The following is a 288,358-nucleotide window of genomic DNA, read 5'->3' as shown; positions in this document are numbered from 1 at the left end:
GTGTCCCAGATGTGTCTGTCTTCATTTGTAGCCTGTGAGAAAGACCCAATCAGGTGATGGAGAGCCAGATTGCGCAGCACACTCAGGGAGAAGGGCACAACATAGCACTCCAGGTCTCAAAAGGCATGGATTTTTTTTAGGATGCATTATGGCCCGCAAAGGGGATGCCGCTGTGAAATTTAAGGCATTATCAAGTGCTTGCCAAATTTTGAAAGAGAGACTATTGGAGTGTGTACACAGCCTGCACAAAAAAACAAGCAGAGCTAATGCCTCTCAAGAGACTTCTTTCAAATCATCATTAGAATCGTATCATGCAGCCTTACAATGTATTAAAAATCAAAACATATAGCCCAATGTTTGTAGAACATCTAAAGTTACATTAAGAACTCTAAATTAAGCATATAGGAGTACCTATTTCTTTGTTATCTGCTCAACACAGCATAGCCGCATGTGGGCTCTCCCTCATCGTTTGGAGAAAATATTCATATTTTATTCAGCTTTGTTCAATTGTATTCTTCATGCTATAAAATTATATAAAATAATGCCATGGAATTATAAGCAAATCTTGTCTCCTACATGAACTAGTGTAGCCCACAGCCATTTGGCATAGCCAGATCAGGACCTAACATAAGGACAACTTGAAATAGACTACATTTTTTTCATATCATGCTACTTAAGACCTGTCTAAAATAAATAATGGATTTATTGTGAAGGTGTAGGCTATATTACATGGATTTATTATACTTCTGTTTATTGTTCATTAACGGCCAATTACCATGAGACGACAGTTATTTGCTTGACAGTCGCCGGCTGATGAAATTTCGTGACTGCCACAGCCCTACGTGTAACCATAACACTTCATCAACATTAGACATCAGATCCTCTCGAAGCTTTACAGGAATATGGCGCTAAACATATACAGCAACACCTCCACCTTCGGCATTCCTGTCTCTCTGTAGATGTTACAGTATATCCCTGTACTGCTACTACATAAAATAAATGATCTAAGAGAGTCTCGGAGGTGGCCATATATGAATGCTATCTGATTTTAGAAAGTTATTGATTTAATCAACATTATTTCTAAGGCTACATACATTAAAATGGGCTATTTTTTAGCCCTTTCCTAGGTAGGTTATCGGAGATTTGAAGGGGGAAAAAGCATGACAGGAAAAATAGAGTCAGTCAATCAGGCACTTGTGAGTGTCAGTTGGTGTGTGTATGTGCGTGTGATGCGAGGCTTTAGCTACAAATTGGAAGTTAGGCTCTCTCACTCCTTCCAGTCTTTTGGGAAGGAGGGTGGACAATGAGCCTGTTGTGGCAGATGTAAGGCCACATGCTCTCGAGTAGTCCTCGTTAAGGAAGATGTTGGTTCCTCTCAAGTTATTGGCTCTCTCCAGAACAGCCATCTTGACCTTAACCCTTAGGAACTTGACCCCTATTGGCCTGGGTATGTCACCTGGGCTGGTTATAGGTTTTCCAGAACTGTGGACATGCTCCAGCTCAATCTGACTATGATCCATCTGCAGCTTTTCAGTGATAATTTTTCTTACTTTCTCCTCAGACTCGGCCCAGTTCTCACGTGAAGACTCTGGTTTGCCATCCACAACGATGTAGTTCCTCCTCGATTGTCCCTCTAGATAGTCTGTTTTCCCAGTCATTGGGGGCAGCAGGTAGCCTAGTGGTTAGAGCGTAGGGCCAGAAAGGTTGCTGGATGGAATCCCTGAGTTAACAAGGTAAAAATGTGCCGTTCTGTTCCCCGGTAGGTCGTCATTGTAAATAAGTATTTGTTCATAAATGACTTGCCTGGTTAAGAAAATTGTTAATAATAATTCACAAACAGTGTTGATGCCATCTTGTGTGGACTTTGTCGTTGGAGTCCATTCCCTGACGAATTGAGGCTGTTCTGGGGGCAAAGGGGGGTGCAACTCAATATTAGGAAGGTGTTCCCAATGTTTTGTACACTCAGTGTACATACATAATACCTAGCTCCTACAGTGGCTTGTGAAAAGATTCACCCCCATTTTTCCTATTCTGTTGCCTTACAATCTGGAATTAAAATTATTTGGGGGGGGATTTATCATTTGATTTAAACAACAGATGCAAAATTTTTATTTTTATTTTGAAACAAACAAGAAATAAGACAAAAAAATGGAAAACTTGAGTGTGCATAACTATTCACCCCCCCAAAGTCAATACTTTGTAGAGCCACCTTTTGCATCAATTACAGCTGCAAGTCTCTTGGAGTATGTCTCTATAAGCTTGGCACATCTAGCCACTGGGATTTTTGCCCATTCTTCAAAGCAAAACTGTTCCAGCTCCTTCAAGTTGGATGGGTTCTGCTGGTATACAGCAATCTTTAAGTCATACCACAGATTCTCAATTGGATTGAGACATTTAAATGTTTCCCATTAAACCACTCGAGTGTTGCTTTAGCAGTATGCTTAGGGTCATTGACCTGCCGGAAGGTGAACCTCCATCCAAGTCTCAAATCTCTGGAACACTGAAACAGGTTACCCTCAAGAATTTCCCTGCGCCATCCATATTCTTTCAATTCTGACGAGTCTCCCAGTCCCTGCCGATGAAAAACATCCCCACAGCATGATGCTGCCACCACCATGTTATTCTTGGGGTGATGAGAGGTGTTGGGTTTGCGCAAGACATAGCATTTTCCTTGATAGCCAAAAAGCTCCATTTTAGTCTCATCTAACCAGAGTACCTTCTTCTGTATGCCTTTTGGAGAACAACAAACGTGTTTGCTTATTTCTTTCTTTAAGCAATGGCTTTTTTTCTTGGCCACTCTTCCGTAAAGCCCAGCTGTGTGAAGTGTATGGCTTAAAGTGGTCCTACTCCAATCTCCACTGTGGAGATTTGCAGCTCCTTCAGGGTTATGTTTGTTCTCTTTGTTGCCTCTCTGATTAATGCCCTCCTTGCCTGGTCTGTGAGATTTGATGGGCGGCCCTCTCTGGTGGCAGGTTTGTTGTGGTGCCATATTCTTTCATTTTTTAATAATGGATTTAATGGTGGTGGGGGGTGGGATGTTCAAAGTTTCTGATATTTTTTTATGACCCAACCCTGGGTTATAAGTACACTTATAAACACACTACAGTACACTTCTTCACAACTTTGTCCCTGACCTGTTTAGAGAGCTCCTTGGTCTTCATAGTGCCACTTGCTTGGTGGTGTTGCAGACTCTGGGGCCTTTCATATATATTGAGATCATGTGACAGATCATGTGACACTTAGATTGCGCACAGGTGGACTTTATTTAACTAATTATGTGACATCTGAAGGTAATTGGTTGCATCAGATCTTATTTAGGGGCTTCATAGGCTATTTGACATCATTTGAGTCAATTGGAGGTGTACCTGTGGATGTGTTTCAAGGCCTGCCTCAAACTCAGTGCCTCATTGGGAAAATCAAAAGAAATCAGCCAGACCTCAAAAGAAAATAAATTATAGACCTCCACAAGTCTGGTTCATCCTTGGGCAATTTTCAAATGCCTGAAGGTACCACGTTCATCTGTACAAACAATATTACACAAGTATAAACACCATGGGACCACGCAGCCATAATACCGCTCAGGAAGGAGACGAGTTCTGTCTCCTAGTGATGAATGTACTTTGGTACGAAAAGTGCAAATCAATCCCAGAACAACAGCAAAAGACCTTGTGAAGAAGCTGGAGGAAACAGGTACAAGAGTATCTATATCCACAGTAAAACAAGTCCTATATCAACATAAACTGAAAGGCGGCTCAGCAAGGAAGAAGCCACTGCTCCAAACCCGCCATAAAAAAACAGACTACGGTTTACAACTACACATGAGGACAAAGATGGTACTTTTTGGATAAATGTCCTCTGGTCTGATGAAACAAAAATAGAACTGGAGGGAAAAGGGGGAGGAGGGAAGGGAGGGAAAGGGGGAGGCTTGCAAGCCAAAGAACACCATCCCAACCGTGAAGCACAGGGGTGGCAGCACAGGGGTGCTTTGCTGCAGGAGGGACTGGTGCACTTCACAAAATAGATTTCATCATGAGGTAGGAAAATTACGTGGATATATTGAAGCAACATCTCAAGACATCAGTCAGGAAGTTAAAGATTGGTCGCAAATGGGTCTTCCAAATGGACAATGACCCCAAGCATACTTCCAAAATCGTGGCAAAATGGCTTAAGAACAACAAAGTCAAGGTATTGGAGTGGCCATCACAAAGCCCTGACCTCAAGCCTATAGAAAATGTGTGGGCAGAACTGAAAAAGCGTGTGCGAGCAAGGAGGCCTACAAACCTGACTCAGTTACACCAGCCCTGTCAGGAGGAATGGGCCAAAATCCACCCAACTTATTGTGGGAAGACCGTGGAAGGCTACCCAAATCATTTGACCCAAGTTAAACAATTTAAAGGCAATGCTACCAAATACTAGCTGAGTATATGTAAACTTCTGTCCCACTGGGAATGTGATGAAAGAAATAAAAGCTGAAATAAATCATTCTCTCTACTATTACTCTGACATTTCACATTCTTAAAATAAAGTGGTGATCCTAACTGACCTAAGACAGTCCGTTTTAACTAGAACTAAATGTCAGCAATAGTGAAACTGAGTTTAAATATATTTGGCTAAGGTGTATGTAAACTTCCGGCTCCAACTGTACATGTATACAGTACCCCATAACACCACAACATTTCATTATCCAAATCAGGCATTATCACAGGTATTAGGTTGCATGAATTTGAAAAAGTACATTTGAAAAATGATCAATGATGTCTGTGATGGTGCAGCTCCGATGAGAAAACTGGAGTAGTGGAGCCTCCCACTATACTTCAAAGTGAACTCTGTATAGTACTTATAGACAGTTATGGTGGTGTACAGTACACACACACACACACACACACACACACACACACACACACACACACACACACACACACACACACACACACACACACACACACACACACACACACACACACACACACACACACACACACACACACACACAGACACTCACTGTTCATTCATGCCACCAGATCAACGTAAACAGATTCCATAAGTCCATTCTTTATCAGTGGATCGCCGTCTTCCAACATGAGTAAATAGTTGTTCCATTCAGTCCCTGTTTGTCTCTGTCTTTCTCATGCATACACACACACAGTCTGTGTTTGACTTTGTGAATTCTGAGATGTCTGCGTTTAACTTCATGGAGAAACTTGTTGCCCAAACCTATGATGGTGCTGCTATAATGGAATGTATCTACTATTTGTATTTATAGCTAAGTCCCCTCCGTTTCCCTGATTAATGGCCACTCCACTACCAGTGTCAACTCTCTGATAAGAACTTAAGCCATGTGTCTCATGTGCCCTTTCATCCACTGGATGTTTCAATGTTTCCTTTCCAAGCTCTGTGAGTAGGCCCTAAATGTTCTCTCATTACTCTATGTAAATGAGAGAAACACAATCACATTATGACACATCAATGTGATTTTAATCCTTGCTTGGACAAACTAATTCTTAGCTCTTTTGTCTAACTGTTGTGTTATTGTTTTTTGACTTCCCAGTCTAATCCTTTCCTGCCCTCAGTGGACAAGTTGAGCTCTTCTCCAACACCATCCATCCGTGATGAGCCTGTCCTGCCTTGAAGCCTCTGAACACCTCAACCCCTGTCACTGCTGTGATCCCTTCCCAACACTGTGGAAGTAGCCCTCTCATTCCCATTCCCCATAATATTTGACTATAAATGTCTTTAATACATATTTTAATGTTAAATTGGTTGGTCTCTCAGCCTCCACTGACGCACATACATACACACACGCGCACGTGAGCAAGCACACACACACAGTCACACTGGCTGGGAAAAGGAAGCTGGGCTAGATGTTTGGCCTACGCTGAGTTAATGACAACCCCACCCTCTCTCTTCTGACTACGCCAGAACCCTTAGCCAAACAGACCTGGGTTCAAACAGTATTTGACATCTATAGAAATAATTTCTCTGTGCTTGATTGATCTTCCCTGGATCAATGGACAAATTAAGAGTTGATTTCCAAAATGCTATTTAAACAAATTTTTCACATTTGTGTTTTTTCATCAGAAATTATTGTTTATGGGTACCTTCATGTGTGTGTAAAATATTACTCTACATTTTTTATTTTTATTAAAGGAACGTGCCATTTTCACATGTGTTGATGTTGGGGTGCTGCTGGAGATTATGAATATGATGTCGAAACATGTTGAAATTTCCCTTTAACAATAAAAGCTCATTTACCAACATTTCTGAAAATTGATATGTAGCGTTCAAATGGAATAGCCCCACAAGGGCAAACCCCAGCCATCTGTCTCTACAGGCAGGGTCAAGGAAATTCTCAAAGTATTTCAAATACTATTTGAACCCAGTTCTGTGGCTAACTCACTCCTAGTGCTGCAGCACAGCCTGGCTGGGCCCTTGTTGGACATACAGTGCCTTCAGAAATTATTCACCCTCTTGACTTTTTCCACATTTTGTTGTGTAACAAAGTGGGATTCAAGTGTATTTAATTGTCTTTTTTTGTTGTCAATCTATCTACACAAAATACTACACAAAATGCTCTAATGTCAAAGTGGAAGAAAAATTCAAAAAACATTTGTAAAATATAAAAATTAAACACTAATGTATATTGATTAGGTAAGTGTTCAACCCCCTGAGTTACATGTTAGAATCACCTTTAGCAGTGATAACAGCTATGAGTCTTTCTGGTTAAATCTCTAAAAGCGTTGGACACCTGGAATGTTCAATAATTGCACATTATTCTTTGAAAAAAGAATCAAGCTCTGCCAAATTGGTTGTTGATCATTGTTAAGTTGTGCCATAGATTTTCAAGCCAATTTAAGTCAAAACTGTAACCAGGTCACGCAGGAACATTTAACGTCATCTTGGTAAGCAACTACAGTCAATATTTGGCACAGTATTTGGCATTGTGTTTTGGGTTATTTTCCTGCTGAAAGGTGAATTTTTCTCCCAGTGTCTGTTTGGTAAGCAGACTGAACCAGGTTTTCATCTTGTATTTTGCCTGTGCTTAACTATGTTCTGTTTATTTTTGTCATAAAAAACTCCCCTTTCCTTGCCAATGACAAGCATGCCCATAACATGAGACAACCACGACCATACATGAAATTATGAAGAGTGTTACTCAATAAGATTTTGTCTTGGATTTGCCCCAAATGCTTTGTAATCAGGATATAAAGCGAATTTCTTTGCCATTTTTTTGCTGTTTTACTTTAGTACTTTATCGCAAACAGTATGCATGTTATTCTGTACAGGCTTTCTTATTTTCACTCATTTAATTAGGTTAGTATTGTGAAGTAATCACAATGTTGTTGATCCATCCTAAGTTTCTCCTATCATAGCCATTAAACTCTGTAACTATTTTAAAGTCATCATTGGTGAAATCCCAGAGCGGTTTCCTTCCTCTCCGGCAACTGAGTTAGAAAGGACATCTGTAGCTTTGTGATGACTGGGTGTATTGATATGCCATCCAAAGTGTCTGCATTTTTTTGTACCCATCTACCATTAAGTGCCCTTGTTTGTAAGGCATTGGAAAACCTCCCTGGTCTTTGTGGTTGAATCTGTGTTAGAAATTCACTGCTCGACTGAAGGACCTTACAGGTAATTGTATGTGTGGGGTACAGAGATGATGTAGTCATTGAAAATCACACAGAGTGAGTCCATGCAACTTATTATGTGACTTGTTAAGCACATTTTTACTCCTGAACTTATTTAGGCTTGACATAACAAAGGGGTTGAATACTTATTGACTCGAGACATTTCAGCTTTTCATTTTTTATTAATTTGTTTTAAAAAAGTGACACTTTGACATTATGGGGTATTGTGTGTTGGCCAGTGACAAAAATGATAATTGAATCCATTTTAAATTCAGGCTGTAACACAACAAAATGTGGAAAAAGTCAAGGGGTGTGAAAACTTTCTGAAGGCACTGTGTACTAGAGAGAGAGCCCAGTCGATTCGTCTGCTTGCCTTGCATGCAGTTTCAAAATATGTGTGCTTGAAGAGAAGAGGTAAGCATTCACCAAAAATGCTACTTCGTTTTTTTAAAGGGATAGACCACAACCTTTCACATAATGTTCAAAGAAGTCAAACAGAGGGATATTTTGCTTGTTTAAGTTGATGACTAAACTGAACCCCTCCTAGTTTTGGGGGGGTTTAGAAAGCATTATGAATACAACTGCAGGGCAGCTTAGGGAAATAATTAAGCATAAGAATGCTTGAAGTGGCTGCCTCCCTCCTCCCCCCTCTCCAAGACTTGCAACACGCCCACCCTGTAAACAGGCCACCTCACCCCCCTTCCCTGCTAAGACTGAGCAGACAGACAGTAAAGTGCCTTATCTCTCCCCCGATGGAAGAGAGGAAGAGGGGGATGGGGGGATATGGGCGATGGGGAAAGGAGGGAGATGGGGTCGGCTTTGTGTCTCCCAGAGACGTGTACTCAGGGAGGTATGCTAGCCACATACACACACACACACACACACACACACACACACACACACACACACACACACACACACACACACACACACACACACCCCTCTACCTAAAGGTCTCCCAGAGACGTGTACTCAGGGAGGTATGCTAGCCACACACACACACACACACACACACACACACACACACACACACACACACACACACACACACACACACACACACACACACACACACACACACACACACACACACACACACACACACACACCAGTCTAACCTAAAGGTATCAACATGCATAAGTTTTGACGACCCTAGCCGAACGAGTGTGATCGCATACTCCCTTAAAAGACATTAGCTTGAAAAAAACAGCAGTAGTTTGTTGTCCATTTTGAGACACCGTAACCAGTATAGTCTGAATTAATCTAAGATAAGTCATTAACTAATGGTTTTGCCGAGGAGATCTTACTCGCGCAATTTTACATCTAACTAAGATGTTGGTGCAGTATTTCTCAAAGAAAAAAGGTGCATGAAAACAAGTCATCCCATTGAATGACAACAAAGACTTGATTGAAGAATCCCTACTGTTGACCAATCACCAATGGAGGGGTATAGACTTCGGCTCCAAACTTCGGCTTGCCACCAGAAAAAATGTTGTGTGCCCGAACAGCAGAACCCCCCCTGTAATCCATGATCACCCCACCGCACTGGCACCTCCCATCCTCACTGACCATTCCCCTCCGCCAGACTGGCCCCACCAGGCAGACCTGCTTGGAGGAGTCCGTTTGTGAAGGCTGAGCGTAGCCCACCCAGCAGCACCTACAGACTGACACCATTGTGGATTCCAGCAGGGAAGTTAGTCTACAGTCATCAGGGAGAGGAGGTCAGGAGAACTGCTGTCATGAGTGACTGAGTGACTAAAACTGACTGACTAGTAGTTGCCTTCTCATCACACACAGAAAACTAACAATAGCAAACAGATCCCTAGTACCCTCACTCTACTGTCCCACCATTTCCACCTTCACACCCCCTTGCATCCTCTCTCCCCACCTCAGCTCCAGGGATCCTAGGCTGGGTTCCGCAGGGCAGCAGACAGGGTGCCCTGTTCCTGGAGAAAGCAGCTCTGGTCCTGTGTTTGTTTAGATAGTCTCTGTGGGCCTCAGACCTGTCCGAGTCCCGAAACACTACCCAGACCCCAGGTCTTAGCCAGGGCCAAACTAGAGACGTGTACTCACTTAGGTATCCACACAGCACGCACACACACCCCTCCAGCCCCATGCCCAGCGACCCGACATAGCTCAGGGGAACTCCAGCTCATTCATCAACATGGACTGGCTCCTGCTGCAGTCTGGAGCTTGGAACACTCTGAACACTCCTCTCCTCTGTCAGTGGTCGCACTGGGGTGACACATGGGCCGGGGCCTGGTTACGGGCTGCAGACTGGAGCCACAGTCTGGAGATCCACTGCAGGGAAAGGCCAGGCGAGTGCCGAGAAAAGACCCCTTGTGATGTGATGTCTCTGGAATGGTGGAGCCACTGTGCCTGGATGTCTGGCTGGCAGTGACCAGCCAGTGTATGTATAGAACAGTCTGTCTGTTGAGCCACTATGTATGGATATCAAACAACACACTGTTAGAGAGCTCCTTTGTACAGTGTAATAATATTAATAGGCAGTTTTTTAAAATGTGCTAACAGAAGTGTTTAGTGTTCAGAGTACTAGTAGACTAACCATTTTAATTAGGGATAGTAGTAGTATTAGTAGGCAGGTTAATGTTTATTGTCATGAGTCTTGTCCTGAAAGCAGAATTTAGTGATTTCCCCTTAGATAGGCCAGCTGCAACGTCAAAATTGGCTATATTGTATCTTTTATTAAAGCAAAAATGCATTTTTTGGTCTTCATTTAAGGTTAGGCATTAGGGTTAGCAGTGTGCAGTAGTAAAAAAATAACAACTTATTGTCACATACACTGGATATGTGCAGTAAAATGTGTTGTTTTTACAGGGTCAACCGTAGTAGTACGGCACCCCTGGAGCAAATTAGAGTTAAATGCCTTGCTCTAGGGAACATTGACAGATTTTCAGCTCAGGTATTTGAACCAGCGACCTTTTGGTTGCTATCCCAACAATCTAACCACTAGGCTACCTGCTGCCCTAATAGTAGTAACAGTAGTAATAGTTGTGACAATAGTAGTAGTACAGATGTAGGACCGTAATTTGATCCCCCTGTTGAAGGAGCACTGCAATGTAGGACATTTTAAACTTGTAAAATATTTGAGGTTTAAAAAGGCTGCACATTTCAGACTTGATTTTGCATTACTAAAAATGTAGGAACCCCTACAAAAATGTCCATGAGTTATAATCCTCATAATAATTCACATTTCTTGTTGAACAGGATTATTTTCCTGCTGTAGCAAACTGGCTCAAATTAAGATCCTAGTATTAATAGTAGTGGTAGTATTAGTAGTAGAAGTAGTAGTTGTGTTAGTATAGTCTATTATTAAAGTAGCTGGCAACAATGGTAGCTAATAGTAATAGTTTAACTGGAATTATATCTAAAAAATAATTGGGGCCGGGGTCTTGTGAGGCTGTGACACCACCCCTCGGGTTGGGTTAAATGTGGAAGACACATTTTAGTTGAATGCATTCAATTGTACAACTGACTAGGTATCCCCCTTTCCCTTTCCCTTTTTTTCCCACTGCCACCACCACTCCCCAGCTCAGTGCAACCACCCCTCCCCAGCTCAGTGCCACCACCCCTCCCCAGCTCACTGCCACCACCCCTCCCCAGCTCACTGCCACCACCCCTCCCCAGCTCAGTGCCACCACCCCTCCCCAGCTCACTGCCACCACCCCTCCCCAGCTCACTGCCACCACCACTCCCCAGCTCACTGCCACCACCCCTCCCCAGCTCACTGCCACCACTACTCCCCAGCTCACTGCCACCACCCCTCCCCAGCTCACTGCCACCACCCCTCCCCAGCTCACTGCCACCACCCCTCCCCAGCTCACTGCCACCACCACTCCCCAGCTCACTGCCACCACCACTCCCCAGCTCACTGCCACCACCCCTCCCCAGCTCCACCACCCCTCCCCAGCTCACTGCCACCACCCCTCCCCAGCTCACTGCCACCACCCCTCCCCAGCTCATTGCCACCACCCCTCCCCAGCATTAGCTGAAGCCAGGAACTACAGCAGCTAGTGAGGGCACCGCCCGAAGTCTACTACTGCCAAGGAATAGACTCCCACCAAGCCCTGGTTCTACCCTCAGTCCCAGTTTTAGCCTTGGCTCTAGCCCCAGCCCCATGCAGCTCCAGCCTCATACCTATCCCTCAGGCCCAGCACCAGCCCTGGCCCTAGCCTAGCTCCAGCCCCAGCCTCATACCTATCCCTCAGGCCCAGCACCAGCCCTGGCCCTAGCCTAGCTCCAGCCCCATGCAGCCCCAGCCTCATACCTATCCCTCAGGCCCAGCACCAGCCCTGGCCCTAGCCTAGCTCCAGCTTTCATTCCCTATGCACAGTACAAGCCCTATACCGCAAACCCAGCCCTCCAGTCCTATACCGCCAGACCCTCTCTGTTTGGTCCAGAGAAAAGGGAATCCAGACTGGGGTCAACTCCATTCCTCGTACAACGGGATTAACAAACAGTGTTGTGGTTATAACGGAATAAATGCTCTATTTCCTTCTAAAGTTCTAAAAGCATTCTCTGGGGGTTGGTGGGAGTTAGTGGAAACTGGGTCTTGGTGAATGTAGGTCCCTAGGTGAGACAGTGAGTGTGGGTAAATCAGGTTTAGACTGAGTCTCAAATGGTACCCTATTCCACTTGCAGTGCACTACTTTTGACCAGGACCCACATGGAATCGCATAGGGCTTTGGTCAAAAGTAACGCACTGTATAGGGAATTAGGGTGCCATTTGGTGCAGTTGGTTTACTCTAGTAATCCCTTGGGCAGACATTCATCTGACAGACAGCAGTAGTCTAGACATTATGGTGCATCTCAAATGGCACTCTATTTCCCTCTATAGGGCTGTGGTCAAAAGTAGTGCACTATATAGGGAATAGGATGCTATTTTAGATGCTGAGCAAACACTGATCTCATAGACTAGACATAACAGTAAATGGACAGTGCGTTCAGAAAGTATTCAGACCCCTTCACTTTTTCCACATTTTGTTATGTTACAGCCTTATTGTAAAATGGATTAAATAAATAAAAAATCTCAGCAACCTACACACACTACCCCATACTGACAAAGCGAAATCAGGTTTTTAGAAACATTTGTTAATTAATATATATATATTATTTTTGAAACCTTATTAACATAAGTATTCAGACCCTATGCTATGTGACTTGAAATTGAGCTCAGGTGCATCCTGTTTCCATTGATCATCCTTGAGAAGTTTCTACAACTTGAAGTTTGCCAAAAGGCACCTAAAGACTCTCAGACCATGAGAAACAAGATTCTCTGGTCTGATGAAACCAAAATTAAACTCTTTGGCCTGAATACCAACCGTCACGTCTGGAGGAAACCTGGCACCATCCCTACTGTGAAGCATGGTAGAGAGATGCTGCCTGGGCCAAAGCTAGATTCACAGACTTGGGCCCAGACGGGCAGTCTTTCAGGCGATTGAGAAATCTGTGTGTAAAACTAGTTAAAAATTCTAAATCAGATCATTATGTTAAAACACTATCTGAATGTACAGGGAACCCAGCAAAATCACTGAAGGTTTGTGTCTCTTCTTCTCCCCACAAGAAATGTATTTAGATTATGGTCCTATTACTGACTAAATTGATGTCACTAATGCATTTAATCACCATTTTATCTCTGCGGGCTTTATATTTTAACATTTTTTCAAAGCCAGCTCTTGAGAAGAGTAGTTTGGATGTAGATGGTGAAAATCTATTGAATGGTACTGAAAATGCTTGATTCTTGAATACTTGGTTAATGTACAGTCGTGGCCAAAAGTTTTGAGAATGACACAAATATTAATTTTCACAGTCTGCTCTGCCTCAGTTTGTATGATGGCAATTTGCATATACTCCAGAATGTTATGAAGAGGGATCAGATGAATTGCAAGTCCCTCTTTGCCATGCAAATGAACTGAATCCCCCAAAAAACATTTCCACTGCATTTCAGCCCTGCCACAATCATGTCAGTGAATGCCTCTTTATAACACAGGTCTGAGTGTTGACGAGGACAAGGCTGGAGATCACTCTGTCATGCTGATTGAGTTCGAATAACAGACTGGAAGCTTCAACAGGAGGGTGGTGCTTGGAATCATTGTTCTTCCTCTGTCAACGATGGTTACCTGCAAGGAAACACGTGCTGTCGTCATTGCTTTGCACAAAAAGGGCTTCACAGGCAAGGATATTGCTGCCAGTAAGATTGCACCTAAATCAACCATTCATCGGATCATCAAGAACTTCAAGGAGAGCGGTTGAAATGTTGTGAAGAAGGCTTCAGGGCACCCAAGAAAGTACAGCCAGCGCCAGGACCGTCTCCTAAAGTTGATTCAGCTGTGGGATCGGGGCACCACCAGTACAGAGCTTGCTCAGGAATGGCAGCAGGCAGGTGTGAGTGCATCTGCACGCACAGTGAGGCGAAGACTTTTGGAGGATGGCCTGGTGTCAAGAAGGGCAGCAAAGAAGTCACTTCTCTCCAGGAAAAACATCAGGGACAGATTGATATTCTGCAAAAGGTACAGGGATTGAACTGCTGAGGACTGGGGTAAAGTAATTTTCTCTGATGAATCCCCTTTCCGATTGTTTGGGGCATCTAGAAAAAAGCTTGTCCGGAGAAGACAAGGTGAGCGCTACGATCAGTCCTGTGTCATGCCAACAGTAAAGCATTCTGAGACCATTCATGTGTGGGGTTGCTTCTCAGCCAAGGGAGTGGGCTCACTCACAATTTTGCCTAAGAACACAGCAATGAATAAAGAATGGTACCAACACATCCTCCGAGATGGTGACGAACAATGCCTTTTCCAGCATGATGGAGCACCATGCCATAAGGCAAAAGTGATAACTAAGTGGCTCGGGGAACAAAACATTGATATTTTGGGTCCATGGCCAGGAAACTCCCCAGACCTTAATCCCATTGAGAACTTGTGGTCAATCTTCAAGAGGCGGGTGGACAAACAAAAACCAACTAATTCTGACAAACTCCAAGCATTGATTATGCAAGAATGGGCTGACATCAGACAGGATGTGGCCCAGAAGTTAATTGACAGCATGCCAGGGCGGATTGCAGTTGACTTGAAACAGAAGTGTCAACACTGCAAATATTGACTCTTTGCATCAGCTTCATGTAATTGTCAATAAAAGCCTTTGACATTTATGAAATGCTTGTAATTATACTTCAGTATTCCATAGTAGCATATGACAAAAATATCGACAGAACTCAGGCCATCTTCATAGATGGGGTTAAATCTGAATTTCTTGAGATTCAAAAAGGTGTTCCTCAGGGTTTGATTTTGGGTCCATTATGGTTCACTTTGCATATTAATGAGATAGGAAACACTGTTAATACCTTGTAACATTAATCTCTATGCAGATGACACCGTTTTGTATTCCTGTGCCACCTCTGCAGCAGGCCATTCGTGTACTTCAGCATGACTTTGATTAAATTCAGAAATCACTTACAGATCTTAAATGAGTGTTAAATACAAGTAAAACCAAGCTCATGCTTTTCTCTAGGTCACAAAATGTTGACCCTGAGGACCTGCATATCTACGCTATAAATGGAGCCCAAATTGAGCTCGTTTCTCAATATAAGTACCTGGGTGTCTGGATTGATGACAAGTTGACCTTCGTAACAAATATAGAAAATCTGACTAAGAAGCTAACATCCAAGATTGCTTTTTCATATCGAAATAAATCATGCCTTAGTATTAAAAATAGAAAAAGATGGTGCAAACAACGCTTCTCCCTGTATAGGATTTTGGTGATATTGTTTACCTGCATGCGGCAACCTGTTTTAAAACCTTGGACGCAGTCTGCCATTCAGCAATACGTTTTATAACAGGGGACAATTTTAGGACTCATCATTGTAGTCTGTATAAAATGATCCCATCCGGCGTTCTCTTTTTATTTACAAAGTAATCTTACAGAAACTCACTCTATATGTAACATCATTAATTAAGATAAGAATCACAAGTTACCAAACCCGTTCACAGGAATGGATGACACTAGAGATCTCTCCAGTCTCCACACATTTGGGAAATGTGCTTTTTTTTTTTGCCCCTAATTTGTGGAACAATATACAGATTTCACTGCAGCTAGATGTACTTGTGCCACTACGGCAGTTGAAATGATTGATTGAGGACCTCTACGTAGTTGAATGTGAATGCTTTTATTAAATGTTTATTTTTGTTTATTGTGCTGAATTATATTGCTTTATACACATGTATAATTTATTCTGTTTTTTATTGTAATGTGTACAGGGCTCTCTTGCAAAATAGATTTCTAATCTCAATGTGACTCTGTTTAAATAGAGGTTAAATAATATAAATAAAATAAATAATGTTTTTCAGTGGCAGGGAGACTAGTCAGGATTGAGGCAAAGATAAACGGAGCAAAGTAAAGAGAGATCCTTTATGAAAACCTGCTCCAGAGCACTCAGACAGGGGCGCAGGTTCACCTTTCAACAGGACAACGGCCCTAAGCACACAGCCAAGGCAACGCTGGAGTGGCTTCGGGACAGGTCTCTGAATCTCCTTTAGTGGCCCAGCCAAAGCCCGGACTTGAACACGATCGAACATCTCTGGAGAGACCTGAAAATAGCTGTGCAGCAATGCTCCCCATCCAACCTGACAGAGTTTGAGAAGATCCGCAAAGAAGAATGGGGGGGGGACTCCCCAAATACAGGTGTGCCAAAGTTGTAGTCATACCCAAGAAGACTTGATGGTCTGAGTACTCATGTAAATATGATATTTTTTTATAAATAAAATTTGAATTTAAAATGAATTAAGTTTTTGATTTGTCATTAAGGGGTGTGCAGATTTTTAAAATCTATTTTAGAATAAGGCAGTATCGTAAAACAAAACGTGGAAAAAGTCAAGTCTGAATACTTTGTGAAGGCACTGTAAATCCGGGACACTCAAATTAGTATGATATGTTACGTTTTATATGGTTACAGAAGTTTTTTTTTCAGGCAGTGTAGGCTACAGTTTGTTTTGGAGAAATGTGTTTTCTCCTACACTTGAATTTCTTCACTTCCACAGCTAAATAGCACATTTGTGCAAATTTGAATCTGCTGAACCAATCTATGAGTCTCACCTTGTAACTCTGAAAGTCCTTCATTAGTGTTTCTCTCTTTGTAAAGAGACTCTCAGAATCATTAAGTTCTCTTTTAGCTGAAGGAAAACACTAATTACATGCCATCTGTTAGCTAGGAGCCGGGCACACACACACACACACTAGTTAAGAGAGAGCTGGGCAGCGCTGCACAGCCCTGCATGCTGTTGTGTTGGTTGTCAGACTGTCTGCCAGCCAGACACAGACAGTGTTTTAAGTGCCTGTTACTTTTATAGTCTCCTGTATGTCATTATTATGGCTTCCTTCCTGTGATGTCATCAGAGCAGAGGGGTGATGATTGAAACTAGATCTACTCGGGGTTTTCTAAAGCGAGCCAGCTTCACATTCCAGCTCAGGCTTCATCCGTACTATGATGGTGGATATTGTTCCGACCGCCTGCCGCTAACTCAAGCAGGCTTGTAACTGCATGTGCATGTCGCACGTGGCTTGCCGAACCCTTCACTGAGACAATACTGAAACATCAACCCATGGGCGTGTCAGTGGCACATTTTCATTTGTTAATTCCGCAGACTACGGGTATTTCAACAATAAGCTTGTTCAAATGCATCCTGATTGGATGACTTGTTGTTAATGCCGCCTTCGGCGTGCTCATCAATGCACAAGCATGTTTTTTTCCACCACTCCTATCGATAAAACAATTGTAATTAATACAAGTGTTATGTGTGCGAAGTTCCAAATGCACTCTGTCATTACTAAACGTTTGATGGGATAGGTATTTTAACATGACTATTTTCGTACACAGAACGCATTAAAATATGATCCGTTGTCTTCCTCAAACGAAGAGGATGCGTGAGGGAGGGAATCTTATTACATTGGTCCTCAACTCACGGCTCAAGACACTTCATTCAGGATAAATGGAGTTCAGAGAGCGATCTATAGGACGGGCTCGTTGTAATGGCTGGAATGGAATGAGTTCCATTTGTTCCATTCCAGCCATTACAATGAGTCCGTCCTCCAATAGCTCCTTCCACCAGCCTCTGATAGAGGCTAGCCTTTCTAGGTTCTGAAGGATTCATTGCCATAGAAATGACCTGGTAAGGTACCAGTTATCCCGAGTTCGTCAAAATGTACTTTACTAACTCCTCAAACCAGGTACGTAAGTATAAGGCTTAGGTTGGTTAATAAGAGAGGAAGGAGAGGACATTAATTATTCAGAAAACAACCAGTAGAAGAAGAGAAAAAGCCCTAACAAGCATTTAAGAAGAGGGTGACAGACAGATGTGAGTTTAGGCTGTGTTAAATGACTGTAAATGGCACAATAGCTGTAAAACAAAAACAGAAAATAAACCACAATTTGTTGACGTTGTTTACAATGACAAGGTTAGGCAGGTGGATTGTGTCATGTTGGATAGGGGACTGTCAATATTTAGTTGCCTTACCAAATCCAAATGCCAAATTACTGTTGACTGACAACTGACAATTGTAGTGTATGTCAGCTACTCATTTCAGCCTCTTTTGGTCCTACAGTGGAAGACATTATCATATAAGAAGATTTGCATTTTCCTTGGTACCTACAGTACACCCCCAGCAAATAAACGCCAGTAGAAACATTTATTTGTATTTTTATTTTGGCATTTCTTTGTTTGCATTTATATTAAGCAAAGTGCATCTTATTTAATTTTTCCTCATCAACACATTGCACAATACATAAATAATGATGCATATAAAACGTCTTCATATTTACAAGTAATAATATATTTATATATAACATAAAATACATTTTCGCTTTTTATTTCACTTTAATTAAATCTTAGAGTAATTTGTCATATTAAACAAGTTCATTGGGGTTTTCTTGTCTCTTCTTTTTTCTTTAAACATCTTTTTTATTTTATTTAAAACCTCTGTCTTCTGAGAAAAAGAAAAAAAAGCATAAGTAAAGGACTAGTCCGTGTCCTCGGTACACTCCTCGGGAGAGGAAGGTTAATCCATTGCTGCTATTGGTTGTTGAATATAACCTCCAACCAACAGGGGCAGCTACTAATAAACTGTCTTGTGTAGCACTGACCCCAGCCCTTCACAAAGCTGATCTGTACAGTAAACCCAGTCCTCGGCTGCTGTGTGAACTCGTGATCGTTAGGCCTCTGCAGGCTGTCTGCCTTCTCAAAGTCAAAGGCCTTTATGGAGAAGCCGGGGAACACTTTATGCACCAGTAAAGTCCGCGAGTCGGGATTGTCCAGTGTGGCCGACTTGATAAAGATGGGGTAGCAGCTGCGGTTGTACACCCACACCCCGTCGGGCTCGCGACTCAACTGGATGCCGTAGCCAATCTTGGTCCGCACCATTTGAACTAGCGGGCTCTTGTTGTCGGAGCTGAGCTGGCCCAGGCAGAAGCCGTTCCCCTGAGGTAGGTCGTAGAAGATGTCCAGGGAAGGCTCCTGGACCGAGTAGAGGCGCCCCACGCGTGTCTTCTCCTCCCAGTACGCAACCACACACCAGTGGGATCTGTCACCCGACTCCTGGAGAGCCTGGGAATCTAGAAGAGGAGAGAAAGAGAGAGGATGGTTACAACACTGGACTGAAGATACAATAGTTGACAAATAACATATTTCACCCATTTAAAATGAGTCATTCGTAAGGAAAGATGATAGGACAGATGAGGATAAGAGGGATAAAAGGCGAGATGAGGGTAGAAGATAGAGGGGAAGCAGACTGGCCAAGATTGACTTCCATTAGTGAGTCAACAGGAAAACAAATCTGGCTTTTAACCAGCATGGTGATGCAGTGGCTGAGAGCTGGGAGAGGAAGTCTTATCAAACACCAACTACTCAATAAAAGTAATGATACAAGGGAGATGAAAGACAAACAAAACTGTTTTACAACTTCCAACTCTGACTAAATACTGTAGACATTTCACAATATGTGCAACTACAAAGCCCTATGAGTCAAAAGTACAATCAACATCACAGTGCACAAAAGGAAATATGTTACTTCGGCTGCCAAATACCGCTTGTTGCATCCTTCCTTTCACAATAATCATCCAAGAAAACAGTACCGGAATTTCTGGAATTCGCACAAGAAAAGCAACCAGCCCAAGCACCAGGACGCACAAGCGCGCGCATGCACACGCACACAGCCATCCAAACCCTGTTTATACAAGCCTTAATGGTTATCTTCGGTCTGGAGCCTTGTATTTTCCTTACAGGCCAACTAACAATGTGCTGGCGTCAAGTGGACGGTAAATCTGTCCTAATCATTGTTTTATGGCCGTTCCCTCATTCTACCAGAGGAAATTATAAGTAATAGGTTTAATATCCAAGAGAGGGGAACCATGAAGAAATTTGGCCTATCTTTGAAAGGCAGTATAAAACCATGCTAGGACAAGGGCTGTGTCTTGAATGTCCCCCTATTCCCTTTACAGTGCACTACTTTTGGTAGTGAACTACAGGGAATAGGGTGCCATTTGGGAGGCAGGCTATGAGAGCTGCTCTCCTCTCCCCTCTGCGCATAGGAATGGGTTTGATTAAAGGGGAGCGAGGGGGCCAATAAAACACACAGCAACGAGAAGCAGCAGTGACTCAAAAGTACAAGTCTTCATTCCCCAAGTACAGCAGCACAGTACATGAGGTAAAGAAGTTCCTTTTAGAGGAAAACTAGGTGGTCTTCTGCAGCTACAGAAAAAGCTGTAAAATGGACAACAACGGCAGCTATGTGACTGGTTGAACAGCAACGCCTCTCAGAAGCTCAGAAGGTTTAGAGTCCCCCCCCCCCCGAGCGTAAAGAGTGTATCGTTCAGCTCTGGTTTCCCTCCGACCCCCTTAGCGTGCCTCCCGTCTCTATCCCCATCCCTGCCTCCGTATCTCTATCCCACAGAAACCTGACTCCTAAGCAGGGGAGGGGGATTCAGCCAGGCAGAGAGGGAGAGCGAGAAAGAGCAAAGGAAAAAGTGGGAGGGCTTTTTTCACAACTTTACTTTTGCGTCTCAACTTCCTCTCAATTCTTATACCACCATGGCCTAATTACAAACAAACCGATAAAGTATAAACGGCAGAGGACTGACAGTAAACTATTTACACAGATATACACAAAGACATACACACACACACGTTCAGCAATTATTCAGTGTTGTAGCCTATCCTCTGAGAAAGTCAGACATTCAATGGTTAAAAGTTAACTAGGAAAAATACAAAAAATCTGGAACAGAGCCCCCTCACAGTCATTTTGCCCCCCCCCCCCCCCATCCTTTCATCTTTCTGGGCCGGCAGAGTGTACCCAGTAATTTGGGCAGCAACCCCTTCAGAGGAACCAGAGCCAAAGCAGAGCAGAGAAAACTGTACAGTTATGTTAAGTATCTTAATCTGCATCCCAAATGACACCCTATTCCCTACATAGTGCACTACTTCTGACCAGAGCCCTGGTCAGAAGTAGTGCACTATATTGGGGAAAGTGTGCCATTTTGGATGCATTCACAGTCTGGTCTGGCGTCCACAGGCTGCTCTGCTATACTAGAGGCCTGCTATTAACTCAGCATCTAGGCTGCGACTGAAATGGCACCCTTTTCACTACTTTTTACTAGGGTCCATTGGGTCCTTAGCTCTCCGGGAACAGGGTTGGAGTGAAAACCTACAGGACGGTAGCTCTCCGGGAACAGGGTTGGAGTGAAAACCTACAGGACGGTAGCTCTCCGGGAACAGGGTTGGAGTGAAAACCTACAGGACGGTAGCTCTCCGGGAACAGGGTTGGAGTGAATACCTACAACACGGTAGCTCTCCGGGAACAGGGGTGGAGTGAAAACCTACAGGACGGTAGCTCTCCGGGAACAGGGTTGGAGTGAAAACCTACAACACGGTAGCTCTCCGGGAACAGGGTTGGAGTGAATACCTACAACACGGTAGCTCTCCGGGAACAGGGTTGGAGTGAAAACCTACAGGACGGTAGCTCTCCGGGAACAGGGTTGGAGTGAATACCTACAGGACGGTAAGCTTTCCAGGAACAGGGTTGGAGTGAAAACCTACAGGACGGTATAAGCTTTCCAGGAACAGGGTTGGAGTGAAAACATACAGGACAGTAGCTCTCCGGGAACAGGGTTGGAGTGAAAACCTAGGGGTTGGAGTGCCTTGATATAGGGAATAGGGTGCCATTTTGGATGCAGTTCCAGACCTCATTAAGAACTAGTGGGGGGAAAAAGACAACACTAGGGAGGGGAAACATTTCTTCCATAAAATTACGGGCTGATCATGGGCCGTTCGCTTTGAAGTCAGCCAATGGAAGGCCGAGGGGAATTGATTGTAAATCCACCGAGCTATTAGGGACAGAGTTAGTATTTACATTTGATTTTTAAAAAAAACATTCCTCAAACCGACTGAAGAGAAAAGACTGAGAAAAGAGGCATAAAAGGTGAGGAGGCCGCTATTATGTGTCTGTCTGTGTGTCTGTGTATGTGTGTCTGTCTGTGTGTCTGTCTGTGTGTCTGTCTGTGTGTTTCTGTGTGTGTGTGTGTGTGTTTCTGTGTGTGTGTGTGTTTCTGTGTGTGTGTGTGTGTGTGTGTGTGCGCGCTCGTTCGTGTGTGCCATCTTAAAGGCCTCAAAGTTAATATTCTCATTGTTCCTTGGATGTGAGTGACTCGAGGCAAAGCTCTTAGAGCGCACCTGTGGGCTGTGCTCTCTACTCCTCCCTGCTCTTTCCCTCGCTCTCTCTCCCACACTAACCCCCCCTTTCCTTTCCTCTGTGTTTTTTATTCCTGAGAGAGAGAGAGAGAGAGAGAGAGAGAGAGCAAAAGGAGAGCAAAGAGAGAGACTGGGCTGGCTGGCGTCGGAGGTCATTACACGGCTGCTTGTCTGAGCCTGTCATCACAGCCTGAAACCACTGAGGTATTCATCACACAACAGAGACAGAGGTAGGGAGGGACTAGAGAAGAGAGAGAGATAAATAAAAGAGCCCATACTCCTGCAGTTCCGTTTCCCACACACACACACACACACACACACACACACACACACACACACAGAAACACACACACACACACTTTACAAGTGAACACAAAAGTTAACCCACACTTCACAGTCCTTCCACCACAGAAATACAACAACACTAGTATCTATCTCTGTGCCTGCTGCCGCTGACTACAGCACAACCCAGGGAAATCATACCATACAGGGGAAGCATGTGTCTGTCCAACTAACTTTCAGTCGTCCCCAGGGCTCTCTATGCATCCCAAACTACGTCACCCTGCAGGGTCAGACACTTCCCTACCATCCCCCCCGCTGTTTGGCTGTCCTTCGTTGCATTGCTGTGACGATGACTCTGGCAGCGGGGGAGCTTTAAAAAACAAACGGGGCTTGCTGCCTGTCGGGCGTCGGGGCTGGCGGACCGACAGACACCCTAACCATAGCATTAGAGTGCATTCCAAAGTAACAGTGTTAGATAAGAGCATTACTGATCTGAGGGCTGGGACACCGAGAGACGGGGAGAGGGACCAAGCCTCTAGTACACAGCAGTGACAAAGCTATGCCTAAAACCATCCAACACACGCTGGTTACTACACAACTACTAAGCTATAGTTAACCATAACACAGCCACGACAAAGTTACAGCTAAAACCAACCGACTACTAAGCTTCAGTTGACTGTAACACGCTAGTCGTTAAACCACAACAACCACGAACGCAGACTCAGCAACACTAAGACAGAGGCGCTAAGGTTAGCAACACCATCTAGAGACAGTCTACAGTAATGATTAACAGCTAAAACGGTGCTAGCTAACACCCTTAACGGACTGTTGCAAGTTGCCACCACAATACAAAGCATAGCTACGGCAGTGCAGTGACTCTAAGGCTAACTGACTAACAGGGAGGACACATACTAAGCAGTTTGAAAGCCTGCCTCCATCCCGTGGGACACACACACACAGCCTAGTCCTGAGAGGAGTGTGTTCACAGCTTGTTCTGACAAACAGCGAGCTCACGTGAAATGAAAAAGAAATGGCACTGCACACAGAGAGACCTGGCTGACATGAGTCTCGTAGAGTTCCTAAAACACACAGGCCCTCTCCTTGGCACACATACCACTCACAACCAGGTTTAAAAAACATTCAGATTTCTCCCATGCGTTAGGAGAACACATCTACTAACACAAGAGCAAAACTATGGACCTCCAGCAGAGAGAGAGTGTGTGTGTGTGTGTGTGTGTGTGTGAAAGAATGCTGAGGGCCTCAGCCTTCTTTCTCTCTCTCTCTCTCTGTCTCTCAGCTCTCTCCCATGGGCCTGTGATTGTTTCCCCGTGTTGCATATATGCAGACTATGTCTAATTCCCCTGACTGTCCGTCTGTCAGGCGCTGTGACACAGTGGCTGTAGTGCCGTCTATATGTATGCACAGCCAGGGTTTTTCCTCTCCAGAGGGGAGGCAGACAGGCAGGCAGGAAAACAAACACACACACAGGGAGAGAGTCAGAGAGGGCCTGCCGTCAGCATGACCACAGAGAGGCAGATGAATTACAGCCCTGAGCTCCGGCCGGTGGCAGCCCTCCTTCTTCCTTCTCTCGGTCTCCCTCATTTCCTCCCTCCTTCTTCCAGACAGGCTCCGCTCTGCCTTTCTCTGCTCTGCTCTGGGCCCAGGAGGGACATTCCAAACCCCGCCAACACCAGAGCACTGTTTTCACTTACTCTCCCTCCCTCTTTTTCTCTCTCTCTCTCTGCTTTCTTCTTCCCTCCTACTGCAGCAGAGCAGAGTACAGCTCTCTCCTTTTTAAAAATGTATCTCCCCCTCTCTCTGTGCATGCTGTTTTTGTTGTCGTAGGCTGGCGTCATTTCAAACGGGGTCGGTCTGAAGGGTACAGAGTGGAACAGAGAGGAGCAGAGGGGGAGCAGGGCACGTTACCCCCTCCTCTTCTACCCCACCACTCCACTCCAACCAAAATAAACTATACACTCTGAAAGACGAAGTGTGGGTCCCAAAGGACACCCTATTACCTATATGGTAAAGTAGTGCACTGTATAGGGAGTAGGGTGCCATTTGGGACACAGACAAATACTTGTGTGGCTGTCTCTAGTCCCCTGCTATCTACATGAAGATTACTAGGCTGCTGCCATCTGCTCCAAGGCTCTTTGTTTGGCCTATTTTCTGAGCCAGCCCCTGTTCTTATAGACTCAGGTAGATGGTCTGGAATAATGTCAATACATACTCAGGCTAGGTAATGGAGTTGTTTGAGCCTGGTTTAAACCATCAATCTTCACAAAACCACAAGCTCACGGGCCTACGTTAACCCCCCAAAGCAGACAAAACTAAAATGATATCACAGTTTTATATTTATCTTACACTAAAAAGACAAGATTACAAGCTAGTAGTAATGGAATACAGGTCTATATCACCAATGAGACTGCAGAAAAGGAAGCTCTCTCTTTCACAACTTTGAAAGAAGCATGTTCTTTCAGTCCTCCAACAATGTGTAACATCCAGCTCCATTCCACAGGGAAGAAGACGGGCCCTCTTCACCCCCCACCCCCTGTGGATTACCCTTCTAATTGCTCCTTGCTTTACAGTCCACGGTAGCCAGCTGTAGCTGAGACGTTTGGGCAGCGGAGGAAGAGATGAGGGGAAGAGAGGGTGGGGGGGGAGAGACTGGAGACCGCGAGCATAGCAGACTGGAAAAGTGAATGATTAATTCTGTCTGACTCCACACTCCGATCATTACTATTTCTGGGTGTCTACACAAACACGCGCACTGTGAGACACGCACAGACAAGGCGCACGCACACACACACCGACTCGATACGGGTACCCTGTGTATATAGCAAAGTTATCGCTACTCATTGTGTATTTATTCCTCATGTTATTATTTTTCAATTATTTATATTTCTTTCTCTCTGCATTGGTGGGAAGGGCCTGTAAGTAATCATTTCACTGTCAGTCTACACCTGTTGTTTACGAAGCATGTGACAAATACAATTTGATGCGTATACAAACATACACACGCCACGGGGGGCTGGTGAGGGGAGGACGGCTCATAATAATGGCAGAAATGGGAGTGAATGGAATGAACCATGCGGAAAACCACGTGTTTGATACAATTCCACTGATTTCGCTGTAGCCATTACCATGAGCCCATACTCTCCAAATACGGCGCCACCAACCACCTGAGACGCACAGAAGCATTTTGTCATTTTTTGTTCACTTGCTGTTTAACCTTCAACTGTGAGTACAGTTAGGTAAAGACAGAGAAGACACCCGAGAATGAGTTCTTGTTTAGCCTGGCTTTTAGGGCACCCTTTTCTCTCTCTCTCTCGACACGGAGGGGGGAGGCGTCTTTGTCTTTCAGTCAGGCAGTCATAGTCTCAACACCCTGCTCCGCCTGGGGCAAGTCTATTCCAGGGGTCACAGGTCATGACGATACATTCATTTCTGTGTTCTCTTCTTTTCTGTTGCCTGGCCTCGTCTGTCTCTTCCTCTTTTTGACGACAGCTGAACTGACTTTAACGAAAGGAAAGGCTGCATACTTTGTCAGTCTTAAACCGATCTAGTAGACTGGTGCGTATCGATTTCTGAGCACACACACACACACACCACAAGTAACCTTTTTAGGTCCTATAGTTCTTATAAAATTGGCTTTGTTCTGTGTCTTGTGCAAATATACAAAACAATTTATCGCCACAATACACAAGTGATCAACTATCCTGACTATAGGAGACATTCGGTGCTTGAGTGGTGGAGTCACGTCAGTACAGTACAGTCACTGGAACGAATGGCCCAGCTATACCCGGCTGACATAATTATAGGACCATAACTTAATAATAATAATTCAGAGGCTCGGCTAGATCCAGGAAGAATACGGTTCTCACACTCACAGGCCAAACACACACACGCATACACACAGACACGCGCGCACACACACACACACACACACACACACACACAGACACTCTGTGGAAGCTCTCGAGCGGCTCCAGGGTGGGGCATGAAGAGTTATTACCCTTCTATAAATGTTATCTTTTTCCTGAGGCATCAGCCCCTCTGACAGCAGCAAAATCTCAAGAGGCATTCCCTCCCAGCAATTAGCCAAGGTAAACTCCAGCCAGTCTAAACACAACAGAGGAGGAGAGGAGCGAAGGAGAGGACTGGCTCTACTGACCTAGGGCTGGGGAGAGAGAGAGAGAGAGGGGGCGTGAGAGAGAGAGGACACGAGTGTCAGAGTGACAACGGCACTAGTATGATGTTCTTGAGAGAGAGAGAGAGAGAGAGAGAGAGAGAGAGAGAGAGGAAGGGAGAAATGGGGGAAAGAGAGAGAGAGAGAGAGTGCGTGACAGTGTTGATTTGTTTGCTAGGCCCTGTCCTGTTCCCATAGGGTGCCAATCAATGAAGGTGGAAACGTCTAATTAGGGAAGAAGTATTACATAACAGGGAAGATGTCAGCAGCTCTTCCCTGCAGTCCAGGAAGTCTGTCCATACAGACATACGAGCCCAATTCACAGGAAGGGGACATGAGTGGCTGCACATACACAAAGGGGGGGGGGGGGGGGCATGCAGCTAGTGTTTCTAACTTATTTATAAATCTGAACAAATGCGTACAATAAATCAAAAATAACTAGTACCCGGCAACCACAGGGACACATCTTCTCAGAGAGGGAACTATAGAGCCCTGCTTTTATCATTACTCCACAGGCCAACCCAGAGGTCACTTATGTGAGGATCACAGGAATTTCAGCACTGGCCCAGCATGGTACTGGATACATGGGGCAGGTTTGGGGTCAATTTCATTTCAATCCAGTCAATTCAGGAATTGACTAGATTGAAATTGACCCCAAACCTGCTCCGTGTATCCAGTCCCATGATGGGCCAGCGCTGTCCATCAAACTAGTATTCCTCAGAACTATATTCAGGATGTGCAGCCTTCCCCATGCCAGAGCCTTGCTCTCTAACCAGACCCGTCTCTCTGTAACAATTATTTCTACTTCCACCACGCGGGGGGGACGACGACAAACCCACCGCCCGGCCCCTTCCTAGTTCCTATACCCCCCCCCCCCAACCTCAGTCACAATACCCCTGCCCTTCCCTTCCTACCCTGGCCCAGGCTGGCTAACTGATTTATTATTCCAACACTACATCATTTGTGAGGTGAGGGAGGGAGGTGGAACCCTCCTGCCCCCCGGCCTAGACGTCCCTGAGCGACAGAGTAAACAAACACTGCAGGGTGGAGAAGGAGACGGTGCTGGGCATGCAGGCAGGCTTGCAGGCAGGAATGATGATATCATCATGGGTCCTTCACCCCACCACAGAGATGCCCAGAGCAGGGCTTGACTAGAACCCTGTCCCTCTGACACCGCTGAGGCCGGAGTGACACAGACAGAACAACCGGCAGCATTGTCCTACATCAGGATGTCAGGGATCTCCGTGGGAACCAAACCGGCGCCAGGCTACACTGCCACGGCAATGACCATAGTGCTGCCTGCCAGGCAACCAGTCAGGCCAGTTGGGCACTAAAAAACTATTTGTTGATGTTTTAAAAGAATAACTGATTATTAAATACTATCCGTGGTACATTTATGTGGTTTAGGGTTAGGGCAGATCTATGAGTTTCCCTGAACCACAGCCACTTCCTAGAGACCTGGGCATAGGTATGTGGATGGGACAGAGACCGTACTGTCTGTCATGCAGGCAGGCATGGGTGCCGGTACCCAGACCTCTGCTGTAACCAACCAGCTTTACTGACGGATTACACATGAATGGTCTGGCTGGCTGTGGTTGGAAATAGCAGAAAGAGGAGAGAGAGCACGTTGCACAGAAATCTCTCTCTCTACCTCGCTCTCCCTCCATCTCTCTCTTTGTGGCTAGGGGACTGGCGGTGGTGAGAAAACACACCAGGGAGAAGGAATGTTCCCCTCTCCCTTTTGATCATCTCCATATAATGAGTTATGTGAAAAGCCGCTGCCTTCGAGCCGCTGAGGCCAAACAATGGCCACCTTGTTCCCTGCCGGCCTCCCACCAACTCTCTCTCAGAACACCACACAGCTACATAACCAAGTCCCACCCTAACCTTTCACTCTTCTCTGCCTGCCCAAAGGTACAACCGAAAAAAGAAACACCCCAGCGAAAACCTCTCTACCCGGGAAGAACTCACACACAACTAAAGGCAGGGCCTCTGCCTGGCTAGAGGTAGAACTCTCTACCCGGGAAGAACTCACACACAACTAAAGGCAGGGCCTCTGCCTGGCCAGAGGTAGAACTCTTGTCAACTCTGTTCGGCGCCCCTCAAGCCTAGAGCAAAGGAATCTGACTGAACTGTGGGTGGAAACGTTGAGGGTAATACATATAGTTGAGGTTAGGGTTGGACATGGGGATAGGAGCCTTACAGAACAGTCACAGGGTGGGTTTGTGTGATTTCCTGGGGGCCTAGCCTGAGCCTGGGCATTTACTACTAATGTGTAGAGAGCCTGAACAACTGGACTGGTTTTCCTCTTCAATCCTCCCCCTCAGTTTTTCAGATTCATGCACCATAATGACAGTGGGTGGGGAACCGTGGACAGCCAGAACCAAATTAACTCCCTGCCCGCCAAGAGAACTCCTTGGCCGCAGCTCTTGGAGAGGAAGTGGAAAGTAATGAAAGTTCCTCGCTCAGCGCAGCTCAGTCAACTGAGAAACACACAGATCGCCTTCCAAATGGCAACCTATTCCCTGTATAGTGCACTACTTTTGACCAGAGACCCACGCGGTCAATGTAGTGCACTATTACAGGGAATAGGGTGCCATTTGGGACACAAACACCGAGGAGAGGGCTGTTTTGAAATTACAGAGAGAGAAAGAACTGCTTCTCCTTTGACCCTGCCTTTTCCCCTCTCTGCAAGTAAGAAAAACAAAGGAGAGAAATAAAATAAGTTTGGGGATTGAACTGAAAAGCTAGAGAAGGTTGAAGTCAAGATGTTTGGCCATTTGATTAATCAGGGATCTCTCTAAACTGTGACGAACTGGGTGTTCTGTTCAGCCTAACTCTCTCTCCCTCTATCGTTTTACTGACTTGACTGTCTTCAATGTTTGCTTTCCATTCAGAGGAGGCCACCCTCATCTCCCTCCCTGTTCATTGCCTTTTCCTCAAACACATGAGGTAATTTCCTGTGACTGCCTGCCCTTTCCTTCTCTGTTAACCCAAACAAGACAGGAATGTAACTAACGGGGGACTGTAACTGTGGCTGCTCTGTTGTAGCTGTTCTCTGGAGAGGTTCACCTCCACCACCTCGCCTCTCAGAGTGGGGCCTGGGGACAACAAGGAGCTAGCTGACAACGCAGAGACTGAGAATGTGGCACAGGGTGAAAGGACGGAGAGGGGTGAGGTATAGGCTGTAAGACTTAAACATTGAAGTCAAGACGGAAAGAGAAAAGGTACAGACTGAATAGGTTTTTATACTTTAGTACCGTAACACCAAGTACTAACATAGTACCAAGAGACAGGCTCCGACAGCCTGGTCTCACTGGTCTCCACGGTCAACTTGACGGTGGGAAGAAGAAACCCCATTAAAATGTTACCAGAGTCACCGGGCCTATTCCTTATGTTAAGCGGCTAATAGCCAGTTCAGAGGGGCTAGAAGCTGGGTTCGCTAGCTAACAGTTTAATAATGTACTTCAACCTAAATGTAACTTGCTGAGAAGAGGAAGCTAGGCTAGCGCCTGTGTGACAGTAGGCTGACATCCAATGTGTGTGTGTGCGTCCTGTCAGCCAGCCAGCCAATGTCCCTGTGTGGGTCATTCTATCCCAACGTCTGACGGCCAAGGCCGTGGCATGTCTCACGCACGCACACACACACACACGCCTGTCAGCTCAGCGCCACCACAGCAGAGCAGTGAGCCAGAAGGATCAGGTTACAAACAGGCACTCCGGGGTCATTCCTAGCCGGCACCAGCCAGGCATGCCACCTCCGGCTTTGAACCCGACCCCCACCACTACTTACACGCACAGAGTCCCAGCCACTCACGACACAGACCCATAGAATATAGAGGAGATACAACAGACAAAGTCATATGCCATTACTATACTATGTAGCACTTTGTGACATCTGCTGATGTAAAAAGGGTTTTATAAAAACATTTGATTGATTACTATACCCCCCCAGCCACTCAGCAAGGTCCGCATCCACATCCCCAAACGAATATTTTAAACACTTCAGCCATGAATATTACTTTAAAATACAACAATCACAAACTGAACACGAAACACAAAGCCCACCCTGCCTGGGGTAGGGGACCTGACTGTGCCAGGAGAAGAACCATGAGTAGGAGGAGGAGGAACTGGAGCAGAGATACAGGGGCCAACAGATACAAAAGAACAGACCCACTACTATGGCCAAATTCTGGTCTCTGTCCATCCGGGACTCGTGACCCTCTGTCCTAGCCTCCGGCCCAATCCTGGGCCCAGCCCCGGCCCACTGCCAGTCTCTCCGGCCATCCCTGGCTCGCCTCCCTCTGCTCCACTCAGATGACGTGCTAGAGGAGGCTTTAATGTTCCTAGTCTGGCAGGCAGCCTAGTTTGCATTTGTGCTTGTCACTGTCACATTGAGGTTAACTCCTTAATAACCCTGCTTTCCAGGACAACAGAAAGCCCGAGGTTAGGGACAGGGACGAGTCTGGGGCTAGGGGCCTCTCACCAGAACCAGTGCAGACCAGCTCCACAGTAACTAGCGTGTCTTCCTCCCACTAGATAATCTATAGCAGAGCACTAGTCTGTCTCACCATCCTGACCCTGAGCCAACCAGACCACAAAGGTGGAGAGAGAAAGACAGAGAGGATTTGCTATTGCTCTTTATCCCCCATAGTTTTTCTCTCTCTCTTTGTTAGCTTTTTATTTGATTTAACCTTTACTTAACTAGGCCAGTTAAAGAACAAATCCTTATTTACAATGACTGCCTAGACCGGCCAAACCCGGACGACACTGGGCCAATTATGCGCCACCCTATGGGACCCCCAATCACGTCCGATTGTAAAACAGCCTGAATTCGAACCAGGGTGGCTGTAGTGACGCCTCTGTGCCTTAGACCGCTGCGCCACTCGGGAGCCCCAAGTGATTTCTTCCAAGTATGTAATTTACGGTTGTGCTGCCAAAATATTGTTCAGTTCACAAATATTTTGTCAATATCTAGAACATTAACTGCAGATGGTTGCAAGATTATTTTGTGTTTTTTATTTAGGAACATAAAAGCTCAATGTGTGAGTTACTTAGGCTGAGGTAATCTTCATTGAATGTCATATTCCAATTTCAATAGGCTGTGTACTGTATGTGTGTGTAACAGCAGTACCATCCTCCTCCCTCCCTCTCTTCTTCTGTAAATACGTCTGGGTAGCAACATAAAAAGCAGCACCATCTCCATCATCCCTCCCTCCCTCTCTTCTTCTGTAAATACGTCTGGGTAGCAACATAAAAAGCAGCACCATCTCCATCATCCCTCCCTCCCTCCCTCTCTTCTTCTGTAAATACGTCTGGGTAGCAACATAAAAAGGGCAAAGTGAGTGAATTAAAAGGTCAACATGGAGCCTCCGGGAGGGGCATGTTTCTTTTGTGAGAGCCCCGGGGGGAGCACAGTTTTCTTCCCTTGCCAGAGAAATCAAATCCTTGGCTCCAAGCACCCAGGCCCTTTCCTCCCTCCCTCCCTCACTGCCGCCCCCCTTCCCTCCCCTCACTGAGCCCCATTCACTAGGGCTGGCCGCCCTGCCTTGGCTCAGCCAGGAAGGAAAACAGGGGAGGGGTGCATGCCTGAGGGAGGAGAAGAGGGGATTAGCTAGTTAGACTCCAGTCTAGGATTTCACAGTGTACACTGGAGTTCTAAGAAACAGGCTAAAAACCTCTCCACAACAGAGAGACAGAGAGCTGCGCTTTTCTGTTTCAGGGGGCTTTGTTTTCTCTGTGTTTATACACTCAGCCAGACAGCCAGCCCAGCTTACAATCTAAGTCCCCAATCTAAAAAGCCCCTATCTGGAGACTGCTGACCCTCCCCCTCCGTCCCTCAAAGCCAACACCAGCTCCTCTCCTAAACAAAGGAGGGGAAAAAATACGCAGTGAGCGAGCTAAGCACCCCAACCAACTGACATAAAAAGCCTTTAAAGTCTCTGTAATGAGAAACATCTGAACGAGAGAGAGAGAGAGAGAGAGAGAGAGAGAGAGAGAGAGAGAGAGAGAGAAAGCACAGCTAGGCTGGAGGAGTGAATTCTTCACCCCCCCCTCTTTCTTCCACCCACCCACCCTCCACCTCATAAACACTATGTTATCCGCTTGCCTCTGGGTGGGGGGCGAGGTGGAGAGAGACGTGAGAAAGGTGGTACAGCCTACAGGATTATGGGAGAAAATGTAAGACTTAAGAGGCCGTCCAAAAACACCTCCCTCCCTCAGGTACAGAATATATTATTACTACCAGAGAGAGACAGAGTGAGACAGAGAGACAGAGAGAGGGACAGAGTGAGACAGAGAGAGAGAGACAGAGAGAGTGAGACAGAGAGAGAGAGAGACAGAGAGAGACAGAGAGAGAGAGACAGAGTGAGACAGAGAGAGGGACAGAGAGACAGAGAGAGACAGAGTGAGACAGAGAGAGACAGAGAGAGGGACAGAGTGAGACAGAGAGACAGAGTGAGACAGAAAGGGACAGAGTGAGACAGAGAGAGGGAGAGGGACAGAGTGAGACAGAGAGAGAGGGAGAGGGAGAGAGACAGAGAGAGGGACAGAGTGAGACAGGAAGAGAGAGACAGAGTGAGACAGAGAGACAGAGAGAGGGACAGAGTGAGACAGAGAGAGAGAGACAGAGTGAGACAGAGAGAGGGAGAGGGACAGAGTGAGACAGAGAGAGGGGACAGAGTGAGACAGAGAGAGAGAGAGTGAGACAGAGAGAGACAGAGAGAGACAGAGTGAGACAGAGAGACAGAGAGAGGGACAGAGTGAGACAGAGAGAGAGAGACAGAGAGAGAGAGACAGAGTGAGAGGGACAGAGTGAGACAGAGAGAGAGAGACAGAGTGAGAGAGACAGAGTGAGACAGAGAGAGAGAGACAGAGTGAGACAGAGAGAGAGACAGAGTGAGACAGAGTGAGACAGAGAGAGGGACAGAGTGAGACAGAGAGAGAGAGACAGAGTGAGACAGAGAGAGAGACAGAGTGAGACAGAGAGAGGGACAGAGTGAGACAGAGAGAGAGAGACAGAAAGACAGAGAGAGGGACAGAGTGAGACAGAGAGAGAGAGACAGAAAGACAGAGAGAGGGACAGAGTGAGACAGAGAGAGGGACAGAGTGAGACAGAGAGAGAGACAGAGTGAGACAGAGAGAGGGACAGAGTGAGACAGAGAGAGACAGAGTGAGAGAGGGAGAGTGAGACAGAGTGAGACAGAGAGAGTGAGACAGAGAGAGGGACAGGAGACAGAGTGAGACAGAGAGAGAGACAGAGAGAGACAGAGTGAGACAGAGTGAGACAGAGTGAGACAGAGTGAGACAGAGAGAGAGAGAGACAGAGTGAGACAGAGAGAGGGACAGAGTGAGACAGAGAGAGAGAGACAGAAAGACAGAGAGAGGGACAGAGTGAGACAGAGAGAGGGACAGAGTGAGACAGAGAGAGGGACAGAGTGAGACAGAGAGAGAGAGACAGAAAGACAGCGAGCAGTAGCACAGGTTAATAAGGGTAGCAGACCCCCCCCCCCTGCTAGCTGAGTGCATTGTGTTCAGAATAACGTGGACTCAACCCCATGACCAGCCAACCTAAACCAACCCTTTAAGCAGCTTGCATGTCTGTGCTCATGTTCCCATGGAGGGTATAGTAATGACAGGGCTTCATCCATCTTTAGATGCTGTGGCCCCTTGTCATCCACTGATGACACGATTATCGCCTCACAAAATGTATGTATACACACACACACACACACACACACAACGTAACATCTCAGCTCAGATCCCCATCCCAGGCAAAATCAAGAAGAGTGCAAACACACGCACACACTATACAGCGCTCTCTAAAGCAAACAGAGTTTTTTTTCTGTTTGGATTACATTAAACAAAACAGCATGAGGGAAAATGAAAGGAGGAACAGAGAAGAACGCTTGTTCAAAGAGCCGGGAGGAATTTGTGTGGATTGGATCTCTTGAAACACGCCTCCCTTCTTTCATTACAGCGAGGAGGGGAAGTAGGGGCCCCTCCAACGAGCCACTGCATCATGACAGAGCGAGAGAGGGAGGATGGGAGGGAGAGAAAGAAAGAAAGAAAGAAAGAGAAAAATAAAAACCAACGGGCTTGCGTCTTACCTGAGAGCCCCACGGGGGCCGAGTAGGTAGTTCCTCCAGTCTCAGTGGATGAAGGCCCCGAGTCTAGTGAATCTGAACGAAGAGAGAAGGACAGAGAGAGAGAGAGAGAGAGAGAGAGAGAGAGAGAGAGAGAGAGAGAGAAAAGTGTGTGTGTTAGAATGAGAGATCAACCACAGTGTGAGCAGAGAGAGCAGCTGTGAGAAGCTGTCAATCACACAGTGAAATCAATGCCTAATGAAGACACTGGACCACTGAACTCTGGGAGTCACTCAGTCAGTTCAGACAGCTAGCCAGGAGCCCTACTAATAACCTCATAGATCCACACACACACACACAGCTCACTCCTACGAACTCACTGCACTTCTTTCTGGTGAAATGACCCCCAAAATACACCAGTAGTAGATACATATTTGTTTGTAGTTTTGTAATTGTACAGTATTTCAGACATAACATTTGATAGCAAAATAATATGACGCAAAACAAAATCGATCAGATTCTTAGCATGCTAGTTAGCCGGATAGTAACATCAATAAAGTATATCTCGGAGACACATCAAGTCTTAGCAGCCCTTCACCAGATATGAATAGAAGTGACTACTAAAGCGGGAGGCCTGCCCTGTGACGGCCTTCAACACTAGCCACCACTAATCCCATAATCCTCTGCAGTCTTCACTCAGAGAGACAACTAGAGCGGCCATGTTGGAGCAGAGAGAGGGAGAGAGACATAGAGAGGGAGGGGGGGCTGGCAGTGGCTCTGACGACAGGCTCTGGCAGGTATCGACACACACACCACTTAAAACATACAGCAGCGCCCCTGCTCTGTTCCTTCTCCCAGTCCCAACCCCGTAAAAACCAACCACTCCTCCACAACACAATCACATTTTCCTTTTTCCCTCAAACTTTCTAAGAGGCCCAGAATAAATAAATGCCTGGCTTGGAGGGAAAAGAGGCGTTGACTTGAAAAACATGTCCGACTCCACTGCAGCCGAGCACTACTTCATCAGAGCCTGGTTGTGGCCCAAAATGGCACCCTATCCATTGGATAGTGCACTACCTTTGACCAGAGCCCTATGGGACTCCCTGCGGGCCCTGGTCAATAATGCACTACATTTGGGAATAGGGTGCTATTTAGGACACTGCCAGACCAAGTCTCTAATAGGAGTATACAGGTTAGCAGGATACACTCCATCAAAACCCAAAACAATGAAGGAAACAGGAAATAGCCCCAGCCTTGAAAACTGTGTATAGCGCATTTTCTTAATGGCATACTAGCCAACAGAGGAAGCTCTGGCTCCCTCTCTTCTCCTCCTTGGTCCCCCCCCCCCCCGTTCCTGCTACGATCAACCCCAACAGGAGATGTAGCAGCAAGGGAGATGGGTATTACACTTTTATGTAGTGTTTATAGCTCCTCTACGTAGTGTAATAACTTTTCTATGCAGCGTTATTATTTGTCTATAAGACGACTACTGACGCAACGGTCTGTGCGAGTCAGTAATGAATCTGTTCCGATATGTGGACTGTGTCTCAGCCTCCGTAGGATCCAAAAAGACTGTCAAAACGGTACTGTGGTCAACCTAACGAGATACAGGGCCACGGTCAAGCAGCCTGCCTCTCTTTCATGGCTGTCCAGTGAGGCAGGCCTGGTTTCATGGGCACGGTTCACCACAGTACCCGGGGCTGAGGTGGAGCTAGTCCAGACCCAAAACCTGGAAGACCTACTGAGAGAGAGAGGGGGGTGGAAGAGCGAGAGAGATGTAGATAGAAAGTCACATGGACGGGGGTGTAAAACAAATAGAAACAGAACATTTGGAAAAAAGAGTTAAGAGGTGAACTGAGTGATTTAAAGTAAGTGACAGAGAGAGACAGAGACAGAGAGAGGGGGGGGGAGACAGAGAGAGAGACAAAAGGGAGACAGGCAGCTAGCGTTTTACGACGGCAGCTTTTGATACTGCCCATTTTTTGGCAGTGTGGCGAGACAGACTGACACGTCCATCCGAATCCTGTTCCTTAAACAACTTCTCGCTCTGTCCCCCCCCCCCCCACACACACACACATATTACTCTCCTGTTCAGAGTTACGCATGCGGCAACAGAAACTGAAACACACACCGCTGACTACCCTTTGACGTGTTTGTTTTTTGATAGGTGAATGATTGTAGCATAAACTTCAGACATTGGAATCATCAATGCACTGCTAAGCCCTTATTATTGACGGACTATTGATCATCTGCTGCTTATGTCCTGTTGGCAAACTGTCCACACACACACTCAGACGTGCAGTGCCTCTGATATGGCAGTTCGTCTATTGAACTTGGCCCGTGACCAACCAGCTCCTACCTGGGTCCAGTGAGAACTGTCTGTCTGTCTCTCGAGAGGATCCTTGTCCTCGTTGTACATGGCTGGCTCTGCTGGTCAAGGACACAAGCCTTGCAACATCATGCCTCTAACCCCAGTGGAGTCAACGTTCACACACACACACACACACACACACACACACACACAGTACAACCCAAGGCCAGGCAGAGAAAAAAAACTGATACTACACACACCTATACCTCTCATTCTAAGTGTTATATATGCAGGTACACACTGTAGTGGCACTCCACCATTGTGCTGTGGGAGAAAAGCCATGTGGTATTCCTCCTATTGTGGCGTGATGAGGCAGGACATTGCAATGCAGACCAGACCACCATGTAATCCAGTAAGACGTTAGAATGGTAATGTGGCCTGTTGAAACAAATTGTGGTGAGGAGTCAGAGGACTAAATAGAGCTGGAGTGGACACACACACAAGCGCGCGGGCACACGGAAGAGGAGGAGTCAGAGCCTACATAAAGTGGGAGGACTGGATGACTGACAGCTCCCTTGGCCCAGAGGGAATACCCATGTCTGTCTTTCAGGCATCTCATCTGTCCTCTACATCTAGGCTCAATGTGTGTGTGTGTGTGTGTGTGTGTATCCCTCCATGGCCCAGCCACGCTCCACTCCATTGTCCTATTAATATCTGTCCTCGCTCACACACTTTAGTTTCCCTCTCTCTCTCTCTGCTATATTAACATAGACTGAACCCTCGAAGAATCGCAGCTGCACATTAACATCCTTTCTTTTCTTTCCCTATGTTCAATGAAAGACACTTTCTCCTTCTCTGCTGCTGCTGTTGGGGAAACTTCTGCTGCTTCCTGCTCTATTGTTTCCCTGGGCTTTTCCTCCCTGTCTTGTTGTTTTCCTCGGTCTCTCTTTCTTCTTTCCTCCTCACCACAACCAGATGAGCGACTAGAGTGTGTGTGTGTGTGTCGTTCTCTCACTGAGTGTGTCGTTCACTCACTGAGAAGCGACACTCCAAAAAGAGCAGCGGAAGTGTAGTAAACGGTTAATGGAGCCCTACAAGCATCCTCACAGGAAGCTGCCTCCCAAACGATGTCTTCCTACCCCCGGGACCCTATTACCTATATAGTGCAACAACAACAAAAAATGTTTAAAGTAGTGTACAATATAGGGAATAGTGTAGTATTTGGAACGTCCCCTCTGTGCGGCCTGATCGGGGCCATGCAGGAAACCCCAAAACTGTCTGATTCATAAAAGGAGTGACTCACTCACGGCCGCCGCCAAAAACACTTCAACTCACTACCTCATCCTCGCTTAACTCAACACTGTCTCTTGATTCTCTATCTATTAAATGACAAGCACGTATCTAATGGTTTCATTTCAATGTTTAACATACACATGACATCTACCTGACCATAGTAGAGCAAGCTGTAAGGATTCATTCCATATCAGGCATGGATGAGCTCCATGATAGACTACAGCAGCAACACACACAGCAATTCAATAACTACCAACTTCGCTTTTTTTGGCAGACACTTCCTTCTAAAATGGCTCACGGGCTAAACCACAGGCCTGCATACACACACTAAGAGCTCCAAACACACGCACACGTGACACTCCCAACCCCTCAGCTGTAATCTACAGTCAGAATAATTCAACAGATAAAACTGGGCTCCAGAAATCTTTGTCTTTTCCCCTTGTGTGATCCACATCTCCCCCTAAAATGTCTCCCTTCACTGCAGCTGCCCCCCCCCCCCAGTGTGTGCATCTTGCGTGTGTGTGATTGTTTGTGTGTAACCTCCCTGCGTGTGTCTCCTCTCTCCCTGTCCTCTGGTGCCAATGCTGTTTATCTGTCCTGCTAGGTCATCCCCTCCAGCCCAAAGTTTGTGCAGACAGACAGCCACTACAGAGCTGGTGCCGGTCTGGAATGGGCCCTGGCCTTGGCTACCTGCCATTCTATTACAGGGCCCTGATCGGCACTGGGCTGCATGGCGCGGGCAGGCATGCCACTCTCAGTCTGACTACCATCATAAATCAAAACAGAGCGAGGAGCATTTCCATATACACACAGAGCAGAACTCAATGCACCTAATAGTGTGAATGACTGAGCTAGTATGATACTTCCTTTTCACTAGTGTCATAATAAATAATAACACGTTGTTTAGAAATGACTGGGCAAAAGTATAATGTTGTTGTAATGACTTATGTTTAAAACCTATAATAAGTTATAGGCCTATAATGTGCCTTTTTAATTTCTACAAATGGAATGTAACTCTAATTTTCATAGAAATTAAGTGGAAACAACGTTGATTAAACCAGTGTGTGCCCAGTGGGTATACTCATTGGAAAAATACAAACACAACCAGAAACCTCAACATATGTAGTCTGCATTCAAGAAACATTCTTGAAAAACGACTTTAAAAAAAAGAAAAAAGAAGTAATAATAAAACTCACCGGGTGGTTTAAGAAAGTCCATTGGGTATCGGGAATAAGGCGGAGGGGGAGACTCTGAAAACGAAATGAAAGAAGGCATGAGAAAAGGGGTCCAGGGGAAGAGAGAAACTTATGATAACAGTTTGCATTCTTTTGTAAAACTGTTTGTGTTAGCAGTGAGGGTTGGAGGCAGGGCAGGCAGCAAGGCTGCCTTGATATCTGGTGGAGAGATAAACAGGGGTCGTCTGGCGCCAGCCTCCAGGCGACTATCTGACTAGGCTCCGACTCAGGCTGTGGAGAGATACGGCTCTCTTTTGGCTGACAACAGAACAGGACACTCCAATCGGAATCGTTGCCGGGCTGGCTGCAAGCAAACTAACTTGGTCCAGACTGACTGTCAAATACACAAGATACTCTACATGAAAGGCTACGTGAAAGGTCATTTAAAAAATAGTTCAACTTTGTGTAGGTCTCGTGTGTTAAATTATAGGCCTGTTGTTAGTAGTACTTCTGACATGAAAACATTAAAGTACAACCAACTAGATTTTTTTTATGAGACAAAACTTGGGAAACCACATTTAACATGTGTAGTAGGCCTTGCATTCGGTATAATAAACATAATATAAACATTTAGGCCTTTTAAAAATTCTTTATAAGCGTTTCCACGTAGATTTTAAAGCAAAAACAAATATATAAATACAATTAAAAAACAATAGCTTTGCCAAACCAATAAAGAGATGACATAATATAATATACTGGACATAATGTAATTACAATTGCATTGACCTTTGTAATCTCGGCAATACTTGCGAGGAGTCATTCAAAGCGAATCTAGATTTGTATTATATCCCAGATAGATAAATAATAAAAACGAGGGGACTTCTGCCATATGGTCATGACATGATGATGCTGATAAAACTGTTCTAACGTCACACCAACCAAGTCTGACCTATGCTATTGCAATAGACACCACCGGTAAATTGTGTCAACATGTCTGGCAAAGTGACATGCCAATCAATTTGCCCATATAATATATAATAGTGAAACAGATAGACCATGCATATAATTAGCAATAACTGATGTTTTTACCCCCCCTTCATGTTATTATTTTTTGTTTAAAAAAACAACAACAACAGCATTAACGGTCCGTGTATGTTAACTTACCGAGTTCACAAAGCCTGCTCATGTGGTGAGGATTGCAGCAAACGAGTTCTGGGTTAATTTTCCCATAGGATTCACAGCAAGGTAGCCTTTTTAATTCCGAGCAATGCCTGAGGTCCGACCACCGAAACACTTTGTAGAGCAGCAAGGGGAGGGAATAAGACTGCTGACCCAGTTTGGTGTCCACTTTGCTGGGTAGGAGCAGGCAGGGGCTCCGTGCACCCCCCTTTGACTCCACCGCTTGCAAGAGCCCCTCTAATTGTTTCTCTTTGATTTTTTTCAGTATCGAGTGGGTCAGGGCTTTCAATTCAGCCTCCGTTCCGGCGCTAGTTTTCCCAGCAACCTTCGTCGATTTACCCATACAGCAACCCCCGGATCCATGCGTTCGTGTATACGCCTCCCCGTCGCCCTCGACGGGCGCACGGCTCCTCCAGAGTCGCCGGACGAGCCCCGTTCGTTTGGTCCTAAACATGCGGGACGAAAAGAGGGTTTCCCGGCTAAAAAACGAGCATGATGTCCGCAAATCATGAAGATTCCGGGATCCGAGTCCAGGCAACGACAAGCAGCCTGAGATATTATTATGGAGAAACTGGGAGGTGGAGAAGCAAAGAAAATCTGTAGCATACGCCAGTCTAATTTTCTCAAAACTAAACCCCACAAAAAAAAATGTCAAGGCTCCTGCCGTGATAGTAACCTTCTCTGTAAGGAGAAATTAACCATCACCTTAACGGTATTATAACACTATAAAAGGCCTACTGCTAATACACAGCTATATCGAAACATAAATCTTATGTCAATGTAGGAACGCTGAGCATCTAGAATACAAAATAGCAGCATAGATAAATTGTTACAATGTAGAGCTAGGCTACTGTGAACATTAAATGCTACATTCGTTCCATTCCATCAGTGTGCTATGTATAAAGAAAAACATTGTAACATTACTTTGCGCGTATGGTTATGAGTATGATTTTTTGTGGTATTCTGAGCCAGTAGGCTAAATATCCTGGTAAAATACTAGAATTATTATATCCATGAGAAAAAAACGAAGCTCGCCCGTTTTCTTTAGAAAAAAAATAATCCACACAACCCTTGATCCGAGAGCAAAAAGGCTTTAACAAAGGCCGGTGTCTATGTTTTTTTTTTAATCCCCTATCTTCTAAATATCATAACCGTCTGCACATGATGTGATCTTCCAATATAGATTTAGACGTTACGAGAGAAGGAAAGGATCCTCCAAAAACAGATCCAAAGCGAATGAGCAAATCCAAAACTGGAGAGCCGCTGAGGTGCCAGACATAAATCTACCCCGAGTAGTAGAGGTAGTTGCGTTTCCGATTGAATACTGAACAGAGTCTTGATTACAATAATTACCTACAGCCTATATCTTCTAAATATCCCTTGGTAAATTAATCCAGCCACTTTTCGGAATGAATTTCTGTAGTCGGAGGAATAAAGCGAGTGGAGTTTGACAAAGAAGTGATGCGATCGTCAGAAAAGGTCTGCGAATGACTCGGATAGCTCAAGTGCCCTTGCCTTCTCTCACTCGCTCTCTCTTTCTCTGACTCTCTGTGCTCTTAGCTGTGTCCTCCGGTGCGCATTGGCGCGCCCCGTCACGTGGTTGTCTAGACACCCTGTCGCTTAAAAAAAATGATTGTCTTGCGCAAACAAGAGATCAAGTAGCTTACATACAGAGAATTCGTTGGGTGAGGAAAAGTTTCAATTTCCAGAAGTTACAAAGTAACAAAATATAAAAACAAGGCGAAAATATCACGTGGGGGGGGGTATGGAGCTAGAATGGCTATTTTACTATATAAATGAAACACACACTTTCTATCTCTCTGAAAGAGAGATAAGGGTTGCCTCGGGGTAATAGTTGACCAAACATTATGATTTGTTTAAACTTTTATTTACTTTGCGCCATGTGATCACATTAATGCAGTGGGCATAAACATAAATAGGCTAACTATGATTGACATTGATTATAACACAATAATATTGTTGGTATTATAATAACAACAATTAGAATACAGCCATGTTGTTGTTATTAGGCTATTATTATTATTATGTTTCCCTTTAATGGTGGGTAACCTAGTTGCACGGTCTCAACCTTTTCCCCCTGAATGGTCTCAACGAACTACTGCCTCCCTCTGGTGACAGTTATTTCCCTGTGAAATACATCTGACATAGGTTACCTACTTATTTATTACACATTTGGCTACTCATCATGGACAAGTTCACTGTTATTGTACAAAACGTTTTGTTGTATTTTTTCTTTGATAATATCCCACACTTGGGTTGTCTACCCTGTCTATCATTGTCAGAGACTGGTGACTGTTGCCAATCATCAGATTATAGGCCTACAGTAGTAGTTTGCTAATCTCAGTTTGCCTGAGTAGGCTACTTTCATATCTACATTATCAGATCAAATTTTAAATTGGAACCTATAAGCATTTCACTTCACCCGCAATAACATCTGCTAAATATGTGTATGTGACCAATATAATTTTATTAACATAGGCTAATCGTCTGGACTGGTGCACCACCATTTGAAATAGCCTACAGTAGCCTAATGGGACCGGAAACCTAACTATGGGGCCTAGCCTATAGTTTATATCTTTCTTGTGCTGGGAAAATGTGTAACATTTCCTGTTGATACATTCAGCCTGATAGTATAGACTAATAGGGACCCTACCATCTGATTCAATGTAGCTAAAATTATTTAGAAGAGAGACCGAAGCTTAATTGTAAAACATCATCCAAATGACAGAATAAAGAGAATGCAACTCCTATTTATCTATACTTGGGTGTGGAAAGGAGACAGAAGACTACCTTCCCTCCCCAAAGTCTACAAACCTCTACCAAAAGGAATGACAACATATGTCCCCTTTAACTGACTCGTTGGCTGTACAGACAGGTCTGTCTCTGAGTCGGTCGGTGTGAGTAAATTGAAGAATGCTGTCTGCTGTAGCCTAATTGTGTGCTAGACATAAGGGGAGGAGACGCAGGCAGGCAGCAGTAGCCTACTATGTTAATGTGGGTGCCAGTCAGGCAAGGCAATGAGTGTCGCTGCAGGGCACTGGGATGGGGTGGATGATGGTAATGATGATGGGATATGTGTGTTCTATTCAGGATGGCAGGCACCAACAGTCAATGGCTCAGACTCATTGTTCCACCGATTCCCCACTGGCGCCGCACATCAGTTTAAACTCAACCAACAGCAGCAGCACGCAACATTTTTAAGGTAGTCTGGAAGTAATCTACACCAAAAACAACCGCAGTTCAGAACATAGAGTTTGTAGAATCCAGTTTTTCTCCCTGGCTCTGTGTAATAAAAGTGGATTCACCCAGTTTACAGGAATTATTTTTATCAATACATTTTTTATTTCGATTTGGCAAAATAAAATTATGCAGGGTGACTAGCCCCCCGAGCAGAAAGGGTACGTAACCCAATATTGGAAAGGTAATCTTAATGTTTTGTACACTCAGTGTGTGTGTGTGTGTATATACAGTTGAAGTCGGAAGTTTACATACACTTAGGTTGGAGTCAATTAAACTCGCTTTTCAACCACTCCCACATTTCTTGTTAACAAACTATAGTTTGGCAAGTTGGTTAGGACACCTACTTTGTGCATGAAAAGGCATTTTTCCAAAAATGGTTTAGAGAGATTATTTCACTTATAATTCACTGCATCACAATTCCAGTGGGTCATAAGTTTACATACACTAAGTTGACTGTGCCTTTAAACAGCTTGGAAAATTCCAGAAAATTATGTCATGGCTTTAGAAGCTTCTGATAGGGTAATTGACATAATTTGAGTCAATTGGAGGTGTACCTGTGGATGTATTTCAAGTCCTACCTTCAAACTCAGTGCCTCTCTGCTTGACATCATGGGATAATCAAAAGAAATCAGCCAAAAAACAATTATAGACCTCCACAAGTCTGATTCATCCTTGGGAGCAATTTCCAAACGCCTGAAGGTACCACGTTCATCCGTACAAACAATAGTACATAGGTATAAACACCATGGGACCACGCAGCCATCATACCGCTCAGGAAGGAGATGCATTCTGTCTCCTAGAGATGAAAGTACTTTGGTGCAAAAAGTGCAAATCAATCCCAGAACAACAGCAAAGGACCTTGTGAAGATGCTGGAGGAAACAGGTACAGAAGTATCTATATCCACAGTAAAATGAGTCCTATATCGACATAACCTGAAAGGCCGCACAGCAAGGAAGAAGCCACTGCTCCAAAACCACCATAAAAAAGTCAGACTACGGTTTGCAACGGCACATGGGGACAAAGATCGCACTTTTTGGAGAAATGTCCTATGGTCTGATTAAACAAAAATAGAACTGTTTGGCCATAATGACCATCGTTATGTTAGGAGGAAAAATGGGGGGACTTGCAAGCCGAAGAACACCATCCCAACCATGAAGCACGGGGGTGGCAGCATCATGTTGTGGGGGGGCTTTGCTGCAGGAGGGACTGATGCACTTCACAAAATAGATGGCATCATGAGGTAAGAAAATGAAGCAACATCTCAAGACATCAGTCAGGAAGAGTGAAGCTTGGTCGCAAATGGGTCTTCCAAATGGACAATGACCCCAAGCATACTTCAAAAGTTGTAGCAAAATGGCTTAAGGACAACAAAGTCAAGGTGTTGGAGTGGCCATCACAAAGCACTGACCTCAACCCTATAGAACATTTGTGGGCAGAACTGAAAAAGAGTGTGTGAGCAAGGAGGCCTACAAACCTGACTCAGTTACACCAGCTCTGTCAGAATTCACCCAACTTACTGTGGAAAGCTTGTGGAAGGCTACCCAAAACGTTTGACCCAATTTAAAGGCAATGCTACTAAATACTAATTGAGTGTATGTAAACTTCTGACCCACTGGGAATGTGATGAAAGAAATAAAAGCTGAAATAAATAATTCTCTCTACTATTACTCTGACATTTCACATTCTTAAAATAAAGTGGTGATCCTAACTGAACTAAGACATATTTACTAGGATTAAAAGGTCAGAAATGATGAAAACCTGAGTTTAAATGTATTTGGCTAAGGTGTATGTGAACTTCCGACATCAACTGTATGCATGTATGCATTCTGAATGCATACATACATACATAAATACATACATACATTCTTTTTCTGTAGATCTACTCACGAGAGCCAGTTTCATCATAGCGCTTGATGGTTTTTGCGACTGACCTTCAGGTCTTGAAGTAATGATGGACTGTCGTTCCTCTTTGCTTATTTGAGCTGTTCATGCCATGATATGAACTTGGTCTTTTACCAAATAAGGCTATCTTTTGTATACCACTCCTACCTTGTCACAACACAACTGATTAGCTCAAACGCATTAAGGAAAGACATTCCACCAATTAACATTTAACAAGGCACACCTGTTAATTGAAATACATTCCAGGTGACTACCTCATGAAGCTGGTTGAGATAATAATTAGTGTGCAAAGCTGTCATCAAGGCAAAGGTTGTCTACCTTGAAGAATCTCAAATATAAAATCTATTTTGATTTGTTTAACACTTTTGGTTACTTTTTATTTTTATTGAACCTTTATTTAACTAGGCAAGTCAGTTAAGAGTAAATTCGTATTTACAATGATGACCTACCCCGGCCAACCCCTAACCCGAACGAAGCTGGGCCAATTGTGCGCCACCCTATGGGACTCCCAATCACGGCCGGTTGTGATACAGCCTGGAATCGAACCAGAGTCTGTAGTGACACCTCTAGCACTGCGATGCAGTGTCTTAGACTGCTGCGCAACTCAATAGTATAAATAAAGGACACCCTGGAATGGGAAAGTGCGTTTTCTTTATTTTTACTATTTTCTACATTGTAGAATAACAGTGAAGACATCAAAACTATGAAACAACACATATGGAATCATGTAGTAACCAAAAAAAGAGTTAAACAAATCAAAATTATATTTGAACTTTGGGGGTTGGAAAAATTATTTTTTGTGTCAGTAATTGGGCAATGTTCGGGGCTCTTACCCAACATTATCCTATCCTGTCTGCTCATGAATAGATTATTCTGCCAATCTGCCTGCCTTCTATTCATACAAAAGCAAATATTCTACATTTCCAAAAAACAAAACCCAGTTAGAAATACAGAAGATAACCATTAACCTTATTTAACTGTTACATTATTATCTACAACAGCCTTAGTGGAAATAGGCCATCATGTATTTAAGCCACGAACATTCTAGATAATCTTTAGTAATGTCATTTATTGACACAAAGGACTGGTTTCATGTATAAGCAATTAAACAAGATTACTCCACTGGAGCAATCACGCACGCGCATGTGATGATTGATGTAGGCTACATGAATGGTGACATATGCTCATGTTAACCCAGTAACTGCACAGATAAGTGCAATGATAAAATAGAGAAAATAAAGATTTGTATTATTCTGATCTCAGAGCAGATAGGACCAAACTGCAAACAAATTATAAAAAATAATGAAATACCACAATTAGTTACTGCATTCCGAGTGGAAACCAAGGGTACAAAGTTGCATGTTCAAGCACATTCGACTACCACTTTGTTATTTAAAAATAAATATAAATTCTGCTATGCACTACAAGAAGGGATGCAATGGACATAGCATACAGCAACAACATCTAGCCATTTCACAGTTATTTACAAAGAGCAGTGAAAAGGGCAAAATTGCATGCATAACAAGCACAGGGGAATTCCTCAAATCACAAGACTGCGTTTGGTTAGTAATTCTGTGTAGGCTAACTGTTCCATAAGGCATGAAACTTACTTTTCTCTCATAATAAAAAAAATCATAAAAAACGTGCTTTACATTCATAAAGTTTATTTGCGTTACAATACATGTAACATGTATTGACCATCAACCAGCTTATCTGAGAAGAGAAACCAGTCATAGCCTTATCAATAGCCAACACTTGCACTGTTTGTCTGTGAGTGATCTGCTACAGTCATATCCAGCATGTCTGTCTTTATGAGGTCACAGCAGGAGGTGGGTTCATCCTGACTGACCACCTCATATGATAATGCCCTTTTAGTGGTCAAAGTTCATCTTGATTTATCAGTGGCTGCATCAGGAATGACACCCTATTCCCTAAATTGGTCATTTACAATGCTAGTTTCATCAGCTGTTGTAGAATATGATATGAAACACAGTAAAACATAGTTTGACTGCACTGGACCTTTAAATGTAATTTAGAAAAATATAATCTATATTGTTCCTCTGTGAAATCTGAAACTTGTTGATTGATTGGATTACTTATGCATTTAATTCATTTTGTTGTTAAATTATCACTTTATCTATCTTTATTTGTTTCGGTGTCAAGTGTCAATCATAGAGATACATTGAGAACTCTCGATGGATATAACTTGTTTTAGTCTAGACATCGAAGGCCTCCACCATTTAAAAGTCCAATGTAGCCATTTTTATCTCAATATCACATAATTTCTTGGCAACAATGTGATTGTTTTAAATAAATGGTCTAAAAGAAGAAGAAAAAAAATGCTTCTTAGCAAAGAGCAATTTCTCAAACAAGAATTTAGCTAGGGTTGTCAGAGTTGTCTTTGCTACCTGACAACTTTACGGTTTTTACTTTTTAATTACCGTTTATATTTTTTAGTTTTTCCCTCACTCAACTTTTTTTCAGTCAACTTTTTCACTCCGGACGCTTTTATCTGGACGTGGTTCGTCAGGACCTCCACCAGCCAAAGCTAAGTAGTAACATTAACACGATGCCTTCTAATTCGCTCTACTCATAATATACAGGAGAACGATCGCCTTACGGTGAGGATAGCTGTGCTGCAAGTCCAGCTTCAGACGCAATCATTAGGCAAGGGTCATTTAAGTGTAGGAAAGGATGAAACACGGTCTGTGCCACCAGTAAGTACAGATAGTTGCGTTAGTATAAATCCCCTCGCACGGTCCCCACAGCCGGACAACTTTCTCATCGCTCCCTCACTTCAAAAGCAGTTATAGTCAATGAACTAACCACTGATCATAATCTTGATGTGCTTGGCCTGACTGAAACATGGCTTAAGCCTGATGAATTTACTGTGTTAAATGAGGCCTCACCTCCTGGTTACACTAGTGACCATATCCCCCATGTATCCCGCAAAGGCGGAGGTGTTGCTAACACTTACGGTAGCAAATTTCAATTTACAAAAAAAAACCTGACGTTTCATCTTTTGAGCTTCTAGTCATGAAATCTATGCAGCCTGCTCAATCACTTTTTATAACTACTGTTTACAGGCCTCCTGGGCCATATACAGCGTTCCTCACTGAGTTCCCTGAATTCCTATCGGACCTTGTAGTCATAGCAGATAATCTTCAAATTTTTGGTGACTTTAATATTCACATGGAAAAGTCCACAGACCCACTCCAAAAGGCTTTCGGAGCCATCATCGACTCAGTGTGTTTTGTCCAACATGTCTCTGGACCTACTCACTGCCAGTCATACTCTGGACCTAGTTTTGTCCCATGGAATAAATGTTGTGAATCTTAATGTTTTTCCTCATAAACCTGGACTATCGGACCACCATTTTATTATGTTTGCAATCGCAACAAATAATCTGCTCAGACCCCAACCAAAGGATCATCAAACGTCGTGCTATAAATTCCCAGACAACCCAAAGATGCTTTGATGCCCTTCCAGACTCCCTCTGCCTACCCAAGGATGTCAGAGGACAAAAATCAGTTAACCACCTAACTGAGGAACTCAATTTAACCTTGCACAATGCCCTAGATGCAGTTGCACCACTAAAAACTAAACATTTGTCATAAGAAACTAGCTCCCTGGCATACAGAAAAAAACAGAGCTCTGAAGCAAGCTTCCAGAAAATTAGAACGGAAATGGCGCCACACCAAACTGGAAGTCTTCCGATAAGCTTGGAAAGACAGTACCGTGCAGTATCGAAGAGCCCTCACTGCTGCTCGATCATCCTATTTTTCCAACTAAATTGAGGAAAATAAGAACAATCCAACATGTATTTTTTATACTGTCGCAAAGCTAACTAAAAAGCAGCATTCCCCAACAGAGGATGGCTTTCACTTCAGCAGTAATAAATTAATGAACTTCTTTGAGGAAAAGATCATGATCATTAGAAAGCAAATTACGGACTCCTCTTTAAAACTGCGTATTCCTCCAAAGCTCAGTTGTCCTGAGTCTGCACAACTCTGCCAGGACCTAGGATCAAGGGAGACACTCAAGTGTTTTAGTACTATATCTCTTGACACAATGCCGAAAATAATCATCGCCTCTAAACCCTCAAGCTGCATACTGGACTGTGCTTGGCCCTCCTATGTTGAACATAATAAACGGCTCTCTATCCACCGGATGTGTACCAAACTCACTAAAAGTGGCAGTAATAAAGCCTCTCTTGAAAAAGCCAAACCTTGACCCAGAAAATATTAAAAACTAATCAGCCTATATCGAAAATAATCATCGCCTCTAGGAATCTTCCATTCCCCTCAATTATTTTTGAAAAAGCAGTTGCGCAGCAACTCACTGCCTTCCTGAAGACAAACAATGTATACGAAATGCTTCAGTCTGGTTTTAGACCCCAACATAGCACTGAGACTGCACTCGTGAAGGTGGTAAATTACCTTTTAATGGCGTCAGACCGAGGCTCTGCATCTGTCCTCAAGCTCGTAGACCTTAGTGCTGCTTTTGATACCATCGATCACCACATTCTTCTGCAGAGATTGGAAACCCAAATTGGTCTACACGGACAAGTTCTGGCCTGGTTTAGATCTTATCTGTCAGAAAGATATCAGTTCGTCTCTGTGAATGGTTTGTCCTCTGACAAATGAACTGTACATTTCGGTGTTCCTCAAGGTTCTGTTTTAGGACCACTATTGTTTTCACTATATATTTTACCTCTTGGGGATGTCATTCGAAAACATAATGTTAACTTTCACTGCTATGCGGATGACACACAGCTGTACATTTCAATGAAACATGGTGAAGCCCCAAAATTGCCCTCGCTAGAAGCCTGTGTTTCAGACACAAGGAAGTGGATGGCTGCAAACTTTCTACGTTTAAACTCGGACAAAACAGAGAAGTCAACCAAAACCGCCCCCACAATATTTTTATCATCAATTTCTCTCAGCCAATCATCAGTCATTTGTGTAAGTGCTGTGCTTGTTGAATATCATTCCATATAAGCGTGTTGAAAGTCTGTTGTCAATATGTTTACAGTAAAATAGCATTGTATCTGGCCAAACACCATTTTTTACAAAAGTTTACTTAGGGTTGGTAACAGGCTGATTGGTCGGCTATTTGAACCAGTAAAGGGGACTATTATTGTTGGGTAGCAGAATTACTTTTACTTCCCTCTACGCCTGAGGGCACACACTTTCTAATAGGCTTAGTTTGAAGATATGGAAAGATATCTTCAGCTGTTCTGAGCTGCCCTTCATAATGTCATTGTATCCCACATGAACTATGATAGACTCAATTTCCTGATGCTGGTTTAAAATGTTTGGGAGCATCTTATTGATGTCCTGTACTCGTGCTCCTGGATCGCAAAGTTCTTGAAATCTGCCCATTCCTACCCCTCACACATTTCATTGAACCTTTCATTGGGTCCACGAGAAGCAGGATAGCGTGCGCCCGCTGCTCCCGGTGATATGTCCAGACCTCCCACAGCAGGCAGACCTCCCTGTCAGATTCAGAGAGAGAGAAAGGAGCCGAACTCGACAATGAAACTGCTGCTGGAGTCCGCGTAGTTGGAGTCAGCACCGCCATTGCAAACACAGTCAATCCCTGTGATATTACATGTTTGGTTGTGACACATTAAAAATACATGACGATTGACCAACTTATATATACCACTTATTTTAATTTACAAACATACAGTATCAGTCAAAAGTTTGGATACACCTACTCATTCAAAGGTTTTTCTTTATTTTTACTATTTTCTACATTGTAGAATAATAGTGAAGACATCAAAACTATTAAATAACACATATGGAATCACGTAGTAACCAAGAAACTGTTAAACAATTCAAAACCATTTTTTATTTGAGATTCTTCACAGTAGCTACCCTTAGCCTTGATGAAAATGTGCACACTCTTGGCATTCTCTCAACCTGCTTCACCTGGAATGCTTTTCCAACAGTCTTGGAGTTTCCACATATGCTGAGCACTTTTTGGCTGCTTTTCCTTCATTCTACGGTCCAACTCATCCGAAATCATCTCAATTGGGTTGAGATCAGGGGATTGTGGAGGCCAGGTCATCTGATGCAGCACTCCATCATTCTCCTTCTTGGTCAAATAGCCCTTACACCGCCTGGTGGTGTGTTGAGTCATTGTCCTGTTGTCAAACAAATGATAGTCCCATTAAGCGCAAACCAGATAGGATGTCATATCGCTGCAGAATGCTGTGGTAGCCATGCTGGTTAAGTGTGCCTTACATTCTAAACACTGACAGTGTCACCAGAAAAGCACCCCCACACCATCACACCTCCTCCTCCATGCTTCACGGTGGAAACCACACATGTGGAGATCATCCGTTCACCTACTCTGCGTCTCACAAAGACACGGAACTAAAAATCTCAAATTTGGACTCATCAGACCAAAGGACAGATTTCCACCGATCTAATGTCCATTGCTTGTGTTTCTTGGCCGAAGCAAGTCTCTTCTTCTTATCGGTGTCCTTTAGTAGTGGTTTCTTTGCAGCAATTCGACCATGAAGGCTTGATTCACGCGGTCTCCTCTGAGCAATTGATGTTGAGATGCGTCTGTTACTTGAACTCTGTGAAGCATTGATTTGAGCTGCAATTTCTGAGTCTGGTAACTAATGAACTTATCCTCTGAAGCAGAGGTCTTCCTTTCCTGTGGCGGTCATCATGAGAGCCAGTTTCATCATGGGGAAAGGGGGATACCTAGTCAGATTGCAGCCCAGTATTTGGGCTGCAATCTGAGGCTGGTAAATCTAATGATCCTCCACAGCAGAGGTAACTCTGGATTTTAATTTCCTGTGGCGGTCCTCATGAGAGCCAGTTTAATCATAGAGCTTGATGGTTTTTGCGACTGCACTTGAAGAAACTTTCAAAGTTCTTGAAATTTTCCAGATTGACTGACCTTCATGTCTTAAAGTAATGATGGACTGTCGTTTCTCTTTGCTTATTTGAGCTGTTCTTGCGATAATATGGACTTGGTCTTTTACCACCCTTACCTTGTCACAACACAACTGATTGGCTCAAACACATTAAGAAGGAAGGAAATTCCACAAATTAGGCAGACCTGTTAATTGAAATGCATTCCAGGTGACTACCTCAGGAAACTGGTTGAGAGAATGCCAACAGTGTGCAAAGCTTGCATCAAGGCAAAGAATCTCAATTATAAAATATATTGTGATTTGTTTATGGATTCATCCCATTTTTCAATTTTCACCTAAAATGACGTACCCAAATCACAAACCTTGCCTAAAATGACATACCTTGCCTGTAGCAAGGATATGCATATTCTTAGTACCATTTGAAAGGAAACACACCAACAATACTTTTGTATTTTTTTGTACCATCATCTTTGAAATGCAAGAGAAAGGCCATAATGTATTATTCCAGCCCAGGTGATATTCATTTAGGCCACTAGATGGAATCAGTGTATGTGCAAAGTTTTAGACTGATCAAAAGAACCATTGTATTTCTGTTCAAAATATTGTTTCAAGACTGCTCAAATGTGCCTAATTTGTTTATTAATAACTTTTCATGTTCAAAATTGTGCACTCTCCTCAAAGAATAGCATGATATTCTTTCACTGTAATAGCTACTGTAAATTGGACAGTGCAGTTAGATTAACACGAATTTAAGCTTTCTGACAATATTAGATATGTCTATGTCCTGGGAAATGTTCTTGTTACTTACAACTTCATGCTAATTGCATTAGCCTACGTTAGCTTAACCGTCCCGTGGAAGGGACACCAATCCCGAAGAAGTTTATAACGACTTTTGGAGCTAACTAGTGTGCTCAGATTATATCCTGATGTCGACATGCATGTAAAGTTGTATTCATAACATTGCTAACTTAGCTAGCTAGCTAACATACATTGAGAAAACAAGTTATATTATGTGGCTAGCTATTAAGCGTTAGCAACATTTGGTGATCAATGAGATAGAGCTAGCTAACCAGCTGAGCTAGCAAACAATGTAACAAAAGTATAATTTCTTATTTGAAATTATAATTATTGAAATGATTCAATATTTGATTTACATAACATTATTTAAATATATGTTCTAAGTTTGGAGACTTGACAGTTTAAAAAAACAAACATTTTTGGGTGGTGGGACTGTAATTTGCACCACTTAGGTAGAATCGGCCATATACTACACAACTTTTGACCAGTCCCCAAACGGGGTGGCATAGTGAATAGTGTGGTATTTCAGACACACCCTGTATATTGTGGAACAAACATAACAGACTTACAGCATGGGGTCATTGGAAGGACGGGCATGACTAACCTTTTAGACTTAAATCTTACTGTTTGAGAAAGAGGGAGAGAGCGAGAGAGAGAAAAGGCTAATCTAGAGGCTAGTAGTTGTTAAGGCTCCAAAGGATTTATGACAAAGAATTGAACTCTGAACCACAGTTTTATGGCATTATACGACATTAAAGCATGTTGTAAAAAAGCACCGTAATTTCTCTCCACAGAGAGAAAGTCAAGCTGAGGGCTACATGCATGTAAAAGCCATTAGCCAATGTGATTTTTTTTAAACACTGCATGGATTTGCAAAAAATGCTAGGCTATTTAACTCACCACTTTGATTTGAAGTTGGGAAAATTCCCTTTGATAACAGCACTATGACAAACTGTCAGATTATGAGGAATAAAACTGTAGCTAATTCTAACCTGAGGGAAAGGAGAGGCAGGTTGTTAGCTCTGCGGTCTGGAAGTCTTGTTCGCACCAACATAATGACGGCATACATACCTTTTAAGTAGGCAGGGACTGCTTAAATTTTAAGGTGCCTTAGTTGACAGTAGTGCTGCTGCTGACAACAATGTATATCGATGTGCAAAGAGGGATTATTGCTATGCTCAAATGTTGCAAACCTTTTTTCCTCTAGCCTGAGAGAACAAATGTTCTAACACTACTTTGCATGTAAGTGAGATTGAAGATATGTCAATATTCATATTTCATGGCCTCCGAGTGGGGCAGCGTTCTAAGGCACTTAAGGCGGCGCACAATTGGCCCAGCATCGTCCGGGTTAGAGGAGGGCTTGGCCGGGGGGCTTTACTTGGCTCATCGCGCTCTAGCGACTCCTTGTGGTGGGCCGGGCGCCTGCAGGCTGACTTCGGTCATCAGTTGAACAGTGTTTCCTTCGACACATTGGTGCGGCTGGCTTCTGGGTTAAGAGGGAGGGTGTTAGAAGCACGGTTATGCGGGTCATGTTTCGGAGGACGCATGACTCGACCTTTGCCTCTCCCGAGCCCGTTGGGGAGTTGCAGCAATGAGACAAGATCGTAATTGGATCGCAATAGGATATCACAAAATTGGGGAGATTAGGGGGTAAAATACAAAAAAATTACAAAAAACCAATAGCAAGTTAATCCTGTAAATGTGGCATCGGCATAACAATGACAGGAGAGAAAACGTGAGGATATGATGGAGCCGAGTGACTTGCTATATAGAGAAAAGAGGGCCTAGAACCGAGCACTGGGGAACACCAGTAGTGAGAGCATGTGGTACAGACTCAGATCCTTTCCACGTCACCTGGTAGAAGCGACCTGCCAGGTAGGATGCAATCCAAGCGTGTAAGGAGCCTGAGATGCCTAGCCCTGAGAGGGTGGGAAAAGGAGGATGTGATGGTTCACGGTGTTGAGGGCAGCGGTTAGATCTAGGAGGATGAGAACAGAGGAGAGAGTCAGCTTTGGCAGAGTGGAAAGCCTCTGTGACACTGAGGAGAGCAGTCTCAGTTGAGTGACCCGTCTTGTAGCTTGACTGGTTATGGTCAAGAAGATCGTTCTGAAAGAGATAACAAGGGAGTTGGTCATAGACAGTACGCTCAAGTGTTTTGGAAAGAAAATAAAGAAGGGATAATGGTCTGTAGTTTTTGAAGTCAGAGGGGTTGAGTGTTGGTTGCTTAAGGAGGGGAGCGACTCTGGCCATTTAGAAGTCAGAGGGGCGCAGCCAGTGGTCAGGGATGAGTTGATGAGGGAAGTGAAGAATGGAATGGGAGGTCTCCAGAGATGGTCTGAAGAAGGGAGGAGGGGATGGAGTCGAGTGGGCAATATGTCGGACGGCTGAATATTACTAGTCGCAGGATTTCATCTGACGAGACAGAGGGGAGAAAGAGGTGTAGGGTAGTTATGTGAGAGTGGGACCAGTGGATTCAATAGGCTCAGTGAATGAGGAGCGTATATCGTCAACCTTCTTTTCAAAGTGGTTGACAAAGTAATCCGCAGACAGGCCGGGGGAGGAGGTGGAGGATTAAGGAGGGAGGAGAAGGTGGAAAAAAAGTTTCCAAGGGTTAGAGACAGGAGCTTGACATTTAAAGCCATAGTAAGCGACTTTAGAAGCGGATACAGAGGAAGAGAAGGTAGAGAGGATGGAATGGAAGGATGATAGGTCCTCCAGAAGTTTAGCTTTCCTCCATTTCCACTCAGCTGCCCGCAGCCTTATTCTATGAGCTCACAGTGAGTCACTCAACCACGGTGCAAGAGGGGAGGGCTGAGCCGGCCATAAAGAAATGAGACAGGGAGAGTCATAGGATGCGGAAATGGGGGTTAGTAGGGTCGAATAGGCATAATCAGGAGACAGGAGAGAGAATGATTTAGAAGCAGGTAGAGATTATATGATAGAAGAGTAGAGAGTAGTGGGAGAGAGCGAACATTGCGATGGGGCATGACCATCTGGGTAGGGTCTGAGCTGAGTTGGTAGGGTTGGAGGAGAGAGGGAGAGAAAACGAAGGCAGCAGCTACTCTTCATGGGGTACAAACAGTGGAAAGAAAGAGGTGGAAAGAAATTAAGTCAGGCATCAGGAGGTTGAAGTCTCACAGTAGGATGAGTGGTGAGCCATTGTCGGGAAATGAGCTTAATCAAGGTGTCAAGCTCATTGAGGAACTCTCCAAGGGCACCTGGTGGGAGATAGGTGACAACAATATAAAGCTTGAGTGGACAAGTGACAGTGACAGCATGAATTTCAAATGAGGAGATGAGGTGTGAGGGGGATAAAAGAGAACATCTCCACTTAGGAGAAATGAGTAGCCCTGTGCCACCAACGAAACGACCAGATGATCTCAGACTGTGAGTCAGCTGACAAGAAAGCATCTGGAGTATGTTCTCTGGTGTAATCCATGTCGCTGTCTAGGCCAAAAAGTGTAGGAACTCAGCCTTCTTGACCGCAGGTTGGCAGTTCCAAACGCTGCCGGTGACTAGGAATTCCACATGGGTTGAGCATGCAGGGTACACTAAATTAGAAAGGTTGCAGCCATGGGGCGGGGATCATCTGTAAAACCTACAGGGAGAGGAGTGAACAGGGATAGAAAACACACAGTTGAAAAAGCTTCAAAAGAGCAAAGTGAGATCATCTGTTTCGGCGACGGTCTTAGTTTTGGCGATGAGACCGCCGCTGACACGACTGCCGCCAACCAGGGATCAGGGTTGTATTCGCTACACACCAAATTGAAGAAAACAGACCAAAATATTCCATTGAAAAACATTTTCTGTTGCATAATGGTTTGCTACGGTGTGCACTAATGAATACGAGCCATGTTGAGGTCTCTATTGCTTCAACTACATCTCCCAGAAGTGGTCACTTGGCCTACGTCCCAAATGGCACCCTATTCCCAATAAAGTGCACTACTTCAGACAAAAGCGATATAAACCTGGTCAAAAGTAGCACAGTATATAGAGAATAGGGTGCCATTTGGGATGCACCCTGTAATGGAAGCCCTCTAAGGTGACCCCTACTACAGGAAACAACAAGGTGAGTATAGCTAGCGTGGCACTTTACCAAGACCGTAGCCATGTGTCATGAGAGTTAGCTAATGAAAGGACAGAAAAGAGCAACCGAAGATAGACTCTACACTTTTTGTAACAGGCTTTGGAGCAGTCCAAACCCAGAAATGGAGTAGAAATGTTACATCGTTGTCAGTAGCCGTCATATGGTCTATTCTTTACATTAAATAAAATAAAGTATTATTGTAATTCAGCCATGAAAATTGCTCCAATAAAGAGGAAAAAGCATGAAATTCCGTTCAATAGGGTTGACAAACACACAAAGGATCATATTGTAAACTCCAGCTACCTAAGTGGATTCATACTTCAATTTCACCTCCTTATAGAAAACAGTCTGTCTCTCTGTCGTCATTGTAAATAGAGTAATATACAGATAAAATGTACTCTAGATCTGTACATACCAACCCATCACTTTTTAAACATACACAATAATTTTTTACAATAGATGTTTTTGTGATTACACAGGAGGTATAGAAGACAACTATTAAATTGGTACTTTAGTACGTTGTTACCAGAGTGAGCTAACATTCCAGAATAATTTACTTACACGCAAACAGCAAGATTCTGGTTTTAATACATTCTTCTTATTTTTCAGAGGAAAACAGCGGTCATAACAACCCCAATTAAATAAAATGCTTTCAAGAGTGCTTCTCAAGGGCCTACCAATTGGATATCACGAAATTGAAGAGAAAAAGGCGTATAAGTACAACAAATAAATGATTTGAAAAAGTAGAAAAAAAGAGGTGGTTCTCAAACTTCACGCACTCACTATAGAGAATACTCTCGTTACTGAATGGAAGGAGAGAATACATCTTTGGGTACATCCGAATAATCTCTCCTTTTTCCCCAAAGTGAGCACTTGTTCACCTCCCTTCAATGGATTTACATGTGTGGGAAGTAGTGGACAAGTGCACACTTCAGGAAGAAGTAGTGCACTATAGTAGTGCACTATATAGGGAATAGGGTACCAATTTCGACGCATCCTGGAACATTTACAAGGCTAAATAAACATGTGACAGCCTATACAGTATATAGTTATTTTTATATTTTTAATAATTATGCTTCCTAAATTCAACTTTGTCAGTTGTTGTTGTTCTATATTGACATTAAGACAAATACGTAACTACCAGGAATAAAATTATTTGCTGATGTTCCTTTACAAGGATATTAAGGATCTCATTTTGCTACTGTTGTTGCTGTTGATTGTCGTTTATGTTTTGGTGGGGGAAAATATCAAAATTAATACATAAATACAATAATTTAAAAAACAAATCCTATTAAACAAGCAAATAAACAAACAAACATGATTGTGCACAAAATAACATTGAAATTAAGGACCCCCTGTTTTGCTAAACTACTGATAATAAATAATTACTGTGGTAAAGACATGACTTAAGACAGTCACAAAAGCCTGGTCCCAGATTCTGTATGTGACAAGTTCTGGGACTAGGCTACAGCGACAAGTATCGTATTGACACCTCTAGGTCATCACCAATAGTTAACTGTTATCAACTGTCCAGTCCTCAACCTAGGATCCCAGGTGACCTGCTCTGAATACTCTGACAGTTGAATACTATGAATACTCTGATTTTTTAAATTTCTTTGAACCATAACTACTTTACTTCATAAACAAGAGAAAGATTTAAGCAAACCCAAAAGAACCAAGGGTGAATTTGAAGTGAGGCAAAACCAGAGAAAACCTGAGAAAGACTGAGGACAGAAAATGCACCAAACTCCCAATAATGGAGAAAACAAACAGTCTCTGTTAAGAGTACCATCCTTAGTATTCAGTGCTGCTGTTGAGGTCTGGTTGTGGAGCTGAACCATGTGGAAGCTAGCCTGGTTGTACCAGACTGAATTATGACTCACAATGGTGAGTTCAGTGTTCAGTCTGGACTAACCAGGCTACGTGGAAGCACAGAGGAAAAGTTTGTCTGATATGAACGAATAGGAGCAGAAAGGAAGACCAGTATATTCAATGTCCTCCTGTCTAACATCCCATAGTAACCCAGGGATCTGTCTGTAGAGGCACTTCCAAAGCAGTGCGCGCGCACACACACACACACGGGCGAATCCTAACTTCCACTAAGGTAACATCTCCCATTTACATCGATGCATGACTAAGTGAACATTTGACTAAGGTGGAAGTTTGGATTGGCCCATAGCTAGACAGACGTGAACTCTCACAATCAGCCAGAGTCCATGCTGAAGAGTTCTATGCCTGTAGGGCTCCAGTTAAGGCCTACTCCAGAGTTGAAAACCAGGGACCACACGTAAGGGATGAAGAAGTCTTCAGGCTGGTCCTCCTCCACGTACCTAAACTTCAGCTCCGGGAACTTCTGTAGAGAGACAGAGAAAAGACAGAAGAAGAAAATGTTAAGATAAAGATCAATGGACAGGACAACCACAGAGATGGAGTCTTGATCTTTAGTCTCGGTCTTGAGACTTTCCGGTTTTGACACCATCTCTGGACAAACATACAGTACCTGTCAAAAGTTTGGTCACACCTAGTCATTCAAGGGTGTTTCTTTATTTTTACTATTTTCTACATTGCAGAATAATAGTGAAGACATCAAAACTATGAAATAACACATGGAATTATGTAGTAACCAAAATAGTGTTAAACAAATGAAAATATATTTCAGATTTTACAAAGTAGCCACCCTTTGCCTTGATGACAGCTTTGCACACTCTTTGTATCCTCTCAACCAGCTTCATCAGGTAGTCACCTGGAATAGAATTCAATTAACAGGTGTGCCTTGTTAAAAGTTAATTTGTGTAATTTCTTTCATTCTTAATACGTTTGAGCCAATCAGTTGTGTTGTGACAAGGTATACAGAAGATAGCCCTATTTGGTAAAAGACCAAGTCCATATTATGGCAAGAACAGCTCAAATAAGCAAAGAGAAACGACAGTCCATCATTACCTTAAGACATGAAGGTCAGTCAATCTGGAAAATGTATTTTTTTGTTGTTGAAAGTTTCTTAAAGCGCAGCCGCAAAAACTATTACGCACATCTGATTCAGAGGGGTTGGGTTAAATGCGGAAGACACATTTCAGTTTATTTATTTATTTATTTATTTCACCTTTATTTAACCAGGTAAGCAAGTTGAGAACAAGTTCTCATTTACAATTGCGACCTGGCCAAGATAAAGCAAAGCAGTTCGACACATACAACGACACAGAGTTACACATGGAGTAAAACAAACATACAGTCAATAATACAGAAAAAAAAAAAAAAAAGTCTATATACAATGTGAGCAAGTTGAAAGCATTCAGTTGTACAACTGACTAGGTATCTCCCTTTCCCCATGATGAAACTGGCTCTCATGATGACTGCCACAGGAAAGGAAGACCTCTGCTTCAGAAGATAAGTTCATTAGTTCATCAGGCCTTCATGGTCGAATTGCTGCAAAGAAACCACTACTAAAGGACACCGATAAGAAGAAGAGACTTGCTTTGGCAGGTTTTCCAATGTCTCGCAAAGAAAGGCACCTATTGGTAGACGGGTAAAAAAATAAAAAGCAGACATTGAATATCCCTTTGAGCATGGTGAAGTTCTTAATTACACTTTGGATGGTGTATCAATACACCCAGTAACTACAAATACAGGCATCCTTCCTAAGTTACCGGAGAGGAAGGAAGCCGATGGTCACCAATGGTGACTTAAAACAGTTACAGAGTTGAATGGCTGTGATAGGAGAAAACTGAAGATGGATAAACAACACTGTGGAATGTTGTTGTACTTAATCCACCATACTAACCTAATTGATAGAGTGAAAAGAAGGAAGCCTGTACAGAATATTCTAAAACATGCATCCTGTTTGCAATAAGGCACTAAAGTAATACTGCAAAACATGTGGCAAAGCAATTCACTTTTTGTCCTGAATACAAAGTGTTATGTTTGGGGCAAATCCAATACAACACATTCCTGATTACCACTCCATATTTTCAAGCATTGTTGTGGATGGGTCATGTTATGGTTATGCTTGTAATCGTTAAGGACTAGGGAGTTTTTCAGGATAAAAAAGAAACTGAATGGAGCTAAGCACAGGCAAAGTCCTAGAGGAAAACCTGGTTCAGTCTGCTTTCCATCAGACACTGGGATTTTTATTTTATTTTTTAAACAAGCATTTTGCTACACTCACATTAACATCTGCTAACCATGAGTATGTGACAAATAAAATTTGATTTGATTAATTCACCTTTCAGCAGGACAATAACCTAAAATGAAAGGCCAAATCTACATTGGAGTATTTTACCAAGAAGACAACGAAAGTTCCTGAGTGTCCGAGTTACAGTTTTGACTTAAATCTGCTTGAAAATCTATTTCAAGACCTGAAAATTGTTGTCTAGCAATGATGAACAAACAATTTGACAGAGCATGAAGAATTTGGAAAATAATAATTGTCAAATGTTGCACAATCCAGGTGTGGAAAGCTCTTAGAATCTTACCCCAAAAGACTCACAGCTGTAATCGCTGCCAATGGTGATTCTAACATGTATTGACTCAGGGTGTTGAATACTTATCTAATGAAGGTATGAGTGTTTTATTTAGTACACATTTTTTATTTATATTTTTTACAAATGTTCACATTTTTCTTCTCTTTAACATAAGCATATTTTGTGTACACAGTTGAATACATTTTAATCCCACATTGTAAGAACAAAATATGGAAAAAGTCAACGGACGTGAATACTTTCTGACGGCACTGTATATCTATGTGCGTGCGTGAACCCATTTAGCCTCAGTTACTTGGCTCTCCTAGCTACATCTAGCCCACTCCCTGAAAGCTACACCCCATCTTTGATTTCAGGTGACATCAGGTGAGAAAGAACGCTCGTTAAGGAAGACCTGAGGGGTTGCTTAAGGGTTGGTAAGGTTATAGTTCAGACACAGTGGTAGGATTGTCAAACGTTTGCCTGCCGACAGTACTTAGCACCTCTGAACAGTGTCGGCAGTCAATCTCTTTAGTATTCACACAGCAAAGACCTTCAAGTCGTCAGCTACTAAGCCTTATTAAAATACTCCAAAACAGAAGGGGGAAGTAGTTTTGTTTGACAATGCATGTCCGTGTATGTTGCTTAGCTAGTTAAATAAATAGATAAAAATGGTCAAGATTGGTCTAGATTCCAAAGTTAGCTAGTTAGCTGCGCTAATGTTGTTATTTTGTAGAAAACTCTTGTTGATACTAGCCAGATAGCCACAGCTAGATAACTGCTTAGCAAGATGACGAAGAAACAATTTAATTAACTTTCCATAATCTCATACTGCCAGCGCCAGCCCATAGCCAAATGTTTAGCTAGCTAGCACAACATAGATAGCTAGCTAGAGACATTGCAATAACTCCACAGCTAACACAGGCAGCAGTTTCATGAAAACGAATCCATTGTGATTTAATTAAAATATCAATACCTACCCTGCTCATGCCCAGTAACAGCTAGTGTCCTTCCTACTATCAACAAGAGGCCAGCCAGAAAGTATTTTTCAACCAACAAACCAGCCAAGCCAAGCCCTACCTAGCCCATCCAAGAAATGCAGCAGGCAGGCCTGTATAATCATCAATAATACAGTGATATCTCATCATATCCCACCAGTTCACAGGGCGATGCTTGGGCCACACACTAATCACTGTATTATAGTCTTCATTGTGTCCACTCAACACAATAACAGTTGTGGGTATGGGGGTATCGGTCTGTGGAACAGACTGACATATGGGCTATGGACCCTGTGTGTTCATATGATACTCTGTATCAGCCAGTGCTTCATCTGGCTAGCTATCATTAGGTATTCAATGCATTCAAAACAGCTATCTAGATCAGTCCCTTGTTGCTTGCTGTCAATGTTGTTTTGTAAGAACTTATCTAGCAACTTATCTAGTAATATGGTCAGGTAAACACACTACAGAGCCCAATCCAGACACCCTTGCACTGGCCCCAGTGTTTCCTGGGAAGCAGACACAAACAAGCTGGTCCAGGATTGGCTCATGTTTGGCCTGGTTTCAGCAATTCCCCTCTCTCATTTCCTTCTCCCTCCCTTTCCCTGCCTGCAGAGCAGACTACATACTTGGCTCAGCCTTATGCCAGTCAGAGTCAGACCAGCCCAGGCGTGTATCCCAAATGGAACCATATTCCCTATTGGCACTGGTAATAAGTATTGCATTATAGGGAATAGGGTGCCATTTGGGATGCATGTCAGACCAGCGCCCCCAGCCCTCGCCCCCCAGAACACAGACTGACTGACTGGGTCCATATCTTGACTGTAGGACTCTCTGTTCCCACTCTTACATGGCTTAGAAGGAAAAGGCTTTACAGACCCCAGGCAGACAGAGTGGAATGCAGCTAGAAGCATATTAGAATAATAATAATAAATAAATAAAATTCCACACAAAACAACAAACGTTCATTCTATTATTGGTACGTTTCAGGTAGATGTTCAGGTGTGTTTCAGGTGTGAGGGGCTCGTCTACTTCTCTGTCTGCTGGCCTCTGGAAGCCCCAGTTATGGAGCATTCTCCTCTCTCCTCTCCCCTTCCCTCCTCTCTTCTATACCTCCTCTCCTTTACCACTCTTCTCACCTGTACTCACCCCTTCTCTGTCCAGTCTCCTTCCCTCCTCTCTCATATCCTCCCCTACTCCACTTTACCCTCCGCTCTCCTCTCCCTTCCAAAGGAGCCAAACTGTCTGTACCTTATCACTACAGAACGAGGCAGCGCAGGCCAAACAATACATTCCACAGTCTGAATGCATCCCAAATGGGATACTATTCCCTATATAGTGCACTACTTTTCTGGTCAAAAGTCGTGTCCTATGTAGGGAATAGGGACATAGCCTGTTTGTCATTGAAAGTCGTTGAGCCTGATAGGTGGAGGAGTAACAACACACAACTCTGTTGATATTCAAATTGAGAGGAGGGGGAGTGGGGACTGGGCTCACAGAAGACTGGAAAGGAGAGTGAAAGCCAAGGATGGATGTAGAGGTAGAGTGAAAGCCAGGGAGCGATGTACAGGGAGAGTGAAAGCTAGGGAGAGAGGGAGAGAACCTTGGAGAAGGAGAAGGAGAAGGGAAAAAAGGAGAGAGACCGAGAGAAAGCCAGAGACAGAGGGAGGATGGCTAGCAGGCAGGAAGAGAGAGACAGACAGAGACAGATACAGAGGGAAAGGCAGATAGAGGGAGGCTGGACAGCAGGCAGGGAGAGAGAGGGGCTGGCCCCTAGCCCTGGATGGATCCTTTGTCTCTGTCTAGGGTCTGAGACAAATAATAGGGACAGTCTGGCGCTACTGGGACACTGTGGTGTGGGGAAGAAACATCAGCTGGATATCCCTGGGGCATTCTCACCTTCTGTTAACCCTTTCATATAGATACAGACAGACGGCCAGGGACATACGCATGTCTAGGCTGACTCATTGACTCACAAAGTGTCTACCATGCTGGTCTATGTCTAATTCTATGTCCATGTCTAGTTCATTCGCCACTTATATGCTAATATATGTCTAGTCTAGTTCATCCGTATGTGACTCAAACCTGTGACTCTGTTTGTCCGAAGAGAGATAAAGTCAAAACCGGAGCCCTTGATACACAAACCCAGACCCGGACCCCTTGAGACCCAGATGTCCATGAACATACATCCTTTAATTTGTGTTAGAAGAACATGGTAGACTTGTATAGTCTATGTCTAGTTTAGTCCATCTGTATAGAACCAGTGACTGACTAGACTGTCCTATCATCATAATTTTATAGATTTTTATTTTATTTAACTAGGCAAGTCAGTTAAGAACACATTCTTATTTACAATGACGGCCTACCCCGGACGACGCTAGGCCAATTGTGGCCACCCTATTGGATTCCCATTCACGGCCGGATGTGATACAGCCTGGATTCGAACTAGGGACTGTAGTGACGCCCCTTGCACTGAGATGCAGCGCCTTGTGCCACTCGAGAGCCCACTAGACATATATTAGCATAGAAGTGGTGATTGAACAGACATGGACATAGAATTAGACACAGACTAGCATGGTAGACATGGTAGACACTGAGTCAGCCAGACATGCTGATGTCGCTGGCCGTCTGTCTTTATCTTTATGAAAGGGTTAACAGAAGGTGAGAATGCCCCAGGGATATCTAGCTGATGTTTCTTCCCCACACCACAGTGTCCCAGCAGCGTCAGACTGCCCCTATTATGCGTGTCAGACCTCTTCCCTCAGCCCCTAGGCAGAGACAAAGGACCCATCCAGGGCTCAGATGATAATGGTAAAAGGAAGTCAGAATTAATCATTTGAACTCCACATCCACACATTCAGCTGCTGCCGAACCCACCTCCTGTGATGGGCAGATTCAGATTCACTTTTATTAAATCGGTTAGTTAGATAGCCAGTAAAGATAGATGATCAGTTAGATAGCCAGTCGAAACATAATACAGGCCTTGCCAACTATTGTCCAATTTTCTAGTACTCTACCATGCAAGGCACTAAATAAAGAAAATGTCATTGGTAGCACTGGTGCGCTCAACTTTAAAAAGCTAGGAGCACCACATGAAATTTAGGAGCACCAGAAGCAGATGTTTTGCCCTAGAAACTAATATGTAGCACGGTAAAGACATTTGTTTATTATACAAATACCTGTCATTGAAATGACTAAGTCATTTGTGGAATATTAGGTTTCTGCATTGTGTAAAAGCACAATATTTCCATTGAAAATGTTACTGTCTCTTTAAAAAGGTCAGCTTTGTGATGATGACATGCAAGAAATGTGCCATTCAGTCATTGCAAAGCTGTGATCTCCTGAAGAAGCTATCCCTTTTACATTCTTTCTGTGCCCCCAAGTGTTTGGATAAACTGGTAAAGTTAGATAGCTAGCCAATGAGGTAACATGACTGAACAAAGTGTAAACAAATGGTTAACAACCGCCCACAACATGGTTTATTATGGATGTAAAATGGTCCGGGCGATCTGCTATAGCAGGGTCTCCCAAACTCAGACCTGGGTGCACCTTTAGTTTTTTTGCCCTAGCTCTACACAGCTGATTCAAATAACCAACTCATCAAGCTTTGATTATTTGAATCAGCTGTGTAGTGCTAGGGACCGAGTTTAGGAAACCCTGTACTACAGGAAGATTTTTTTTTTATTAATGTTGCGCTGGTAATATGGGACAGATCCTTAGACCTAGTTGTGCTTGAAGTAAACCATTGTCGCTGTAGTAATGTTGCAACCATGACGCTACCAAATCTGCAATTGCTTTTTTTCTCAAGGGCACTCAAACAATGGTAAAGCGAAGCTTTATCATTACAATTATTAACTGGGAGATTTTTTCCCTAATAATCGCACAGTGCTCCCAAAATTAAACTCCTGTTCGCACAGCAAAATATTGAGTCGCACCTTAGAGCCCTGCTACCATGCCATCTCAATTGAACAAATAGCTAGGCAATGCTCTATATAAGTGCTTTGTGAGGGCATTTAAAGACTTATTGATAATTTCATACAGCATTAATCATTAGCCTATTAATTTGTATTTGGAAGATAAGGTCGTGCCCCAAATAGCACCGTATTCCCTATATAACCCTAACTCTGTAAACAAGGGCACCCTCATAGACGTCATCCTGACCAACTGGCCCTCCAAATACACCTCCGCTGTCTTCAACCAGGATCTCAGCGATCACTGCCTCATTGCCTGTATCCGCCACGGAGCCGCAGTCAAACGACCACCCCTCATCACTGTCAAACGCTCCCTAAAACACTTCTGTGAGCAGGCCTTTCTAATCGACCTGGCCCGGGTATCCTGGAAGGACATTGACCTCATCCCGTCAGTTGAGGATGCCTGGTCATTCTTTAAAAGTAACTTCCTCACCATTTTAGATAAGCATGCTCCGTTCAAAAAATGCAGAACCAAGAACAGATACAGCCCTTGGTTCACTCCAGACCTGACTGCCCTCGACCAGCACAAAAACATCCTGTGGCGGACTGCAATAGCATCGAATAGCCCCCGTGATATGCAACTGTTCAGGGAAGTCAGGAACCAATACACGCAGTCAGTCAGGAAAGCTAAAGCCAGCTTCTTCAGGCAGAAGTTTGCATCCTGTAGCTCCAACTCCAAAAAGTTCTGGGACACTGTGAAGTCCATGGAGAACAAGAGCACCTCCTCCCAGCTGCCCACTGCACTGAGGCTAGGTAACACGGTCTCCACCGATAAATCCACGATTATCGAAAGCTTCAATAAGCACTTCTCAACGGCTGGCCATGCCTTCCGCCTGGCTACTCCAACCTCGGCCAACAGCTCCGCCCCGCAGCTCCTCGCCCAAGCCTCTCCAGGTTCTCCTTTACCCAAATCCAGATAGCAGATGTTCTGAAAGAGCTGCAAAACCTAGACCCGTACAAATCAGCTGGGCTTGACAATCTGGACCCTCTATTTCTGAAACTATCTGCCGCCATTGTCGCAACCCCTATTACCAGCCTGTTCAACCTCTCTTTCATATCGTCTGAGATCCCCAAGGATTGGAAAGCTGCCGCAGTCATCCACCTCTTCAAAGGGGGAGACACCCTGGACCCAAACTGCTATAGACCTATATCCATCCTGCCCTGCCTATCTAAGGTCTTCGAAAGCCAAGTCAACAAACAGGTCACTGACCATCTCGAATCCCACCGTACCTTCTCCGCTGTGCAATCTGGTTTCCGAGCCGGTCACGGGTGCACCTCAGCCACGCTCAAGGTACTAAACGATATCATAACCGCCATCGATAAAAGACAGTACTGTGCAGCCGTCTTCATCGACCTCGCCAAGGCTTTCGACTCTGTCAATCACCATATTCTTATCGGCAGACTCAATAGCCTCGGTTTCTCGGATGACTGCCTTGCCTGGTTCACCAATTACTTTGCAGACAGAGTTCAGTGTGTCAAATCGGAGGGCATGCTGTCCGGTCCTCTGGCAGTCTCTATGGGGGTGCCACAGGGTTCAATTCTCGGGCCGACTCTTTTCTCTGTATATATCAATGATGTTGCTCTTGCTGCGGGCGATTCCCTGATCCACCTCTACGCAGACGACACCATTCTATATACTTTCGGCCCGTCATTGGACACTGTGCTATCTAACCTCCAAACGAGCTTCAATGCCATACAGCACTCCTTCCATGGCTTCCAACTGCTCTTAAACGCGAGTAAAACCAAATGCATGCTTTTCAACCGATCACTGCCTGCACCCGCATGCCCGACTAGCATCACCACCCTGGATGGTTCCGACCTTGAATATGTGGACATCTATAAGTACCTAGGTGTCTGGCTAGACTGCAAACTCTCCTTCCAGACTCACATCAAACATCTCCAATCGAAAATCAAATCAAGAGTCGGCTTTCTATTCCGCAACAAAGCCTCCTTCACTCACGCCGCCAAGCTTACCCTAGTAAAACTGACTATCCTACCGATCCTCGACTTCGGCGATGTCATCTACAAAATGGCTTCCAACACTCTACTCAGCAAACTGGATGCAGTCTATCACAGTGCCATCCGTTTTGTCACCAAAGCACCTTATACCACCCACCACTGCGACTTGTATGCTCTAGTCGGCTGGCCCTCGCTACATATTCGTCGCCAGACCCACTGGCTCCAGGTCATCTACAAGTCCATGCTAGGTAAAGCTCCGCCTTATCTCAGTTCACTGGTCACGATGGCAACACCCATCCGTAGCATGCGCTCCAGCAGGTGTATCTCACTGATCATCCTAAAGCCAACACCTCATTTGGCCGCCTTTCGTTCCAGTACTCTGCTGCCTGTGACTGGAACGAACTGCAAAATCGCTGAAGTTGGAGACTTTTATCTCCCTCACCAACTTCAAACATCAGCTATCCGAGCAGCTAACCGATCGCTGCAGCTGTACATAGTCTATTGGTAAATAGCCCACCCATTTTCACCTACATTATTCCCGTACTGTTTTTATACTGTTTTTTATTTATTTACTTTTCTGCTCTTTTGCACACCAATATCTCTACCTGTACATGACCATCTGATCATTTATCACTCCAGTGTTAATCTGCAAAATTGTATTATTCGCCTACCTCCTCATGCTTTTTGCACACATTGTATATAGACTGCCCATTTTTTTTCTACTGTGTTATTGACTTGTTAATTGTTTACTCCATGTGTAACTCTGTGTTGTCTGTTCACACTGCTATGCTTTATCTTGGCCAGGTCGCAGTTGCAAATGAGAACTTGTTCTCAACTAGCCTACCTGGTTAAATAAAGGTGAAATAAAAAAAATAAAAAAATAAAAAATAATGCACTACTTTTGAAAAAAATGAAAAAAAGGAAGAAAGAAAAAGGGCACTATATAGGAAATAAGATGCCATTTGGGAAACAACCTAAATAAGGGGAATGAGTGAAGAAAGAAAGAAAGAAAGAAAGACAGACAGACAGACAGACAGACAGACAGACAGACAGACAGACAGACAGACAGACAGACAGACAGACAGACAGACAGACAGACAGACAGACAGACAGACAGACAGACAGACAGACAAGGAAGTGATGAGTATCTCTCAGGCAGAGCAGACTGAAGCAGAGTTGAGCGATGGAAGGATCGACCTAGATTATCACACTGCAGTGGTAATATTGTGTCAGGATACATCAGTCAAGTGCAGCATGATATCATTACACTAAAGAAGAGATGAGAAATAAAGCTACACTAGCTGTCAATCAGACCAGTTCCATAACCTGCATAGACAGACATACCTAAACTACAGAATATATACTTGCCTAGATAAAGGATAACGCAGGGGTTCTCATGGGCTACATACGGAAGGTGTTGATACAGGAATCCTGTGCTACAGACACTGAATACTGTACACAGTACAGTATTTGAAAGAAAACAAATACCATTTAAACTCAGGTTCTGACAGATACCTATGCCTAGATGAATAGACTGCAGAGTTTTTTTCCTATATGCTACATAGAGAAATGCTGAAACGGAGGGTGCTGAGATATACAGGAGGATATGGCTGGTCGTCAGACAGAATATCCCTTTTATCCCTTAGCTAGCTAGTTACAGTAGTAGTAGACACAAATGCCTTCCAGTTCCAAATACATGAGACAGAACATGGAACACATGATGAAACACTCAATTAAGGCGTCTGGGCGCTGAAGATGGACCCCATGCCTAGGATACATATTTCCTCCTTGATTATTGTATGGATGGGGAATTGTGGGTAGGCGGCGTCCCGCGGCGAGAGCAAGGTAATGAGGTGCTGCTGTCAGATTTATTTCTCTCCCGGATTACACATCCCAAATGACACCCTATTCCTTATATAATGCACTGTCAAAGGTAGTGCGCTGTATAGGGAATACGGTGCCATTTGTGACACAGGCAGAAGACAAAGTGTCGGAGCGATGGCACCTTCTTGAAATGCCATTACCTGCAGCAGCATATTTACCAGGCAGGAAGGATGGCTGTGATGGGAACATTAATGCTAATGAAGATTTGAGCTGGTCTTTGTCTTAGCTCATCCTCATCCCTAACTCCCCAGTCCCAGACTCCCAAGCTCTCAACATCCCAGCCCATCCCTTTCTTGTAACTCCCAACCCCTTTCCTCCTCCCCATCTCCCATCCTATCCACCATACCCAGCTCCCATCATTAGCTCCCAGCCCCATCCCTCCAGCCTACATTAATCCCTATCCCCATCCCCGATCGCTCCTACCAAAAGTAATCAGATTACGTTCGGGTAATCTAAAAGTTACATGACTAATTACAATTTTGGACAGGTAACTAGTAACTGTAATGGATTACATTTAGAAAGTAACCTACCCAACCCTGTGTGTGTGCGTGTTTATGGTGTTACCTTGAGGTAGTCTGCGTACGTCCGTCTGTGTGTTGGTCTGGGTTCTTACCTGGAGGCGGTCTTTGGGCAGGTTGTGTGTGTGTGTGTCTGTCTGTCGGAGTGCGAGCGTGTGTGTGTTACTTACCTTGAGGCGGTCTTTGGGCAGGGCCTGTGCTCCCTTCATGATGACCTCCTGTACCCTCTCTACTGACAAGTCTGTCCCTGCTGCCTCAAGACGCTGGCTGAAGAAACCTATCACCTGGGGGACAGGGACACACGTCAGAAAAATAATTTGTGTGTGTGTGCATGTTAGCTTGAGGAACCTTTCAGTTGAACTGTTATTTTTCAGTCGTGTGTGTGTGTGTAGTGTGAGAGAGATGGTGTTTTTGTCTGAGTGTGTGTAATTGTAAGTGGACAATTACACACACACACAGTTACACTTTAAGGTCCAGTCTTTTTCATGTGCTTTTTGGTGTCACCACTGACACTCTAGAGAATTAACACTTCAATGAGTCTTGTCTCTGTACATCAATAACATATGTTGATCTGATTGAACTATCATCTCTTCTCTGCTTCTATTTGTATCATCTGGATCCTAATTAATTTAACCCTGTTCTTTGGGTCTTCACAATAGTCTACCATTGCAACAGACGCCCCCCCCCTCCTCACCATCACCCCCTTAGGCAGGGTTGTAGTAGACCACATATTGAGTGTCTCATCTCGGATCCATTTTTACTTGACTCAATCAATGGGGACTTGTAATTTCTTCCTGAGACCAGCCGAGACCCGAGGCTTCATTTATAACCGTGTAAATTTTACACAAAAAAATAGAGATTCATAAACTTGGTGCACGCCATACATACACATGTGTCCCATTATGAATTAGACCGGTTGTGAAAAAGCCCATCCTTCACCTTTTATGGTGACAATTAACACCCTTCTTTGCTGTAAACTTTGGAAGTATTGGAATTAGGCCAAGACAGTATCTAAAGGAAATAGCAATGGCCAACTTGATCAAACGTCTTGGGAGGTGGCAGAATGTTTTCTCTTGCAGTGACATTTGCTGTATCTGATCGTCCCGGAAACACAAAAACAATGACAATAACAAATTGTTTTAGACTTGCAAACAGATCGTTTGCCTTCAATAATGTTCTGCATTGACTTTTTCCTGAACCTAAATATGCTGCACTGCTGCAAATTCGGAAACATTGTCTACTCTGAAAAAAATACTAGCAGTGCTAGCCTACACACATTCAATGCAAAAGATCAACTGTCAAATTCTATTGTAGACCTGTGTTATAACAATAGTTCCTTTCAGATGTATAGAGCAAAAATGATTTATAATGGCCTATTTAATAGGCCCAATTAAATGAGACGCGCATGGTAATTTCTTGTATGGCTACTTGGTGAATATGAACTCTTCATGGCCAGAAAGGTGAGGAATATATTATGCAATGGTAGATATATTTATTATGTTTAGAAATTAAATAGTCTACTCGAGAAATTACAGTATTCAGACATAGCCCACACATGTCAACGGAAACGATGAACCGCCTGCTCTACCGTTAAACTGCGTTTCAGATTGAATCTATTTACTACTGTGAAGTGGGTCCAATTAAATGAGAGATGGGACAAATGGTAGCCTATCCTAACTTGTTGTATAAGCCTATAAGTTATTTTGCGAGTATGAAACCATCACTAACCAGGTTTCTATCAAAGCTTTTGTCGGATTAAAAAAAATATATGACCGGCCTGATGGAAACAGAACATTACCCGGTAAACGTTCCAAACGTCGACAAAACCAAATATGCTAGACAAGGTGGGATCTTTTTGTGCCGATAAAATAAATGATTACGGAATGTTGGTGGAAAATATTTTATGCACAAATATTGATTTAATAACCATCAGATTTGTTGTATTTATTATGGATCCCCATTAGCTCTTCCTTGGGTCCAGCAAAATTAAGGCAGTTTATACAATTTTAAAAACATTACAATACATTCACAGATTTCACAACAGACTGTGTGCCCTCAGGCCCCTCCCTACTCCACCACATATCTACATGACTAAATCCATGTTTATGTATAGTGTGTATGTTATTGTATGTGTGTGTGTGTGTGTCTGTACCAATGTTTGTGTTGCTTCACAGTCCCCGCTGTTCCATAAGGTGTTTTTTTATCTGTTTTTTAAATCAAATTTTACTGCCTGCGTCAGTTACTTGATGTGTAATAGAGTTCCATGTAGTCATGGCTCTATGTAGTACTGTGTGCCTCCCATAGTCTGTCCTGGACTTGGGGACTGTGAAGAGACCTCTTGTGGCATGTCTTGTGGGGTATACATGGGTGTCCGAGCTGTGTGCCAGCAGTTTAGACAGACAGTTCGGTGCATTCAACATAATAAAAGTAAAAGACATAATAAAAGTCATACTTCAATAAAAGTCATATTGAAGTCAACTTGGAGTCACGCGATGATGACATGTTGCGTGGTCTTCCCACTACGACTCGGGAAAGATTGCAATTTATTAGGCTACAGATTAAATAAATTATGGACTTCACAGGGTTGTGAAAGTGTGAGGTGATGAGCTTGCTGCTCCTTTCCAGTAAATATCTAGAGTCTTATTGTAATGGGTCCTATGTGTAGCTGGTGTAGAGAGTCAGGCGCAGGACAGCAGATATGAGTAATAAACACACTTTTACTCAAAATGTAAAATATACAAAGTAACAAATACATGCACACCACGACAGACCGAAAATACAATAAACAATCACTCACAAAAACCCATGGGGGAGCAGAGGGTTAAATAATGAAACAGTAATTGTGGGATTGAAATCAGGTGTGTAAAACAAAGACGAAACAAATGGAAAATTAAAAGTGGATCGGCGGTGGCTAGAAGGCCGGTGACGTCGACCGCCGAACGAACACGGAGAGGGACTGACACTTATTCTAGTGACACGATGGCCGGGGATTGGCTGCCGTTTGACAAATAAAAATCGAGTATTTTGATCATAATAATAATAATCTCATCATGTAGGCTATACGTGTGCTCCAGCCAACAGCTCTCAGAGCCAACAACACGCAGGTAGCGCTGTTGGCTAGAGTGCATGTGCCAACACCAGAGTGGGCACACTCACTATATAACGCAACATTTTTTGTGCGAAAACCATCAGTACAGTTCAAAATGCGATGGAAACCAATTGAATTTGTATTTTTTATTAGTTTAATGGGAATTTAACTGCAAAAGGTATTTTATTTGCCCTACGTCATCACGTATAGCCTTTTATCTGCAACAAGTCCATCTCAGTCACACATATCTTCTGGGGAAAATGCAGATGTTTTAATATTCACATGAAATTCTGTCACCAATTGGATGGAAACCTAGCTACAGTCCCAGACAGACCTCTCAAACAGGATGCAGCACACACAAGCATCAGAGGCAGCAGGGCTGGGTTACAGGGAAAGGAGTAGTGAAGATTAGGCTGCCATCTGTCTTTACTGTTTCGAGACACTTGTTGGAAGACTGAATGACAGCTAGATTAGCTCTCGACAACATAATCATGTTCTTAATTAATATTTTACTATCAGCCCCATGAGGGTACAGAGAGTTACTCATCAATACATTTCAGAAACTTGTATTGAGTTGTACTGCGCTGGTTTCTACTCATCTGACACTTCAATAGTGACCAGCCCTCATACCAAAACTTACAAAGCCTATTCACAAAACTACTGAAGTCTTACGCTTTCTAAATCCTGTTCATAAATTGTAAATTGCCATTGGTTTTCTATGAAGAGTCTTAGATTCATGTTTGAATTTAAATTAATTGGAATGGGGTGCGTGCGTGTGTATGAGCAGTGTCCGTCTGTATGTGCATGCGAGCACTCGATTGTATGCCTCTCTCTCTCACTCACTGTGTCGAGGTTCTGCATGATGTCCTGGAAGGATGGGTGTGTTCTGAACTGTTCAAAGAGCTCTCTCTTGTAGAGCAGGGCGTAGACCAGGTTGGGGTTGTGGTGTAGAGAGTTCGACAGACACGAGTTGATGATCTCCAGCATCATCCTGATCACCTCCTCAATCACATTCAGGTCCTGGGCCTATAAAAGAGAGAGATGACTAACTATTAACATACAGGGTCTATAAAGAGAGAATCTGATTTATTTTATAAGAGACAGAAGAAGCAAGACACAATAGACAACTTTTAGGTGAAACATTTAATGACCTGATATTTCACTTTGGGGGAAAACTGTATGAAAGAATTACCCTGATGTGTCACCTTTGTCTTACTGCAGTAAATTTGATTTTTTTTGCTAAATGTCCAACACAGTGGTCATCTGGTTTAAAGCAAATAGGGATTACATAACCAAAAGAACAAGGCTACTAGAAGTAAAAGGGAAACTTTGTTCCTAGAATCAATGGTTTCCATTGGGTCGTAAATAGAAAGTGACTGTGTGTGAAAGCACGGCAGCCTAGCAGCGGCCATAGCGAGGGAGCCAGAGAGGAAGCCGGGGGCACCACTAGGTCCGTAGCGGTAGTACACAGGGATCACAGGGGCAGGCAGGCGGCAGGGTGGTTGTGTCATGTTGAGGGATACCCATTGTGATGCCTGCGTGGCTGAGATGGTATCTAGCTCCATACAGACTGTCTGGAGTCTCTGGCTAGGGACCAGACAGCACTGCAGCACTCTGCTATGCAAAACAGCAACATATTATGCCTGCCTGCCTGTGAGGGAGGGAGGGAGGGAGGGAGAGAGGGAGAGAGAGAGAGAGAGAGAGAGAGCAGAAGGAGTGGGGAAGTGAAGTCCCTTCCGTGGCTGGATTACAGCCCTGCTCCCTCCCTCCATTACCTCATGCTATCGTTCACTCCCACTTTGTAAACCACCAATCTCTAGCTAACTATGCTCAGAATATCAGGGATCCTAAGTTATTGTAAAGGCTTCAAATCATGTTCTAACAGCTGAAGTATGGTCACTCATCTAAAAATGTGCCATTGGCCTGAAAACAATCATGTAAATACTAAAACTCACAATCATCAATACACCAGACATAAGGGCGTGGTGGTGGTTAGGGCTGTGGCGGTCATGACATTTTGTCAGCTTGTGACGGTCAAGCAAATAACTCCCAGTCTCACGGTAATTGGCCAATAATTAACATAAACACATTTAGCATCTCCTTGCTTCCACACACAGCTTACAAGCCACTGATGCAGACCTTTGGAAAATCTACATTTTTAAAAAGTCTAATAAATCCATGTAATATAGCCTACAAAAAGAACAATAAATCAATTATTTATTTTAGGCAGGTCAAAAGAAACATAATATGAAGAAAATGTAGTCTGTTTCAAATGAACAGAATAGCTGTCCTTATGTTAGGCCTTGATCTGGCTATGCCATATGGCGGTGGGCTACACTAGTTCATTTAGCAGACAAGATTTGCTTAGAATTCCGTGGAATTATTTTATAGTATGAAGAATACAATTGAACATAACTGAATAAAATAGAAAGGATATTTTCTACAAATGATTTGGGGGAGTGCGCACATGCGGCTATTCTGTGTTGAAAAGTTAACAAAGATACTCCTATATGCTTAATTATTTATGTGACTTTAGTTGTGAAACAGATGAGCTCATGTAGTGTTTGATTAGATTTTCGAATACATTTGCATTGATGTCAGAGTGATTGCAGGGACAATAGAGTACTGAATTGGAGGCAGTTAGCAAGTTTGGTAGGCTACAAATGACCATCAGCAGCATCAGAGCTTGGAGACGCCTATTTGGAGAAGTCTAATTACCATGATTACCATACAGTCACTGTAACGGCCCTAGGGGCGGCAGGTTGCATTGGGCCAGTAACCCGAAAAGTTGCTGGTAAAAATCTGTCCTTCTGCCCCTGAACAAGGCAGTTAACCCACTGTTCCCCGTCATTGTAAATAATAATTTGTTCTTAACTGACTTGTCGAAAGGGAAATAAAGATTATATAAAAAAAATTACCCTCCATAACCATCTGTGCACCCACAGAATAAAATAGAACATATGCTATGGGTCTACCACTCTATAGCTCCAAACAACAGCTGGGTACTAGCAGCAACAACACACCATACCATTTCAACTGCATAGGGACTCACACTGTCCTTTTGACTCACAAAACAACTCATGTCCGAACCAATTTCCTCACAGCGAAGGAGAGAAGACATCGCTCCTTCAGAGGGGGAAGAGAGAGATAAGGGGAGAGAAAGAGACAGACGCATGGTATCTGCATCCGCATGGGGCTGCCAGCCTGAGGCTGGTCTACTTGCTATTTCCCTTTCGACTCCCTCCCTCCCTACTGCTTGTCTACTTGCCATTTCACCTTTGACATCAACAGTTTCATTCTACCCAGTCCCTCCCTCCCTGCCGTCTGGCAGCGCTTATGCCATATTCCCATGGCTGAGAGGGAGGAAAGAGCATGGCTGCATCCCAAATGGCACCCTATTCCCTTTATAATGCCCTACTTTTGAAAAGGTCCCACGTGGCTCTAGTCAGAAGTTGTGTACTAAGTAGGGAATATGGTGCCATTTGGGACACAGCCAATCATGTCTGTCTGCAGCAGCAGGAGAGCTGGATCACCCTCTGTGCGTCAGACCAATTTAGACCCCTGCACTAATGGCTTCTGAGTGGCTAAGACGGAGCCAGCCCACCAGCCGAGAGTCACTGGCTGAAAATCGAGTCAGAGACGCAATGGGGAGCCACTGACTGCAGGACCGCTGAGCACAAAAATGAAGAGAAGGAGAGGAGTGAGCAAGAGCGATCCATTCTGAGGACACAAAGGGTAGATAGGAAGTGCACACTGAAAGATGGATAGTTGGTTTATCTGAGTGATGGCATCTCCTGGCTGTAGGGCCGTGGGGTCCTCTGCACCGCCATGTGATACATGTTCTCTGAACAGCTGGATCTCCAGTACCTTACAGAGATAGAGTCATGCCTGTTCCAGCCCAGGAGAAAAGAGAAGGCCTAGGAGAAAGCTGGTCTGAATAATCCCATGCAGCGTAGCTATAGCTAGATATCATCTTCTAGGATAAGGCGGGGCAGCAGAGATGGAGAGGACATACAGTGCCTTGCGAAAGTATTCGGCCCCCTTGAACTTTGCGACCTTTTGCCACATTTCAGGCTTCAAACATAAAGATATAAAACTGTATTTTTTGTGAATAATCAACAACAAGTGGGACACAATCATGAAGTGGAACGACATTTATTGGATATTTCAAACATTTTTAACAAATCAAAAACTGAAAAATTGGGCGTGCAAAATTATTCAGCCCCCTTAAGTAAATACTTTGTAGCGCCACCTTTTGCTGCGATTACAGCTGTAAGTCGCTTGGGGTATGTCTCTATCAGTTTTGCACATCGAGAGACTGAAAATTTTCCCCATTCCTCCTTGCAAAACAGCTCGAGCTCAGTGAGGTTGGATGGAGAGCATTTGTGAATAGCAGTTTTCAGTTCTTTCCACAGATTCTCGATTGGATTCAGGTCTGGACTTTGACTTGGCCATTCTAATACCTGGATATGTTTACTTTTGAACCATTTCCATTGTAGATTTTGCTTTATGTTTTGGATCATTGTCTTGTTGGAAGACAAATCTCCGTCCCAGTCTCAGGTCTTTTGCAGACTCCATCAGGTTTTCTTCCAGAATGGTCCTGTATTTGGCTCCATCCATCTTCCCATCAATTTTAACCATCTTCCCTGTCCCTGCTGAAGAAAAGCAGGCCCAAACCATGATGCTGCCACCACCATGTTTGACAGTGGGGATAGGGTGTTCAGGGTGATGAGCTGTGTTGCTTTTACGCCAAACATAACGTTTTGCATTGTTGCCAAAAAGTTCAATTTTGGTTTCATCTGACCAGAGCACCTTCTTTCACATGTTTGGTGTGTCTCCCAGGTGGCTTGTGGCAAACTTTAAACGACACTTTTTATGGATATCTTTAAGAAATGGCTTTCTTCTTGCCACTCTTCCATAAAGGCCAGATTTATGCAATATACGACTGATTGTTGTCCTATGGACAGAGTCTCCCACCTCAGCTGTAGATCTCTGCAGTTCATCCAGAGTGATCATGGGCCTCTTGGCTGCATCTCTGATCAGTCTTCTCCTTGTATGAGCTGAAAGTTTAGAGGGACGGCCAGGTCTTGGTAGATTTGCAGTGGTCTGATACTCCTTCCATTTCAATATTATCGCTTGCACAGTGCTCCTTGGGATGTTTAAAGCTTGGGAAATATTTTTGCATCCAAATCCGGCTTTAAACTTCTTCACAACAGTATCTCGGACCTGCCTGGTGTGTTCCTTGTTCTTCATGATGCTCTCTGCGCTTTTAACGGAACTCTGAGACTATCACAGTGCAGTTGCATTTATATACGGAGACTTGATTACACACAGGTGGATTGTATTTATCATCATTAGTCATTTAGGTCAACATTGGATCATTCAGAGATCCTCACTGAACTTCTGGAGAGAGTTTACTGCACTGAAAGTAAAGGGGCTGAATAATTTTGCACGCCCAATTTTTCAGTTTGTGATTTGTTAAAAAAGTTTGAAATATCCAATAAATGTCGTTCCACTTGTTGTTGATTCTTCACAAAAAAATACAGTTTTATATCTTTATGTTTGAAGCCTGAAATGTGGCAAAAGGTCGCAAAGTTCAAGGGGGCCGAATAGTTTCGCAAGGCACTGTACTGTGCTCTTCATCTACATCTGATAGTGCAGCGCTGGCTTGTAGATAGCCGCTACTCAGACAGCCACTGGCTTGGCTGCCTGGTGTAGTATTACATTACAGTAGTTTATGAAATGACATGGAAGAGATATGAGGTATGTATATGGGAGTCTCTGTGTGTGTGTGTGTGTGTGTGTGTGTGTGTGTGTATATAAAACACATACAAATACTCAAGATAAAACTATGAGGCAGCGATATGACGTTGTCATAGAAACATGCACACGATGAGCGAACGGAACACAGATATGGAATGAAACGGGGTGTTGGTGTGTGTGTGTGTGTGTGAGTTGCTCGCATCAAAAAGCTTTTTGTGTTCAAACAAACATGGTGTGTAACAGGAACAGTTTGTCTGATAACTGTTGAAAAGAGCCAGGAAGTGACCCAAATGGCACTCTATTCCCTACATAGTGCACTACTTTAGACCAGAGCCCTTTGGGTCTTGGTCAAAAGGAGTGCACTATATAGGGAACAAGGTGCCATTTGGGACAGACAGAGTTTGTAAAATATTTATTCACACAACCATCTGTCATGTAGGACACAGGGAGGGACAAGGCCGGATTAAGAAATCATAGGCCCTTTTTTGTGAAAAAAAGTGCTGCTGGCAAAAAATTGAGTTGTTGAGAATTAAAATAAATAAATATTGGTTCTACAGACAGATTAGTCTTCTCTTTTCAGCGGTAGGCATTTGCTTTCCAAACTGTACATTTTTACCACAATTGTATTTAGAAATTTGCAAAAAGGCAAATAAACAGCCGCAACAAACCATAGAAATATAATCTATAGATAACAGTTCCCACTCAAGTTAGGACGGGAAGCCAATTGCTAGCGTACCCATGAGTTTAACACTCAAATTGCCAGGGTAAGAGCAGATGTTCCAAATCCCTTCTATGGATTATAGGTCTATGGCCACAATGGAACAAGCTGTATATTTGGCGCACTTGCTGCCCAAATTGCGGCCTTCCTGACTGTAGGCAACCGGTCACTGCCAAACTAAACACATGAGTAAATGAGGGATACAACGTTTATGTTATGATGTGTTGGGTGCATTTTCCTGGCATGGTTTAGGTCCACTTGTAGAATCTATGCCAAGGTGCACTGAAGCTGTTCTGGCAGCTCATGGTGGCCTAACACCCATTTAAGACACTTTATTTTGGCAGTTACCTGCATGGCTTGTGATCAAATTTTATCCAGTTATTTTTTTGTAACTACTGATGCTCTTTGGCTAAATGTTGCTCTCTGGTGTATTTTGAACATTGAAAGCGGGCTCCTTTGGTTGGATAAAATAATGATAAAAAATAACTTTTTTTGGCCTCGTGCCCCTTATGGCATTGGGCCCCTGACTCACACAGTTGGCCTGTCACATTTTCTTAATATGCAGTTTATTTTTTATTAATCAGTTACCCATTCAAGGCATGGCCCCCAGTTACCCACTTGGGCCTCCTACCTCCTCTCCTCCCCCAATCTGATGATGAGCAGAGCGGCAGCAGGCGGCTGTCTACACTCATTGAGAGAGGGCTCCTGAATCCTCCTGTGGTTGCGGTAAAAATATGTAAAATATTTATATATAAAAAATATAATATACTTTACATATACTGTATTTCATGTATTTTTTTGTTGTTTTTGCTACCTGTTGGGCACCCCACGGGCCTGGGAACAGGGCCTCAGCCCCGGTAAGCCCCTGCATTCATCCGGGCCCTGGGGAGGGAGTGTATACATTTGTTGCCCTGGCTAGGTTCAGAAGAGCTCGTGTGTGTGTCTCCCTGTCAGTGTTTCAGTTCGGAAAATTTGTCACAGACAAGTGACTGGGAAGATTTATCAGACAATTTATCAGACATCTGAGAAACTTACAGGCCATCCATATGCATTGGGTGCATACCCGATTAGGGCGTCCACCCATGCAGAGCCAGCCCCATCAATAAATGAGGGATATTGGCCAAATGAGACACATTTACATGTCCTTAAAAACAGCCTGTAACAAATGACAAAAACACTATTCCTTGTGTTTCAATGTGTAGCATATGCAAAACTTTATAGCCTATTGTTTTATTGGTTTTTAATTTATTTTCTAAAACAATAATTGTCCACCTCACGGTTCAGCTGTCGGAGATTTGAGCACTAAATGCATCAGGGCATTGCATGCAGAGGCCTATAGGATTAGGCATCCACTTTAAGGTATTAATATATTTTTTTACATTTATAAAAAAGCAAGAAAAGCTTAAGCTTAGAATTAGAGATATGCCGGCGCCATGCTATGACACCGACATGGACTTTTTATAGTCAGATATACAGTGCATTCATAAAGTATTCAGACTCCTTGATTTTTTCCACATTTTGTTAGTTACAGCCTTATTCTAAAATGGATTAAATCTACATACAATACCCCATAATGACAAAGTGAAAACAGGTTTTCAGATATTTTTTTAAACGTATTAAAAATAAAAAACAGAAACACCTTATTTACATAAGTATTCAGACCCTAATCTATGAGACTCGAAATTGAGCTCAGGTGCATCCTGTATCCATTGGTCATCCTTGAGATGACTCTCCAACTTGATTGGAGTCTACCTGTGGTAAATTCAATTGATTGAATATGACTTGGAAAGCCACACACCTGAGAAAATAGGTTTTCCTCTAGGATGTTGCCTGTGCTTAGCCCCATATTGATTGTTTTTTTTACCCTGAAAAACTCTCCAGCCCTTAACGATTACACGCATACCCATAACATGACGCAGCCACCATTACGCTTGAAAATACGGAGAATGGTACTTAGCAATGTGTTGTATTGTATTTGCCCTAAACATAACTTTGTATTCAATAGAAAAAGTTAATTGCATTGCCACAATTTTTGCAGTATTAATTTAGTACCTTGTTGCAAACAGGATGCATGTTTTGGAATATTTGTATTCTGTACAGGCTTCCTTCTTTTCACTCTGTCAATTAGGCTAGTATTGTGGAGTAACTACAATATTGTTGATCCATCCTCAGTTTTTTGTGTTTGAAATCCCGTGCTCAACTGGGGGACTTCACAGAAAATTGTATATGTGGGGTACTTAGATAAGGTAGTCATTCAAAAATGATGTTTAAAACTATTATGCAACTTAAGCAAATTTTTACTTCTGAACTTATTTAGGCTTGCCATAACAAAGAGGTTGAATACTTATTGACTGAAGACATTTCAGCCTTTTAAGTTGTTATTAATTTGTAAAAGTTTCGAAAAACATAATTCCACTGACATTATGGGGTATTGTGTGTAGGCCAGTGACAAAGAAATGTAAATTGAATACATTTTAATTTTGTGATATCCAATTGGTAGTTACAGTCCTGTCCCATCACTGCAACTCCCCTACGGACTAGGGAGCGGCGAAGGTCGAGAGCCTTGCGTCCTCCGAAATACGACTGCTTCTTGACACACTGCTCGCTTAACCCGGAAGCCAGCCGCACCAATGTGTCGGAGGAAACAGCGTCCAATTGGCGACTGGAGTCAGCTTGCAGGGGCCCCGGTCCACCACAAGGAGTTGCTAGAGTGCGATGGGACAAGGAAATCCCGGCCGGGCAAACCCTCCCCTAACCTGGACGACGCTGTGCCAATTGTGCACCGCCTCAATGGTCTCTCCATCACAGCCGGCTGTGACACAGCCTGGGATCGAACTTGGGGCTATAGTGACGCCTTAAGCACTGCGATGCAGTGCCTTAGACCGCTGTGCCACTCGAGAGGCTCCAATTTAATCCATTTTAAATTCTGTCTGTAACACAACAAAATTTGTAAAAGTTTAGGGGTGTGAAAACATTCTGAAGGCACTGAATGAATTAATATTAATTACAGCTAAATAATTTTACGTATTCAATTAATAGTTTAGTACCAAAACCAAGAACCCTTTCCAGCTCCTTTCTGAAGCTTCTATGTCGCAATAGTCTACACGTCACAGAAATACAATGGAATTTACACAGCATACTACAATTCCCTGAGTGCATTTCACTTCCCAGGTTGCACATGGCAGCTGGATGTCTAGTTTCTACTGGCTACTGCTAGGAAGCCCAGACAAACGCAAAGTAGTCTAAATATATTGCTGTCAAGTTGAGTGCGTTTCACATGACTTTTGGGTTGTGTAATCATATCATAATGCTCACATGAATGGCATGCTGAAAATATATTAATGACATTTATCACACAATTATTCAAATTTAGTAGAATAACGACAATGTTACAATGTAACGGTAAAATCGTTTTTTTGCCGTTTTGGAACTAAACCTCCCTTGCACGGCCCTGCTTTGTAACTACCACCTTTTGTTTAGTTGCGTCAGTGGGCTGGCCCTCATCTGCTCTGTAAATCAAAGTTTCCAATAGTTTGCTTTTGGAGCCATTTATGTCAACAAATTGTGGGCATGGAGGTATGATGTTTTCGTTAGAAGAAGCCAAGACAAAGATATTTAAAAGTAAGGTTTCCCCTTCTGTCTGTGTCAATGCTTTCAGTATTTCCTCTCTCTTCAAGCTTAAGTGGTTTGCGCTGACAGCTGCATGTGCAAGCGCAGCCTGGCCAGCCCCCTTAAGAAAATTCTGACAAATTACAACAGACTCGATCCTTGCAATCCATATATGATGTGAAATACATTTGACAGAAGTACCGAAAGTGACAAATTCTAGCACCAAACTGTTTTACATGTTCTAGTATCAAAGTACCAAAGTTTCAGTATACCGTGCAACACTTTATATAGGAGTATAATTCGCTCATTTTCTATCAGAATATTTTTCATAAAGATAAGCATTCAATTCTTAGATTATAGGACTAACGTTGGTAGGCCTAAAACATTCTTCCTCATCTCAAGCTCAACTTGCAGAGTCAGTTGAGGCGTTGGTGAGCACTGCCTTCAAATCATAGGACTATGTTATCAAAAGCTAATAGCAACACCACACCGTCACAAAAGTTTCTAGACTTTATTAGGGTAATATCAAAAGTCAAGGAATTGTTTATAGGGAAAATAGAGCAGGATATTATATTGTGGAAAACACAACATTACAGTTGGAACTTTCCTTCACTGGAATTAAACAAAACATTTGCAAACTGGTTTAAACCTTAAAAGTTTTGAACAGGCTATATATTGCAGCAAGCACCAAGAAAGGCTAGTGCCAACCTTACCCAACAAATGACAGCAATAGGTTAATGATATTTATTTTACAACATGCCTACTTATAACATTTACATTTACATTTAAGTCATTTAGCAGACGCTCTTATCCAGAGCGACTTACAAATTGGTGCATTCACCTTATGACCTCCAGTGGAACAGTAGTGCATCTAAATCTTTTCAGGGGGAGGGGGGGTGAGAGGGATTACTTTATCCTATCCTAGGTATTCCTTAAAGAGGTGGGGTTTCAGGTGTCTCCGGAAGGTGGTGATTGACTCCGCTGTCCTGGCGTCGTGAGGGAGTTTGTTCCACCATTGGGGGGCCAGAGCAGCGAACAGTTTTGACTGGGCTGAGCGGGAACTGTACTTCCTCAGTGGTAGGGAGGCGAGCAGGCCAGAGGTGGATGAACGCAGTGCCCTTGTTTGGGTGTAGGGCCTGATCAGAGCCTGGAGGTACTGAGGTGCCGTTCCCCTCACAGCTCCGTAGGCAAGCACCATGGTCTTGTAGCGGATGCGAGCTTCAACTGGAAGCCAGTGGAGGGAGCGGAGGAGCGGGGTGACGTGAGAGAACTTGGGAAGGTTGAACACCAGACGGGCTGCGGCGTTCTGGATGAGTTGTAGGGGTTTAATGGCACAGGCAGGGAGCCCAGCCAACAGCGAGTTGCAGTAATCCAGACGGGAGATGACAAGTGCCTGGATTAGGACCTGCGCCGCTTCCTGTGTGAGGCAGGGTCGTACTCTGCGGATGTTGTAGAGCATGAACCTACAGGAACGGGCCACCGCCTTGATGTTAGTTGAGAACGACAGGGTGTTGTCCAGGATCACGCCAAGGTTCTTAGCGCTCTGGGAGGAGGACACAATGGAGTTGTCAACCGTGATGGCGAGATCATGGAACGGGCAGTCCTTCCCGGGAGGAAGAGCAGCTCCGTCTTGCCGAGGTTCAGCTTGAGGTGGTGATCCGTCATCCACACGGATATGTCTGCCAGACATGCAGAGATGCGATTCGCCACCTGGTCATCAGAAGGGGGAAAGGAGAAGATTAATTGTGTGTCGTCTGCATAGCAATGATAGGAGAGACCATGTGAGGTTATGACAGAGCCAAGTGACTTGGTGTATAGCGAGAATAGGAGAGGGCCTAGAACAGAGCCCTGGGGGACACCAGTGGTGAGAGCACGTGGTGTGGAGACGGATTCTCGCCACGCCACCTGGTAGGAGCGACCTGTCAGGTAGGACGCAATCCAAGCGTGGGCCGCGCCGGAGATGCCCAACTCGGAGAGGGTGGAGAGGAGGATCTGATGGTTCACAGTATCGAAGGCAGCCGATAGGTCTAGAAGGATGAGAGCAGAGGAGAGAGAGTTAGCTTTAGCAGTGCGGAGCGCCTCCGTGATACAGAGAAGAGCAGTCTCAGTTGAATGACTAGTCTTGAAACCTGACTGATTTGGATCAAGAAGGTCATTCTGAGAGAGATAGCGGGAGAGCTGGCCAAGGACGGCACGTTCAAGAGTTTTGGAGAGAAAAGAAAGAAGGGATACTGGTCTGTAGTTGTTGACATCGGAGGGATCGAGTGTAGGTTTTTTCAGAAGGGGTGCAACTCTCGCTCTCTTGAAGACGGAAGGGACGTAGCCAGCGGTCAGGGATGAGTTGATGAGCGAGGTGAGGTAAGGGAGGAGGTCTCCGGAAATGGTCTGGAGAAGAGAGGAGGGGATAGGGTCAAGCGGGCAGGTTGTAGGGCGGCCGGCCGTCACAAGACGCGAGATTTCATCTGGAGAGAGAGGGAGAAAGAGGTCAGAGCACAGGGTAGGGCAGTGTGAGCAGAACCAGCGGTGTCGTTTGACTTAGCAAACGAGGATCGGATGTCGTCGACCTTCTTTTCAAAATGGTTGACGAAGTCATCTGCAGAGAGGGAGGAGGGGGGAGGGGGAGGAGGATTCAGGAGGGAGGAGAAGGTTGCAAAGAGCTTCCTAGGGTTAGAGGCAGATGCTTGGAATTTAGAGTGGTAGAAAGTGGCTTTAGCAGCAGAGAGAGAAGAGGAAAATGTAGAGAGGAGGGAGTGAAAGGATGTCAGGTCCGCAGGGAGGCGAGTTTTCCTCCATTTCCGCTCGGCTGCCCGGAGCCCTGTTCTGTGAGCTCGCAATGAGTCGTCGAGCCACGGAGCGGGAGGGGAGGACCGAGCCGGCCTGGAGGATAGGGGACATAGAGAGTCAAAGGATGCAGAAAGGGAGGAGAGGAGGGTTGAGGAGGCAGAATCAGGAGATAGGTTGGAGAAGGTTTGAGCAGAGGGAAGAGATGATAGGATGGAAGAGGAGAGAGTAGCGGGGGAGAGAGAGCGAAGGTTGGGACGGCGCGATACCATCCGAGTAGGGGCAGTGTGGGAAGTGTTGGATGAGAGCGAGAGGGAAAAGGATACAAGGTAGTGGTCGGAGACTTGGAGGGAGTTGCAACGAGGTTAGTGGAGGAACAGCATCTAGTAAAGATGAGGTCGAGCGTATTTCCTGCCTTGTGAGTAGGGGGGGAAGGTGAGAGGGTGAGGTCAAAAGAGGAGAGGAGTGGAAAGAAGGAGGCAGAGAGGAATGAGTCAAAGGTAGGCGTGGGGAGGTTAAAGTCGCCCAGAACTGTGAGAGGTGAGCCGTCCTCAGGAAAGGAGCTTATCAAGGCATCAAGCTCATTGATGAACTCTCCGAGGGAACCTGGAGGGCGATAAATGATAAGGATGTTAAGCTTGAAAGGGCTGGTAACTGTGACAGCATGGAATTCAAAGGAGGCGATAGACAGATGGGTAAGGGGAGAAAGAGAGAATGACCACTTGGGAGAGATAACCTATCTTAAACTAAACACTGAGCACACAATTAAAAAAAGGAAGATCAAACTTAATTTAGTCAATGAAAATTTCTCAAGAGAATGAAACTCATTTAGCATATTTAAAGAACTGGTTTAGATTAATACATAGGACTACAATAATAACAATAACTACACATTCAAATGGCTCTCGTGTGAAGTAGTGAACCGCGACATACGCCTAGTTTCCTGAAATGGGTCACAAAACCGTTTTTGGCAGAAAAGCCTTTTAGAACTTGTGAACTTCCAATTGTCTAAATAACAAACGTCTATGCCATCTGTAAATACTAATAAAATTGTTAAATTACGAGCATAGTTGGTTTAGCCATAGAAAAAGGTAGCAACCTTCCCGCTAGCCATGATTGGCTGAGATAATGAGTGGGCTGGACATGCCAAGAGATGTGTTCGGATTGGCCATATACTGTAGCACATTTCTGTCTATTTGAGCTGGTTAGTATGTGTAGGTAATCATGTCTAACGTGGCTATTAAAATATATACATATTCTTAGTAGAATGGCATATGTGTTGCTCTCCACTTTCTGGAGGGCCGAGTTTTGAAGTCAGTGAAATTAGATGATGATATCTAAGGAGATGGAGAAAACACCTGTCTCTGGATTACATCTTCAAACTAAGGGCAATGATGGCATCCGTGACAGGGAGAAGCATCCAAACATGATGTACAAGATAGTCTAGCTAGCTACATTTTCAGATATTACACATTTATAATTTTGACAAAGTCGGTTTCATTTCAAGTTAAAGTATACTGTTAGCTAGCTACCTAACGTTAGCTGGCTGGCTCACTAGCTAACATTACATGTATGATCTTATTATTCGTATGTCAGGGCCATTTGCTTGGCTATTTATAGCCTAATGTTAGCTAGCTGCAGATTCATGCAAGGTAGTAACATCATGAGTTGGGATTATGGTTCATTGTTTACCTAGCTAGCTACATGTCTTAACAAACGACTCCACTATGCAAGTAACCACTTATTTTATAAATGTTTCATTTAACTAGGCATGTCAGTTAAGAACAAATTCTTATTTACAATGACGGCCTACCCCAGCCAAACCCGGCTCAGGGCCAAATTGTGTACCGCCCTATGGGGCTCCCAATCATGGCCGGATGTGATACAGCCTGGAATGAAACCAGGTACTGTAGTGCGCCTCTTGCACTGAGATGCAGTGCCTTAGATCACTGAGCCACTTGGGAGCCCACTCGGGTGTGTTCGTAAATTCAGCCTGGCCATCTACTTCGATTTTAGAGCACTCTCGTCTGAGTGTGACGGAGCGCAGAATAACTGATGAATTTACGAACGCTCAAAACCCATTGAATATGTCAGTAAACGTCGGCAAAAAAGCATAATTAAATTGTTGCCAGCAGCACAGTCACAGTCATCAACGCTCTGGATAACATGAAAGCAACCTAACGAGCTCTGCCAAGGCGCATAAAATGGTCAGAGCTAGCCAGTTAGCTTGGGTGCTTGACTGCCGTTGTGAGGTCAGAACGCACGGATCAACCATACTCATCGGCCAGAGCGTCCAGTCTGAACGCTCCCAGAGCGAAACGCCCTGAATTTACGAATGGACATTCTGACAGCACAGTTGCGGTCACCAACACTCTGGATAACATAAAACACTGCCTAAACAGCGCTGCTAGGGCGAGTAATGTTCAGTGAGGTGTTCTCTCATTTGTGTCTGGAAGTAGCCAGCAAGTGAGCCAGTTAGCTTGGGTGCTTGCCTGTTGTTAGTACAAAACGCTTGGATCAACCCTTAAAGAGATGGGTCGGGCTAAAGCTTAAAGAAAATACAGGTTTTTAAAAATGTACAGACCCTTTGCTATGAGACTCGAAATTGAGCTCAGGTGCATCCTGTTTCCATTGATAATCATTGAAATGTTTCTACAACTTGACTGGAGTTCATCACTAGTACATTAAATTGATTGGACATGATTTGGAAAGGCACACACCTGTTCTATATAAGGTCAAAGCAAAAACCAAGCCAGGAGGTCGAAGGAAGTGTCCATAGAGCCCTGAAACAGGATTGTGTGAAAGCACAGATCTGGGGAAGGGTACCAAAATATGTCTGCAGCATTGAAGGTCCCCAAGAACACAGTGGCCTCTATCATTCATTAATGGAAGAAGTTCGGAACCACCAAGGCTCTTCCTAGAGCTGGCTGCCTGGCCAAACTGAGCAATCGGGGGAGAAGGGCCTTGGTTACAGAGTTCCACTGTGGAGATAGGAGAACCTTCCAGAAGGACAACCATCTCTGTAGCACTCCACCAATCAGGCAGTTATGGTAGAATGGCCAGACAGAAGCCCCTCCTCAGTAAAAGGCACACGACACCTAAAGGACTCTCAGACCATGAGAAAATAGATTCTCTGGTCTGATGAAACCAAGATTGAACTCTTTTGGCCTGAATGCCAACCGTAATTTCTGGAGGAAACCTGGCACCATCCCTACGGTGAAGCATGGTGGATGCGGCATCATGCTGTAGGGATGTTTATCAGAGACAGGGACTGGGAGACTAGTCAGGATCTAGGGAAAGATGAACAGAGCAAAGTACAGAGAGATACTTGATGAAAATTTGCTCTAGAGCACTCAGGACTGGTGCGAAGGTTCACTTTCCAACAGGGCAACGACCCTAAGCACACACCCAAGACAACGCAGGAGTGGCTTTGGGACAAGTATCTGAATGTCCTTGAGTGGCCCAGCCAGAGCCCGGACTTGAACCCGATCGAACATGTCTGGCAGCAGCAACGCTTCCCATCCAACCTGACAGAGATTCAGAGGATCTGCAGAGAAGAATGGAGAAACTTTCCAAATACAGATGTGCCAAGCTTGTAGTGTCATACCCAAGAAGACTTGAGGCTGTAATCGCTGCCAAATGTAAATGTAATATTTACATTTTTATAAATCTGCAAAAATGTCTAAAACCAGTTTTTGCTTTGTTATTATGGGGTATTGTGTGTAGATTGATAAGGGGGGGGGAAACAACTATTTAATCAATTTTAGAAAAAGGTTGTAAGGTAACAAAATGTGGAAAAAGTAAAGGCGTCTGAAAACGTTCTGAATGCACTGTATATATATAAAAAAAAGTCTAGACACACCTCATTCAAGGTTTTCCTTTAAAAAAAAACAACTATTTTCTACATTGTAGAATAATAGTAAAGGCATCAAAACTATGAAATAATACATGTGGAATCACGTAGTAACCAAAAAAAGCATGTGTTATTTCATAGTTTTGTTGTCTTCACTATTGTTCTACAATGTAGAAAATAGTTAAAATAAAGAAAAACCCTTGAATGAGTAGATAAATAAATACATATTATAAATACAATATATTTTTTTATATTGTATAGTATATAGTTATATTGTATATGTATATTTTTTGTATAGCGAGTTGCACAGTAGCCTGCATAAGGTCGTGCACCAACGTTCTTCTCATCTTTGTCCACTACAATATTAAAATGTGTCCAATACGGAGGACATTCCCCTTGAAGGCTTTTCACTATAGGCATACTCTAACTTTCGTTTTACTTCAGGCCTCCATCTTCGCAATCAACAGTATCCCAAGGCTCCTCTCTCGCTCTCTCTCTCCCTCTCCTCAGCAGCAGGCGCATGCACATAAGGCAGTGCGCAAGGAGTGAGAATGGTGCTGAAGGGTGAAATCGTGATGTATGATATGCAGCCCCGGACAATTTATTTTATCGGCCAAAAGCCGGCAATTACCGTCAACAGTAGCCCTGGTTTGTGTGTGTGTTGATCATTTGTGACTTCCCATGACTACAAATCAGACAACACGAAGAGAAACAAAACATTTATTTAAAACAGCTGTCTTGAGAGAGAGCTACTAGCCTGGGATGACACATGGAATTGAATAATAATACATCTTTTTGATATTGGTCGTATTCCTACTAGCACTGCTTTTGTGGAATTTGGAGGTTTCAGGTTTCTAGCAAACCAAGTGGTGGGACTGCAGTTTGACTGAAAAAAAGGAATAAAGGAGCGTGCCTTTAAAGTGAACCTGCTATCATAAGGCTGCACCGCAAGAGGCTGAGAGGGAACCCAAGTCCTGACTAAGGACAACTCTAGTCTGGAGTCAAGAAGTCCAAAGCAGCTTAAAGACACTAATGAAATAAGCCCAGTGGCGATCTGACTGCTTAGCAATGCAGGCTGACCAACACACACACACACACACACACACACACACACACACACACACACACACACACACACACACACACAGGTCCGTTACCATGGCCACCTCCTCAGAGTCTGCCCTGATCTACCTGTGGTGTGAAACCCGCCAGTAGACATTTTTAGCAAGGTGGGAGTCTGTCGCCAACGTTATGACACTTTTTTAAACACTGTGTGTAGGTGTGTGTGTGTGTAACAGGCTCAGTCAGTAAATGTCAGTCAGTAAAAAGCTCTGGTGATGGCTGCTTAACACAGTTAAACCTAATGACAGCTTTACATCTCGCTACATTATGGAGAGAATTCAATGATAGGACTAGACTTGGCTATCGATTAGGAGAAGCCAATCATCAATCACTTCCTGAAATCTGGCTGATGTCATTGGCTCTGGAAGCAGGAGAATATTAACCCAACACACATTACTAATGAAACATACAGTGCCTTCAGAAAGTATTCACACCTCTTGACCTCTTGACTCCACATTGTTGTGTTATAGCCTACATTTGAAATGGAATAAATTGAGATGTTTTGTCACATTTTTTTTTTTTTTTTTTACAATGAATTCAAAATAAAATGCTGAAATGTCTTGAGTCAATAAGTATTCAACCCCTTTGTTATGGCAAGCCTAAATAAGTATAGGAGAAAAAATGTGCTTAACAAGTCACACAATAAGTTGTAATAGTGTTTAACACAATTTTTTAATGACTACCTCATCTCTGTACACCACACAGGTCCCTCAGTAGAGCAGTGAATTTCAAATACAGATTCAACCACAAAGACCAGGGAGGTTTTCCAGTGCCTCGCAAAGAAGGGTACCTACATTGTATGGTAGATGGGTAAAAATAAAAAAGCAGACATTGAAAATCCCTTTGAGCATGGTGAAGTTATTAATTACACTTTGGATGGTGTATCAATACACCCAGTCACTACAAAGATACAGGCATACTTCCTAACTCAGTTTCCGGACAGGAAGGACATCACCTTGAGGGCAATGGTGAATTTAAAACAGTAACAGAGTTTATTGGCGGTGATAGGATAAAACTGAGGATGGATCAACAACATTGACTGGGGAGTTTTTCCATGATAAAAATAAATGGAATGGAGCTAAGTACAGGTAAAATCCTATAGGAAAACCTTTTACAGTCTGCTTTCTACCAGACACCTTTCAGCAGGACAATAACCTAAAACACAGGGCCAAATCTACACTGGAGTTGCTTACCAAAAGGAAAGTGAATGTTCCTGAGTGGCCGAGTTACAGTTTTGACTTAAATCTTTTGAAAAATATATGGCAAGACCTGAAAATGGTTGTCTAGCAATGATCACCAATCAATTTGACATAGTTTGAAGAATTTTGAAAATAATAACTGGGCAAATGTTGCACAATCCATGTGTGGAAAGCTCTTAGAGACATAACCAGAAATAATTGCTGCCAAAGATGATTCTGTATCGATTCTGGGGGTTGAATACTAATCGAATCAAGATATATTAGTGTTTTATTTTTTATACTTAGGATTAAGGAGGAGGACAGGTAATAGATGTGTGTGTGACAGCGACCTTGAGACAGCAGAGGCAGCCAGACCAGACAGAGCCTCACTGAGCAGTGTCTGTTTGTCTGACTGACTAATAAGGATTGATGGTGTGTCATGGAGCAGAGGTACCATCTGCCTCCCAAATGGCATCCTCTTCCCTGTATAGTGTACTATTTTTGACCAGGGCTCATAGGGAGGGGAGGTGGTGGCCCGCCAGGCATGGACTCCAGAGTTTTAGGTTATAATTAGTCTAGCTGAAGAAGAGGAGATGAGAGGATGAGGAGAGTGAAGGGGAGAATAAGAGAAGAGAGGATAGGAAACAAAAGAGGGAAGAAGAGAGAAGAGGAAGAGAATGGGAGAAAGAGTAAAGAGGAGAGTAGCAGGAAGCGTTGGAGGTGGCAGCTTGCATTTCCCACTCCTACAGCTCTCTCTCTCCCTGCAGCAGAGCTCTGTCTGTAATGAGATTAGCCCACTGCACACCAGGGAATCCAGGTCAGATGCAAATGTGCAAGCTAGACGTCTGTGTGTGCTTCGAAGTGTGTGTGTGTGTGTGTAACCTCAACGTCTTTGTGTGTGTTAGACATGCTAGGCTGATTAAATGAGAGGTGCCCCAGTCTCTCCTCATATGTAATGAAGCAGAGACTTAAAAAAAAAAATCCAGACACCCACACCACCTGCCCCCTTCCCCACTCCTATACTCCTCTGTCTAGCCACATTTCCCTCTCCTCTCTAATACAGCAATAGCATTATACACTGAGTGTACAAAACATTAGGCTCTTTCCATGACAGACTGACCAGGTGAATCCAGGTGAAAGCTATGATCCCTTAAAGATGTCACTTGTTAAATCCACTTAAAATCAGTGTAGATGAAGGGTAGGAAACAGGTTAAATAAGGATTTTTAAGCCTTGAGACAATTGAGACATGGATTGCGTATGTGTGCCATTCAGAGGGTGAATGGGCAAGACAAAATATTTAAGTGTCTTTGAACGGGGTATGGTAGTAGGTGCCAGGCGCACCGGTATAATTGTGTCAAGAACTGCAACGTCGCTGGGTTTTTCACGCTCAGCAGTTTCCCATGTGTATCAAGAATGATCCACCACCCAAAGGACATCCAGACAACTTGACAACCATGGAAGGTGTTCCAAATGTTTTGTACACTCAGTGAAGGAGGGAAGCATACAGTATTTATTTTACAGATATCTACACTACCGGTCAAAAAGTTTTAGAACACCTACTTAATTTTTTACTATTTTCTACATTGCAGAAAAATTGTGAAGACATCAAAACTATGAACTAACACATATGGAATAATGTAGTAACCAAAGAAAATTTTAAACAAATCTAAATATATTTTTGATTGTTCAAAGTAGCCACTCTTTGCCTTGATGACAGCTTTGTACACTCTCTCACCCAGCTTCATGAGGTAGTCACCTGGAATGCATTTCAATTAACAGGTGTGCCTTCTTAAAAGTTAAGTTGTGGAATTTCTTTCCTTCTTAATGCGTTTGTGTTGTGACAAGTTAGGGGGGGTATACAGAAGATAGCTCTATTTAGTAAAAGACCAAGTTCATATTATGGCAAGAACAGCTCAAATAAGCAAAGAGCAACGACAGTCCTTCATTACTTTAAGACATTAAGGTCAGTCAATGCATGAAACTTTGAAAGTTACTTCACGCGCAATCGCAAAAACTATCAAGCTGTATGATGAAACTGGTTCTCATGAGGACCACTACAAGAAAAGAATGCTGCAGATAATAAGTTCATTAGAGTTACCAGCCTGCTTCACAGAGTTAAAGTAACAGACACATCTCAACATCAACTGTTCAGAGAAGACTGCATGGTCGAATTGCTGCAAAGAAACCACTACTAAAGGACACTGATAAGAAGAAGAGACTTGCTTGGGCCAAGAAACACAAGCAATGGACATTAGACTGGTGGAAATTTGTCCTTTGGTCTGGAATCCAAGTTGGAGAGTTTTGGTTCCAACCACCGTGCCTTTGTGAGACGCGTGTGGGTGAACGGATGACCTCTGCATGTGTATTTCCCACCGTAAAGCATGGAAGAGGAGGTGTTATGGTGTGGGGGTGCTTTGCTGGTGACACTGTGTTTTATTTAGAATTCAATGCACACTTAACCAGCATGGCTACCACAGCATTCTGAAGCAATACGCCATCCCATCTGGTATGAGCTTAGTGGGGCTGTCATTTGTTTTTCAATAGGACGATGACCCAACACACTTTCAGGCTGTGTTATGGCTATTTTACCAAGAAGGAGAGTGATGGAGTGCTGCATCAGATGACTTGGCCTCAACAATCACCAGACGTCAACCAAATTGAGATGGTTTGGAATGAGTTGGACCGCAGAGTGAAGGAAAAGCAGCCAACAAGTGCTCAGCATATGTGGGAACTCCTTCAAGACTGTTGGAAAAGCATTCAAGGGGAAGCTGGTTGAGAGAATACCAAGGGTGTGTAAAGATGCCATCAAGGCAAAGGGTGGCTGTTTGAAGAATCTCAAATATTTTTCTTTAACAGTTTTTTGGTTACTATATGATTCTATATGTGTTATTTCATAGTTTTAATGTGTTCACTATTATTCTACAATGTATAAAAAATAAAGAAAAACCGTTAAATGAGTAGGTGTTCTAAAACTTTTGAACAGCCATGATTGGGAGATATGTTCATTCTATCCCTATCGCAGATGTTGAGGATGTACAGTATATGGGACGAATGGCTTCAGGTGCTTGTGTGGAGGTGAGCCGTAGTCATTACTGACAATGATCCTATCTTTTTTTTAATTCGTTTTTTTATTTAACTAGGCAAGTCAGTCAAGAACAAATTCTTATTTACAATGACGGCCTACCCCGGCCAAACCCGGACGATGCTGGGCCAATTGTGCACCGCCCTATGGAACTCCCTATCACGGCTGGATGTGATACAGTCTGAATTCGAACCAGGGACTGTAGTGATGCCTCTTGCACTGAGATGCAGTGCCTTAGACCGTGGCGCCACTCAGAATGCTGTGGTAGCCATGCTGGTTAAGTGTGCCTTGAATTCTTGACTGACTTGTTTGGCTATTTGCATAACCGCAGACATAGACCGTGTGTGTGTTGTAGATGAGAGAGACTGTGTACACTTGGGAGATAACTGTTAATCTGTGTACTGCTGATCCTTAAACCTGGAGGGTAGGGCTGAGCATGCGTGTGTGTGTTAAGACTGGTTTTAGCATTCAGCATGACACAGGGTCAGGGGAGGCCTCGGGGACTGTCTGTTCTGTCTGAGTGTCTACGTCCTGCTGTGTTCTTTGTGTGTGTGTGTGTATATATTTGTTCTGTGTGTGTGTGTTCTGTGTCTGCCACTACCTACTCATTTACAGAACAGGGCTGATCATCAGTTATTAATAACGACAACGCCAATACAGCCTGCCTTCTGATATGTCGCCAGGGGCAAGAGTTGGTTACCGTGGTTACGGAGAGCCTCCGGGCCTGGCTATATTGAATAGGTCAGAGGTTAATGGGTCAGTGGTGAGGTGTGATGGCCAGGAGAAAGAATATGTGTGTGTGTGTGTGTCAGGTCATATCTGCTATCTGAGTGGGAGTAGAGTAGCAACACAACATAGCCTTTGTCAAGGCAAAAGGCAGACAACCTCCCTCACAGATCTGTGTGCTAAGAGACCAGACAGACCACAAAAGGAAGAAAAAAAATGACCAAGTAGAATAACTGTCTGTTAGTACGATGAATTCCAATTGTTACAGCTATGTGCACTATTTACTGTCAATAGAAGGAGAAATACTTCCCCAAGTCATGCAGATGAAGCGCTGAGAACATTTAAATGTGTTGAATTATCAATGGTGGTGACTATTCCATTGTGTGAGTGTGTGTGTGTCCTACTGCGTGTGCGTGTTCTGCTCTTAACAATGCTCTCTATGAGGCTGCAGGCTTAGTGAAGAGACATGAACATCTGCAGGATTTTCTCCTAAAGCAGGAGAGCTGGCATGAATAAACAAGCAGCTTAATGTATTGGCTGTCCCGCCCCACACGGGAGGTACTTTGTGTGTGTGTCTGTGCATGCGTGTATGTTCGGCTCCACTCGGGAGTTTGGTAGGGGAGTATGCAAAATCCAAACCGGTCAAAACCACCTACCGCAGTGAAACAATAAAAACAACACCAGCAACCAAACCAGCACCACAGCCCTAGGGGGAGAGAGAACGAGAGTGAAACACACAGACAGAAAAGAGCTGGCGTTGAAACAACAAGATTCTTTTGGGAGGCTGTAATGGGTAATTCTCTGACCTGCATTATGGCACATAGAGGGAGGCATTCCATAATCACAATTACACCACACTGTACAGGGCCATCCCTCCCCTCTTCCCCTGCCCTTCGTCTCTCCCTTACTGTTATGGCCATATGAACTGGACCAGATTAAAGGGGAGGAGGACGGGCGGTGTGTGTGTGTGGACGGACAGCGAGGAGGTCTACAGAATGTTCCCCCCCCTTTTCTGAAATAGAAACCTTGTTATTCCCAAGGTAAACAAACACACTTCCTGTACGCAAAGGAAGTAATCAGCAACAGTGGAGGAGGATGAGGAGAGGGTGAGAGAGACAGAGATAGAGAGACACAGTTTTAGCAGACAGGGAGGGTCAGCAGTTTTATCGAAGCCCCTCACTTAATCACAAACTGGCTTCCACACAAGAAGAGGAGGGCCTTCTGCAGAAAGTGTCTAGGTCGGCAAGTCTTATTCCAACCACCAACCCTTTTTCATGCAATACAGTATAGAATAGATGAAAGATAAAAGCTTAGAACTGTTTCTGCGGAAATATCTACACTGCACTTACAAACACAGCACAAACCTCTCCAAATCTCTTCAAATGGTCAATGATGTCGGTCTGTCTGACACGACAGACAGCGACAGAGACAGAATACTGAATTGAACTGAACTCTATAGAGCTGTAGTCTCAGTACTCTGAGTATTATGGAGGCTCAATTAGGGCTTAGCCCATGTAATTACAGGAGCTTTCATTTGTCCGCTAACATTTCGGCTTTGACTTCATTAAAGGCTCGAGACGAGTAGTGTGTCTAGGGGTGAGAGAGTGTGTGTGTCTGAATCCATGTAAGTGGGAGAGCGAGAGAGTGTGTGTGTGTGTGTGTGTGTGTGTGTGCATGCATGCTAAGAGACTCAAGTTCAGAAGTCAGATAAGTAGCACTTGTTGTTTGCTGAAACCCATGCTGTTAGAGGGGGCCCTATAGTGCATTATAGAAGTACAACACTACCAGCCAAACTCCCATCCACCCCTCGTGCCTTACTTTCTTTCATCAGACACCCATATCTGAAGTAATTTTGTGATCTCAGTTGGTAGAAGCATGGCACTTTGCACTTTGCAGTTGATTTCCGCTGGGGCCACATATGGGACCGTACTGTACTCAACGTACTCTAAGTGTTTACTGTACTGTAAATTGCTTTGGGTGGCATTTATTATTTCACCAACATCTGTAAGCTAACCTAGCGATAGCTCAGCCTAGTGGGCTTCTGGGTAAAGTTGGCTTGGGTTGGGAGTCTGACCTGCCTGTCTGCCCTGACAGTTAGCTAGAGGCCAATAGGAATGCTGGCTGGAACTGAGAGGTTGGCTGGTCTGGTCTGCCTAGTGCCCTGGCTCCCTGGCAGTGGTAGCTTCATGCTAATCCAGCCCCCATGACTGGCTGGTCATTAGTGGATTAGTGACTAACTGGCTGCTTCCACCTGCTGACTGTAACCTCAGCCTCAGTCTGAGCTACTCCCCCCTACCTCCCTCTCTATCTAAGCCAGCAGTGTAAAGACCACAGTACATAAAATACCTGTATAGTATTAGGCCCGAGAGCCAGCTGGCTGGGGCGGCCCTACTGAAGATAGATGCTGGCTGCAGACAGTAAGGGAGGGAGACGGGAAGACAGACAGGCAGAACAGACAGACAGACAGACAGAAAGAACAGACAGGGAGAGAGGCAGACGGACAGGCAGGCAGAACAGACAGACAGAAAGAACAGACAGGGAGAGAGGCAGATGGACCGGCAGGCAGACAGACAAGTGGGCAGCCTCTGACTCATCCTCTCTCAGTCTTTGCAGCAGTCAGTCGGAAGGTTTGCCTGCCATAAGCAGGGTGACAGTGTAAACTAATGACGGAGGGGGTGTGGAGGTAAAGCAGCAGGAGCGAAAGGGATGAAATTAATCTCCTCGCACTAGCAGGGTCACCTGTGCATATTGTGGTGTGTCATCATAGTGTTGTAGTATTCCTAAGTACTAGTTTAGCGTTTGAAAACAAACAAATAAATGATACCGCTGCAGTATGGATTCAGACAAGCAGCACAACTGCTACAGTATATGTGATGCAATATTCTAGCTAGCAGGACTAACCCACAGAGGGAATAGTGCTCCAGGCTGAATCGGTGAGTATATATACAGACAATTAAACAGAGCAGATTCAGTGAGCCCACAGATGTAAACAGAGACACACGGAGGTCTGGTATGCCATGTTAAAGAGGTTATCTATACAGTATGTAGGGTTTAGGATGTATCTGTGTGGTGCTTTGATCTCCTCACAGATATGAGTCCAAACCACTATTTCTTTCTTTAATTTATTTAAACTATTCTTAAGAGGGAAAACAAAAACAGAACACATCATCCTTCATCAACAAATCATTCCTGCTACTGGGTCCTACTGAGTCCGGGCCCTAACGTTCAGTTGAGCTCATCACGAAAGGACGAGGCAAGGGATTGAGTGGTAGAGTAAGATGGGGGATGGGCAGGGGTGGGCGGATAGCTGGAGAGAATGAGGGAGAGAAAGAGAGAGAGTGAGTGTGTGCGTGCTTAACAGCAGTCACTTTGAAATGTTCATTAGTAAACAGACACATGACCTCTGCTGAGGGGGTTTACAGGGGATAGGGGCTGGAGCTGCCCTTGGCCTGTCCCCAGGGTCCAGGGCCTAACCCTCTACAGACCTGACACTAACCAGACCCAGCTTCACAAACACACAGAGACAGAGAGAGAGACAGAGAGATACTGTGAGAAATACTCCCAAATAATATCATATTTTTTCAAGATAATATGTCAATCAATTCCCAACTTCTGTGCATTTACTAATGACATAAAGATGGGAATTATTCTGGGTGAGGGACAAACTGCTAATATTACTTCCAGATATGTATATGATTTCCATAGCCGGAGGGACATCCCATGACCATTAATACATTGTATATAACTTACAACTAATACATAGTGTAACCATCATCCATTTACATTTTCTTAATGTAAATGAATTTATTAGCCATTCCTTCGTTCTTTTTATCATCTTATTTTCTTTAATTAAATGTATCGACCAAAGATGACAATACAACAGCAGTAGTGTTGTACCTGTATACATGATTATATGTACTATTTTTATAATTACTACTGAAATGAACTGTATTTCAATATCCTCATTGCATTGTACTGTATTTACTGAAATGCTGTACCACTATACTGCTTTGGCAATATCTACAAATGATATTTCATCCAATAAAGCAATCTGAATTTGAATTTGAGAGCTTGAGAGAGCGAGAGAAATCAAGGGAGAGAGAGAGCGAAGGGGAAAGAGCGAGGGAGAGAGACAGCGAAGGGGAAAGAGCGAGGGAGAGAGAGAGCGAAGGGGAAAGAGCAAGGGAGAGAGAGAGCGAAGGGGAAAGAGCGAGGGAGAGAGACAGCGAAGGGGAAAAAGCAAGCGAAGGGGGAGAGAGAGCGAGGGGGAGAGAGAGAGGGAGGGGGAGAGAAAGAGAGAAAGCGAGGGAAAAGGAGAGCAAGGGAGGGAGAGCGAGCGAGAGCGGGGGGTAGAGAGCGGGGGAGAGAGCGAGGGAGAGAGAGGGAGCGAGGGGGAGAGAGGGAGCGAGGGGGGAGAGAGGGAGAGGGAGAGAGCGAGAGCAAGGGAGAGAGAGAGAGGGAGCGAGCGGGAGCGGGGGAGCGAGGGAAAGCGAGGGAGGCAAGGAGCGAGAGAAAGGGAGAGCAGGGGAGGGAGGGGAGAGCGGGAGAGAACACGGGAGAGAGACCGAGAGAGACCGAGAGAGAGCGAGAGAGAGAGAGAGAGAGAGAGAGAGAGAAAGCGAGACCGAGAGAGAGAGCCGGACCAAGAGAGGGAGAGAGAGAGAGCGCGAGGGAGAGAGAGAGGGAGAGAGAGAGAGCAAATGAGAGAGAAAGAGAATGCTGTGTGCGTGGGAGGTAAGGAACAAGGGTTGATGAACAGGAGGAGGGGGATTTGGTGGTGGTGAGGAGATGCAAAGACAAAGTTGAGTCCCAAAAGGTACCCTATTCTCTATAAAGTGCACCTCATTTTAATTTACATTTGCCACTTTTTGGTAAAAAGTAGTGTACTAGAAAGGGAACAGGGTGCCATTTGGAACACACATGTATTAGGGGGAAACGCCCCCACTGAGCTGACAGTGTTTGAGGTCTCTTATCCTCTCTTTTTAATATCCTCCTGCTTTAAGGACAATCCTACATTAAACAAACATTAGCTCTCTCTCCCTCACTCTCTCTCCATAGCCTGGCCACCATGCCAAATTACATTGTTTCCAGATGCCAGTCAGTCACAAACTCTCTCTCTCCCTACTCCCCTCCTCTCTTTTTCTACACCCCTTCGGTCTCTCTCGCAGTTCACTCTCTCTACTCCCCCGTTCCTCCTCCCCTCGAGCAGCGGGGAACGGAATACTGTCAGGGCCAGCTGCTTTATATTACTGCCTTTACATCCACTCTTCTGCTAAACAGACCAGAGAGGAAAGAAAGAGGAGGGAGAGAAGGAGAGAGAAAAGAGAGAACGATGAGGGAGACTACAGAGGGAAGGAGTATTGTGGCTAGTTAAATATGTTTTGTCCCGCCCCACTTGGCATTGACACCGAGCAGATACTACTGAACAGGAACAGGGATGGGGACAGGGCTAGATACTCTACCCCTCCCTAGCAGATCAGTGACTCAATCAGGTCTGCTGCCTGTGGCCAGTGGCCAGAAAGCTGCCATATAGACCAATGTCCCTATAGCCCATGATAACAATAACATGTTCATGGCCAGCCAAGCCCACTGTCATTCACAAAGGGACTGTGGGACTGAATATGAATATGGGCCAGAAGGCAGAGAAGGATTTCATCAGAGTGGTCCATCGAGCTCACATGGATTAGAATATATCTAGGTGTCATATGGAGCTCAGGGCCCTGAGCTGCAGTCTAGCCTAATGAGAACATCCACAGCTCTAAGCACATGGGGAAGGGAAGAGGGAAGCTTTGGAGAAGGAGGGAGGAAAAGAGAGAGCTGGTTACCTCTAGGCTACAGAGAGCTGGTAGGCCCATCCACCGAACTACCAGGTGTGAAACAGGGAAGGGACTCAGGGAGTATGATCATTTGGTATAGAGCAGACCTAACTCACGCTATTAAATTAATCAAAACAGGAAAATGTTACTTTTGGCTAGAAATCCAAAAGGAAAGACTCATCAGAGAAAAACATCCTCCTGTGTGCTACTTATACCCCCCCACTAGAATCTCCATACTTTAATGAAGACAGCTTCTCCATCCTGAAGGGGGAAATCAATCATTTCCAGGCCCAGGGACATGTAGTCTGTGGCCACCTAAATTCCAGAACTGGACAAGAACCTGACACACTCAGCACACAGGGGGAGAAACACCTACCTGGAGGTGACAGCATCCCCCCCCCCCAGTCACATCTACGACTACATAACCAACAAACTCCTGCAGCTCTGTCGCATGCTGGGCATGTACATAGTCAATGGTAGGCTTTGAGGGGACCCCTATTGATTGGTACACCTATAACTCATCTATTGGCAGTAGTATTGTAGATTCCTTTATTACTAACCTCAACCCAGTCTCTCAGAGCGTTCACAGTCAGCCCACTGACACCCCTATCAGATCACAGCAAAATCACAGTCTACTTGAACAGAGCAATACTCAATCATGAGGCATCAAAGCCAAAGGAACTGAATAATATTAAGTAATGCTATAGATGGAAGGAAAGTAGTACCAAAAAAGAAATTAGGCAACAACAAATTCAATTCATTTTAGACAACTTCCTGGACAAAACATTCCACTGTAATAGTGAAGGTGTAAACTTGGCAGTAGAAAACCTAAACAGTATATTTGACCTCTGAGCTCCCTATCAAATCAAAAAACGGCAAACAGAAAACTGAAGAAAATTAACAACAATGACAAATGGTTTGATGAAGAATGCAAAAACCTAAGAAAGAAATTGAAAAACCTATCCAACCCAAAAAAGACACCTGAGCATACGCCTTCATTATTGTGAATCACTAAAGCAATACAGAAATATACTACGAAAAAAAAGGAACAGCACGTCAGAAATCAGCTCAATGTAATTGAAGAGTCCATAGACTCCAACCACTTCTGGGAAAATTGGAAAACACAAAACAAACAACACAAAGAGTTATCTATCCAAAAATTGAGATGTATGGGTAAACCACTTCCCCAATATTTTTGGCCCTATAACAAAGAACAGCCAGCAAAAACATATACATAATCAAATACAAATCTTAGAATCAACTATTAAAGACTACCAGAACACACTGGATTCTTCAATTACATTGAATGAACTACAGGACAAAATTCAAACCCTCCAACCCAAAAAGGCCTGTGGTGTTTGTATTTATTATGGATCCCCATTAGCTGCTGCCAAGGAAGCAGCTACTCTTCCTGGGTTCCAGCAAAATTAAGGCATTTTATCATTTCATTGGTATCCTCAAAGAAATGATAAAATATACAGACCACAAATTCCAATTCGCTATACTTAAACATTATCCTTAGCTCTGATCAAAATAGGAAAATGTTACTTTTGGCTAGAAATCCAAAAGGAAAGACTCATCAGAGAAAAACATCCTTTCCCCAATATTTGGAACCAAGGACTGATCACCCCAATCGACAAAAGTGGAGACAAATTTGACCCCAATAACACCGTGGGATATGCATCAACAGCAACCTTGGGAAAATCCTCTAAACTATCATTAACAGCAGACTCGTACATTCCCTCAATGAAAACCATGTACTAGGCAAATGTCAAATTGGCTTTTTACCAAATTACCGTACGACAGATCATGTATTCACCCTGCACACCCTAATTGACAAAAAAACAAACCAAAACCAAGGCAAAGTCTTCTCGTACTTTGTTGATTTCAAAAAAGCTTTAGACTCAATTTGGCATGAGAGTCTGCAATACAAATTGATGGGAAGTGGTGTTGGGGGAAAACCATACGACATTATAAAATAAATGTACACAAACAACAAGTGTGCGGTTAAAATGGGCAAAAAACACCTCTTTCCACAGGGTCGTGGGGTGAGACAGGGATGCAGCTTAAGCCCCACCCTCTTCAACATATATATATATATATATATATATATATATATATATATATATATATATACACTTGCATATATATAAATATATACAGTGGGGCAAAAAAGTATTAAGTCAGCCACCAATTGTGCAAGTATATATATATATATACAGTGGGGCAAAAAAGTATTAAGTCAGCCACCAATTGTGCAAGTATATATATATATACAGTGGGGCAAAAAAGTATTTAGTCAGCCACCAATTGTGCAAGTTCTCCCACTTAAAAAGATGAGAGAGGCCTGTAATTTTCATCATAGGTACACTTCAATAATGACAGACAAAATTTGAAAAACAAATCCCAAAAATCACATTGTAGAATTTTTAATGAATTTATTTGCAAATTATGGTGTAAAATAAGTATTTGGTCACCTACAAACAAGCAAAATTTCTGGCTGTGAGAGCCAGAAATCTTGCTTCTTTAAGAGGCTCCTCTGTCCTCCAATCGTTACCTGTATTAATGGCACCTGTTTGAACTTGTTATCAGTATAAAAGACACATGTCCACAACCTCAAACAGTCACACTCCAAACTCCACTATGGCCAAGACCAAAGAGCCGTCAAAGGACACCAGAAACAAAATTGTAGACCTGCACCAGGCTGGGAAGACTGAATCTGCAATAGGTAAGCAGCTTGGTTTGAAGAAATCAACAGTGGGAGCAATTATTAGGAAATGGAAGACATACAAGACCACTGATAATCTCCCTCGATCTGGGGCTCCACGCAAGATCTCACCCCGTTTTTTCAAAAATGATCACAAGAACGGTGAGCAAAAATCCCAGAAACACACGGGGGGACCTAGTGCAGAGTGCAGAGAGCTGGGACCAAAGTAAAAAAGCCTACCATCAGTAACACACTACGCCACCTGGGACTCAAATCCTGCAGTGCCAGACATGTCCCCCTGCTTAAGCCTGTACAAGTCCAGGCCCGTCTGAAGTTTGCTAGAGAGCATTTGGATGATCCAGAAGAAGATTGGGAGAATGTCATATGGTCAGATGAAACCAAAATATTACTTTTTGGTAAAAACTCAACTCGTCGTGTTTGGAGGACAAAGAATGCTGAGTTGCATCTAAAGAACACCATACCTACTGTGAAGCATGGGGGTGGAAACATCATGCTTTGGGGCTGTTCTTCTGCAAAGGGACCAGGATGACTGATCCGTGTAAAGGAAAGAATGAATGGGGCCATGTATTGTGAGATTTTGAGTGAAAACCTCTTTCCATCAGCAAGGGCATTGAAGATGAAACGTGGCTGGGTCTTTCAGCATGACAATGATCCCAAACACACCGCCCGGGCAACGAAGGAGTGACTTCGTAAGAAGCATTTCAAGGTCCTGGAGTGGCCTAGCCAGTCTCCAGATCTCAACTCCATAGAAAATCTTTGGAGGGAGTTGAAAGTCTGTGTTGCCCAGCAACTCTCATCTTTTTAAGTGGGAGAACTTGCACAATTGGTGGTTGACTAAATACTTTTTTGCCCCACTGTATGTGTATGTGTGTGTGTGTATATATATATATATATGAATTGGTGAGGGCACTAGAACAGTCTGTAGCACCCGGCCTCACCCTACTAGAATCTGAAGTCAAATGTCTACTGTTTGCTGATGATCTGGTGCATCTGTGCCCAACCAAGGAGGGCCTACAGCAGCACCTAGATCTTCTGCACAGATTCTGTCAGACCTGGGCCCTGACAGTAAATCTCTGGAAGACAGAAATAATGGTGTTCCAAAAAAAGGTCCAGTTGCCAGGACCACAAATACAAAATCCATCTAGACACCCTTGCCCTAGAGCACACATAAAAACTATACATACCTCAGCACCACAGGTAACTTGCACAAAGCTGTGGACAATCTGAGAGACAAGGTAAGAACGGCCTTCTATGCCATCAAAAGGAACATAAAATTTGACATACCAATTAGGATCTGGCAAAAAATACTTGAATCAGTCACAGAACCCATTGCCCTTTATGGTTGTGAGGTCTGGGTCCGCTCACCAAACAATAATTTACTAAATGGAACAAACACCAAATTGAGACTGCATGCAGAATTCTGCAAAAAATATCCTCAATTTAAAAGACCAAATAACGCATGCAGAGCAGAATTAGACCGAAGGAAGCGATTCCCAAACCTTCCATAATAAAGCCATCACCTACAGAAAAATGAACCTGGAGAAAAGCCCCTTAAACAAGCTGGTCCTTGGGCTCTGTTCATAAACACAAACACACCCCACAGAGCCCCAAGCATGTAGAGGTTAACCCAGGCCCTTTGTGTCCCTAGGCGCTCTCATTTGCTGACTTCTGTAACCGGAAAAGCCTTGGGTTCATGCATGTTAACATCAGAAGCCTCCTCCCTAAGTTTGCTTAATTCACTGCTTGCTTTAGCACACTCCGCCAACCCTGTTGTCCTAGCTGTCTGAATCCTGGCTTAGGAAGACCACCAAAAATTCTGACATTTTCATCCCCAATTACAACATTTTACATCAAGATAGAACTGCTAAAGGCGACGGAGTTGCAAATCTACTGTAGAGATAGCCTGCAGAGTTCTGTCCTACTATCCAGGTCTGTGCCCAAACAGTTTGAGCTACTGCTTTTAAAAATCCATCTCTCCAGAAATAAGTTTCTTACTGTTGTCGCTTGTTATAGACCCCCTCAGCTCCTTTTTTTTTTTTTTTTTTTTTACCTTTATTTAACAAGGCAAGTCAGTTAAGAACAAATTCTTATTTTCCTACCTGTGACCTGGACACTATATGTGAATTGATCGCCCCCCATCTATCCTCAGAGTTCGTACTGTTAAGTGACCTAAACTGGGATATGCTTAACACCCCGGCCGTCCTACAATCTAAGATAGATGCCCTCAATCTCACACAAATTATCAAGGAACCTACCAGGTACAACCCCAAATCCGTAAACATGGATATGTGGATATTTTAGATATGATCCTGACCAACTTTCCCTATAAATACACCTCTGCTGTTTTCAACCAGGATCTCAGCAATCACTGCCTCATTGCCTGCGTCCGTTATGGGACCGAGGTCAAATGACCACCTCTCATCACTGTCAAACGCTCCATAAAACACTTCTGCGAGCAGGCCTTTCTAATAGCCCTGGCCCGGGTATCCTGGAAGGATATTGACCCCATCCCGTCAGTACAGGATGCCTGGTTGTTCTTCAAAAGTGCCTTCCTCATCATCTTAAATAAGCATGCCCCTTTCAAAAATGGTAGAACTAAGAACAGATATAGCCCTTGGTTCACTCCAGACCTGACTGCCCTTGACCAGAACCAAAACATCCTGTGGCACACTGCACTAGCTTCGAATAGTCCCCGTGATATGCAACTTTTCAGGGAAGTCAGGAACCAATACACACAGTCAGTTAGGAAAGCAAAGACTAGCTTTTTAAAACAGAAATTTGCATCCTGCAGCACTAATTCCAAAAAGTTTTGGGACACTAAAGTCCATGGAGAATAAGAGCACCTTATCTCAGCTGCCCACTGCACTGAGGCTAGGAAACAGTGTCACCACCGATAAAGCCACGATAATCGAGAATTTCAATAAGCATATCTCTACGGCTGGCCGCGCTTTCCACCTGGCTACCCCAACCAACAGCTCTGCACCACCAGCAGCATCTGGCCAGAGCCCCCCCTGCTCCTCCTTCACCCAAATCCAGACAGCTGATGTCCTGAAAGAGCAGCAGAATCTGGATCCCTACAAATAATCTGTGCTAGACAATCTGGACCCTCTCTTCCTAATATTATCCACTGCCATTGCCGCAACCCCTATTACTAGTCTGTTCAACCTCTCTTTCGTATCGTCTGAGATTCCTAAAGATTGGAAAATGGCCGCGATCATCGCCATTTTGTGACACTCTAGACCCAAACTGCTACAGATATATCCATCCTGCCCTGCCTTTCTAAAGTCTTCGAAAGCCAAGTGAACAAACAGATCACCGACCATCTCGAATCCCACCATACCTTTTCTGCTATGCAATCCGGTTTCCGAGCTGGTCACGGGTGCACCTTAGCCACGTTCAAGGTCCTAAAAGATATCATAACCGCCATTGATAAAAAAAAAACAGTATTGTGCCGCCGTCTTCATCGACTTGGCCAAGGCTCTCGACTCTGTCAATCATCGTATTCTTATCTGCAGACTCAACAGCCTTGGTTTCTCTAATGACTGCCTCGCCTGGTTCACTAACTACTTCTCAGATAGAGTTCAGTGTGTCAAATCGGAGGGCCTGTTGTCCGGACCTCTGGCAGTCTATGGGGGTGCCACAGGGTTCAATTCTCGTACCGACTCTTTTCTCTGTATATATCAATGATATCGCTCTTGCTCCGGGTGATTCTTTGATACAGCTCTATGCAGACGACACCATTCTGTATACATCTGGCCCTTCTTTGGACACTGTGTTAACAAACCTCCAAACGAGCTTCAATGCCATACAACACTCCTTCCGTGGCCTCCAACTGCTCATAAAACGCTAGTAACACTAAATGCATGCTCTTCAACCGAGAGCTGCCCGCACCCTCGCGCCTAGCATCACTACTCTGGACGGTTCTGACTTAGAATATGTGGACAATTATATAAATACCTAGGTGTCTGGCTAGACTGTAAACTCTCCTTCCAGACTCATATTAAGCATCTCCAATCCAAAATTAAATCTAGAATTGGCTTCCTATTTCGCCACAAAGCCTCCTTCACTCATGCTGCCAAACATACCCTCGTGAAACTGACTATCCTGCCAATCCTTGACTTCGGAGATGTCATTTACAAAATAGCCTCCAACACTCTACTCAGCAAATTGGATGCAGTCTATCACAGTGCTATGCATTTTGTCACCAAAGCCCCATATACTACCCACCATTGCAACCTGTATGCTCTTGTTGCCTGGTCCTCGTTACATATTTGCCGCCAAACCCACTGGCTCCAGGTCATCTATAAGTCTTTGCTAGGTAAAGCTCCGCCTTAGCTCACTGGTCACCATAGCAACACCCACCCGTAGCACGCGCTCCAGCAGGTATATTTCACTGGTCATCCCCAAAGCCAACACCTCCTTTGCTGCTTTTCCTTCCAGTTCTCTGCTGCCAATGACTGGAACGAATTGCAAAAAAAATCACTGAAGTTGGAGACTTATATCTCCCTCACTAACTTCAAGCATCGGCTGTCAGAGCAGCTTACCGATCGGTGTAGCTGTACACAGCTCATCTGTAAATAGCCCATCCAACCTACTACCTACCTCATCCCCATATTTGTTTTTTTTCTCTGCTCTTTTGCACAGCACTATTTCTTCTTGCACATCCTCATCTGCACATCTATCACTCCAGTGTTAATTTCTAAATTGTAATTACTTTGCCACTATGGCCTATTTATTGCCTTACCTCCTTACTTAATTTGCACACACTGTATACACATTTTCTATTGTGTTTGTTTATCCCATGTGTAACTTGTTGTTTTTGTCGTTGTTTTTGTCTCACTGATTTGCTTTATCTTGGCTAGGTTGCAGTTGTAAATGAGAACTTGTTCTCAACTGGCCTACCTGGTTAAATAAAGGTGAAAAAATACAAATACCTAACCACTGTGACCGACCCAAAATTAAGGAAATCTTTGACTTTGTCTCTAACTCTGAATGATCGGTTATGAAAAGCCAACTGACATTCACTCCGGAGGTGCTGACTTGTTGCACCTTCTACAACCACTGTGATTATTATTATTTGACCCTGCTGGTCATCTATGAACGTTTGAACATCTTGGCCATGTACTGTTATAATCTCCACCTTGCACAGCCAGAAAAGGACTGGCCACCCATCAGAGCCTAGTTCCTCTCTAGGATTCTTCCTAGCTTCCTGCCTTTCAAGGGAGTTTTTCCTAGCCACCATGCTTCTACATCTCCATTGCTTGGGGTTTTAGGCTGGGTTTCTGTATAGTCCTTTGTGACATCGGCTGATGTAAGAAGGGCTTTATAAATATATTTGATTGATAAGAGACTCAGTTAGCATAGCCTTGCTATTGAGAAAGGCCGCCGATGACAGACCTGGCTCTCAAGAGAAGACAGGTTATATGCACACTGCCCACAAAATGTGGTGGAAACTGAGCTACACATTCCAACATCCTGCCAAATATGTATGACCATATTAGAGAGACATAGATTACACAGACCCACAAAGAATTGGAAAACAAATCCAATTTTGATAAACTCCCATATCAATTGGGTGAAAAACCACAGTGCGCAATCACACCAGCAAGATTTGTGACCTGTTGCCACAAGAAAAGGGCAACCAGTGAAGAACAGTTACCATTATAAATACAACCTATATTTATGTTTATTTATTTCCTTTTTGTACTTTTAACTATTTGCACATCACTACACCAATGTATATTGACATCATATGAAACTTTTGTGAGTGTAATGTTAACTGTATATTTTTGATTGTTTATTTCACTTGAGTTAATTATCGATTTCACTTGCTTTGGCAATGGGGGGGGGGGGGGAAGAACCCCTTGGACCTCGAGGGAGGGAGAAAGTCGCTGCAACCAGTCACCCAGGAGAGGGGGCGGGGGGGAGAAGGGGATGGTGAAGGCTGCAGACTGGGAGGCAGGAAAGCAAGAGATGGAAAGAGGAGAACAGTGGCCTAGCCAGTCTCCTATCACCAGTAAAATGCCAAAGGTAGATCCACTATCTCCGAGGCCTCCTATTACAACACCATCTACTACTAACAAAGAGAGAGAAGGAGAGAAAGAGAGATGGTGTGTCCTAGAGAATTACAGTGACAGAGGCCTGGGGAGAGTGATAAATGGGGTGGGAGAGAAAATAAGGGTGAGATTAGAGCAGGAAGGGGGTGAAGTAAAGTCAACCCCACCCATCACCCTCGCTTTCGCCCCTTCTCACCCGGCACGCACACTCTGGAGTCAACTTTAATTACTGCCACGTGCCACCTCATCCCTTTCATCCCCCGCCTCTCTACATTTCTCTCCTCCCCTCTCCCACAGCTAGCTCCCTCCTCAGCCTTCCCTCTTAGCCTCTCCCCTACCCATTTCTACCCTCTCCCATGAGACCAAGGCCTGCTCCCTCCTCACCCATCTCACCCCTTCACTCCTCGTCAGCCTTTCTCTTCTCCCCCCTCTACCCTCTGTAAATCGTGTCTGAGCTTGTGGCTCTGCGTCACGGCAGATCAGTCACGAGGCCTGAAGGCAAAGTGGGGCCTGTCACTCTGCCTTTGTCCTGCCTAGTCTCCCCTCATCTCCCATCCTCCCCCCTGCAACGCAGCACACTACACTACAACACGACTCACACAGCCTGCCTGGCTCTACAGACAACAACACCGCTGTGTGCATATCAGCGTCACATTTTCATAGCTGCTTGTTGTATATATGCATAATGTGTATTTATTGCAGTACAAATAGTTGTTATTATTAGGAGCTTTGGTGAGTAATTTCCAATGTATTTATTTCACAAGGAAAATCAACTTTTAAAAAGTTTTTAAATGTGTGTGCCAAATATGAAGGTGTGTGTATTTTTGTGTTTGCATCCAACGTGTTATGACGTTTGTAGAGACTGATTGAGAAGCTGACTGATTGAGAAGCGCAAACAAATTAAGTAATTGTAGGTTGTTGACTGGATGTTATGATAACCACATATATGTTTAAACTGCAGGATTTCCTTCTTCCTAGCGACTAAATAAAAACCTCTTAACAACATTACTTAGTAACAGAACAAAACTTTGAAGTCTAGACTGGACATGAGATACGAACACAGAACAAGATCCCTGAGACCTGGTTGGAATCTAGTCACAACTTCTTCCATTGAGACCAGAGTCATATTTATTAGACACCAAACATAAACAGGGGGCGGTACTACTTGAACTGGTCCAATAATAAATGTCTTGTTTTTGTTTTCTGTTGCAAAACATTTTACTTACTATGTTTTGCTATGGTGTGCCCTAATGAAAATGACCCCGACCAGCTTATTGTTGGAGCTTGGAGGAGACCTTCCATGATATAATTCACACGAGGGAGGGTAATGTTTGGGTGAAGTGATATCATTGGCCAGAAGTTAATTCAGCATCAACGACTCTAGACATAGCAATGGTATTATCAAGTATATGGGTGTATATGTGTGTGTGTGTGTTTTGGAAGGAAAAAGGGCCATTAAAGGAGACAAACAAAAGAGAGTGGGGGTGAAGGGTGCTTCCCTTCTGCCTGTGTGTGGGAGGAGCCTAATCACTGACACGCACACACCTCCAGCCACTTCTGGGTCTGTGCGTCTGGGTGTCTAGGTTTGCGTATGGCCTCTGTCTCTTACTGGGTTTGCATCTGCATTCATGTCACCTGTGTCTTTGTTCCTGTGTGTTTAGGGGGAGGGGGGGTTGTCAGGCATCAGCCCCCCCCCCCCCCCCCCAGCCCCAGGCCTGCTCCTCCCTGCAGACAGAGGAGGCTGTGGTGTGTGTGGCTGATTGCAGTTGACGTGGCTGGAGGTCCAGGGGACCAGGGAAGTAGGGGAACGGTACTCACGTAGTCTGCCCGCCGCAGGCCCCGTAGAGACTGGGTAGCGTGCTCCAAAATCTTGTTGTGCTTCTTGGACAGCAGTGCAAACAGGCTGAGGGGGTGAAGAGGGAGAGAGAGGGATGAGAGAGGGAGCGAGACAGGGGAGGAGGGGGTGAAGAGAATGAGGGAATGAAGAGAATGAGGGAGCGAGACAGGGGAGGAGGGGGTGAAGACAGAGAGGGGAGAAGGGGGTGTGAGAGAGAAGCAACAGCATGAATCAGACTAGCAACAACATCCTCCTCACATCTCACTCAAGAAAGACAGACAGAGACAGCGTTACAGAGGAGATCTAACACACAAACACTGTCACTAACACACATGATGCTGATTGAGGTACGCACTACACATGGGTATTTCTATAAACTAGGGTACCATTGAGGATTTCCTGCGGTGGGCAACTTATTTGCTGTTGATAAATTGATAATAATCAGCCAATTTTTAAAATGTCATTACATTAAGATATAACAGGGGAACATAGCTACATTCAATACAATTCACAAGTTGATTTAAAAACAGTCTAAAACCCTTTCTCGTGGTTGGAGTCTTGACAGACATGTCCAACATCGCTTGACATAAAACAACTTTTCTTTCCTTTCATTTATGGCAGGTGTTGTTAGTTATAATACGTTTTTTCAAATTGTATTTGTCACATGTGCCATATACAACAGACCTAACAGTGAAATGCTTACTAACAATCCCTTAACCAACAATGCAGTTTTAAGAAAAATAAGTGTTCAGTAAAAAATAAATTAAAGAGCAGCAGTAAAATAACAGTAGCGAGGCTATATACAGGGGGTACCGGTACAGAGTCAATGTGCGGGGGCACAGGTTAGTCGAGGTAATTGTGGTAAAATTTACATGTAGGTAGAGTTAAAGTGACTATGCATAGAGTATCAGCAGCGTAAAAGGGGGGTGGTCAATGCAAATAGTCTGGGTAACCAGCTGTTCAAGAGTCTTATGGCTTGGGGGTAGAAGCTGTTAAGGCGGCTTTTGGACCTAGACTTGGCACTCCGGTACCGCTTGCCGTGTGGTAGTAGAGAGAACAGTCTATGACTAGGGTGGCTGGAGTCTTTGACAATTTTTAGGGCCTTCCTCTGACACCGCCTGGTATAGAGGTCCTGGATGGCAGGAAGCTTGGCCCAAGTGATGCACTGGGCCGTACGCACTCTCCTCTGTAGTGCCTTGCGTTCGGAGGCCGAGCACTTGCCATACCAGGCAGTAATGCAACCAGCCAGGATGCTCTCGATGGTGCAGCTGTATAACTTTTTGAGGATCTGAGGCCCATGCCAAATCTTTTCAGTTTTCTGAGGGGGAATAGGCTTTGTCGTGTCCTCTTCACGACTGTCTTGGTGCGCTTGGACCATGTTAGTTTGTTGGTGATGTGGACACCAAGGAACTTGAAGCTCTCAATCTGCTCTACAACAGCCCTGTCGATGAGAATGGGGGCATGCGCAGTCCTCCGTTTCCTGTATTGTGAATGCTGAGCTGTAGTCAATGAATAGCATTCTCACATAGGTGTTCCTTTTGTCCATGTGGGAAAGGGCAGTGTGGAGTACAATAGAGATTCCATCATCTGTGGATCTGTTGGGGCGGTATTCAAATCGGAGTGGGTCTAGGGTTTCTAAGATAATGGTGTTGATGTGAGCCATGACCAGCCTTTCAACGCACTTCATGGCTACAGACGTCGGTAGTCGGGTCGGTAGTCATTTAGGCAGGTTACCTTAGTGTTCTTGGGCACAGGGACTTTGGTGGTCTTTGGTGGTCTTGAAACGTGTTGGTATTACAGAATCAGTCAGGGACAGGTTGAAAATGTCAGTGAAGACACCTGCTAGTTGGTCAGCGCATGCTCAGAGCACACGTCCTGGTAATCCGTCTGGCCATGCAGCCTTGTGAATGTTGACCTGTTTAAAGGTCTTACTCACATCGGCTAAGGATAGTGTGATAACACAATCATCCAGAACAGCTGATGCTCTCATGCATGCTTCAGTGTTGCAAGCCTCGAAGCGAGCATAGAAGTAATTTAGCTTGTCTGGTAGGGTCGTGTCACTGGGCAGCTCGCAGCTGTGCTTCCCTTTGTAATCTGTAATGGTTTGCAAGCCCTGCCACATCCGACGAGCGTCAGAGCCGGTGTAGTACGATTCAATCCTAGTCCTATATTGATGCTTTGCCTGTTTGATGGTTCATTGGAGGGCATAGCGGGATTTCCGGGTTAGAGTCCCGCTCCTTGAAAGCGGCAGCTCTACCCTTTAGCTCTGTGCGGATGTTGCCTATAATCCATGGCTGCTGGTGGGGGTATGTATGTACGGTCAACTGTGGGGACGACGTCATCAATGCACTTATTGATGAAGCCAGTGACTGATGTGGTGTACACCTCAATGCCATCGGAAAAATCCCGGAACATATCAGTCTGTGCTAGCAAAACAGTCCTGTAGCTTAGCATATGCATCATCTGACAACTTCTTTATTTATGCATCCTGCTTAAGTTTTTACTTGTAAGCAGGAATCAGGAGGATAAAATTATGGTCAGATTTGCCAAATGGAGGGTGAGGGAGAGCTTTGTACACGTCTCTGTGTGTGGAGTAAAGGTGGTCTAGAGTTTTTTTCCCTCTGGTTGCACATTTAACATGCTGGTAGAAATGAGGTAAAACGGATTTAAGTACTTCTTAATATTTGGTATTCAGACTTATGCACGTGCGACCCTATGCACGTGCGAAATGAGATTTGCGGGTGTGGCTCCCTTGTGAGCACTTAAAAGATTTTATTCAAACCCAGAAAACGCACCCACTGGGTGGACTACCAATTTGATCAGGGATAGTTTCTTCAATTCATTTTTTCTGTTCAATTATCTAAAGAAATCACTTGAAATACTGTGCAAATTTATTTTGGTCAGCACAACATTAGAATGTAACAACAAGTAACTCAGAAAATCAAATAGGCCTACTGGAATACCTTGAAAATCAGACATTTCCTCAATTTGGTTCTTGAAAAGTCTTTGAAATTATTGTAGCCGAAATTATTATAAACTCTCCTGATCAAATGTAAATATCCAATATTTTCATTTCTAATCAGTTTTTGTGACAGATGTAGACTTCTGACACTTTTTGCATACTTTTTGGGGAGAGTTTTTGTTCTATAGGCTATAAAAACAATACAATTATAAAATGTACATCCTTGAAAATGATGATTGTGCTTGAAAAAGTAATTAAAAGCCCATGAATTTGACTTTCCAATGTCTGTACGACCCCTGCATTTTGGTTTATGGGCCAATTGGCATATATTAACCATTTTGAAATGTTGATCCATCCCAAAGTCACACTTTTGGACCCATTATTTATAGAAAGACCCACATATATCTTAGAAAATATATTTTTAGAAATCACAAATTCCTAATGAGAGAAAATACAGCAATTTCTCAGTAGCATTATTTAGAAACTATAGATCACAGATCACTATCTGTGATGGTTTTGTTTGTCTTGTTTATTAAAAAAAAAATCATTGTACCTAAACTGCATGTGTAAACATGTACATGCAGGGCCCAGCTGTAAATGAGACCTTGGTCTCAGTCTGTGTTCTTTGTTGAAATAAAGGTATAATAATAAGGTGAATCCCAAATGGCACCCCATAGTGCAGTACTTTTGACCAGAGCCCTAAGGTCTACTAAATACGGGATAGGGGGCCATTTGGGATGCAGACAGAAGCTCCAGCTACGTACATCTATGGATTCTTTAGAAAAGGCTTGTATGACTCATTCAACTGCAGATTTGGTGGTTTGGCATATGCTTTTCATCCGTCTATCTACACATTAGCTGTCTTGACAAATCATTCCAAACAGTGTGTCTGTGTGTCATTCCAAACAGAGGCATCATCATCACAAGGCATGATAACACAAACAACAATGCAACCAGGGGAATGAAAGCAAGGCAAACAAGCCTCAGAGATAAAAGTGCAGCTAAATATAAAAGAAAATAATAGAACAAAGAAAAAGATTGTTGTGTGAAAGATGTAGAAGATCCTGATGGATTGACGTACATAAAAGACATATGCATCCCAAATGGCAACCTATTCCCTATACAGCATACTACTTTTGACGAGAGCCTATAGAGTTAGTTAGAGGACTCATGGATATAATTGAGGGCTTCCACCATTTTAAAGTAGTCAACTGGGTGGGGATTCCTATGGGTTGGGCCAATGATCAGAGCCTTCTCTTCTTCAACTTGTGTTAAATATGGTTTGTAAATGTCTAAGTTATATCACGACCATCTAATGGCCACAATAAATCAATGACATAAGATTTGGTTCAGGACCCCAACATTGCAGGTTGCGGTAAATCACACATTTTTGCTTTATGCTTTTTTCAATCTACAAAATAAGAAGAAAATTGACCACTTCAAAATGGATAAGGCTTCAATGGTGCTGACTATGCTGTCACAGACACCATAACGGGATAGATACAGATGTGAGTCCTCTAACTCTATGCGAGAGCTGTATAGGCCTTGGTCAAAAGAAGTGCACTATAAAGGGAATAGGGTGACAGTTGGGACACACGCAGAGACTGGTAGTACTAAGAATTAAATGGCATGATAACAAGGCTGCGCAAGGGATGCTTGAATCTTTAGTATGCAGGCTCGCAAGGCAAGGTCGAAACAAACAAACAGGGTAAAATCTTATCTATTCTGAAACAAATCGTTCAATAATATTCTTTAGAGTTGCAGACCATGTTCGTTGTTGACGGAGACTGACTACACATGCAGCTTATACATGTTTGGTACCCAATATCATTCAGACATCAGACTAACGTTACTATTCACATCAGTTTTCTCCAAAATCATCAAATATATTCTGTGTAACAGAATATGGACGTCAACCAATCCTTGTTCTATTGGTTAACTTATAACACGGGTGGGTAAACTTTGGGGCTTGATGGCCACATTAAGAAATTCAACGGAGAGCCGCAATTTTTTTTTTTTTTACTGATTTGTTTGTTAAAATCTATTTGAGGGCTAGAAAAAGGGCAGTTTAAAAAAATAATATATATAGGTCCATTATAACTTCTACATACATTCTGTGCAGTTTCAGAGTGGCCTGGAGTGCACAGATTCAACTACAAAGACCAGGGAGATTTTCAAGTGCCTCAAAAGGGCAGTGATTGGTATATTGATGGGTAACAATAACAAATCAGTCACTTAATCTCTCTTTAAGCATGGTCAAGTTAATAATTATGCTGTGGATGATGTATTAAACCACCCAGACACAAAGATAGTCATCCTTCTGAACTGAGCTGCAGGACAGGAAGTAAACTGCTCTGGGATGTTACCATGAAGCAATTGGTGACATTAAAGCAGTTACAGAGTTCAATGGCTGTGATGGCAGAAAACTAAGGATGGATCAACAACATTGTAGTGACTCCACAATAATGACTTAAATGACAAAGTGAAACAAATACACAAATATACAGAATACAAATATTCAAAAACATGCATCTTGTATGCAACAAGGCACAAAAGTAATACTGCAAAAAAACATGGCAAAGGAATACACTTTTTGGCCTAAATGCAAAGCCTTATGTTCGGGGCAAATCCAACACAACACTCCTTATTTTCAAGCATGGTGGTGCAGCATCATGGTATGGGTATACTTGACATCGGCAAATACTGGGGAGTTTTTCAAGATAAATATAAACGGGATGGAGCTAGGCATAGGCAAAATCCTACAGAAAAACCTGCTTCAGTCTGCTTTACGCCAGACACTGGGAAAGGAATTCACCTTTCGGCAAGACAAGAACCTACAACACAAGGCCAAATCTATGCTGGAGTTGCTTACCAAGAAGACTTGAAAGTGGCTGTCTAGCCATGATCCCGAACATCTTGACAGAGTTTGGAGAACTTTGAAAATAATAATGGTCTAATATTGCACAATCCAGTGTCTAAAGCTCTTAAAGCTGCAATATGTAACTTTTTGGGGGCGACCCGACCAAATTCACATAGAAATGTGAGTTAAAGATCTCTCATTTTCATTGACATCAAATCTTAGAAGCGGTAGATCGGTTCTATGTGCGCTATTTCTATATTTCCTGTTCTTAAGTTTTTGCGTCTTTTACTTTCGGTTTTGTACACCAGCTTCAAACAGCTGAAAATACAATATATTTGCTTATTGGAAAGATATTACACAGCAGTTTAGATAGTACTATGATTCTCAACACTATGCATTGCTTGTTTTGCACAAACTTAAAATAGGCAAACTGTGAGAATTTATGCAACTAGGAATTCTGCTTAGTGCACCTTTAAAGAATTACCCAAGAAGACTCAAAGCTGTACTCGCTGCCAAAAGTGTTTCTAACATGTATTGACTCCGGCAACGGAATATTTCTACAACGACTATATTTCATTTAATATATATTAATAAAAAATAAAAAAATCTTCCTCTGGCAGAGTATTTTGGGAAGATTGTTGACAAATGTTTTAAATGCCACTTTGTAACAAAACGTGAAAAAATCCAAGAGGTATGAATACTTTTGCAAGGCACTGTACATCATTAAGTCTCTCAGGGTCGGCCTCCATAGTGACGCAGCGGTCCAAGGCACTGCATTGTAGTGCTTGAAGCATCACTAAAGACACGGGTGCGATCACGGCTGTGTGACCTGGGTCGCGACCGGGAGACCCATGAGGCGGCGCACAATTGGCCCAGCGTCATCCGGCTTAGGGGAGGGTTTGCCGTCCGGGATGTCCTTGTCTCCTCGCGCTCTAGAGACTCCTGTGGCGGGCTGGGCACATGCATGCTGACACGTCGCCAGATGTACAGTGTTTCCTCTGACACATTGGTGCGGCTGGCTTCCGGGTTAAGTGAGCAACGTGTCAAGAATCAGTGAGGCTTGGTAGAACCGTGTTTCAGAGGACGCATGGCTCTCGACCATCTGTATGGGAGTTGAAGTGATGGGACAAAACTAACTACCAATTGGATATCACGAAATTGTGGAGAAAAGAGGTAAAAAGTAGAAAAATTATAATAATACAAAAATAAAGTATTTCATGGTCTGCTCCACTGACCTTGAGTACAGGCCACCATGGATCAACACACATCAATATACACAAACACTTGACAACATAGGCTACATGCCAACACACACAGACCGAGACACATCCTCTTTCTCTATCGTCTTTATAAACCAAGTGGGAACAATATGAGAGATTTTAAAAATATTTTGGCAAAAACAATATGTAGATAATGTTATATAGATACACCTCAGACTTGAGAAAAAATCTGTACAGCTACAGTCATTACTGCATGCAATTTCTAAGCAACCAGCTTCAACTGGCATACCATCGGCACCCAGTCCACCATTGAATCAAACAACCATTTTTTCTAGTAACATTCCTGTAATCTTTCTCTTCTATCTCAGAGTACTCAGCCTGGACCACAGAACATAAATCATTAAATCAATTCAGCCTAGGCTCCTCATGCAGTACTGAGCTGTCCATCACCACATGCCCCTACCCATGAAAAATAGACAGTGCACCCCCCCCCCCCCCCCCAAATGGCTCCCTATTCCCTATATAGTGCACTACATAAGGCATAGGGTGCCATTTGGGATGCACAGACAGCCTAGCTCAGTCTCTGTCTATCCCCACTAGAAACAGCAGAGCAGATGGTGGCTGATGCTCAATAATAACAAATAGAGACGAGTAAACAGCCGTGTGGGAATACACAGGGGAGCTCACCGCCTAATAACACACAGGAGCAGGGAACAGGGGAAGGAGCAGGGCAGGCACACACACAGACACACTTGGAAAACACACATACAGTGCATTCGGAAACTATTTAGACACGTTCACTTTTTCCACGTGGTTACGTTACAGCCATATTCTAAAATGGATGAAATTACACACAATACCTCATATTGACAAAGTAAAACAGGTTTTTAGAAATATTTGCAAATGTATATACAGTACCAGTCACAAGTTTGGACACACCTACTCATTCAAGGGTTTTTCTTTATTTTTTTTTACTATTTTCTACATTGTAGAATAATAGTGAAGACATCCAAACTATGAAATAACACATATGGAATCATGTAGTAACCAGAAAAGTGTTAAATCAAAATATATTTGGATTTTAGATATTTCAAAGTAGTCACACTTTGCCTTGATGACAGCTTTGCACACTCTTGGCATTCTCTCAAAAGCTTCATGAGGTAGTCACCTGGAACACATTTCAATTAACAGGTGTACCTTGTTAAAAGTTAATTTGTGGAATTTGTTTCCTTTTTAATCCATTTGAGTCAATCAGTTGTGTTGTGACAAGGTAGGGGTGGTATACAGAAGATTGCCTTAGTAAGTCCATAGTATGGCAATAACAGCTCAAATAAGCAAAGAGAAATGACAGTCCATCATTACTTTAAGACATGAAGGTCAGTCAGTGAAGTGCTTTCTGAAATGGCTGTCAGAGAAGGGGATAAACATCGATCTGGCAACTGTTTCAAAACAGGAGAAGGGTAATATTCTCCTGAGTTTTTATGCCACCGCAAGGACTGCTAAAGGAGACTGATATAGAATCAGCAGCATTGCTGGACTGCAGGCAGGCCTACACTGCCACTTAAATGAGCCTCCACTGAGCCGGCCTTGGTGCCTGATGAGAGAAACTGAGTTCCTGAAAGCAAACAATGTCTTTGCTGGTATCATAAAACAGCTGAGAAGGGAGGGCAGGGACAGAACCAGCCAACACCCAGCTATAACACAGCAGGACCTAAATCCGAAGCCTTGAGCCCCGCCACCCCTAGAGGATTACTGAATAAGGTGTGGTTTGATTTGCAGTTGCTTTTGGCCAAAGAGGCAACAAAGGAAATCGCAAACTGAAGCCAGACTCATTCGTAATAAAAGAGGACAAAAATGGATCGAGATAGGCAACACTGAGTTTCAATGAAGAATCCAAGAACCACAAAAATCCCATGGAAAGAGACCGAGAGAATAGTTGTGGCTGCATGTATGAAAACCTAGGGAAAGAGCTTTGCTTGATCGCTAGAAAAATCACGAAATTACCTGAACATGCCCCAGCCTTTTATCTACACCCCAGACAAAATCTCTCTGATGACGACAACATGTGGTATACCATAGAGCCAATGGGACTCAACACTCTTTCATCAATGCTGCCCCGTCTGTGCAAGGTATAACATTTTGTTCAAATAGCTAGGCTGCTATACAGTATATGAATATAATAAACATGAATAGAATCATTGTCATATTGTCATTATTAATTGCTCGCTCTCTCTCTGAGGCTGGCACATCCCATAGGTATACCAAACACTGCATCAGGACAACTGCCATCCAGCAGCTCTCCGATGCAGGTCTGGAGGCCAGAGTATGTGTACGGGCGCAGGGCTGAAAGCTCTCTTAGGAGCTATTGGAAGCCGTCCACGGATAACAGAAGGAGATGGAGTAACATCCTAACAGCTACGTGCGACAACAAGGCAGTTGTTCCTGAGAAAAGGTGGCCAGCTACGCTTGAGTCCCCGCATTAGACAAGTACTGAATGGAAATATGCATTTCAATGTGTATCACGAATAAATAGCTGTCGATGCTGTGAACATCTGAAAAAAAGTGTCATTGTGGATTCTATTCTGATATGCTGTATCAATGTCTTTGCTACAATGTTTCAGCGCCGTTTTCAGCTCCATGGACAGCGCCCCTACAATGTTTCCATCTGACATAACATTTTCCTATGCATAGACCAGATGTGCACTGTTTTCAGAACCATGGACAGCGTCCCTAGAAACCAATGTTCTGGAACTATCAACCAGCATTTGGGAAATTTTGCTTTACATGGCAGTCAATACGAAAATAACTAACGACTAGAGACCGCCTAAAATGTCACTTGACAACCAGTGTTAGTGAATGTAGCATCATGTTTTTGTTTCAAAATTGATAGTTTGGGAAATAATCTAATTTTTAATGCAGGTAACCCATTGTATAAAAGCAATAGTACACTCGAGGCCATGTGTTATGACATTTTTATCATGGCTGTGGTGGACTACACCAATCAGCTTCGCCTCGCGGATATGACCACATCACAGCCATGATAAAAATGTCATAACACATAGCCTCGTGTACTATTGCTTAATTGTTGATTCTAAAACATACACACTTGGGTATATCATATAAAAAAATATAGTATTTAATTGGGGCTTTTACATGGCGTGTGTGTTTTTGTTGATTCCAAAACATAACAGACACACTTGGTAAAATGAATGAGATATGGGCATGCTCAGTTTTGTTTTTGTTGTTTCCAAATCATAGACACACTATGCTGGCTTTGACTGAGATCTGGGATTGTTTATTCAGTTAATTTAACGTCTGGGCATGCTCTGAAGCTTTGTCCTCTTTGAAAACCTAAGGGGAAAAACTGAAGGGGAACAAACATCCTTTGTTATGAGGTCTCTGTGTTTTTTTTAAATGGGAGTGGCTGCAGATATGGCTTCTCCCGGACCTGTTTTTTCCTGGACTAAAGGCCTTGAAGTTTCTGCACATGTGCAGATCACGTTCTGGCAAAGTGTTTATTTACATAATTCTTCAGGTTTTACCGGTGAAATGTCCATGCAGCATCTGCATACCAACCATTTCATCTCAATCAGTTTCATGAGTTGAATGATCTTGTAAATTGAGCAAATTTTAGAGCAGATGGTGTTAAAACTATAGCATAGTCTACCTGTGTATCTTGCCTAGTGGCGCGCATTGTTGAATTTGGCCACAAGAGAGAAATTACGTGGTGTTTTTGTCTTGCAGTAACATTATACTATGCTACTATATTCGGTTTGTTATGTAGAATACTATCATTATGTGATCTGCCTTTATTTCTGCTTACATTTACATTTAAGTCATTTAGCAGACGCTCTTATCCAGAGCGACTTACAAATTGGTGCATTCACCTTATGACATCAAGTGGAACAGTAGTGCATCTAAATCTTTTAAGGGGGGGGGGTGAGAGGGATTACTTTATCCTATCCTAGGTATTCCTTAAAGAGGTGGGGTTTCAGGTGTCTCCGGAAGGTGGTGATTGACTCCGCTGTCCTGGCGTCGTGAGGGAGTTTGTTCCACCATTGGGGGGCCAGAGCAGCGAACAGTTTTGACTGGGCTGAGCGGGAACTGTACTTCCTCAGTGGTAGGGAGGCGAGCAGGCCAGAGGTGGATGAACGCAGTGCCCTTGTTTGGGTGTAGGGCCTGATCAGAGTCTGGAGGTACTGAGGTGCCGTTCCCCTCACAGCTCCGTAGGCCAGCACCATGGTCTTGTAGCGGATCTGAGCTTCAACTGGAAGCCAGTGGAGAGAGCGGAGGAGCGGGGTGACGTGAGAGAACTTGGGAAGGTGGATGAGATGAGTTGTAGGGGTTTAATGGCACAGGCAGGGAGCCCAGCCAACAGCGAGTTGCAGTAATCCAGACGGGAGATGACAAGTACCTGGATTAGGACCTGCGCCGCTTCCTGTGTGAGGCAGGGTCGTACTCTGCGGATGTTGCAAGTGTGTGTGCTTTGATCTAACTTTATTAAACGAGCCTGAGTAGCCTGTTCTCTACGAGTAGAGCAGAGATTGTGTAAAGTAGAGAATAAACAAATGCAGAGAACGTGATCAGCACACGAGCAGAAGCTTCGGGTCCTTAGGTCTGAGGGGAAAAAAAGATCAGGGAAAAGTCTTATCCACAGCCATGGCCTTTTTATAAAGGTGGTGAGATGGAGGGGGCACACTTTGTTACTAATTGATTGACAGGGCAGGGTGCTAGCTGCCATACACTATTGTTTTGGCATCAGTGGCATGGCAACCTGTTCAATTGTTCATGTCTAGTCTAGACACAGTGCCTGGAAGCTGTGTCAGATTGACCTACTGAGAGAGAGCCAAATTGCCTGGCCACCGGTGAGCAGCGCGCACACGCTCACCTACACACACGCACGCACACACACATGCACGCACACACACTTGCTTTCTCTCTCTCTCTCACATCAGCAGACTAGGGCCCAAAAAAAACATATAGCTAGACCAAATAGGAGAGAATCTCCCAAATTGTTGCACAAATAACCTAGCCAGATAAATGCAGTACTGAGCTGAGATGTACACCTGCTACACATGTCAGCACCATTCATCTGATGCACGTCACAGAGTCCATTTATCATTGGCTTTATGTGGGGTGATTGAGGTACTAAAAAGTGTATTGAGATATGATTACCAGTGCTGGCTAAGATGCCTGTGTCTGAGTCTGTCTATAGGGTAACTAAGATTATATGGCGTCTTTTGTAACCATGGTATTAATAAGACTGAGAGGCACACCTGGTGATCCCCACCAGCACAAAGACTCTGCCACACTGACTGCAAAACCCTAGTCTACAGCACAGGCAGCAGTGGAGGCTCATCAGAGGAGAAAGGGGAGGACCATCCTCAGTGAATTTCATTAAATTAAAAATAGTTTAAAAAAATATATAACTGATCCTTTTTAGATAAAACTATACTAAATATTTTCACGTCACCAAATAATTGATTAAAACACACTGTTTTGCAATTAAGGTCTACAGTAGTCTCAGCAGCACTCTGTAGGGTAGCTACATGTTGTAGCCTGAGGACAGCTAGGTTCTGGGTACATTTACTTCCATACATAACCTATGAGGCTCATGGTTCTCACCACCTTCCATAGACTTAACTCGGTAATTATAACAACTTCCGGAGGACGTCCCCCAGCCTATTATAGCTCTTGAAGCATGAACTGATATTTTGTCCACCCAATCAAAGGATCAGAGAATTAATCTAGCACTGAAAACATAAGCTACAGCTAGCTAGCACTGCAGTGCATAAAATGTGGTGAGTAGTTGACTCAAAGAGAGAGAAAGAAAATAGTTGAACAGTTTTGAACAAATACATTTCTTCCAAAATGGAGAAGCAAGATAGACAGAGATGGTCATTTTTCCCCCTCACTTTTATTTTCACTTACTTAGCTAGCAAATGCAGCTGGCTAGTTTAGCCACCTCAAACACCATGCTCAAACAGAGGGATGCTATGTTAGCTAACTGGCTAAGACTATCCAACACAACACTGGAACTCTTCCAAGTCAAGGTAAGGTTTTGATTTTTACAAATGTATTGCCACCGGGGCCCACCAGTTTAAGTGCTAAATTGTACACTAACGTTACTGCATGATTGTAGCTGGTTTACTAACACTTTAGTTCTATTAGCTATGTTGACTATGACATTACTTTATATAATATGGTGACAACGATGTAGGTTGTGTGTAGTGGTTATGATATGGATTGGCTTGGAAAGGTTTTTTCGCCTGGTTACACAGCTGATGTGTTGTGCATTGAAGTCCACAAGTGAAGGGAAAAAAGGTGAGAGGAGAAAATCGCATCGATGCGAGAAGGAATACAACGTGGTTGGTATGAAAGTGAACTGTGTTTATGTGTTATCAAGGGTGTATTCACACCACCGATTCTGTTGAAAAACGATTCTTAAATGGAAGCAAATGGAATTAAATGGCGATAAACATACCAGAATTTGTCAAATAGAAACTCTTGTTTGCAACTGTTCGACTAATAGTTACACCATAGATCAGCTAGATGCAGGCAAGAGTGTGCAAGGAGGGATAAAATGACACCAACAATTTCTCTCGACCTGTATGCACCTATGTTGTAAACTTTCATTCATAGGCATGGTTGTAGCAACCTCGTGATAGGCATAGGAACATTTGAGTATCGTGTAGTAGCCTAAAAATATTGCTGTTACATTGAACTGGGTGAATGGAATATGAAATGACTGTCATCCAATATGCTGTAATACAGTATAATTTTTTTCCTCACTCATCTTAAATGGCACTGACCGCCACCGATTGACAGACACGGCTTTACAAAGAACATGCATGTGTAGAATGTATCTTTGTCAAAGGTAGGGCACTAGAGAATAGGGGGTCATTTTGGATCCATTCAGCGAGTCCACTATCCGTGAATCATTCCAGCATGCAAAGATGCAATACAAATGATGCTGTGCTCAGTAGGACAGAAAGATAATAAAAAAATGTAAAAGAAGCAGGAAGAGAGGGCAGCAAAAGACTAGTAGTCTTAGAGTCTGGTTATAACCTGGAAGCATAGGACTTGAGAATGAGCGAGCACAAGCTCCTGTCCTAGTGCGTCGCACGCGGTGAACCAGCCAGTGTTTGTGGCGACTGCAACGTGGGGGAAATACATATTGTCCAGAACATACAAGTATCTCCGCATGTGGAGGCTGGCACAGCTGAAAGAAAAGGGGAGGAGGAAAAAAAGGACAAAAAATACATAAAATAATTTGTTTTCTCCAATTTTGCAAAAAAAAAAAAACGTAAAATACTTTAGCAGAGTATGTTTGGGTTACGGTCAGAAAGGTGACAAAGGGGTTCAAAAAGAGGCAAAAGAGAAGCCATCACTGATTGTCAGTTTGTTTAATATTATAGCTCAACAGACATCCCAGAATAATAACTGATAACAGCCAAAAGTAATGAAGGATTGGAATTTGTGTTTGACTCCAGCAAACTATTCTCACTTGACAGTTAAAGAAAATCTAACATTGACTTAAGCCTTGAGCATGCAGTAAAATCATTGGAATAACTTTCCTTTACGACACTGACTGTTCATGTAGCAGTCCTGTGTAGCCAGGGTTGTGGGTTCGATTCCCATGGGGGGCCAGTAGGAAAAAGCATGAAAATACTTATACACTCAAGTCGCTCTGAATAAAAGTGTCTGCTAAATGACTAAAATGTAAAATTATAACCAATGCTTTGCCTGAGGCTTGGCGTTCTAGATATACTTCACATGCTCTTATACAACACAGTAGTATTTTCTACTTTGTTTGTGAAATTAGATACATGTAGGGCGGCAGGTAGCTCTGGGCCAGTAACCGAAATGTAGCAGGTTCAAATCCCCAAGCTGACTAGGTAACTAATCTGTCGATGTGCCCTTGAGCAAGGCACTTAACCCTAATTGTTCCTATAAGTCGCACTGGATAAAATCGTCTGCTAAATGACTCAATTGTAAACGTGTAGAGAGATGATGTAGAGGAGAGGAGGCAAGATCTGGAGGCATCTGCAATGGGGCTGAGATGCAGAGATGCACAAGCAAATCAGTGTAGGAACTACTATTACCTTCCCCTCCACCACCACATCCCAAACCTTACTTTTATTTCTTATTCTTAGTCGTTTTTTATTTATTTTTAACTGCATTGTTGGTTAGGGGCTCGTAAGTAAGCATCTCACTGTAAGGTCTACACCTGTTGTATTGGGCGCATGTGACTAATACAATTTGAAGAAAGACTGTGTCAGCTCGGCTACTCTCTTAGTAATAATAAAACACGAAGGAGTGTGTGTGTGTGCATTTCTGTTTCCATTTCTCCGTGGTCACGTACAGCATTAAATGATCCTGAATGAATTGATGAGAGGAAGAGGAGAGGCCATGCACTTGTCTGGTCGTTCTGGGTGAACATTGAAAGGGAGTATGTGTGCATGTATGTGTGTTAGAATGTATGACCAGTGGAGTGTGTGCTCCTAACCAGGGCTCATCTGGAACAATGATCTGGGTGAGTCACTGGGCAAGCCCTTCACATTCCCATTCATTCATATAGTTAACTTCTAACCACAGAGTCATGAGAAATCTCCTCCCTCTCAACAGCTTGGAGTCATAACCATTACCTTCCTTGACTGACTGACTGCTTCAAAGCCAGAATACACAACCAGAAGACGTGATGTCTTTATTGAGAGCCAACCACAGATCTATGACAGCTAGCCAAGTGGTCTAATATGTGATGAGCCACGAGATGAGCAATAGACCTAGGCTACATCATTACAAAGGCTGCAGCTGACGAAGACGTTGGCATAAATTTAATCTGTACATCCAGTGAAATATCTAATATCAATTGTTTTAAAAATAAAAAGAGAGTAAAAGAAAGTCAAAATAAACACAAAGCACGTAATTCCAAGCACTTTCCCACTAACTATGTGTCTTATTATGACCAGCAACTTTATTCCATCATCAGGGTGGAGTAAGTGTTCGTGTGACTGAGTGAGTGTGTTTTCTTATACATGTGTTTGTCTAAGCTTGTTTGTGTGCTTAATAAAGCTACCAAGGCAATCTGGAATCTGTTGCTATGTATCAAGTCGTCAAGGCATTCAGAGAAGCCAAACTCAATCACTAACTCAATCACACATCAAATAATCACCATATAAAATACTACCACTCCACCCTACAGGATAATTTACAAAACAGAATAAATATGCACAATTATTACCCTTAAAATGTTGACCTTATACTTTATATGTGCTTGTCTTTAATTCCGTCATGCACCAAACCAACATGGTCACTGGCACCAAGGGAAATGTGTAACCCATCTGTACTTCCAATCCACCAATCTAAAAACATGGTTTCAATCTGAAATCAGTGCGTTGCAAATTGTAATTGTAATGCAATAATCTGCCAATATAATGATAGTCATTTTATGTCGAACTTAACTAGCTACACTTCCAAACCGCCGACCTAAAAACACTGTTTTCAATCTGGAAGCACTGCGTCAATCTGCAAGAAATGGATTGGAATGTGATAATCGGCCAATATAACGATCAACTATTTTAGCCATTTTACACAGTTGTTATGGAAATGTTGAAATTATGTGTTGTGAATCAATCCATGCTAATGCTTGCATACTGGTGTGGTGATTTGGCAAGGGTTGGCCCTCTATGGTAGACCTTATAAAAAGAAAAACGTATTTTTTTATGGTAATGTTTGTGACTGAATAGTGGCAGACTTTAGTACAGAAGGTACTGTAGGCCATGAGTCAAGGAAGAAAACAAAAGCATAATCAAATGACTCATTTAAATCCTCTCTGATGAGGACGATCAATCCAACCTTTGTTTTTCTCCGCCTCTACTGCCTTGGTGAGGGAACGCTGCAACATCAGTAGCTAAGAAGATAGGTGGTCTTTCCCACTCAGCACAAAACACAACCCTGGAATATCTACACCAGAAGGTGCTGCACAGACCTGCTAAACCTCTACAATTTTTAATCTACCAGTAGGCTTTAGTTCGAGTTGAGATCATATCAATACCCATTAACAAGCATTGGCCATACCAGTGTCTGTGTTGACAGTCAGCAATAGTTCTACGGAGGACGGAGCTGTAGCCTCACCTGATGATGCGCTGGGCTGCATACTGGTGTAGGCAGCGGAACTGGGCAGACATATTGGCCAGGGCAGCCAGGCAGTTGGTGTGCAGGTACTTATCCTGGAAGAGAGGAAATGAGAGACGTGTATTGACCTACCTGGAATTCCATTGAGACGATCTTGGGAGAAAACAAAGCTAGGAGAGGGTAAACAAAGTGTATGTTGAGATTTTTTTTTTTTTTTGTGTGTGTGTGTGTGTGTGTGTGTGTGTGTGTGTACTCACCCTGGTCCGTGTCATATTGAACTGGATGGTGCGTATGACCACTAGGATGAGTAGACTACCCAGGGACATTTCTGTTAATGAACGCTCTGAATACCAAGTTATGTTTTTTAATACCTGGGAGAGAGGGAGTTTGAGCGAGAGAGGGAGAAAGAGAAAGAGGGAAAGAGGGAGGGTGGGAGAGTGAGTAACTACTCAGCATTTAATTAAAAAATTTAGCAGTGGTGGCAAAGGTCGTGGAGGGAGAGGCGGGGGGGTCCACAGCAGCATGCCCCCCGGGGTATTTTTTAGGGCTGACTTTTTACCATAGCTTATATATGGGACCATACCATATTATCAGGCAGGTGTGCTATTAGCAATGAGCAAGGTTTTTTTTCTGGATCAAAAAGGGACTACTTTCCTGCAATTTTATAAATGTTTTCCATGGAGCGGTGAGAAAATGTTGCATTTTGCCATGGCTAATTCTGTGTTCTTATGATCAAACATTATAACAAAATCAATTGGGCCCCTGGGCATGTGCCCTGCGTGCCCGATCGGTAAGCCAGCCATGGCAAAAGTACTCCTAAATTCATAGTTTTATTTTATTTGTTTCATTGTTTTAGCTTTTATTTAGTCGATTTCTAGTTCTCAAATATATAAAACATATAGGTCAATTAAATTTTATACAAACTTGGTCTGGTTTTAGTCATTTCAGCTTTACACGGACAGTTTTTCTATGCCCAAAAAATAAATAATAATAATAATAATAATAATGTTTGGTGTGGCGGCAACAATTTAGCAGTGGCGCGCCACTTCTAAATGAATAAAGTAGAAACACCGGTACTTAGAAAATTAGAGCACCGCCAGCAGTAGCTATCACCGTTTCGATCACAAATAACTTTTTTCTCTGTAAAACACAAATATCAAAATCCTCTCCCCCTCTCTCCTAAACAAGATATTTACTGTAAGTGTTTCATGCAACTTGATGGCTCGACTATTTTTCCATTACTACAGTAGGCCTATTACTTCTGGTTGTCAACCTTGTGTTTCCAGGGTGCTTAGCGACCACGGTAACAGCACTTCATGTCAGAAGTAAGTAAGTCTCGGTAACGGTTGGCAGGACAGGATGTCTTAAAGTTTGGCCTTACTTTATGTTGGGGAAGGATATAGATTCTGAAAAAGCAATCTAGACACACACACAATTACACATTAAATAATGCATTTGAGATTGCACCTTCTTTTTCACTAACATGCAGAAATAGAATAATGCACTAATTTAAAGACCTATTCTGTACTGTCAAACTATCACAGACTTAGACTTCAAAGAGATCATTTGTGAAATTGACTAGGCTGCGCCATGGTCACGTCTGCACTATCAAATGCAACAGAGGTTGTAGAAGCCTAGCTGTGATGTGTGTAGTAATACATGATCCGAGTCCATCCACCTGGATCTGGAGACACTAAATGGAGTCACAGTGACACAGCACCTTAGGCACTGGGTGACAACCATCAGCAACTGATGGACAAAACATAGACCAACATGGCAGTCTAATCTCAGGCTCAACTCACAGCCCCAAAACACCACAACAGCATTAAAGTACTTCTGCATTGATTTTTCTATGATGAAAAACACCTATCTGAATATTGAGAGCTGGCCTGACTGTGGTTGGTTTACATTGAACCTAGAACTGCTGGAAATTACATGTCAACAGCAAAGAGACCAATGTGAAATGTATTTTCATTCAAAACATAGAGACTCAGAGAGAAGTCTGCTGGCAGCTACAGTCTAGGCTTTAGGATTTCCTGCTGCAGTCAAACAGGGTTCCCAAATGACACAATATTCTCTATATAGTGCACTACTTTTGACCAGAGCCCTATGGGCCCTGGTGAGAAGTAGTGCACTATATGGGGGATAGTGCCATTTGGGACTCAGACAGAGACAAATTCATATGCAGCCCAGCCAGTAGACTGAAACTCGATAGGCTCCGCACGTACAGAGAAAGAGAGGAATGACTTTAAAATGTCAAAAATGATTCACACAACTGAAATGTAATGGAAGAGCAGAATGGCGTCAAGCACCGTGTCCTAAGTGGTTTAAAGGCTCTCTGTTCAAACACACGGCGAATTCATTGACAAGCTGAGTAGGAAGAAAAAATGAAGACTGAAATACACAGAGGGAGATGGGGAGAAAGTGCCTATCATAGAATGTACTATTCTTATCTGAAATGGCACATGTCCTGATGTTTGAGAAATCATACCTCATACAGAGAAATGTCTCAGACGTCTATAACCAGAATGTACTGAAAGGGAACACATGTTGTTTGCAGGGCTGTGTCCCTTCTGTCATAGGAGTGCAATTACTGGTGTGCATCATTTGTGTGTGACACTGGAGTACATTTTCAGGGCTCAAATCAATCAGGGATACTACTCACCCCTTCACATATTGATCTGTTGAAGGTATCGTCCTCAGTGAGGATGAGGAGGATGGTGAGGGTTAGAGTGAGGGGTCAGTACTCACCACCTCATGTATGGACCTATTGAAGGTATCTTCCTCAGTGAGGATGAGGAGGATGATGAGGGCCATGTAGACGTGATGAGAGTTCCTGTCTTCCACATGATACAGGATCTTGAGGATGGGCATCACCTAAGGAGGAGGGGAAGGAGTAAAATAATTAGAGAACGAGCATGTGCGTTGGCTATTCATATTTTCATGTATTTATTTAGCCAGGATAGTAAACTCAGTAACAAATTACACTGTTTACCAGGATGTCCTGGTCTACTGTGTGTGTGTCTGCATGGTGTTTCTCTAGGGCACATGTTTGCATGGTGTTTCTCCAGGGTACATGTCTGCATGGTGTTTCTCCAGGGTACGTGTCTGCATGGTGTTTCTCCAGGGAACGTGTCTGCATGGTGTTTCTCCAGGGAACATGTCTGCATGGTGTTTCTCCAGGGAACATGTCTGCATGGTGTTACTCCAGGGAACGTGTCTGCATGGTGTTTCTCCAGGGAACGTGTCTGCATGGTGTTTCTCCAGAGTACATGTCTGCATGGTGATTCTCCAGGGTACGTGTCTGCATGGTGTTTCTCCAGGGAACATGTCTGCATGGTGTTTCTCCAGGGAACATGTCTGCATGGTGTTACTCCAGGGAACGTGTCTGCATGGTGTTTCTCCAGGGTACATGTAAGCATGATGTTTCTCCAGGGTACGTGTCTCCATAATGCTTCTCCAGGGTACATGTAAGCATGATGTTTCTCCAGGGAACATGTCTGCATGGTGTTTCTCCAGGGTACGTGTCTGCATAATGTTTCTCCAGGGTACGTGTCTGCATGATGTTTCTCCAGGGAACATGTCTGCATGGTGTTTCTCCAGGGTACATGTAAGCATGATGTTTCTCCAGGGTACGTGTCTGCATGATGTTTCTCCAGGGTACGTGTCTGCATAATGTCTGCATAATGTTTCTCCAGGGCATAATGCTTCTCCAGTGTCTGCATGATGTTTCTCCAGGGAACATGTCTGCATGGTGTTTCTCCAGGGTACATGTAAGCATGATGTTTCTCCAGCGTACGTGTCTGCATGATGTTTCTCCAGGGTACGTGTCTGCATAATGTTTCTCCAGGGTACGTGTCTGCATAATGTTTCTCCAGGGTACGTGTCTGCATGATGTTTCTCCAGGGTACGTGTCTGCATAATGTTTCTCCAGGGTACGTGTCTGCATGATGTTTCTCCAGGGTACGTGTCTGCATGGTGTTTCTCCGGGGTACATGTCTGCATGGTGTTTCTCCAGGGTACGTGTCTGCATGGTGTTTCTCCAGGGAACGTGTCTGCATGGTGTTTCTCCAGGGAACGTGTCTGCATGGTGTTTCTCCAGGGTACATGTCTGCATGGTGTTTCTCCAGGGTACGTGTCTGCATGGTGTTTCTCCAGGGAACATGTCTGCATGGTGTTTCTCCAGGGAACATGTCTGCATGGTGTTTCTCCAGGGAACATGTCTGCATGGTGTTTCTCCAGGGAACGTGTCTGCATGGTGTTTCTCCAGAGTACATGTCTGCATGGTGATTCTCCAGGGTACGTGTCTGCATGGTGTTTCTCCAGGGAACATGTCTGCATGGTGTTTCTCCAGGGTACGTGTCTGCATAATGTTTCTCCAGGGTACGTGTCTGCATGATGTTTCTCCAGGGAACATGTCTGCATGGTGTTTCTCCAGGGTACATGTAAGCATGATGTTTCTCCAGGGTACGTGTCTGCATGATGTTTCTCCAGGGTACGTGTCTGCATAATGCTTCTCCAGGGTACATGTAAGCATGATGTTTCTCCAGGGTACGTGTCTGCATAATGCTTCTCCAGGGTACATGTAAGCATGATGTTTCTCCAGGGAACATGCCTGCATGGTGTTTCTCCAGGGTACGTGTAAGCATGATGTTTCTCCAGGGTACGTGTCTGCATGATGTTTCTCCAGGGTACGTGTCTGCATAATGTTTCTCCAGGGTACGTGTCTGCATAATGTTTCTCCAGGGTACGTGTCTGCATAATGTTTCTCCAGGGTACGTGTCTGCATGATGTTTCTCCAGGGTACGTGTCTGCATAATGTTTCTCCAGGGTACGTGTCTGCATGATGTTTCTCCAGGGTACGTGTCTGCATAATGTTTCTCCAGGGAACGTGTCTGCATGTGGTTACTCCAGGGAACGTGTCTGCATGGTGTTTCTCCAGGGAACGTGTCTGCATGGTGTTTCTCCAGGGTACGTGTCTGCATGTGGTTACTCCAGGGAACGTGTCTGCATAGTGTTTCTCCAGGGTACGTGTCTGCATGGCGTTTCTCCAGGGAACATGTCTGCATGGTGTTTCTCCAGGGTACATGTCTGCATGGTGTTTCTCCAGGGTACGTGTCTGCATGGTGTTTCTCCAGGGAACATGTCTGCATGGTGTTTCTCCAGGGAACGTGTCTGCATGTGGTTACTCCAGGGAACGTGTCTGCATGGTGTTTCTCCAGGGTACGTGTCTGCATAATGTTTCTCCAGGGTACGTGTCTGCATGATGTTTCTCCAGGGTACGTGTCTGCATAATGTTTCTCCAGGGTACGTGTCTACATGATGTTTCTCCAGGGTACGTGTCTGCATGGTGTTTCTCCAGGGAACGTGTCTGCATGGTGTTTCTCCAGGGTACATGTCTGCATGTGGTTTCTCCAGGGTACGTGTCTGCATGGTGTTTCTCCAGGGACCATGTCTGCATGGTGTTTCTCCAGGGTACGTGTCTGCATGTGGTTTCTCCAGGGTACGTGTCTGCATGATGTTTCTCCAGGGTACGTGTCTGCATGGTGTTTCTCCAGGGAACGTGTCTGCATGGTGTTTCTCCAGGGAACGTGTCTGCATGGTGTTTCTCCAGGGTACATGTCTGCATGTGGTTTCTCCAGGGTACGTGTCTGCATGGTGTTTCTCCAGGGACCATGTCTGCATGGTGTTTCTCCAGGGTACGTGTCTGCATGTGGTTTCTCCAGGGTACGTGTCTGCATGGTGCTTCTCCAGGGTACGTGTCTGCATGGTGTTTCTCCAGGGAACGTGTCTGCATGGTGTTTCTCCAGGGAACGTGTCTGCATGGTGTTTCTCCAGGGAACGTGTCTGCATGGTGTTTCTCCAGGGTGCGTGTCTGCATGTGGTTACTCCAGGAACGTGTCTGCATGGTGTTTCTCCAGGGTACGTGTCTGCATGATGTTTCTCAGGGTACGTGTCTGCATGGTGTTTCTCCAGGGTACATGTCTGCATGGTGTTTCTCCAGGGTACGTGTCTGCATGGTGTTTCTCCAGGGAACGTGTCTGCATGGTGTTTCTCCAGGGTACGTGTCTGCATGTGGTTACTCCAGGGAACGTGTCTGCATGGTGTTTCTCCAGGGTACGTGTCTGCATAATGTTTCTCCAGGGTACGTGTCTGTATGATGTTTCTCAAGGGTACGTGTCTGCATAATGTTTCTCTAGGGTACGTGTCTGCATGATGTTTCTCCAGGGTACGTGTCTGCATGGTGTTTCTCCAGGGTACATGTCTGCATGGTGTTTCTCCAGGGTACATGTCTGCATGGTGTTTCTCCAGGGTACATGTCTGCATGTGGTTTCTCCAGGGAACGTGTCTGCATGGTGTTTCTCCAGGGTACGTGTCTGCATGGTGTTTCTCCAGGGAACGTGTCTGCATGGTGTTTCTCCAGGGTACATGTCTGCATGGTGTTTCTCCAGGGTACATGTCTGCATGTGGTTTCTCCAGGGTACGTGTCTGCATGGTGTTTCTCCAGGGTACGTGTCTGCATGATGTTTCTCCAGGGTACGTGTCTGCATAATGTTTCTCCAGGGTACATGTCTGCATGTGGTTTCTCCAGGGAACGTGTCTGCATGGTGTTTCTCCAGGGAACGTGTCTGCATGGTGTTTCTCCAGGGAACGTGTCTAAATGGTTTTTCTCCAGGGTACATGTCTGCATGTGGTTTCTCCAGGGTACGTGTCTGCATGGTGTTTCTCCAGGGTACGTGTCTGCATGTGGTTACTCCAGGGTACATGTCTGCATGGTGTTTCTCCAGGGAACATGTCTGCATGGTGTTTCTCCAGGGAACATGTCTGCATGATGTTTCTCCAGGGTACGTGTCTGCATGGTGTTTCTCCAGGGTACATGTCTGCATGGTGTTTCTCCAGGGAACGTGTCCGCATGGTGTTTCTCCGGGGTACGTGTCTGCATAATGTTTCTCCAGGGTACATGTCTGCATGATGTTTCTCCAGGGTACGTGTCTGCATAATGTTTCTCCAGGGTACGTGTCTGCATGATGTTTCTCCAGGGTACGTGTCTGCATGGTGTTTCTCCGGGGTACATGTCTGCATGGTGTTTCTCCAGGGTACGTGTCTGCATGGTGTTTCTCCAGGGAACGTGTCTGCATGGTGTTTCTCCAGGGAACGTGTCTGCATGGTGTTTCTCCAGGGTACATGTCTGCATGGTGTTTCTCCAGGGTACGTGTCTGCATGGTGTTTCTCCAGGGAACATGTCTGCATGGTGTTTCTCCAGGGAACATGTCTGCATGGTGTTTCTCCAGGGAACATGTCTGCATGGTGTTTCTCCAGGGAACGTGTCTGCATGGTGTTTCTCCAGAGTACATGTCTGCATGGTGATTCTCCAGGGTACGTGTCTGCATGGTGTTTCTCCAGGGAACATGTCTGCATGGTGTTTCTCCAGGGAACATGTCTGCATGGTGTTACTCCAGGGAACGTGTCTGCATGGTGTTTCTCCAGGGTACATGTAAGCATGATGTTTCTCCAGGGAACATGTCTGCATGGTGTTTCTCCAGGGTACGTGTCTGCATAATGTTTCTCCAGGGTACGTGTCTGCATGATGTTTCTCCAGGGAACATGTCTGCATGGTGTTTCTCCAGGGTACATGTAAGCATGATGTTTCTCCAGGGTACGTGTCTGCATGATGTTTCTCCAGGGTACGTGTCTGCATAATGCTTCTCCAGGGTACATGTAAGCATGATGTTTCTCCAGGGTACGTGTCTGCATAATGCTTCTCCAGGGTACATGTAAGCATGATGTTTCTCCAGGGAACATGCCTGCATGGTGTTTCTCCAGGGTACGTGTCTGCATAATGTTTCTCCAGGGTACGTGTCTGCATGATGTTTCTCCAGGGAACATGTCTGCATGGTGTTTCTCCAGGGTACATGTAAGCATGATGTTTCTCCAGGGTACGTGTCTGCATGATGTTTCTCCAGGGTACGTGTCTGCATAATGTTTCTCCAGGGTACGTGTCTGCATAATGTTTCTCCAGGGTACGTGTCTGCATGATGTTTCTCCAGGGTACGTGTCTGCATGATGTTTCTCCAGGGTACGTGTCTGCATAATGTTTCTCCAGGGAACGTGTCTGCATGTGGTTACTCCAGGGAACGTGTCTGCATAGTGTTTCTCCAGGGTACGTGTCTGCATGGCGTTTCTCCAGGGAACATGTCTGCATGGTGTTTCTCCAGGGTACATGTCTGCATGGTGTTTCTCCAGGGTACATGTCTGCATGGTGTTTCTCCAGGGAACATGTCTGCATGGTGTTTCTCCAGGGAACATGTCTGCATGGTGTTTCTCCAGGGAACGTGTCTGCATGTGGTTACTCCAGGGAACGTGTCTGCATGGTGTTTCTCCAGGGTACGTGTCTGCATAATGTTTCTCCAGGGTACGTGTCTGCATGATGTTTCTCCAGGGTACGTGTCTGCATAATGTTTCTCCAGGGTACGTGTCTACATGATGTTTCTCCAGGGTACGTGTCTGCATGGTGTTTCTCCAGGGAACGTGTCTGCATGGTGTTTCTCCAGGGAACGTGTCTGCATGGTGTTTCTCCAGGGAACGTGTCTGCATGGTGTTTCTCCAGGGTACATGTCTGCATGTGGTTTCTCCAGCGTGTCTGCATGGTGTTTCTCCAGGGACCATGTCTGCATGATGTTTCTCCAGGGTACGTGTCTGCATGATGTTTCTCCAGGAACGTGTCTGCATGGTGTTTTCCAGGGAACGTGTCTGCATGGTGGGAACGTGTCTGCATGGTGTTTCTCCAGGGTACATGTCTGCATGTGGTTTCTCCAGGGTACGTGTCTGCATGGTGTTTCTCCAGGGACCATGTCTGCATGGTGTTTCTCCAGGGTACGTGTCTGCATGTGGTTTCTCCAGGGTACGTGTCTGCATGGTGCTTCTCCAGGGTACGTGTCTGCATGGTGTTTCTCCAGGGAACGTGTCTGCATGGTGTTTCTCCAGGGAACGTGTCTGCATGGTGTTTCTCCAGGGAACGTGTCTGCATGGTGTTTCTCCAGGGTACGTGTCTGCATGTGGTTACTCCAGGGAACGTGTCTGCATGGTGTTTCTCCAGGGTACGTGTCTGCATGATGTTTCTCCAGGGTACGTGTCTGCATGGTGTTTCTCCAGGGTACATGTCTGCATGGTGTTTCTCCAGGGTACGTGTCTGCATGGTGTTTCTCCAGGGAACGTGTCTGCATGGTGTTTCTCCAGGGTACGTGTCTGCATGTGGTTACTCCAGGGAACGTGTCTGCATGGTGTTTCTCCAGGGTACGTGTCTGCATAATGTTTCTCCAGGGTACGTGTCTGCATGATGTTTCTCCAGGGTACGTGTCTGCATAATGTTTCTCTAGGGTACGTGTCTGCATGATGTTTCTCCAGGGTACGTGTCTGCATGGTGTTTCTCCAGGGTACATGTCTGCATGGTGTTTCTCCAGGGTACATGTCTGCATGGTGTTTCTCCAGGGAACGTGTCTGCATGGTGTTTCTCCAGGGTACATGTCTGCATGTGGTTTCTCCAGGGAACGTGTCTGCATGGTGTTTCTCCAGGGTACGTGTCTGCATGGTGTTTCTCCAGGGAACGTGTCTGCATGGTGTTTCTCCAGGGTACATGTCTGCATGGTGTTTCTCCAGGGTACATGTCTGCATGTGGTTTCTCCAGGGTACGTGTCTGCATGGTGTTTCTCCAGGGTACGTGTCTGCATGATGTTTCTCCAGGGTACGTGTCTGCATAATGTTTCTCCAGGGTACATGTCTGCATGTGGTTTCTCCAGGGAACGTGTCTGCATGGTGTTTCTCCAGGGAACGTGTCTGCATGGTGTTTCTCCAGGGAACGTGTCTGCATGGTGTTTCTCCAGGGAACGTGTCTAAATGGTTTTTCTCCAGGGTACATGTCTGCATGTGGTTTCTCCAGGGTACGTGTCTGCATGGTGTTTCTCCAGGGTACGTGTCTGCATGTGGTTACTCCAGGGAACGTGTCTGCATGGTGTTTCTCCAGGGTACGTGTCTGCATGTGGTTACTCCAGGGAACGTGTCTGCATGGTGTTTCTCCAGGGTACGTGTCTGCATGATGTTTCTCCAGGGAACGTGTCTGCATGGTGTTTCTCCAGGGTACATGTCTGCATGGTGTTTCTCCAGGGTACATGTCTGCATGTGGTTTCTCCAGGGTACGTGTCTGCATGGTATTTCTCCAGGGTACGTGTCTGCATGATGTTTCTCCAGGGTACGTGTCTGCATAATGTTTCTCCAGGGTACATGTCTGCATGTGGTTTCTCCAGGGAACGTGTCTGCATGGTGTTTCTCCAGGGAACGTGTCTGCATGGTGTTTCTCCAGGGAACGTGTCTGCATGGTGTTTCTCCAGGGAACGTGTCTAAATGGTTTTTCTCCAGGGTACATGTCTGCATGTGGTTTCTCCAGGGTACGTGTCTGCATGGTGTTTCTCCAGGGTACGTGTCTGCATGTGGTTACTCCAGGGAACGTGTCTGCATGGTGTTTCTCCAGGGTACGTGTCTGCATGTGGTTACTCCAGGGAACGTGTCTGCATGGTGTTTCTCCAGGGTACGTGTCTGCATGATGTTTCTCCAGGGTACGTGTCTGCATGATGTTTCTCCAGGGTACGTGTCTGCATGGTGTTTCTCCAGGGTACGTGTCTGCATGGTGTTTCTCCAGGAACGTGTCTGCATGGTGTTTCTCCAGGGTCTGCATGTGTTTCTCCAGGGCATGTCTGCATGTGGTTTCTCCAGGGAACGTGTCTGCATGGTGTTTCTCCAGGGTATGTGTCTGCATGGTGTTTCTCCAGGGAACGTGTCTGCATGGTGTTTCTCCAGGGTACATGTCTGCATGGTGTTTCTCCAGGGTACATGTCTGCATGTGGTTTCTCCAGGGTACGTGTCTGCATGATGTTTCTCCAGGGTACGTGTCTGCATGTGGTTTCTCCAGGGTACGTTTCTGCATGGTGCTTCTCCAGGGTACGTGTCTGCATGGTGTTTCTCCAGGGAACGTGTCTGCATGGTGTTTCTCCAGGGAACGTGTCTGCATGGTGTTTCTCCAGGGTACGTGTCTGCATGTGGTTACTCCAGGGAACGTGTCTGCATGGTGTTTCTCCAGGGTACGTGTCTGCATGATGTTTCTCCAGGGTACGTGTCTGCATGGTGTTTCTCCAGGGTACGTGTCTGCATGGTGTTTCTCCAGGGTACGTGTCTGCATGGTGTTTCTCCAGGGAACGTGTCTGCATGGTGTTTCTCCAGGGTACATGTCTGCATGTGGTTTCTCCAGGGAACGTGTCTGCATGGTGTTTCTCCAGGGTACGTGTCTGCATGGTGTTTCTCCAGGGAACGTGTCTGCATGGTGTTTCTCCAGGGTACATGTCTGCATGGTGTTTCTCCAGGGTACATGTCTGCATGTGGTTTCTCCAGGGTACGTGTCTGCATGGTGTTTCTCCAGGGTACGTGTCTGCATGATGTTTCTCCAGGGTACGTGTCTGCATAATGTTTCTCCAGGGTACATGTCTGCATGTGGTTTCTCCAGGGAACGTGTCTGCATGGTGTTTCTCCAGGGAACGTGTCTGCATGGTGTTTCTCCAGGGTACGTGTCTGCATGTGGTTACTCCAGGGAATGTGTCTGCATGGTGTTTCTCCAGGGTACGTGTCTGCATGTGGTTACTCCAGGGAACGTGTCTGCATGGTGTTTCTCCAGGGTACGTGTCTGCATGATGTTTCTCCAGGGTACGTGTCTGCATAATGTTTCTCCAGGGTACGTGTCTGCATGATGTTTCTCCAGGGTACGTGTCTGCATGGTGTTTCTCCAGGGTACGTGTCTGCATGGTGTTTCTCCAGGGAACATGTCTGCATGGTGTTTCTCCAGGGTACGTGTCTGCATGTGGTTACTCCAGGGAACGTGTCTGCATGGTGTTTCTCCAGGGTACGTGTCTGCATGTGGTTACTCCAGGGAACGTGTCTGCATGGTGTTTCTCCAGGGTACGTGTCTGCATGATGTTTTTCCAGGGTACGTGTCTGCATAATGTTTCTCCAGGGTACGTGTCTGCATGATGTTTCTCCAGGGTACGTGTCTGCATGGTGTTTCTCCAGGGTACATGTCTGCATGGTGTTTCTCCAGGGTACGTGTCTGCATGGTGTTTCTCCAGGGAACATGTCTGCATGGTGTTTCTCCAGGGTACGTGTCTGCATGGTGTTTCTACAGGGAACGTGTCTGCATGGTGTTTCTCCAGGGAACGTGTCTGCATGGTGTTTCTCCAGGGAACGTGTCTGCATGGTGTTTCTCCAGGGAACGTGTCTGCATGGTGTTTCTCCAGGGAACGTGTCTGCATGGTGTTTCTCCAGGGAACGTGTCTGCATGGTGTTTCTCCAGGGTACATGTCTGCATGGTGTTTCTCCAGGGAACATGTCTGCATGGTGTTTCTCCAGGGTACATGTCTGCATGGTGTTTCTCCAGGGAACGTGTCTGCATGGGGTTTCTCTAGGGTACATGTCTGCATGGTGTTTCTCCAGGGTACATGTCTGCATGGTGTTTCTCCAGGGTACATGTCTGCATGGTGTTTCTCCAGGGAACGTGTCTGCATGGTGTTTCTCCAGGGAACGTGTCTGCATGGTGTTTCTCCAGGGAACGTGTCTGCATGGTGTTTCTCCAGGGTACGTGTCTGCATGTGGTTACTCCAGGGAACGTGTCTGCATGGTGTTTCTCCAGGGTACGTGTCTGCATGTGGTTACTCCAGGGAACGTGTCTGCATGGTGTTTCTCCAGGGTACGTGTCTGCATGGTGTTTCTCCAGGGTACGTGTCTGCATGGTGTTTCTCCAGGGTACGTGTCTGCATGATGTTTCTCCAGGGTACGTGTCTGCATAATGTTTCTCCAGGGTACGTGTCTGCATGATGTTTCTCCAGGGAACGTGTCTGCATGGTGTTTCTCCAGGGTACATGTCTGCATGGTGTTTCTCCAGGGAACGTGTCTGCATGGTGTTTCTCCAGGGTATGTGTCTGCATGGTGTTTCTGTTTTGATGGTTTAACTGCCATGGTTCAACAGCCATTCTGTCAACTTCTGTTGTGAAATCCTGCATTCCTGCTGTGCAGACTGACACTGTTGCAGAATAAGCAGGCAGAGTGCACTGAGCAAGCTCTGACACGAATCCAACATCCCAGACTACACTAAGAGAAAGTGTGTGTTTGTGTGTTTAGGCCTCCAGCATTGTTCCACAGTGGGGTGCTTCGGGAGGCGCTATGTGTGTCCACCCATGTGTGTGTGTGTGTGTGTTTGTTCAAGCATGGTTCCACTGTGTGTGGGAGTGATCCTCTGTCACAGGTGGGTCCTGCAGAGCAATGGTCTGTGGCGCTGCCCCCTCTGCGCTCCTTAATACACTTAAAACTGCTAAGAGGTGACGTCACAGCACACCCCACAGGAACAGCTGTCTACTGTGCCCCACTGTGTCAGCAGGGAAAAATAAGAACTAAGTCAAAGAGGATGACTCAGATTACACAGAGTACATTTCAGAGTTTCCGTTAGGAGAATGTGGTGCCGGAAAACGTGACCAACATGATTTGAAATTTGTACCTAATAAACTGAGCATATGTCCTCATATTTGTGTTTTGATGCAGCAGTGTGTAGAGAGTAGTGTATGTGTGCGCAATGCGCAATTTGCGACTAACTCACCAGGTTCTCCATGTCTGTGCGTGACAGCATGTATGTCCTCATGTTGGTGTTCTGATGTAGTAGTGTGTAGAGTATCAGTGTAGCCTGGTCGGATCTCTGCTGCTCACACAGAGCTGTGTAAAGTCTGTTGAAGTTAATCTGGAACATATGGTGCTGCTCTGTAGGGATGGATGACATGTCTGTGGAAAACACACAGGTTTAGTACCCATTCATTGAAAGGTCCCCCTGTCACCTTTTACTGGTACTAGCGCATATTCTGTACCTTGTGTGTTTTTGAAGCATGTGACAGCCTGTCTGTAGGGGTTGGGACAGTTGTTGGGTCCATCTGTCAGATTGGCTAGCACCAGAAGCAATAACAGGCTCTGATTGGACAGTGGCAGAGGGTTCTGTTCCTGTTCCAATCCTGGCTTACTGCCGGCTCCACCCAGCGCGAACACACTCCACAACCCACCTGGAGGAAACATAATAGTGAAGACCTCAAAACTATGAAATAACACATATGGATGGAATGTGCAAAGCTGTCTCAAGGCAAAGGGTGGCTACTTTGAAGAATATAAAGTATGTTTTGATTTGTTTAAAACTTTTTTGGGTTACTACATGATTCCATATGTGTTATTTAATAGTTTTGATGTCTTCACTATTATCCTACAACGTAGAAAATAGTAAAAATAAAGAAAAACCCTTGAATGAGTAGGTGTGTCCAAACGTTTGACTGGTACCGTACATCACAGGGTTATATAGACTTTAGCACATCACCCAAAACCAACACAACACGCCTTTTACTATATTGTCAGAAGCATCATCAGACCTCGGTAGTAGCCTATTTCATGCTGTGCTCTAAAGATGGCATCGTAGCCACACAAATACATTAGAAGATCATCATTGATCTGATCAGAAACACTGTGCTCACAATCCTTATCTCCTAATGATGTCGTTGGTGAATTTAGTTAGAATTTTTGAATATATTGCGCAATTGGCTAAGGTTTTTACTAGGTGCGAGCCCATCCAGGCTTGAGTCCCGTGAGCGAAACAGACGTAACGAGCTTGAGAAGAGTATACTGAAGCAAAGATTCACCCAAATTTTAGATAAGAAAATATCCGCCTACCTTTCTGTCATGTCAACCATCCATCCAAATTGAATAATTCCATATGTCTGCCTTTTGTCTTTATAAACATTCACATAGCCTATTCCATGATCTGGGGTAATCCAATGAGCAACACTGCAGCTGTTGACTGCAGTGACCGCCATTTATCACGACAGTATTCATACCCCTTGGAATAAGGTTTTGAAGTGTCTGTCCTACATCTAGGTGATTTTCAGGATGTCTCATGGTCTGACAAACACCGCAGTAGCTCAGTCACCTTCTACAGCAGATGCGGAAGGCAGACCTAGGCGGATGCAGTGGATTGAGACGGAGCCCATGCAATATCTCCAGCTTAAACTAAAATATTTTTTAAGGGGATTTTTATGTTAATTAGAATGACGCACAGGTGCGTCAATAGACTCTGAAGGATTTCAATTCTTCAAGCTCTGTCAAGTTCATTTACTTATCATTGCCAGACAGCCATTTTCATGTCTTGCCATAGATTTTCAAGCCAATTTAAGTAAAAACTAACTAGGCCACTCAGGAACATTCAATGCAACACTGTAGCTGCTTACCATTTGGCCTTGTGTTTTAGGTTATTGTCCTGCTGAAAGGTGCATTTGTCTCTCAGTGTCTGTTGGAAAGCAGACTAAAAAAGGTTTTCCTTCAGTCCTTGCCGATGACAAACATACCCATAACGTGATGCAGTCACCACCATGCTTGAAAATATTTAGGAGTGGTACTCAATGATGTGTTGTGTTGGATTTCCTCCAAACATAATGATTTGCATTCAGGACATAAAGATACATTGTTTGCTACATTTCTTTGCAATTTGACTACGTACATGCAACTTATTATGTGACTTGTTAAGCACATTTTTACTGCTGAACTTATTTAGGCTTGACATAACAAAGGGGTTGAATAGCTGACAAGATATTTCAGCTTTTCAATTCTAATACATTTGTAAATGTTTCTAAAAACATAATTCCACTTTGGGTAACGTGCGTAGGCCAGTGACACAAAGTCAAGGGGTATGAATACTTTTTGAAGGCACTGTATAATCAATACACAGCTTTCAAGGAGTAGGGTATTTAAGGCAAGTGCATTTGATACAAAACAGGCTATAAGAATACTTTCCCATTTTATGAAACTAGCCAACATTATCACATTCTTTTGCTCGCTCCAGGAAGGCAATTTGTCCCTGGATTGCAAACTAAATCCCCTGCATCATCTTGTAAATGATTGTCATTCTACCAATTTGAAAATGTAAATGTAGGCTAATCATAAATGTAATAATAGCATAATTGATTTTCCCCAATGAAAACTTGGACAGAGGGCATAAATCGCATTTCGATAGATGCATGCATCAGTACCAAGCCTTTCTTTTATATCTGCAACATAAATTAATTTAATTTACAAGGATATGTTAACTGTCAGCTGGCTACTGTAGGAAAGTTACAATCAAATTAAACATTTGTGACATAACTGAACCTTTTAGCCCATCCTTTTAGCCCAAGTGGATGTTACTTGTCACCCGTCTTTCCCTCTCATTTTAGTAGATATATTTTTGCCGTAATGATTTGATCACACCATGCAACTAGGGATGTAGCTTACAGTCAGAGAGGGAAGATGGACAATGTTGATTGGCAGGTGAAAAGGGGTTGAAAGGTAAAAGTAGGAGGCGGGATTAGGTCGGCTCCTTTCCTCCTTGCTGGGCAGAGATTTCAGAACCCGCAACCCAAATGTATCACAATGTATTTGCCATACCTCACAATCGATTGGACTTCCTGCATGTATTATTTTCGCTGTGACAGAACATTTATATTTTCCGTATACTGTACCTAACAAATTACATAGTCACTGAACTGATAAGGCCACCACCATTTTGGGATTTCAGACAATCTTAAAGCAACATCTTAAAGCATAAAGAAATCTGAAAATGGTGGTGGAAAATTGTGTTTCATTTAGACAGTACACACAATTGTTTCTTTCCCAGCGGCTCGCCATTCAAGCAATGGAGGAAAATGATGCCTTTGCAGCCTACATGGAGGATGCTTTATGTACGAGCCGGTCCACGGGGGACACGAGTGTATTGCACACTATCGGCTGCCTAGGCTAAGATTTACTAGGCTACTGAATTCCCTATGGTTGTTTAGCATGCAAAATGACTTGTAGGTCAATGACTGTCAATTCGACAAGGTAGGAGAGGTTGCATCAGTTGTCACGAAATATTAGGTATTTTTGGAAGATATATGTAATATGAGCAAAACATGTTAATGAATCGGCTATTTGTAACATTTTAATAGATTTTCTGACAGATGCATGCTTTTCTACATGACCAAAAGTATGTGGACACCTGCTCGACACCTGCTCAAACACATCATTACGAAATCATGGGCTTTGATATGGAGTTGGTCCCCTCTTCCACTAGAGGCTTTCCACTAGATGTTGGACATTGGTGCGGGGACATGCTTCCATTCAACCACAAGAGCATTTGTGAGGTCAGGCAGTGATGTTAGGCGACTGCCTTGTGATGGCACCGGAGGGGAAGGCTGCCATCTTATCAGCTCTTAACTAACCATGCTATTTTGTTTGTTTTTTCACGTTGTTCGTAACTTGTTTTGTACATAAGAGACGGTAGCAGCAACATTTTGAGCGAAAAGAGCTTCTGGACATCAGAACTGAAATTGCTCACCTCAAACTGGACGAAGAGTTCTTCTTCAATGAGTCGGACGGGAGGGATATAAAATAGACACCCGACCAGGCCCAGATCCCCGTTATTCACTAGATAAGGAAATGCAGATTTCACAGAAAGAGATCAGGGTGCCTTGTGAAAATCAGGCGACGAGTGGCTAATCTGCCCATGCCTTCCGTCCTGCTAGCTAACGTTCAATCGCTGAAAAATAAATGGGACGACCCTGAAAGCATGTTTATCCTACCAACGGGACATTAAAAACTGTAATATCTTATGTTCCACCGAGTCGTGGCTGAACGATGATATTAAGAACATACAGCTGGTGGGTTATACACTCCATTAGCAGGACAGAACAGCAGCCTCTGGTAAGACACGGGCGGGTGCCTATGCATTTATGTAAACAACAGCTGGTGCACGATATCTAAGGAAGTCTCGAGGTTTTGCTCGCCTGAGGTAGAGTATCTCATGATAAGCTGAAGACCACACTATCTACCTAGAGAGTATATCATCTGTATTTTTCATAGCAGCTGTCTACATACCACCACAGAAATCATTGCTGGCACTAAAACCGCACTCAATGAGCTATACAAAGCCATAAGCTAAAAGGAAGATGCTCATCTAGAGGTGGAGCTCCTAGTGGCCGGTGACTTTAATGCAGGGAAACAAATCAGTTTTACCTAATTTCTATCAGCATTTTAAATGTGCAACCAGAGGGAAAAATATTCTCGACCACCTTTCCTCCACACACAGAGACGTGTACAAAGCTCTCCCTCCATTTGGCAAATCTGACCATAATTATATCCTCCTGATTCCTGCTTACAAGCAAAAATTGAAGCAGGAAGCACCAGTGACACGGTCTATAAAAAAGTGGTCAGATGAAGCAGATGCTAAACTACAGGACTGTTTTGCTAGCACAGACGGGAATATGTTCCGGGATTCTTCCATTGAGGTGTACACCACATCAGTCACTGGCTTCATCAATAAGTGAAGTGCATGGAGGACGTCGTCTTCACCATGACTGTAAGTACATACCACAACCAGAAGCCAAGGATTACAGGCAACAATCGCACTGAGCTAAGGGGGAGAGCTGCCGCTTTCAATGAGTGGGACTCTAACCCGGAAGCTTATAAGAAATCCCGCTATACCCTCCGACGAACCATCAAACAGGCCAAGCATCAATACAGGACTAAGACTGAATCGTACTACACCGGCTCTGACACTTGTCGGATGTGGCAGGGCCTGCAAACTATTATAGACTACAAAGGGGATCATAGCCGAGAGCTGCCCAGTGACACGAGCCTACCAGATGAGCTAAATCACTTATATGCTCGCTTCGAGGCAAGTAACACTGAAACATGCATGAGTATCAGCTGTTACGGACGACTGTGTGATCAAGCACTCACGCAGTCTATGTGAGTAAGAACTTTAACAGGTCAACATTCACAAAGCTGCAGGGCCAGACGGATTACCAGGACGTGTATTCCGAGCATGCGCTGACAAGTGTCTTGACTGACATTTTCAACCTCTTCCTGTCTGAGTCTGTAATACAAAACATGTTCAAGCAGACCACCATAGTCCCTGCGCCCAAGAACACTAAGGTAACCTGCCTAAATGACTACCGATCCGTAGCATTCACGTCTGTAGCCATGAAATGCTTCGAAAGGTTGGTCATGGCTCACATCATCACCATTATCCCAGAAACCCTAGACCCACTCCATTTTTTCATACTGCACCAACAGATTCACAGATGATGCAATCTCTATTGCACTCCACACTGCCCTTTCACACCTGGACCAAAGGAACACCTATGTGAGAATGTTATTCATTGACTGCAGCTCAGCGTTCAACACCATAGTGCCTTCAAAGCTCATCATTAAGCTAAGGACCCTAGGACTAAACACCTCCCTCTGCAACTGGATCCTGGACTTCCTGACGGGCCACCCCCAGGTGGTAAAGGTAGGCAGCAACACATCCGCCACGCTGATCCTTGACACAGGGGCCCCTCAGGGGTGCGTGCTCAGTCCCCTCCTCCTGTACTCCCTGTTCACTCATGACTGCACGACTCCAACACCACCATTAAGTTTGCTGACGACAAAGTGGTAGGCCTGATCGACAACAATGAGACAGCCTATCGGCAGGAGGTCAGAGACCTGACCGTGTGGACAACAACCTCTCCCTCAACGTGATCAAGACAAAGGAGATGATTGTGGACTACAAGAAAAGGAGGACCTAGCATGCCCCCATTCTCATCAACAGAGCTGTAGTGGAGCAGGTTGAGAGCTTCAAGTTCCTTGGCGTCCACATCACTACCAAACTAACATGGTCCAAACACACAAAGACAGTCATGAAGAGGGCACAACAAAACCTATTCCCCCTCAGGAGACTGAAATGGGTCCGGCATGGGTCCGAAGATCCTCAAAAGGTTTTGTTTTACAGCTGCACCATCAAGGGCATCCTGATGGGTTGCATCACTGCCTGGTATGGCAACTACCTCCGACCGCAAGGCATTATAGAGGGTACAGCCCAGTACATTAAAATATATATATATATATGTTTTATTTTACCATGTAAGTTGACTGAGAACACATTCTCATTTACAGCAACGACCTGGGAAATAGTTACAGGGGAGAGGAGGGGGATGAATGAGCCAATTGTGAGCTGGGGATGATTCGGTGACGGAATGAGGGACAGCTTGGAAATTTAGCCCGGACACCCGGGTTAACACCCCTACTCTTACGATAAGTGCCATGGGATCTTTAGTGACCACAGAGAGTCAGGACACCCATTTAACGTGGAATCCGAAAGACAGAACCCTACACAGGGCCCTGGGGAATTGGGATATTTATTTAGACCTGAGGAAAGAGTGCCTCCAACTGGCCCTCCAACACCACTTCCAGCAGCATCTGGTCTCCCATCTAGGGACCGACCAGGACCAACCCTACTCAGCTTCAGAAGCAAGCCACCAGTGAGGTGGTATGCTGCTGGCATCACTGACATTACCAGGGCCAAGCTTCCTGCCATCTAGGACCTCTATACCAGATTGTGTCAGAGGAAGGCCCTAAGAATTGCCAAAGATTCCAGCCACCCTGGTCATAGACTGTTCTCTCTGCTACGTCACGGCAAGCGGTACCGGAGCACCAAGTCTAGGTCCAAGAGGTTCCTAAATAGCTTCTATCCCCAAGCCATAAGACTCCTGAACAGCTAATCAATGGCTACCCAGACTGCTGCTACTCTCTGTTATAGTTATGTATAGTCACTTTAACAACTCTACCAACATGTACACATTACCCTGACACCGGTACCCCCTGTATATAGCCCCGCTATTGTTATTTACTGCTGCTCTTTAATAATTTGTTATTCTTATCTCTTACTTTTTTAAATCTTTTTTTTTCTTATTTTTTCTTGAACTGCATTGTTGGTTAAGGGCTTGTAAGTAAGTATTTCACTGTAAGGTCTACCTGTTGTATTCGGTGCATGTGACAAATAGAATTTGATTTGGTCTGGCTTGCAGTTGGCGATCCAATTTATCCCAAACGTGTTCGATGGGGTTGTGGTCAGGGCTCTGTGCAGACCATCCACACCGATCTCGACAGACCATTTCTGTGTGGATCTCGTTTTGTACACAGGGACATTGTCATGCTGAAACAGGAAAGGGCCTTTCCCAAACTGCTGTAGCATTAAGATTTCCCTTCACTGAAACTAAAGGGCATAGCTTGAACCATGGAAAACATCCCTGTGCTTTATAAGCATATTTATAACACCTTATAAGCAATGTGAAACGCATGATTATAGGCACTAGTAACTGCTCATAAATATATATGAAAATATTTTGTAGAAATTATGCTAAAAAATAAATGTATAGAAAATGGGACAATGAAAAGAAGCAACCTCCAATGCCTGGTACAGAGAGGAATGTAAGGACCAACAATTGAAATGTTGCTATTAAAAATACATTCTGAACATGGTACTGTATTTTTTTTAACACAGTGCATTGTGGCTCTACTAAGCCTTATACTATCAGAGGAAAGAACACAGACCGTGTGTTAGAAGACTAATCTTTATCAAAGTGAAATGGATCTGTCTCCATCTAGAGGTGATAGACATTACTACAGTCCTGTTTCCAAGCCTGACTGCTCTTCCTACACAATTATGGGCAGCAATAGCTCTGCTATCGTCAAAACCACGTTCCTTCTTTGATCTGCTGGGTTAATGCTTTGGTCCATATTCATCTGTGTGCTTGGAGAAAGAACTGAATCACAGCAAATGCATTTTGTCAATGTAAAATGTGACTGGGGAGCAGTAGTCTTTCTGTGTGTGTGTGTGTGTATGTGTATCCCTGACTCTGTCCAACTCAGTCTAATGCCCTAGAGCTGGACTGTATGGATCCGGTGGGTGGAAAATCTGCCTGGACATCTCAGTGCCTCGGCCAAAGGACATAAACAAACACCATCCACAGCAAAAAACAGACCATGGTCACATCCCTGCTTTCCCCTCTGTCCGCCTCGCCCCCCCCCCCCCAGTCCCCCCTCAGGATAGTGACGTCCTTGCCAGTCTCCCTCAGCCCCCAGTCTGTGGCCTGCCCAGGGGCCACAGTGCTGGTCAAGCACTCCAAGCTAATTCCTTGCATGGCGTCTAGCGGTGGCGGCTGGCGGCAGTAACCCAATGGAGCGGGGGAGTCGGGGGTGAGAGGGAGGAGAGGAGTGGGGTAGATAAGGAGCCCTTGTGACTGAGCCCTGCTCATCACTGGCACCAGACCGGCTACACCACACCCATCTCTGTGAGAGCAGGTCTCCGTCCAAAATGATACCCTATTCCCTACGTAGCACACTACCTAAAAAATTATATAATACTAGTAGTGCACTATATAGGGATTAGGGTGCCATTTTGGACACAGACCAGAGCAAAGCAGAGCCAGGGTCTGGCTGTCTGGCAGCAATGCTTCCTGACTCACTCTACTGACTCTCTCTTTATCCACCTCTCTCTCAATCTCTTTCTTTCTCCCCCCCTCTACTCCCTTTACCTCACTGTTATGCATCTGGCTTGCTTACCCTGCCTGCCTGCCTGCCCACTACACAAATACAATAATGCAATATCGCATGTGCCTTTCTGGCTCTGGCCCTGTCGCGCCATTACAGAAGGAGGAGGAGAGGCTTAATGTGGACACAGGGACTGGCGCCTGGGCTGGAAGAAGGCAGGGTGCATTGAGGGCACATCCTCGGCTCCAGGCTAGCCCTTGGTCTGCCACACCACCCACACAACAACAACACTGCCCTTCTCTTGCTATTCAACCAGGAATTAACACTGCAACCCGTTCATGACTGTTTGGCATTTCTCCCCAGCTATCAGGCTCCCTCTGAGACAAGTCTCCGTGTTAGGATGAATAAGAGTTTACAGTGGTCTACCACACTCTCTCCCTCTCTCCGTCTGTCTGTCCGTCCGTCCGTCCGTCTGTGTGTGTCATATTCAGTTGATCATGGCCCACGGTCTGTGAGAATAAATCCAGACTGACCCATACAATGATTGTCATAATGAACATAGAGATAGTGTCACTATTATTGCCATTAGACAGGACATCAAATCCTCATTATGAGAAATGGCTGATAGTTGATTGTAAAGTGAACCTTGAACAGTATCTACCGTATTCATGTTCACCCAGCATGCTGTCGGTCTCTCAGGGTTCCATCTGTGTGCTGTTAACGAGTCATACACTAACAGCTAGCGCCATCATAGACAAGACACTGGCATGACATATATTTGAGAAATCTACTGTTGAAGTCTGAAGTTTATATACACCTTAGACAAATACATTTAATCTCAGTTTTTCACAATTCCTGACATTTAATCCAAGTAAAAATTCCCTGTCTTAGGTCAGTTAGGATCACCACTTTATTTTAAGAATGTGAAATGTCAGAATAATAGTAGAGAGAATTATATATTTCAGCTTTAATTTCTTTCATCACATTCCCAGTGGGTCAGAAGTTTACATATACTGATTGAGTGTTCGGTAGCATTGCCTTTAAATTGTTTAACTTGGGTCAAACGTTTCGGGTAGCCTTCCACAACCTTCCCACAATAAGTTGAGTGAATTTTGGCCCATTCCTCCTGACAGAGCTGGTGTAACTGAGTCAGGTTTGTAGGGCTCCATGCTCGTCACCTTGACTTTGTTGTCCTTAAGCCATTTCGACACCTTTGGAAGTATGCTTGGGATCATTGTCCATTTGGAAGACCCATTTTGCAACCAAGCTTTAACTTCCTGACTGAAGTCTTGAGATGTTGCTTCAATATATCCACATATTTTCCAACCTCATGATGCCATCTATTTTGTGAAGTGCACCAGTCCCTCCTGCAGCAAAGCACCCCCAAAACATGCTGCTGCCACCCCCGTGCTTCACGGTTGGGATGGTGTTCTTCGGCTTGCAAGCCCTTTTTCCTCCAAACATAACAATAGTCATTATGGCCAAACAGTTCTATTTTTGTTTCGTCAGACCAGAGGACATTTAACCATGAAGTATGATCTTTGTCCCCATGTGCAGCTGCAAACCGTAGTCTGGCTTTTTTATGGAGGTTTTGGAGCAGTGGCTTCTTCCTTGCTGAGTGGCCTTTCAGGTTATGTCAATATAGGACTCGTTTTACTGTGGGTATAGATACTTTGTACCGGTTTCCTCCAGCATCTTCACAAGGTCCGTTGCTGTTGTTCTGGGATTGATTTGCACTTTTCGCACCAAAGTATGTTAATCTCTAGGAGACAGAACGTGTCTCCTTCCTGAGCGGTAGGACGGCTGCGTGGTCCCATGGAATCCTTGCGAACTATTGTTTGTACAGATGAATGCGGTACCTTCAGGTATTTGGAAATTGCTCCCAAGGATGAACTAGAATTGTGTATGTCTACAATTTTTTTTTTGGCTGATTTCTTTTGATTTTCCCATGATGTCAAGCAAAGAGGCACTGAGTTTGAAGGTATGCCTTGAAATACATCCACAGGTACACCTCCAATTGACTCAAATAATGTCAATTAGCCTATCAGAAGCTTCTAAAGCCATGACATTTTCTGGAATTTTCCAAGACGTTTAAAGGCACAGTCAACTTAGTGTATGTAAACTTCTGACCCACTGGAATTGTGATACAGTGAATTATAAGTGAAATATTGTGTCTGTAAACATTTGTTGGAAAAATTACTTGTCATACACAAAGGGGATGTCCTAATCGACTTGCCAAAACTATAGTTTGATAACACTAAATTGGTGGTGTGGTTGAAAAACGATTTTTAATAACTCCAACATAAGTGTATGTAAACTTACGACTTCAACTGTACGTCTGCTCAATCGCATCTACACTGTTGTGAGTCTAACGGAGGACGACTTGTGAGGAGATGAGATGACGTTAAGAAGGGATGGCAGTCAGTAAAGCAGAACCAGCAAAGTAACACATCAGCCTACACTCTCACAACTCCCACACGAGATTTGATCCAACGTTTGACACCTTGGAAGTGTTTTGTTTACCTGTTGTTCAAGCTACCTACACTCTCTCTTCCAAACCAGCTCACTCAAACAGCTCCCTCCCACACAAGAGTTATCATGTTTCTTACACCCTAAATGGTTTGTTTAACAATTTGAGTTCCTAAACCTTTCACAAATGCTGAAATCCTGCAAAACATTTACACGCAAATTTGTTCTGCACACGATTGATAAAAGAGGCCCAAAAAGAGGGTAGGGGGAATTTCTCAAACCCTAGCTTCCTGGAACAAGTCATTCTGACTGGAAACATGAAAGGGAGGGAGAGGGGAGCAGACAAGGACAGAATGTGTGTGTGTGTGTGTGTGTGTGTGTGTGTGTGTGTGTGTGTGGTGTTTGAGAGGAACAGAACAGACAGATTGTGCTGGTTATTTATTTCCAGTCTTCGTTTTATTTTCAGTAGAGTAAATGAATTAGGACATGGTGGCGGAGTGCCAGCAGCTTAAAGACGTCGTGAGGTCTGTAGGCGTGCTGATTTACCAACAACAGGAAAAATATGCACACACACCAATACATTTACCAACGTTAGGAGAAACATACACACAGCAGAACATACAACGCTGTGACGATTGCCGACACACATACAGTGCATTCAAAAAGTATTCAGACCCCCTTCACTTTTTCCACATTTTGTTACAGCCTTATAAATAAAATGGATTCATAAAATAAAAAAACTAAAATCGACACACAATATCCCACAATGACAAAGCGAAAAATAATTTGTAATTTGAGAAAAAAATGTTTTTTAAATAAATAAAAAAATACCTTGTTTTACATAAGTATTCAGACCCTTTGCTATGACACACGGCTGAGGTGAATCCTGTTTCCATTGATCATCCTTGAGATGTTTCTACAACTTGATTAAAGTCCACCTGTGGTAAATTCAATTGATTGAACATGATTTGGAAAGGCACACACCTGTCTATATAAAGGTCCCACAGCTGACAGTGCATTTCAGAGCAAAAACCAAGCCATGAGGTCGAAGGAATTGTCCATAGAGCTCCAAGACAGGATTGTATAGAAGCACAGATCTGGGGAAAGGTACCAAAAAATGTCAGCAGCATTGAAGGTCTCCAAGAACACAGCGGCCTTCATCATTCTTAAATGGAAGTTTGCAACCACCAAGACTCTTCCTAGCAGTGCGGCTTGGCTGGGTTTCGGAGGACGCACGGCTCTCGACCTACGGTGAAGCACGGCGAAGGCAGCATCATGCTGTGGGGTTGTTTTTAAGAGGCGGGGACTGGGAGACTAGAGGGAAAGATGAACGGAGCAAAGTACAGAGAGATCCTTGATGAAAACCTGCTCCAGAGCACTCAGGACCTCAGACTGGGGTGAAGGTTCACCTTCCAACAGGATAACGACCCTAAGCACACAGCCAAGACAATGCAGGAGAGGCTTAGAGACAAGTCTCTGAATGTCCCTGAGGGGCCCAGCCAGAGCCTGGACTTGAACCGGATCGAACATCTATGGAAAGACCCGAAAATAGTGTGCAGCAACTCTCCACATCCAACCTGACAGAGCTTGAGAGGATCTGCATAGAATAATTGGACAAACTCACCAAATACAGGTGTGCCAAGCTTGTAGCGTCATACCCAAGAAGATTCGAGGCTATAATCACCGCTAAAGGTGCTTCAACAAAGTACTGAGTAAAAAGGTCTGAATACTTATCTAAATGTGATTTCATTTATTTAAAAAATCTATAAACCTGTTTTTGCTTTGTCATTATGGGGTATTGTGTAAAGATTGATGAAAATAAACATATATTTTATCAATTTTAGAATAAGGCTGTACTGTAACAAAATGTGGCAAAAGTCATGGGGTCTGAATACTTTCTGAATGCAGTACCAGTTAAAAGTTTGGACACCTACTCATTAATGGGTTTTTCTTTATTTTTCACATTGTGAAAACTATGAAATAACACATCTGGAATCATGTAGTAACCAAACAAGTGTTAGAATCCAAATATATGTTATATTCTTCAAAGTAGCCACCCTTTGCCTTGAAGACAGATTTGCACACTCTTGGCATTCTCTCAACCAACTTCATGAGGTGGTCACCTGGAATGCAATTCAATTAACAAGTGTGCCTTGTAAAAAGTTCATTTGTGGAATTTCTTTTTTTTCTTAATGCGTTTGAGACAATCAGTTGTGTTGTGACAACGTAGGGGTGGTATACAGTAGATAGCCCTATTTGGTAAAAGACCAAGTCCATATTATGGCAAGTACAGCTCAAATAAGCAAAGAGAAACAACAGTCCATCATTATTTTAAGACATGAAGGTCAATCCGAAAAATGTCAAGAAATTTGAAATTTTGTGACATACCCAACTCTAACTGCCTGTAGCTCAGGACCTGAAGCAAGGAAATGCATATGCTTGATACCAATTAATGTAGGAGAATATAACACATTAGATCTGGTAAAAGATAATACAAAGAAAAACATGTGTGTTTTTTGTACTATCATCTTTGAAATGCAAGAGAAAGCCCATAACGCATTATTCCATCCCCGGAGATATTTAGACTATGGCCACTAGATGGCAGCAGTGTACATGCAAAGTTTTAGACTGATCCAATGACACATTGCATATCAGTTCAAAATGTTGTATCAAGACTGCCCAAATATGCCAAAATCAGTTTATTCATTCATTTTCAAGTTCACAATTGTGCACTCTCCTCAAACAATAGCATGGTATTATTTCACTGTAAAAGCTACTGTAAATTGGACAATGCAGTTAGATTAACAAGAATTTAAGCTTCTGCCCATATCAGATGAGTCTATGTCCTGGGAATTTTGTTTCTTTCTTACAACCTCATGCTAATCACATTAGCCTACGTTAGTCTGCAAGCGGGACACAGATCCTGTGGATGTTAAAGTGCAGTCGCAAAAAATATCAAGCTTTATGATGAAACTGGCTCTCATGAGGACCACCACAGGAAAGGAGTTACCAGCCTCATAAATTGCAACCCAAATAAATTCTTCACAGAGTCCAAGTAACAGACATCTCAACATCAACTGTTCAAAAGAGACTGAGTGAATCAGGCCTAGTCGAATTGCTGCAAAAAAAACACTACTAAAGGACACCAATAAGAAGAGACTTGCTTGGGCCAAGAAACACGAGCAATGGACATTAGACCGGTGGAAATCTGTCCTTTGGTCTGAAGAGCCCAAATGTGAGATTTTTGGTTCCAACCACCGTGTCTTCGTGAAATGAGGAGTAGGTGAACGGATGATCTCTGCATGTGTGGTTCCCACGTGAAGCATGGAGGAGGTGTGATTGTGTGGGGGGTGCTTTGCTGGTGACACCGTCTGTGATTTATTTAGAATTCAAGGCATACTTAACCAGCATGGCTACCACAGCATTCGGCAGCGATATGCCATCCAATCTGGTTTGTGCTTAGTGGGAGTATCATTTGTTTTTCAACAGGACAATGACCCCAAAACACACCTCCAGGCTCTGTAAGGACTATTTGACCAAGGAGAGTGATGGAGCGCTGCATCAGATGACGTGGCCTCCACAGTCGCCCAACCTCAACCCGGGGAGGTGGTGAGGGCCCTGGGAGTGTGGTGCCAGGAAAATAACCTCTCACCCAACTTCAAAGGACCTGATTGTGGACTTCAGGAAACGGCAGAGGGAGCACCCCCCTATCCACATCGATGGGACCGCAGTGGAGAAGGTGGAAAGCTTCAAGTTCCTCGGCGTACACGTCACTGACAAACTGAAATGGTCCACCCACACAGACAGTGTGGTGAAGAAGGTGCAGCAGCACCTCCTTCAACCTCAGGAGGTTGAAGAAATTTGGCTTGACACAATTGAGAGCATCCTATCACCGCCTGGTACCACAACTGCACTGCTCGCAACCGCAGGGCTCTCCAGAGAGTGGTGCGGTCTGCCCAATGCATCACCGGGGGCAAACTACCTACCCTCCAGGACACCTACAGCACCCTATGTCACAGGAAGGCCAAAAAGATAATCAAGGACAACAACCACCCGGGCTACTGCCTGTTCACCCCGCTATCATCCAGAAGGCGAGGTCAGTACAGGTGCATAAAGCTGGGACAGAGAGACTGAAAACAGCTTCTATCGCAAGGCCATCAGACTGTTAAATAGCCATTACTAGCACATTAGATGCTGCTGCCCTATATACATAGACTTGAAATCACTGGCCACTTTAATAATGGAATACTAGTCACTTTAATAATGTTTACATATTTTGCATTACTCATCTCATATGTATGTACTGTATTCTATCCATTCAACTGTATCTTAGTCTGTCACAGACATTGCTCACCAAAATATGTATATATTCTTACTTCCATTCCTTTCGATGTGTGTATTGTTGTGAAATTGTTAGATATTACTGCACTGTTACAGCTAGAAATGCAAGCATTTCTCTACACCCGCAATAACATCTGCTAAACACGTGTATGTGACAGATAAAATTTCATTTGACCTCACAACGAGGGCCAGAAGTTTTTACCCTGACAATGGTTCTACATTACTCCTGGTCCTAATCCTGACATGCTATATTCTTCATGTTGATGTCTTAATAACTTCCACTCCCACCCCCCCACACTCTAGCCCAGAGCATGCCTTCTCTGGTAGTAATGCGGGCACTAAAACTGACTAATCCAGGCCAAGTCATGGTGCCATGTCCAGGAGGCAGGAGTTGGGCGAGGAAGCGGGGGCCAGGGCGAAAGAGAGACGAGAGGCAGATAGACAGAAGGCCCAAACAGGGGCTAGGAAAGGGAGCAGGGGCTGGGTCAGGGCATACAGGCCCAGGCATACTGTAGACAGGGTACCCAGACAAGGAAAGAGAGACCGGGCTGGGTCGAGGCAGACAGCAGACAGGCCCAGGCGTACTGTAGACAGGGTACCCAGACATGGAAAGAGAGACCGGGCTGGGTCAAGGCAGACAGCAGACAGGCCCAGGCGTACTGTAGACAGGGTACCCAGACATGGAAAGAGAGACCGGGCTGGGTCGAGGCAGACAGCAGACAGGCCCAGGCGTACCGGGCTGTCGAGGCAGACAGCAGAGGCCCAGGGTACCCAGACATGGAAAGAGAGACCGGGCTGGGTCGAGGCAGACAGCAGACAGGCCCAGGCGTACTGTAGACAGGGTACCCAGACATGGAAAGAGAGACCGGGCTGGGTCAAGGCAGACAGCAGACAGGCCCAGGCGTACTGTAGACAGGGTACCCAGACATGGAAAGAGAGACCGGGCTGGGTCGAGGAAGACAGCAGACAGGCCCAGGCGTACTGTAGACAGGGTACTCAGACATGGAAAGAGAGACCGGGCTGGGTCGAGGCAGACAGCAGACAGGCCCAGGCGTACTGTAGACAGGGTACCCAGACATGGAAAGAGAGACCGGGCGAGGCAGTCAGACAGGCCCAGACAGCAGACAGGCCCAGGCGACAGGCCCAGGCGTACTGTAGACAGGGTACCCAGACATGGAAAGAGAGACCGGGCTGGGTCAAGGAAGACAGCAGACAGGCCCAGGCGTACTGTAGACAGGGTACCCAGACATGGAAAGAGAGACCGGGCTGGGTCGAGGCAGACAGCAGACAGGGTGCCTAGGCAGGGGCTAGGAAAGAGAGCGGGGACGGGTCGTGGCAGACAGGCCCAGGCCTACTGTAGACAGGGTGCAAATCCCCACAACAGACGCAAAAGCCAGCCAGAAAAACCATCTTGAAACATAAAATAGTGGTATACTCGAGCAACGCTTTATCGGAGCCATGGTCTGTTTTGGGAGAACCCAGACAGGCTGCCAGGACAGGGTGGGCTGAGGGGCGTGTGTGTGTGTGTGTGTGTGTGTGTGTGTGGGAGGATGTGGTAGCTTTTGGGATACTGGACAGGAGGCATGCTATGCTAAACAGATTACAAAGCTCTACTGACACCACTGGTAGTAACTCAAACATAAAAGAAGTGGAGCAACTGCTACCAATGGTATGAGGGGAGACAAAGTTTGAGTACAGATGAACTACAATAGACAGCATACAGGATGGCATGTTTAACAAATTACGAAGGCTACTCCCTGCCACAAGTGATGACGACGACTCAATGCATATAGTACAAAAGAAATGGAGCGACTGCTATCAACGGCATTAATGCCATTGTATGTTACTGTGCATGGATATAGCCTAACCGTTTTCCAACTGGTGTTTGTAAGAGTTTGCAACAGTTTTCACTGGAAACTAAGCCATATGTCTGTCTGGAATCACCTTAAGATTGTAATTTTGCCCAGAGCGTTGGAACATAATGATAATGACAGTACAGTAAAAGGGAAATTACAATCCAATTGGTTGGGTGGCTTCAAAGCTCTCTTTTCTCTCCATGGAGACAAATAAGAGGGCTGATATAAAACTGGTTTGATGAATAGATGAATATGTTGGCTACCGCCCTGCCTACAGACAGCCCGACTGACTGGCTGTGGCAGGCTAAGTGATTGACTGACTGACTGACTGGTTGGATGGCTGACAGACTTCCTGGGAATACCCCACTAAAGATCACACTGGCACAGGGCTAAAGATCACACACACACACTCTCTGTCCTGTGGTGCCATGTGAAACAGGATCATATTGTCATGCTGGGACTGGGAGCGAATAAGTAGTGGAGAAATTGGCCCTACCTTGAAGAGGGGAAACAAACCAGCAAGTCTGTCTGTCCATCCATCCAGGCCCCATCCCATCTAGAGAGCAGAGATGAAGGGAACATTGTGACAATCAGGATTCCATAGCTCTCACACATTCATTCAGATTCACCACGTCGCCGAGTCACACATGTGATCACAACAATTCGATAGAGCCTTGACCAAACCCGTCTGTCTGCCTGCCCAGGCCTCCAAGGCATGTTGGCCGTTTCTGCCACATTACACACTTTGTTCCAGTGTGGACACCCCAGGCAGTCTCTAATCTGTGCTCATCCAGTTGAGGGGACGATCTGTCCCAGTTGTGGACATGACTAGTCAGCCAACATCCGATATGGCGTCTATCTATCACTGTGTGTGTGTGCGTGTGTGCCATGTCCAGGAGGCAGGAGTGGGGAGTCGCTCTGGGAGGAGACTTAAATGTAAATGGCGTGTGGGGAGGGAGGAGATGAGGCAGTAGCAGACACTGAGGCTCTTGGGGATTACAGAGAGGTCAGGGTATAACTCAGATCACACAGTCAGGCAGTAGATCGCTACACACTGACACACACACACACAAGTCAGAGACACAGACAGAGACAGGCCGGCTGCTGATGGCCCGCTGATAGGCGTCTGCCACCAACAAAGAGCACTTATCTGTGGGAAACCGATGACCGCCATTCCATTCAGACACACAGACTCTCCCTCTGGTCAAGGGCCCTCTTTCTCTTGTTTTGTTTGACAATGGTTTTCTTCCCCCCCCCATTTAGACAGCCTCTCACTCCCTCAGTCTCACTTTGGCCATGGCATGGCCGCTCGCCCTCTTTCTCTTCTATGATTGACCATGGTTGTATCTCATCTCTTTCTTTAATATATTTCCCTCTAGTTCGTTTCATCCCCCTCTTCTCCTATCACTCTTGCTCTCTGTCATGCTCTCCAACAGGGCCCTGTGTCCTGGTATATCTATAGAGATATATAAGATCCTTGTTACATCCTTATGATCACAACAATGTTATTTATTTAATTTCCCTTTGCTTTGAGTGAGTGAGTGAGTGAGTGAGAGACCATCGGGTTCTTGGTCAACTTCCTGACCAAGGCCCTTCTCCCCCAATTGCTCAGTTTGGCTGGGTGGCCAGCTCTAGGAAGAGTCTTGGTGGTTCCAAACTTCTTCCATTTAAGAATGATGGAGGCCACTGTGTTCTTGAGGACCTTCAATGCTGCAGACATTGCTGCAGACACAATCCTGTCTCGGAGCTCTGCGGACAATTCCTTTGACCTCATGGCTTGGTTTTTGCTCTGACATGCACTGTCACCTGTGGGATCTTATATGCCTTTCCAAATCATGTCCAATCAATAGAATTTACCAAAGGTGGATTCCAATCAAGTTGTAGAAACATCAAGGATGATGAATGCAAACAGGATTGTTGAAACTTAGCAACAACATTAGCAACAACATCCTCTTTGGCAACACCTGCTGCAGACACTGAAAACTAGCCGACCAAAAAAGCTATCTAGCTAGACCGTGGGAAAACTACTGCTCGCGAGAAGGCAGAAGTTTCCATATGTTTTTTTGTAAAAATGGTCCCACTCATTAAGTTAAAATGTGATTGGTTTTCCACTGATTCCACCAAAATGTTGCCCTAATGCAGTTGAATGGCAGATGTCTTTAGCTTGGTTCTGATGACCTAGCCAATGGCTGACTTAGCTAGCTAGATTTATCTCCCCAGGGACCAGCAAAGAAAAAAGATTGGATATTATTTTCTCTTCTTTCCAACAAAAGCTGAAAACAAATCAGAACATCATTGAAAATAATATAATTATCATTATATATTTTAATCATTGTGTTACAAGTTCTTAGCCCTTCTCTGAAGGCCTTTTGTTCCCCACTGTGTTTTGGTTAGTAACCATTTGGCCTGGCACCTACTACTATATCCCGTTCAAAGGCACTTAAATATTTTGTCTTGCCCATTCACCCTCTAAATGGCACACACGCCATCCATGTCTCAATTGTCTCAAAGCTTAAAAATCCTTATTTTAACCTGTATCCTCTCCTTCATTTACACTGATTGAAGTGGATTTATCAAGTGACATCAATAAGGGATCACCTGGTCAGTTTGTCATGATGAAGTAGATGTTATTAGTGTTTTGTATACTCAGTGTGCAGCATATCACAACTTTGGATTTCACCCCCAACATATTTGGATCGGTTTGGGGTCCGCGGACCGATGCACTCGTATTTTAGACATTTGAGCCAGCCCAGTACCCTGTTAGTGTTAACACCTCCACATCCTCTTTTATTGTCCAGGGGACTACATGCTGCACACTGCTGTACAAATACCATTAATTCTCGACTTGGCTGTCAGACAGAACAGGCTTGTTGTCCTATATAAAGACATCAGTGTGAGTAGGGTACTAAAGTTTGATTTACAATCAGGATGCATTGTAGACTGTAGTTAGCTGTAGCCTTGGCATGCAGACAAGCAGTAAACTGATTTAGCCATTGTAGAATGATGCCATTGTACAGTAGAATGGGAAAGGAGGATGTGTATGAAGATGCAGACAGAGAAACTAAGTAACGAAAAAACTAACATCATGAAGTACAAACACCTGCCTAGTCTGGTCGGAACAGGACTCTTTCTCGGTCTCTAAATCTGTCTCTGAGCACACAGCCTTCCTTATGTGTCATGTCTGATCTGTTCCGGGTAGACTACAGTGTGGACTGTCTGATAGGACAGGGCAACTCCCCTCAATCTATCTATGAGCAGACAGCACTCTGTCGTACCGTCTGTGAATGGGAGACATTATGGAACAATATCAAGGCATGGCCCTCATTCTGGCGCACAGATGGATACACACATTTTTTACATTTTAATTAATTCAGCAGATGCTGTTATCCAGAGACATACAATTAGTGCATTTATCTTCAGAAAGCTAGGTGAGACAACCACATCACAGTCGTAGTAAAACAGACATCTAACCTCCCGCTGAACCCTACCCAGCAGCCTTTAGTGGCCTGTGAAGGGCCTTGTGTACTAAGTGGAGTGAAGAGGGAAATACAGAAGTGGAGAATCAGAGAAATGAGAAGCTGAGCGATAAAGAAAAACATCCACCTTGCTAACACACTCCACACTTTGGAGGGATATGGTTGATCAAAGCTCCCTGTCACAAAACAGTACAGAAAAGTTAAACCTCTTTCTTCCATTCAGCAATGCTCTCCTGTCTATCTTCATGTGATCTCTTTATTTATTTTTACTATCAGTAAATTATAGATAAATCTCATATCTGTCCAAATAGCATTGAGCTCTAGGCCGTGACCCACAGCCCCCATCCCACAGAGACAGTGAGACAGCTGGCCCTGGACATGGTTGGCTGTGGTTTGGCCATGACAGACTTTCTGGATTCCCCTGGCTGTTCCTGGCCAGCAAAACATTTATGATGACTGATTATCTTTTTATCACAGGCTACATCCAGCATCAGAGGAAGAGAAGGTCCTGTAGTTGTGTGATTGTGTGTCTCAGAGACCTAACCAGCCACATCCCTGGCACTGAGAGATTCCCACAGTTAAAACACAACAGGCAGTCATCTGACTCTAAGGGATCATTGTTTACTCTGCTACAGTACTTCACTACTTCCCCATTAAAACGGTATGTGTCCCAAAATGGCACCCTATTCCCTATTTAGTGCACTACTTTTGACCAGGGCCCATAGGTCGATAGTAATTTTAAAAAGTACACTATGTAGGGAATAGGGTGCCATTTGGGACACAGTACTGGTATCACAGAGAGCGAGGACTCCACAAAATCTAACTATAAACAGGAAAACCCCAATTCAAAACAAAGGCAGCTATACCACAGTCATTAACTTAATTGATCAAATATATAATGAATCTCCATCCACCAAAGAGGTCTCCAAAACAGATATATTGTTTTATCACAGTGGGGGAAAGCTTCTTGAGAATAAAATACGAGAGGGTTGTCGAGTGTCTTGGTTTCCCTAGCAACCCCAACTCCTGTGTGTGTGGGCAGTGTTTAGAATGGCAGACTATAGCAATGACAATGATTTTGGGGAACAGTCGGACAATACCTTACACATAGGGAGGGAGTCCCTGTAGGGGAGTTATGGCGTGTAGTTATTCAATGCACAAAATACCCCTTATTCATTAGTGACTACTGGCTATGATTGGAAATTGATACAAAATACCATTGCAGTGTCATTTTTGGAACATCAATAATTTCAACGCGAAGTGCCCACTCAGATTCCGACCAAAGATGATAAATAGATCCAGAGAGAGACGAGAGGTCTGACATCACTGTCTTGGTCTGTTCCTGGAAAATCAGGAAGTAAAACAGGCAACAGAGTCTGACAGAGTCTCTGGGCTGTTCATTAAAATGAAATGCATCCTTGCACACTCTGGATGATGGAGACACAGATTCAGTACAGTCATGCCGGCGCTGTCTGTCCTCTACTAATATGTCTAAGAGAGTCTTGGCTTACATCAGTACAATTACATTTTAAATGTTGAAATGATGGGATGTAAAACTAATCCTGTGATTTACGCGACTTCTGTTCAGACGAGACGAGGCAAAGTATAAAAATCTAAGGCCGTAACTGGGCTTTTTTAGATCATGTAATTTCCTGGCGCTCTCAGATCTACTTATAATTGCTTGTACAGACCCAGGTAATACAACATCACATCAAATATCAGTGTGTGTGTGTGTGTGTATACACAGTACCAGTCAAAAGTGTGGACACCTACTCAAAGAGTTTTTCTTTATTTTTTATTTTATACATCGTATAATAATAGTGAAGACATCAAAACAACGAAATAACACATATGGAATCATGTAGTAACCAAAAAAGTGTAAAACAAATCAAAATATTTTATATTTTAGGTTCTTCAATGTTGACAGCTTTGCACACTCTTGGCATTCTCTCAACCAGCGTCATGAGGTAGTCACCTGGAATGCAATTCAATTAACAAGTGTGCCTTGTAAAAAGTTAATTTGTGGAATTTCTTTCCTTCTTAATGCGTTTGAGCCAATCAGTTGTGTTGTGACAAGGTAGGGATGGTAGACAGAAGATGGCCCTATTTGGTAAAATACCAAGTCCATATTATGGCAAGAACAGCTCAAATAAGCAAAAGAGAAACGATAGTACATAATTACTTTAAGACATGAAGGTCAGTCAAGGGCAGCCCAAATAAGTGCTTTAGAGTTCAAGTAACAGACACATCTCAACATCAACTGTTCAGAGGAGTCTGCATGAATCAGGCCTTCGTGGTCGAATTGCTGCAACCAAATTACACCAATAAGAAGAAGAGACTAGCTTGGGCCAAGAAACACAAGCAATGGACATTAGATCAGTGGAAATCTGTCCATTGGTCTGATGAGTCGAAATGTTAGATTTTTGGTTCCAACCGGAGGAGGAGGCATGGTGCAGGACGTGTGATGGTGTGGGGGTGCTTTGCTGGTGCCACTGTATGTGATTTATTTAGAATTCAAGACACACTTAACCAGCATGGCTACCACAGCATTCTGCAGTGATACGCCATCGTATCTGGTTTGCGCTTAGTGGGACTATCATTTGTTTTTCAACAGGACAATGATCCAACACACCTCCAACCTGTTTAAGGGCTATTTGACCAAGAAGGAGAGTGATGGAGTGCTACATCAGATGACCTGGACTCCACAATCACCGGACCTCAACCCAATTGAGATGGTTTGAGATGAGTTGGACCGCAGAGTGAAGGAAAAGCAGTCAACGGGTGCTCAGCATATGTGACCCGTTTCAGGAAACTAGGCATATGTCGCGTCGCGGGTCACTACTTCACAGGCAAGCCGTTTGAAAGTAAACTATTTTTTTTTATATAAAATGCGCGCTTCTGTCTATTTGAGTTGGTCAGTATATCTTTGTAATCCTGTCTAACGCTGCTTTGTTTTTTTTTACGCATTGTGTAGAAAAACTGCTTACGTGTTGCTCTCCACTTTCTGGATGACCGAGTTTTGTAATCAGTGGAATTCGAGTATGATAGCTAAGGGAGATGTTTTTTTTTCCATCTGTCTCCGGATTACATCTTAAAACTAAGAGCAACCATGGCATCCGACAGGAGACGTGTCCATCCATGAATGATGTATACTGGTAAGATAGTTACATTTTCAGAGATTACACATATCTCATTTTGACAGAAAGTGGTTTCAAGGTTACTTTTAGCTAGCTAGCTAACGTTAGCTGATAATACGACCGCACCTGAAATGGTAACTTGGATAGTGGAGTCTTTTGCCTCTTGGTGTTAGGGGGCAGTATTTTCATTTTTGGAAGAAAAAAAACGTGCCCGTTTTAAACGGGATATTTTGTCAGGAAAAGATGCTAGAATATGCATATAATTGACAGCTTTCGATAGAAAACACTCTAACGTTTCCAAAACTGTAAAGATACTGTCTGTGAGTATAACAGAACTGATGTTGCAAGCGAAAGCCTGAGAAAAATCCAATCCGGAAGTGCCCCAGGTTTTGAAAGCGCTGCGTTCCAATGACTCCCTATATGGCTGTGAATGTACCATCAACGAGCTTATGCTTTCTACGTATTCCCCAAGGTGTCTAGAGCATTGTGACGTAGATTTACACATTTCTGTTGAAGAATAGCCGTATGGGGGCACATTGAGTAAGTGGTCACATGGTGGCTCCGAGAGAGATTCTCGCGTAAAGTACAGAGGTAGACATTACTCCAATCAGTCTTAGAGAAAAAGGAATTGTCCCGACGGATATATTATCGAATAGATATTATATGAAAACACCTTGAGGATGGATTCTAAACAACGTTTGCCATGTTTCTGTCGATATTATGGAGCTAATTTGGAGAGAAAAAATTTGGCGTTGTGGTGACCGCAATTTCCAGACGATTTCTCAGCAGAACGTGAAGAACAAATGGAGCTGTTTCGCCTGTTTCGCCGTTCACGGGATGGTGTGTCACTACAGGTTAAGACATGTACATTTGAAGTCGGAAGTTTACATACACTTAGGTTGGAATCATTAAAACTAGTTTTGACAAGACAGTTAGGACATCTACTTTGTGCATAACACAAGTAATTTTTTCCAACAATTGTTTAGACAGATTATTTCACTTATAATTCACTGTATCACAATTCCAGTGGGTCAGAAGTTTACATACACTAAGTTGACTGTGCCTTTAAACAGCTTGGAAAATTCCAGAAAATGATGTCATGGCTTAAGAAGCTTCTGATAGGTTAATTGACATCATTGAGTCAATTGGAGGTGTACCTGTGGATGTATTTCAAGGCCTACCTTCAAACTCAGTGCCTCTTTGCTTGACATCATGGGAAAATCAAAAGACATCAGCCAAGACCTCAGAAAAAAAATGTAGACCTCCACAAGTCTGGTTCGTCCTTGGGAGCAATTTCCAAACGCCTGAAGGTACCACATTCATCTGTACAAACAATAATACAGAAGTATAAACACCATGGGACCACGCAGCCGTCATACCGCTCAGGAAGGAGACGCGTTCGGTCTCCTAGAGATGAACGTACTTTGGTGCGAAAAATGCAAATCAATCCTAGAACAACAGCAAAGGACCTTGTGAAGATGCTGCAGGAAACCGGTACAAAAATATCTATATCCACAGTAAAACAAGTCCTATATCGACATAACCTGAAAGGCCACTCAGCAAAGAAGAAGCCACTGCTCCAAAACCGCCATAAAAAAGCCAGACTACGGTTTGCAACTGCACATGGGGACAAAGATTGTACTTTTTGGAGAAATGTCCTCTGGTCTGATGAAACAAAGATATAACTGTTTGGCCATAATGACCATTGTTATGTTTGGAAGAAAAAAGGGGAGGCTTGAAAGCCGAATAACACCATCCCAACCGTGAAACACGTGGGTGGCAGCATCATGTTGTTGGGGTGCTTTGCTGCAGGACGGACTGGTGCACTTCACAAAATAGATGGCATCATGAGGTTGGAAAATTATGTGGATATATTGAAGCAACATCTCAAGACATCAGTCAGGTTAAAGCTTGGTCGCAAATGGGTCTTCCAAATGGACAATGACCCCCACGCATGACCCCACGCAAAGTTGTGGCAAAATGTCTTAAGGACAACAAAGTCAAGGTATTGGAGTGGCCATCACAAAGCCCTGACCTCAATCCCATAGAGAATTTGTGGGCAGAGGTGAAAAAGCATGTACGAGCAAGGCCTACAGAGCAAGGCCTACAGAGGCCTACAAACCTGATTCAGTTATACCAGCTCTGTCAGGAGGAATGGGCCAAAATGCACCCAACTTATTGTGGGAAGCTTGTGGAAGGCTACCCGAAACGTTTGACCCAAGTTAAACAATTTCAAGGCAATGCTACCAAATACTAATGGAGTGTATGTCAACTTCTGACCCACTGGGAATGTGATGGAAATAAATAAAAGCTGAAATAAATCACTCTAATATTATTCTGACATTTCACATTCTTAAAATAAAGTGGTGATCTTAACTGATCTAAGACAGGGGATTTTTACTATTAAATGTCAGGAATTGTGAAAAACTGAGTTTCATAGTATTTGGCTAAGGTGTATGTAAACTTCCAACTTCAACTGTAGCCTGGTAAACAATGAACCATAATCCCAACTCATGACTTTACTACCCTGCATGAATCTGCAGGTAACTAACCAACCAGGTACAATATTAGCCAGCTAGCTATCTAACATATGATCTTATTATTCGTATCTCAGAGCTATTTGCTTGGCTAGCTATAGCCTAATGTTAGCTAGCTAACATTGAACCTGGTTGGTTAGCTACCTGCAGATTCATGCAGGGTAGTAACGTTATGAGTTGGGATTATGGTTCATTGTTTACCTAAGTAGCTAGCTACATGTTTTAACAAAAGACTCCACTATGCAAGTAACCATTTCGGGTGTGGTCGTAAATTCAGTCTGGCCACCTACTCCGATTTCAGAGCACTCTCATCTGAGTGTGCCAGAGCACAGAATAAACTGATTCATTTCCGAGCGCTCAACAACTGTTGAATATGGCCGGTGTCAGTAAACATCAGCAAAATAGCGTAATTAAATTGTTGCCAGCAGCGCAGTTACAGTCACCAACGCTCTGGATGACATGAAAACAGCCTAACAAGCTCCGCGAGAGCGAGTAAAATGGTCAGAGTGGGGTGATCGCTCATTTGTGTCTGGAAGTAGCTTGCTAGCTAGCCAATGTTCGCCAGTTAGCTTGGGTGCTTGACTGCCGATGTAAGGTCAGAACATTCGGATCAACACTACTCATCGGCCAGAGCGTCCAGTGTGCGCTCTGAACACGAAACACTCTGAATTTACAAACGGACAATCTGTCACCAACGCTCTGGATAACATAACAGCCTAACCAGCTCTGCTAGGCCGAATAATGTTCAGTGAGGTGTTACTTTCCCAATGTTCCCATAATGTAAGTGGGGGAAAGGGAGCACAGAGGTTTTAGCAGCTCACTAATCACCGTGGCAGCACAGCAGCTCGAAGCACTTTTCCGGTCACAACTTGCAGACTTTTTTACGTGTTGCTGTGCGTTTTGTTGCCAACCTTACTTTGCTGCCTGACAACTTTACGGTTTTTACTTTTTAATTACCGTTTATATTTTATATTTTCCCTCACTCAACTTGTTTTCCCATTAAACTTTTTCACTCCGGACGCTTTATCTGGACGTGGTTCGTCAGGACCTCCAACAGCCAAAGCTAAGTAGTAACATTAACCTGATGCCTTCTAATTGCAGTCGCTGTACTCATAATATACAGGAGAACGATCGCTTTACGGCGAGGATAGCTGTGCTGCAAGCCCAGCTTTAGACGCAATCGTAAGGCAAGGGTAATTTCAGTGTAGGAAAGGATGAAACAGCGTCTGTGCCACCAGTAAGTACAGATAGTAACGTTAGTATAAATCCCCTCACACAGTCCCCGCAGCCGGACAACTTTCTCATGGTTTCTGGAAGGAAATGTAGGAATGCTCAACCGGTGTCGCTCATTCAGCCGACAGAAACTTTTAACCGGTTTTCCCCATTAAGCAGCGAGTCGAGTCGGAGTCTGAGGCCGAGCCTTCTCTTGTCTCTACTCCTCCCGTTACGGGGTCTGAGACGCCAGAGCTTCCCACCATTAGCTCTGACAAATTGAAAACCCTAGTCAATGGCAACTCCATTACCCGCAGTATTAGACTTAAAACGAATCACCCAGCGATCATACACTGTTTACCAGGGGGCAGGGCTATCGACGTTAAGGCTAATCTGAAGGTGGTGCTGGCTAAAGCTAAAACTGGCGAGTGTATAGAGTATAGAGATATTGTTATCCACGTCGGCACCAACGATGTTAGGATGAAACAGTCAGAGGTCACCAAGCGCAACATAGCTTCAGTGTGTAAATCAGCTAGAAAGATGTGTCGGCATCGAGTAATTGTCTCTGGCCCCCTCTCAGTTAGGTGGAGTGATGAGCTCTACAGCAGAGTCTCACAACTCAATCGCTGGTTGAAAACTGTTTTCTGTCCCTCCCAAAAGATAGAATTTGTAGATAATTGGCCCTCTTTCTGGGACTCACCCACAAACAGGACCAAGCCTGACCTGCTGACTCCATCCTAGCTGGAGGGGTGCTCTCATCTTATCTATCAACATAGACAGGGCTCTAACTCCTCTAGCTCCACAATGAAATAGGGTACAGGCAAGGCAGCAGACTGTTAGCCAGCCTGCCAGCTTAGTTTAGTCTGCCACTAGCACAATCAGTTCAGCTATCCCCATTGAGAGCGTGTCTGTGCCTTGACCTGGGTTGGGCAAAACTAAACATGGCGGTGTTCGCCTTAGCAATCTCACTAAGATAAAGACCTCCACCATTCCTGTCATTATTGAAAGAGATCGTGATACCTCACATCTCAAAATAGGGCTACTTAATGTTAGATCCCTTACTTCAAAGGCAATTATAGTCAGTGAACTAACCTCCTGGTTATACTAGTGCCAATATCCTCTGTGCATCCCGCAAAGGCGGAGGTGTTGCTAACATTTACGATAGCAAATTTACATTTGCCCCCCCCCCCCCCCCCCCAAAAATGACGTTTTCATCTTTTGAGCTTCTAGTCATGAAATCTATGCAGCCTACTCAATCACTTTTTATAGCTAACGTTTACAGGCCTCCTGGGCCATATACAGCATTCCTCATTGAGTTCCCTGAATTCCTATCGGACCTTGTAGTCATAGCAGATAATATTCTAATTTTTGGTAACTAATATTCACATGGAAAAGTCCACAGACCCACTCCAAAAAGGCTTTCGGAGCGATCATCGACTCAGTGGGTTTTGTCCAACATGTCTCTGGACCTACTCACTGTCACAGTCATACTCTGGACCTAGTTTTGTCCCATGGAATAAATGTTGTGGATCTTAATGTTTTTACTCATAATCCTGGACTATCGGACCACTATTTTATTACGTTTGCAATTGCAACAAATAATCTGCTCAGACCCCAACCAAGGAGCATCAAAAGCCGTGCTATAAATTCACAGACAACACAAAGATTCCTTGATGCCCTTCCAGACTCCCTCTGTCTACCCAAGGACGTCAGAGGACAAAAATCTGTTAACCACCTAACTGAGGAACTCAATTTAACCTTGCGCAATACCATAGATGCAGTTGCACCCCTAAAAACATTTCTCATAAGAAACTAGCTCCCTGGTATACAGAAAATACCCGAGCTCTGAAGCAAGCTTCCAGAAAATTGGAACGGAAATGGCGCCACACCAAACTGGAAGTCTTCCGACTAGCTTGGAAAGACAGTACCGTGCAGTATCGAAGAGCCCTTACTGCTGCTCGATCATTCTATTTTTCCAACTTAATTGAGGAAAATAAGAACAATCCTAAATTTATTTTTTATACTGTCGCAAAGCTAACATAAAAAGCAGCATTCCCCAAGAGAGGATGACTTCACTTCAGCAGTAATATATTCATGAACTTCTTTGAGGAAAAGATCATGATTATTAGAAAGCAAATTACGGACTCCTCTTTAAATCTGCGTATTCCTTCAAAGCTCAGTTGTCCTGAGTCTGCACAACTCTGCCAGGACCTAGGATCAAGAGAGACACAAGTGTTTTAGTACTATATCTCTTGATACAATGATGAACATAATCATGGCCTCTAAAACCTTCAAGCTGCATACTGGACCCTATTCCAACTAAACTACTGAAAGAGCTGCTTCCTGTACTTTGCCCTCCTATGTTGAACATAATAAACGGCTCTCTATCCACCGGATGTGTACCAAACTCACTAAAAGTGGCAGTAATAAAGCATCTCTTGAAAAAGCCAAACCTTGACCCAGAAAATATGAAAAACTAATCGGCCTATATCGAATCTTCCATTCCTCTCAACATTTTTGGAAAAGGCTGTTGCGCAGCAACTCACTGCCTTCCTGAAGACAAACAATGTGTACGAAATGCTTCAGTCTGGTTTTAGACCCCATCATAGCACTGCGACTGCACGTGTGAAGGTGGTAAATTACCTTTTAATGGCATCAGACCGAGGCTCTGCATCTGTCCTCGTGCTCCTAGAACTTAGTGCTGCTTTTGATACCATCGATCACCACATTCTTTTGGAGAGATTGGAAACCCAAATTGGTCTACACGGACAAGTTCTGGCCTGGTTTAGATCTTATCTGTCGGAAAGATATCAGTTTGTCTCTGTGAATGGTTTGTCCTCTGACAAATCAACTGTAAATTTCGGTGTTCCTCAAGATTCTGTTTTAGGACCACTACTGTTTTCACTATACATTTTACCTCTTGGGGATGTCATTTGAAAACATAATGTTAACTTTCACTGCTATGCAGATGACACACAGCTGTACATTTCCATGAAACATGGTGAAGCCCCAAAATTGCCCTCGCTAGAAGCATGTGTTTCAGACATAAGGAAGCGGATGGCTGCAAACTTTCTACTTTTAAACTCGGACAAAACAGAGACACTTGTTCTAGGTTCTAGGTTCAACAGAGATCTTCTGTTGAATCTGACAATTAATCTTAATGGTTGTACAGTCCTCTCAAATAAAACTGTGAAGGACCTCGGCGTTACTTTGGACCCTGATCTCTCTTTTGACGAACATATCAAGACTGTTTCAAGGACAGCTTTTTTCCATCTACGTAACATTGCAAAAATCTGAAACTTTCTGTCCAAAAATGCAGAAAAATGTATCCATGCTTTTGTTACTTCTAGGTTAGACTACTGCAATGCTCTACTTTCCGGCTACCCGGATAAAGCACTAAATAAACTTCAGTTAGTGCTAAATACGGCTGCTAGAATCTTGACTAGAACCCCTAAATTTGATCATATTACTCCAGTGCTAGCCTCCCTATACTGGCTTCCTGTCAAGGCAAGGGCGGATTTCAAGGTTTTACTGCTAACCTACAAAGCATTACATGGGCTTGCTACTACCTATCTCTCTGATTTGGTTCTGCCGTACATACCTACACGTACGCTATGGTCACAAGACGCAGGCCTCACCTCTTAGAGCTCGGGACTATTTTTTCAACATTTTGTTAGAAATCGCGCAAAATTTCAAAGTCCTGCTACTCATGCCAGGAATATAGTATATGCATATGATTAGTATGTGTGTATAGAAAACACTCTGAAGTTTCTAAAACTGGTTAAACCATGTCTGTGACTATAACAGGACGTGTTTAACATGCGAACTCCAAGGAAAACTGTTCACCCCCCCAAAAAAAACAAGATCAATCCGCCAGTTGTCTATGGCCTGCGAAAATATATACCTCTCAGTTTACAAGTCCTACAGCTTCCACACGATGTCACCAGTCTTGGCAATTTCCTTGACGTTGTTCCTTGGTCAAACGAAGAAGAGACACTTGATTTCATCCGGTCCACGACAGGAAGTTTTGGAAGAGACAATTATCGACCCTCATTTCAAGACGTGGAGCTATTGAATACACATCGCCCCGCGATCAATTTGATCGATTATTAACGTTTACTAATACCTAAAGTTGGATTACAAATGTATTTTGAAGTGTTTTGTCAAAGTTTATAGGCAACTTTGTTAATTTAAAAAAATGACGTTGCGTTATGTAAAGAAGTTTTTTCCTGGATCAGACGGGCTACATAAATGGACATTTTGGGTATACATGGACGGATTTAATCGGAAAAAATACCCAATTGTGATGTTTATGGGACATATAGGAGTGCCAACAAAGAAGCTCATCAAAGGTAATGAATGTTTTATATTTTATTTATTTCTCGTGTAGCGCCGGCTATGCTAATTATTTTGTTTACGTCCCCTTCAGGTATTTCGGGGTGTTGCATGCTATCAGATAATAGCTTCTCATGCTTTCGCCGAAAAGCATTTTAAAAATCTGACTTGTTGGCTAGATTCACAACGAGTGTAGCTTTAATTCAGTACCTTGCATGTGTGTTTTAATGAAAGTTTGAGTTTTAGCGAGTACTATTAGCATTTGGCGTTGCGCATTTCCATTTCCTGTTGGCTAGGGGGGACGCAGACGTCTCACTTATCCCTAAGAGGTTAATTGTCCCTAGAATTTCTAAGCAAACAGCTGGAGGCAGGGCTTTCTCCTATAGAGCTACATTTTTATGGAATGGTCTGCCTACCCATGTGAGAGACGCAAACTCGGTCTCAACCTTTAAGTCTTTACTGAAGACTCATCTCCTCAGTGGGTCATATGATTGAGTGTAGTCTGGCCCAGGAGAGTGAAGGTGAACGAAAAGGCTCTGGAGCAACGAACCGCCCTTGTTGTCTCTGCCTGGCCCGTTCCCCTCTTTCCACTGGGATTCTCTGCCTCTAACCCTATTACGGGGGCTGAGTCACTGGCTTACTGGTGCTCTTTCATGCCGTCCCTGGAGGGGTGCGTCACTTGAGTGGGTTGAGTCACTGATGTGATCTTCCTGTCTGGGTTGGCGCCCCCCCTCCCCTTGGGTTGTGCCGTGGCGGAGATCTTTGTGGGCTATACTCGGCTTTGTCTCAGGATGGTAAGTTGGTGGTTGAAGATATCCCTCTAGTGGTGTGGGGGCTGTGCTTTGGCAAAGTGGGTGGGGTTATATTATATCCTTCCTGTTTGGCCCTGTCCGGGGGTATCATCGGATGGGGCCATAGTGTCTCCTGACCCCTCCTGTCTCAGCCTCCAGTATTTATGCTGCATTAGTTTATGTGTCGGGGGGCTAGGGTCAGTTTGTTATATCTGGAGTACTTCTCCTGTCTTATCCGGTGTCCTGTGTGAATTTAAGTATGCTCTCTCTAATTCTCTCTTTCTTTCTCTCTCTCGGAGGACCTGAGCCCTAGGACCATGCCTCAGGACTACCTGGCATGATGACTCCTTGCTGTCCCCAGTCCACCTGGCCGTGCTGCTGCTCCAGTTTCAACTGTTCTGCCTGTGATTATTATTATTTGACCATGCTGGTCATTTATGAACATTTGAACTACGTGGCCATGTTCTGTTATAATCTCCACCTGGCACAGCCAGAAGAGGACTGGCCACCCCTCATAGCCTGGTTCCTCTCTAAGTTTCTTCCTAGGTTTTGGATTTTCTAGGGAGTTTTTCCTAGCCACCGTGCTTCTACACCTGCATTGCTTGCTGTTTGGGGGTTTAGGCTGGGTTTCTGTACAGCACTTTGAGATATCAGCTGATGTATGAAGGGCTACATAAATACATTTGATTTGATTTGATTTAGTGTATGATATACCATTTTGTAGCTCTGAGTATCTACTTTTATCCAATGTAAAAATAAAAAAACATTTCAAATGTTGCTACATAATACCGATTTGAGCTGGTCGGTCACATACTGTATGTGGGAACTCCTTCAAGACTGTTGGAAACGCATTCCAGGTGAAGCTGGTTGAGAGAATGCCAAGAGTGTGCAAAGCTGTCATCAAGGAAAAGGGTGGCTACTTTGAAGAATCTCAAATATAAAATATATTTGGATTGTTTAACACCATTTTGGTTACTACATGATTCCATATGTGTTATTACAAAGTTTTGATGCCTTCACTATTATTCTACAATGTAGAAAATAGTAAAAATAAAGACAAACCCTTGAATGAGTAGGTGTGTCCAAACTTTTGACTGGTACAGTATGTGTGTGTATAAGTAATTTGCCTGTCTGTCTGTGCACCTGTTGTTACTTACTTGCTACTCCCGAGGCAAGTCCGTAGAGCAGGCCTCCTCTGTCAGACTGCTGTTCAAAGATGTGTGTGGCAGGAGGCGGACACTTCTCCTGTCTGATGAAGTTATACAGCAGAGTCTTCACCAACTGACTGGTCAGGGACAAACTGGGGAGGATGAGACATAGACAACGAGACAATTAGTGACACTAAGTCAACACACAAGCCAGCATCTTGTATTCATGGATGCCAAGGAAAACCAGGCTTCCCCAAAAAATGTACCCAAGAAAAAATATAAAAACATAAAATAATGTATCTTTAGTCTCTCTGTGTTTTATAATTTTCATTCAATTCGCAAGAGGTTGAATGTGTCTCACCGGAGAAAGCATCCGAACGAGAACAACAGTGCCCCTCTGTCTCTGTATGTGTAAGCCATCTATCTGATGCTGTCTGGTCTAAAAGAGTATGACATTGTTTCCGCCTGTAGCATTGAATGCAAGGAAAGCCAGCGAGCCCTTGACAAAAAAAGTATGAAATAAGAGCCAATCACCGTTGAGCTAAACTGAGTGAGCTCAACTGTGAATGGTCCTGATGCACCAAAATAAAGTGTCAAGGGAAGCCAGTTTGGATTTGGCATCATTCCTATCAAATGGCATCGACAGCATGCGTCATTGAGAGAAACAACTTGAATTGTTGCATCTCGTTGTGTTCTTCCGGTGGCTAGCTAAAATAGGTTCATTCCTAAATTAGCCATGTATGGTGATAGTTATTTGGGCTTGTGGTTTTACTTAATTCTCCGTACTGGTCAATGAATATATTGGTGATTCTGATCCAACCATTAATTTATTAATTGTACCCCTGCCCTGAGAAGAAGGAAGTTCAACACACAGAAATCAGAACCATAGACAGCTACATATTTAGCTTAAATTGAATGGACTAAAATCGGTTTTGGCATCTTTCAGTTGTCACTGTATTATACTATGCATAGGTGATTTTATGATGTTGAAATGGTGCTGGAAAAGTGGAGGCAGCGCCTGTTAACTTTGCGACTTGCGGTAACTCTCCGTGGTTCTAAATCAATAGTTGTTTAGTGGTCCGAAAATGTCGGAAACATTAAAACTTGCCTGACCATGCTGTAGGTCATGTAACTGTTACATGCAATATGCTTTGTGGACTTCAATGGACAGATGTTGCTCTCCAGTTTTGTGATGAAACAAAAGGTGTGGTTGAATTTATTCTGCAACTGTCTTCTTATGGTCTCGGCCTTTAGACCTATAGATCACGGTCGCAAGGCATATAAACTAACAGATTACAGAGCAAACAACGCAATTATCAGAACACTTAGGTGGTAATATGGCATTTTCTTTCTGGCTTCCCAGTGATTTTAGCCACGCACCACTACTGACACAGAGAAACCCAGTAGACCTGCTAGCAATAGATGGGCATGACAGGTTATCATATGTTATTACATGTTATCTATCACATTATCACCATCATTTAAGTGATAATGCCCCCGAGGCCAGTGTTTGGAGGATATATTGGCACGGGTGTTGTTAGGCCTGAGACAAAAGTCGAGTTACCAACATATTCAAATAATGATCTAAATACTTGAATTAAAAAGTAATTTTGATTAATTTATTCATCCTTCCACAAGATATAGTCCCGACACAAATCTAGAGTTGCTACCCAAGCCGGCTGGTTGCTCGCTCTATTGGTTCGATTGCTAGAGACACAAACCAGTTGTTCAGTCTTTTTGTTCTGTATCAATGGACGCGACCCAGTCGTTCATTCTAAATGTTCCATTGCCATAGTATCTGGCAAGGTTCTTATCCCTTGCTTGCTAGCTAGCCAACTACAGCTAACTTAGTCACATCAAAAAGTTCAGCCAGAATTACAAAGTAACTTCATTTGCATCTGTTTTCTAGAGACATTTATTTGGATACATCCATAACAATGAGCTAATGAGGCGTGATTTCCTCTCCTATTCTCGCTATACACCAAGTCACTTGGCTCTGTCATAACCTCACATGGTCTCTCCTATCATTGCTATGCAGACGACACACAATTAATCTTCTCCTTTCCCCCTTCTGATGACCAGGTGGCGAATCGCATCTCTGCATGTCTGGCAGACATATCAGTGTGGATGACGGATCACCACCTCAAGCTGAACCTCGGCAAGACGGAGCTGCTCTTCCTCCCGGGGAAGGACTGCCCGTTCCATGATCTCGCCATCATGGTTGACAACTCCATTGTGTCCTCCTCCCAGAGCGCTAAGAACCTTGGCGTGATCCTGGACAACACCCTGTCGTTCTCAACTAACATCAAGGCGGTGGCCCATTCTTGTAGGTTCATGCTCTACAACATCCGCAGAGTACGACCCTGCCTCACACAGGAAGCAGCGCAGGTCCTAATCCAGGCACTTGTCATCTCCCGTCTGGATTACTGCAACTCGCTGTTGGCTGGGCTCCCTGCCTGTGCCATTAAACCCCTACAACTCATCCAGAACGCCGCAGCCCGTCTGGTGTTCAACCTTCCCAAGTTCTCTCACGTCACCCCGCTCCTCCGCTCTCTCCACTGGCTTCCAGTTGAAGCTCGCATCCGCTACAAGACCATGGTGCTTGCCTACGGAGCTGTGAGGGGAACGGCACCTCAGTACCTCCAGGCTCTGATCAGGCCCTACACCCAAACAAGGGCACTGCGTTCATCCACCTCTGGCCTGCTCGCCTCCCTACCACTGAGGAAGTACAGTTCCCGCGCAGCCCAGTCAAAACTGTTCGCTGCTCTGGCCCCCCAATGGTGGAACAAACTCCCTCACGACGCCAGGACAGCGGAGTCAATCACCACCTTCCGGAGACACCTGAAACCCCACCTCTTTCAGGAATACCTAGGATAGGATAAAGTAATCGTTCTCACCCCCCTTAAAAGATTTAGATGCACTATTGTAAAGTGGCTGTTCCACTGGATGTCTTAAGGTGAACGCACCAATTTGTAAGTCGCTCTGGATAAGAGCGTCTGCTAAATGACTTAAATGTAAATGTAAATTTCGCCTGGCATAGAAAATGTGCTCTCTCGTCAGGACACTGTTGTTCAGAAAAGCTATACAACAACACAGCTAACAATCATTAAAAACTGAAGCTGGAAAGACCGCAAACTAGCTGCAATTCGTTTCCTGTACCTTATTTTCAATGAACATTTCTTTGTATATATCCATAAAAACTATGCCAGCTGATTCATGACTCCGAATGGTTGGGAAACGCTGCCTGCCTGTCTCGTCTCGACTCACAACACGTTCATTACTATGGGACAGCTGGAGATCGAATTTGAATATTGATACAATGCTGTAAATGTCGAAGAGACAGACAGCAATATTTATACAAATCTCTGCTGTTGAAAACTAAATGTTAGTCTAAAAGGAATAGTGAGATAATGTCTAGATGCTTTTTATAGTGGAGATCAAGTTTATAAATTGCTTGTCTGGGCTAATGAGAGGGTGGATTGTGAAGAGTATATTGACATTTTAACGTCATAGATTTAGCCGGTGGTAACTTGCGGCAAAGACACCGGCTGGAATTCAGTTTTAACCAATCAGCATTCAGGATTAAACCCACCCGTTGAATAAAAAATGACATATTCCTGACCTATGCCATCTATTTTCAGAAACAATGAAATTACTAATAATTGACCATTTCACCTGTAACAGTTGTATAACGATATTCGTCGTCGGAAGATGAGGAATCATCGGACCAAAGCGCAGCGTGGTAAGTGTTCATGCTTTCTTTATTAAAACTGAACACTATAACAAAAATTACAAAGAGAATAATCGAAACAGTCCTGTAAGGTGTAAACACTAAACAGAAATTAACTACCCACAAAAACCCTGTGGGAAAAAGCTACCTAAGTATGGTTCCCAATCAGAGACAATGATAGACAGCTGTCCCTGATTGAGAACCATACCCGGCCAAAACAAAGAAACACAAAAACATAGAAAAAGGAACATAGAATGCCCACCCAAATCACACCCTGACCAAACCAAAATAGAGACATAAAAAGCTCTAAGGTCAGGGCGTGACAAGTTGTTTACCTACACATTTATTGTGAGTAAAACAGAGTGGAAATTTCTCAACAAAAAAAATCTATTATTATCTATTAAGGACTCAGGTGAGAGGATGACTGTCCTTTCTGTGATTAATAAGTGTATACTGTTTTTGGATGTTTTTGTGGGAAACCAACCTATTTTCTTGTTTTAACGTTGGACAGATATGGGAAAACGTCCCAAGAAAAGCAGCGGTGGGCTTCCGTTTCTGTTTGAATGTGAGGAGAGAAACACAAACTCTATTGTGTGTGACTGTGTGTGTGTGTGACTGTGTGTGTGTGTGACTGTGTGTGTGACTGTGTGTGAGAGAGGGAGACCGTGTGCTGCGTGTGTGCTGCATGTGTGTTGCATGTGCACGAGACCGAGGGAAGTGGAGCGCTTAGAAAAACAACTGGTGTTTGTTTTTGTGGGCCTTGTTTTTGGCTGAGGCAGAAGCTCAGCTTTCTTGTGTGCCCTGGCCAGCCTCCCACTGAACCTCAGACAGAGTAGGGTCTGTCCCTATTGGCCCTGGCCAAAAGTAGTACACTATATTGGGTATAGGGTAGCATTTGGGATGCACTCCTCCAGACCCACCAGGGAGATGACTGGCTCCTTAGTGGCAGAGACCGACATCTTGGCTGGACCACTTTCCGTGGAACGTGAGAACATTACTCGGACCTTGATAATGTTACTCGGAACCCTGTCTGGAACAATCTGTAACATGTAGCTAGCTGTTTCCAAGGACTCATGGAGACTGCTGCTAAAGTTTCTTAGTTAGGATCATGTGATTGTGTCATTGTAGAGACTCGCTTGCCAAGGTTACTTTTAGGTCGTGATTATGCCGAATAAGAGTGAACGGGGAAGGCGTCACGACAGTCGCAGACCCATATGTGTTTAAGTATACACAGTAGCAGACCTGGATTGAAATAGTATTTAATTTCATTCAAATTCCTTCACTCACAGTCGGGTGTGTATGTGTGTGCGCGTCACCATCTCTCCACTCACCATCGCCCCTTCATCAGGTACTGGTAGATGAGTCCGTCTCTCAGGATCTCCTTGTGAAAGAGTTGGTAGGACAGCAGCACCAGCATGGTGGTCACAGCCTCAAACAGGATACTGTACGTGATGTCCCTGTAAAACACAGACAGACAGACAGACAGACAGACAGACAGACAGACAGACAGACAGACAGACAGACAGACAGACAGACAGACAGAGACAGACAGACAGAGACAGACACAGACAGACAGACAGACAGACAGACAGACAGACAGACAGACAGACAGACAGACAGACAGACAGACAGACAGACAGACAGACAGACAGACAGACAGACAGAGACAGACAGACAGAGACAGACAGAGACAGACAGACAGACAGACAGACAGACAGACAGACAGACAGACAGACAGACAGACAGACAGACAGACAGACAGACAGACAGACAGACAGACAGACAGACAGACAGACAGACAGACAGACAGACAGACAGACAGACAGACAGACAGACAGACAGACAGACAGACAGACAGACAGACAGACAGACAGACAGAAAGACAAGACAAGACAAGACAAGACAAGACAAGACAAGACATATAATTTGGTGATCGTGCTGCACAAAGTCTATAAGCACCAAGACATTGAATTTTTTTTTTGGGGGGGGGGGTTGAAAATACGTATTCAACATCTTGTGCTCAAGCCTGTACAGTTGACAGAAAACACACATGGAACATAGTATTCTGAATGAAACTGGTGTGTACTGAGGAGGACATAAGCTGCTCTCTCTCATCTCATGAATTGGCCCACATGCAGTGACTAACAGATTGAGAATCCTTGTGTGATACGATTAATATGTCTAGTGACACTGGTCATGACAGAGAGAGAGACCCATGGTCTTTGAGCATCAGAGTCACCACCAGTCTTTCCTCACTCGCTCTCTTTTTCTGTCCCTCCTACTCTCGCTTTCTTGATCCCTGTCTCTCACACTCTGAACCCCCCCATTGTGCCTCTCCTTCCTGTCCCCCCGCTCTTCCAGTTCCGCAGCCTGTGATGTCACGCCACAGATGCCTTTCACTTTCAGGGTTCTATTTTTACCACTCTGGGGGGGCTATTCAACTGACACAACCAACACCCTTGTGTCCCCCCACCACCAGATAAAACATCTGTGCCCTTTAGATGTTTATTTTCTTTTTCAGTGTAACACAAGCTACCATGGAAAACATCTCCAAATGGTGCGTGCCTGTCCTAGGTGACTGTTCTAGTCAGGCCTACATTGTTTTATTGGATAAATGTTGATAACAAGTGATAGATCCTAAACAAAAGGAGTTCAATCAATCATATATTGATTGCTGCAGTACATCACTGGTCAACTCTCAATATATTTTTCTAAACATTCTTAAATGTTTTTTAAAAATGGGATACATTCTTGAATTCTACCAAAAGTCAGGCTTTCTGTCCCTCTCCTCTCTACTCGGAGCACGTAGATAGGAAACGGGCCGACGGCAACAAAGCGAAAAGAAAAAAAGGATGTTGTGGAGCTTCAAAACAATGAAGAACGGAATGAAATGCTGAACAGAGACAGAGAGACGTGTTTGTTTCAAACCCCTGTCAATCATTTCTTTCAAACCTCAAACAACCTTTGCCTTGGAATGGCTCTCATGTAAACAAGAGTAATAGCATCCGTCAGTCCTCCTTTTGCCTTTGATCGAGCAAAGTGTGTATGAGTGTGTTCAACTCAAGAGTAAGGTTACCGTCATGCACTCCTCAATCACTATCCTCATCATCATCACGGTTCATAGGTTCTAGGCATGACGGTCACATGGAGGAGGAACGGAAGACAAGGAAGTCCTGAGAACATTCCATGGGACATGGAGATCGCCATGCCGATGCTTTTATATTGAGGGAGAGAGGCAGTCTTGGCCTGGAGCATGGCCATACTCACGACACACACAAAGGAGGAGACTCATGCTTTCAGCACAGGCACATTGACAGACCTTCAGAAGTGAATGGCATGGCTAAATAATAGGTGTAGCCAGGCCTAAATAAAAAGTCATAGAAATGTCGACCATGAAAACTAAAGGCAAAAAAAATAGACATAGAAATGAGTGTACTGCTGACTGTTTGATAAACTTACACACAAAGACGCATCCAGGCGCAGGCATAAGCATGTGTGCGCGCACACACACCGCTGCGTGTTGGAAAGGTACAAAGGCGAAGACAGCGGAGTAGCGGAGAAATGCCTTTGAAATGTACACCAGCGCCACCAGCAATGCCGGGCCAGATCTGGGCCGACTCACCACGACCAGCCCGGCGCCACAGAACCCAACAAAGCCCCTGAGCGGAAGCGAAATGCCCAATCAGCACAGCAAAGACGTAAGGCTCAGGTCAAAAGTAGTGAACTATATATAAGGAATAGGGTGCTATTTGGAATGCCGCTGAAGATGCACACTGACCATCCGCTCTCCCTGCTCCCTCCCCAGGGCATTGGCTGCATGTCCCACCCCCAAACAGGGGACTGTAATCCAGCCATCCAAGGGGCTCCTCTCCCCTTTACCGCCTTCCTCTCCCTTTGACCCTCGCTAACTAACCCTCAGTGTCTCTCAACCGCCTCACTGTGTGTGGGTGTGTGTGGGAGTGAGAGAAGGAGTGTGTCCACCCCACCAGATGGACCATGAGACCGCACTGCAATGGGAACACAGAGATCCAGTGACCCTCTGCCTCTGAACCTCTGCCAGAGACCTCTATTCTATCAGAGACAGAGAGAGACAGAGACAGCGAGAGAGAGAGAGAGAGAGAGAGAGAGTGGCTGGCAAACAGTCAGAGATGCAAGATGAGTAGGTGAATAGAAAGACAAAAACAAAAGACGGTGTCCTTGGTGTGACACCAGAGAACCTTGTGCATTCACAGTGGAGCTCAATGAGATGGGGCAGGACACAGGATCATATTACCTCGGTCTACCACCATCTGCCCCTGTCTGGGTTCCAAAGCCACCACTGATACTTCAACAGACAGTGCCATTAGGACCAGATTATGGTGTCAGGTTTTATATGAAAAAGGGAGAGGTATAAAATGCTACGAGTCTAACTGATGATATAGTAGGCGCAGAGAAGCTGTAGTGTGTAGAGCTGGCCTTTCACTTGTCACTGTCCGTGTACTCATTAAAGCACGTGGAGGTCGTCACAGAGGGTCCAGACTCACCACACCTCAATCTGCTCCCCTCCCTCTATGCCATTCCCTCTAACCACCTTACCCCATTCCCCCAGGAGAGGTATACTCACAGCAGGGGAACCTCCACCACCAGGTATACGAGGTTACACATCAGCTCTTCCAGCAGTACCTTGCTCCCTGTGTCTGGAGAGAGCAAGAGAGAGACTAGGGTTAAGCCAATTACCTAGCCTGTTTCTGCTTTCACCCCAGTTTCAATTAGATCAGCCAGTAGCTAAAATCACTCCCTTACCACAGTAAAAAGACCACTGTGTCCATTTGGGTTCAATGGGAAGCTGTGGTGAGTGCAACCCAAGCTGACAGGCAAACAGAAACACATAAGAAGAACACAAGGCACAGTGGGAAGGCTCCATAGGACGCATGGCCTTGATACTGATTAAATATACAGTGGCCAGGTTATTCGGTACACCCATCTAGTACTGTGTCGGACTCCCCTTTGCCTCCAGAGCAGCCTGAATTCTACAGCACATGGATTCTACAAGTCAGAAACGTTCCACAGGGGTGTTGGTCACACCACCAGGTGGGATTGGTCCATGGACTCAAGCTGTGAATACCCTATCCTGACTCTGTCATCAGCATGACGCATGACAGGAAGCAGGATTCGCAGGACAAGGCAATGTTTTTCCACTTCTCAATAGTCCACTGTTTGTGATTGCGAGCCCACTGGAGCCACTTCTTGTTTTTAACTGATATGAGTGGAACCCGGTCTGGTCGACTGCTGCTATAGCCCACTCATAACAAGGATCAACGAGTCTGAGATTCCGTTCAGCACGTCACTGTTGTACTGCGCTGTTATTTGTCCGTTTGTGGCCTGCACGCTTCTTTCCATTCTCCTTCGACCTCTCTCATCAATGAGCTATTTTCGCCCACAGGAATGCCATTGACTGGATGTTTTTTGTTTGTCGCACCATTCTCGGTAAACCCTAGACATTGTCATGCGTGAAAAGCCCAGGAGAGCAGCAGTTTCTGAGATATTGGATCCGACGATCACACCTCCCTCAAAGTTACTTAGGTCACTCCTTTTGACTATTCTAACTTTCAATCTAACTTTCAAACAGTAAATGAATGTCTCGATGCCGGTCTGCCTGCTTTTTTCAGCAAGCCACGGCCACGTGACTGTCTTTGGGAGCGATTAATTTTTGTGAACTGTGTGGTGTACCTAGTAAGTGAGTGTATATACACTAGACTAGTCTATGTTCATTGGCAAAGCCAACAGGGATGAAACATCTCTTGTACATCATTTTATCATGGCAAATGTTCATACAGTGTTTACCTAATAGGGTTGAATACAGAGGTTGCTGAATATCACACAGTCTATGCTGTATATCTATGCTATATATTATATGTTTTGATATCTTTACACTTCAAATGGGTCTTGTAATGAACACAAGTAGCAAACACTATTATAATGCATTATACATGTTCAACGTTACTCTCTCCATGTTTAATCTCCTGTGACTAAAAGACTATTCTCTGTCTACACATTTACAGTATCAATCTGTGAACACCAACAGAGAAACAACATAAATCACAAGAATAAAAACAACTGCTCTGTCTCAGTTTTGGTTTCTGCAACTCCTAGCAATACGCCATTGAAATCCCTCTCTCTCCTCTATCTCTCACTTCCTTCTTCCATCCCTCTCCTTCTCTCTCCCCCTCCAGGGGAGAGAGAAGGATTGAAAGAGAGACAGTGGAGGGTGAAGACAGCCTGTTGGCACCATCTCCTCCTCCGTCTCCAACAACTTCCAATTAAGCGTTTCCAGCCCTCCACTCTATCTTCGTCCTACTAACATCCCCCTCTTTTCGCACTAACGTCCCTCCCTTCCTCCATCTTCCCTGTCTTTTCTTCCCACTAATGTCCCCCTCTCTTCCCTTCCCCAGCTTTTCCCACCAACGTCAGTCCAACCCTTGGGAGCCAAGGGCTTAAATGGGAACCCAATCTAGACTACAGAGCCGATATTAACTCTGATGATGGGATGTGATGCTGTTTTTCCACGTCTCTCTCTCTCTCCCCCTCTCTCTGGAAGGGTGACCTACCCAGCAGCCACTGAAGACAATACCAGATGAGGAAATGGAGTGACTGAACTGGCAAAGGGATGAATGAAGGAACCACAGTTCACATAGGCTTAAGTGTGTAGCAGCTTCAGACTGTGTGTGATTAAGACATCAGTCTCTACATTAGGGTTTCCATTAGCTGGCTATCGGACGATAAGAAAAAAGCCGATAAATAAAACTGCTGCCGAACAAAATGACCGGGAGGAAAGAAATGTAATTGCAAAATAATGCTTTTTATTAATTGATGGAAAAATACTAGTGGAGGCAAAACATTTTTTTTTAATTGACCTTTATTTAACCAGGCAAGTCAGTTAAGAACAAATTCTTATTTTCAATGACAGCCTAGGAACTAACTGCCTGTTCAGGGGCAGAACGACAGATTTGTACCTTGTCGGCTCGGGGGTTTGAACTTGCAACTTCCGGTTACTAGTCCAACGCTCTAACCACTAGTCTACCCTGCCACCCGTCATGCTTATCGTCTACAGGTTAAATTGGCGTTTGTGTATCTTTGTTAGTCATCATGTAGCCCATATCATTTATCAACACACCTATCACACGTGTACCGCATAAAGAGTCTATTTTGAGCGGGATTTCTCCTGCAGCTCCTCAGCAGGATGCTGCTGAATAAAACATGCTTTTATAAGCCCATTCATGTACAAGCATTCTAAATGCAATCGTGTTCATCTGTTTTCATGGCCACGATTAAAAATATCTAGGCCTACTATTTTTATTTGTCAACTGGTAACCTAATTGAAGCATGCCTCCATTCATCATTTAAGTGCAGGCAACAGGCTATCAGCGTGTCACCAGCACTTCACAATGTGAGCTAGAGGCAGTACGCATTTTGAAAACATAGGCCTACTTAATTGTTTGAAACCTGAATCCTTTACTTCATATTATGAGGCATGTCATACCTTGCTTCAAAGTAGCCTATAGCCAAATCCGACCATGGAAAAGTGGATGCAATTATTTTATAAAGACTTCATAGGCAGCGTGTTAATTTCAAGTTTGGAGAAGCGAATAATTTATCCTACCATTTCTACCGATCTGCGTGCCAGTTATGATTTTCATATGCGCATTTGTGGAACAGTTTAATTTCAATAATAACAGTTTTGTTTGTCAAAATCATTGTCACATGGTAAATCATAAAAATCTGAATTCAAATGGTAAAAATCTAAAAGTTTCAATTAAACTAATGTGAGAGCACCAGCCTCTGCCATATGGACACATTGATACACCGCGATCCATTGACAAATAAAAACTGCAGAAAATATGATCAATTCAGGTTCTTTCAATTGTATTCATCTCTCCACTCAGCGCGTCTACCTCCCTTTCTATACGTCTTGAACTACTATTTTTATCAATTCTGTATTACATACATTTACTACTGGTGACATGTAACAGGGAATTTTAAAAAATAAACAATCAAAGTGCAAACAATTCACACAATTAAACAATGAATGCGCAAGAATCGTCTATATCTTCGTCACACACCCCTACCCTTCTTCTTGTCTCAACATTTTAAATTATACTCAAGACATTATCTTCACACAGATGCTTTTCATTGACAGCCACAACTCAGTATTCAGCTAGGTCTATTGCCACTAGCTCTGCCCAAATTGCGGGCCTCCCAAATAGGCATAGGCCTACAAGCTTGTAGCTTGAAACAATCAGCAACAACAACAAAAACAATAGAAAATTAAATATAGATCCTTGATTCCGCTGTCGCTAAATTACGCTTTCTGGTGAAGTATTTGAATGATTTGATGTATTTCTGTATAGACATGAGTAATTATATAACTTTGGCAAATTTATGAAAGACTTTTCATATTAACTTTCTTTCCTTGTCCAGAAGCCAAAGCCACAATCCTAGTCATATTAGAAACCCATCCTTGTTGATGCATCTTTAGATTCCCCCTCTTTCTAAGTTTTGAATGGAGATTTTGATACATATGGAACCGCTCTCATCAGGTGCGCTGTTTAGAATAGAGTTTTGGCAAATGTTTGAAAATTATGTTTTGTTGGCTGCTTCATTACATGTTCTGTTAAAATGATTCACCATAATCGAAATGTGACTTCTGTCATTCTGAGCACTGTGGTCGGACGCCCAAATGGGTTACACACCCAATGCATATGAGTCTGGTAAATTAAAATATTCCATGTCATGTTGCACAGCACCACATTTTCCTAACGGAGATCCTGGTGTGTGTGCACTCTGTGCAAATGTTGTTTTCTTTTTCATAGGTCAAAGTAAAACACACAATGTCATTTCCCAATAATTCACTATACAAACTAGGATGTTTACCCCTTTCTCTCCTTGGTTTTACCGAAAAGCAAAACATTTCCCCCTATACAAGATGATTTCCTCACCATCACATCAGACTAAATTCACTCAGATGGTTAGCTAGGATATGTGATCAGCGTAAATTATTTCTTGCTCATAGGCATTGAGTAAAACAAATACCCTGTCTCCCCCATAATTTACTCTTACTGGCAAAGGGATAAATGAAAGAAAAAACCAGCCATAACAACCGAAGGTCACTGTGTGGCACCTTCAGGCCAAAGGGGACTGGTGGCAACTTAAATTGTGGAGGACCAGCTGGAACGGAATAAATGGAATGGTATCGAACACAAACATGGTTTCCATGTGTTTGATACCATTCCATTCACTCCATTCCAGCCATTATTATGAGCCGTCCTCCCTTCAGCAGCCTCCTGTGCTTCAGACTGTATGTTTAAGACTTTGTCAGTCTCTGTATGTGTTCTGTGAAATTCACCATTTACCTCAGAGTAACTCACATAATTTCCTAATCTTTTACTTGATCAAGATGTTTACTCTTTTCCTCACTGGTTTTACTATAAAAAGAGACACATTTCCCAATTCCCACACTAACTGCTCTCTTCTACTCTCCCGTCTGCAATGACACACTGTCCTGGCTGTGCTTCAGTATTGAAAAGGGGGATGGATTTGGAGGTGGAGGGACGCATGTGTGTGCGTGTGCATGCGTGGAGGGATGGATAAAGGAATACAGGTCTGAAGCGAGGGATGAAGGGATTTCTCTCACTCACCACAGGAGCCTGGCACCCTCTCCTGGTAGGAGAACTGTAAGTGCAGCTCCTCCTCTGTCATCTCCCTGATGAAGACTTTGAGAAGGCAGCGAATCATGAACAAAGTATTGTGGGCCTGCCAGATGAACAGCTGACTGGAAAGGGAGGAAAAATAAAATTATTCACTGGTTGAGATTTGTATTTTTCCTTTATCAAGACAAGAGAAATCTAGGCATTGTAATTAATACAAATACTAAACATGAAAATCAGGCACTTTCATTCCATTGTGTCAAATATGCTCATTGTTAACGTAAACTGATTTGGTTGGATATCGCATTAAGTCCGTAGTACCACTATCTATAGACTGGGGGGAGACATAGTGGACATAGTAAACTATGGACATAGTAAACAACCCTGTAATAAAAACTGGTGGCTAGGTGGCTTTGTCAAGGCTACAGACAGCGGACATCCTGTGACATAGAGATGTCCTGTGGCCCCTTGGCTTGTCCTCAGACTGATTGGCCCCTTCAGGGAGACAGCAGTTATGACTCGTGACACATCCGCTATAGAGACACGCAGTAGCCTTGACTAATTGTCTATTCTCACAGTCAGACAGTTACCACAGCCAGGAAGAATGGATGAGCCTCTGCTCTGATCTCGGGTGTTCACCAGGTCATATAAGAACACCAACAAAGCAGACACTCACAAAAACAAGTCACAGCAGGTGACAACAGTTGTGACACCAGTCGTGACTTGCGACACATCCGCTAGAGACGTAGCAGCAGCCTTGACTACCACTGAGGAAAAGAGCAGCCTCTCACAGTGACAGTCACAACAGCCATGACAGTTAGGAAGGATGGATGAGCCTCTGATTTCTGGTCACACACATGTACCACCAGTTCATTTAAGCCCACCAATCAACACTAACATAAAAACACACATACAAGCCAATATTATGACCAAAGGCATGTCCCAACAGTTCATGTAAGCACACTAACCAGCACACTAACCAAAACTTATAATCAAGCCAATACATGACCAAAGCAACTGCATTACTTTTAAATAAGCACACCAACACTCGCATAAATACACATTCAAGTCAATATTATGACCGAAGTAATACAGGTAACTGCCAAAATAAAATAAAGAAAACAAGTATATTGAAAGCAGATGCTTCCACAGAGTTAGGGTTCCTGAGTTAATTAAGCAATTAACATCCCATCATGGTCATGTATAAAAATGCCCAGTTGCCCATTATTTTGTCTACCATGGCTAGAAGAGATTTTAGTGACTTTGGAAGATGGACTCAAAGGAGCATATGTGGATACAAGTGTGGATGCATTGTTTGCTGTTTGGGGTTTTAGGCTGGGTTTCTGTACAGCACTTTGAGATATCAGCTGATGTACGAAGGGCTATATAAATAAATTTGATTTGTGTGTGCAGGGTTCAACACTAACTTGTACTACCAGTGCTACCAACTTTTTCAGTTGGTGAAACCAGCACATGATTTGGTAGACCCATTTAAAAAATATATATATATTAATGACCTGGCCCGAGTCCCATAATGCGCCTGCATTCCATACAGAAGCAGGCTAATTATGACTAGCCATCTTTAAATTAGCATGCCATTGTCTTCTAACATTGATTTGGATAGATTTACTGTAACAGCAAAGAAAATAGACTTAAAATATAGTGCAAAATGCATTTACTGCAGATTTCAGTGACATGTGTTATTTTCTCCTAAATCTTCTAGAGGGCATAATCCACCATTTTGTCAGGTTTTCATTCTCAAAAATCACACTTTCTAAATTGGAAAAACAAAACTGGATGTTCTAAATCCACAACAATGCTTCAACCACATCAGGGGACCATTTTTTAAGTCTGGGGGAGAAAAAAAACTTTGTAGTTACCCTTTAATTCAGATGCACACCAGCCAGACAGTTGTGTTTGGCTAGCGGTGTTTCTGTAGCACACATTGAGTTTTCAAAACTAATTGCCACTGGATTGATGCAAATTATTATTATTCTGCCAGGTAGAAATACACTACTTTGAAGTTACTCTGCTCACCCATTCTTGCCTTAGCATTTACTGGTAGATATCATAACTTGGAACATCTTTCCTACGACCTTTCTACCACTACCGCTGTCAGTCTTCGTTAAGCTGCTCCAAGCAGCTGTTTGAGAGCTGCGCACTCTCTCTGCCGGGTAGATTACCTATAGGCTATATGTGTACAGCACACGTGATAAATAATCAACTAACATTTATTAATCAATTATATAGCCTAGATTAAAAATATCATTATTACAATATTTTTTATCACTGGCTACTGACAAGGGATGATTGACTGGGGATTCTAAAACCTCCTCGGGCCAGCGTGCAACCCTGTAGGCTATGTGCAGTCCTGACACACACAGACGGGCATTTCCATGCTGTTGTTGGCTCATCAGAAAGTTGGTTGATTTTTGGGCAATTTCACAATACTGAATAAATGAATATAATACAAAAACAAGCAAATTGTGATCCAAAAACTAACATGACCAGGTACATTTTTCCACTGGCACCCTTGCGACCAATTTTAAAAAGTGTGTCGCACTGCCAAGTCAAATTACATCAAATGAGACTGTTTTGGTCACAGTATCGAACCCGTGTGTGTGTGTGTGTCCCAGTCATCAGATCTCAACCCAATTGAACACTTATGGTAAATTCTGGAGCAGTGACTTAAACAGCATTTTCCACCACCAAAACACCAAGTGATGGAAATTCTCGTGGAAGAATGGTGTCGCCTCCCTCCAATAGAGTTCCAGAGTTCCAGTAGAATCTATGCCAGGAAGTACTGAAGTTGTTCTGACAGTTCGTGGTGGCCCAACGCCCTATTAAGACGCGTTATGATGGTGTTTCCTATATTTTGTGAGTTACTACTAGCTTCTATTGTAACTGTGGCAAGGTTGTATGTGAAGCCTTGTGAGGACACCCACCATTTTACAAGTGGCATGACCTACACAGTTCTATGAGAACCAGCGTAGCCTTGCAGTTCACACAAACATCAATAGCTTCACATGTCATTTTTTATGTTTTAATGTTTTTCTCCCAGAGTTTTCCCATGCAGACACCTTTCCACCACCGCACACATCTGGTCCACCAGATCTAGTTGGTAAACTTAGAGCCGCCCCTATTCCACTAATTACTATGAAGTTTCAGTTGATGTCTCTTACTTACTGGAAGTCTGACAGCTGGTGTCTGAGAACCGCTGGTGTCTCTCTTGCCTTACTAGAGGTTTGACAGCTGCTCCTCTTCTCTTACAAGTGACCATAAGCGGGATTTCTCACAGGTATCATTAGACCGCAAGGCCACTTCCAATCCAACTACGGTGACAAAATCCCATGGTGTTCATGACCAGAGCGAATCACAGCACAATGCAAATTACCCATGCACAATGCAAATACGCCTCCAATTATGTGGGTAAAACTGGAAAACCAGATTGAAGAGAGGAATAGGGAGGGATAACTGACTCACTCCACCCTCAGGTTTATGAATGAAACACTTATCAGATCATCTGGATTTCAACTTGGATGAGTTGGATCTCCCATCCAGAGTGCGGTTGGGTTTGTCACCAACACAGACCAAACAATACCTTTTGATGGATTCCCATGGGAAATGTAAAAAGTCAATGGTTCTGCTAGAGCATTACCACTAAATCATGAGTACAGAACACAACATATTAATTATTGTACTATCCATGTCATAGTCCCAAACTCTAAGCCTACATGACCATTTCATCCCAGTCACTGATTTAAACACAAGCATACAACACAGGGCGTAGGTCTATTTATTATTGAACTACTCAATTTAGATCACTGATTCCCATCCCATCACTTGTTCTTGGAACAGCACTTGTTACTTGGTTTTACACATAGTACTCACTCTTGGCATTCTGTGGATATTTTCAACTCTTTGGTTCTTCCTAGGAATATTCTCACTAGGGCTCCAAAATTCCCTGTTCTGGGATTGTTCTCAACTGTAGGAGGGGCAGACCGGAGAGGAGAGAGGAAGACACAGTACACTGTATTTAAAAGAACTGCTTGGTGATTCTGACACACATTACATCAATAAATCTATACTGAACAGAAATATAAACGCAACATGTAAAGTGTTGGTACTGTTTCATGAGCTGAAATTAAAGATCTCAGAAATGTTCCATATGCACAAAAAGCTTAATTCTCTCAAATAGGTTTGTATTCCTGTTAGTAAGCATTTCTCCTTTTCCATGACAATCCATATCCACCTGACAGTTGTAGCATATCAAAAAGTGAATTAAACAGCATGATCATTACTCAGGTGCACTTTGTACTGGGGGACAATAAAAGGCCACTCAAATATGCTGTTTTGTCACACAGCACAATACCACAGATATCTTAGGTTTTGAGGGAGTGTGCAATTGGCATGCTGACTGCAGGAATGTCCACCAGAGCAGATTCCATAGAATTGAATGTTAATTTCTCTACCATAAGCCATCTCCAACGTCATTTTTCAGAATTTGGCCATACATCCAACCGGCCTCAAAACTGCAAAGGCGTCGTGTGAGCAAGTGGTTTGCTAATGTCAACGTTGTGAACAGAGTGCCCCATGGTGGCGGTTGGGTTATGGTATGGGCAGGCATAAGCTAAAGACAATGAACACAATTGCATTGCAATTGCATTTTATCGATGGCAATTTGAATGCACAGAGATACCGTGACAAGATCCTGAGGCCAATTGTTGTGCCATTCATCCGCCGCCATCACCTGATGTTTCAGCATGATAATACTGTAAGCTGAAAATGCTGAAAAGCTGAAAATGTCACCCCTTGAGCATGTATGGGATGCTCTAGATTTACATGTACGACAGCGTGTTCCAGTTCCCGCCAATATCCAGCAACTTTGCTCAGCCATCGAAAAGGAGTGGGCCAACATTATTATACAGGCCACAATCAACAGCCTAATCAACTTTGGCGAAGGAGATGTGTTGTGCTGCTTGAGGCAAATGGTGTTCACACTAGATATGACATATGTATGTGTATTCCCAGTCATGTGAAATCCATAGATTATGGCTTCATTTATTTATTTCAATTGACTGATTTCCTTATATGAACAGTAACTCAGTAAAATCTAGTTAATATTTTTGTTCAGTATGTATGTATGCATGTATGTACAGTGCCTTGCGAAAGTATTCGGCCCCCTTGAACTTTGCGACCTTTTGCCACATTTCAGGCTTCAAACAAAGATATAAAACTGTATTTTTTTGTGAAGAATCAACAACAAGTGGGACACAATCATGAAGTGGAACGACATTTATTGGATATTTCAAACTTTTTTAACAAATCAAAAACTGAAAAATTGGCTGTGCAAAATTATTCAGCCCCTTTACTTTCAGTGCAGCAAACTCTCTCCAGAAGTTCAGTGAGGATCTCTGAATGATCCAATGTTGACCTAAATTACTAATGATGATAAATACAATCCACCTGTATGTAATCAAGTCTCCGTATAAATGCACCTGCACTGTGATAGTCTCAGAGGTCCGTTAAAAGCGCAGAGAGCATCATGAAGACCAAGGAACACACCAGGCAGGTCCGAGATACTGTTGTGAATTTGTGGATTTGGATACAAAAAGATTTCCCAAGCTTTAAACATCCCAAGGAGCACTGTGCAAGCGATAATATTGAAATGGAAGGAGTATCAGACCACTGCAAATCTACCAAGACCTGGCCGTCCCTCTAAACTTTCAGCTCATACAAGGAGAAGACTGATCAGAGATGCAGCCAAGAGGCCCATGATCACTCTGGATGAACTGCAGAGATCTACAGCTGAGGTGGGAGACTCTGTCCATAGGACAACAATCAGTCGTATATTGCATAAATCTGGCCTTTATGGAAGAGTGGCAAGAAGAAAGCCATTTCTTAAAGATATCCATAAAAAGTGTTGTTTAAAGTTTGCCACAAGCCACCTGGGAGATACACCAAACATGTGGAAGAAGGTGCTCTGGTCAGATGAAACCAAAATTGAACTTTTTGGCAACAATGCAAAACGTTATGTTTGGCGTAAAAGCAACACCCTGAACACACCATCCCCACTGTCAAACATGGTGGTGGCAGCATCATGGTTTGGGCCTGCTTTTCTTCAGCAGGGACAGGGAAGATGGTTAAAATTGATGGGAAGATGGATGGAGCCAAATACAGGACAATTCTGGAAGAAAACCTGATGGAGTCTGCAAAAGACCTGAGACTGGGACGGAGATTTGTCTTCCAACAAGACAATGATCCAAAACATAAAGCAAAATCTACAATGGAATGGTTCAAAAATAAACATATCCAGGTGTTAGAATGGCCAAGTCAAAGTCCAGACCTGAATCCAATCGAGAATATGTGGAAAGAACTGAAAACTGCTGTTCACAAATGCTCTCCATCCAACCTCACTGAGCTCGAGCTGGTTTGCAAGGAGGAATGGGAAAAAAAATCAGTCTCTCGATGTGCAAAACTGATAGAGACATACCCCAAGCGACTTACAGCTGTAATCACAGCAAAAGGTGGCGCTACAAAGTATTAACTTAAGGGGGCTGAATAATTTTGCACGCCCAATTTTTCAGTTGTTGATTTGTTAAAAAAGTTTGAAATATCCAATAAATGTCGTTCCACTTCATGATTGTGTCCCACTTGTTGTTGATTCTTCATTAAAAAAATACAGTTTTATATCTTTATCTTTGAAGCCTGAAATGTGGCAAAAGGTCGCAAAGTTCAAGGGGGCCGAATACTTTCGCAAGGCACTGTATGTATGGCAAAGGTTGGCTACTTTGTGAAGAATCTCAAATAAATTAGATTTTTTGTGGGGGTTATTACATGATTTCATAGTTTTGATATTCTTCACTATTAATCTACAATGTAGAAAATAGTAAAAAATAAAGAAAAACCATGTAATGAGTAGGTGTGTCCAAACTTTTGACTGGTACTGTACATACACATACAGTGCATTTGTGAAGTATTAAGACTGACTTTTTCCACATTGTTATTCTAAAAATGGATGAGACTGAGAGGTCCTCTGTGGCGATGGGAGAACCTTCCAGATTAGATGGACAACCATCTCTGCAGCACTCCACTAATTAGGCCTTTACAGCCTTATTATAAAATTGCCAAAATAAAACAAATCCTCAGCAAGCCACTTTTTAATGAATTTCTAAAAACAGGTTTTTAGAAATTCATTAAAAAGTAGTAAAAATAAAAAGAGAAATACCTTTTTCACATAAATATTCAGACCCTTTGCTATGAGACTCGAAATTGAGCTCATCCTGTTTCCATTGATCATCCTTGAGATGTTTCTTCAACTTGATTGGAGTCCACCTGTGGTAAATTCAATTGATTGGACATGATTTGGAAAGGCACTTGTCCGTAGAGCTCAGAGACAGGATTGTGTCAAGGCGCAGATCTGGAGAAGGATAGCAAAAAATGTCTGCAGCATTGAAGGTCCCCAAGAACACAATGGAAACAAGATTCTCTGGTCTGATGAAACCAAGATTGAACTCTTTGGCCTGAATGTCAAGCGTCACATCTGGAGGAAACCTGGCACCATCCCTACGGTTAAGCATTCTAGTGGCAGCATCACGCTTTGGGGATGGTTTTCAGCGGCAGGGACTGGGAGACAAGTCAGGATAGAGGGAAAGATGAACGGAGCAAAGTACAGAGAGATCCTTGATGAAAACCTGCTCCACAGCACCTAGGACCTCAGACTGGGGCAAAGGTTCACCTTCCAACAGGACAACGACCCTAAGCACACAGCCAAGACAACACAGGAGTCTCTGAATGTCCTTGAGGGGCACAGCCAGAGCCTGGACTTGAACCCAATCAAACATCTCTGTAGAGACCTGAAAATGCTCCCCATACAACCTGACAGAGCTTGAGAGGATCTGCAGAGAAGAATGGGAGAAACTCCCCAAATACAGGTGTGCCAAACTTGTAGAGTCATACCCAAGAAGACTCAAGGCTGTAATCAGTTATTTTTTACATTTGCAAAGATTGCTAAAAACCTTTTTTTTGCTTTGTCATTATGGACTATTGCATGTAGATTGATGAGGGGAAAAAACTATTTAATTAATTTTAGAATAAGGCTGTAACGTAACAAAATGTGGAAAAAGTCAAGGGGTCTGAATTAGAGGACGACCGATTAATCGGAATGGCCGATTTCAAGTTTTCATAACAATCGGTAATCAGCATTTTTGGACACCGATTATGGCCGTACAATCCACTCCACGAGGAGACTGCGTGGCAGGCTGACTACCTATTTTGCGAGGTAAGCAAGGAGCCAAGGTAAGGTGCTAGCTAGCATTAAACGGATCTTCTAAAAAACAATCAATCTTAACATAATCACTAGTTAACTACACATGGTTGATGATATTGCAAGTTTATCTAGCGTGTACTGCGTTGCATATAATCGTTGCGGTGCCTGTTAATTTATCATTGAATCACAGCCTACTTCGCCAAACGGGTGATTTAACAAGCGCATTCGCAAAAAAAGCACTATCGTTGCACCAATGTGTACTAACCATAAACATCAATGCCTTTCTTAAAATCAATACACAAGTAAATATTTTTAAACCTGCATGTTTAGTTAATATTGGCTGCTAACATGAATTTCTTTTAACTAGTTAAATTGTGTCACTTTTCATGCCTTCTGTGCAAGCAGAGTCAGGGTATATGCAGCAGTTTGGGCCGCCTGGCTCGTTGCGAACTGTGTGAAGACCATTTCTTCCTAACAAAGACCGTAATTAATTTGCCAGAATTTTCAATAATTATGACACAACATTGAAGGTTGTGCAAATGTAACCGCAATATTTAGACTTATGGATGCCACCCATTAGATAAAAAAAACATAACGGTTCTGTATTTCACTGAAAGAATAAACATTTTGTTTTCTAAATGATAGTTTCCAGATTTGACCATATTAATGACCCAAGGCTCATATTTCTGTGTGTTATTATAATTAAGTCTATGATTTGATAGAGCAGACTGACTGAGCGGTGGTAGGCAGCAGCAGGCTCATAAGCATTCATTCAAACAGCACTTTCCTGCATTTGCCAGCAGCTCTTCGCTGTGCTTCAAACATTGCTCTGTTTATGACTTCAAGCCTATCAAATCCCGAGATTAGGCTGGCAATACTAAAGTTTTGAACATCCAATAGTCAAAGGTATATGAAATACAAATGGTATAGAGAGAAATAGTCCTATAATAACTACAACCTAAAACTTCTTACCTGGGAATATTGAAGACTCATGTTAAAAGGAACCACCAGCTTTCATACGTTCTCATGTTCTGAGCAAGGAACTTAAACGTTAGCTTTTTTACATGGCAAATATTGCACTTTTACTTTCTTCTCCAACACTGTTTTTGCATTATTTAAACCAAATTGAATATGTTTCATTATTTATTTGAGACTAAATTGACTTTATTGATGTATTATATTAAGTTAAAATAAGTGTTCATTCAGTATTGTTGTAATTGTCATTATTACAAATATATACAGTGGGGCAAAAAAGTATTTAGTCAGCCACCAATTGTGCAAGTTGTCCCACTTAGAAAGATGAGAGAGGCCTGTAATTTTCATCATAGGTACACTTCAACTGTGACAGACAAAATGAGAGAGAAAAAAATCCAGAAAATCAATTATTAGGAAATGGAAGACATACAAGACCACTGATAATCTCCCTCGATCTGGGGCTCCACGCAAGACCTCACCCCGTGGGGTCAAAATGATCACAAGAACGGTGAGCAAAAATCCCAGAACCACACGGGGGGACCTAGTGAATGACCTGTGGAGAGCATTGAAGATGAAACGTGGCTGGGTCTTTCAGCATGACAATGATCCCAAACACACCACCCGGGCCACGAAGGAGTGGCTTCGTAAGAAGCATTTCAAGGTCCTGGAGTGGCCTAGCCAGTCTCCAGATCTCAACCACATAGAAAATCTTTGGAGGGAGTTGAAAGTCCGTGTTGCCCAGCAACAGCCCCAAAACATCACTGCTCTAGACGAGATCTGCATGGAGGAATGGGCCAAAATACCAGCAACAGTGTGTGAAAACCTTGTGAAGACTTACAGAAAACGTTTGACCTCTGTCATTGCCAACAAAGGGTATATAACAAAGTATTTAGATAAACTTTTGTTATTGACCAAATACTTATTTTCCACCATAATTTGCAAATAAATTCATTAAAAATCCTACAATGTGATTTTCAGGATTTTTTTTCTAATTTTGTCTGTCATAGTTGAAGTGTACCTATGATGAAAATTACAGACCTCTCATCTTTTTAAGTGGGAGAACTTGCACAATTGGTGGCTGACTAAATACTTTTATGCCCCACTGTATATATAAAAATTGGCCGATCAATCGGTATCGGCTTTTGTTTTGGTACTCCAATAATCGGTATCGGCGCTGAAAAATCATATTCGGTCGACCTCTAGTCTGAATACTTTCCGAATGTAGTGTGTGTGTGTGTGTGTGTATGTATGTATGCATGTATATCTATCAGGCAGGCATAACACTCAAACCAACAAACATAAGACGTACTCAGGATCTTGGCCAGGGGAATAACAGCCTCTTCCAACAGCTTGGAGTTACAACTGTAGAGGGAGAATGAGCAAGAGAGAGAGAGCGAAAGAGCGAGAGAGCGAGAAAATGTTGGTCAATTCAATACCACAGTACTGTGGAACTCTGGACAGTTCTCTGAAATGAAAGTTGTCATCATCAGTCTACTGTCTATCCTCTACTGTCAAGTTAGCATAGTCACAACACACTCATTCTTAGAAACAGAACTAGAGTACAATTTTATACGTCTCAAAACTCTCATTGGCTAACTCCGGTTTCCCATCACTACCACTTGAAAACATCCACTCCTCTTATGTGCCTCACTAATGTAAATAAGCTTGTACTGTACAATCAGAAAACACCTACCATTTCAGCAAGCTGTTACTGTAACTTAAGGTCAACTACATATACGGTCACATCTGATCATAAAGTCTGTTAGAACATTACTCCAAGTCAGCTGATGCGTAAAACCGGAACCTAAAAGCTGTTTGGCCTGGAAGACAAACTTCAAGTTCTTAGCTAATGTTGACAGCCTGCTGTAACGTGGGCCTTCGCTGCATCCTGCACTTTAGCTAATGTTTGCATCCCGGGATAAGTCCCAAATGGCACCTTATCCCCAATGTTCTGCACTACTTTTGACCAGGGCCCATAGGGTTCAATTTCATTTTTTAAAATTTAGCTCGACATTAAATTACTTCAGCAATCATTGCGGCTAGAGCAGCTTGCTATGGAGCGGGCAAGCTATTTACATACATTGGACAGACAAGTGTAGTGTGTGAGATGCGACTGAAATTTTGCGAGAAAGCGAGAGAGGGTGGAGGAGACGACTTGGCTTAAAGCGCTGGGCAGGGCTTGACATTAACTTTCTTAGCCACTTGTCCTTTGGACAAGCAGGGCAGATTTTTTACATGTCCGAAAGCTGAAGTCACTTCTCTCCCCCCTCCCAAAAAAGGACCAACACCATCGAACAGAAAGGTGACTGAAATGAGTGAAGAACAAATCATTTTCTTTGCCTGCCCATAGACAATGTTATCAGCCCCTAGCGGCCATCACCCCCCAAAAATATGTTTATGTTTAACACAAAGACTGCTAGCGCAAGCTCGCATGCTACGGGAGGGACGAGACGAAACATGACATTGACAAAATATATTTAGTGGAGCCAAGTCTTTTCTAACAGCCTATTCCACTCTGGTGGAGCCTTGGCAAGAAAGAGATGTGTAGTAGCCTAGGTATATCTGGATATCTGCGCATCTGTGTGTGCTGAAGCGCACAGATGGAGCAAGTGACACAGTCAGAGCCTTGCTGGTTTTGTGTTATGTGATCGGTTGTAAATCATGGGCCGCAGACCTGTGCCGTCCTCAGAACTGGATAAACGGAGTCGCATTTCTGCCTTTATGCATTGTAGGTAGGTTGCACATTGCTAGTAAAATATGGAGATGGGGCTTGGCCACCTACGCATGATTTCTTTCATAAGCTTTCCTTATCTTTAGCCTAAGATATTGACTTCTCATTCAATTTTTCCATACTTGTAATGTTTGCTCAATTTCACTTTTTGTGACCTAAAACATTTGTCATTCTCAATAGATCTGTGATTGAGAATAGCATTGACTCCAATTTCCATAATTTTTCCCATTTAAAAGCTGCAACTTTAAGGACATTTAACACTACTAGAATACTTCATAACTTTAAATTTGTCTTAATGCTTTTACAATATTTCAATTAGTAGGATTAGGCTTTTGGACTTTAATTTATTTCATCACATTCCCAGTGGGTCAGAAGTTTATATACACTCAATTAGTATTTCATGCATTGCCTTTGAATTGTTAAACTTGGGTCAAACGTTTCGGGTTGCCTTCCACAAGCTTCCCACAATAAGTTGGGTGAATTTTGGCCCATTCCTCCTGACAGAGCTTGTGTAACTGAGTCAGGTTTGTAGGCCTCCATGCTTGCACACGCTTATCCAGTTCTGCCCACAAATGTTCTATTGGATTGAAGTCAGGGTTTTGTGATGTCCACTCCAAAACCTGGACTTGTTGTCCTTAAGCCATTTTGTCACAACTTTGGAAGTATGCTTGGGGTCATTGTTAATTTGGAAGACTCATTTGCGACCAAGCTTTTAACTTCCTGACTGATGTCTTGAGATGTTGCTTCAATATATCCACATAATTTTCCTACCTCATGATGCCATCCATTTTGTGAAGTGCACCAGTCCGTTCTGCAGCAAAGCACCCCCACAACATGATGCTGCCACCCCCGTGCTTCACGGTTGGGATGGTGTTCTTTGGCTTGCAAGCCTCCCCCTTTTTCCTCCAAACATAACGATGGTCATTATGACCAAACAGTTTTATTTTAGTTTCATCAGACTGGAGGACATTTCTCCAAAAAGTACAATATTTGTCCCCATGTGCAGATGAAAACCATAGTCTGGCTTTTTTATGGCGGTTTTGGAGCAGTGGCTTCTTCCTTGCTGAGCGGCCATTCAGGTTATGTCGATATGGGACTCATTTTACTGTGGATATTGATACTTTTGCACCGGTTTCGTCCAGCATCTTCACAAGGTCCTTTGCTGTTGTTCTGGGATTGATTTGCACTTTTCGCACCAAAGTATGTTCATCTCTAGGAGACAGAACGCATCTCCTTCCTGAGCAGTGTGATGGCTGCGTGGTCCCATGGTGTTTATACTTGCGTACTATTGTTTCTTTAGATGAATGTGGTACCTTCAGGTGTTTTGAAATTGCTCCCAAGGATGAATCAGACTTGTGGAGGTCTACCATTTTTTTCTGAGGTCTTGGCTGATTTCTTTTGATTTTCCCATGATGTCAAGCAAAGAGGCAATGAGTTTGAAGGTAGGCCTTGAAATACATCCACAGGTACACCTCCAATTGACTCAAATGATATCAATTAGCCTATCAGAAGCTTCTAAAGCCATGACATCATTTTCTGGAATGTTCCAAGCTGTTTAAAGGCACAGCCAACTTAGTGTATGTAAACTTCTGACCCAATGGAATTGTGATACAGTGATTTGTAAGTGAAATAATCTGTTTGTGAACAATTGTTGGAAAACTTACTTCTGTCATGCACAAAGTAGATATTCTAACCAACTTGCCAAAACTATAGTTTGTTAACAAGAAATGTGTGGAGTGGTTAAAAAATGAGTTTAAAAAAATGAGACATTCAACGTGAAATGTGATAACAAACTAGTATTGAAAAAGTGTAATACATTTTTCTCTAATTAAAAATCTCTCCTTAAATACTGAATCAGGCTTGTAACATCAGTAAACTACAGTAGACTATGCTTTGGAGGGGGAGACAGGCAAAAAGTTCTCAGCTGGCAGGCAGGCAGACACTGGTATACGTTTCTGAGTGACAGAGTACGGGCTTTGAATAGGTCCTTGTTGCATTTTGTGGGACTGGAAAACAATACCCGTAATCTAAAAGAACACAATTAACCGGTTCCCACGGTATTAAAATAAAGGTTCTGTTCCGGAACAGTATAGATCACTTTCGTTCCCAATTCTGATCCTGTTCCTCGAGAAATACTGTTATTTTCCGGTTTCCGGTTCTCTGGAGTATAAAATAACAGGGTGTGTGTACGTGCGTGTGTATGTTATTGACAGGAAATTACGTAATTGGTGAGGGCAAAGTGAAGCCACAGTAAACATTACAAAACTGGTGTTTGATCTACTTTTACTTCTTATGGCTGCAGGGGCAGTATTGAGTAGCTTGGATGAAAGGTGCACAGATTTGTCCAGAGTCAACGGCCTGCTTCTCAGTCCCAGTTGCTAATATATGCATATTATTATTAGTATTGGATAGAAAACACTGAAGTTTCTAAAACTGTTTGAATGATGTCTGTGAGTATAAACAGAACTCATATGGCAGGCAAAAACCTGAGAAGAAATCCAAACAGGACGTAAGAAATCTGAGGTTGGTTGATTTTCAACCCAGACCCTATTGAATTCACAGTGGGATATGGATGAAGTTGCACTTCCTAGGGCTTCCACTAGATGTCAACCATCTTTAGAAACTTGAATGAGGCTTCTACTTTGTTGTGGGGCTGAATGGGAGCTGAATGAGCCAGGTGTCTGGCAGAGAGCCAAGGGCTGGTCATGCGCAATTCACATGATATTAGCGACCTGTGTTCCATGGCTTCTCTACACACAAAGGAATTCTCCGGTTGGAACTTTATTGAAGATTTATGATAACAACACCCTAAAGATGTATTCTATACTTAGTTTGACAAGTTTTTTCGTCCGACGTTCGGATGGACCTGCACGAGCGTTTGGATTTGTGTACTAAACGCGCTAACAAAATTAGCTACTTGGACATAAATAATGGATAAATAATGGACATTATCGAACAAATCAAGCATTTATTGTGGAACTAGGATTCCTGGGAGTGCATTCTGATGAAGATCATAAAAGGTAAAGGAATATTTATAATGTGATTTCTGTTGACGTTTCTGATTTCTGAGAATGTAATGTATGTAATGCGCCAATGTAAACTCAGATTTTTTAAATATAAATATGAACTCGATCAAACATAACATACATGTATTGTGTAACATGAAGTCCTATGAGTGTCATCTAATAAAGATCATCAAAAGTTAGTGATTCATTTTATCTCCATTTCTGCTTTTTGTGACTCCTCTCTTTGGCTGGAAAAATGGCTGGGTTTTTCTGTGAGTTGGTGGTCACCTAACAATATCGTTTGTGGTGCTTTTGCCGTAAAGCCTATTTGAAATCAGACACTATGGTGGGATAAACAACAAGATTACCTTTAAAATGGTATAAGATACAACATATGTTTGAGGAATTTTTTTAATTGTGAGATTTCTGTTGTTTTGAATTTGGGGCCCTGCACTTTCACTGGCTGTTGTCATATCATCCCGTTAACGGGATTGCAGCCCTAAGAAGTCAAAAGAAGCACTACATGGAAATCGCTCTGACATTTCCTGGTTGCTAAAATTGGAATAGTTTGCCAAATTTCGGTTTTTAATTATTATTTTTGATTTTACCTTTATTTAACTAGGCAAGTCAGTTAAGAACAAATTCTTATTTACAATGACGGGCTACCCCGGCCAAACCCGGATGATTTTGTGCCAATTGTGTACCTACTTTATTAGCCTGGTCAGATTTGTTTGTGCTGTCTTCCCAACTGCTATGGTTGTTGTGTACTAGTTTATCATGGGCTGCGTCCCAAATGGCACCCTATTCCCTACCTAGTGCACCATGTTCTCAGTTCTCAGTTCTCACGTTACGGGAAAAGTGGTCGAGCCAAGACGTCTGGCACTGAGGTAGAGAGCCAGCATAGTTTCCCTGATGGGTATGCTGGTCTGGCCCTAACTCGTCAGGTGGCGGGGTCAAGAAAAGCACATCATGATTCTGTCTGTGGTGTAAGGATACGGGGCATGTTCTTACCTGCTAGTGGGGCTGATGAATGTGAAGGAGATTAGCTGGTTCCAGAAGGGGTCATTATCTGAGATGGACTCTGTGCCGATCAGGGTCCGGAGGCTCTGGTTCTCTGACAGGTCACTGACCTGGCTTGTGTTGGCTCCCATCTCATGGGATGTGGATCTAGGGAGAGGCTCACTCTCACTGTCTCATCTCCCACTACCACATCAGGTACTGTACAGGTAAAAAGAAGGCAACATACTTATGTTAAATTAATCAATAGAACCACTGCCCTCAGGTTATCAAGATTATAAGCTTAACTAAAATGTTTGTTATGGTTCATGAAATAGGAAGTAAAACTGAGTCCTCATTCAAAATGAATGGGGCCCTAGTTCAGTTGTTAATAGATCATCTTATTTAACTGAGACCTAGGCCTACTTCTGATCGAAACTCAGCAAAAAAACCTGCTTTTATTTTCAGCAAATTTAACATGTAAATACAGTGGGGCAAAAAAGTATTTAGTCAGCCACCAATTGTGCAAGTTCTCCCACTTAAAAAGATAAGAGAGGCCTGTCATTTTCATCATAGGTACACTTCAACTATGACAGACAAAATGAGAAAAAAAATCCAGAAAATCACATTGTACGATTTTTTTATGAATTTATTTGCAAATTATGGTGGAAAATAAGTATTTGGTCAATAACAAAAGTTTATCTCAATACTTTGTTATATACCCTTTGTTGGCAATGACAAGAGGTCAAACGTTTTCTGTAAGTCTTCACAAGGTTTTCACACACTGTTGCTGGTATTTTGGCCCATTCCTCCATGCAGATCTCGTCTAGAGCAGTGATGTTTTGGGGCTGTTGCTGGGCAACACGGACTTTCAACTCCCTCCAAAGATTTTCTATGGGGTTGAGATCTGGAGACTGGCTAGGCCACTCCAGGACCTTGAAATGCTTCTTACGAAGCCACTCCTTCGTTGCCCGGGCGGTGTGTTTGGGATCATTGTCATGCTGAAAGAACCCAGCCACGTTTCATCTTCAATGCCCTTGCTGATGGAAGGAGATTCTTTCCTTTATATGGATCAGTCATCCTGGTCCCTTGGCAGAAAAACAGCCCAAAGCATGAGGTTTCCACCCCCATGCTTCACAGTAGGTATGGTGTTCTTTGGATGCAACTCAGCATTCTTTGTCCTCCAAACACGACGAGTTGAGTTTTTACCAAAAAGTTCTATTTTGGTTTCATCTGACCATATGACATTCTCCCAATCTGCTTCTGGATCATCCAAATGCTCTCTAGCAAACTTCAGACGGGCCTGGACATGTACTGGCTTAAGCAGGGGGACACATCTGGCACTGCAGGATTTGAGTCCCTGGCGGCGTAGTGTGTTACTGATGGTAGGCTTTGTTACTTTGGTCCCAGCTCTCTGCAGGTCGTGCACTAGGTCCCCCCGTGTGGTTCTGGGATTTTTGCTCACCGTTCTTGTGATCATTTTGACCCCACGGGGTGAGATCTTGCGTGGAGCCCCAGACCGAGGGAGATTATCAGTGGTCTTGTATGTCTTCCATTTCCTAATAATGCTCCCACAGTTGATTTCTTCAAACCAAGCTGCTTATCTATTGCAGATTCAGTCTTCCCAGCCTGGTGAAGGTCTACAATTTTGTTTCTGCCATTAATACAGGTAACGAGTGGAGGACAGAGGAGCCCCTTAAAGAAGAAGTTACAGGTCTGTGAGAGCCAGAAATCTTGCTTGTTTGTAGGTGACCAAATACTTATTTTCCACCATAATTTCCAAATAAATTCATTAAAAATCCTACAATGTGATTTTCTGGATTTTTTCCCCTCATTTTGTCTGTCTCTCATCTTTTTAAGCAGGAGAACTTGCACAATTGGTGGCTGACTAAATACTTTTTTGCCCCACTGTATTTGTATGAACATAACAAGATTCAACAACTGAAATGTAAACTGAACAAGTTCCACAGACATGTGCCTAACAGATATGGAAAAATGTGTCCTTGAATAAAGGGGGGGTTCAAAATCAAAAGTGACAGTCAATATCTGGTGTGGCCACCAGCTGCATTAAGTACTGCAGTGCATCTCCTCCTCATGGACTGCACCAGATTTGCCAGCTCTTGCTGTGAGATGTTATCCCACTCTTCCACCAAGGCACCTGCAAGTTCCCAGACATTTCTGGGGGGAATGGCCCTCACCCTCCAATCCAACAGGTCCCAGACGTGCTCAATGGGATTGAGATCCGGGCTCTTCGCTGGCCATGGCAGAACACAAAAATTCCTGTCTTGTAGGAAATCACACACAGAAAGAGCAGTATGGCTGGTGCCTATGTCATGCTGGAGGGTCATGTCAGGATGAGCCTGCAGGAAGGGTATCACACGAGGGAGGAGGATGTCTTCCCTGTAACACAGAGCGTTGAGATTGACTGCAATGACAACATGCTCAGTCCGATGATACACACCGCCCCCAGACCATGACGGACCCTCCACCTCGATCCCACTCCAGGATACAGGCCTCAGTGTCACGCTCATTCCTTCGACAATAAATGCGAATCCAACCATCACCCCTGGTGAGACAAAACCGAAACTCGTCAGTGAAGAGCACTTTTTGACAGTCCTGTGTGGTCCAGCGACGGTGGATTTGTGCCCATAGGTGACGTTGTTGCCGGTGATGTCTGGTGAGGACGTGCCTTACAATAGACCTACAAGCCCTCTGTCCAGCCTCTCTCAGCCTATTGCGGACTGTTGGAGGGATTGTGCGTTCCTGCTGTAACTCGGGCTGTTGTTGTTGTTGCCGCCATCCAGTACCTGTCCCACAGGTGTGATGTTCGGGTGTACCGATCCTGTGCAGGTGTTGTTACACGTGGTCTGCCACTGCGAGGATGATCAGCTGTTTGTCCTGTCTCCATATAGCGCTGTCTTAGGCGTCTCACAGTACGGACATTGCAATTTATTGCCCTGACCGCATCTGCAGCATGCCTGCAGATGAGCAGGGACCCTGGGACCTTTCTTTTGGTGTTTTTCAGAGTCAGTAGAAAAAGTCAGTAGAAAGGCCTCTTTAGTGTCCTAAGTTTTCATAACTGTGACCTTCATTGCCTTCAGTCTGTCAGCGGTTGGTGTCTTAAAATGACCGTTCCACAGGTGCATGTTGATAAATGTTTCTGGTTCATTGAACAAGCATGGGAAACAGTGTTTAAACCCTTTACAATGAGGATCTGAACTTTATTGGATTTTTACAAATGATCTTTGAAAGACAGGGTCCTGAAAAAGGGACGTTTCTTTTTTTGCTGAGTTTATAAATCAAATCAAAATCAAATGTTATTTGTCACATACACATGGTTAGCAGATGTTAATACGAGTGTAGCGAAATGCTTGTGCTTCTAATTCTGGCAATGCAGTAATAACCAACGAGTAATCTAACCTAACAAGTCCACAACTACTACCTTATACACACACAAGTGTAAAGGGATAAAGAATATGTACATGAAGATACATGAATGAGTGATGGTACAGAACGGCATAGGCAAGATGCAGTAGATGGTATCGAGTACAGTATATACATATGAGATGAGTAATGTAGGGTATGTAAACAAAGTGGCATAGTTTAAAGTGGCTAGTGATAAATGTATTACATAAAGATGCAGTAGATGATAGAGTACAGTATATACATATGCATATGAGATGTGTAATGTAGGGTATGTAAACATTATATTAAGTGGCATTGTTTAAAGTGCCTAGTGATAAAAATTTTTACATCAATTTCCATTATTAAAGTGGCTGGAGTTGAGTCAGTATGTTGGCAGCAGCCACTCAATGTTAGTGGTGGCTGTTTAACAGTCTGATGGCCTTGAGATAGAAGCTGTTTTTCCAGTCTCTCGGTCCCTGCTTTGATGCACCTGTACTGACCTCGCCTTCTGGATGATAGCGGGGTGAACAGGCAGTGGCTCGGGTGGTTGTTGTCCTTGATGATCTTTATGGCCTTCCTGTGACATCGGGTGGTGTAGATGTCCTGGACGGCAGGTAGTTTGCCCCCGGTGATGCGTTGTGCAGATCTCACAACGCTATCTGTGTGGGTGGATCAATTCAGTTAGTCCGTGATGTGTACGCCGAGGAATTTAAAAATTACTACCCTCTCCACTACTGTCCCGTCGATGTGGATAGGGGGGTGCTCCCTCTGCTGTTTCCTGAAGTCCACAATCATCTCCTTTGTTTTGTTGACGTTGAGTGTGAGGTTATTTTTCTGACACCACACTCAGATGGCCCTCACCTCCTCCCTGTAGGCCGTCTCGTCGTTGTTGGTAATCAAGCTTACCACTGTGGTGTCATCCGCAAACTTGATGATTGAGTTGGAGGCGTGCATGGCCACGCAGTCGTGGGTGAACAGGGAGTAAAGGAGAGGGCTCAGAACGCACCCTTGTGGGGCCCCAGTGTTGAGGATCAGCGGGGTGGAGATGTTGTTACCTACCCTCACCACCTGGGGGCGGCCCGTCAGGAAGTCCAGTACCCAGTTGCACAGTGCGGGGTCGAGACTATGGTGTTAAATGCTGAGCTGTAGTCGATGAACAGCACTCACATAGGTATTCCTCTTGTCCAGATGGGTTAGGGCAGTGTGCAGTGTGGTTGCGATTACGTCGTCTGTGGACCTATTGGGGCGGTAAGCAAATTGGAGTGTGTCTAGGGTGTCAGGTAGGGTGGAGGTGATATGGTCCCTTGACTAGTCTCTCAAAGCACTTCATGATGACGGAAGTGAGTGCTACGGGGCGGTAGTCGTTTAGCTCAGTTACCTTAGCTTTCTTGGGAACAGGAACAATGGTGGCCCTCTTGAAGCATGTGGGAACAGCAGACTGGGATAAGGATTGATTGAATATGTCCGTAAACACACCAGCCAGCTGGTCTGCGCATGCTCTGAGGACGCGGCTGGGGATGCCGTCTGGGCCTGCAGCCTTGCGAGGGTTAACACGTTTAAATGTTTTACTCACGGCGGCTGCAGTGAAGGAGAGTCCGCAGGTTTTGGTTGCGGGCCGTGCCAGTGGCACTGTATTGTCCTCAAAGCGAGCAAAAAAGTTATTTTGTCTGTCTGGGAGCAAGACATCCTGGTCCGTGACGGGGCGGGTTTTCTTTTTGTAATCCGTGATTGACTGTAGACCCTGCCACATACCTCGTGTCTGAGCCGTTGAATTGCGACTCTACTTTGTCTCTATACTGACGCTTATTAGCTTGTTTGATTGCCTTGCGGAGGGAATAGCTATACTATTTGTTTTCGAGTCATGTTTCCGGTCACCTTGCCCTAGTTAAAAGCAGTGGTTCTGGTGAGAGTTGCATTTCTGGTGAGAGCTGCATTAGGCTACATTCTGTGATGTAAATTTTTGAAGCCTGGGTCTAACTACTCACACAGTCAGTCAGTAGCAAAATGTATGGCATCTCAGAAATGTTCTTTATCTTATTTAAGGAACTACTTTAATGAGCTACCTAATTATACAGTGGCAAGAAAAAGTATGTGAACCCTTTGGAATTACCTAGATTTCTGTATGAATTGGTCATCAAATTTGATCTGATCTTCATCTAAGTCATAACAATAGACAAACATTGTGTGCTTAAACTAATAACACACAAATTATTGTATTGTTCGTGTCTATATTGAATACATTATTTCAACATTCACAGTGTATGTTGGAAAGATTATGTGAACCCCGAGGCTAATCAGCTAGCCTGGAGTCAGCTAGCCTGGAGTCCAATCAATGAGACAAGATTGGAGATGTTGGTTAGAGCTGCCTTGCCCTATAAAAAAAACACTCACCAAATTTGAGCTTGCTATTCACAAGAAGCATTACCACGCGCTCTCACCACTGGCGTTCCCCAGGGCTCTGTTCTAGGCCCTCTCCTATTCTCGCTATACACCAAGTCACTTGGCTCTGTCATAACCTCACATGGTCTCTCCTATCATTGCTATGCAGACGACACACAATTAATCTTCTCCTTTCCCCCTTCTGATGACCAGGTGGCGAATCGCATCTCTGCATGTCTGGCAGACATATCAGTGTGGATGACGGATCACCACCTCAAGCTGAACCTCGGCAAGACGGAGCTGCTCTTCCTCCCGGGGAAGGACTGCCCGTTCCATGATCTCGCCATCACGGTTGACAACTCCATTGTGTCCTCCTCCCAGAGCGCTAAGAACCTTGGCGTGATCCTGGACAACACCCTGTCGTTCTCAACTAACATCATGGCGGTGGCCCGTTCTTGTAGGTTCATGCTCTACAACATCCGCAGAGTACGACCCTGCCTCACACAGGAAGCAGCGCAGGTCCTAATCCAGGCACTTGTCATCTCCCGTCTGGATTACTGCAACTCGCTGTTGGCTGGGCTCCCTGCCTGTGCCATTAAACCCCTACAACTCATCCAGAACGCCGCAGCCCGTCTGGTGTTCAACCTTCCCAAGTTCTCTCACGTCACCCCGCTCCTCCGCTCCTCCACTGGCTTCCAGTTGAAGCTCGCATCCGCTACAAGACCATGGTGCTTGCCTACGGAGCTGTGAGGGGAACGGCACCTCAGTACCTCCAGGCTCTGATCAGGCCCTACACCCAAACAAGGGCACTGCGTTCATCCACCTCTGGCCTGCTCGCCTCCCTACCACTGAGGAAGTACAGTTCCCGCGCAGCCCAGTCAAAACTGTTCGCTGCTCTGGCCCCCCAATGGTGGAACAAACTCCCTCACGACGCCAGGACAGCGGAGTCAATCACCACCTTCCGGAGACACCTGAAACCCCACCTCTTTCAGGAATACCTAGGATAGGATAAAGTAATCCTTCTCACCCCCCTTAAAAGATTTAGATGCACTATTGTAAAGTGGCTGTTCCACTGGATGTCTTAAGGTGAACGCACCAATTTGTAAGTCGCTCTGGATAAGAGCGTCTGCTAAATGACTTAAATGTAAATGTAATGATGTGAACCGTGCCTCAACCAAAATTGATTTTAAATAAAGCTGGAAAGGGTTACAAAAGTATCTCTTAAAGCCTTGATTTTCATCAGTCCACGGTAAAACAAATAGTCTATAAATGGAAAGTTCAGCACTGTTGCTACTCTCCCTAGGAGTGGCCGTCCTGCAAAGATGACTAAGACTAACATTGAGTGCTCAATGAGGTTAAGAAGAATCCTAATGTCAGCTAAAGACTTCTCTGGAACATGCTAACATCTCTGTTGATGAGTCTATGATACGTAAGACGCCAAACAAGAATAGTGTCCATGGGAGGACACCAAGGAAAGAAGCCAACAAAAAAGCCAAACAAAACATTGTTACATGTCTGAAGTTTGCAAAAGTGCATCTGGAGGTTCCACAGCGCTACTGACAAAATATTCTGTGGACAGATGAAATTACAGTTGAGTTGTTTGGAATGAACACACAACACTATGTGTGGAGAAAAAAAGGCACAGCACGCCATCATCAAAAACTCATCCCAACTGTAAAGTACGGTGGAGGGAGCATCATGGTTTGGGGCTGCTTTGCTGCCTCAGGGCCTGGACAGCTTGCTATCATCGACAGAAAAATGAATTCCCAAGTTTATCAAGACATTTTACAGGTGAATGTTAGGCTATCTGTCCGCCAATTGAAGCTCATCAGAAGTTGGGTGATGCAACAGGACAATGATCCAAAACACAGAAGTAAATCAAAAACAGAATGGCTTCAACAGAAAAAAATACACCTTCTGGAGTGGCCCAGTCAGTCCTGACCTCAACCCGATAGAGATTATATGGCATGACCTCCAGAGCAGTTCACACCAGAGATCCCAAGAATATTGCTGAACTGAAGCAGTTTTGTAAAGAGGAATGGTCCAAAACACTTCCTGACCGCTGTGCAGGTCTGATCCGCAACTACAGAAAACATTTGGTTGAGTTTATTGCTGCCAAAGGAGGGTCAACCAGTTATTAAATCCAAGGGTTCACATACTTTTTCCACCCTGCACTGTGAATGTTTACACGGTATGTTAAATTTTGACAAACGTATAATTGTTTGTGTGTTATTAGTTTAAGCAGACTGTGTATGTCTATTGTTGTGACTTAGATCAGATACCAATTTATGCAGAAATCCAGGTATTTCCAAAGGGTTCACTTACTTTTTCTTGCCACTGTACATCTGCCAAAATCTGGTTTATGATGCACATCTGTCTGGCAGCATCCTCAAATCCATCAGAGATTTTTTTTTTTAATTAAGCGTTTGAGCTTACCTTCATTAGGAAATATGACCCACTTTGCAGAATAATGAACATAATCAAATAATATATTTTATTGGTCACATGAGCCAAATACAACAGGTGTAGACTTTACAGTGAAACGCTTACTTACGAGTCCATTCCCAACAGTGCAGCGTTAAAGAAGTAAGACAAATATTTACTACACTATTGGAGTGAATGATCAATACACTTCTCCCAAACATGTAGGCTTGGAGCAATGTGTCATGACATCACATCAGTACTCCAGGGTTCTCTCCAAAAGTGACAGACTTAGCAAACTCTGATTTAGCCACAAAATGGAAGCACGGGTAATAGAAAAAGATGACTACCTGGCCTGGGCATAGCAATGAATTAGGCGACATGGCATGTTCATTACACAGTACAGTGGTATAGCGTGGTATGAGTTTGCGTTCTAGTCTATGGTTTCCTTTAGTACACATTCGTTTGATCACACCAGTCATGTGGGAAATTCCACGGTAACAGAATTGCGCAGAGACTGATTTTTCACTTGAAAATGTATGGCAAAAAATAAAATTGATGTCAAAATTTAACAGACCATACTCTATGCACAAGGAAGAATTTACATTCAACATTTAACAAAACCATTTAATGGAAGAACTGTGCAGATGCAAAGTTTGGTAAAAGAATCTCTGTAGAATTTTTTAGCCAGTGGTTCTGAATGTTGCACTCACGAGCCAAAAGGGGTCCCCGAATATTGCATACTACATCACGTGCAGATATGTGCATCACGTCATTGCGCTCGCTCTCCCACTGCTGTGTCCACTGAGCCCACCCTGCAACCTCATTGGATAACGCTGGGCAGACCTCTTGCTAGCTGTCACCCAAATGTGAGGGGCTGAATCTCATTGGCTGGAACTCAAATTGCTAGGGGGCCACCCCACTTGGGTGGAAATACAGAGAAAATGTCACAGCACAGTGTCAAGAAAACAATCGCTTTCAAACTAGGAATTTCATGGCAAATTGAGGTAAGACAGTAATTCTGCTGATAGATCATACATACATAATCTACACATTGACACATCCAGTCAAAACTAAAATAGAACAGCTCTACCGCTTCTTAGACTTGTTTGTTAGACTATGTTAACTTGCCAGGTCACCCAGTCACATATTGCAGCTATAAGATTCAAAGATGTCTGCAGAAAGAATGGGGTGTCTGCTATGACATAACACATTGAGTTTGAAAACATGAATTTGGGTTATTGAACTACAGTAAGTGAAGTGGATGTACACAGGGCAACAGAATTGCAGTAACGGAATTCCATCATGTGTCCCTGATCTGTAATACACAGAAATGCATAATTATGGATATAATTTCCAATTCATGTTGATATAGAAAAATAGAAAAAGGTATAAAGGTATGCAATATCCTCCTTTGCATATTTGGGTATTGTTCTGGCTATTATTTTAAGGAGCTTTTTGGTTGGTCCGGAGTTTGGTCTGTACCAAATCTGAACCAATCGTAGACATCTACAGTTGAAGTCGGAAGTTTAGCATGATGTCATTTAAATGTAATTTAAACTCAGTTTTTCACAATTCCTGACATTTAATCCTAGTAAAAATTACCTGTCTTAGGTTAGTTAGGATCACCACTTTATTTTAAGACTGAAATGTCAGAATAATAGTAGAGAATTATTTATTTCAGCTTTAATTTCTTTCATCACATTTCCAGTGGGTCAGAAGTTTACATACACTCACTTAGTATTTGGTAGCATTGCCATTGAATTGTCTGACTTGGGTCAAACATTTATGTATTTTTTAAACCTTTATTTTACTAGGAAAGTCAGTTAAGAACAAATTCTTATTTTCTATGACGGTCTAGGAACAGTGGGTTAACTGCCTTGTTCAGGGGCAGAACGACAGATTTGTACCTTGTCAGCTCGGTGATTCGATCTTGCAACCTTTCAGTTACTAGTCCAACGCACTAACCACTAGGCTACGCTGCTGCCCCCGAGCTGTGCTAAACATTTCGGGTTGCCTTCCACAAGTTTCCCACAATAAATTGGGTGAATTTTGGCCCATTTCTCCTGACAGAGCTTGTGTAACTGAGTAAGGTTTCAGCCTCCTTGCTTGCACACACTTTTTCAGTTCTGCCCACAACTTTTCTAAAGGGTTGAGGTCAGGGCTTTGTGATGGCCACTCCAATACCTTGACTTTGTTGTCTTTAAGCCATTTTGCCACAACTTTGGAAGTATGCTTGGGGTCATTGTCCATTTGGAAGATCCATTTGCGACCAAGCTTTAACTTCCTGACTGATGTCTTGAGATGTTACTTCAATATATTCACCTAATTTTCCTTATGATGCCATCTATTTTGTGAAGTGCACCCATCCCTCCTGCAGCAAAGCACCCCGACAACATGATGCTGCCACCCCTGTGCTTCACGGTTGGGATGGTGTTCTTAGGCTTGCAAGCGTCCCCTTTTTTCCTCCAAACATAACGATGGTCATTATGGCCAAACAGCTCTATTTTTGTTTCATCAGACCAGAGGATATTTCTCCAAAAAAGTATAATCTTTGTCCCCATGTGCAGATGAAAACCATAGTCTGTCTTTTTTATGGCGGTTTTGGAGCAGTGGCTTCTTCCTTGCTCAGCGGACATTCAGGTTATGTCGATATAGGACTCGTTTTACTGTGGATATAGATACTTTTGTACCCGTTTCCTCCAGCATCTTCACAATGTCCTTTGTTGTTGTTCTGGGATTGAGCTACACTTTTCACACCAAAGTACGTTAATCTCTAGGAGACAGAACGCTTCTCCTTCCTGAGCAGTATGATGGCTGTGTGGTCCCACGGTGTTTATACTTGCATTCTATTGTTTGTACAGATGGACGTGGTACCTTCAGGGGTTTGGATATTGCTCCCAAGTATGAACTAGACTTGTGGAGGTCTACAAAATATTTTTCTGAGGTCTTGGCAGATTTCTTTTGATTTTCCCATGATGTCAAGCAAAGAGGCACTGAGTTTGAAGGTAGGCCTTGAAATACATCCAGAGGTACACCTCCAATTGACTCAAATTATGTCAATTAGACTAACAGAAGCTTCTAAAGCCATGACATCATTTTCTGGCATTTTCCAAGATGTTTAAAGGCACAGTCAACTTAGTGTATGTAAACTTCTGATCTGACCCACTGGAATTGTGATTCCAGTGAATTAGAAGTGAAATAATCTGTCTGTAAAACAATTTTGGGAAAAATTACTTGTATCATACACAAAGTAGATGTCCTAACCAACTTGCCAAAACTACAGTTTGTTAATTAACAAGAAATTTGTGGAGTGGTTGAAAAATTGCTTTTAATGACTCCAACCTAATTGTATGTAAACTTCCGACTTCAACTGTATGTTTAAAATGTTTGGACATCAAAGTACAGCACAGGAGAGCTCAGTATTGTTTTCCTTAAACCTTAATTTGAACAAATTCTTATTTTACAATGACGGCCTACCCCTCCCCTAACCCGGACAATGCTGGGCCAATTGTGCATCCTATAGGACTCCTGATCACCGTCGGTGTTGATACAACCCGGGACCGAACCAGGGTCTGTAGTGACGTCTCTAGCACTGAGATGCAGTGCTTTAGACCGCTGTGCCACTCAGGAGCCTAATGGGAGTACAGCACAGAACAGAATAGTAGAGTTCAGTAGAGTATAGGCTAGTTCAGTACAGTACAGCTCAATACAGTACATTGGAGTACAACTTGTGTGCTACTGTGTACTGTACTATACTCAACTTTTGACTTTACTCTGTGCTCTACTGGACTGTATTCCCCACACTTCTGAAACATCAACGGCTATGATTGGTTACGGTTTGGATCAAAGTAAGGCCGCTCCGGTCTGTACCAAAAGCGACATATTGAAATCAAGGCCAGGTTCAGATTGACAAAATTTCTACTACTTTTCAACGTCCGTGGACGTCCAGTGTTGGTCGGTGATCAGTTGTTAAGGATGCTGGTTACAGTAAATGGAAAGAAAGGAGGCTCAAGGGTAGGTGTCAGCCAGGAGAGGTGACATTAACTGGAGAGGGGGGTTGTCCAGACTGTTTTCGCACTTGCTTTGACGATCAGACAACCATTGTCTTGCGTCAGATAGGGCATCAATTCCGCCTGCACTGATCAGTCTCGTACCTCACAAAGGGCTAGCAAGAAAATAGTTCTAGTTCAGCTACAATGTGCTGTCTAACGTTAGAAAATATTACCTAGGTGAGATGATCGCCAAATAAACGTCAAAAACAGGCTGAATTAATCAAAGCTATAACAAAACATTTGTAAATAATGTTAATGTAATTTGGTTAGGGAAGTCGTACCATTTGACATCTAAGGAGTTTCAATATCTAGATTTCCATCAAATTGCCGACAGAGTTTCATGCAAATATTCTAAAATCTGCATGAAGTGGTGTGTTTCCACAAAACTGACTTGTTGTGAATGAAAATTAATGCATGAAGACAGTGCACACAAAATGTACTTTGTCACTTAAAACTTCTTAGGACTAGTCCCCTTTTTTCTCAATTTCCGCCTGACTGACGTGCCCAAAGTAAACTGCCTGTTGCTCACGCCTGGAAGCCAGGATATGCATATAATTGGTACCATTGGAAAGAAAACACTTTGAAGTTTGTAGAAATGTTAAAATAATGTAGGGGACTATAACACATATAAAAAAGAATCCTGGAGTGTTACCCGCTAAACACCAGTCTCAATGTCAACAGTGATGAGGCGACTCTGGGATGCTGACCTTCTAGGCAGAGTTGCAAAGAAAAAGCCATATCTCAGACTGGCCAATAAAAATAAAAGATTAAGATGGGCAAAAGAACACAGACACTGGATAGAGGAACTGACATTGAGACTGGTGTTTTGCGGATACCATTTATTGAAGCTGCCAGTTGAGGACTTGTGAGGTGTCTGTTTCTCAAACTAGACACTCCATTAGAGCGCCCTGTCGCTCGGAACATCATCACTCGTGGTACGGTTTTGGAAACATCAGAGATGAGTAAATTACAAAAATTGATACACACCTTTATAGGGTTAGTGTTCCCACAAGGCCATATCTTCATGTTACAGCGCGTTCAAGGGAAACAGATAGAAGACTGAGCCTACTGCCTGCGTTAATTAGCTATCTGCATCTCCTATTAACACCTGTGTCTGAATTGAAGACGGTCGCCACAAACATGTTGTCATTGAAAAATACTGTTGGCTGCAAGTGTTAAAAAAAATCTAATTCAAATCATTAGGCTCCTTTAGTCCATTATTGGGCTAGACTGGTCCAACTGATTCTTTCCAGTTTTGATTTGATAGAAATACATAAAATCTATAAAAATGCCATTTAAATCAGTATAAATCTATAACTAATTCACCGTTTGTCACAGAAACATCAAACTAAGTATGATTTATTCTGTAAATGTCTAGCATACTTTTTTTTATTCTTTGAAGCACAACCTTTAGAACTATGGGCTCCAGAAAGCGTCTTTAAATGTGTCAACAATGCATAAAAATGTGGTCCTCTTTTTTTCCAGTCTTCAATGCAAAGTAAGACTGCTCAATGTGCGTTTTGCATCATCCAGAGAAAACTGATGACCATCTGACCAACTGGGTTTGTCTTTGTGTAATATAACAGTAGGCTATGAAAACTCATATAGTTTCATCCTTCAAGACATTTAGAAGTATGAAACTTTGCCTTGAAACTTTTAATCAGGGTTATCCTTGCTCTAATGTTCTATTATCATTACTTTAATATTCTACTATGAGATATACTAGATACATACTATGACAACAATCCACTGTAATAGGTACACACGTATCTGGCACAAGTGACAATTAAACTGATTTGGATTTCAAAGACTGCCATTAATGTAATGTTTGATATTACAACATTGATGTGTGATACCTTTTTTATAAATGCATATGTTTTTTGCAAATGTATGCCTTTATTACTATATGATTTATATTGCCTGAATACTCAACAATGATTAACACCTCAGTTGTGTGTGTCTGTCAAGTTTGAGGTCAAATGAATGTAATTTAAAGTCAATTTAGCAAATGAACAAAAATCCAATTCAATTTGAAAATGTTCCTAATTGCAAAAGTGTGTAACAGAATGGGTATTCCAGAACTGTAATTTACATGTAAATAAACATAACCCTCTTTTATGTTTTTAATACTGCAGATAGAATGTGTGCCAAAGATGGTACCATTCAGCTTGTCTGGGGATGACAAAGAAGGACTTCAATAAAGCCTAAATAGAAAATGATTGGAAGGGGCCTCTTTGCTGTTAAATTACAGACACATAAATGACGGTTGTGCCTTGTAACTACTTTAAAATGTGGAACTGTTGCACTAAAAATGCAAACATTGATTCGGCATACAATTTAAGATTCATATAGAACAATGCACTAGAAATAAACATTCCTTTAAAGTTACTGCAAATAAATGCATACTTTCACTTTTCTCTGAGACATTCACTGAATTAGTTATTGATTTCTTCATCTTTAAATGCAATATTTGAGATTTTATGTATTTTCATTCAAACAAAACTGGAATTTCTACTCAAAGCAAAAGTTGTAAAAGTATGCTAGACATTTATAGAATAAATCATACCTAGCTTGATAATTGAAAACAAAACGTTTGAAAAGTATGCTACACATTTATAGAATAAACCATATAGATTTTTGTTTCTGTGACAAGCAATGAAATAGTTGTTGTTTTTACCATTTAAAATGGCTTTTGGCGAATGTGTATTGAGGTCCGAATATAAAACCAACTTTACCTCGGTGTGACACCATGTCAATGTAAGTAGCTAGCTTGGTTAGCCATAGCAACCTCACTAGCTACAGCAGTCGCAAACCTGCATTTCACCCTCCTTGCACGTCTGTGGCTGACAGTTTGCTATAACGTTACCGTTTCAGTAAAACAAATATACATAAATACCGACCACACAAAGAGATATTCATGGACTTGTCCGGTAGCAAGTCAACTAACGTTAGTTAGCACACAACCTAGCTGCAGCTAGTTTACTAAGCAAACCGCAAAACAAACGGCCTAAACGCATCTGACAGGCTTCCTTAAAGACTGTGAAACTTGTCAGGTGAAACAGATGTGTAACTGACATGAGATTAAAATAACACACTAGCTAATTAATCGAGTAGCTAGAGAACTATGTCCGGCTAGCCACTAGCATTAGCTGACAGCTCACCTGTCAAATTCACTACTCTCGTGGCACCTAGCTAGCTTACGTCTCCCAGGTTCTTCTGAAGTCTTCTGCTTACTGAACAGTAGCTAATGATGTAGATGTCAATGATAAACAACCGTTTGCTCATTTGAGAACTCTTGATTTGACTCGTCCTATTCCATCATATTTTCACGTCGCCACAGACTTGCGTGCATGTGGCGTCTGACAGTTAGGCAGAACGTGCATAAAATTGAAATACACAGCACGGACTCGACACTTACACGTTATCAAAGCCAAGTCGATTCTAGACATTTTATTTATATCTGAAACGTTCACTCGAATGTTCAGCCCTAAACTTCATGGGGCAGTTTCTTAGCATGTCATGTATCTTCTTCAAACCATTTTTTTTTTGTTTAATAATTTGAACATTACTGTGGCTTGGAATAACATTCCTTATATTTTAACCTTAGTCATTGTAAATAGAGCAGATATTTCACCTTTGCTGGCCCTAGTAGTAGCTAGAAGAGGTCAAGCCACTTAGAAGACAAGGCTGCAAAAACCCTGGGAGCTGTTTTCCCAAACATAGATGAAGCCTCGTGCTGAACTAAAAAGCTATTTCAATGGAAGTTCTTAATCGAGCATGCTTTTAGTCCAAGCCTAGGCTAAATCCGTGTCTGGGAATCTGGCCCTCAGTGTGGGTTTGAAAAAAAAAGAGTATTTTATCCTATTATGGTTATGATATAAGCATCTATGACATCCCTGTCTGCTCATATATGCATGATAAATACTTCAGGTATAGCTGAAACGTATTCTGAATAATAGATGGGAAAATCATTATATGCTGCAATGAGATCTAGCCTGTTTGCTAGTCTGTTTCTGATCTCTTAAAAATGACATCAATGGAGTTGGCAAGAGCACAAACAGATCTGAGACCAGGCTAAATTAGATCCAGTAGGAGGGAACAATCAAAGTAATCCATATAGCTTTATTTCTACATTGCACAAAGTAAAATAAAAATAATGTTTTAAAACAGGAAAGATGTTAAATGTTTAAATTGTTAATTTATTTCAGAATTATAAAATGTATACTAAATACTATACAGAACTAGGTATTGTATGTTATAAACACATCAGGGATTCAAGCTTGATAAACCAAAGGCAGAAATACCATTCATTTATTAAAGGTGCTACACATAAGATTGAAAAAAAAAAATCCATTGTAATTTCAGAAAATGTCAATCATATATTTGCCAATAATAGTGGAATGATAGTGTTCCATAGTATTACTTACCCTCCCATCTTGTGTTATTCGCCTATTGATTTCTCCCGCCAGACAGTATCTGCTGTCAAAATGTTCTGACGTTGTGGCTTTGGACCATAGGTTTTGGTCCACTAGCACCAAAAGTTACTTTTAGTTATGGTCCACCAGCTTCAAACAGCGATAACGACAATATTTCTTGTTATCGAAAAGATCATTCAGTGATTTAGATCGTACAATGATTCCCTACACCATTCTGTGCTCGTTTTCTGACATACATTGAAATTGAGTGAACAGTGTAGAATTTTAGCAACCAGGAAACCACTAGATAACACAGCTACAAAGATAGAACAGCTTTCACATTTTGACAACAGATGCTGCTCCAGTGGGAGGAATGAATAGGTGAATATCACAGCTAATCTCACAGTGAAACACAAAAATGTCACTATTCCTGCAAATATATTATGGACAATTCCTGAAATTATAAAGCAATCTTTAATCAATCTCTCAAAGCATAATAATGAGCATTATGGAAAATGTCAATTGTGTTGCTATGTTAAATCAAGCATTAAACGATTCTACATTACTCAACTAAATAAAATAATGATTAACTTAGTGTTTTTCTCCATATTGTATTAAAACACTTTCAAGGTGATAAATATAACTTAAGGTGTGAAGTGAAATGTCAGTCAGTCTTCTTGTCAAAGGCTGCAGTAGCTTGAACCATTTGCACCTGCCCCATTAGCAACCAGGCCATTGACTTCGGTCTGAAAAGAGAGATGGCTTCATCAGATGACAAATGACAACAGATATAAAGCAACAGTCCAGCAGCTTTGTAAACAACAGTTAACTCTGACTTGACTCTGGTCCTATTCCATCATATTTCCATGTCGCCAGACGTGCGTGAACGTGACATCTGACAGTGTAAACATTGTATTTATATCTGAAACGTTCACTTTAATGTTCCGCCCTGAACTTGTTAGCATGTTATGCATTTTCGTCTAATCATATTTTTTTGTATATATAATTTGAACATTGCTGTGGCTAGGAATAATATTCCTATACTGTCAACGGTGTTTATTTTCAGCAAACTTAACAAGTATAAAAATGTGTATGAACATAACAAGATTCAACAACTGAGAAATAAACTGAACAAGTTCCACAGAAATGTGCCTAACAGAAATTGAATAATGTGTCCCTGAACAAAGGGGGGGTCAAAATCAAAAGTAACAGTCAGTATCTGGTGTGGCCACCAGCTGCATTAAGGTATTGCAGTGCATCTCCTCCTCATGGACTGCACCAGATTTGCCAGTTCTTGCTGAAAAATGTTACCCCACTCTTCCACCAAGGCACCTGCAAGTTTCCAGACATTTCCGGGGGAAATGGCCCTAGCCCTCGCCCTCCAATCCAACAGGTCCCAGACGTGCTCAATGGGATTGAGGTGCTGACCCGTTGCACCCTCTACAACCACTGTGATTCTTATTATTTGACCCCGCTGGTCATCTATGAACATTTGAACATCTTGGCCATTTTCTGTTATGATCTCCACCCGGCACAGCCAGAAGAGGACTGGCCACCCCTGATAGCCTGGTTCATCACTAGGTTTCTTCCTAGGTTCCGGCCTTTCTAGGGAGTTTTTCCTAGGCACCGTGCGTCTATACCTGCATTGCATGCTGTTTGGGGTTTTAGGCTGGGTTTTTGTACAGCACTTTGAGATATCAGCTGATATGAGAAGGGATTTATAAATAAGATTGATTGATTGATTGATTGACTGAAATCCGGGCTCTTCGCTGGCCATGGCAGAACACTGACATTCCTGTCTTGCAGGAAATCAGCCGTACTGCTTGTTCTGTGCGTGTTGGCATTGTCATGCATGTTTTGTTTTTTTTTACCTTTATTTAACTAGGCAAGTCAGTTAAGAAAAAAAAATCTTATTTTCAATGACAGCCTAGGAACAGTGGGTTAACTGCCTGTTCAGGGGCAGAACGACAGATTTTGTACCTTGTCAGCTCGGGGGTTTGAACTTGCAACCTTCCGGTTACTAGTCCAACGCTCTAACCACTAGGCTACCCTGCCGCCTCTAGCAGCTCAGGTCATGTCAGGATGATCCTGCAGGAAGGGTACCACATGAGGGAGAAAGATGTCTTCCCTGTAACGCACAGCATTGAGATTGCCAGTAATGACAACAAGCTCAGTCTGATGATGCTGTAACACACTAGACCATGACAGACCCTCCACCTCGGTCCCGCTCCAGAGTACAGGCCTCAGTGTAACGCTCATTCCTTCAACGATAAACACAAATCCAACAATCACCCCTGGTGAGACTAAAAAAACACGACTCGTCAGTGAAGATCACTTTTTGCCAGTCCTGTCTGGTCCAGCGACGGTGGTTTTGTGCCCATAGGCGATGTTGCCGGTGATGTCTGGTGAGGACGTGCCTTACAATAGACCTACAAGCCCTCTGTCCAGCCTCTCTCAGCCTATTGCGGACAGTCTGAGCACTGAGGGAGGGATTGTAGTGTCCTGGTATAACTCGGGCAGTTGTTGTTGCCATCCTGTACTTGTCCCGCAAGTGTGATGTTCGGATGTACCGATCCTGTGCAGGTGTTGTTACACGTGGTCTGCCACTGCAAAGACGGTCAGCTGTCCGTCCTGTCTCCCTGTAGCGCTGTCTTAGGTGTCTCACAGTACAGACATTACAATTTATTGCCCTGGCCACATCTGCAGTCCTCATGCCTCCTTGCAGCATGCCTAAGGCATGTTCACACAGATGAGCAGGGACCCTGGGCATCTGTCTTTTGGTGTTTTTCAGAATCAGTAGAAAAGCTTCTTTAGTGTCCTAAGTTTTCATAACTGTGACCTTAATTGCCTACTGTCTGTAAACTGTTAGTATCTGTGAAGTTACTTGGATTTTTACAAATTATCTTTGAGAGACAGGGTCCCGAAAAAGAGACGTTTCTTTTTGTTGTTGCGTTTATTAGTCTCGGAAATCCCAGACCTAAGCTGGAACATTGTTAACATTGTGGGAGGCAACCTGTCTGCCTAGGGAGACTATGCATGTATACTGAACAACAACACAACATGCAACAAGTTCAAAGATTTTACTGAGTTACAGTTCATATAAGTAAAGAAGTTAATTTAAATTAATTCATTATGCCCTAATCTATGGATTTCACGACTGTGAATACAGATATGCATAGGTTGGTCACAGATAAAAGTACGGGTAGGGATCAGAAAACCAGTCAGTATCTGGTGTGACCACCATTTGCCTCATGCAGCGCCATACATCTCCTCCGCATAAAGTTGATCAGGCTGTTGATTGTGGCCTGTGGAATGTTGCCCCACTCCTCTTCAATGGTTGAGCGAAGTTGCTGGATATTGGCGGTAACTGGAACAAGCTGTCGTACAAGTCGATCCAGAGCATCCCAAACATGCTCAATGGGTGACATGTCTGGTGCTTATGCAGGTCATGGAAGAATTGGGACGTTTTCATCTTCCAGGAATTGGGTACAGATCTTTGCGACATGGGGCCGTGCATTATCATGCTGAAACATGAGGTGTTGGCAATGGATGAATGGCCTCAAGAGATCGTCACTATCTCTGTGCATTCAAAATGCAATTGTGTTTGTTGTCTGTAGCTTATGCCTGCCCATACCATAACCGCACCATTGGGCACCCTGTCCACATCAGAAAACCGCTCGCCCACACAGCACCATAAACTTTGGTCTGCGGTTGAGGCCGGTTGGACGTACTGCCAAATTCTCTAAAACGACATTTGAGGCTTATGGTGTAGAAATGAACACTCAACTATCTGGCAACAGCTCTGGTGGACATTCCTGCAGTCCGCTTGCCAAATGCACACTCCCTCAAAATCCAAGATATCTGTGGCATTGTGTTATGTTACAAAAATACACATTTTACAGTGGCCTTTTATTGTCCCCAGCACAAGGTTCACCTGTGTTATGGACATGCTGTTTAATCATCTTATTGATATGCCACACCTGTGATGTGGATGGATTATCTTGGCAAAAGAGAAATTCTCACTAACAGGGATGTAAACAAATTTGTGAACTAAATTTGAGAGAAATAAGCTGTTTGTGCATATGGAACATTTCTGTGATATTTTATTTCAGATCATGAAACATGGCACCAACACTCTACATGTTGCTTTTATATTTTTGTTCAGTATACAATGTGTGCGATGCCTTCTTCAGCATTCATAGCCAGTCTGAGCCTTGGTCACCGGAGGTTGCTACAGGTGCAGTCTACTAGTGGTGGAACACTGTCTGAGTCCATAATCCAATAACAGGTTTTGGGTAATGTATTACCTTGCATGCTCCATTGCTCATCACTGGGCATCCATTGCTCTTTTCACTGGCTTTCATATCACCCGTTCCTGTGACACTCTCCTGGACAGCTTTTTTTTTGCTGGCCAAAATCGGCTTATAATTGGACCCATGAAGGGGTAGATGATGGGTTCAAGGAACCTCTTATACACCCACAAGAGAATGGGAATGACGATGCAGGGAATGCAGACCGTAGCTGTATCTCAACGATCAATGGACAACCTGCAACCGAGGGGACAGGGAAAACAAGGTTAATAATTTCTCAAATGTTAGGAAAATGGCTACTCTTATCTACAGTAATACAGCGGTGCCTAAAATGTATCCCCATTGTCCTGCACTGGAAGCAATACTGCACTTATATATGGTGAGAGCATATGAGAACATGTGATATGTTGCAAGTAAACAAGACTCGAAAAATAGCTAAATATTCCATTATGCACCAACGGTATAGATGGTGGGCCGTAGCAAGCTATCAGCTTTAGTTTGAGAATATCGATCTGTCGAGGAAGAGTTTTTTTTTTTTTTTTTTTACATATATGCTATATTTATTTCTTCCGAACACATTTCCGTCTGTTGGCAATGTCAGTTCTTGCACATTTTGATCACGTCTGCCAATTACATATTCTGTATCTAAGGTAGTAGACAGCTCGAGAGAGATCTCCAGGTCAAATATTTAGTATTTATTTGTAATCTAAAAACAGAGCAGCACATGTTGCACTTAGATGTACATGGAGGACGAATGTCAATGACATGCATGTCAACCTCTCCTGGCTCAAAGTTGATGAGAGTTTGACTGCATCACTATTGATGTTGTAATGTAAAATGTAAAGCTATGTATATTATTTGTGGTGTCGTTTCCTGTTTTGGCCCCCAGAAGAGAAGCCGCTACCTCGGCAGCAGCTAATTGGGGATCCTAATAAATACTAAACTATACTGAACAAGAGCTGAAATAAAAGATCCCAGAAATTTTCCACACACACACAAAAAGCTTCTTTCTCTCAAATGTTGTGCACAAATAGTTTTACATCCCTGTTAGCAATTGGCATGCTGATTGCAGGAATGTTCACCAGAGCTGTTGCCAGAGAATTGCATGTTAAAATCTCAACCATAAGCTGCTTCCAAAGTAATTTTAGAGAATTTGGTAGTACGTCAAACGTAACCACGCCAGCCCACAACCGGCTTCTTCCCCTGCGGGACCGCCACCTGCACAGCTGATGAAAGTGAGGAGTATTTCTGTCTGTAATAAAGCCCTTTTGTGGGGAAAACGTATTCTGATTGGCTGGGCCTGGCTCCCAAGTGGGTGGGGTGGGTCTACATTTATTCTCTTCTCTTACATTATCTATTCAGTGCTCCCGTGTCCTGCTCCCAGACATCAGCCAAATGCTATTCACCAAGCATGGGCTGTTTCACCCACCTGTGAGGAGAACTATCCTACTGCAGTTTGAACTAGCTCTGCCGTCACTATTTAGACAGACATTCTTTGTGGATGTCTTACACCATCTAGTGCATTTTACAGTTGAAGAACACCCACTACTGGTGCTTGTTTGGGCATCTTTATTCATTATTATTCATTATATGACGGAAACATGGATCACCACAGATAACACAGCTACTCCTACTGCTCTCTCTTCGTCCGCCCACGTGTTCTCGCACACCCCGAGAGCTTCTGGTCAGCGGGGTGGTGGCACCGGGATCCTCATCTCTCCTAAGTGGTCATTCTCTCTTTCTCCCCTTACCCATCTGTCTATCGCCTCCTTTGAATTCCATGCTGTCACAGTTACCAGCCCTTTCAAGCTTAACATCCTTATCATTTATCGCCCTCCAGGTTCCCTCGGAGAGTTCATCAATGAGCTTGATGCCTTGATAAGCTCCTGTCCTGAGGACGGCTCACCTCTCACAGTTCTGGGCGACTTTAACCTCCCCACGTCTACCTTTGACTCATTCCTCTCTGCCTCCTTTCCACTCCTCTCCTCTTTTGACCTCACCCTCTCACCTTCCCCCCCTACTCACAAGGCAGGCAATACGCTCGACCTCATCTTTACTAGATGCTGTTCTTCCACTAACCTCATTGCAACTCCCTCCAAGTCTCCGACCACTACCTTGTATCCTTTTCCCTCTCGCTCTCATCCAACACTTCCCACACTGCCCCTACTCGGATGGTATCGCGCCGTCCCAACCTTCGCTCTCTCTCCCCCGCTACTCTCTCCTCTTCCATCCTATCATCTCTTCCCTCTGCTCAAACCTTCTCCAACCTATCTCCTGATTCTGCCTCCTCAACCCTCCTCTCCTCCCTTTCTGCATCCTTTGACTCTCTATGTCCCCTATCCTCCAGGCCGGCTCGGTCCTCCCCTCCCGCTCCGTGGCTCGACGACTGATTGCGAGCTCACAGAACAGGGCTCCGGGCAGCCGAGCGGAAATGGAGGAAAACTCGCCTCCCTGCGGACCTGGCATCCTTTCACTCCCTCCTCTCTACATTTTCCTCTTCTGTCTCTGCTGCTAAAGCCACTTTCTACCACTCTAAATTCCAAGCATCTGCCTCTAACCCTAGGAAGCTCTTTGCCACCTTCTCCTCCCTCCTGAATCCTCCCTCCCCCTCCCCCCTCCTCCCTCTCTGCAGATGACTTCGTCAACCATTTTGAAAAGAAGGTCGACGACATCCGATCCTCGTTTGCTAAGTCAAACGACACCGCTGGTTCTGCTCACACTGCCCTACCCTGTGCTCTGACCTCTTTCTCCCCTCTCTCTCCAGATGAAATCTCGCGTCTTGTGACGGCCGGCCGCCCAACAACCTGCCCGCTTGACCCTATCCCCTCCTCTCTTCTCCAGACCATTTCCGGAGACCTTCTCCCTTACCTCACCTCGCTCATCAACTCATCCCTGACCGCTGGCTACGTCCCTTCCGTCTTCAAGAGAGCGAGAGTTGCACCCCTTCTGAAAAAACCTACACTCGATCCCTCCGATGTCAACAACTACAGACCAGTATCCCTTCTTTCTTTTCTCTCCAAAACTCTTGAACGTGCCGTCCTTGGCCAGCTCTCCCGCTATCTCTCTCAGAATGACCTTCTTGATCCAAATCAGTCAGGTTTCAAGACTAGTCATTCAACTGAGACTGCTCTTCTCTGTATCACGGAGGCGCTCCGCACTGCTAAAGCTAACTCTCTCTCCTCTCATCCTTCTAGACCTATCGGCTGCCTTCGATACTGTGAACCATCAGATCCTCCTCTCCACCCTCTCCGAGTTGGGCATCTCCGGCGCGGCCCACGCTTGGATTGCGTCCTACCTGACAGGTCGCTCCTACCAGGTGGCGTGGCGAGAATCTGTCTCCTCACCACGTGCTCTCACCACTGGTGTCCCCCAGGGCTCTGTTCTAGGCCCTCTCCTATTCTCGCTATACACCAAGTCACTTGGCTCTGTCATAACCTCACATGGTCTCTCCTATCATTGCTATGCAGACGACACACAATTAATCTTCTCCTTTCCCCCTTCTGATGACCAGGTGGCGAATCGCATCTCTGCATGTCTGGCAGACATATCAGTGTGGATGACGGATCACCACCTCAAGCTGAACCTCGGCAAGACGGAGCTGCTCTTCCTCCCGGGGAAGGACTGCCCGTTCCATGATCTCGCCATCACGGTTGACAACTCCATTGTGTCCTCCTCCCAGAGTGCTAAGAACCTTGGCGTGATCCTGGACAACACCCTGTCGTTCTCAAATAACATCAAGGCGGTGGCCCGTTCCTGTAGGTTCATGCTCTACAACATCCGCAGAGTATGACCCTGCCTCACACAGGAAGCGGCGCAGGTCCTAATCCAGGCACTTGTCATCTCCCATCTGGATTACTGCAACTCGCTGTTGGCTGGGCTCCCTGCCTGTGCCATTAAACCCCTACAACTCATCCAGAACGCCGCAGCCCGTCTGGTGTTCAACCTTCCCAAGTTCTCTCACGTCACCCCGCTCCTCCGCTCTCTCCACTGGCTTCCAGTTGAAGCTCGCATCCGCTACAAGACCATGGTGCTTGCCTACGGAGCTGTGAGGGGAACGGCACCTCAGTACCTCCAGGCTCTGATCAGGCCCTACACCCAAACAAGGGCACTGCGTTCATCCACCTCTGGCCTGCTCGCCTCCCTACCACTGAGGAAGTACAGTTCCCGCTCAGCCCAGTCAAAACTGTTCGCTGCTCTGGCCCCCCAATGGTGGAACAAACTCCCTCACGACGCCAGGACAGCGGAGTCAATCACCACCTTCCGGAGACACCTGAAACCCCACCTCTTTAAGGAATACCTAGGATAGGATAAAGTAATACTTCTCACCCCCTTAAAAGATTTAGATGCACTATTGTAAAGTGGCTGTTCCACTGGATGTCATAAGGTGAATGCACCAATTTGTAAGTCGCTCTGGATAAGAGCGTCTGCTAAATGACTTAAATGTAAATGTAATTATTGTTCCATTATATTACTCATAAGTGTCATTGGACAAAGGAGTCTTCTGTACTTGAGGAGCTTTGTTAAGAGGCCCGACTCTCGGTCTGAACATTAACACACATCGCTTGCAGTACGGTTTTGGAAGGACCTCATCTTTCATACCAGTTGGAAAAAATAGGAAAAAAAATGTTACGTTCATACACACCTTTATAAGGTTAGAGTACCCACACGGCCATATCGCAATGTTACAGCGCTTGTTTACGGAAAACAGATGAAAGAGGACCCCCTGTGCTAATACACCATATAGCGTGCTCCGAACACCTGTGTGTGTAAACGTAACTCAGGAAGTGTATTCTTGTTGGATGGAGGCACACATAGCTGTATATGGATCTGTGCAAAACTGCAACAGTTGGAGTATTTCTTTATTTGAAGGATTGTTTCTCGCTGATGAAAGACAAGGACCATGTTTCGAAAGTCGCATTGCAAATGTCGGGATTGTAGTTCACATGAGCCAGTTGTGGGCTGAAAACTGTAGGGAGAATGCAGAATCTAGAGTACCACCATAAAGACACTCAGGCTGGCAAAGACACTATGGAGGCTCTAGTCTAGAGTACCCTGATTAAATTGTTTAAGAGCCTTTTTAAACACTCTACCATCAGGGAAGTGGTAACTGCCGGCCCAGACTCCTTTTTGCAGGCCATCGGATCAATCTCCCCACCAAAGGAAAAGTAAAAAATAAAAATGTTTTCAAGAGTTGGGGTCTCAATTTACTGTTTTGAGTTAGAATAGTAGAGTACACAAGGTGCAATTTCGAAATTTGGTTATGCTTCAGCAATTTGTCTCTTGTTGTCAGTCAATTAGCCCATGTCATATTTTTTTTTTCTTTTTCAAACATACATTTTGTGGTGAGTTTTTTCAACTTGTTATCATGGTCGAATTACCGGCCAGGGAGCCCGCCATTGATTTTGTTAGTCAGTCTCACTCAGATATCATTAAAAACGGCAAACATTCTCTTCACCCTATGGCAAAATTAGTAGAATGGTCTGACATGTTCTAAGATTGCTAAATCTTCTCTCCAGCCAATGGCAAAATCTGTAGAATTGCAGAAAACTGCAACATTTTCTCTACTCCCCGTGGATTTTTTTAAAATTCACTTTAAAACAATTCTCTCAGTTCTCAATAGGGGGGACACTAAAATGTTTTACTGGTCATGTGGGATGAGTGGGGGGTATGGATGTGGGAAAACAGAACTTGAGCAACTGCCACCCCTCATGAGGAGTTTAGTTTTTTTTGTGGCCCCCACCCCATCAAAGTTAACCATCCCTGCTCTAAATGTATTTTAGAGCATTTTAAAACTCTCTAAATGGTTAAATGAGTGAGAAACATGTCATTGTTGCAATAGTGTATGAGTGGGCAACATACTGTTATCTTAAAATTAACATGTTTAATTATTTTGCCATACTAAATTATTGTATATTGCGCTAATTTCCCTATGGACAGTTTGTGTTACTACCTTACAAAACGTGCATTTCACCCCATACAATTGAGTGGAATAACACATCCTTTTTACCTCAGATGGGTGATGTTAGTATAAAAAAAAGTGTATAGCCATCACGACGCCATAAGACTACACCCCAAACGTTTACACCCTGTTCTATTGTCTTCAGCGTGACATCGATGGAAATGACTAACACAAACAAATGTGTTGCGATACACTTACCCAGATAGCAACCCACTTGAATCAAAATGTAGCTAGCGGTATCCTACAAATTGTCCTCTAACCAGTGATATACACCTTATTCCCAATTTCTTTTTTTCTGCGGTGCTCGTTTAAGCAGGACACGGAACCTTAATTTCCCTCTCTCGCGCAATTTATTTCAACGTGATATCGCGTTATTGACAAATAAGTGTTGCTCTTTCCGATTTGGCGACTCCAAAATCGAAACGCAGCACTAAAAATGTAGCTCTCCGTCTGCTGTAGGTTGTTCTCAAACCAGTGATGTAAAAATCTCGTTTCCATTTTTTTAGTTGTGGTAGTTTCAACAGCGTTTACAACCTGAATTCTCACTTAATCTCCCCTTGCCATTTGTAAAAACAACAGGGTTTTTGGTGCGTGTGTATGGTTTATAAGGTGCTCGTTTAAAAAAAAAGTTGATTGAATTTACTGTTGATACGTGTACGTATGTGTAGATACTACATTTTCGGTTTAGGTTTTAAATATTACGAACTGTTTCTGCATGCTTATTGATTTGGACAGGTTAATACTGCTTTGATATTGGGCTATTTATCTAAATGTTTTGTCGACAGGAAGCAGCGAAACCATAATTTGTAACTTAAATTTTAGCAATATAAATTGCATTTTCAACATACATTTCCAATTGTATTGTACTTAATCAGGTAACTGAATGAGTCCAGAAACATGCTGCCATTGATTTATTTTGATGACCTAGGCCTTTATTTATTTTTATTGAACCTTTATTTAACCAGGTAGGCTAGTTGAGAACAAGTTCTCATTTACAACTGCGACCTGGCCAAGATAAAGCATAGTAGTGTGAACAGACAGCAACACAGAGTTACACATGGAGTAAACAATAAACAAGTCAATAACACAAAAGAAAAAAAGAGTCTATATACATTGTGTGCAAAAGGCATGAAGAGGTAAGCGAATAATTACAATTTAGCAGATTAACACTGGAGTGATAAATAATCAGATGGTCATGTGCAGGTAGAGATACTGGTGTGCAAAAGAGCAGAAAAGTAAATAAATAAAAACAGTATGGGGATGAGGTAGGTAAATTGGGTGGGCTATTTACCGATGGACTATGTACAGCTGCAGCGATCGGTTAGCTGCCCAGATAGCAGATGTTTAAAGTTGGTGAGGGAGATAAAAGTCTCCAACTTCAACGATTTTTGCAATTCTTTCCAGTCAGAGGCAGCAGAGAACTGGAAGGAAAGGTGGCCAAATGAGGTGTTGGCTTTAGGGATAATCAGTGAGATACACCTGCTGGAGCGCGTGCTACGGGTGGGTGTTGCCATCGTGAACTGAGATAAGGCGGAGCTTTACCTAGCATGGACTTGTAGATGACCTGGAGCCAGTGGGACTGGCGACGAATATGTAGCGAGGGCCAGCCGACTAGAGCATACAGGTCGCAGTGGTGGGTGGTATAAGGTGCTTTAGTAACAAAGCGGATGGCACTGTGATAAACTGCATCCAGTTTGCTGAGTAGAGTATTGGAAATGTATGGAGCAACACAATGTTTAAAAAATATAAAAGACATATAACAGTGCAGCTTATTTAACATGACTGTGCATAAAAAACCAAACCTGATAATATATCACAGAAGATTAGCCTATATTGTAGGTATCCAAATGGCTCACGTTTCTCTAAATTGGGGCATTTATGCTTTAGGCCTAAATGTTAATTGTGTATACATTATTGGCCTACCAGAAATCACCAAAACGTTTTGCCCTGCCAAACCGTAGTATGGCAGACTGTTTAGCTGCACATCAATGAAAGCTGCAATTTTTGTAGCAAAGTCCTCTAAATTAGCTGCGTTTTAAAAAATATCCTCCTAATATGGTTAATGAAATTGGCAATAAGTACATTCATGTAACGTTATCTGTTTGATATCTATAGAAACATTCTGACTAGCTAGCTGCCGTTATTCAACCAGCTTTTGACGCTTACCTAAATCAGAAAATATGATTATTTTCTACTCTTGGATAAAAGCGAATGTACATCTTACAATCGTGCATTGATGTTACGTTTGTGCATTGAAGTGCATTGATGTTACGCAGACTAAATTTACGTAATTTCTGAAAGGACGTCATTTCCGGATTCGCCAAAGAACGATCGTTACTAGTTTCTATTTCTGGAATGTATCTTCTTAAAATGTGATTTTAAACCTAACCACACTGCTAAACTAACCTTGAATGAAGACCAAAAAGCTACATTTTGTTTTGATATAGCCTATTTATACTTTGTGGCTGTGCTATCTAGTGGAAACCAGATGATTGGTTCGTGCTGTACAGTAGCAACAATAACATTTCGCAGCTTGTAACAATATTTATTGTTATATTATTTTTGCAACACCGTTCAAAGCAAAGAGACACACACGCAGATGTGGTTTATTTCTAATCTCGAGGTCTACTACAGGGGGTAAACTATTGTATAAAACATGAATATTATTGAGTGGTTGACTTTTTTTTACTTTTGAAGGGAAAGCCTGTATTTCCTTTCAATGCCACAAGGTGACATGAGTGTGTCGACTACATGATTTCTATCTATTTAATGTAATGGACACATTAAAGGGGGGAGTTCTCAACTAAATGTTATTGTCTTTCAAAGAAGTCCTGCAATTAATTAAATGAATAATCTATATACACAATTAACATTTATGCCTAAAGCATAAATGCCCCAATTTAGAGAAACGTGAGGCATTCGGATACCTACAGTATAGGCTAATCTTCTGTGATATATTATCAGGTTTGGCTTTTTATGCACAGTCATGTTAAATAGGCTGCACTGTTATATGTCTTTTGGGATGAAAAAAAAACATATATTTAAAACATTTTGTTGCTCCATACATTCCTATAAATCAAAGGCCTGTGCCTTTGAAGCCTGTGCCTTTCTCCCACGTGAGAGGGTCCATGCTTTCCGGAATCCTTGGGACGTCACAACTCTGACGTTGCCCTATTGAAGTTGACATGTAAAATGGTTAAGGTTTAGGTAAGGGTTACGGTTGTGGTAAGGTAAGGTTAGGTTAGGGACGTCCCAAGGATTCCATAAAGAACTAACCCAAGTGAGAGGGCGGTAGTTGGGCGGAGCGTCGCAGTAACTACAAGCAGAACCAGACCCCTTTGAAAGCACAGCGGATAGAAATAGTGAAAATAGCAGGCTCGCTATCTAGAAGAAGGTGCTGTCTTTCCAACCATATTTCGAATAAACGAGGGTAAGTTGCAACAGATAATGTTATTTCAATAGTAGTACGATCCAGTCGGTGCGAGATCATGTAAATTATGGAAGTGTTTATCTTTGTATAATATGTAGCGAACTTGCTAGTAGCATCGCTACAACGTTGCCTACGCGTCGCCAATGGACTTTGCAGAGGGGCGTGTGGACCTTTTTTGTTGTTGTAACTGAAGCAATAGTGAATTATACACTGAATAGTTGTGTTGGCCTACTGGTAGGGTTAGTAACAACAATGGCTCTGTAGGCTACTACTAAATCCCATCACCCACCTAGTCTAATTCAAACGCAGGAGTGGGTCTAGGCTCCTAAAGCCACACGTTCTAGTAGGCTGTTGTCTGAGAATGTTGCATAGCCTGCACGGGACAGAACGCCGAGTTTAGGTTAAACAAGTGCATTGTTGTGTTTTATTATGATATTTATCATAGCATTATGCAATATCGAGTGCAGCATTATGCAATGTTGTTAGAGAACTGTATGTGGCCCCTAATTGGATAGTATTATACGGTTTACAGTAGGCCTGAATAATGAATGGGACAGGAAAGGAAGTAGGAGACCTTCAAACCTTTGAGTCAGTCATTGCTAATAGCCAGATGTTATTTGAACACCTAAACTCAGCAAAAAAAGAAACGTCAACTGCGTTTATTTTCAGCAAACTTAACGTGTTAATATTTGTATGAACATAAGATTCAACAACTGAGACATAAACTGAACAAGTTCCACAGAAATGTGACTAACAGAAATGGAATAATGTGTCCCTGAACAAAGGGGGTCAAAATCAAAAGTAACAGTCAGTATCTGGTGTGGACACCAGCTGCATTAAGGTATTGCAGTGCATCTCCTCCTCATGGACTGCACCAGATTTGCCAGTTCTTGCTGTGACATGTTACCCCACTCTTCCACCAAGGCATCTGCAAGTTTCTGGACATTTCTGGGGGGAATGAATGGCCCTTGCCCTCACCCTCTGATCCAACAGGTCCCAGACGTGCTCAATGGGATTGAGATCCGGGCTCTTCGCTGGCCATGGCAGAACACTGACATTCCTGTCTTGCAGGAAATCACGCACAGAACAAACAGTATGGCTGGTGGCATTGTCATGCTGGAGGGTCATATCAGGGGGTACCATATGAGGGAGGAAGATGTCTTCCCTGTAACGCACAGCGTTGAGATTGCCTGCAATGACAACAAGCTCAGTACGATGACGCTGTGACACACCGCCCCAGACCATGACGGACCCTCCACCTCGATCCCGCTCCAGAGTACAGGCCTCGGTGTAACGCTCATTCCTTCAACAATAAACACGAATCCGACCATCACCCCTGGTGAGACAAGACTGCTACTCGTCAGTGAAGAGCACTTTTTGCCGGTCCTGTCTGGTCTAGTGACAGTGGGTTTGTGCTTATAGGCGACATTGTTGCCGGTGATGTCTAGTGAGGACCTGCCTTACTACAACAGGCCTACAAGCCCTCAGTCCAGCCTCTCTCAGCCTGAGCACTGATGGAGCGATTGTGCATTCCTGGTATAACTCGGGCAGTTGTTGTTGCCATCCTGTACCTGTCCCGCAGGTGTGATGTTCGGATGTACTTATCCTGTGCAGGTGTTACACATGGTCTGTCACTGCGAGGACGATCAGCTGTCCGTCGTGTCTCCCTGTAGCGCTGTCTTAAGCGTCTCACAGTACGGACATCGCAATTTATTGCCTTGGCCACGTATGCAGTCCTCAAGCCTCCTTTGCAGCATGCCTAAGGCATGTTCATGCAGTTGAGCAGGGACCCTGTGCATCTTACTTTTGGTGAAGTTATTTGGATTTTTATGAATTATCTTTGAGAGACAGGGTCCTGAAAAAGGGACTTTTCTTTTTTTGTTGAGTTAATCGGTGCTGGTGTGTTATTCTAGGCCTAATTCAACCATGCATGTGTTTTTTCCCAGTGCACTGTAACAATGATGAAGTGTTTCATTTTGAACATCCCATATTTTTCTTTGTCTATTTGAACAATCATCCAATAAGCTTCCAATCTCCCAAGAGATGTTTGATTACTCTTTCCTATTGATGACAATCCAGCCTTGCCTAGGCTACAGTACACATGTCAACAACCCAAAGAATAAGGAAGCATTATGGATTTCTATGAAAAAAGCCTTGAGATTAATACTTTGTCCTTCTCTGTACAGTGTTATCCCATCATAGGTAATTGTCATGCAGCCAGGCAGTAAAAGGCTTGGTAAGAGCATTGAGGGTTGTTCAGAGGATGAACAGGGATGTCTGAGGCTCTGTGCTGACCTGGCAAATGAATGTGTGCCATCACCCTGTCTTTGACCTGCTGATATCAGGGTATTATTCATTGGGCACCAAACGTAACCAAACTCACTGAAACATGGGGGGACTTGCAGAACTTGTCCAATAAGAAACACCTGTTTTTGTTTTCTGCTGCAAAGTGTTTTGCTACGCTATGCACTAGTGAGAGAGACCCCAGGTGAATGTGTGCCATGCCATCTCTGGAATGCAGATTGCTGTTAAATTTGGGGCAATACTGGAGATCAGAGCATATTTCACTAAACTATTGCTTCTTTAGTCTGCTAGCTGTTGATATATTTTTCCAGTCAGTTAGTGGGCTGTAATTCCCCTCCTTTATGAGGATTAGTAGAGACAAACTAGGCTAGCAGCCTGTAGAGAGAACTGGAGGGGTATCTCCTTGGATTTTGTTGTTTTGTTGGAATGGGAGGAACACCCTTTCGATTGGAACTGCTACACACACAGACTCTTGTTTTTAAGATCAGTTTGTTTTAGTGGTCGACCGATTATGATTTTTCAATTCCTACACCGATTATTGGAGGACCAAAAAAAGCTGATACCGATTAATTGTACAATAAAAATAAAATATATATACATACAAATTATTTGTAATAATGACAATTACAACAAAACTGAATGAACAATGAACACTTATATTAACTTAATACAAAACATCTATTTAGTCTCAAATAAATAATGAAACATGCTCAGTTTGGTTTAAATAATGCACAAACACAGTGTTGGAGAAGAAAGTACAAGTGCAATGTAAAAAAAAAGCTAACATTGAAGTTCCTTGCTCAGAAAATTAGAACATATGAAAGCTGGTGGTTCAATATTCCCAGTTAAGAAGTTTTAGGTTGTAGTTATTATAGGACTATTTCTCTCTATACCATTTGTATTTCATATACCTTTGACTATTGGATGTTCTAATAGGCACTTTGGTATTGCCAGCCTAATCTCAGGAGTTGATAGGCTTGTCATAAACAGCGCTGTGAGTCAAGCATTGCTAAGAGCTGCTGGCAAACGCAGTAAAGTTTGAATGAGTACTTACGAGCCTGCTGCTGCCTACCACCGCTCAGTCAGACTGCTCTATCAAATATCAAATCATAGACTTCATTATAATATAATAAACACAGAAATACGAGCCTTTGATCATTAATATGGTCAAATCCAGAAACGATCATTTCGAAAACAAAACGTTTATTATTTCAGTGAAATACCAAACCGTTCCGTATTTGATCAAACGGGTGGCAACCCTAAGTCTAAATATTGCTGTTACATTGCACAACCTTCAATGTTATGTCATAATTATGTACAATTCTGGCAACAAGCTAGGCGGCCGAAACTGTTACATATACCCTGACTCTGCGTGCAATGAACGCAAGAGAAGTTACACAATTTCCCTAGTTAATATTGCCTGCTAACATGAATTTCTTATAACTAAATATGCAGGTTTAAAAATATATATACTTCTGTATATTGTGCTTTTTTCGCGAATGCGCTTCTGTTAAATCATCTCCTGTTTGGCGAAGTAGGCTGTGATTCGATGATAATTTAACATTGATTATATGCAACGCAGGACACGCTAGATAAACTAGTAATATCATCAGCCATGTGTAGTTAACTAGTGATTATGTGAAGATTGAAGATTGATTGATTTATAAGAGCAGTTGAATGCTAGCTAGCAACTTATCTTGGCTCCTTGCTGCACTCCCGTAACAGGTGGTCAGCCTGCCACGCAGTTTCCTCGTGGAATGCAATGTAATCGGAGTCCAAAAATGCAGCCATGCCGATTAATCGGTCGACCTCGAGGTTGTTTTAGTGCACCAACCCACACCCTTGACCCCAGTGTGGATGATGATTAAAATGTGTTCCTCATTTCAAGTTTGTTTCCCCCTCTCTCTCGCTCTCTTTCCTTCCTTTCTCCAAGTGCAAACGATTGGCTGGGTTTCATTGTGTAGAATGCAAGATTTGTCAGTGCACTGCAGCAAGGGGGGGGGGGTCTTGTGTTGGACTCAAGAAACAATGTTTTCTGATGTCATGAAATATTTTAATACCTAGGTTAATATTTTACAATGTTTCAAGAAAAACAGGTTGATCCAGCCCAGTGGTGTAGTGGATGCTATATGCAGCTATATGCCGTATACCCACTTTTTGTTCAGTGGGTATTGCGTATACTTATTCTTAATCCCCACTGATGCGTATCAAAGTGGTGTGGTGGAGGTATTTCACCCTATCAATTATGTAGTTGTCGTACAATAGAGAAATCAGGCGAAAAGTAACTTACACAAATGCAAAGCCTGTGAAATACTCTATGTTCAGATGCGCGCCACACAGTTTCAGCAGGCAGCAAGAGAGTGCAGCACTCAACTGGTTGTTGCAACTTACAGAAAAACATCTGTAGCCACTAAGGAAAGATGGGTAGAAAATATGTTAAAACTTTTATCTACCAGTATATGCTAAGGCAACAATGGACATGTAAACAATGTATTGAAAACGATTGGGTACGATTGGGTATTGAAAACGATTGGTTGAATCTTTGCGATGCGCAATTCAGTCATCATGCGCTTTTTAGCACATCGATTTCTAAAGCCTTCCCCCAAAAACCTTCACAATTAAATGTTGACTGCAAAGTAGGCCTACCTTGGCAGAATGATACCATGATGATTTGTATCAATCAGGGGCATTTGTTTAGCAAACTCTGCCATCACATGTAGGACATGTACAGAAACACCACTAGCAAAAGTCTCTTGCTAGGTGTGCAATTTAATTAACGGGCTACTGCACCCTCAAAAAAATGAACACAACCGTAGTGAATTTCAGCGAATACATAGCATAAGTGCTTTACTGTCATTATATTAATTTAGTTTAAAAAAACATGTAAAAAATAATCTACATTCACTTTATTATTGGATTCCCCAGCCTGCTGGTTTTGTTTTCAATGCTGATCCTATAAAATCAAGCAACAGCACTGGTAACAAGATTTTTAATTTAAAAAATATATATTATATATTAAAAAAAATATACATCTCTGTTCGAACGCTTCTGCGTGTAATTATTACATCTTCAACCTAGGCGTGGATACACTCAATGGCTGCCAGTCCACCAATTATGCCATTGATTACATTTCTATGGAATAGATACTGTATGTAGCGACCCGCTTGGACAGTTGTGTGCCTGTGTTCTGACATCCTGTTGTTTTGTGGTTATCACGGCATGTTTACCGGTCACTCAGGCTTTCGTGGGGTCCAGCAGGCCAGTCCCCCTGCTGTCTGCCAATCAAAGGAATGCCTGGAATATTTTGGTGCCAGGACTCGTGGTTGGTGGAACAGCGGGGGGCTGGGCACAACAGGTTCTGTTATATTGGCTTGCTTAATGGTTCTCTCTCTCTTACATCCTGTATCATTGAGAGAGCCATCAGGGTTAATTATTTGGTATATAACAATTTACTTAGTGTAGTCATACAATTTGATTTGTATAATAAACAGTTTGATATGAGAATGTGATCCACTGTCCTGGACAATCTTTTATTCATGATATATCGAGATCATTACAATACTTTATTGTCCATTTGGTTAAAATGGAATTTCATAGTGTGCCATTTTCCAAACCAATCTCCCTTCAGACACCGATCTCCCACCACTCTCTCTTACATGTGACATCTGACTGCCACATAAAGCCTTGAGAGAACCCTTGCCAAGCACGGTCACTGCCCCCTCAACACAACGCTCTACACTCTGCAGCATGGAGCAGATAACATTTCCATGTAAACAGGGTTGGCTTCAGCGTAGATGTTATTAAAAAGAGATGAGTGTGGGAGTGCACGTGGGTACTGTGAAGTAAGATATTTTCTTAAATACCCTCCTTTCTCCTTTGAGGCAGATAACATGTCCATGCTAACAGGCTCGACTTTAGACTAGTTTTAAGGAGGACTGTGTTATTTCTCAATAATCATTTTCTGTGCAAATGCCAAATATATGCCAAACATCTTTCCACCCTTTTAAATGACTTTTTTTAAATGGATTTCGATTTCAGGAATTAAACTTTAGGAAGAATTTGGGGCTATATTAATGCAGAATGTCTTGATGCTAATTTAGCCATCCGCTAGCTACACACATTCACTGTCCCTCCTGCTTTTGCTCTTGCATAATAACACCGCACCATCTGTTTAACCCAGGCACCACCCTCACATGTGCTGAGCAGTCGGCAGCAGGTCCAAATTTGAAGACACTAGTACGCTTTTCACACTACTGGGCCAACCTGAGTCAGGCAAAGTTGGAATGAACAAGATTGTCTCCTATATTTAAAAAATATATATTTAACCTTTTATTTAACAAGTCTGTTAAAAACAAATTCTTGTTTATAATGACGGCCTACCAAAAGGCCTCCTGCGGGGACGGGGGCTGAGATTAAAAACAAAAAATATAAATATAAAACAAAACGCACATCAATGCAAGAGACAACACTACATAAAGAGAGACGTAAGGCAGCAACACATGATAACACAACATGACAACAACATGGTAGCAGCACAACATGGTACACACACATTATTGGGCACAGACAACAGCACAAAGGGCAAGAAGGTAGAGACAACAAAACATCACGCAAAGCAGCGACAACTCGACATGTTTGAGTCTTTGAATGAAGAGATTGAGATAAAACTGTCCAGTTTGAGTGTTTGTTGCAGCTCGTTCCAGTCACTAGCTGCAGAGAACTGAAAAAAGGAGCGACCCAGGGATGTGTGTGCTTTGGGGACCTTTAACAGAATGTGACTGGCAGAATGGGTGTTGTATATGGAGGATGAGGGCTGCAGTAGATATCTCAGATAGGGGGGAGTGAGGCCTAAGAGGGTTTTATAAATAAGAATGAACCCGTGGGTTTTGCGACGGGTACACAGAGATGATCAGTTTACAGATGAATATAGAAATCAGTGATATGTCCTATAAGGAGCATTGGTATTGGTGGCAAATCTGATGGCCAAATGGTAAAGAACATCTAGCCGCTCAAGAGCACTCTTACCTGCCGATCTATATATTTGTTTTATTTTACGTTAACTAGGCAAATCAGTTAAGAACAAATTCTTATTTTCAATGACGGCCTAGGAACAGTATGTTAACTGCCTTGTTCAGGGGCAGAACGACACATTTTTATCTTGTCAGTTTGGGGATTCGATCTTGCAACCTCTTGGTTACAAGGTGACTACTTCAAGCTCTAAACCCTCAGAGGTAATAATAACACCCCTGGGAAGAGGGGCATACTTCGTTCCAAACCACATGACCTTTGTTTTGGAGGTGTTCAGAACAAGGTTAAGGGTAGAGAGCTTGTTGGTGGTTAGAATAGGATGGGAGGCCAAAAGTCTGTGTAACCAATAGAAAGTCAGAGTCCCGAGTGTGGGAACAAACAGTCTGTCCCACGGTTGGGTAAAGAAAGTTCGTAGTCAACAAAGCATGCATGAGGCAAATAGCAAAATGCACAAGAACAATTTTTAATATATAACGACTTGGGGCAAGCCATTGTAAGTTCAGAGTCACTCGCCCCAACCGTGCGTGTGTGCTGGAGGCGAGCGACAGCTCAGGAGAGAGGGGGGGAGTGTGGTGGAGTTACCTGTACCAGACAGGGGGAGACAGGCCAGGGAAGACGGTGAACAGATCGCCATGTGGAATCCAAGCAGCAGTGCAGCAGGTAACTGGAGTAGGTGTCACACCCACTTGGGATAAGCTTTTATTTCTGGAGGCAGATGTCTTGTTGAACATGCCAGTGGGTGGTCTTTGAACAGTGAGCGAGGGCTTCAAAGACTCCTGCCACTTGTTGGGCCCAAAGGCCTCGACACCTCACACGTCACACCTCGGTGCTAATTGAAGTTGTATCTTGTTTGTCCTAGCAAGCCTGGCAGCCTTAACTCAACATTCAGTATCCATAATAGAGGTCGACCGATTAATCGGAATGGCCGATTTAATTGGGGCCGATTTCAAGTTTTCATAACAATCAGAAATCTGTATTTTTGGGTGCCGATTTAAAATAAAAATTTAAAAAAGAATAATACATGTTTTTATATATATATGTATTTTTTTTTTACACCTTTTATTTAATCTTTATTTAACTAGGCAAGTCAGTTAAGAACACATTCTTATTTTCAATGACGGCCTAGGAATGTTGGGTTAACTGCCTCGTTCAGGGGCAGAAAGACAGATTTTCACCTTGCCAGCTCGGTGGATCCAATCTTGAAACCTTACAGTTAACTAGTCCAACGCAATAACGACCTGCCTGTCTCTCATTGCATTCCACAAGGAGACTGCCTGTTACGCAAATGCAGTAAGCCAAGGTAAGTTGCTAGCTAGCATTGAACTTATCTTATAAAAAAACAATCATAATCACTAGTTAGCTACACATGGTGGTTGATATTGCTAGATATTATCTAGCGTGTCCTATGTTGCATATAATCTGACTGAGCATACAAACATACAAGTATCTGACTGAGCGGTGGTAGGCAGAAGCAGGCGCGTAAACATTCATTCAAACAGCACTTTTGTGCGTTTTGCCAGCAGCTCTTTGTTGTGCGTCAAGCATTGCACTGTTTATGACTTCAAACCTATCAACTCCCGGGATTAGGCTGGTGTGACTGACGTGAAATGGCTGGCTAGTTAGTGCGCGCTAATAGTGCTTCAAACTTCACTCGCTCTGAGCCTTGGGGTGGTTGTTTCCCTTGCTCTGCATGGGTAACGCCGCTTTGATGTGGTGGCTGTTGTCGTTGTGTTGCTGGTTCGAGCCCAGGGAGCGAGGAGAGGGACGGAAGCTATACTGTTACACTGGCAATATTAAAGTGCCTACAAGAACCTCCAATAGTCAAAGGTTAATGAAATACAAATGGTATAGAGGGAAATAGTCCTATAATAACTACAACCTAAAACTTCTTACCTGGGAATATTGAAGACTGTTAAAAGGAACCACCAGCTTTCATATGTTCTCATGTTCTGAGCAAGGAACTGAAACGTTAGCTTTCTTACATAGCACATATTGCACTTTTACATTCTTCTCCAACACTGTTTTTGCATTATTTAAACCAAATTGAACATGTTTCATTATCTACTTGAGGCTAAATTGATTTTATTGATGTATTATATTAAGTTAAAATAAGTGTTCATTCAGTATTGTTGTAATTGTCAATATTACAAATACATTTTTTATTTTTTATTATCGGTATTGGCTTTTTTGGTCCTCCAATAATCGGTATCGGTGTTGAAAAATCATAATCGATCGACCTCTAATCCATAAAGTAAAATATATATAATTCTAATGTACTTTTTTATTTACATTTTTCTTCTTGGCTTTCAAACTAGTATCAGACCAAACACTACTCACTCAGTTCCAGGTTGGATGGTGTCCTCAGGTCTGCTCTTTGTTTGCTAGAGCACCCTCTGTATAGCTTGGAAAAAGAGAACCTTGGTAGAAGTAATCCCTCCAGTTCATTTTGGCCAAAATTAGGTTGCAGGTCCCTGCCGAAAATCCAATATTGACCAAGCAAAAACAGGTTTTTAGAAACTTTTGCAAATGTATTAAAAATAAAGTGAAATATCACATTTACAAAAGTGACCCTTTTATTCAGTACTTTGTTGAAGCACCTTTGGCAGTAATTAGAGCCTCAAGTCTTCTTCGGTATGACGCTACAAGCTTGGCACACCTGTATTTGCGGAGTTTCTCCCATTCCTCTCTGCAGACCCTCTCAAGCTCTGTCAGGTTGGATGGGGAGCATTGCTGCGCAGCTATTTCCAGGTCTCTCCAGAGATGTTCAAGTCCGGCCTCTGACTTCGTGCCTTTGTCCTGTTGGAAGATGAACCTTTGCCCCAGTCTGAGGTCCTGAGTGCTCTGGAGCAGGTTTTCATCAAGGATCTTTCTGTACTTTTGCTCTGTTCATCTTTCCCTCGATCCTGACTAGTCTCACAATCCCTGCAACTGAAAACCATCCCCACAGCATGTTGCTGCCACCACCATGCTTCACCGTAGGGATGGTATTGGCCAGATGATGAGTGGTGCTTGGTTCCCCCCAGACGTGATGATTGGCATTCAGGCCAAAAAGTTCAATCTTGGTTTCATCAGACCAGAGCATGTTGTTTCTCATGGTCTGAGAGTCCTTTTGGAGCCTTTTTGGCTAACTCTAAGCTGGTGTGCCTTTTACTGAGATGTGTCTTTTGTCTGGCCACTCTACCATAAAGGCCTGATTGGTGGAGTGCTGCAGAGATGGTTGTCCTTTGGGAAGGTTCTCCCATCTCTACAGAGGAACTCTGGAGCTCTGTCTGTGACCATCGGGTTCTTGGTCACCTCCCTGACCCTTCTGTCTCCATTGCTCATTTTAGCCCGGCGGGCCAGCTCTAGGAGGTGTCTTGGTGGTTCCAAACTTATTCCATTTCAAAATAATGGAGGCAACTGTGTTCTTGGACCTTCAATGCTGCATACATTTTTTTGGTAACTTCACGAGATCTGTGCCTCGACAAAATCCTGTCTCTTAGCTCTCTCTTAGCTCCTGTCTCTTATTCCTTCGACCTCATGGCTTGGATTTTGTTATGGCATGCACTGTAAACTGTGGGGCCTTTTGTATAGACCGGTGTGTGCCTTTCCAAATCATGTCCAATCAATAAAATATACCAAGTCTCCAAGTTGTAGAAACATCTCAAGGATGATTTAATGGAAACAGGATGCACTTGAGCTCAATTTCGAGTCTCATAGCAAAGAGTCCGAATACTTATGTAAATAAGGTATTTCAGTTGATGTGCACGAAACCCCCCACCTCTTTTCGCTTTGTCATTATGGGGTGTTGTGTGTAGGGTGATGAGAGCAAAATGTTTATTTAATCCGTTTTAGAATAAGGCTGTAACAAAACATGAAAGGGTCTGAATACTTTCCTAATCCACTGTATGGGGATGAAAATTGTGTTATATGATATATTGAATATGATGCCACTGTACATGGACCTCTATCAGTCTGCCATAAATGTCAATCTCAGTATTGTTATCTCTGTTCAAAACAAATCAATGCTGGAATGTAGACTTCTAATTCAATAACATGAAATGGCATCTAACTCTATTTCTAAAAATGTATTTCAAGTGACTTATCGGGGCACAAAAATATTAATGAAATTTTACATTACTTTGGATTATAAAGCGTCACTTGAAGTCGGATTCAATAATGACATTACGCAGTCGATAACCACTCGTCCCCCAGCTGTAAGAGAGCATTTTAGTGAAATCAGAATAGTATTTTAATAGCCAGAAACACACAGAAGTATTTCCATCTTCAACATTCATGAGTATAGAAGTTTTATCATATTGGGCTACAAATTGGATGCTTGAGGATGGTTATCAGGGCTTTGCCATGTAAACACTGCAACAGACACACAGAACACACTGTTCAATGCTCATAGCATCTCATTTACATGAGTGTAAAGGGCCATGGTTATAATGCGTTCTTCTGTTATGAGTTAGGGGCACTAGTTATCTGAGGCACAGGCAACAGTTGTCAGGCAGTGGATTCCTACATCCCAAAGAAGCATTATTATGGATTCCATCTATGACAGGCATTCACTCTGGAGTTAGACTGCACTCTTTGTTTGGAAGCATAGTGGACTTCGCCATGTATCACTGACCCATCCAGATATGGAGGCACACACACAGGAAGTGAGAGAGGATGAGTTTGAGACCAAAACTTCAGTTTCCTCTCCTCGCAAAATCCTTTCACAAAATGACTTGACTGGCATATTTTTGGAGCTAACGCAAGTGGTCTTTTTATCCTGGTGTTTAAAATTAAAAACAAAAATAATAATAATCTATGAACTAGGTTTGATGGAAAGGTATTTTCAATGGAACTTCCTGCTCTGATTGAAAGCACTTTGGTAAAATGTTCTTATTTCTTGCAACCTTATTTCTTCTATTGATTACTTCATTTTTGGGAAAGCGCTTGCAAGAAAGGTATTTCGCTGTACTTGTGCATGTGACGTAATTTTAAATGTTTGCACAGTCCGACAAGCCAATTTTAAATAGGTTTTCCCTCCAACATAATGACTAAATGGGTGTAGAGTGGGGTTACATAACATTACACAGCCAAATGGTGTCTCAAATAATTCAAATGTTTTTCACTTTCATTATCTATGATGTTGAAATAAGCTAACTGAAATGTTATTTTTCATTACATTCTCTACTGTTATTGGAGATCTAGCAGGTGTAAAAGAAACGCCTGAAAGTAGATCCACCTACATAATGGTCTTGACGACGAGAAACTGTTGGGTTGTTTTCTGCACTGTAAAACCTAACCAGTAAATGTGTAGGAGGAGTTAAGATGGAGTGTCGCCTCGTTAACGTCCAAAATCGGAAGAAGCATCAGCCTCTCTTCCCATTTCCCCTGAACTGCAACATCTGGTTGTTGGGGACTCGGCAGAGGTTATTAGAGATCAAAAGTCAAGAACACACATGTTCATCTCAATGGACCCTTCCCCTACCCTCCCTACAGTAACTCTGGTCCATCTGCAGAGCTGAAACTTAACATCTATCTTCTCTCTTGCTCGCTAGCTAACAGCTTTTTGACTGAAGTTATTGTAGTACTAACAATTGGTCGCCATCTCTCGCTCTCCTAATGCATTCATCATTGTCAGGATGCAGGCTGGGAAAGGACGGAAAAGTTACGGACAGCATCTGGACTGTTGCAGAATTTCTCCAAAGCCGTCTTACTCTAATCAATACTACTCTTTAGGTTAGTTTCCCCCAAGGCATTGTGTTGGAATGTGACCCAGATTGATTCATTCCTTTAATTATATTGGAAGGCTATACGTTGTAAATTATTTAGGTATGCATGCATCAGTGAGATTTAGAGTGCATTTTGAACCAAATCTTTAGTCAGAAGGACACAGGCTCATTTTGGGTTCAATGACGACAATGGTGCTGCAACCTGTATCCCTACTACTACCTAGTGCAATCTATTATGAATGAGATTTCTATTCCTAATTCTCTGTAACAAGTCTGGAACGTGTTAATAAGTTGGTGTGTACTGTAATGATAGATTGCTATACTATTACATAAGTTTAAAAGGCTATTCCCAGTTTCCATGGTAATGTGCTTTGTTTCCATAGTGACCACAGTCAATGCTACACCCCTGCACATTTCTGATGTGCACCAGTTGTTGAGTAATAGTGGGAAGGGGGAACCTGTGTGATGTGGGGTTAGTACATAATGCAGATGAATCAGCCAGGTGTGAAATGTACAACTCTGGGCCTGATGCTACGATTGCAGCTTTTATCAGTAGCTGCACAGTTCTCTATCCTGGAAGCGTGATTTTAAGTATAAGATGTGTATGTAAAACGTTGAGCTGATATTCCTTGTAGAAATGGACGGATGGATGGGAAAGGCCATGATGTTTCCACTGAGCTTGGGGATGGTTGGATGCTTCAGTGTGGCAGAATGGGCACAGTAGATCTGTGGTGACGGTAGTCAGCAACAACATCAGCATTGTGTGCTTGAAAGGGGAGTGTTTTTGTGTTTGTTCAGCTTCATGATTATACTGTACTGTATCAAATGACATGGTAAGCACTGAGCAGCATGTAGTCTCTTGACATCCTTTTGGATCATTCCATCTCCCAAAAAGCATGAGGATTTCGACACCCACCATCTGAAATTGTGATGAAATCGTTTCTGTAGTTATAATTTAATCTCTACTTGATTGCACCCAAATTGTCCCTTTAAAAAAAAAACATTTATAGGATTCATATAATCTTCAATAGATATAGTACTCTAACACCGTAAGTCTTCCTAACAATGAGTAAGACATGTGGAATCTAGGCTTGGATGGTATACCACATACTGCGGTATTTGGAAATGGCCACAGGGTGGTGTTTAGAAACTGTCAATACCGGTCCAAATAGGTACTATATTTTTTGAAGATGATATGAATCCCATAAATTAAAAAAGGGAACATTTTAGGTCATGGTTTGTCATGTTTTCTATGTAGCTACAGATATTCATAGGCTATAGTAGTACATTGCCTAATTTTCCTATTATTTGACAGCTTAGCTGCCGTGTTAGGGTAGATGCCCACGTAGTGGAGCGCATATGATATTGAGTTGCAGTGACATTTGTTTACATAGCCAGCTAACAAGTGGATTGTTTTGTCCTTTTTCTACCGACACAATTAATTTGGAAACTGTCCCAGCTTTGTAATTAATCAGCTAACTTTGTAGTTGGTCTGTCAGGCAAGAAAACGAGTTGGAGGCAACATTGTGCTTTGCTCGACACTGTCACTTACTTGATAGTCTCACTTCCTCTCTACAAAGACAACCAGCTATGACCATCAAAATAGATTAAGAATTATTCTAAACCTGTTTGGCTAAATTGCACTTTGTCATCTTTTACTTTCAACATCCTAAAAAAGCACCCCCACACCATCCCACCACCACCTCCGTGTTTCACGGTGGGAACCACACGTGCAGAGTTAATCCATGCACCTACTCTGCGTCTCACAAAGACATGGCAGTTGAGAACCAAACATCTTAAATTTGGACTCGTCAGACCGAAAGACAGATTTCCACAGTCTAATGTACATTGCTTGTGTTTCTTGGCCCAAGCAAGTCTCTTCTTATTATTGATGTCCTTTAGTAGTGGTTTCTTTGCAGCAATTCAACCCTGAAGGCCTGATTCGTGGAGTATCCTCTGAACTGTTGATGCTGAGATGTCTGTTACTTGAACTCTGTGAAGCATTTATTTGGGCTGCTATCTGAGGTGCAGTTAACTAATGAACTTATCCTCTTCAGCAGAGGTAACTTTGGGTCTTCCTTTCCTGTGTTGGTCCTCATGAGAGCCAGTGTCGTCATAGTGCTTGATGGTTTTTGTGTCTGCATTTGAAGAAACTTTCAAAGTTCCTGAAATGTTCCGCATTGACTGACCTTTGGCTTAAATTAATGATGGACTGTCGTTTCTCTTTGCTTATTTGAGCTGTTCTTGCCATAATATGGACTTGGTCTTTTACCAAATAGGGCTATCTTCTGTATACCATCCCTACCTTTTCACAACACAATTGATTTGGCTCAAACGCATTAAGGAACGAAATTAAACAAATGAACTTTTAACAAGGCACACCTGTTTATTGAAATGCATTCCAGGTGACTACCTCATGAAGCTGGTTGGGAGAATGTCAAGCGTGTGCAAAGCTGTCATCAAGGCAAATGTTGGCTATTTGCAGAATAAATAAAGGTAAAATAAATAGACATTTGCAGAATCTCAAATATATAACACTTTTTTGGTTACTACATGATTCAATGTGTTATTTCATAGTTTGGTGTCTTCACTATTATTCTACAATGTAGAAAATAGTAAAATATTCAGTAAAACCCTTGAATGAGTAGGTGTATGAAAACTATTGACTGGTACTGTATATAGGGAATGGGTTGCCATTTGGGAGGCATACACATCTACATTCTCTCCACCAGACAGAGACAGTGCAGCATTATCCACTGTTCTGTTGGACAATAAATGAAAATTCCTCATACAAAACCAGAGATTTGAGGACTTTTTTGTCCTAATGAGTTTGGAACAGCAAAACTTATGCCTAATTGCTATTTTTCTATCCGTTCATGTTATTTGGTAGCCTGGAATCCAAGCTGTAAACCAGAGCATGTCAGTTTGGATTCTAAGCTAGTTGTTCTCTATTCTGTGGGTGTAAATTACACCAATCACAAGAATCCCTCAGGTCAGAAGTGAGATCCTTGCTTCAATACTCACACTAAAACAGTGTGGAAACATTGCATATACATTTTGACTTGATAAAGGATGCATCATCATGGTTTTTCTACTTTCTCCATTAATTTATCCTGATTTCCCCTTTTATTTGCACCTAAACTCTTCTTATTGTGTATCTGGCACTAAACCGATTGGACCAATGTCTGCTGTGAGGGCTGGATGGTTTGGGCCTGGCTAGTAGTTGTCATAGCATCCCTGTGTCCAGTTTTGGCTGCCTGAAAGCTGCTGTAACTGCTGAGAACTGAGAAGGGCAAATGGTTTACAGTGGTGTCTGCCAGCCCATAGAGGCCCACTAGCCTTACTCTAATCCTCTTATGCTGCCCGTCTTTGTCCTCTGGGGGGTAGGTCTCCGTCTACAGGCTGCTAATGTACTTTATCTGAGAGAACATTATCCCCTCAGACAGCCTTGACAGAAATGAGACAAGATCAATTGCAAATAATTTCGGTCCCTCTAGCTTCGACTCCAACCGCTCTAGGTTGAGTCTCGAATGGAAATCCGTGTCATGTCTGGCAGAGTGAGACTACTGTCCCTCCTTTCTCTCATCCCGCCATCTATTTTCACTCCATCTATTTTATCTCAATCTCTCCATCAGCAATTCCAAGGCAACACAATTATGCTGAGACTCGCTGCCAAAAAAAAAAAACCCATTGTTTTCAACGCTTAACAAACCATACAACTCTATGCAATGACTACTTTGAACAATTTACACAGTAAATAAATACACGCATGGAAAACCCCGTTGAAATGGAATTGCACCAATCTCTCTCTGATCGTCAATGATGTTCTGTCTAAATTGGAGGTGGCGGTGCAAGCTGTACTGTGGTCCCTCCTTCCTGTACTCACTGTGTAGCCATCAAACACAATGATTGCCTGTGTTTGGCGTGCTAGTGTTGGGTAAAATATTTATTTCCTGTCCATTTTTCCCTGGCTCAGTCATTCAAAACAAAACCCAATAATAACAATAGCAAGGGACTTGCTATTTTATTATTGGGTTTTGTTTTGAATGACTGAGCCAGGGAAAGTGGACAGGAAATCAATAAGCCATGGGGTGTGTAGTCACATGACCAAACAGGAAGCAGCAGAGGTGATGGCATAAAGCCATGCAACGTGACTGAATGTTTGGGACAGCAAGTGTGACGTGCACATTTTAAAATCTGAGGCAGTGGCATACACCCAGTAGTCTAGTGTGACTGTGTGATATTAAACAGATTACTTCGATGAAACCAGGATTGTGTTCATTAGGTACCAAATGTAAGAACTGACAGGGAGAGACTACTACCTTGGACTTGTCTAATAAGAAATGCTCATTTTCATCTTACATTTCAAAATGTTTTTCTACAAGCGTACCTTAATAAACATGACCCAGTGGAGATTTTAGCATGTAAATCTTGGTGGGGCAAACTAAAGACATACATGTTTTAGATTGATGCCAGCAAAGCCACACCACAACACTTAACAATACATGAATTGCACTGTAACAGTGACAAACAGTGCCCACAAACCTGTTAGGGCCTACAAAAAGCTGTCCCCACAGCAAGAGTTCTCTGCTACACCTGGCTCTCAGCGGAGCCTTGTCTGGCAGTGAAACAGTTCATTCAGCCTCATTTACTGCCTTTTTAAAAAACATAGCTGATATGGCTGACTTGCTTAAACAAATGTGGTTTCTACTGACAATTGAAAATGTACAAACTACGGCATAAGGGGACGACGAGCGGATAAGAGGCAATCTGTAATTTAGATTAAGACATTAATGAGCGTGCTAGGATGGACGTAGTCAATAACTATTTGTTCAGCACTTTTGAAATGTACAGCAACAGAACTAAGAACCTGGGCCATTCCTACAGTATTATCCCTGTACACCAAGGGAGAAAGGGACATATAAGCAGACAATGAAAACTCTTACAATAGTCAATAATTAAATTTCTCTAAAACAGGCTAGGCTACATGTGCACTACCAAGTCAGCAGTAGGTTGAATTAGGAGGGGAAAAGGGACCAAAAGATTAGGGTGAGGCATATGGGCTACTAACAGCTGACATACACTTATGTATACTGTAGCTGAGAAAGTAATACTATCTCGTTGGCATATTACATCATTTATGCTGCAGAATACAATACATTTTTGGACTCACCTTGCTGTGTTCACTTGAACAGGAAGTTGTTTTGAGCGTGGCAGAAGTCATGCTGGATTGACAGCATGGCCAATGTTGAATGTTTATCCTTTTAAGCTTGGAAAAGAGACCCTTAAACCCAGACTTGGACCAGACACCCACTCTACTGAATAGCAGGCTAGTAATTGCTTTGCAATGCTTGCAGTTAGCCACTGATTCCTTCAAACTACTCATTGTTGAATTTGTGATTTCCAACTTGTGTAATGGTTGTCCAGTGGCCGATCACTGATACATTTTGTCGTAGTGTCCCCATGAGTGACAGAACACTGAGCCAATCATGACGCAAGTAGAGAACATTACAAACCCCTACGCTCCATATTTTCCGCTGGCTACCCCACCACCACAGAAATCACTGAACTAGGCCGAAACACCTGCATTTTGGCGCTGCCTTACTCAAGAAAGCAAAAGAGAACTTTTTTTTTTAAATTATTTTTTTTACATTGTTTGCAAACTGATGTGACACTTTCTAATGCCCAAGTAACATCCCCACCTGCCCTGAATGACGGGTCGCCACTGAACATGACCCATGTTGTAACATCTGACCCTTTCTCCCTGGCATCTTCAGGAGCCAACAGACCTGGTGATGAACGGTGACTCAGGTGCTGGGGTGGTGACTGCCCTCCCGCCCACCACCGCCCCCCACAAGGAGCGCTACTTTGACCGTGTGGATGAAAGCAGCCTAGAGTACCGGCGTGAGAGAAACATGGCTCCAGACCTCAGACAGGATTTCAACATGATGGAGCAGAGGAAGAGGGTCTCCATGATCCTGCAGAGCCCGGTAGGACTGGCTATCATACACACGCATGCAAATGCACGTTCTCACAAACCCACACACACTCAGTAGGAAGTACTACTCCTTTTCTATCTTATGTCTTAATGTAATGTCACCAACATAAGAATATAAGAACACCTTTTGTTACTTCAAATTGAATAGCCTTTTTGTGTAGGGCTGTATCACCCTCTCCACTATCACATGGTATAACCACTTAACATTGATCAACAGTTTATCTGTCTCTCTCGAACACACTACTGTTCCCTCAACGCTCAGTTTAAGCCCAGTATATACGTATAAAAGCTAAATATTTATACATCAGCCCTCATAGAGCTGGGAAAAAGACGGTCTTTATTATGCTGTGCAGTGTGGATGGATCAGGGTCTAGGGATAGGCAGAGAGCCATAAGGCCTCCATACTCTAGTCCAAATGAGTTTATATGGGTCAGAGAGGAGATGCGCTCTTTCAGGCAGCAATGACACGCGCACATACACATGCACAAAGTGTGCCCACACCGACAGCAGCTGAGAGGGTAACACAAGGGTAGAGTTCATGATATTCTCCCCTAGGTTCTCGTCATGTCAGGGACAGTATGAAATATACAGGACCAGTGTGAGGAGCAGATTATTTTTTAGTTATCTCTCATAGCTGCTGTTGGGACAGGGGGAATGTTTAGTACAGTAATTTCTAGTCAGCGCTTCTGTAATATACTACGCTATTCCTACGAACATTGTTTCAGTTTGGAGCCTCTGTCTCCTCTTTGCAATGCGGCAGTCAACAGGCACTTCAGACTTACTTGTGACGTTGTCAAGCAGCGACAGTGAGAGGACACGTGTAGACATAATGTAGAGGCCCTTTTACTTCAGATCACTCTTGATTTAAGAGTAACCATGGATCCTGTAATAGATGAACTAACAATAGCCATCCAGTGACAGTATTAGAATGCATCAGCGAATGCGACAGTGTATTGGCGCGTTCTGTCCTGCCCTGACCCTTCATCATCTGTCTGTGTGAATGTCAACTCTGTGACGGTTGTAGTGTATTGACCCATATGTGTGCAGTGACGTGCCCTGACCCTTCATCATCTGTCTGTGTGAATGTCAACTCTGTGACGGTTGTAGTGTATTGACCCATATGTGTGCAGTGACGCGCCCTGACCCTTCATCTGTCTGTGTGAATGTCAACTCTCTGACGGTTGTAGTGTATTGAGCCATATGTGTGCAGTGACGCGTCCTGACCCTTCAATGTCTGTCTCCGACTATGTGACTCTCTGACTGTGTGTCTGTCTTTCTGTCTGTCTGTTACTGACTGTGTTACTGTCTACTTTACTCCCCAGGCATTTTGTGATGAGCTGGATACGATGATCCATGACCAGCTGAAGAGGGGAAAGACTCCCACCAGCCTATTGGCCCTGCAGCAGATAGCTGACTTCATGACCACCACTATCCCCACCATGTACCCTGCAGCGCCACAGGGAGGCATGGCTGCACTCAACATGAGTGAGTAATATAGAGTAGAATCCTGTCCTGTGTCTTCAGTTCTTACCACAATGATTCCTTTTTAAATACTTTTGAAGTAAGTAGACTGTCTGGGGGTACTCGAGGAGAGGTTTGGGATACTTTTTAATCGAATGTAAACTCAGCAAAAAACTACAAAAAAAGAAACGTCCCTTTTTCGGGACCCTGTCTATCAAAGATAATTAGTAAAAATCCAAATAACTTCACAGATCTTCATTATAAAGGGTTTAAACACTGTTTCCCATGCTTGTTCAATGAACCATAAACAATTATTGAACATGCACCCGTGGAACGGTCGTTAAGACACGAAAAGCTTACAGGCTGTAGGCAATTAAGGTCACAGTTATGAAAACTTAGGCCACTAAAGAGGCCTTTCTACTGACTATGAAAAACATTATTCTTTGTTAACTGAGGTAAGTGAAATTGTTCCTCTGTCTCTCTCTTTCTCAATTCAATTTGTTTTATTGGCATGATGTAACAATGTACATATTACCAAAGCGTCTCCCTCTCTCCCTCTCTAGGTCTGGGTATGGTAACTCCAGTGAATGACCTGCGTGGATCTGACTCTATCTCCTATGAGAAAGGAGAGAAACTGCTTCGTTGTAAGCTAGCTGCCTTCTACCGCCTGACAGACCTCTTTGGCTGGTCCCAGCTCATCTACAACCACTTAACCGTAAGAGAACCTTATGCTTTAGGCATCTTACCCCTCTAGTAATACTGTATATCACTGAAGCTGTCTTGTAGTCAGTAGGAAACACCTGAAGTGGTATGTAAGGACAGGATCTTTTTTCCCCCACTGCAGTATAATGTAGTGCATGCTTAGCACATTTTACCAGCATATTTTCGGAAAGCTCGTTATGGAAATGTGGGGTTGGCTAGGATTAGTAAGATTAGCTGAGTAAGCGTTATATAGATGAACCATCAAATGAATGAAAATACTAACTACTGCATTATTGTATGTATGTACAGTTGAAGTCAAAAGTCTACATAAACCTTAGTCATATCTATTAAACTCAGTTTTTCACAATTCCTGACATTTAATCCTTGTAAAAATTCCCTGTCCTGGGTCAGTTAGGATCACCACTTTTATTTTAAGAATGTGAAATGTCAGAATAATAGTAGAGCGAAGGATTTATTTCAGCTTTTATTTCTTTCATCACATTCCCAGTGGGTCAGAAGTTTACATACACTCAATTAGTATTTGGTAGCATTGCCTTTAAATAGTTTAACTTGGGTCAAATGTTTCGGGTAGCCTTCCACAAGCTTCCCACAATAAGTTGGGTGAATTTGTCCCATTCCCCCTGACAGAGCTGGTGTAACTGAGTCAGGTTTGTAGGTCTCCTTGCTCGCACAAGCTTTTTCAGTTCTGCCCAAAAATGTTCTATTGGATTGAGGTCAGGGCTTTGTGATGGGTACTCCAGTACCTTGACTTTGTTGTCCTTAAGCCATTTTGCCACAACTTTGGAAGTATGCTTAGGGTCATTGTCCATTTGGAAGACCCATTTGCGACCAAGCTTTAACTTCCTGACTGATGTCCGGAGATGTTGCTTCAATATATCCACGTAATTTTCCTGCCTCGTGATGCCATGTATTTTGTGAAGTGCACCAGTCCTTCCTGCAGCAAAGCACCCTCATAACATGATGCTGCCACCCCCGTGCTTCACGGTTGGGATGGTGTTCTTCGGCTTGGAAGCCTCCCCCTTTTTGCTCCAAACAAAACAATGGTCATTATGGCCAAACAGTTCTATTTTTGTTTCATCAGACCAGAGGACATTTCTCCAAAAAGTATCATCTTTGTCCGCATGTGTAGTTGCAAACTGTAGTCTGGCTTTTTTATGGCGGTTTTGGAGCAGTGGCTTCTTCCTTGCTGAGCGGCCTTTCAGGTTATGTCGATATAGGACTTGTTTTACTGTGGAAACTTTTGTACCTGTCTCCTCCAGCATCTTCACAAGGTCCTTTGCTGCTGTTCTGGGATTGATTTTGCACTTTTCGAACCAAAGTACAGTGGGGCAAAAAAGTATTTAGTCAGCCACCAATTGTGCAAGTTCTCCCACTTAATAACAAAAAATAACAAAAGTTTATCTCAATACCATTTATATACCCTTTGTTGTCAAACGTTTTCTGTAAGTCTTCACAAGGTTTTCACACACTGTTGCTGGTATTTTGGCCCATTCCTCCATGCAGATCTCCTCTAGAGCAGTGATGTTTTGGGGCTGTTGCTGGGCAACATGGACTTTCAACTCCCTCCAAAGATTTTCTATGGGGTTGAGATCTGGAGACTGGCTAGGCCACTCCAGGACCTTGAAATGCTTCTTACGAAGCCACTCCTTCATTGCCCGGGCGGTGTGTTTGGGATCATTGTCATGCTGAAAGACCCAGCCACGTTTCAACTTCAATGCCCTTGCTGATGGAAGGAGGTTTTCACTCAAAATCTCATGATACATGGCCCCATTTATTCTTTCCTTTACACGGATCAGTCATCCTGGTCCCTTTGCAGAAAAACAGCCCCAAAGCATGATGTTTCCACCCCCATGCTTCACAGTAGGTATGGTGTTCTTTGGATGCAACTCAGCATTCTTTGTCCTCCAAACACGACGAGTTGAGTTTTTACCAAAAAGTTATATTTTTGTTTCATCTGACCATATGACATTCTCCCAATCTTCTTCTGGATCATCCAAATGCTCTCTAGCAAACTTCAGACGGGCCTGGACATGTACTGGCTTATTCAGGGGGACATGTCTGGCACTGCAGGATTTGAGTCCCTGGCGGTGTAGTTATTGATGGTAGGCTTTGTTACTTTGGTCCCAGCTTTCTGCAGGTCATTCACCAGGTCCCCCCGTGTGGTTCTGGGATTTTTGCTCACCCTTCTTGTGATCATTTTGACCCCACGGTGTGAGATCTTGCGTGGAGCCCCAGATCAAGGGAGATTATCAGTGTTCTTTTATGTCTTCCATTTCCTAATAATTGCTCCCGCAGTTGATTTTCTTCAAACCAAGCTGCTTACCTATTGCAGATTGTCTTCCCAGCCTGGTGCAGGTCTACAATTTTGTTTCTGGTGTCCTTTGACAGCTCTTTGGTCTTGGCCATAGTGGAGTTTGGAGTGTGACTGTTTGAGGTTGTGGACAGGTGTCTTTTATATTGGTAACAAGTTCAAACAGGTGCCATTAATACAGGTAACGAGTGGAGGACAGAGGAGCCTCTTAAAGAAGAAGTTACAGGTCTGGAATTTTCCAAGCTGTTAAAGGCACAGTCAATTTAGTGTATGTAAACTTCTGACCCACTGGAATTGTGATACAGTGAAATAATCTGTAAAAAAATGTGGGAAAAATGACTTGTGTCATGCACAAAGTAGATGTCCTAACCTTCTTGCCAAAACTATAGTTTGTTTACAAGAAATTTGTGGAATGGTTGACAAACGAGTTTTAATGACTCCAACCTAAGTGTATGTAAATTCCGACTTCAACTGTATATGTGTGAGCCATTTGGGGTAATTCCTTAGGCTTGTTTGTTTGGTACTGAGTAACTTGTTAAGACCACCATCTGTTCTCTTCCAGGTCAGGGTGAATTCAGATCAGGAGAGGTTCATTATTGTCGCTTTTGGGCTTCTGTACAGTGAAGTCTCCGCCTCCAGTCTGGTAAGGTTCTTCCCCCAGTGCCTCCCACTCTTAACAGAGCTGCCTGCATAATGTATAATAACGCTGTGAACTAATGAAAAAAATGTACATCTGATGTTGTGCTAAATGCATTTTAAATAAGTGATTTGTCATTTTACCTGCCTATTTTAATATAATATCTGGCTTTGGGATTCTGAATGCATTATGTTTATCATCTTCCAACCATACTAGAGACATTAAAGTTGTTCCATCTCTGTCTAGTGTATACTGTAATCTGGAGATATAACACTTGTCTTGTTATATAATGACTCGTAGATCCTTCAAGGCCGAAGCTGCCATCAACCCTTTTCCCTCTGCATGTTTTATCTTTTTACATTGTTAATTTCACTGACAGGCAGTGTCACTGTAGCCTGGGTGCCATTTGTGCTGTCTTGCCAACTCCTATATCAAGTTTGGCTAGAGTTTGCAAGACCAAAAAAATAGATCTGGGACTCAGGCTAGCATCGTAAGATAAGGGCATCGACTCACTTGTTTAACTGAATGATCCCAGATGTATTTTTAGTTCACTTTTAGATTGTTCATTTCTCTAGGCTTTCAGTCATAAGGCATTGACTCACCGCTGCCTGTCTGGTCCTATCCCATAGAGCTATGTAATAATGTATCCTGTCTATTTAATTCTGTGTCCCGTCCTAGGTGAAGATTAATATGCAAGGGGAGATTGTGGACCAGGGGAGCACCAATCTAGGGGTCAACCAGGCTGGCTTCACTCTCCACTCTGCCATCTATGCAGCCCGGCCAGACGTTAAGTGCATTGTGCACGTCCACACACCGGCAGGAGCTGCAGTAAGAAATAAGCCCCCCCACCCACCTGACAAGTTCCTAACTTCCTGTCTCTGCCCGGTTGCTACAGATCTATGGAACTTTAGCATTTTTATGCTCTTGTAAACTTTAAAGTATTAGGTACATCTATTTTAGCTCATCATTCCATTGGTGAAAATTCTGCCCACCCGGTACATCAAGCGAGCTAGAACGAATGTGAAAAATTGTGAAATACTGCTGCTACCAAGTCAGCTGTTGTGGTGTAATTACAGTCTCTGTGTGTTGTGTTTCAGGTGTCGGCCATGAAATGATATCTGCTGCCCGTCTCTCCAGAGGCCCTGTCCCTATTGGTAAATAACTTGTGTTGTATTTCAGGTGTCGGCCATGAAGTGTGGCCTGTTACCCATCTCTCCAGAGGCCCTGACCCTGGGGGAGGTGGCTTACCATGACTACCACGGCATCATCATAGACAAAGAGGAGAACGTCCTCATACAGAAGAACCTGGGGCCAACCAGCAAGGTACCAGAAGAAGGGTTCAAAAGTATGGGGGCCAGGCTAGGGAGGGTTTGCGAATACATTTTCAAATCAAATTGTATTTGTAACATACACATGGTTAGCAGATGTTAATGCGAGTGTAGCGAAATGCTTGTGCTTCTAGTTCCGACAATGCAGTAATAACCAACGAGTAATCTAACCTAACAATTCCACAACTACTACCTTATACACACACACACACAAGTGTGTAAAGGGATAAAGAATATGTACATAAAGATACATGAATGAGTGATGGCACAGAACAGCATAGGCAAGATGCAGTAGATGGTATAGAGTACAGTATATACATATGAGATGAGTAATGGAGGGTCTATAAACATAAAGTGGCATAGTTTAAAGTGGCTAGTGATACATTTTTACATCAATTTCCATTATTAAAGTGGCTGGAGTTGAGTCAGTATGTTGGCAGCAGCCACTCAATGTTAGTGGCGGCTGTTTAACAGTCTGATGGCCTTGAGATAGAAGCTGTTTTTCAGTCTCTCGGTCCCTGCTTTGATGCACCTGTAATGACCTCGCCTTCTGGATGATAGCGGGGTGAACAGGCTATCACTATCACGTTGTTGTCCTTGATGATCTTTATGGCCTTCCTGTGACATCGGATGGTGTAGGTGTCCTGGAGGGCAGGTAGTTTGCCCCCGGTGATGCGTTGTGCACACCTCACTACCCTCTGGAGAGCCTTATAGTTGTGGGCAGAGCAGTTGCCGTACCAGGTGGTGATACCCGACAGGATGCTCTTGATCGTGTATCTGTAGAAGTTTGTGAGTGCTTTTGGTGACAAGCCAAATTTCTTCAGCCTCCTGAGGTTGAAGAGGCGCTGCTGCGCCTTCTTCACAACGCTGTCTGTGTGGGTGGACCAATTCAGTTTATCCGTGATGTGTACGCCAAGGAGCTTAAAACTTAGTACCCTCTCCACTACTGTCCCATCTGTGGATAGGGGGGTGCTCCCTCTGCTGTTTACTGAAGTCCACAATCATCTCCTTTGTTTTGTTGACGTTGAGTGTGAGGTTATTTTCCTGACACCACACTCCGAGGGCCCTCACCTCCTCCCTGTAGGCAGTCTCGTCGTTGTTGTTACTGTAGTGTCGTCCGCAAACTTGATGATTGAGTTGGAGGCGTGCATGGCCACGCAGTCGTGGGTGAACAGGGAGTACAGGAGAGGGCTCAGAACACACACTTGTGGGGCCCAGTGTTGAGGATCAGCGGGGTGGAGATGTTGTTTGCAAGAGTGCGTGCGCACAGTGTAATGGTTTTTACCTTGAGGTTATTGTTTGTTAGGGGTGCCAGGTAGGTTGTGCCTACCAGAGAAAATATTGATTTCTCCATTTTGTTTGTGAGGGAATGAGTCTGGTATGTCAAGTCGACACCAGTACAAAGGACTCATGTAAAAGTCAGTATGGAAATACACTTTTCATAAATCCTTAAAACATTGGAAATGACTTATTTTGCATTTGCCATTTTCGTCTGCGATGTCGTGACCGCTCGAGCCTGTGGATTTCTGAACATAACACGCCAACCAAATGGAGGTTTTTGGATATAAAAATTATCTTTATCAAACAAAAGGAACATTTATTGTGTAACTGGGAGTCTCGTGACTGCAAACATCCGAAGATCATCAAAGCGATTCATTTGATTGCTTTTCTAACTTTCGTGACCAATCTACTTTGCTGCTAGTTGTTTGTAATGTTTTGTCTGCTGAGAGAGATGTCTTAACAAACGCTTGGATAGCTTTTGCTGTAAATCTTTTTTGAAATCTGACACGCCAGGTGGATTAACAACAAGCTAAGCTGTGTTTTGCTATATTGCACTTGTGATTTCATGAAAATTAAATATTTTTAGGAATTTGAATTTGGCGCTCTGCAATTCAGCAGATGTTGACAAAAATGATCCCGTTAACGGGATGGGTGCGCCAAGAAGTTAAGGCATGAGACTTCTTCGTCTGAGAAAGTTTAATCACTTTCCTCTTCAACGATATCCAGCACCTTGTAGCCATCAATCTCCTCCAATTCCTCAGCAGAAGGGAAACTGGCCGTAAGGCGTGAGACATGTCCTCTTTCAGCTCTCAGTAGTTCAGAGGACACATTTGCTACACCATCCTATATAGTCCTTGTCATTTCGGGGGAAAAAAACACTTTGTTTTTGCATTATTTAAACCAAATTGAACATGTTTCATTATTTATTTAAGGCTAAATAGATTTTTATTGATGTATTATATTAAGTTAAAATAAGTGTTCATTCAGTATTGTTGTAATTGTCATTATTACAAATAAATAAATAAATAAAAATTGGCTGATTTAATCGCTAACGGCTTTTTTGGTCCTCCAATTATCGGTATCGGCGTTGAAAAATCATAATAGGTCGACCTCTAGTCTGAAGGTACCACGTTCATCTGGACAAACAGTACGCAAGTATAAACACCATTGGACCATGCAGCCGTCATACCTTTCAGGAAGGAGACGCGTTCTGTCTCCTAGAGATGAACATACTTTGGTGTGAAAAGTGCAAAACAATCCCAGAACAACAGCAAAGGACCTTGTGAAGATGCTGGAGGAAACCGGTACAGAAGTATCTATATCCACAGTAAAGCGAGTCCTATATCGACAACCTGAAAGGCCGCTCAGCAAGGAAGAAGCCACTGCTCCAAAACCGCCATAAAAAAGCCAGACTATGGTTTGCAACTGCATATGGGAACAAAGATTGTACTTTTTGGAGAAATGTCCTCTGGTCTGATGAAACAAAAATAGAACTGTTTGGCCATAATGACCATCGTTTTGTTTGGAGGAAAAAGGAGGCGTCTTGCAAGCCGAAGAACACCATCCCAACCGTGAAGCATGGGGGTGGCAGCATCATGTTGTGGGGGTGCTTTGCTGCAGGAGGGACTGCTGTTCTTCACAAAATAGATGGCATCATGAGGCAGGAAAATTATGTGGATATATTGAAGCAACATCTCAAGACATCAGTCAGGAAGTTAAAGCTTGGTTGCAAATGGGTCTTTCAAATGGACAATGACCCCAAGAATACTTCCAAAGTTGTGGCAAAATGGCTTAAGGACAACAAAGTCAAGCTATTGGAGTGGCCATCACAAAGCCCTGACCTCAATCCCATAGAAAAGTTGTGGGCAGAACTGAAAAAGCGTGTGCAAGCAAGGAGGCCTACAAACCTGACTCGGTTACACCAGCTCTATCAACTTATTGTGGGAAGCTTGTGGAAGGCTACCCAAAAATTTTGAGTCATTTGTGTAAGTGCTGTGCTTGTTGAGGGTCCTTGCCTATAAGTATGCTGATATTCTGTTGTTTATTTGTTTACTGTGAATCTGGTCAAACAGGGTTGGTAACGGGCTGATTGGTTGGCTATTTGAGCCAGTAAAGGGGACTTTACTATTCTTGGGTAGGGGAATGACTAGCTTTCCTACAGGCCTGAGATCACACACTTTCTAGTTGGCTTAAATTGAAGATGTGGAAAAACAGTATTTTTCCATCCAGATTGTCAGACCCTGGTGGCTTGTCATTGTTGATAGGCGACAATCATTTTTTTCACCACCTCCACACTGACTTTACGGAATTCAAAAGTACAATTCTTGTCTCTCATAATTTGGTCCAATATACTTGGATGTGTAGTGTCAGCGTTTGTTGCTGGCATGTCGTCCCTAAGTTTGCTTATCTCGCCAATGGAACAAGTCATTAAGTAGTTGGCATTATCAGTTGCCTTTGATGAATGAGCCATCTGATTAAATGAGCCGAGTTGTCTTTTTCTCCCAAAATTTCAGTTAAGGTGTCCCAAAGCTTTTTACTATCATTCTTTATAGAATTTTGTTTCATAGTATGGTTTATTTTTTATTTATTTTAGTCATGATTTATTAATTTGCAGTACAGTCAATCAGTTGGGCTGCCAGATTTATTTGCCATACCTTTTGCCTCAACCCTCTCAACCATATAATTGTTCAATTCCTCATCAATCCAAGGGGATTTAACAGTTTTTACAGTAATTTTCTTAATGGGTGCGTGCTTATTAGTAACTGGAATAAGACATTTCAGAAATGTGTCAATTGCAGCATCTGGTTGCTCCTCATTACACACCACAGACCAGTAAATATTATTTACATTATCAACAACATATGAATCACTCATACTTATTGTATGACCACAGATACACTATATTAAGCCCAGCCTTTGGAACTTTGGTTTTCCTAGATATGGCTATTATATTGTGATCACTCCATCCTATGGATTTTGATACTGCTTTAAAGCAAATTTCTGCAGCACTAGTAAAGATGTGATCAATTCATGTTGATGATTTAATTCCTATGCAACCTGGTCGATTGACTGACAGTTTTTTGTTTTTTAGTGGCCAGCTTGATGATAGCTAGTCAATATTTAAATCATCCGGAAAATATATTCCATTGCGCTCTGTTGCTCTTCACTCAGACATTTGAATTTATGGGGGATTAGAGTTTGGAGATGTTGAGTCTGATGAAAATCAAGGATGTCACCTTGAAGTTGTAAGACTACAACCTCTGGAGATAAACCAGACGATGGAGAAAGGTTGAGTTTCAGAGGGAGGGCTAGCGCAGAACTTCCACATGTCAATAAGAGAGTAACTGGTTAGACCGCCTGTGGTCCAGACCGAGCATGCAGATTCCGAGGGCTCTGGCCCAAATCAACTCCATTATCTCCATTCACATCATCAGTATTCACATTATTATTTGCATTGTCAGAATGACCCTGTGTAATTCCCATTGACAGGTATGATATGAATGAGCACATTTTATTGGGTTGAATCCATTGTTTTAATTCCTTAACAATCCACACACAAGATTTGCTTTGGTTATTTCTAAATGTTTAGGGGTGCCATTTTTTTATGTAATGGTTTTGTCTTGTGGTGGTTTGTTAGGGATGCCAGGTAGGTTGCGCCTACCAGAGGAAAATATTGATTTCTCCTTTTTGTTTGTGAGGGAATGAGTTAAGTCTACACCAATACAAAGGACTCATTTAAAAGTCAGTATGGAAATATACTTTTCATAAACCCTTAAAACATTGGAAATAACTTCAAAACAACTGTTCCTTTTGCGTTGGTTGTTTTACCAAAGTAAATGATCAAAGTCAATTTAAGTCACAAAACAATAACAACCTTGGTTCACTGGTAAATGTCCATTACCTCGGTCATAAATAAAAAAAGCCCAGCCCAGGTAAAGGAGTGCAGTGCACCCGAGTGACCTCAGTCACACAATTGTCTTTCCATAAAATTATGCGTGAAACCCATCTCCTTCATACAATCAGATTGCAATAACCTCCAGTTTCACACATAATAAAGAGTATCAAATCTCAGCAGTCTTCAACTACAACTGAATACATAAACCAACACGGTATAAATCACCCCAAAACAAATGCAAAGAAGTGGTGGTCAGTCAGACAATCCAATCCGCCCAACAGATCTCCAGCGGAGGAAGGTCAAGGAGAACAGCCGAGACCAACGTAGATCGGTAGTCCAACAATGGACATAAGGAGATCCGAAACTGGTTTATCTTGAGACACAGCTACAGTACAAACTTTTAAATACAACAAAACAACCGGGGTATGAACGACTTTCCAAGCTGAGTGTTGAACACTTCCTCTCTCGCCCAATATCACAACCCACTTTTGCACAGCTGATGCTGGCTATTTAATAGGGAATTAAAGCGGAAGCACCCCATCGGCAGGAGAAGCACTGGGATGGTTCAGACAAATTCAGGGCAGTCACAACATGGCTTAATCTGTCTGTGGAAACTGGCCCGACATGTCTGTGGTGAGACAGTGTGTGTGGGTACACTGAGTTGTTTGGATGTTATTTGTCCTCTAGGTTCTGATCCTGAGAAACCATGGTCTGGTGTCTGTTGGGGAGACTGTGGAGGAAGCCTTCTACTATATCCACAACCTGGTCACTGCATGTGAGATCCAGGTAGGACAGTTTTCAGACCAAACTTGATTTCTGTGAGAATCTGCTCCAGGGCCTCTTCTCTGCGGCCGGTCTTGATCAATGATACATCATATTGTATTATTATAAAGAGGTTATACTGTTACTCTCAGGCAAGATGCCAACTCTTTGAGCATTTGAAATCAAAGCACAACATATACCAAACACAATACTTCCTTCTGCATGTGACATGATTGTGTCTGTGACTGAATTACTTTGTGTGGGACTATGTGTTTGTGTGTGTGTGTCCAGGTGCGCACCCTAGCCAGTGCTGGAGGACCTGGTAACCTGGTGATGCTGGACCCTGCTAAGTACAAATCCCGGCCACGGTGCTCTGAGCATGTCGAGGGCTCCACACACCCGAAATGGCTGGTCGGGGAGCAGGAGTTTGAGGCTTACATGAGGATGCTGGATAACCTGGTAGGAATTAATCTATTAGTCTTGAGAGTAATGATACCTTTTCATAGACTGGTCCCAGATCTGTTTGTTGTCTTGCCATCTCCTATGGTCATTGCCAAATGTTGTTTGACCGTAGGAGTTGGTAAGACAGTACAAACAGATATGAGACTACCAGGATAACCTGTCAATATCAACAATATTTGATATGCCTTGCTTTATCCCCTTTCATTAAAAAAAAACTCTCTTTCTCTAGGGTTACAGGACAGGCTACCCCTACAGGTGCCCTGCCCTGCGAGACAAAGCTAAAAAGTTCCGCAGCGACGTAGAGATCGCTCCCTCGGCCACGGGCTATTCCTATGCCGAGGACGGTGACTCGGGCGCTCGCTCCCCTCTCAAGCACAGCTTTCAGAGGCAGCAGCGTGACAAGACCCGCTGGCCCAACTCGGACCGGCCGGAAGAGGCCTACGAGGAAGGGCCCGACGGTGGCAGCCCCAAGTCGAAGACTAAGGTGTGGACGAACATTACACACGATCACGTCAAACCCTTGCTGCAGTCTCTCTCGTCCGGTGTCTGCGTGCCAAGCTGTATTACCAACTGCTTGGTCTGTGCCTACCTTATTGTTCATAGTTACAGTTCAGCTAGTTGATGACAGGGCAGCTGGTTGGCACTCTAAGGTTGGGGTGAAATGGATCCTGTGATCTATTTAGACCCTGTGATATAGCTACTTCTCCAGACCGCTCCAGTGTTTGGATGTATGTAACCACCCTCTCTGACCAGTATTTAACTAATTCCCATTGTGGTAGTTTTGCTCTATTTTCCTCTCTCTAGCCAGTCCAAAGACCAGACTTTTAATAACTGCTTAAGAGATTTTATATATCCTGGTTCCCCCTTTTCATTCCCTTAAATGCACTTCTTTGTTCCTATAACTTACTGTCTAAAGAAGTTGTTTTCCCTACGAACCACTCTCTTAAGCGGTTGGTCCCTCCCTCTATTCCTCATCTTAGTCCCACCCCTCCCCTTTCCTTCCTTTGTTCCCTCAGGCTTTAGGGTGCCACCCCAGCAGCCCAGCGCATGCGGTGTTGCATGAGTAGTCAGATGCATTGTAGGTGCTCTCCGGGAGGAGGAGCGACAGGGGCGTTGCATGAGCCCAGAGTGGGCGTGGCTCGATGATGTTGCTAACCAACCACTACTGTTGCTTTACAGATGTATTCTCGTTCCTTTCTGTCTGGTGTTGTGTGTCTGGTCTGTAGTTTTTATAACTGTACACCCAGGGAAGTAAGTGCAGTATTAGACTCAAGCAAAACGTAGGATGCATTTTACTAAAGCAAACCCTCATACCTTTCTATGGTGTTGCACACAATTTTTGTGCAGTTGATATGAGAGAGTTGATGAGAGAGTGACAATGTATTACTAATTACTAGCTAATGTAATATAACCATACACTAAATTATAGATAGACAGTGTCCCCCTTTTGTAGATGCACTTCAAAGCTAGCATGCCTCTCTTTATTTTGAGCATTGTCTGACCTTTGAAATTGAGGTAGTTACCTCTATCTCTTGTAGCTGGTCCTTCAGCCAGACAGCCAATTACATCACAGTTAAATCCACAGACAAGAGTGAATAAGGCGCAAGGCCGCCCTGCTTTTGGTACGGATTTGGAATCAGAATATCATGAGTCATAGCCTGCTTTTTTGTGACTCTGCCCCCTCTATTCTTGAATCCCGAACCACCTCCCAACTCTCCAGGGCTGATAATATGACATTTAATTTGTGTTCCCCTGCATGAGCGAATATGTTTAGTAACATTTTTATTTTTAAACAAAACATTTAACCCGTTTTTGACTTTTGAAACAATTACCTCCTCTGGGAAGTAGGAGAAAGTGTTGTGTTGTGAGACTCGGTACATAATCAGTGAGTATATCATGTTTACATGTCCATCCCATGTTTCCTAACTACATCCCAGATGCCCTTTGCCTCTTCCTCATCTAGTTTTTGGTTTGGCACCTAACAGCTTTAACAGCCCAGCTGAAACATCTCTTAAACAGAAAATAACCCATAGCTTATGCTACTCCAAGGCAAAATGCATAGTAACATGCTTTCCAGTAAGTGCATCAAAAAAGGTGGAAAAAATATAAATATTTGCATGAAGGCTAAAAGTAGATTCAGCGGCTGCTCATTTAATCACATCTATAAAAAATCAAATGAAAAGCTCAATCTTTTTCTTTCCATCCTGGCCTGAGCTTTCCCATCATTTCTGTTTAAACACCTCTGTCAAGAACTCCCAGAACAGTCCAGTTCATTACCTTCATGACAGCTCCAGAGGTTTTTTCTTTCTCCACAGCTGTCATAAGAAAGTTGTTCAGTAGTAGATCAAAATACCATTGCATAATGGCAGCCCCTTTTAACTAAACGTAAACTAAGGACCATTTAACTTGTATAAAATTAAATTATTGGGGGTAACACTAAGTTGGCGGTTTTTTCCAATGAGTTATTCTGTCAGTCAGTGAATGGTGGACGAGTGTCTCGTCTGTCGGTGTGTTTTTCCTCTTTATCCCTGTTGTTCTGTTACTGTACTGTATGTTAGCCTGGGAAATGACTTGGTGATGCCCACTCTCTCACGCCTCAACACATTGCTGCTAGCTCGCTGGTCGACACAGTACATAGCTTCTACTGTACTGTAAGCCAGCGCCATCATCGCCTCACCCTTCCACGTCCTCACCCCCTCCCCTTCCACGGTCTCATCTTCTTGTGATGTCTTCAGTTGCTCTTTTTTTGTGTTTTTTTTACTTTTCTCAGTTTTTGAAGTCTACGAGTAACAGCCAGAGTATCAATGATGATGATGATGATAGTGCATCTTTTGAAAAAATACCAGTAACTTAATACTGAAAAGGACTGTTCAGTGTGTACTTTCTCGAACTATGAAATACAGAGCCATCCTGCCAAAAGATGTATCATCATTGGTTTACTGCTTCCAGGTGTTTTTGTTATTTTTAAAAATTACGTTAGTCATACCTTCTCAATTTTTTCAGTTTGAAAAGCATGACCTATTATTATTGTCCTGAAAAAGCCTGCGTAGTCTGTATATTTAAATCTTTTGCGGCTGTTTTTTCATGTTATTTTGGCAGCATCGTTTTAGGCAGTTTATTTGAATTGTTGCTTTGGTAATTACAGTGGATGAATGAGGAAGGGATGCGGCAGGCTGCAGTAGCCAATCAGTTTGTCCCGCTCAACACAAACCCCAAGGAGGTGCTGGAGATGAGGAACAAGGTAGGATATCATTTTAACATGGACTCTGTCGATTATTTCAACATGGGTTGATTTGGGTCCCAACTCTCTGCCCTACTCCTGTAGTGTGCACTTATACACTGTTCATCATGGATTTAAAGCATTAGGTTGGTGTAAGTGTTGGCTGGAGCGATTTTTCAACAAAAAAATTGAATCCATGAGTGGTAGTGCACACTTCGTAAGAATGGTAGAGAATCAGGATTTCTGTCTTTGTGTTATTCAATGCATGTCTGTGTCTCCGTATCCAACCCCTCTTTCTGTCTGCTACCACCCTCTAGATCCGAGAGCAGAACCTTAAGGACATCAAGACTGCAGGGCCTGAGTCCCAGGTGCTGTGTGCTGGAAGCATGGTGGACCGCTCCTTTGTCCAGGTGAGTCCCTCCTGTGCCCTGCCCCACCTCACAGCCACCAGACAAACCCTGCAAAAATAGCGATATGTGTGCTGCCCTAAATGCTTAACCCTGAGCCGGACCACATTTCAAATTCTTAAGCTTGGTTTGATTGAGTTTGCCTGGAGCAATGGAACAAATATAATAATTGCAGAACTGCAAACCCTGCGCTCAAAGCAAAGGCTAAAAGTATTTGAATGATTTCCAATTTCCAGTATTTGAACCCAGGTCTGATTTGATCACCCACCGCTGACATTTAAGTTAACTTGGTTATTCTTTGATCACAGAAGTTCCGTAGACTTCCTGCTGCGTCTCAGGACGGGTTGTGTCCATCCCCTTTGGTTGATGTTAGATTTTCCTCCTTTTGATGACTAACCCCAACATGTTGTTAGCCTTCAGCACTGGTGGCCTTCAGGTCTGTCAGATTGCTTTCATATGACTTCAGAGTTGAGTTTGCATGTTGTTGGTTTGCCTTCCTTTGACCTCTGGCGGATCCCATTCATAATTTGTTATTGAGGTTTTGCTAGTTTCATTTGAATGATTTTTGGGAGGACTGCTGAGGCCAATGTTGAAGTGTTTGTCTGCTAACCAATGTAATGTGCATTATGTGATCAGATTTTACTATTGAAGGTCTTTAGAAGGACTGAATTGAGAAAGAGCTGTTGGTTTTCTCTTAACCTTTCTTCACTGTTAGTTGTAATGTTTTGGTTTTGCGTGATTTGATAGCGTTAAATCTAGCCTTATGCATTGTATTGGGTGTTTGTCTCTGTAGTTTGACTTGCACAAACTCCTGTGGTGTGTTGCAATGCATGATCCAGAGCCATTTGTTTTAATCATGATCACGCTCGAGACTGCCCAATTCACCTCCCTGAAACAAAAGCTGCGTGTGTGTGTGACTATGCGTATTGTAACAAATGTGTGTTCTCGGACTGGGTTCTGCCCCCCTCACTCAGTTTACTATTGCAGGACGCCCCTCTGTCTGACTGTACGGACACTTTTGCCAGCCTCGATCTGTCAAAGTCCTGCTAAGTTTTAGAAAGGTACTTCCTGACCTTCCATGACCTCTCACCTCTCTTCTGTTTTTCTGTGTGATATCTGGAGAATGTTAGGCAACCGTTGTGGAACATTGCAGCTAGAAATAGAGTTGATGTGATTCCTTCAAGTCACATGTCAGAGAGCCAATTTATTCAACATTGAGATATAAATATATAAATAATGTTCCACAATGTTGTGAATGCGGCCCTGTTCTTCATCGCCCCATATATAAGACTCCAAGGTGAGGTACAAACATTTAAGACAAATTGAATAGGCTATATTGTCCAGACTGCTTTGAAATGCTCCATACTAGTAGTGACGTCAAACGTTAAATTGTGTTTTAGAGCATTTTTTTAAACTCGATTTGGTTAAATGAGTGAGATAATGTCATGGTTGCAATAGTTTGTGAGTGGGAAATGTATGTACAGTTGAAGTCAGAGGTTTACATACACCTCAGCCAAATAAACTTAAACTCAGTTTTTCACAATTCCTGACATTTAATCTTCATAAAAATTCCCTGTCTTAGGTCAGTTAGGATCACCACTTTATTTTAAGAATGTGAAATGTCAGAATAATAATAGTAGAGAGAATGATTTATTTAAGCTTTTATTTCTTTCATCACATTCCCAGTCGGTCAGAAGTTTACATACACTCAATTAGTATTTGGTAGCATTGCCTTTAAATTGTTCAACTTGGGTCAAGCTTTTTCAGTTCTGCCCATAAATTTTCTAGAGGATTGAGGTCTGGACTTTGTGATGGCCACTCCAATACATTGACTTTGTTGTCCTTTAGCCATTTTGCCACCACTTTGGAAGTACGCTTGGGGTCATTGTCCATTTGGAAGACTAATTTGCAACCAAGCTTTAACTTCCTGACTGATGCCTTGAGATGTTGCTTCAATATAGCCACATAATTTTCAATCCTCATGATGCCATCTATTCTGTGAAGTGCACCAGTCCCTCCTGCAGCTAAGCACCCCCACCTCATGATGCTGCCACCCCCGTGCTTCACGGTTGGGAGGGTGTTCTTCAGCTTGCAAGCCTCCCCCTTTTTCCTCCAAACATAACGATGGTCATTGTGGACAAACAGTTCTATTTTTGTTTCATCAGACCAGAGGACATTCCTCCAAAAAGTATGATCTTTGTCCCCATGTGCAGTTGCAAACCATAGTCTGGCTTTTTTATGGCGGTTTTGGAGCAGTGGCTTCTTCCTTGCTGAGCAGCTTTTCAGGTTATATCGATATAGGACTTGTTTTACTATGGATATAGATACTTTTGTACCTGTACACATTTTTTGGGGTCTTGGCTGATTTCTTTGGATTTTCCCATGATGTCAAGCAAAGAGGCACTGAGTTTGAAAGTAGGCCTTGAAATACATTCACAGGTACACCTCCAATTGACTCAAATGATGTCAAATCAAATTTTATTTGTCACATACACATGGTTAGCAGATGTTAGTGCGAGTGTAGCGAAATGCTTGTGTTTCTAGTTCCGACAATGCAGTAATAACCAACAAGTAATCTAGCTAACAATTCCAAAACTACTACAAGTGTAAGGGGATAAAGAATATGTACATAAAGATATATGAATGAGTGATGGTACAGAGCGGCGTAGGCAAGATACAGTAGATGGTATTGAGTGCAGTATATACATATGAGATGCAATTGGTCTATCAGAAGTTTCTAAAGCCATGACATTTTTCTGGAATTTTCCAAGCTGTTTAAGGGCACAGTCAACTTAGTGTATGTAAACTTCTGACCCACTGGAATTGTGATACAGTGAAATAATCTGTCTGTTAACAATTGTTGGAAAAATTACTTGTCGTGCACAAAGTAGATGTCCTTACCGACTTGCAAAACTATAGTTTGTTAACAAGAAATTTGTGGAGTGGTTGGAAAAACTAGTTTTAATGACTCCAACCTAAGTGTATGTAAACTTACGACTTCAACTGTATATCCTCTTAAATTTACATGTAGAATTATTTTGCCATATTAAAGTGCCAATATGTAACTTTTTGGGCGATCTGATCAAATTCACATAGAAATGAGTTATAGATCTGTCATTCTTATTGAAAGCAAGCTTAAAAAGCAGTCTTTGTTCTATGTGCGCTAGTTCTATGCATCCCGCTCTTAAATTTAATTTTTGCATCTTACTTTCGGTTTTGTACACCAGCTGAAAATAAAACATTTTGGGTTATGGAAAATATATTTCACAGCAGTTACACTCGCATTAACATCTGCTACCCATGTGTATGTGACAAATAAAATTTGATTTGGTAAACTGATTCTCCACACACTCAACTTGCTTGTTTTGTCACAAACTGAAATTAGGCTAACTACTCATATTTCAGAAACCAGGACATGGCGGACCAATTTCTGCATATTGCACCTATTTTAAGTGATTGTATATTGCGCTAATTTCCCTAATGTGGGCAGTTTATTACTACTTTACACAAGCTTGCATTTTCACTCCATAAAATATAGTGGAATTACACATCCTTTTTACCTCAGATTGGTGATGTTAATATAAACGTTTATAGTCATCACAATGACGAAATGTATTGCTTAAAACAGATCAATATCATTGGTTTTGTACTGTTGATTTTGTCATGGGCTGGGTTGAGCAGGACTTGCAACGCAGAGTTGAGGTCGCTGGCCACACCAATGCATGGATTTGATAGTCAAACTATCACTTAAATAGCAGCTAACCATTGTCATTGTTGATATCCTATGCTGCGTCGTGATTCATTTACGTTAACTAACAGAAAAAGTGGTCTGTTCCTTTTTCCGCGATGGCAGCCTCCCGAAATCAACAACCGACATTCCAAAATCAAAATGCAACACTTAAAAATACAAATTGTCCTCTAACCAGTGATGTACACATTCCCAGATTCCGTGTGTTTTTGGGGTTGTTGAGCTGTTAGTTTGAACAGGACGTGCGATCTCTCACTCTCGCGCAAATGACGTGATATCGATATGAGACGTCTACTGCAGGTTGTTCTCTAATCAGTGATATCTCCAGTTTCCATGCGTTTTTTGTCGTTGTGTTAGTTTCAACAGCGCATGCAACCTGATATTCCCCCCTAATTGATACGAGTGATTTTATTGTCACTTTTCAAAAGGGTTTTTGGTGCGTGTGCAGTTTATATGGTTCTCGTATACAAGTATATGATTACTATTCTTTCTAAAAATTATCCTCTGCCATTGTTGCAACCCCTATTACCAGTCTGTTCAACCTCTCTTTCGTATCGAGATCCCTAAAGATTGGAAAGCTGCTGCGGTCATCCCCTCTTCAAAGGGGGGGACACTAGACCCAAACTGTTATAGACCTATATCCATCCTGTCCTGCCTTTCTAAATTCTTCGAAAGCCAAGTTAATAAACAGATCACTGACCACCTTCTCTGCTGTGCTATCTAGTTTCTGAGCTGGTCACGGGTGCACCTTAGCCACGCTCAAGGTACTAAATGATATCTTAACCGCCATTGATAAAAGACAGTACTGTGCAGCTGTCTTCACCGACCTGGCCAAGGATTTCGACACTGTCAATCGCCGCATTCTTATCGGCAGACTCAACATCTCAAATGACTGCCTCGCCTGGTTCACCAACTACTTCTCAGATAGAGCTCAGCGTGTCAAATCGGAGTGCCTATTGTCTGGACCTCTGGCAGTCTATTCTGGTACCACAGGGTACGATTCTCGGACCGACTTTATCTCTGTATATATCAATGATGTCGCTCTTGCTGCAGGTAATTCCCTGATCCACCTTTACGCAGACGACACCATTCTCTATACATCTGGCCCTTCTTTGACACTGTGTTAACCAATCTCCAAAAGAGCTTCAATGCCATACAACACTCCTTCCATGGCCTCCAACTGCTCTTAAACGCTAGTAAAACCAAATGCATGCTTTTCAACCGTTCGCTGCCCGCGCCCGCCCGCACGACCAGCATCACTTCTCTGGATGGTTCTGACTTAATATTTGAACAACTAACAAATACCCAGGTGTCTGGCTAGACTGGCCAGGTCGCGGTTGTAAATGAGAACTTGTCCTCATAACTAGCCTACCTGGTTAAATTAAGGTGAAATCAAAAAAATATATTTTAAAGTAGAATACACAAAGTGCAAGTTCGAGATTTGGTTGGGCATCAGTAGTTTTTCTCTTGTTTTGACAGTCACTCAGTTAGCAGCGTTAGCTAACAATTTTTTGATTTTGTAAATTAGTCTAGCCAGATACCTAAACTTGTTGGGCACGTGCCCAGGGGCCCGGACATCCAGGGGTCCCCCATTTGATTTTGTTACTCACTCTCACTCAGATCATTAACATGGCAAAATGTGTAGAATTGTAGGAAATTGGCTTTAAAACTGCAAAAATGTATCTCTGCCCCATGGCAAAATTAGTAGAATTGAATGACATTTGTTATAAAACTGAAAAATGGTCTCTTCCCCAATGCCGAATGCATAGAACTGCAGAAAATGTTCTTCAAAACGTATATTTTTCTGTCCGCTGTCAAGATAGGGGCCACAAAAAAAGGGGGGGAAGCAGCGACCACATCATTTTCAACTTAAGTTTTAGGAATATAAATTTGAACTTTCAACATTAATTTCCAATGTTATTGTACTTAACCAGGTAAAAAAGTCCAAAAACTTGGTGCAATTGATTTATTTTGATGATATACCAGAAATCACCTAAACAGGTTTGACCTGCCAAATACTAGTATTAACATACTTAGAAATTCTCAGTGTTGGCATTGATTAAAAAAAATTCTGACAATATTAATTTTGTGACGCACAACAGGCCTGTTCTTTAGCAACAATGTGTCCCTTCCTGTCTGAACCACTAGGGAGAGCTGGTGACAGCATCTAAGGCCATCATAGAGAAGGAGTACCAGCCCAGAGTCGTCATCAACCAGAAAGGCCCCAACCCCTTCAACAAGCAGTTTGACCAGGAGCTGGAGGAATACCGCAAGGAGGTGGAACTCAAACAGAAAGGACCCGATGGTAAGACCTGTCTCCTAGATCACCTCTTGGGTCACGTTATACCAACTCAGAGAAGAACAAACTGCACTGTTTATTCACCATTAAACCCTCTTTTCTCCATTAACTTCTAGTAGTAGCAGCAGTAGTAGTAGGAGCAGTAGTAGTAGGAGCAGTAGCAGCAGTTCCCGACGGGGAATTGGTTTGCAATATACAGTTTTAAGAAAGAAATGACAATGGCAGAAAGATACAGAATCACAATATGTGGGGTATGAGGTAGTTCTTCACAAAGCTCCTGGAGCCCACAACTCATCACAGAGATCCAAATTGTTGTTGCATCATTCATCCAGTACAGGGTGAAGGGTACTCCACAGCCAGGACACAGCTCCCTTCACCTGGGCCTGGGGAGGGAGGCCTGTCCCCCTCTACCTCCCCACAGAAGCCTGCACTGAAGCCAAAGCCCCGCTGTGTCCCAGAGAAGGGACTGGATGTTTCAGAGACCCCCTCCACGGCCACCCCTACCACCACCACCTCTTTCCCCAGCCGAGACACCCTGACACAGTCGGGGGATGGTCAGGAGAGCCCTGGGACGTCCACAGGGTCGGGGCCCAGGGCCTACGGCGGAGATTCCCACCCAGAGTCTCCTCACAAGGATTTTCACTGTGCTGTGCTGAAGGCCCTCAGAACCACCAACACAGAACTGGCTGCCCTCACCCTCCTTGAGGCTCCAGGTACTGACTGACTGCAGAGTGATTCTGGCCTGCCCTCCGTTCTGTATTCTGACACTGGAGTCCCTTTTCTGTCTCTCCGGGGTTGATCCTGTTCCCGTCCTACCCACTACTTTAGCCCCCTCCAATCCTCAAACCTTGTCTGTCCTCTGCCTATGCCCACTTCTTCATGATGAAGGTTGCAAAATGTCCAGGTTTTCCATAAATCCAGGTTGGAGGATTCCAGGAATCAGCAGGGAGGATATCCTTGAACTGGGAAACATCCCACCAGGATTTCTGGAAAACCTTGGAATTTAGGGAAAGTTTCCAGAATTTTGCAACCCTCCCCCTAGCATCTGATCTGAATCATCTCTGTTTAACCAATGGAATCCAATTGCTGATTGTTGCTGGCCAAGGAAGCCTTCCCCAAATGAACATGAATGATCTCTAATCAGTCCTGGGCAAGAGACTCTTCCTCATCCTCCTGCTCCTCCTCCTAACATGGACCTGTTTTCCTTTTGGGGTTTGTAAAGGTTTTACTACTAATCATCTGATTGGCGTCTCCAATGGAAGAGGTTCCTTATCTGGGGTGAAGGTGGAATTATGTGGGTCTTGTTGCCATTGTGGGCTTTATTACTTCTGCAGTGTCGTGTGCAATATCCTATAATAATAATCAATGCCTGTGTTCTTTTCTCCTATGTTCTGTGTGCTGTTTTTATATACTGTATGTGGTGGTGTAAGGGTAGTACTGTATTACACTAATTTCTCTGGGTTGTTGTGTGTTGTTTTGAATGAACCCTGTAACTGACAATCCTCAATCAAAATCAATGAATGAATGCATTGCTCTAATCTGACCAGTTGACAACCTTCGTCTTTTCGTTTGTGAAGTGGACTTTTAAATTAAGTTTGATTTCCTCCCTAGATGCGTTACCGGAGCCTGAAGAAGAGGTGAAGGGTCAGAGTCAGACCTGCACGCCCCCCAGCACCCCTGTCAGAGCAGAGGAAGGTTAGTTGGCCTAGGGGCTTCTCCTGGGCTACTACTGGGTGTGAGGCACCATGGTTAAGGGTCAAAAACAAGGAATTCAAGGGTTCCTGTCTGTTTTTCTTTGATGTGGTCTAACATAACTATAGTTGCTTTTGAAAGTGATGTTTAATGTGTAATAACAGGCCAAGAGGTTTGAGACTAATTGAGTCAATTGGGGTTAATTGGGTTATATGGGAAACAAACAAACCGTAAGATCAGAGGGGTATACTACAAAGTAGGATCAATGAGTTAGCCAGCTATCTTGGCTAAATGTTCTGAAATAACATTTCAGATGCACTTGAAATGAACATGGTCTGTCTCATTAATAACTCAACAACAAAAACACATATCTATGTTCATCTTTCTTAATGAACCAGAAAATCTATTGTTATTTCTGGTTGTTCATCAAAGTTAGCTGGCTAAATTATGGGTCCTGATTTGTAGTATAACCCTCATGTAGTGGAAAGTTCAGTGTAATTCAGGGTTTACATTTTTGTCCAAGGAATATCCTCTTAGATTATGATTCCTCAAGATCAACAGAGCGCTACAAATGGGTAATGTACCAAAGATAGCCATGACTTTTAGAGCGGAGTGAATTTTTCTTACATGAGATTAAGATTGAAGTGCATTCTGATCATTTTAAGAAAGTATTTTGTTTTATTCTCCCTCTTGGTCTTTATTACTGTTGGATTACATCTTTTAAAGTCAGCAGGAGAATGCCCAATACAGTATAATGACACTACTGGTTGTAAAAACCATAAAGTACATTATTTCCCAGACACTTCTTTGCCATGGATTATACCATAATAAAGAATGAATGCATCGAGATCTATGGAGGCCTGCGAGGGACATAGTTATCCTTCCTCTGATTTTCTGAAGCCAATACTGTGCTTCTTCTAGCATCTCCCAGTATAAACCATAACAAGTGTGTGTTCTTTAGGATGGGAAGTAGAAGGGGATTGTCTACTAGACCAATCACAGGTGTAATCTAATCAAAGATGGTTTAACACTTGTTAAATATCTTACAATACCCATTCACTTCTCCATTCTCCATCTTTTGGAGTCTTGTTAAGAATATGGATTTTTGTTATTTTTTTCAATTTAATTTCTCCTGGTGTTTCTCCTAATTTCATTTGGATTTTTCTGTTATAATTTTAACACTGTGGTGGCTGTGATTGACTTGCACCTATAGACGTTTGTTTCTACCTGTGCTTCTTCTTTGTGGCTGCGTTACTATCAGGAGATGGAAATGCTAGAGAGTACCTGTTGCCATAGTAAGTACGTATTGTTCCAACTCACCACCAACCCATGGCTTGTGTTCAAACTATTAACCCCACCGTTCTTTGCATGGATTCACTCATCCGACTCTTCCTCGTTCTCTCTCTCTCTCTGTGTCTCTGTGGCCCCCTGGGGTTGAGTATCTATTCCTCCTCACTTTGGTCCTTGATTTCCTGTTCTTTCCCTCTTATTTCCTTTTGTTGCCAGGTGCTATTTCAGAGGTCCTCCCTGTCTGAAATGACAGTATCTCTTAAATAATGAGATAGACTGTATAGGAAGTGGTGTTAACATCAATGTTCCTAGCCAGCGACAGTGGAGAGATCTGAGATAGACCCAGCAACAAATCTCTTTTTAGGTCATCTCTTCCTTCCCGGAGTTGACCTATTGTGAACTTAACCTTTTTGAGTCTTACATGGGAACATCTTATTTTAAAACTATATGAAATCATAAGTACCTGCATTAGAATTTCCATTAATAAAATACATGAAACAGGTCATGTATATTGCTATTATAATGTATTGAATGTTTTTGTTCCAGATGAGACCAACCTCTAGTATATACAGCTCTCCTGTATTTTAGTAGTGTGGCTGTAGTAGAATACATCATTTTTTTTTCGCTTTGCTAAGTGTGAGGCTTGTTTTCTGTTGGCTTAGCAGTAACATAAACAGCTTCCTATATAAATTATTTGTTTATCTTAGTGCTGTGTTATGTTTACCCCTCATCAATATTCAGAGGATCTTCAGGGGTTAAATGGATAATCAGTCTGTTGTGTGTACCTGCTGTTAATAAGAGTTAGAAATACAGTATATTGTCTGTGGCTTGTATGCATGGTGAGGAACTCAGACAAACAGCGGACAGTGGCTGTCTTGTGCTACATTGACTGCACAGTTTATACAGAAGCATGAAGATGAACTGTACTTAATCCCACTGCACTGTATAGTTTATATGCACATGAATTTGATATACAGTGCATTCAGAAAGTATTCAGACCCTTTGACTTTTTCCACATTTTGTTTCGTTTTCCTCATCAATCTACACACAATACCCCGTAATGACAAAGCGAAACAGGTTTAGACATTTTTGCAAATATATTGACTCGCATCCTGTTTCCATTGATCATCTTTGAGATGTTTCTACAACTTGATTGGAGACCATCTGTGATAAATTCAATCGATTGGACAGGATTTGGAAAGGCACACACCTGTCTTTGTAAGGTCCCACAGTTGACAGTGCATGCCAGAGCAAAAACCAGGCCACGAGGTCAAAGGAATAGTCCGTAGAGCTCAGAGATGGGATTGTGTCTCCATTCTTTAAATGGAAGAAGTTTGGCTCCACCAAGACTCTTTCTAGAGCTGGCCACCCGGCCAGACTGAGCAATCAGGGGAGAAGGGCCTTAGTCAGGGAGGTGACCAAGACCCCGATGATCACTCTGACAAAGCTCCAGAGTTCCTCTGTGGAGATGGTTGTCCTTCTGGAAGGTTCTGCCATCCCTGCAGCACTCAACCAATCAGGCCTTTATGTTAGTGGCCAGACGAAAGCCACTCTTCAGTAAAAGGCACATGACAGCTCGCTTGGAGTTTGCCAAAGGGGCGAAGGTTCACCTTCCAACAGGACAACGACCCTAAGCACACAGCCAAGACAACGCAGGAGCGGCTTCGGGACAAGTCTCTGAATGTCCTTGAGTAGCCCAGCCAGAGCCTGTACTTAAACTCGATCCAACATCTCTGGAGAGACCTGAAAATAGCTGCCCATCCAACCTGACAGAGGTTGAGAGGATCTGCAGAGAAGAATGGGAGAAACTCCCCAAATACAGGTGTACCAAGCTTGTAGCGTTATACAAGAAGATTTGAGGCTGTCGTCCCTGCCAAATGTGCTTCAACAAAGTACTGAGTAAAGGGTCTGAATATGTAAATGTGATAGTTGTTGTTTTTTTATAGATTTGCAAACATTTCTAAAACCCTGTTTTTGCTTTGTCATTATGGGGTATTGTGTGTAGATTGATGTTGAGGGAAAAACTATTAAATCGCATCTACTGTTTAAAAGCTGTAAGGGCCTTACCCTTCCCTGGATGTTATTTTAAGCATTAAGTAAAAGAGCTGTTGAGCTTTGCTTTGTGAAATGGTCAGCGTTCTTCTCTGAGTCTTCAATGTAACGCTTTTGTGGTCCGAGTCTTCAATGTCTAGCTAGGCGGTGGTGATGGCCAGTTGAGCTGATGGTGTTATTCCGCAGCTGAGGAGCATGTCTTATTGATTCTGATTCTACGATTCTAGTCTTATTGATTCTACGATTCTGCTCTGCAGACGTAGACTGTTTTCATGGTTGATATAGATATGTGTTCGCGACTAGCTGGGCGACAGAATAAAGACTGAATGATGGCAGGAGAAAATTGGATATATCGCTGTTGTGGATTCATCTGTAGCCCAAGTGAGAGTAATGGGAAATGGCTAATGTAAATAGTTGAATAGCAGATTTTAAAAGCTGATCTCATATCTGCCTTGACACGTGGTCTCATCTGTATTACAGCTGCTTTGCAGGCCCTGTAAATGAACCGTTTCCTCCCATCTAATTAGATCTTCTCCGCCCTCCCCTGCTCTCCCGCCCTCCCTCCCCCACAGAGCCCCAGTCGGAGCGCACCTATAAGTATGAGAGTGACCAGGCTCCACTGAGACAGACCCTCCCTGACCTGAGCCAAGACGACGAACCCTCCGCCACCCCAGCCCCCACCCTCCCCGCTAAAGACCCCACTCCTGTCCCTCCCGCCACCACTGAGGGAGAGGGGCCTGCTGACGCTTCCGCCGCCGGCAACCAAGACTGTGAACAGGACGGTGACGAATATCTCAGCAAATCACCTTCCAAGAAGAAGAAGACGTTCCGCACTCCCTCCTTCCTCAAGAAAAACAAAAAGAAGATGGAAGAAAAGGAACAAAAAGCAAAGGAATCGTAGATGAGACCTCCGCCTGCACACCCCTCTCACGCTTTGTAACCCTTTGCTTCCCCTTGAGTGAGCCACAACCCACAATTTGATGTTGATGCTTTTTATAATTTGTTTGTCTGGCATTACAACTTTGTGGGCACCTCCTAGTGTGTGTGCTAATTTTATATAAAAAGGGTCGAAATCACTTACGAAGTTGCTTTCATTGGTGAATGACTGTGCATTAAGTCTGGTTCAGTGTGGCTTGTTACGCATGCTGTCTATTTAGGCCCACTACTTGGAGTGAGCAGTGCATTTTTATTTTCAAATTATGATTATTTTGTAATAGTTACTGAAACTCGATTAACCACTACAATGTTTTGGGATTGTATCAAGGTGTGTGTGTGTGTCCTCCCCCCCCAAAAAAAAAATGAAAATAAGCTTTTACTCCGGCATTTAACTGGTGGTAACCGATTCAAAATGTATGAACTGCATGGTTCTAATTTCAGATTTCTAACATTTCTAACATTAGCGTAAAATCTGTTCACTCAAACATGGGGTCCAAGTTAGGTTTCTCTTGGCCTATGGCCCGTGAGAACTCAAATCATGTCAAGAATAGCATAACAACTCTTAATCTGAATTTGACATTCTGTCACTCTCGTACCTCTTCCATCAACCAGGGTTTAGTGGCACCTGGTGAGAGGGAGGACTGCTGCTCCAATCACAAAGACACAAACAAACGGGACCTAAGAGGACAGATACAGTACTAGACAGAATACAAATGTATTTTATATAGTTAATGATATAGCTATAGTCAATTTATTTTGTTATTCAAAAAAAATCTTAATTTAGCCATTTTCACTTGCTGTGAGAGCACTGTGAACTAAAGCACCACAGCCTGGACTGCTGTTTTTTAACCGTTGCTTTTAGAGGAAACAGTAGGTCAGCCTGGATCCAAACTGAAATTCAAAAATAACAATTCAGGCTGGATTCAGGCTACCGATAAGTATATAGGGAATGTTGGAATACAGTTGTTTTGAAGCCACATCGCACCATTTTAACACTGCATGCATGATCAGTGACCACACTGCAATGGACTACTCTGTGAACCCCCTCTGAAATTAAATAACTGTCTCAAGAAAACATCTCGCTTTCAAGTTGCATTCAAGATACTGGAGTTCATGTAATCTATCTGTTGGTGTGATCTTACAGCCTGGTCCCAGATCTATTTGTGCTGTCACACCAAACAATGGTAATAGGAATGGACGAAATTAAACATCTGGGACAAGGCTAGCGATCTTACACCTTGGCTTTTTTTTTTTTAAGTTGTCAGGCAGAGGGGCATTGATACCGGACCAATGTCATGAATGAATCCCACTTGCCTGTGAAGCTTGGTTTTAGACCACTATCAAAACCTAGCCTGGTCCCAGTTCTGTTAGTGCTGTCTTTACCAATGGTATAAAGGACCATAGGAGTTGGCAAGATGGCACAAATGGATCTATGACCAGGCTACTATCAACCTGGTATATTACATGATTGATACAAGCTGAGGACATTAGCCTGTTCCCTGAAGAACCGCATGACATTAAACTAAGGCCTTGTATTGTTTGTTGTCTCTACATTATGACTGTAACTCCCTTTTACTTATTGTTAGTATTATTAGCACAATAATAGCAAAGTCCTTAGTCATTTCTTCACTTTAAGTCACTTAGAATTGTTTTAAACTTGCAGCTAAGCTGTTCCCCCATTACACAAATGTGTAATTCTACCATTTATAGACTACCATCTCTTTTTCACTGTACTGTTTCTTTTTGTTCAATCATTAATAAAAATCCTTCCTTCAAACAATTCCAAATGATCATTTTTGCCAATACTAGTAAATCTTGAGTTGACGTTTCATCAGCAGAACAATACTTATGGTATTACTCGCTGATATTAGTACTACACTGAACATAAATATAACCGCAACATGTTAAGTGTTTCATGAGCGGAAAAAATAACCCAGAAATGTAACCTATGCACAAAAATAGCTTATTTCTCTTGAATTTTGTACACATTTGTTTACATACCTGTTAGTGAGCATTTCTCAATTGCCAAGATAATCCATCAACGGACAGGTGTGGCATATCAAGAAGCTGATTAAACAGTGTGGTGATTACACAGGTGCACCTTGTGCTGGGGACAAAAGGCCACTAAAATGTGTTGTGTGACAAAACTGCA

The 288,358-nt window shown here is 43.3% G+C and overlaps 3 protein-coding genes across 14 annotated transcripts; 1 reads left to right on the top strand and 2 right to left on the bottom strand.

Moving 5' to 3' along the window:
* Positions 1–18,318: 18,318 nt before the first annotated feature.
* LOC115127655 (mothers against decapentaplegic homolog 7-like) lies at positions 18,319–42,434 on the bottom strand. Its single transcript, XM_029657270.2, has 4 exons — positions 40,874–42,434; positions 39,731–39,784; positions 34,955–35,026; positions 18,319–19,245 (listed from the first exon to the last, which is right to left on the bottom strand). Exons 1-4 carry the CDS (start codon positions 41,340–41,342, stop codon positions 18,707–18,709), a joined length of 1,134 nt encoding a protein of 377 aa, XP_029513130.2. The 5' UTR covers positions 41,343–42,434; the 3' UTR covers positions 18,319–18,706.
* A 15,969-nt stretch (positions 42,435–58,403) lies between these two features.
* On the bottom strand, positions 58,404–223,910 carry LOC115127624 (dymeclin-like). Of its 6 annotated transcripts, none has more exons than XM_029657241.2 (18): positions 223,712–223,910; positions 208,306–208,512; positions 202,868–202,920; positions 196,206–196,299; positions 192,306–192,439; positions 187,235–187,307; positions 183,963–184,088; positions 178,911–179,053; positions 162,762–162,821; positions 145,106–145,294; positions 144,844–145,022; positions 133,908–134,033; positions 131,414–131,527; positions 131,157–131,251; positions 113,959–114,043; positions 75,551–75,733; positions 71,790–71,903; positions 58,404–60,188 (listed from the first exon to the last, which is right to left on the bottom strand). In XM_029657241.2, exons 2-18 carry the CDS (start codon positions 208,443–208,445, stop codon positions 60,039–60,041), a joined length of 2,058 nt encoding a protein of 685 aa, XP_029513101.2. In that variant the 5' UTR covers positions 208,446–208,512; positions 223,712–223,910; the 3' UTR covers positions 58,404–60,038. The 6 variants fall into 6 exon arrangements, with proteins under 6 accessions (XP_029513101.2, XP_029513107.2, XP_029513112.2 ...); XM_065017655.1 differs by lacking the exon at positions 58,404–60,188 and adding an exon at positions 60,513–60,578; XM_065017654.1 differs by lacking the exon at positions 58,404–60,188 and adding an exon at positions 60,987–61,344.
* Positions 223,911–238,356: 14,446 nt separating this feature from the next.
* On the top strand, positions 238,357–287,986 carry LOC115127576 (alpha-adducin-like). 7 transcript variants are annotated; one of them, XM_065017652.1, is made up of 17 exons: positions 238,357–238,664; positions 254,110–254,200; positions 257,482–257,694; positions 259,025–259,187; positions 259,727–259,878; positions 262,760–262,840; positions 263,513–263,662; positions 264,014–264,157; positions 270,026–270,124; positions 270,392–270,559; positions 270,792–271,139; positions 273,708–273,803; positions 274,100–274,192; positions 280,086–280,242; positions 280,569–280,949; positions 281,848–281,931; positions 285,843–287,986. In XM_065017652.1, exons 3-17 carry the CDS (start codon positions 257,500–257,502, stop codon positions 286,169–286,171), a joined length of 2,640 nt encoding a protein of 879 aa, XP_064873724.1. In that variant the 5' UTR covers positions 238,357–238,664; positions 254,110–254,200; positions 257,482–257,499; the 3' UTR covers positions 286,172–287,986. The 7 variants fall into 7 exon arrangements, with proteins under 7 accessions (XP_064873724.1, XP_029513084.1, XP_029513068.1 ...); XM_029657224.2 differs by lacking the exon at positions 254,110–254,200 and adding an exon at positions 283,190–283,227 and having other exon boundaries at positions 270,792–271,046; positions 285,843–285,931; XM_029657208.1 differs by lacking the exon at positions 254,110–254,200 and adding an exon at positions 283,190–283,223 and having other exon boundaries at positions 285,843–285,931.
* The last annotated feature ends 372 nt before the right edge of the window (positions 287,987–288,358 follow it).

Source organism: Oncorhynchus nerka, linkage group LG4, assembly GCF_034236695.1.
Source record: "Oncorhynchus nerka isolate Pitt River linkage group LG4, Oner_Uvic_2.0, whole genome shotgun sequence".
NCBI classification, from domain to species: domain Eukaryota; kingdom Metazoa; phylum Chordata; class Actinopteri; order Salmoniformes; family Salmonidae; genus Oncorhynchus; species Oncorhynchus nerka.
The sequence above is the reverse complement of the archived record's forward strand: the minus strand, read 5'-3'. Positions and strand labels throughout refer to the sequence as shown.

Bases quoted from the DNA above. Each gene is read 5' to 3' on its own strand.
- LOC115127576 (XM_029657185.2), top strand. From the start codon at position 257,500: ATGAACGGTGACTCAGGTGCTGGGGTGGTGACTGCCCTCCCGCCCACC. The intron at 262,841-263,512 runs GTAAGGTTCTTC...GTCCCGTCCTAG, and splicing joins AAGTCTCCGCCTCCAGTCTG to GTGAAGATTAATATGCAAGG. The intron at 281,932-285,842 runs GTTAGTTGGCCT...CCTCCCCCACAG, and splicing joins CCCTGTCAGAGCAGAGGAAG to AGCCCCAGTCGGAGCGCACC.
- LOC115127655 (XM_029657270.2), bottom strand. From the start codon at position 41,342: ATGTTTAGGACCAAACGAACGGGGCTCGTCCGGCGACTCTGGAGGAGC. The intron at 35,027-39,730 runs GTGAGTTTTATT...CTCTTCGTTCAG, and splicing joins GGACTTTCTTAAACCACCCG to ATTCACTAGACTCGGGGCCT. The intron at 19,246-34,954 runs GTAAGACGCAAG...CTCCTCTTCTAG, and splicing joins GGCCCCCGTGGGGCTCTCAG to ATTCCCAGGCTCTCCAGGAG.
- LOC115127624 (XM_029657241.2), bottom strand. From the start codon at position 208,445: ATGGGAGCCAACACAAGCCAGGTCAGTGACCTGTCAGAGAACCAGAGC. The intron at 162,822-178,910 runs GTAAGTAACAAC...TCTGCTCTCTAG, and splicing joins ACTTGCCTCGGGAGTAGCAA to ATGGGATGGGGCCTGGATGG. The intron at 131,252-131,413 runs GTGAGTACACAC...CCTCTCTTCCAG, and splicing joins TCAATATGACACGGACCAGG to GATAAGTACCTGCACACCAA.